The sequence below is a fragment of the Lepidochelys olivacea genome (genome assembly GCF_965140295.1).
Source record: "Lepidochelys olivacea isolate rLepOli2 genome assembly, chromosome: 6".
Classification (NCBI taxonomy): Eukaryota; Metazoa; Chordata; order Testudines; family Cheloniidae; genus Lepidochelys; species Lepidochelys olivacea.
Genome location: NC_140416.1, coordinates 28,406,522 through 28,675,966, shown reverse-complemented (window position 1 = coordinate 28,675,966; position 269,445 = coordinate 28,406,522). Strand labels below are relative to the sequence as shown.

Sequence of the window (269,445 nt, the reverse complement as noted above, 5' to 3'; positions counted from 1 at the left end):
TGCAGGTCCCCACATCTGTACCCTAGAGTTCAGAGTGGGGAAGGAACCTTGACAACTTGCGAGCTCACAGAAACGGGAGGCAGAGGGCAAACTATTATGCCTGAATATGATGCAGATTGAATTAAGTTGAGAATCCCAACCCCGAGTAGGTTTTTGAGTCTTTCCAGACTCAGTACAAAGTACTGAGTCTGGAAAGATAAAACAGATATTCTTGTAGGCAGGACACAGTTACTTCCAGGCAACCACAGAAGAGCAGTTGGCCTTCAGCAAGTAGGAACTGTTATACTGCTAACAGCATACAGTTAACCAACCTTTAACTTTTGTAACATATATTTCATCACTTATAATAGCACAGCTTCCACACCAAAAGCTGCACCTGCACACAAGAGTAATCTATCTCTTCCTTTCTAAAATAAAGAACACACTATTTAACTTGCAACTATTATTTAGATTTGACTGTTAATTTTAGGGGGAACAAGTGCTGACTGTGCCTCAGGAGACTAGAAAGGCTCTGCTTTCGGGGAAGAAAGAACACAGGTGAAGTCCACCACCCTAACAATGTCACAGTCCTTTCCAAAGAAAGGTCCCACAGACAGGTGTCTGTGATGGCATGGAAAAAACCCTATTACATCAGTAATATTGCAAGAAGATACTATGTATCATAAGATACTATGACATTGTGTGTGTGTATATATATCTAAATCATGTGTTCTTCTATTGTAACTAATATGTGATATAAGGCATTGAGCTTTGGCAGACCCTGCTATCTGTTATGTTTTGTTTTCCAGTCTTTGGTGCACCCTCTGTTGCATTACATCATATTAGATAAACAGTGATACAATAACAAGCTATAAAGCTATAAACTTTAAAATACTTTAATAAAATTAAACTTCTGAAGGGAATAAAGCTGCTGTGGTAAGGTCCATGGCTGTATGCCAGTGTCACTTGCTATGCATACTTAAGAATGAAGTGTGTGACAATCCAGTAACCTAATGATGGTACAAGCCTGAGATGTGGATGATTTAGTTCATTCAAAGTTTGACTCCTTGTGTCTGAGTCCTGTGGAGAAAGAACCCTCAGACTCTGAGAAATGAAGCACCTTCTAGGTCAATACTAGATGTGACAATAACATTCTCCTTGGATGACGGGTAACAGGGCCTTTTTTTGCAATGAAGAAAGGGAGTGAATAAAGAAGAAGAAATCTTAGAAGAGTGGCTCTCAACTTTTTTATAAATAGTCCATTACCCATCATATTCCACAATCCTTTGTGGACAGAAATATCAGTCACAGTTGAAGAGCCTTTGGTTTGGTTTGACTCTTCTAGTTGGATTAGATTCAGGCCTAATTTAATTTTAATGAACCATTGTTTCTGACCACCTACGTATTCTAGTACCACCTAACATTAAGAGCCTGATACTCTTCAGGTCAGTGGCAAGACTCTCTTTGACTTCAGTAGTGCAGGATCAGGGCCTTTATGCCTAGAGTATGGTTGGGTTTATAAGGAGCTAAGTGTCCTCATCCCTGTCTGAAAGAAAACATTCTAATTTTTTTCCAGGGGGTGGGATGGGGTGAGATGGGTGCGTTGGGCTTTGTCAAAATAAGATTGAGGTTACTGAAGACTTAAATCAATTGGATGTTGTTATAATATATTCAGGGTTAGTCATTCAGACCAAACAGGTTTTATAAAAGGCCAATTTTAATTTTTTGACGATGTGAACAATCTGTATTTTGATAAAAGAAGCTGATGAATTCCCTCTCCATTAATGGTTGTTTTTTGTTGATGTTGTTGTTGGGTTTTTTGTTTATATGTTTAGTTTTTGTTTTTGTAAATGTAGAAAGAGCATTTCATTCTAAGCATCTGTGTAGGACATTGGTCATATCTGATAACACTTGCATTAACTGGATTAAGGTCTAGGGCAAAATTTACAACAGCTCTAATAACAAATAGTAGTCTACCTTTAAGATTGTTTAAAGGTAACCTGCAAAAGCTCTTAAAAGAAAGAAAACACTACACTTTTGTATTAAACATTCCAAATAGCAAGAGAAACACTGACTCCATAAATGAGCCTAAACTTTTTTTCCCTCTTTTGCAGGCCCCCATAGTGACAACAGCCAGCATGTGTTCCATTGTGACTCTCAGCATATACCTTGCTATAGTTTTGAATTGAAGATGATAGATAAATGCAGTTTTAAAGAGTATACTTTATATTAAAAGAAGGTATTTGTAGCATGCAATATTTACAGTACTGTGTGTAACAATAATCATAACATGTTTATATATATTGCAAGAGGAAGGACTTTTGCATTTGCTGTACGTGTTATAGCAGAAAAATACTTAAAAACACAAATATAAAAAGTTTGGCTTGGATGTTCATAATGCGATAAAAAACCAATATCTCCATAAGGAAATATTTGGAGGCCTTGTGCACACAAATGAATCAAGAATAGTTAGCTTCAACCTGTGTGCTATAGCCCTTCTTTTTAATATTTAATGAGAACCTGTGAAGCTCCAAAGAAAAGGAATGACAATCATTATTTTAAAGTCTTGTGCACACTGGTATAAATGGTCATAAACTCCTAACATGTACATAGTCTTGGTAAATTAATTTTTTATTATGAATGCGATAGGATCACTTTGGCCATGCATGTTGAATGATTTTTCTCCCGTAATTGATACAAGACCATGTTTCATCACACACTCAACAAACACAGGATGTAAGGTATCTTGAGACTGATGATTCAGACATCAGTTCACAGTTCAGTGATACAGTTCTTAGAAGAGACAGTTGTACTCAGCCATGAAACTGAAATAATTTGTTATAGTAGTCAGCAAGGTTGAAGCTGTAATGATGTAATAGTCTTTGTAATTCATGAGGCTGCTGATGGAGCCCATTTCCTTACTACATAGACATTCTTACCATACTGAGCCAATGGGTAGACAAGTAGCAAAGTACTACCTTTTTAACTGCCCATAACTATCCTATAACTATCCTACCAGTATGCACATATGTGTAGTTCAGACAATGAGGGGTTCACAGTGTTTTTCTATTACTGCCAGAAGTCCTGGCTTCAGAAGGAGGGAATACATTCACAACACTGAATAATCAGCTTTGCCTTTATTCTGTGAAACCTGCACCAAGTACATGCACATTTTTTAAAGAGAGAAAACTTCCAGGAATAATGTAACAGTCAAGAAGGCACTTCATGCTGTTTCAAACTATAGTAATTTATATTTGTATAGCATCTCTCAACCAAATATCTAGAAGTGCTATAGAAGTAGTATAGTTGTGGACAGTCAACTGCTGTTTATCTAGATGCAGGTTCTCTGGTATTTGGAGATACCGAAACTTTTCAGAAAGTAATTTGGTCCATTTCTTACCACATATTCAGTTTTTAATTAGGAACAACGCTAAGGTACAATTACCGTACAGGAAAAAAATATTAATCTGAATAAACTTTAGTCTTGGAAAGTCTAATTGTCATCGTTCAGCTTTTCATGGTGTTTGACAAGTTCCTGAAAGATTTTGCTACTTTGACTTTAACAGCTTTCTTCTCAAGCAATTCAGTATTTTTACAGGACATGTTTTATTTGGCACTGCCATCCACGTCACAAATGCTCCAAGATTGTCAGCACTGGGAGCAGATATCTGAACCTGTTTTGAGAACAGCAAGATAGCTTCTGCCAATGTAATGTTCTTCTCCTTCAATTGTTTTGACAGATCACAGTGCATCATACGTGATGCCTAAATTATGAACAAATTCCACTGATGTAAAGATATTTTTAAATCAAGCATATGTGGCTCAATCCTTGTCTTCTCAAAGTCCTGCCAATGGAAGATTCAGAGAAGTGCCTGCAGGGCTTTAAATGAATTCCGGACAGCATTCCTAGATCCCATACTTGAAACTACCCAGTGAATATCCAAAATATTTGTGACAGCTTTTATTTTTGTCAACATATTTGCGCAGCTGTTATTGATTCTTGGAAGAAGTATACTAAATAAAATGCAGCTTTTACAGTAAATATGCAAATTATTAACCTAATTCCCAATGGCTACTGTGTCACCAAACAACAATACTGCCAAATGAAGAAGGACCAGTATATTTGCAGGAAATAGGCCTCATCACCAGATGCTTTGCACAGCATGGTGAAGACATCACGTGAACAACATTTCTAGGAAGATTCCACAGGGGAAAATGTAATTCATAAAAAAACAATACTTTTCATGTGTATTACACCTTTCATCTGACTATCTCAAAATAATTTATAAAGGCATGTAGCCATTATCCCCATTTTACAGATTGGAAAATAGACACATGTAGGTTAGGGCTAAAAATTTCAAAAGTGACTAGTGATTTTGAGAAGCCTCAAGTTTTGATTGCCCAACCTGAGACACCTTAAAGGGCTTGGTTTTCAGAAAGCCCCGAGCACGTGTGTCAAGTTGGGCACCCAAAATGAACAGTCATTAAAAAAAAAAAAAAAAGGGCAAATCACTTGGGCAATTCACAGCAAGTCACTGGAATACATGCAGTTCTTGTGGCTCCAATTTCTCCGCTCTAATTACTAGTCTTCATTGTCTGTCAGCGTTAGAGAACCCTCAGCAGATATTTGTTAGTTAAATGAGTTTCAGGAAAAAAGTGGTCCTAAAGACTCTCCTGTCAGCACTAATGCAAATAGTGAAGATTACTTGTTTACACAGGGCCTTATGCAAAGCCCATGGAAATTAATGGGAGTATGAGCTCAATACTGCTTATTTATCAATGATTACTAATGGTCTTGCCACAACTTCTCTTTTTTCCCTTTATGTGGCTTTTTATTGAAGTTATATCCATACACCTTTCTTATGCAAATCAGACTAATACTATACTTTTGCAGGATATATTCAACTTGTGTGTCAAACTTGAATTTCTTGTGAGTTTTACCATTAACTTCAATGGAGCCAGGATTTCACGTATAGTTTTTCCTTTGTCATAATACCGCTGGTCTGTATTTATCAAAGAATTTAAATGAAAGCTCAGAATATCAAACACATTTTTCAGATGAAAATGTATTTTATCTACAGAGGCTTATTACACTACAGTGTATTACACCTCAGGTATTCCGTTGATCCATTTAGGTGCTGTGTGTCAGCAGCCAATGACAAATCTCTGAGGGTATGTCTACACAGCATTTTGGACTGAGTAGGAGAGAGCCTCCCAGCTTGGGCCTACAGACTGGTTTGTAGGACTCATACTCATACTCTAAAAATAATTGTATAGACAGCACTTTGAAATTGTAGCTTGGGATGGGGCTCATGCTCTGAAGCCAAGGGATCAGGGTAGGCTTCCGAGCTGCAACTTCAAAGTGCTGTTTATACGGCTATTTTGAGAACACTAGCATGAGCCCCACTAACCTGCGTCTGTTGACCTGGGCTGAAAGGCTTGCTTCCAGTTAGTCCAAAATGTTGTATTATCATATGAATAGTCTTTTGTTTCCTGGCCCCAGTCTGTTCAGCTACAGAAAAGATCAGCAACTCAACTGCTTAAAAAAAATCAGACAAAATATCATCAGTGGGTGTATGCATCCATATTTGTTTTTTTTAAAAAAAGGCCAAGAATATCATACCATTGTGTTGTGTGCTGCAGTATGCAAGCATTTGTGGTAGCTTGATAACGGTACTTTTCATTTCTCAGATTCAGCAGTGATTTCACTCTCTAATAAATGTGTTCATTTGTTTTTTATGGGCAGGACATTTAACATTATTTGATAACCAATTTACAGCAAAACTAGATGACAGTTTGGCCATGTTTCTTCTGTTTCTGATTAGAAATAAACTCACAGCAATATCAACTTTCTAATAGCATGAGGCAGATGGGAGACATTCATAAAATGCTCCTGGGCATGAGAAAGGTCGCAGTTTAAGTGCCATCAGTTTCTAAGCATCACTGTTTTGCTGTTTTTAAAAATCAGGCAGTAACAGTTCTAATATACAACTATGCTTGCCTGTGGGCTTTTTCTAATTTTCCACAGACTATATGTGGGGTTAGACTAAGGTCTGGAGGACCTGCTTTAGACATTCACAAGCATTCTGGAGTCTATACACAACATTTGTCCACTCAGATGGGCATTTATGTGCTCAAAACAGGTGTTTGGGTACTGAGTGACCAAATTCATAGGGATCGACTCCATGGGTGCTCCAGGGCTGGAGCATGCATGGGGGAAAAATGGTGGGTGCTGAGTACCCACCAGCAGCCCCCTATCAGCTTCCACCCCCCCAGCACCTCCCGCCCACATGCAGGCCCCACAGATCAGCGCCTCCCTCTCCCTCCCTGTGCCCCCACCCGCTGCAAACAGCTGTTTCACTGCATGCAGCAGTCTGTGAGGGAGGCAGGAGGAGCAGGTACGCTGTGTACTCGGGGGAGGGGGCAGAACTGGGTGGGAAGAGGCAGGGCGGGAAGACATGGGGCAGGGGTGGGGCCTTGGGGGGAAGGGGTAGAGTGAGGGTGAGGCCTGGGACAGAGCCGGGGCATCAAGCACCCCCTGGCACTTTGGCAAGTTGGTGACCAAATTAACACCCGCATGTGGTGTTTTGGTTTCCAACTTAGAAAACAGACCTGTAATGATCTTGGGGTTCATTAAATAACAAACCAGTGAATGGGAAAGGAATAAAACTTTAATAAAACAAACTGGAGAGTGTCTCTGGTAAACTGCTGCATACAGCCAAGCAGGGTTTCCAATCCCTACCTCCAGGGCACAGCTCCAAATTCCCACACTCACAACACATTCTCTTATGAGGGAGTGTCTCCAAATCACAATCTTTCATAAACATATCTCTACAAGGCTATGAACATTTAACTTTGGGCCAGATTTTCATTCATACTAAAGCCCTTTTACACTGTTCTATACCCACGTTGAAGTCCTTTTACCCTGCTAGAACATAGTTTTCCTTAGTTATATTTATTTACAGTCCAAAATTTTTAAAAGTTAGTAGAATCATAGAAATGTAGGGCTGGAAGAGACCCTAAGGGGTCATCTAGTCCATCTCCCCATGCTGAGGCAGGATCAGGTAAACCTAGACCATCCCTGACAAGGATTCTTGTCCAACTTGTTCTTAAAATCCTCCAATGATGGGGATTGCACAGCCTCCCTTGGAAGCCTATTCCAGAACTTAATAGTTAGAAAGATTTTCCTAATATCTTACCTAAATCTCCCTTGCCACAGATTAAGCCAATTACTTCTTGTCCTACTGTCAGTGTACATGGAATACAACTGATCGCTCTTCTCTTTATAACAGTCCTTAACATATTATCAGGTCCCTTCTTAGTCTTCTTTTCTCAAGACTAAACATGCCCAGTTTTTTTATCTTTCCTCATAGGTTATGTTTTCTGAAATCTTTTTTGCTGCTATTTTCTGGACTCTCTCTAGTTTGTCCACATCTTTCTTAAAGTGCATCATCCAAAACTGGACACAGTATTCCAGCTGAGGCCTCACCATTGCCAACTAGAGAGGAACAATTACCTCCTGTATTTTACATACAAGACTCCTGCTAATATACCCCAGAATGATATTAGCCTTTTTTGCAACTGCATCACATTGTTGGCTCTTATTCAGTTTGGAATACAATATAATCCCAGATCTTTTTCTGCAATACTACTGCCTAGCCAGTTATTCCCCATTTTGTATTTGTGCATTTGATTTTTCCTGTGTGTAATACTTTGCACTTGTCTTTTCTGAATTTCAACTTGTTGATTTCAGATCAATTCTCCAATTTATCAATGACAGGTTTCAGAGTAGCAGCCGTGTTAGTCTGTATCCGCAAAAAGAAAAGGAGTACTTGTGGCACCTTAGAGACTAACAAATTTATTTGAGCATAAGCTTTCGTGAGCTACATCCGATGAAGTGAGCTGTAGCTCAGGAAGGCTAATCCTCAAATAAATTGGTTAGTCTCTAAGGTGCCACAAGTACTCCTTTTCTTTCTGCCAATTTATCAAGACTGTTTTGAATTCTAATCCTGTCCTCCAAAGTGCTTACAACCCTTCCCAGTTTGTATTTTCCACAAATTTTATTAACTTACTCTCCACTGCATTTACTCCTTTAAAGTGTATTCAGAAATGTGTTATTTGTTTGGACCCTGATTATGTATGATGATTTGTTGGGATGCTATTGAATAGGAAGAATTTCTGGATGGATGCTGATAAAAATCATAATTGTTAAAAATGCATATCAGGTATTCCATCAAAGCAGGGCTTAAAGTATTCAGCACATAAATTAGGGTGATTCCTAGAGAGTAAGAATGTATTCTTTTGTTACATTTTCTAAGCTTCCTTGAATTGTCAGATTTCCTTTATTTAACACCAGAATGCTGCTTTTCTCCTCTCTCCACTCTTTCCAAGATTTGCATGCATAAAAGAGATGTGTCCATTCATGTGGGGAAGGGATGTGTTAATAAGTCAAATAAAAACATACTTTATATGCAGAAAATGGTCACTTTCAGTGTTAAAGAAAGCAAACATACCAAATATATACATATTTTTCATGAATAGGGCCATTTATTTAGAACTCCACAGCGGGTAAACTATGCAAAATTAAATAACATAAAGCCTAGATTAAGTCCAACCTTTACCAATATTACCTCATATTTGACAGCTTATTTTAAATGAAAAGTACTGTAGAATTTACAGCACCAATTTGAATACACACTGTAAGAAGCCCTCAGTCAAAGTATGTCACTCAGTTCCTTTGGTATTTGGCTAATCCCCAGATACATGGCTGCTTCTAGAGTTTTTACATATCAAATAATGAAGGTAGTGTGTGGTGATTTTAAATCCCAGAGGCTATCTGCATCTATGCGAACTACATTTGGAAAACGGCTAAATTTTAGTAAGCCTCACAACAATAATGGTTCGTTTCAGAGTAGCAGCCGTGTTAGTCTGTATCCGCAAAAAGAACAGGAGTACTTCTGGCACCTTAGAGACTAACAAATTTATTAGAGCATAAGCTTTCGTGGGCTACAGCCCACTTCATTGGATGCATAGAATGGAACATATAGTAATATATATATACAGATAAGTTGGAAGTTACCATACAAACTGTGAGAGGCTAATTAGTTAAGATGAGCTATTTTGAGCAGGAGAAAAAAACTTTCGTAGTGATAATCAGGATGGCCCATTTAGACAGTTGACAAGAAGGTGTGAGGATACTTAACTTAAGGAAATAGATTCAATACGTGAAATGACCCAGCCACTCCCAGTCTCTGTTCAAACCCACGTTAATGGTATCTAGTTTGCATATTAATTCAAGCTCAGCAGTTTCTTGCTGGGGTCTGTTTTTGAAGCTTTTCTGTTACAAAATTGCCACCCTTAAATCTTTTACTGAGTAGCCGGAGAGGTTGACGTGTATAACAAAATGGCTTTCAGCGAAACAGCGAAATCATTGGACACCATTATCCTCTAGGAGTTGTAACCTAGCCAGTAATTTATATGAAAGTCTATTTTAATTACTATAGGACCTTCAGAGTAGCAGCCGTGTTAGTCTGTATTCGCAAAAAAAAAATGTGGCACCTTAGAGACTAACAAGTTTATTTGAGCATAAGCTTTCATGAGCTACATTGTTATATGCTTATACAGTGTCTATACCAATGGAGCCCTGACATTCTAGCTTTGAATACAATACAAATAATAACATATGGCAAAGTTATTATACTATAAATTGGTATGTAACAGTGAAAGAACATGTAGAACTTGGTACAATCTCTGCTGTTTATCTAGGTTCCAACCCAACTCTCATTTGATATTCTGGACTTCACTGGGAACTGGATCAGTCTTCTTGTTTCAGCTAGTTGGAATGAATGTTGAAAAATCTATAGCAACTCAAAGACATGGAGAAATGAAAAGAGTAGAATGAAGGAGAAGATGGGAGTGCAACTGGTATAACTAGGCCAGTGTTTCCCAAACTTGGGACGCCGCTTGTTCAGGGAAAGCCCCTGGCAGGCCGGGCCACTTTGTTTACCTGCCGTGTCTGCAGGTTCGGCCTATCACGGCTCCCACTGGCTGCGGTTCGCCGCTGCAGGCTGATGGGGGCTCCAGAAAGACTAATATTTTTGCTGTCACGGCACAAGCAATGAAGATATTGAGCATCAGCAACTTCACTTGACTTCAGCTGGAGTTGCATGTACTCTGTCCTCTGAAAATCAGGCTGTAAGGTTATTCTTCTGGTAAAGTAAAATAGAAGATGAGTAAAAATGTGACCTTTCCACTTTCTTCTTAAGTGTTATGTTCAAGGCCTTGCTGTGAACTTTTAAATTCACTTTGATGCCCTGTCAACAGTGAAGATTTGAATGTGTTTAGAAGTGAGGTTCAACCTTTAAACTATTTTTAACACAGTTTGGCTGACCAGTGTGAATGAGATCAAACAACTCTAAAATAATGTTTAAAAACACTAGGAGGTAGGGAGAGAGGAGCCAAAACTTTACCTAGGAGTAACTTACCTTGGAGAGAATGCTTAGGTTTAATATTATGGTGAACTTTTTAAAGTTAAAAATATCAAACTCAGAAAGTGAATAATTTTGTGTGTACTCTGTTCAGAGAAAGGCAGTAACGGTACCTTCTTACAGGATCTCTGTTGTAAACCAGTGGGTTTCAAACTTTTTTTCTAGCGACGCAGTTGAAGAAAATTGTTGATTCCTGTGACCCAACGGAGCTGGGGATGAGGTGTTTGGGAAGGCTCAGGGCTGGGGCAGATGGTTGAGGTGGTGGGGGTGAGGGCTGCGGGGTGGGGCTTGGAATGAGGGGTTCAGAGTGTGTGGGAGGGGGCTCTGAGCTGGGGCAGGGACTTGGGGTGCGGGAGGGGGTCAGGGCTCTGGGCTGGGGGTGCAGGCTCTAGGGTGGGACTGGGGACGAGGGCTTTGGGGTGCAGGAGGAGGCTGCGGGTTTGGGGGGATTCTGGGCTGGGGCAGGGGACAGGCACAGGGTTACCTCCGGTGGCTCCTGGTCAGCGGCGCAGCAGGGGTGCTAATGCAAGCTTCCTGCCTATCCTGGCACCGCAGACTGCGCTGCACCCCGGAAGCGGCCAGCAGCAGGTCCAGCTCCTAGGTGGGGAGTAAAGGTAGGAAGATAAGAACATAAGTTGCTGCAGTATGGAGGCCTGCAGTCACTCTCTCGCCTGAGAGAGGGAAGGGAGGAAACCAGGAAGAGAATAGAAGCTCCGGGATCCTGGCTCTGAGGAAAGGGTGTACCCAGAGGAGGGTGGAGAAAGACCCTGATAAAGGTGAAGTAGGAAGCAGCCCAGGGAAACAGTAGCAAGGTTTGGGACAGTGTAGATCTTGGCTGCTGGTTGTAGGTAGGGTCCCTGGGCTGGAACCTGGAGTAGTGGGTAGGCCCTGGTTCCCCTACCAACAACTGGGAAAGTAGCACAGACCTGGCAGTGGAGCAGAAGACTGCCTAGGAAAATTGTCCAGTGGGACTGTGGTACCTGGGAAGGGGAGAACTACAGTGATCAGCCCGAAAGGCCAAGTCACTAAGAGAGAGCTCCCTGAGTCTCAGAGACAGAGGTGGCAGGCTGCACGAATAAGTGACAGGAGGAGATGTCAGACCTTGAAGGAGCTAATCCCCAGAGCATCCAGGAGGAGGCACCCTAGTGGTGAGTGTATACTGTGACTGTGTGCAATTTGCTTGTGAAGTGAATTCACATTCTCACTTGCCTTAAACCCATAGTGAGCAATAGATACTGCCCCTGATAAATTGTGTACAGTGTAAGAGAGTGGAAGCTTCAGGTAGTCAAAGCAGAGGAGAGCTAATATTCCCTGATAAACATTAGCAACAGAAGAATTAAAAAGTAAACAGAACACTGATTAAGAATTTTTTAAATAAAATATGTGCACTGGAGCCTGTGAAGGGGAGAAGTTACTTTTAGCTCAGTCCATAGATTTAAAAAAAATAAATTGGTAGGTCATGGAGTCAAATTAATTTAGTTTCATATACCAGTTTGTAATGGATTTTTGAATTAGAACAATGGCTGATCAGAGGATCTGCATGCCCAATGACATAAAATTATTTCCTGGATCTAGGATATGGGTGGTGAGCAGCTGGGTCATAACTAAGGTTTAAAATTAGGTTGATCTAAAAAAATGGGGTTGGGCTTTCCAGGTGTCAGAGCATAGACATGTAGCACATGTACCTGTCATTCTGAAGCCTGTTGATTTTTCCTCCCCCCGCTCACAATTTATTTCCATTCATGCTCTGAGTTCCTCCCTTGGCTGGAAGGATGAAATGTATAACCCCTCCAAGACAAATACCTCCCCATTAATGAGCTAACTTGCATTAAAAATGGTTTCCCACCTGTACTGTAACTGTTGTTCTTTGAGATGTGGATGCAGACGTGTATTCCACTCAGGTGTGCATGTGACTAGCACACCAAAGCTAGAGAACTTTGTCAAGCAATACCTGCAGAGGTAGGGCTCGCACCCTCTGGCCCTCAGGCTCTCTTGTGGCTATATAAGGGTGGTGGCACCCTGACTTCCTTCAGTGCCTTTGCATTGAATGTCAAGAGTAGAGACTCTGATGCAGGAGGGATATAGGGTGGGTCATGGAATACATGTCTGTACCCATCTCTTAAGGAACAGTTACAGTACAGGTAGACAACAGTTTTTAGTTATTCAAGTGGTTCCAGATGCTTATTCCACTCAGGTGACTTACAAGCAATACTCGTAGGAAGTAGGCTTGTAGTCTAGTTAAATAACGACAGGAACACTCTTCTCCCCAAGTCTGCATGTGACTGGATGTCTGAGCAACAGCATAATGCTTGGTAAATCTGTGTATGGAGTACCATGCAGAAGCTCTGCAAATGTCCAAAATTATAACATCATTCAGAAATGACACTGAAGTCGCTTGAGCCCTTGTTGAATGAGCCCGTACAGTTTGTTACAGTTGAGTTACTCTGTAAGCTGTATTAATGCAGGAGGTTATCCATTTGGAAATTGACTGTGCTGACATCGGCTGACCCTTCATCCAATCTGCAAAAGAAACTAAAAGCTGAAGTGATGAAGTGATAAAAGCTGAAGGCTTAGACCTTTCCAAATAAAAGGTCAGACGTTTTCTGATGTTTAAAGTATGTAGTCGTTGTTCATCAGGATTGGAATATGATTTGGGAAATAATATGGGTAATAAAATAACTTGGTTTAGGTGAAATTGCAATGCTACTTTGATAAAACTTTGGATGTGGTCTCAAGGATAATTTATCCCTGAAGAACTGTGTCTACAGAGGTCCTGCCATAAGGGTATGCCTTTCACTGACTCTTCTTGTGGAAGTTATTGCAACAAGAAAGGCAGTCTTTTGGGAAAGAAGGGAAAAGAGTGGGTTGCTATCAGCTCAAATGGAGGACTCATGAGTGCTGCCAGAACAGTATTAAGATCCCACAATGGACCATTTCCTTCACTGATGGGAACAGGTGGATGATATCCTTCAGAAATCTCCCTACCATAGGATTTGAGAAAACTGACTTTCCTTGGCTAGGATGGAAAGCTGAGATCACCCCCAAATGAATACTTAACAAGCTAAGAGCTAGCCCTGAAGACTTCAAATGTAGCTGGTAGTCTAAAATGTCCTGAATAGGAGCTGACCTGGATTGGAGTCCTTTCGACATTGCCCAGATCAAAAAAAGGTTCCACTTGGCCAAAGAAGTAGACCTAGATGATGGTTTTCTGCTATTAAGCAAGATTTCCCAAATTCCTTGCAAGCATCACCCTTCTTCCTCATCTAGCCATGCACCAACCATTTCATGAAGTGTAGACGGCTCAGCGCCAGATGGGTAACTTAACTATGGTGTTGATTCAGTAAGTTGGGCAGTGGAGGAAGGGATATGGAAGGTTGAACTGACCAACTGAGGTCAGAGAGCCAGCACTGACTTTGCCAAGCTGGCACAAGAAGAATCAGCTTCAGCTTGAGAATCCCCTGAGATATTGGTGAGGGGGGGAGAACTGGAGAGAGAGCCCCTCCGCAGCTCAGAGGAAAGGCATCGGTTAGAGACCCTGGACTGTATCCTGCTCATGAACAAAATCAGTGACACTTCCTGTTGCAAAGTGTTCGACTGATGGAATTCCCCATTCCCTGAAGATGGGCCTGAGCACCCTTCATTTATTTCGTGGACCACCCATGGCTCTTGGAGAAAGTCCTGCTGAGACGATCGGCAAGCTAGTTTTGAGGACCTGGTAAATGTGATGCTGTAGGCCTGATGTCCTCGCTGATGCAGAAGTGCCAGAACCCTACTGGGTTCTGGTAAAGTTGACTGGAGCAGGCTCCCCCCTGTATTCACTTAATACATCCGAGTAGGGTTATGGGAAGACATGCATTCCATTCCATTCCTTCTGAGATAGGCTGCTACCACTGGCATGCATTTGGTAAAGACACGTGGGACTATGACAGTCTGAAGAGGAGAACTGTATACTGATAATGTTGATCAGTGACTAGGAATCTCAGGAACGTCCTGTGGCTTGGGAGAATCACCATGTGGAAACTGAGAGCAGCAAACCAGTCAATGCAAGGCAGGAAGTGTCACAGATACAATAACTATGTGAAATATGATGTATTTGCTGAGATCACAAAGATCAAGAATAGGTCTCACTCCTTCCTTGGACTTGGTTATCAGGAAGTAAAGGGAAAAAATCCCCTTTCCCATTGCTACAGAGGGACCTCTTCCAAAGCTCCCAAAATATGCAGGGTCTGGACCTGCTGAAGTAGCAATGACTTGTGAGAAGGCTCCCTGGAAAGGGCCAAGGTAGGAGGGTGGGAAGGAGAAATGGATAGGAATTGAATGGCATAACCTAGGTGAGGACCACTTGTCTGAAGTTATCGAGCCCCAAGCACTGAGGAAGTGGGACAGCTTGTCCCCAAATGGTGGGGGAGGGGCAAATGCCTAGGACTAGTGCGCTTCTCTCAATGGGCAAGTCAAAATGGCTGCTTGCCAGCAGCTGATGGAGGACATGCTGGCCATTGAAAGCTAGAACCTGAGGGTCATCTCCTATGAGGCTTATGCCTCCTCTTCAAAGAGTCTTCTTGTCTCCTGGAGGGTTGTGTAAAATAATGCTGGGTACTGGCAGAATTGTTGCTGTTGTTGCTGACCCCTATAATGGCATCTTTATGATCCCTAAGGATCATAAAGTAGCCATGGAGTCTTTAAACTAAGGTAATGCCTCATCCATCTTATCAGAGAACAAAGATCACCCATGAGATGTTACGTTTTTATAGTTTGCTGTATCAGGAGCAATGTCAGATTTCTGCAGCCAGGACACCTGCTTCATGGTTATAGCAGAGACCATAAGCCTGGATGAGGTGCCCACTACATCACGTGCTGACTGCAGCAAAGTCTTTGTCATTAGATGGCCCTCCGCCAGGAAAGCTTTAAACCTTCCTAGCATCCTCTAGCGACTTCTCCATACATTTGGATAATGTGTTCCAATTAACAAAATCATATTTAAACAAGAGCACCTGCTGATTAGCAATAAGCATCCGCAAGGACAAGATGGAATAGACTTTTTGGCCCTTTCAATCCAATTTCTTGTCCTCTTTAACCTTTGGGGGAGACTTATATCTGCGTCAACACATCATTTCATTTGCAGCAGTTACCATAAGTGAATTGGGAGCTAGGTGTGAATAGAAACACTCAAATCCCTGCATGGGAATATAGTAACTCTTTTGTTGGTATGTTTTGGCATAGGCAATACTGACGCTGGCGGATTGCACAGGGACTTTACCAGAACCAAGACAGCATTGTTTATAGGGAAGTCTACCCTTCTATGAACTGGAGATTGCAGAATGTCCAGTAGTTTGTGGGCATTCTTGTGGACAAAATCAGCTTGGATACCCCAAACTGATGACGGGGTGGAGGAACAAAAACCTCCTCCTAAGGCAATGGTTATTCCTCCTGCTGTATTGGAATTTCTGCCATTGACACATCAGTCTGTACCTCCCGTCCAGGTGGGGCCAGGGTAAAACAACTGGATGGCTCAATCTCAATATCGAGTGAGTTTTTGACCTGGATCTCAAAGAACACAGTGCAACTCATGGATCTCAAAGAGGTAAATGTGGAAGTGAGTATGGCACTGAAGGCCAGTAAGCACTGGGTTAAGCACTCATGTCCCCAGAACAATTTCTTTCCTTCAGTCCTTCAAAGGGGATCTAGAGGATCTGTGAGATTGGTCTCTGGAAGGAGACAGAGAAGAAGAGGCTGATCTTGAGCTTGAGTATGATGAGCCCACTGAATAGCCTGCTGGTAATGGTGGAGCTATCCCTGCTCAGGCTACTACATACCCCATTTATCAGCAGTCCAGTGCTGCATCGGAATTTCAGCTGGTACAGAAGATTGCGCAATCACAGATCAGCTACTTGAAGTCATAACATTCAACACGGGGAAAGACATTGGCACCAGAGTCACCATTGGTGCTTTTGGAGATTAAATTTATTTTTAGTATTCAAGATAGTGAAGGTCTGATGGCACAGTACACAATTCCCTAACCTTCCTTTCAATACACTTTAGTCCTGAGAGATCTGGACCCTGATCTTTAAGGAGAAAAATTAGCCCATAACTATACTTCATATTATGAATTAAACAAGCAGCACAAATATATTAACATTATTGTCCCTTTAAGGACATTTTTCTGCATAGTGCTTTTTTGTGCCAGTTGTAGCATATTATGAGGCAATGAAAACATCAAGGCACTTAAGTGTTTTACAGGCATAACTGAATGAAAGTAAATCAGCCAAATATAATAGCTGAATTAGAGGTGAGAATGTACAGAATCATGGGACAGATCCTCAATTGGTATTATCAGCTCAACTGCATTACTATACCAATTTACAACAGCTGAGGGTATAGCCTATGATGCTGTCAAGCACATTAATTTTTAGTGGAGAATTATTTTGACAGACTTCAAGACAGTGTGGATTACCAGGAACCCATCTTAACAATTTAAAAGAGTGCCAGAAAGATCTAGAGGAGTTAGGGAGGGCGATTGAATATCTCACCACAAAACTTATGTTCCCCCTCAAATAAATGATCTCTTAAGTTGGATTGCTCATTTGTGCTTTTATGGAATATAATGATGAATCTGGTACTTCTGTGGCAAGAAAGACCTCCATGGCAAACAGAAATGAGACAAAGCTGATCCAACGACGAGTCCTTGTGGCACCTAAGAGACTAACAAATTTACTTGGGCATAAGCTTTCATGGGCTATAACCCACTTCAGCAGATGCATCATAAATTTGTTAGTCTCTAAGGTGCCACAAGGACACCTTGTTGTATTTGCTGATACAGACTAACACAGCTAACCCTCTGAAAGCTGATCCAGGTATTTTAGCTATATTTAATCTTCAGTATTACCGATGAATGGATTCCATGAAATGTCTCCATTACAATTTGAAACTGTAACTTCATTTTACAAATTAAAGAATGAATCACAAAAGTATTATTACCATGGTTTCTCATATCTAATGGTAGTTCACAACAAGTGTAGAGTTCATAATTAAACATGATTCAAAATACAGAAAACTCTTAAGACTAATGCTATGTAACATGCAAGCAAATGAATAAAGTCACCTATTCTATATTTTATTGGTAATCTTCAATTCTATGCATACATTGGTTTATTAAGTCTACTTAAATGGTCAGTTTTCAAAAAGTGGTAGCCTGGCAAACATTTCACTGCTACAGCAGCAATTACTTTTCAGTGGTTTTTATGTGTGTGGTTTTTTTTTTTTTTTTTTTTTGCTGTCAAGTAATTATGCTACGTCTTTATTCTCCAAATGAGCTCCAGTACAGAAAACGCATCAGCCATAATTAAATGTTAATTCTTCAGATGGGATTTAGAAAGCTATCTATGAAATTTGGATGCCTCATTAGTCTTAGCTTTAAGTAAGTTAGAGATCCAACTCCATCAGCTTTGAAAAAATCTCAGCCTAAGAATTTTTATTAAGTAGTGTCTTCTGAACAGCATCGAAAAAAAGTCATTTATGGATAGTTTATACTGTTCTCAAGATAATCAAAGTGTGTTATGGTTAAAAAAACCCTTTCATTAAGCCAAATTAAAATATTACAGAGGTTTAAGGGAACACAGAGGCCATCTGCAACCTAACTCTGTATTGCCGTGACAATAGGACTGATGGATTCTGTTTACGTGAAGGAAGAGGACTGAAAAATCAATTATTTGCCCAGCTCTATAAGGGAGAACCTGGTTTTTTTCCCTGCTGAATAGGAAAGTTGAAAGACCAACAATGTCCTGGGTAGTTGGTTCATAGAAATGTAGGACTGGAAAGGACTTCAAGAGGTCCTCTAGTCTATCCCCCCCATGCAGAGGCAGGATAAAGTATACCATTTTTGTCTCCTTTTATTTTGTTCTGAATTGCAGGTTTATTTAGGTCAATTATAACCTTTCTATTCCAGGCTCCAGTGTTCCTGGAATAAATCCTTGTTGATCTGCAGTTTAGAGATTGCCAGCTCAGTGATGTTGCCTCCACTAGAAAAGGGAATCTTCATCCACTAATCAGATTTCATACCTGCTTTAGCCTTCCAGCCTCATTTTAGTCACACCATAGTGCTCTAGTCACTCAAGAGACACACTTGCTTTCTGAACTAATAAAAAACAAGAACTACTCCCCAGTTGTAGGAACATTCTTTTTGCTCCCTTCCCTTCTTTTTCCTGTCTCAGTTTTCTTCACACTATGCTTGTTTTGGGAAAATTGGTTAACAAAACTGAAAGCATGAATAAGCCACTGGTTTGTTATAATTTAGTGTTTCCCATCACATAAGGATTACATTTTGATTTTATAATTTGCAATCGTTCCTGCACAAAGGTCAATGAAGACAGAGGTTTTTAACTATTTATTTAGGAAGTTAACAGGTTTATATAAACCTCTCCCACAAGAGGAGAGGCAACTCTTGATTTAATCCTGAATGGAGCACAGGATCATGTTCAAGAGGTGAATATAGCTGGACCGCTTGGTAATAGTGACCATAATATAATTAGATTTAACATCACTGTGGCAGGGAAAACTCCACAGTGGCCCAACACTGAGGCATTTAATATCAAAAAGGGGAACTACACAAAAATGAGTTAGTGAAACAGAAATTAAAAGTACAGTACCAAAAGTAAAAGCCCTGCAAGCTGCGTGGAAACTTTTTAAAGACACCATAATAGAGGCTCAACTTAAATGTATACTTCAATTTAAAAAACATAGTAAGAGAACCAAAAAAGAGCCACTGTGGTTAAACAACAAAGTAAAAGAATCAGTGAGAGGCAAAAAGGCATCCTCTAAAAAGTGGAAGATAAATCCTAATGAGGAAAATAGAAAAGAGCATAAACTCTGGCAAATGAAATGTAAAAATATAATTAGAAAGACCAAAAAAGAATTTGAAGAACAGCTAGCCAAAGACTCCAAAAGTAATAGCAAAAATTTGTTTAAATACATCAGAAGCAGAAAGCCTGCTAAACAACCAGTGGGGTCACTGGACGACAGAGATGCTAAAGGAGCACTCAAAGACAATAAGGCCGTTGCAGAGAAACTAAATGAATTATTTGCATTGGTCTTCACTGTTGAGGATGTGAGGGAGATGCCCAAACCTGAGCCATTCTTTCTGGGTGTCAGATCTTAGAAACTGTCCCAAATTGAGGTGTCATTAGAGGAGGTTTTGGAACAAGCTGATAAACTAAACAGTAATAAGACTCCAGGACCTGATGGTATTCACCCAAGAGTTCTGAAGAAACTCAAATGTGAAATTACGGGACTACTAACTGTCATCTGTAACCTAGCATTTAAATCAGCTTTTGTACCAAATGACTGGCGGATAACTAATTTAACGCCAGTTTTTAAAAAGGGCTCCAGAGGTGACCCTGACTACTACAGACCAGTAAGCCTCACTTCAGTACCAGGCAAATTGGTTGAAACTATCGTAAAGAACAAAACAGTCAGACACATAGATGAACATAAATTTGTTGAGAAATAGTCAACATGGCTTTTGTAAACAGAAATCATGCCTCACCAATCTACTAGAATTCTTTGAGGGAGTCAACAAGCATGCAGACAAAGGAAATCCAGTCGATATAATGTATTTAGATTTTAGATATTATTTAGACAAGGTCCCTCACCAAAGGCTCTTTAGCAAAATAAGCAGTCATGGGATAAGAGGGAAGGTTCTCTCATGGATTGGTAACTGGTTAAAAGATAGGAAACAAAAGGTAGGAATAAATGGTCAGTTTTCAGAGTGGAGAGAGATAAATAGTGGTGTTCTCCAGGGATCAGTACTGGGCCCACTCCTATTTAACATATTCATAAATGATCTGGAAAAAGGGGTAAACAGTGAGGTGGCGAAATTTGCAGATGATACAAAACTACTCAAGATAGTTAAGTCCCAGGCAGACTGCAAAGAGCTACAAAAGGATCTCACAAAACTGGGTGACTGGGCAACAAAAAGGCAGATGAAATTTAATGTTGATAAATGCAAAGTAATGCACGTTGGAAAACATAATCCAAACTATATATATACAATGATGGGGTCTAAATTAGCTGTTACCACTCAAGAAAGAGATCTTGGAGTCATTGTGGATAGTTTTCTGAAATCATCCACTCAATGTGCAGCGGCAGTCAAAAAAGCAAACAGAATGTTGGGAATCATCAAGAAAGGGATAGATTATAAGACAGAAAATATCATATTGCCTCTATATAAATCCTTGGTACACCCACACCTTGAATAATGCATGCAGATGTGGTCGCCCCATCTCAAAAAAGATATATTGGAATTGGAAAAGGTTCAGAAAAGGGCAACAAAAATGATTAGGGGTATGGAACAGCTTCCGTATGAGGAGAGATTAATAAGACTGGGACTTTTTAGCTTGGAAAAGAGGCGACTAATGGGGGATATGATAGAGGTCTATAAAATCATGAGTGGTATAGAGAAAGTAAATAAGGAAGTGTTATTTACTCCTTCTCATAATACAAGAACAAGGGGCCACCAAATTAAATTAATAGGTAGCAGGTTTAAAACAAACACAAGAAAGTATTTTTTCACATAATGCACTGTCAACCTCTGGAACTCCTTGCCAGAGAGTGTTGTGAAGACCAATATTATAACGGGGTTCAAAAGGGAGCTAGATAGATTCATGGAAGATAGGTCCATCAATGGCTATTAACCAGGATGGGCAGGAATGGTGTCCCTAGCCTCTGTTTGCCAGAAGCTGGGATTGGGTGACAGGGCATGGATCACTTGATAATTACCTGTCTGTTCATTCCCTTTGCGGCACCTGCCATTGGCCACTGTCAGAGGACAGGATACCGGACTTGATGGTCCTTTGGTCTGACCCAGTATGGCTGTTCTTATGATGTAAATATCAGAGACAAAACAATCATTACAGTGCATTTTTGTTTATTATATTTGTATATTATACAGTAATATAATCAGATTTCTATTTAATAGGGTAATACCATATTATAGAGTGAACATCTTTACCACAACATGTTGTTTCTGGTGATTTTTATTAAAGTGAGGGAAATCTGTGATTACACATTTAACAAACTAGAAATGTCTATCAAAATGTTAATATTTAAAAATTAGACAGGGGTGCAGGTTGGTGGGTTTTTTTTTTTTTTTTGGTAAATGTACTTTGTCTGGGTATTAAATAAATCTCTTATGCCTCTCTATTCTGTGTGGAACATAGAACCTTCACTACTGCCTTCCATCTTTGCCAGTCTCCTGCTGCAGTCTGGGCTTTTCCCCCATGTTATTTTAATAGCTTATTTCAAATTCTGCTTCTATTGTGTGTTTCCATGTTATTCTTGGTCCACCTTGTTGCCTCTTGCCCTGGGAGTTCCAGTCCAATGTTTGTCTCATTATGCTATTTGGATCCTTCTTCCAGGTTTCGTTGGAGCAGAACATTGAATAATGGACACTTTCTGGAAGTTTGACATATGCCCTCTGATACTATCAGATCCATGCTATTTCTGTGTACATTACTTCTTTCACTTAGGTCTAGTGTAACCCTTCTGCCCGTCAGAGTTGGCAGCAACAAGGGCCGGGTTCAATATCTAGGGGTTCCAGTCCAATAACACAATGCAAACCGGCTCGAGCCCCCACCCAGTGACCTGGGACAAATATATACCACCCCCGCTGGGCGCCTCCAAGAGGCAATACTTCCCCTCTCGCAAGCACATAGTCTGAGTGTAGCAAAAGCCTTTTAATAACAGAGAAAAGCAAGGTGGCATTATGTTGGGGAAACACCACCAACAGGATTCATAACACAACCCATGAGCAAAAAAAACCCACCCCAGGCAAATTGGGGCATGCCCTTTTCCCTTTGGTTCTTGAGTCCAGCAACCCCAAATCACCCAAAGTCCCAAAAGTCCAATGCCCCAAAAGTTTCTGTCCCTGGTCAGGGCAGCCCCAGAGTTCGAAAGTTTATCGGCAGAGCTTTACCTCCCAACCTGGGTGGAAATGGGATGGGGGTAAGAGGCACCTTACATGATCTGAAGCTGACCGCCCCACAAACTCCTTCGCTCAGCTGCACTCCGCTCCGCCAGCCGCCCCACGAACTCCTTCGCTCAGCTGCGCTCCGCCAGCCGCCCCATGAACTCCTTCGCTCAGCTCCACGGCCCACAAGCAGCTCCCGCCATCCACACACTGCTCCGCGTCGAACTGCTTCACCAGCCGTCCCGCAAACTGCTCCACAATATATCTTCAAGCTCCCCCACTACTTAACACAACACTCAGTGATTTCAGCTCTTCGGTGAATTCAGCTTGTAGTAGGGGAGCCCCAGTGCTGGTGCACTGTCAGCCCAAAGTGAGCTCAGCAGCCTATAACTAGACTTCTAATGAAATCAAAATTAGCTCTGATATTCCACAGTGGAGAGAGGAGGAAGTGCAATTAGCATGGAAGGCCCTCACCAAGGGGCCCATGCCACCAAGTATTACTACTTGTCCCCAGCCTCTCTCCATTCACACCGTTTTGGAACCCATGACCCTTGCCTAGCGAGTGCTACTTAGTTGATGGTGAATCCCTCCATCATAACAAAAGGCCACATACAGTTCCAAGGACAGTTCCCATAATCAGGGTAATAACAATTTATTCTTCCTGCCCCAATAACAGAGACACTGGGGATCCCACAGCAGCCAAAGTGACCATTTGGGCAGCTATGGTCTCATTCTAGGCATGGTGGGTGTGCCTATGCAAATGAGATCGGCCCCTGAAGTTCTTTTCCACAACTTGCCACACCTCACCACCAGATGTCAGGGTGGAGCTCATCCTGACACTGCTTACATCAGTATAATCTAGTTTATATCTGTCCATTTCTTTTATTACTTTTGACCATTTTACCAGGTTCATACAGCATCCACACATTCCACCTATCAGGTTTGGTAATGGATTTAAGACAAAGTATATTAATCAAGCTTCCTTGTGAGTTTGGCCATTTCATGTCATCATCTCTCTTCTAGGTCTGTCTGAGTTGAGCTGGATTGCATATGTTGAACTAAGCAGTATTTTAGGTTTCCATAATGACTGTTTTTGTTTTTTTAACAGGAGCAGGTTGTTAGGCTTCTGGAGCTCTCTCTCTAGTCCTTCACAACCAGGGGCAGCAGGTTTGTATAATTTTTGGTGGTGTCCAGAACGGGTCCAAGTCCCGCCCCCCCCACCTGCATATTGGTGCACATAACAAAACTAATGGGGTGCGGCTGAGGGGTTTGGAGAGTGGGAGGGGGCTCAGGGCTGGGGAAGAGGGTTGTGGTGTGGAGGGGATGAGGGCTCTGGCTGGGGCTGGGGATGAGGGGTTTGGGGTGTGGGAGGAGCTCAGGGCTAGGGCAGAGTGTTGGGGCAAGGGCTGCAGGGTGGGGCTGGGAATGAGGGGTTCATGGTGCAGGAGGGGGCTCAGGGCTGGGGCAGAGGGTTGAGGTACAGGGGGGTGAGGGCTCTTGCTGGGGATGAGGGGTTTGGGGTGTGGGAGGGGCTCAGGGCTAGGCCAGAGAGTTGGAGTGCGGGGGTGAGGGCTGCGGGGTGGGGCCAGGGATGAGGGGTTTACGATGCAGGAGGGGGCTCAGGGCTAGGGCAGAGGGTTGGGGGGCGGGGGGGCTGACGGCTCTGGCTGGGGGTGCGGACTCTGGGGTGGGGTGGGGCTGGGGATGAGGAATTTGGGGTGCAGACAGGCTGCCCTGGGGCTGGGGCCAGAGAGGAGGACTCCACAGACCTCCCAGCCCTCTCCCCGACCCCAGCAGCACCGTCACTGCAGATGCTTCTAGGGGCTGGGCCCTTCTCAGGTCCAGAAAACCCCCTTGCCTCCCCTGTGGTGGGTGGGTGGGGCTGCCATCACGTGTGCGCCTCCTCCCCTCTTCCCTCTGCAGGCAGTACTGCTCCCTTTTGTAGCCAGCAGCGGCCAGCGAGGGAGCGCAGCGCGAAGCGGCAGGGCAGTCACCCGTTGCTTAGGGTGCAGGCAGGGACACTCCAGGGGAGACCGGCGGGCAGCAGGCAGGGCCAGGGAGAGACTCAGCCCTGAACATTGCTGGAGCCAGGCCCCTGTGTCCTGAATTTGGTGAACCATGGGCCCATATAACTCGCCTGTTCACAATTCAAGTCTTGCAAGTGGCCTGACAGCTGCTGCCCCTTCCCAGGCTATTTCCTGATAAATCTTACCACATAGTTCCCCCCTGACAGAGTGGGGAAAATGTTCCCAGGGTTCTCTATCATTGGAGCAGGGCACAGGCAGTCAGGCTTAGAGGTCACAGTCTGATTGCCAGAGACAAGGAACGAGACAGGACCAGAACAAGGGCTGAAGATCAGAACCACTAAAGTACAAATGCCAGACCCAGGGTCAGAACTGGATTACCCAGAATCAGGGAAAGCAGGAACAGGGCTTGTTCGGAGGCAGGAGCAAGGCTAGTACAAGACTGGACGGGAACAAGGCTGGGTGTAGAGCAGGATCTGGGCTGAAGCCATGGAGGAACAAAGCAGGAGTTGGGCTTGGAGAGAAAAGGACAGGAAATGGGAGTGGGGAGGGACAGAAAAGGCATAGGCATTGAACAGCCAGTGAACTACTGCTGCTGGGCGTAAGAACTGGTCTGCTCAGACAATCCAGCAAGACAGTTCATCAGGCAGCCTAGCTGACTCATTAGGGTGTCAGCAGTCCTGAGCAGGTGCAGCTACAACGTTTTACAGCTTTCTTCTCCCTTTTGCTCAGAGGAATTGAAAGTTTTTCCTCCCTAGAAACAGCACACCTCCCTGTGTCAAGCCCTTCCCTTCCCAGAACCTTCTTAGGAGTTTTCTATATATCCCTCTCTACAGGGAACAACTTGCCCTGGGAGATCTTCCCAGTTAGCTGATGCTATCACCAGAACCTTCCTCACTCCAAACACGGAGAACTCCTGTAGCCTGTTTCACAACCCCCAGCCAACTTTGCTTACTCCTAGTCACATAAGCCCCCTCAGTCAGGTGCTCCCTCAGGGGACTACACCCAGCCAGGGTGTGAGGACTTTAGGGAGTCAAGACCCCAGGTTACACCTGTTTTTAAAGGAACAGAACATGCTGTTATATGGAGTTAAGTCTGAGATAATCAAAAGACCCTGTCTAGAATTACCTGTGGGGTGAAATAAGTATCATCTAGCTATTCAATAAGTAATGACAGAGTGTGTTACCAGATAGTGTAGGCCTGTAAATATATTTAGGCATGCTTGGGTTTTTGCCTGCAGGTACATACTCTGAAAAACTGTGCTGAATAAGCAAGAATTGGTACTTTTGGAATGATTTAAGATGTGCAAAACCGGATACTCATAAGTACAACAAACTTGCTTTTTTTCCTGATGTTTGGAGTTGTAATATTTTTTAATCTTGCTGCTTAATGATTAAGTTATAATAATTCAGTTTATCTTTACTTATTTTTATACAACTGAAAATGTCAGTTACACAAGAGAGATAAGGTGGGTGAGGTAATATATTTTATGGGACAACTTCTGTTGGTGAGACAGACAAGCTTTTGAGTTTAGTTAACTTTAGTAGGCCTTTAAATCTTGGGACCAACATGGCTACAACAACATTGCATACAAGTTACACTAGAATTGGTACTACCTTAGTGCACATCTGGAACAGGTGTTAAATTATGTTAATATTAGTTTCTACACTGAACAGAAAAGTTTAAAAACAAAGGCCCAGATCCACAAAGGGATTTAGGCACTGCGATGCAGAGAGTCATTTGCGCTTAACTTTTTTTTCAGGAGTCTAGAAAAATCACAGGAACAAGAAAGCCTGAGTTAGGCCTGGTCTACACTAGAGGGGGGATTGATCTAAGTTATGCAACTTCAGCTACGTGAATAATGTAGCTGAAGTCAACATACTTAGACCTACTCACCGCGGTGTCTTCTCTGTGGTGAGTCGACTGCTGCCGCTCCCCCGTTGACTCTGCCTGTGCCTCTCGCGGCGGCGGAGTACAGGAGTCGACGGGAGAGCGCTCGGGGGTCGATTTATCACTAACCGCCGATCTGACGGGTAGTATAAACATACCCTTCGGTGCCTAGGCTCCTGTATAAGGAATAGGGAGAGACAGACACCCTAGACTTTGATCCACAAAGCCAGAATGCTAGGCAGGGATAATCTAAGCTAGCCACTGGGAAACTCTGAACAGACAGGTGTGTGGTAGGCCCCACCTCTCTCACAAAGATATGTACCAAAATCTGGGCTGCAGGGAGGTGCCTTGCTTTGCTTGTTATCCACAAACTAGGGGAAGATAGTTAGCAGAATGCCTAAATTCCATATGGGGCCTGAAACAAAACAGCCAGAAGAGGATGACCACCTCCCTTATAATCTTTAACTAGTGCGCAGGGTACTCATGCAGGATATGGGAGACCCCCACTGTCTGATAAAGAGAAGCGATTTGAAGAGGGATCAGCCACCTCTAAAGTGAGTGCCCTGATCACTACTCTATGGAATATTCTGATTGAGGGCTACCTCAATCTCTCCTATTGAAGTTGTTCCACTTCAATTAAGTAACTGAACTATTAACTATGAATTGGGCAAGCGAACGTGTCAGAATGATTCTGTAGCCTTGGGGTTAGGACAGCTCACTTTTGAAGTAATTAAACCCTGTTTAAATTCGTTCAGATGGTTTGTGCACAGAAATCTCACTGTAATCAAGTTTAATTATTCCATGGGTACACATAATAGTTACAAAACAAGCCCATGCAGACAAACATGTAAGTAAAATAAATATTTTATATTGATTATACTGTCTAACTTTATTTCAGTAAGAATGCCCTTCCATGAGTGTCTACTTAAAGCTGAATTAAACAGAACCTAATATTGAAGGATACTTGCATAGTAAGAATGCAGTTCACTTTATAATATTAGCCCCCGGTCATGCCAACATTTATGCAGATGCTTAACTTTACTCATGAATAGTCTTATTGATGTTAATAGTACTACTCATGTGAGTAAAGCTAAATGCAAAAATATAACATTGACTAGATATGTGTTGGGGAAAGTATTTTTTCCCTTATTTTTAAAATATTATTTCCAGTATGGGTTCTGAAAAATGATACTGATAACATGTATACTAACACAGAATTTAAATCCTTCTTTCAAGGAAATGTTGAGCTTTCCACAAGAAAGCGATGGTACAAGAACACTAAAGACTCCACCAATTTGATTTGCTTTCTGGAAAGCAAAGGGTTGCTTCTTTCCAATTTCTTGTGAACTCCAGTTATTCTAAAAGTAAGATCTTTAAAATGTATTTGTAATTCGGTATTGTTTGTTATTTCTGATTAAGATGGTAAATATCAGTTTCTTGCCTCTGCTGTACTTTCCAAATGTGAAACTTTCATTTTGGTTACATTGAATGCTGTTGTAGAACTCTTCAATCCCTTCAGTAATTCTGCTAGATGACTTTTGTGCACATTATTGAGTCATAGGCCCTTATTCTGAAAACATTACTTCATGTGTACAGCACATATGTAAGCATTTGCAGGAATGGGTCCTAAGGCCTTGTCTACACACAAACTGCACTGGTTTAATTAATTTAGGTAAACTGGAAAAACTTGTGTGTGTAGACAAGGCCTAAAGGACAAAATTTTAAAAGTTGCGCTTTTGAAAATCCCAGTAGGTGCCTGTCAGTACCTTTTAGTTGCCAAATACTTAAAATCTTGCCCTAAAAGTAATTAATTACATTCACTTCTGAAGGACTAGCCACGTAAGTAAGACTTTTGGTATTGGGCCCTAAATCTGTTCTTTCCAAGAATTTAATTTGCAAGATAGTTTATGTAACTTTCAATCCTAGGTGCACATCTGTGACTTCACAACATCATCAACATTTTACATGTAATGCATAGACTTATACTATGAACACTTCTGACTGCACACTTTGCTGAATACATATTTAAGTAAAAAATGAGAATTTCCCCAAATTAAGAAAACATAATACCATTAACGACTCAGTTGAATAGTAACTGTGTTTATTTTTAAAAAATCCTTTTTTCTTTCAATGTCACCAAGGCCCTGATTCTGCTAGTTGTTGAACCTGGTCAGATCTTTGTGTTTGTGCAAAGCCCCAATTATAGGATAAGGGCCATAGTACAACCAATGGGAGTGAAACAGGTATAAAGGTAAGCACATGTGTAAATGCTTGGAGGATGAGGTCTTCAAGGATTACTCAAATGAGGTGCAGGATCATGTCCTTATTGTTACAGTATTGAATGATAAAACATTACCACAGCTAAATTATTACAGGTTCTAGACAGGTTTTATGGCCATCTCATAAAAAGAACTGAAAAGGAGATCAGAGACAACTGTCACCAGGCAGTCAGCTGAGAGGGAAAAGAGAAGAATGCTTAGTTGCTTGAAGTATTTATATTGTTTATTGCTTCTAGGTACTCGAGTACTGATGGGGAAGCTTCATATGAATTTTTTAAAAAGTAAATTAAGCAAACTTCGTATTATGGCTCTTCAAGCTTGGTTTAACAATTTAATGTCACCTGTACATGTGTAAACATTTTGCCAAAAACTGAAAGAACCAAGAGAAATTACTGTAAGCCAAACCTCCTCCTCATGTATTTTTATAGCAAGGAAAAGCCTCTAATTCTCTTTCTATGCATGCCAACTATTTCCCGGAGCCAATACATTTTAAAGCAAATATATACCACTTTCTCACTACCTCCCCCAAAATCTATTTGAATGTCCCTACTTTTTTGCCCCAATGTCCTTATTTACAGCTTCAGGCAGTTGAAAGATTATAAACACCTTCAATTTGTGCTGGGAGTGAGGCAAGCAAGTAAAAAGAAAAATAGAAGCGAGAGGAAAGGTAATGTTCACAGGCAAGAAGAATAAAAGCGGGGTCATGTGTCCAGTTCACTCCAAACCTGTGTGGCCACCGTTTTTAACAGTGGCTGCCTAAATATGCCTGTCTAGATTTTTATATGGGTGTGCAGAACTTCTCACAGCCCTGTTTGGGGGTGAAAATGCTGCTCTCTGTGCCCTGTGAGAGGGGATTCCGGATCACGGGACCAGCCCCTGCAGGCAGGGGGCCCAGTCCGAGGAAGAGCTACGAGCCGCGCGCACACCTCGGGCCGACAGCTTGTGTAAGAGTCAGAGTGGGGGGAGGGGAGTCCGCAGAACAACTCTAGTTACTAGTTAGGGGTGCCAGACGCTGCCCAGTGGGCGCTGTAACCCACCCTTGGGGATTCGCGCGCTCGAGCACACCCCGACACTGGAGCAGCCACAACTCGGGCTAGCGGCGCGCCCCCGCGCGCGCGCTTCCCCTTTCTCTGTGCGGCGGCCGTTAGAGTCCAACCGCTCTTTCGGCGCGTGCCGCCGCTGCTTCCGCGCACGCCGTTGCAGGAGGTAGCAGCAAAGGCTCTGTCCCGTTCGCCCCCTCCCCCTCCAGGGTGCTGCCAGCCGCCGCCGTTGCAACCGGTGGGCACGGGGAGGCGACAGCGAGTCCCCACTGCCGAGCCGCCTCGCGCAGAGACTTTTTTTTTTTTTTTTACCTTCTCTCGCTTTCCCCTTCGTTACCCACCATGCTCCGGACTCCGCCGCTCAGTCGGCGAGAGGTGCCCGCGGCTGACCGGAGAGCCTTTCCCGGGCGGAGATGAGGGAGGCAGCGCCAGGCAGGAGGAGACGGAGCTGACGAGACCCACGCTCTCCCCAGACCACCATGAGGGAAGAGAGAGAAGCCGCCGCCGCCGCCTCCCAGCATGGACCTAGCAAACTCCCCCAGCAGCCGCCGCAGGACGGCGGCGGGGTGGCTGCCCCCCTCGCTCGCCCCGGGGGCGGCCCGGAGAGCCTGCGGAACGGCTATGTGAAGAGCTGCGTGACCCCCCTGAGGCAGGACCCCCCCAGGGGCTTCCTCTCCCTGCTGCTGCTCCCCGCCGCCTCCCCCCGGGCTCTGCTCAGCCTGGGCGCCCTGGCTGCCTTTGTCCTTTCGCTCCTGCTCTGCTACGGCCGGAGCAGCCCCTGGGGCCGGCAGGGCGAGAGCGGCTGGTGCGGCCCCTCGGCGCTGCGCACCCTGCTGGGACTGTCCCACTGCCTCAGCCCCCTCTTCAGCATCGCCTGTGCCTTCTTCTTCCTCACCTGCTACCTGGCCCGGGACAAGCGCGAGGAGCCCGGCGGCGGCGGCGGCACCAGCCTCTGGTGGCTGCTGGCTCTGCCCTTCTGCTGTTACTCGGGGGATTTCGTGGCGCTGCAGTGGCTGTTACCCACGGAAGGGCACCGAGGCTCGCCGCAGGGCCCCGCCGAGCTGCAGATGGTGGCGGGCCGGCTGCTGACCGTGCTGGGCTCGGTGGCCGTGCTGACCCTGCTGCAGAGCACCCTGAAGCTCCGCCGAAGCCTCCTGGTCTTGGTCTTCTCCAGCCTGGTCTGGCTGGTCTCGCTCACCAGCCTCAGCTCGCTTCCCCCAAGCCTCAGACCGCTGCTGGCCGGCTCGGTCGGGGTGGCCGGGTGCCTCCTGGCACTGCTGGGTTGGCAGCGCGGCATCTTCTCTGCTCAGAGCCGGGGAGCGCAGCACCAGCATCACCAGCCGCGGCTTCCCAGCGTGGAGGAGAAAGTGCCTGTGATCAGACCCAGGAGGAGGTCTAGCTGTGTGTCCTTAGGGGAAATGCCAACCAGCTACCACAGCAGCTGCAAAATGTCCAGGAGACCCTCGTTGCCTTGTATTTCCAGAGAACAGGTAGGTCCCCCGAAACTAGGGGGAGGGAGAGGGCAGCGCTGGCGGGGAGTGGGGCGGGGGGAGGGGAAACCAAACCTCAAAACTTTCCGAGGAACCGGTGTGTGTGTGTGCGCGCGCGCTCGCGCATCTACTGGTATGTGTTTGCAGGGAGACGTGTCAAGATTCCCCTAAAGTAGTAAATTGAAAGATACGACGGTAGGCGCATATTAGTTCATCTCTGCGCTTGTAAGAGATCGTTCTTCTGTGCATCCCTTAAGATTTAATTTGTTACTAGACGCAGTGATGTGTTCCCTGCAGGATACACGCCTTAGACGTTGTGCATCAAGTTGGCAGACCGTACCTCTTTAAAAGTAACTTTTTTTTTAAAGCACAGCCCTCTTAGGTATCAGGTGCCTTATAATTATTACTTTGATTGTGATGTTTCTAAAGTCCTGAGCCACCTCCTCGGCTTCCGAGAGACTACACTGGAGAATAAAACTTTCTAGTTGCACAGCACTTAGTTTTTTCCCACCTTTTTTGACCTGGTGACTGCAAGAACCGGGGGAAAACCAGGTTTTTGAGGATATTACTTTCAACTGGCTGGCATATAGATGTGTACATGACGAATGTCTGGTTTTTCTACCAAGTTAATGTTGTTTCTTTCCAAATAAGGCAATATTGAGCTTGGATTGATTTGGTTTAGGAGCCGTCCTACGGTTAGAGAACTGTTGAGTCAAGTATGGAAAGAAGTGTAAACCATTCAGGTTTTTTAAGGCAAGTCTTCCTAGTTTCTACTTTGGGCAAACCCCTTTGCAGTGCAAATCTTATAGTGCAAATTCCGTGTGGGGGTTGAGTCTTTTTGTATCTTGGAAATTGCACGTGAACTCCAGGAACACTGAGTTGTGTTGCTGATGGAATTGGCCCGGGGCTACCTGAAGTGGAAAATCATCCAGTCCCCGAACTGAGAATACAAATGTGTGTGTGTTTAAATAAACGCATAAACGAAGCCTGGCTTGTAAGCCAAGAGGCTATTGTTCCAGAAAGTCCCGTCTATTGCTGCAGCTGAGATACAGAAGTTCTAAATAAATGAAGCTTGTCTAGTTTTTTCTCTCCTTTGTATTTCCTAATGCATCTGGTGTGATTGTTTCTCAAAGCTCCCTCCCTTACTGTAATTTATTCAGCGAGTCTGAAGCCAAGCAGGGGAAAGATGAGCCAAGCTGAGTGAAATCCTTGACTTGGGCATTTATGTTGCAGGGGAATACAGCATTAATAGGTTTAGAAATAGGTTCTGTATCAATGTTATAGGGTCATTTAAAAGTTCAAGTAAAGGTTTCAGAAATAGTTTAATGCAGCCAGTTTTAAGTTTGTAAATTGGTGGTGGTAATCATGTGAACACGCATTTAAACACTGTATCATGCCTTTCAAATATATAGGGAATATAGTATAGTAATTAGAAGTTTACTTGCCTTTCCCTCTTTTGTTCTCCTTACATAGTAAATATAGTACTTTACTTCAGATGAGTAGCTTCTGTGTCAGAGGAATATCTGCAGTATAGGAAAAATACAAATTGTGCTAGTAGGTTTTTTTTTTTTTTTAAAACCTTTTTATAGATGGTAAAGGATAATAGTTTTAATTTAATCAAATACTGCCTTAGGTATTTAGCTGACTTTTTAAAAGTTTCTGTGAACTTCAAGCCAAACTATAGGTATTTAGTGTTTGGAAAAACATAATAAATGCCAGCCTTAGCAAAATACACTGAATGTTCAACAAATGCTGAAGTCATGGGTGTTTAAAAATATAATTGCTTGTAAACATCCAGGTTTCAATGTTTTCCATTTCCATAAAAGTGAATAAAAACAGTATGTTGTAGACCTTTTAGTTTCCTACATTTTTGAACAGTAGATTATGCTTTACAGTAAATATCTCTTTTTATTAAGGAAAATTTAAATAGTATTAACGGATTTTTTTTTTTGCAAATTTGGAGTACTCTGATTTAGAAATACATTTCCTTCTGTACAATATTTTATTAGTGCTGGTGTAAAGACAAAGCAGTTAAATCCCCTTATTTTGCATCTGACTCAGAGAAGATGGTCATTGCAGAACTAATAACATGTCAGATGTATCCACTTAAAAAAATCAATACCTTGAGACTTTTATCTGAAAATTTAATAAACACTGTATGCTTATTTGAATGTTTTCGGTATTCTACTACAGTGCTATTATTGAAACAGAGGGAACACATGGAATCAAAATATAACACATTCTGGAGAGAATTAAGATCTCTTAAAGAATTGTGGTTACATGTTAAAACGTTTAATAAAGATCTATAATATGCATTTTTTTGCAATATTAACATTTTCAATTAGTTAATTTACATAGGGATTAATGAGTACTGTTTAAAAAGTTCAGAGGAACACAAAGAATGCAGTATAAACCCATAATGGTATGAATGTGTTTTGGTAATCTGAGAGAGCTAAATTACTATGGCGATATTTTGTAAGAATATTAATACAGTATACTGAAATTGTACAATGTGAGAAAATTAAGCTGCTGAGAGTTGACTAAGTCTGGAAAAAAATGTGAATAGTTGTTTGACAACCTTGCATCTGCTTAGTTGGTAAAATCCTGTGAGAAAATAATTGTATTGGGCTCATATTCTGTTTTTTCAGTAATAGGCGAAAGCTAATACTCGGAAAGAGGTCTGTGTACATGGGGGGGAGGAAAGCAGAGGGGAGGAGAAACAGCTTCTTGTGTATGTATCCTGTCTACTCCAACAGAGATCAGTTTGAGCAGTCTTTGACTTCAGTGGGAGCAGGAACAGGCCCAATCAACCTGATTCCATAAATGCTTACTAACTTGAGTAACCCACGTAGTAAACATCTGTGGGATCAGGCTCTGTTTTGTTCGACTATGGGAACTAAACTGTTGAAATACGCTTAAAAATTACATATGCTTTTGCTATTTGACAATGAATATCCATGCTGTCTTTAGATATATTCTACAGCATTTTGCCTCCTGCATCTGCTGTAAATATAGCTAACAACATAGTTCTGGAAAACTGACAACTCATGTACTTGTTTTCTTCATTTAAAATAGGTTATACTGTAATGGTTTATTTTTAGAAACCTCAAATAAAACTTAAACACGTTATTAAAATGAATAAAAATAAATACAAAGCAGCAAAAGGGGATTATGTAATTTAATTTTAAGTCTAAATTTCAAATAAGCACAATTTTTTCAGACACTTGTAGCACTGAACATCTTAGTGTTTTTCAACTCTTCATTGAAATAAATTAAACATTTTTTTAAATCCTGCACTTATAGTAAACAAACTTCATGTAACTATTTCTGTGTTCATCTTGAGCCCAATGTTACAGTCATTATTTATTATTGTTTGGTGTTATAAAATAAATATTTACAGAACAACTAATCAAAACAGTTCCTATCCTAAAGATATTAATCTGGTAGTCCAGTTCTACTCCCACTGAAGTCAAAGGGAGTTTTATCTTGTCATTACTGGGAGCAGGATTAGGTTTTAAGAGCTTGATCCTGCAAACAATTGCAGGACCACTCCCACGGACTTCAAAGGGACTGGTTGCCTGAGTTATAGTATAATATATTCCAGCTCCAGCTGGGATCTGTGGAAACATGAGGAATTCAGAGTTGGGACCGTCAATAGTACTGGACAGTGCTACTGGTCTTGTAAATATCAAATATGTTTATGTGGCTTATTGTTCTGAAAAGTACTAGAATATGTGGTTGCTTGTCTTTAACCTATGTATTAGGAAGAAATACACTTACCATCGAAGATATGTGTATGGGGCATGATTGGGCTTATTGAGTAAACAAGATCTACTGTGCAAAAGATATTGTCTTGCAGGAAAGGAATTTTTTCCTCCTGATTTTTATGTCTGGGTCAGGCGTGACTGAAATAGTGAATGCTTTAAAAAGTGGAGCTAATTTTTCCTGGCTATTTGACTTGTTCAGATGTTCAGGAAGCTTAGCATGTTTCACAGAAGCAATTACTTCCATTTCACCCTATTCTACTTAGACAAAGGATAGTCATGTGGTTAAAACACTGCCCTGGAGATTTGGGTTCAATTCCATAGACTTTCTGTTTGACCTTGGACAAGTCATATAGGTCCCAATACAAGTTTAAATAGATAGGTAACCTGAAGTTAATGGGATTACTCATCTACTTGAACACCTTGTTGCACTGGGCCTTAGTCACTATGCCTCTGTTTCCTGTTTGTAAAACAGACATAAAAAAGTTGACATTTTCCTGACTTGCTTGTTTAGATTGTAAGCTCTTTGGGGTAGGGTATGTCTGTTACTATATATTTTTACAGTGCATTTTAAAAACAAGTAGAACACTGAAATCAATTAGAGCCCATAACAATACAGTAATACATATCATAATAATAAATGACATTTAACCATTTGGTGCAAATTTTAGAGGCTGGCTTTTTAAAATGATTGCAATGACTGAGAGAGCAGGGGTAATTATACAAAAAATATTTGTGATACTGTCATTAACAGGAGCTGTGTATTAAATTATTTTTTCTTTTGTACATAAAACCGGTATTTACTATCTTCATTTTATATTTTAAAATATGAGATTAGCAGTTGGGTACAAATGCACACACTGTCTACTCCAACCAGCAAGGGGAGTGTTCCCATATTTCCCTTTGCTTAGGGACAAATTGCATTATTTCTCATTTTAACCACTTAAAGATAATATTTACATGGATGTACTGTTCTGGTATGAAGTCAAATTTGTTATATTAAGATTAACAATAAAGCAAAGTAATGAGATGAAGCCTATCTACTCTTTGCTGGCGTTGTTGCTTGGTCAAATAATGTAATGTGTATTTATTTATTTTCCGTCCTCTTCCTTACATTTGTACACTTCCTCAACTTTGTGGCCCAGAGATGTCTGACCTCTACCACCTATCCCCACGCTAGTACCCATTTCTCTAAACTCTGCTTGCCTGTTATGCTCTCAGAATAGCTCCTCCTCTTCCCATGCTCCCTGGTAGTGCTATGTGAGCTCACTTTCTTTTTAAAATTGTCCTCAATCACACTACTTCTTGTTTAATATTCCAATTCTAACCTCGGCCCTACCCTCACAAATATGAACATTAATATACTAAAGAGAAAAGAACATTTGACAGACTTGTATATAACAATGAATATTTCATGCTAATCACTACTGTAATCCTCCATTATATAGTACCTCCACCCACTTATAATCCTTTGCTTTCAAGATCTGGTTTAAACTGTAAGCTTCTTGAGGTGGGCTTCTGTCTTTTATTCTTATATACGTGTGCATATATTCATAATTTGTATTATTGCAGTGCTTAGAAGCCTTAGTCATGGACCAGGACCCCATTGTTCTAGGTGCACTGTACACCTAGAACAATATGCACAGAACAAAAAGATGGTCCCTATCCCCAAAGGATATATACATATAGGACCAAAGACAACAGATGGATATAGAAAGTCCAACGGGAGTACAAGAAACCCCACGAGACAGTATTGGTTAGTATGATAGGCAGTGGACTCAGAACACCAGCAGCCTAACCATTGTCAATTTTTTTTTATAGACTACCTGGCAGAGGAGAATTTTAAGAAGTGATTTGAAGGTGGATAGTGAGGTAGTTTGTGGTTGTTTACAGGGAGCACTTTCCAAATGTGTGAGGCAGCATGGGAGAAAGTACAAAGGTGCTTGTTTGAAAATTTAACAAATGGACTGTGGAGGCTGTAATCGTAGTTCGATCAGAAGCAAGCACTGATGGCTTGATAATGAATGAGAGATGATAGGTAGGGTGGGGATTGACTGTGAAGGGCCTTGAAAATGAACACAAGTAGCTTATGTTTGATACAAAAGTGAAGGAGGAGCCAGCGGAGGTATTGAAAAAATGGGCTGACCTGGTCAAAGCATTGAACTAGGAAAATGACGTTTGCAACAGTGCTCCGAATGAATATGAGCGGGGCAAGATTGCATTTGTCAAGGCCAAGAGAAGAATGTTGCAGTAACTATCATGAGTATTTGGATAAGAGTTTTAGCTGTGTGGATGGATAAGAAAGGGCATATCTTAGAGATGTTAAGCAGAAAGAATTGGCAAGATTTAGTTATAGCCTGGATAGGAGGACCGAGAGAAGGGTCTCAGTCAAAGATAATGCCTATATTATGGACCTGAGTGACAGGCAGGATGGCAGTGTTGTCCACAGTGATTGAAAAAGGAATTAGGGGGAAGATTCAGAACTCTGTTTTAGCCAGGTTGAGTTTGAGCCGATGGCTAGACATCCATGAGATATCAGAGAGACTGAGTGAGATTTTAGTTTAGACAGAAGGAGATAGGTCTGGACTAGAGAGGGTAGATCTGTTATTAATCAGCATAGAGATTATCCAGAGATAAGGTGTAGAAGGAGTGGAGAAAGGGACCAAGGACAGAGCTCTGTGGAACCCACCCAGAAAATTGGAAGGGGAATGAGGAAGATCCTTGGAAGGACACATTGCTGCATGAGCAATTAGAGGTAGGAACAGAACCAGGAGAGGACAGAGTAATGGAAGCCAAGGGAGGAGAAGATTTCAAGAAGAGCATGATCAAAGGTGGCTGGCATGTCAAGGTGGATGAGGATGGAATACTGGTTCTGAGCTTTGGCCACGAAAAAAGAGGCCATTAGAAACTTGAATAGAGGGGTTTCAGTGGAGTACAACGGGCAGAAGCTGGATTAGAGAGTCTCTAGGATGGAATTAGAGGAGAGGAACCCCAGACAGCGATTATAAACAGCACAACCAATAAGTTTAGAGATGAAAGGAAGAAGGGAGACGAGTCTGTAATTGGAGAGGCAAGTAGGGTCAAGGATGGTGCTTTTTAACATTGGAGAGACTAAAGTTTGCTTGTATTGTGAAGAGAAAAAGCCAAAGGAGAGTGAGAGGTTAAGAAAAAGAGTAAAGCAGATCAGAAGATAGGATGGGGTCACTGGAGTTAGAGAGGGGTTAGAGGAGGAGATCAGACAAGAAACATCTGTGTCTTTGCCAAGGGAGAATGTGAGAGTTTTAGGAGGAAAAAGGAAGGAAAGCTGAGGGGCAGGATAGTTTGTCATATTTTATCAATTTTTTTTTTTGAAGAAATCGAGATACTCTGTGGAGAGAGAAGAGGTGATGGGAAGAATTTGAAGAGCGAAGTAAAGATGATGACAAAGTGTCTGTGACTATATAGGGTTCAGTTTAGTTGAAGAAGTCGTGTTGTTTAGCTAGGAAGATGGCAGAACTGAAAGAAGAGAGAATGGAGGAAGTCATCCTGGTCACGGAATTTCTGCCAGAGAGGGTCCACAGCATGAGTAGAAGTGGATGTTGGTGGGGTTAGGGGAGCAGGGCTCGGGGAGAGTGGCAAAAGAGTCAAGGGTGGCGGAGCGTGAAACACAGAGAATCAACCACTATATCAATGGAAGAAAGAAAAGAGAGGGCAGGAAGGAGATATCCGAGAGTAAATGAGAAGTCAACATTGGGGGATTGGGAGGGTTGCTCAAAGGTCAAATGAGAGGGCCTGGGTTATGTGTGGTTGAGGGACAATGCTGAAAGAGAACAGGTGAGGGTCAGGGGGGGAACTCAGCAAAAGAGAGATCTGATAGAATGCAAAGCTTGGTGAAGACCTAGTCAAATGAACAGCCTTCTGGTGAGTGGAACACTTGAACCAGGCTACAGGTTGAACAAAGAGGTTAGGGCAAGGAAAAGTTCAACTAAGGGGTTGGATGGGTCATCAACATGGAAGTTGAAGTCATCAAAGATGTGTGGCGATTGTGAGTACAGGAAGCGAGAGAGAGCAAGCTAGAGACTGAAATCAGAGAGGAAGTCTGATGCAGGGGAGTTGGGTTGATGGTAGATGACAGTGACTTGGAGAGGGAGAGCGGAGGAGAGTCAGATGGAGTGTTGTTCAAAGAGGAGAAGAGTAGGAAGGGGAAAGAGGCAGGAGTTGTAAGAGACAGGAATGGGGGAGGAGAGAATCCCAGTACTCTCACCATTGTCTGATCCAGAATGGGGAGTGTGAGAGAAGGAAAGGCCTTGAAAGAGAGGGCAGATGCAGAGGCAATGCCAGATGAAAGGATCCAAGTCTCTATGAGAGCCAGGAGCTGGAGGGAATGAAATATGAAGAAGTCATGGGTGGTGTGACCTTTTTAAAGAATGAAGTGGGCATTCCAGAGACAGCAAGAGGGGGGGGAAACAGGGGAATGGGTGGGAGGCAAGGAATGGTGGCATGAAAGGAACAGGAATAGTGGTCAGGATGGGAGATGGAGAGGGAAGGAGGGCCGGGATTGGGGTGAGGGAGACACTGGGACAGGAGCCATTCAGTGCTTGCAGTATCTCTCCTGCCAAGCAGGTCACTTGAACAGCCATAAACTTAGACAAATAATTCTATATACATGTAAATAAAATAAATAGTAGATATAATTCATACAAGTGTATCCACTAAACGGTCCTTCAAGAGATAGAACACATGAATTGGTCTCATCATTAGAATCTGCACCTACTTTCCTCATTTCTGGGCAGAGGTTGCATCCAAAAATAGGAAAGCTGAATTTTCATGAATTCCCCATCTATAAATGTGGGTAACATTTGTTTACTCTCGTTCCTTTATGTTAAAGTTCACTTCTTCCTTCAGAAAAAGGAAGAACTGCTCCTGGAATTTAGGGGAAGAAAAAGCCTATGTGAACTTTGTCTGCAATACAGATTGCTGATTCAAATGGTCAGTACTGTACTAAGAACAGGAGTACTTGTGGCACCTTAGAGACTAATAAATTTATTTGAGCATAAGCTTTCGTGAGCTACAGCTCACTTCTTCGGATGCATGCAGTGGAAAATACAGTGGGGAAATTTTATATACACAGAGAACATGAAACAATGGGCGTTACCATACACACTGTAACGAGAGTGATCAGGTAAGGTGAGCTATTGCCAGCAGGAGAGGAAAAAAACCTTTTGTAGTGATAATCAAGGTGGGCCATTTCCAGCAGTTGACAAGAACGTGTGAGGAACGGGGCTAGGAGGGGGGGAAATAAACATGGGGAAATAGTTTTACTTTGTGTAATGACGCATCCACTCTCAGTCTTTATTCAAGCCAAATTTAATGGTGTACAGTTTGCAAATTAATTCCAATTCAGCAGTCTCTCGTTGGAGTCTGTTTTTGAAGTTTGTTTGTTGTAATATTGCTACTTTTAGGTCTGTAATTGAGTGACCAGAGAGATTGAAGTGTTGTCCGACTGGTTTTTGAATGTTCTAATTCTTGACATCTGATTTGTGTCCATTTATTCTTTTATGTAGAGAATGTCCTGTTTGGCCAATGTACATGGCAGAGGGGCATTGCTGGCACATGATGGCATATATTACAGACTAACACGGCTGCTACTCTGAGTACTGTACTAGAATCCTAGTCTGTATAGTGACAATCAATGCTAATGATCTGATATTCAGTAAAGGGGACACAGAAAATCTGAGTTCCATAAAAGAAGTAAATATCTTAAACTTATTGCACATTTTTCATATTTTTCTTTAAAAGGGGCACTGGCAAACCATTTAGGCATGTACTTGACTCATATTTGTTGTAAGTTTAATTCCCTTGTGTTTGCTTATAGGCTGCAATAGTATAACGTTTACACAGGCTTCTCATTATAAGAAAAACCACAAAGTGAAGTCCAAACTCAAACAAAAGAGTTACATTTTCATAGATAAATTCAGCCTTACAAAGTTGTCATCAAAATGTACTACTCAGAGTGCAAAATCTACTCAGCCCCCTCATCATTCCTTACTCCACATTGGAGTACAAGTTGAGTTTTGTCAGTCTGGATAGAGCATGTTTTCTGTCACTCACCGTCACTGCGGCTGTTGTGTCCTGGGTGCTGCTGTCAGCAGACGGTGCAGTAGGACTGCTAACCGTCGTCATCCACCGCTTCCACTGCAACTCTGCTCTTCTGCTCTCTTGCTGACGCTATACCACAGCAAGCATGGAGCCCACTCAGCTCACCATCACCGCTGCTGCTGTGAGCATTGTAAACTCCTCGTGCGTTATCCTGGAGTATATGCAGAACCGGGCTAAGAGATGCCAGCACGAGGATTATTTTGATGAGGACATGGACACAGGTGTTCCTGAAAGAACGGGCTGTGGCAATTGGGACATTATGACGGCAGTGGGGCTGGTTGATACAGTGGAAAGCTGATTCTGGGCCAGGCAAACAAGCACAGACTGATGGAACCGTATAGTGTTGCAGGTATGGAATGATTCACAGTGGCTGTGAAACTTTTGCATGCGTAAGGCCATTTTTCTGGAACTCTGAGAGTTGCTTTACCGCACCATGAAGCGCACGAATACCAAGATGAGAGCTGCCCTGACCGTTGAGAAGCGAGTGGTGATAGCTCTGTGGAAGCTTGCAATGCCTGATTGCTACCGGTCAGTCGGGAATCAGTTTGGATTGGGCAAGTCTCCTGTGAGAGCTGCTGTGATCCAAGTAGCCAATGCAATCACTGAGCTGTTGCTATCAAGGGTAGTGACTCTGGGAAATGTGCAGGTCATAGTGGATGGCTTTGCTGCAATGGGGTTCCCTAACTGTGGTGGGGCGATAGACGGATCGGCACTGGCACTGGACCACCTTGCCAACCAGTACATAAACCACAAGGGGTAGTTCTCAATGATGCTGCAAGCACTGGTGGATCACAAGGGACATTTCACTGACATTAATGTGATGGCTGGAAAAGGTGCATGACGCTTGCATATTTAGGAACTCCGGGCTGTTCGAGCAGCTGCAAGAAGGGACTTACTTCCCAGACCACAGAATTACCGTTGGGGATGTTGAAATGCCAATAGTTATACTTGGGGACCCAGCCTACCCCTTGCTGCCATGGCTCATGAAGCCTTACAGAGGCAGCCTGGACAGTAGTCAGGAGCAGTTCAACTATAGGCTGAACAAGTGCAGAATGGTGGTAGAATGTGCTATTGGATGTTTAAAAGCTCGCTGGCGCTGTTTGCTGACCAGGTCAGATGTCAGCGCAACCAACATTCCCATTGTTATTGCTGCTTGTTGTGTGCTCCATAATATCTGAGCGAGTAAGGGGGAGACGTTTATGGCCGGGTAGGAGGTTGAGGCAAATCGCCTGGCATCCGATTTTGAGCAGCCAGACACCAGGGCGATTAGAAGAGCACAGCTAGGCACGCTACACATCAGAGAGGCTTTTAAAACCAGTTTCATGACTGGCCAGGTTACGGTGTGACCGTTGTGTGTTTGTTCTCCTTGCTGCAAACCCTCCCCCCTTGGTTGATTTTAATTCCCTGTAACCAAACCACCCTCCCTCCCCCCTTTTGAAATAAAGTAACTATTGTTTTGAAACCATGCATTCTTTCTTTATTAATTAAAAAAAAAAAGTGAGATAAATGACAAGGTAGCCCGGGTGGGGTGGGGAGGAGGGAAGGACAAGGCCACGTTGCTTTTTGTAACTACACTACAAATCAAACTGTTTGAATGACAGCCTTCTGTTGCTTGGGCCATCCTCTGGAGTGCAGTGGCTGGGTGCCCGGACCATCCTCCCTCCCCCACGTTCTTTGGCATCTGGGTGAGGAGGATATGGAACTTGGGGAGGAGGTCAGGCGGTTATACAATGGATGCAGCAGGTGTCTGTGCTCTTGGAGCTGCAGGAAAGCCAACACCAGACGCTTCATCATGTCTGTTTGCTCCCTCAGTATCCTCAGCATCGCCTCCTGCCTCCACTCTTCGTGCTCCTGCCTCCGCTCTTTGTGCTCACTTCATGCTTTCCTGGCTTTTCTGGCTCTGAGCCCACATCCCCAGCTAGAGCCTGCAGACCCTGCTGCACCCTGAACCCCTTGGCCCCAGCCCAGAGCCCCCTCCTGCATCCCAAACCCCACATCCCCAGCCCAGAGCCTGCACCCCTAGCCGGAGTCCTCACTCACCCCCGCACCTCTGCCCCAGCCTTGAGCCCTCTCCTGCACCCTGAACACCTCATTTCTGGCCCCACATGGAGCTTGCACCCCCAGCCCAGAGCCCATACCCTCTGCACCCCAAATGTAGTCTGGAGCCCTCTCCTGCACCCCAAACTCTTCATCCCTGGCCTCACCCCCTTCCTGCGCTCCAACCCTCTGCTCCAGCCCGATGAAAGTGGGTGAGGGTGGGGGAGAGCTAGTGACGGAGGGAGGGGGGATGGAACGAGCAGGGTAACAGTGTCCAACGTAAGGACAGTCTTCAGAGGTACATATGCAGTTACTAACCTTCCTCATGCTGGCTGCCCCCTACCAATCTTACAGCTACACACCCACCTATCCACCCACCATTGGTACAGAGGTCCAATACAAGGAGGAAGTAATTTGGAAAATGTCTGTCCTCTTGAAGCGAACCCTAAAGGGGAAGAGAAGATGGGAGTGGCATTCCAAAACTGGAAAAAGCAAATTGTTGGCATGGAGACTAGCATTAGGGCAATAGGTACTTGTGCTTTTTTTTGGTTTTCCTTCGCTTGTGCAATGCAATGAGCTGGTTTTATAAGAGCCATATCTCCCACTGAAAGGCTGACAAGCCTCTGAAGGAAACAGAAAAAAGATGACAGTGTCAGGAGGAACATAAGACTGGAAGGGACCTTCTGGGTCTTTGAGATGTTCAAGGAAGTAGTAATTGCATACATGGCCCCAGAGAGAGAGGGCTATGAAGGCAGAAAGTTCTGAGTGCCCAACCTACAGGCATTTGTGAGCACTCCACTGTTTGCACATGCCACACTTCAATGGTCTTAAGTTTGCACTATGCTATTAGCAACCTTTTTTCATTCAAGTACCGTTATTTATTATGTATGTTTTTTGTTCATGCAATACCCCCCTTTTTTTTTGTACAGCTCCAATGAAAAATTTCATTGAGGAAAGCTTCTCCCCCATCAGTATCAGTTACAAAACATCTCCTCCCCCCCCCCGTGTCAATTCCTAGTAAAATTAATAGACACACATTTGTCATTTCCTTGGATATTTTCTTTGTGGTTGTTCACAACTATATCCTGTCCTCAAAAGGAGGAGTGCAATACATCCCTGACCCTGTTTCTCTGACCACTTTTAGCATTTTTCAGAAGCAACCTCTACAGCTGTCCGTGATATTTAGAAAGTCTCTCTATCTCCTCCTTCCACCCACCTGTGAGGCTCTCGCCTGTGCTGTCATAGATATGGAAAATATACCAAGCAATTATAACACAAGGCGCACAATGATAAGCATCTGGCCTTGTCATAAGTCACCTCCATTTCCCCTTCATTCTTCCAAATGCACATGCCACTGTCATTCTACAACTACTCAAAATATAGTTAAATAGTTCTTTTCTCTTATCCTAGTGTCCTGTAAAAGGCTTCATAAACCAGGGAAGTAGAGGGTAAAATGACAGGAGGAATTGTAACTCTCGTAATGTCCATAACGGGGAGCAAAAACTTCCTTGCTCATTCTAGAAAACATGCCAGAGTTTCTAAAGATTCTGGCTTCATAGACTTTTCCAGACCACATCGTATTAATGTTTGTTGAACCTTCTATGCTGATCAACCAGGCCTTGCAGTACCATGGAAAAATACCCCTTCATGTTGAGTCTCTCACTTTGTGTGTGTGTGTGTGTGTGTGTGTGTGTGTGTGTTGTAAAAATAGGTATGTGTATCCTATCAGTAGCCTCTGTACAGTTCAGGAACCCTACCCATGCAAAGCTGTCAATAACGTGTTGTGTACTACCAAGCCTTATGAACTGGCACAGCAGCACTGCCTAAATAGTTGATCTATCAATGCCAAACAAGTTACTGCAGACCAGTAGCTATTGCACTTCCAGATAGTAAGGGCCACATGCTTTTCCATGCTGAATCTTATGTTGATGTTCTGCTATTGCAGCTTTAGGGTGAGTTCTGCACAGAGCTCTAGGAAAGTAATCTTCTGCAGCTACTGCTGACCATCCTAGTTCTGCATCACTTCCCTGTCCCATCAGTTGCTGCTAGTTGACTGTGACCAGAACTGGTGCTCCCTCAATTGAAGTAGCTCCAGATAAATGCCCTGTGGAGGGAACTGCTTGATTTAATTCTTCTGTAACGCCTCCATCTGTGGCTTTACTGGTGTGGTATCTAAAGCTGTCTGAATCTGGCAGTCCAAACTCATCTGTCTGCATGACTGCCAATACATGTGCATTATCCTGCTCATATCAATGCCTGTCATGATTGTGGCAGTCAGCAGTGTGTCCTCTGTGCTGCCTGTCAGCAGTTAGAAAACAGTTCTAGCAAAATATAGATGAGTTAATGGATGCCAGAGAGGAATTATGGGAGTTTTAGTTGGAGCCCAAGTTCTAGAATTCCTGTAGGTTAGAGTAGGCATGTCACAGTGCGCTGTTAGGAGAAATCCCAGAATGCACAGAGCTGAACAGTGGATATTTGAACCATGGGATATCTTCCCAGCATTCTGTGCAGTTAATTCAGAGATGTGCAGAGCTGGTTAACAAGGGAAAAAAATGTTAAGGTGGCATAACATAGCTGTGGGGACATACTTCAGCTTCATATAGTTAGTTCTCTGCATTTGGAGTGAACAAACTAATCCAATTTAACAGCCCCGCATAACCATGCACTTAGACTCCCTTTTATCCTTTTCTCCCAAAGAACATGCATTGTATTGATCTTCCCTCTGTCTCTGGCTGGGAAGACTGGATGTAGGTTCTTAAAATCATGCTTTTCTTTCAGCTGAGCAAAGGTGGTTGATAGAGAGCAATGTGAAATACATTTTTTTTCTTAAGGAGCAGAATGTATTTTTTCTGATGTGCACATGGCCCTTATCTGTATGGAGACTAAGCTTGATATTGAACATTGGAATTATCTAAGTAGACTATGGGCCAGCCTCTTACTATTTGTGTGCCTGTCCTTTCTTTTTTATGTCTTGGCTCACTTTCTATTCTTGTCTACACTGAGAGTTTTAAAGACTTATCCCAGCCTTGATTTGACACTTCAGGTTTACAGACCAGGTGCTTGCATAACTACTATTGTCGTCTGGATCTGCTTTGAATTCCCTAAAGTTCCTAGTATAGATATAGCCATTTTCTCTGTTTATTCACATAGCCCTCTCCAAGGGCAAGAATCTGGCAGGAAGGGATCGTGCCTCTGCTGCTCCTGAATCACTGAAGTTTAGTGGAAGCAAGTTTAAGAGCCATAAAGCTTGACCCAGGTTTGAAAGAATGAGTCTGGCCTGGGAGGTTGGGTTGGATAGAGGCTTACTGCAGGTTTGGAAAATTTAGCTAGTCTGGGACTGAAGTTAGTCTGGAAGTCTGGTCTACCTAGCTTGAAAAAGTTGCTCCAGCCCTAAAAGACTTAGGGTAAAAATTTCAAAAGCATCTAAGGTGACATAGGTTGCTAAGTTTAATTGACTTTCAGTGGAACTTAGGGCTTGTCTGCATGGGAAAGTTTTATATGTATAACTGGTAATAGTTTAACTAGTATAGTTATACTGGTATAACTCCCTGTGTGGATATTCTTATTCTGGAATAAGAGTGGGTTTTTCAGTTTTTCTTAAACCCATTCTAAAACAACATATGCTAAACCAAAAAAAAAAAAAAAAAAAAGGCATTCATATACTGGAATAAAATTTTCTCATAGAAGCCTCAGAACTTGTCTATAAGTCATTTAGATTCTTTTGAAAAATTTATCCTTACTCTGGCTTGAAGTGTATCTTAGACAGAAGCCTGCTCCGGCTTTGGAAGAAATGGTCATTGTGGGAGCCTGATGTAGATAAAGACCTAAAACTGAGTTTAGCCTAGTAACCTGAGAGTTTTGCACTAGACCAGTAAGGCTTTTGATTAGCCTTAGACAAAGTTGTGTTCTAACTTGGTGGATTTTTATTTTATCTGGGACCAGTATAATAAAGTTGCTATGGGAATTTTTGTAACTGTTATTTCAGTTCCTCTGGGACAGAAAATTTAAAATATGTATATTTTTTTACCCTAAATCTTTGTAATGTTCCTAAATCTTTCCTGCTGTTTTCCCCCTCCCGTGTTGATTTTGAGTCTCCCACTAGAATTTACACATTTCAGACCCCTTGTGACATATTTTATTTTCAAATCAATTTTACTTGAGAGAGCAATACTGGGCAGTGGTTGCTTACTGCATCTGGAGTGTAGTTGTGATCCCCCTCTCTGGGAGAATCCTTCAGGGCCATTTTTAAAAATGCATGGGGAATTTAAATTGTTGTGTTGGATAGTAACATGACTTTGAGTACTGATATTGAACGGTTTTTTTTTTTCTAACAATTTTGGTTTTTCTGCCCACTTTGTATCCTTTCATACAAACTCAAACCTACCTGCTTTTTCTAACATCCAGTGATTGATCTACCTTAGATATAGAAGAAAAGAGGTTTCCTTTTCTTAAAATGCTAAACATGAATGAATAAAATGGTGGTAAGGATTCTGTAGTGTACTTGCTTTCCAAAGGTGTTAGACAGCCCCTTAATAATAAGGTTGTAACTGTTGCAAGCAGTAGAAATGAGAACTATTTCTATAGTTTTGCGAGTATGCTCTGGAACAGGAATTGTTTTTGTATAGTAGTGCTTAATAAATGACTTCCACACTAAAAAAACCCTCAATGATGTTAGAGTTAAGAAATGCACTTGAGCAAACTTTAAACTCAATGTTGCTTTATCTGAGAGACAAGGTGAGGTAACATCTTTTATTGGACTAGCTTCTTTGATTAATGTCCATATCAACCTCAATTCACATGCATTACTGTCCAAATGTACTCACAGACTCCTCAGCTCATCCACACATGCGCTTGCAATTCCAGTATATAATCAACCTCAATGTACACATCCAATTCCTCATAACTGCTCTCAAATGCGTAACTTGAGTTTCAACTTCATCTAGATTAGAAGACATTCCATATAGACAAACAGGTAAGGTCTCTATAATGTACTGTTTGTACATGGTGGGTGCTGGTGGGGAAGGAAGTATGAATTGAGGTTCAAAGGTCGTTTGCCTGACTGGAATAGGGCACCAAGCAGCCTAAACTCTGCACTGTAATGTTACCATGATTGAGGCATTTTATTGTTTGTTAGTCACAGATTAGATTAAACTTTTTTTAAAGACACATTAGATTCTCTCCTCCCCCCCACTCCGATATTTTTCCTCATGGGTAAATTAAGGTTGGGTGCCCTAGCTGTGTATTTCCATACCTTGGCTTAACATATTGGATTTCTTTCAAGTTTAACCTTAACTCTGCATTTTCTGGATTTATAATGTTTATTTTGGGGATAAAAACCAATAGGGTAATGGTTTTTACCCTAAATTATCTATATGCACATTCTACCTTAACTCCATTTTAACATCCTTTTTTTCTGGGAATTTGCTTGGTATTTTTTTTAATTATTAGAATCCAAGAGAGAATATTATATTGGGAGATCTCTAAAGATTTGAAGAAATGTAGTATCAACATTAAATTACTTAAGGTCGTATTACCAGTATGCTTTGTTTAGATGCTTTTATGCTGCTCTGGAGCAGCACAAAGTAGCCAGAGTGTACATGCCAGTTGCCTGCTACCTTCTTTCCTCGACATTACCCTGTCTGTGCACACCACAGGTTTTCTGTCTTGTCTCCATCCTTCCCATGTGCACATACACACAGACCCTATCTTCCCATTCACTTCTGCTCTCCCTGATGAGCATATCTGGTACAAATGGGAAGATTTTTTAAAAAAGAAATTAATGGTAATTCTTTTGCTGCTGTTTTTCATAACTGAAAGCTTGTCTGTCAGCAGAGACTGAAGAATTAATTCTTCAGAGAAACTCATAAAGAATTGTCTTCTTTTGAAATGTCACTGCTTCCTAGTGTTTGCAGTATAAGAGCACCCAAGCTGCTCTCATGGAAGAAGGGGCTTCCTATGTTGTTGAGAGAGAGAAGAGCCCTATGAACAGATAAATGGAGTAGTTATTTCTTTTAAGGGTCACCCATGGTGGTCTCAGCAACATGGTGACTAATAAGAGATGGCAGCCGCTTTGAAAATTTTTCATGGAATTCTCAGAAATAGAACACAATTCTGCAGCCTCCCATCAAGAAGAAACTTCCAGTTATATAGAATAATAGCAAAAAGATTGTTAATCCTTAAAAAAATCAAACATAGACAAAACATAAGATTTTAGTGATTTTTAACTACAGAGGAAGTTCTGAAATCTCTTATCCATTGGGAAGATCATTAGAACAAAAGAGCCTGATACAAGGTGCTAAATTTCTTAAGACATTTTAACAAAAATGAACATTTGTAAATACTCAATAATTATTTTTACTCAGAATAAGTATTGTAAGTTTGGGAAGGATATGCTTTATTTTTCATATGTAACAAAGACCTGGATTACCTGCTTCAACTGCAAAACTCAATTCATTCTTAACAGTGGAGCTGTGACTGGCACTTCCATAGTGTTAAGTTGGTACATGGTGGCTCTTACCTTACCTCATTTTCTCTCTTGGCTTTTAGTTGCTGTTAACATCTCATTGTTAAAGATTTGTGAACTTTCTATACTTACCTAAAGATTTCTTTTCTTCTAGTAGGATAGTCCACCCAACCTAATTGCATCATTTTAGCCTTCAGGTAGAAGAGAACATATGTTTTGATATGTTTAAGATATGTTGTTTTTTAAAAGTGTACAAGGTTTAATGTAACTAATAATTCTAACACCTGGTACTACAAATCTAACTTATCGCAAATAATGGGTTCTTAGAGACTGTCAGTTCCCCTGTGCGAGTGACTGGCAGAGCTAGTTGTGCCACCTAATGTTTAAACTTCTTGCTTGACTTTTAAGTATATGTGGACCTTTCAAGTAGAGTAAAGGAAATTTTCAGGTAAGCTTGGGTAAAAGTTTAACCTAAAAATATAGCCCATCCTGTCTCTTTCTTTGTTCTGAATGTTCCCTTGTTTTTCCATTTTTTTGTCTGTTTAGCCTTAGCATTTCCTAATTTTATAACTGTTTTTTAACTCTTGCTCTTATTGATGTAAACCATGCCTCTTTCTACATGTTGCATTATCAGTAATCTTGTTAGCTGCTATTGCTTGTGGATCATTCTGTAAAACTTCTCTGTGATTGTGTTGCAGCACAGTTATCAGCTTTTGTGAAAGTTATAAAGCAACATTATTGCTTAAAGTTTTATCTGACTATCATAGGGTGGTTTAGTAAACGTTATACACACTCATTCATAAAATGGAAGAATCAAAAACTTTCTGTGCATTAACAAAATTAAAACATTACCAGGATCTTCTCATTTGAATTCTTCCTAACTGCCCATTAATATAACATTGCCTACAAAAATGTGTGTATGCTATACTTAAAAGAATAAAATATCAAAACATCCAAGGTGTATATATTCTTAAAGTGAGACACTGCAAAATCATAAATCCGTTACCTATGTCCTTCTTCACCCTTCCCCTTCTTGGGGTATGTTAAAACAAATGTCATTTGTCTGAGTTAGTCATTTAGGACCCAGTGCTGCAAAACAACGGATGTGAGAGAACCCTCAAAGTCATGCCTACTCATTTGCTCCACTCTGCATAAGGGTCTATCTGTGCACATTTCTTTGAAGGATCTGTAAACATTTCTGGGTGGGAGCCTGTTCTGGAAAGAATTTAGTAAACCTGTGGGGCTGTAAAACAGTTGTCCAGAAAAGTCCAGCCTTTTCTTGGTTATGAAGGGCAAGATTGTGTCTAGCTCTTTCTTGGCCTTTCAGAGGAGTAAGGTCTCCTCCACCTTGCTTGATGGCTTGCCTAATATTTCCCCAATGTGAGCAAGTGGAGAAATGGTGAGGAGTGGGAGCTTTGCTCCACCCTTGTTTTTGCCAGCCAGAGTTGCTCTTCCCTGTTGCAGAGCTTTTGGGCAAAATTCCAAATATTATTTCAATGTTCTGACTAACATTTAGGCCCAATAATCTAATTCCTAGCTCTCTCCAAGGCCTGCACTTGCCTTTTCATAGGTTGTCCTGTTGGCTCCACTTCCCTTTTTGAGGCTTTTGCAGTGGCTGGTGCCCCTGTAGGCTTCAGGGAGAGAACAAGGCCAAGAAAAGCCAGAGACAAAAGGAAGGCTCTGTGTCTCCTCCTTTACCCTCTTATTGAGTGAGTGTTTCATTAGGGAGCTCAGACAGGTTTGGAGCAGAGTACAGTTTCCTCCTTGCATCCCAGTCTGGGCAGGGTCACCACAGCCCCCATCTCCGTCGGGCACGAAAGGAGGCAGGCAAGGTTGGAAAAACAGTGCACCCTCATGGTAATAGATTCGCAATCCCCATTCACTAAAAGTCCAGGGGTCACCCTCAGACTTTTTCTGGACCAGGAAATGGTAGTCTGTAAAAGACAGAGTTGTGAATTTCATTTTGTTGGAATTAATTACTCTGGTGTGAGAGGATGAAAGATTCAGGTGTCTTCAAAGTAGGAAAGAACATATTTGTGAATTTCCATGAAGCTGATTGGAATTCTGATTGTCATCTTAAGGCAAAAAAGCATTTAGATCAACACTATGTGGATGATATTATTGGCGATAACCCATTCATACAAAATGTCTTTTCTTCATACTGATTGGACCACTCAAGTACTCAGGATCAATGGCTTCTTTACCCATTGGTTTTACAGAGGAGCTCCTTGGTGTCCACTGAGGAACTGGCACACCATTTGTTATTCCACCAGACAAACTTGGTCCTAGTCCAGTTGCCTGAGAGAATTTCAACAAGGGAACTCATTCACAGCCATCATATACTAGGTCTCCAGTTGGTCTGTGTGATGATGACTTGGTGGAACTGTTCCGTGTGTGAAGCTGCATCCCCATGTTCTTCAAACTTTTATGTTTTATTACTTGAATCATAGAATTGTAGGACTGGAAGGGACCTGGGTGTGTGTGTGTGTGTGTCTTCTAGTCCAGTCCCCTGCACTCAAGGCAGGACTCAGTATTATCTAGACCGTCTCCGACAGCCTGCTCTTAAAAACCTCCAATGTTGGAGATTACACAACCTCCCTAGGCAGTTTATTTCAGTGATTAACTAACCTGACAGGATGTTTTTCTTAATGTCCATCCTAACCTGCCCTTGCTGCAATTTAAGCCCATTGCTTTTTGTCCTATCCTCAGAGGTTATGAGAACAATTTTTTTCTCTCCTCCCTGTAACAACCTTTTATGTACTTGAAAACTGTTATGTCCACCCTCAGTCTTCTCTTCTGCAAAAACAAAACAAAGAAACCCAAAACTCAATTTTTTTCAATCTTCCCTCATAGATATGTTTTCTAGGCCTTTAATAATTTTGTGGTGTTCTTCCCTGGACTTTCTCCAGTTTTTCCACATCTTTCCTGAAATGTGGCATCCAGAACTGGACACATTACTTCAGTTGAGGCCTAATCAGCTCAGAGTAGAGTGTAAGAATTACTTCTCATGTCTTGCTTACAACACTTTTGATAATGCATCCCAGAATGATGTTTGCTTTTTTTGTAGCAGTGTTATGCTGTTGATTCATATTTAGCTTGTGATCCACAATGACTCCAAATCCCTTTCTGCAGAACTCCTTCCTTGTTCCCATATTGTTCCCTGATTGTTCCTTCCTAAGTTCCTTATTTGTGTGTCCTATGCTTATTCCCATTTGGATTGTGCCAGCTGGTAAAGCTTAAGCAGTGGAACTTTCTCTCTGCAGTGCTCATTAATGTGTTCACATGCCGCATCTACCCTCTCCTGAATGCTCTTGAACATTCTGAGATCAAGGCTATAAAAGGTGGCATGACATCCTTCACTGCCTCAGTTCCTTCTAACTGCAACATCAGATAGATCTGAACTTCTTCAGATATTAGCTCCTTAAAGCATGTAAAGTAACATCAGAATAGAGTGCAAGCTCTCCTACTTCAGAAAACTTTAGCAGCAAAACTTCTGATCCGATGTTTTTAAAGGTTCTGAGTACAAGATGAAAGGACCTGTGTCAGCTCTCTCAGAACACTGCTTCTCTGAAGGCTTCAGATTCAGTGCCAGGGTCAATTTCCATGCCTGCCTCACACTTAGCACACAGGACATTGGATTTGTTACAGTGGAAAGTCACTAAGGTTCTGTCAGCACCAACCTCTGAAACAAAACTGAAGCCACGGGAGAAGCCATCAAAATATGGAAGAAGTTAAAAGAGCTCCTGTTATCAGGGCCATGTTCCACGTGGGAGATTCATTAAATCCTTCAGATCTGGATGTACCTACATTGGTTACAAAACTGAAAGTTAAGACAGTCCATCAGGAAGAATCTTGCAATAGATTGAAATTGGTGGATCCATTAATAACTCTGGGCCTTGAGAATACCAAAGATACTGCCAGAACTGACAACAGGTCCTTCATCACTGTTGCATACAACAACCACACTTGTGTTCATGTACAATCATCACACAGATCCAGAGGACCTACAATCTAAGGAAGGGAAGAGAAAAGTTTCCTCGGAGGTTGCTACTCAGATCTCCACCTCCTGAAAAATGAGCTTTCTTATTTTTCTTCAGAGTTTTATGTACCTCTTCTTAGTTTCCTGTGAGCCTGAAGGAATTTTATCTTACTATTTACTGTGTTACACTTTCTGGGTCCGATGTTTCCTCTGATTGTATCTGCATTTGATCAGAGGTTGGATTTGCAATCAGAAGAGCAACAGGATTTGGCTAAACTACGGGAACCACTTTGATTTCAGTCTCAAAAGTTGACGTATACTCCTAGACCTGATGTTTTCAGAGTTCCTCACCCTCTGGGCTATGAATTGCTACCAGACAGCGATGCTGCAAGACTGGCCACTATGGGCTGTGACCGCATTGGCCATTGTCTAGATACTGTACGGAGACTTCTCAGTATTTTTTTGAAACAGGAATAATCTTTTGAGTAAGAAATGAGAGAAGACTCATCCATTGGATTTCCAGACATGACTATTTCTGTTTTTCTAAAGCACTCTTCTGCTATTGTGCCTGACGCTGTTTTAGTGGAACTAGTACCTCGGGTGAAGTACTAATCACTAGAAACAGAATTGGAAACAGATTCATCCCTATATGAGAATGTGGAAATGACATCTGCTTCCTTTCATTCTGAGGATGAACTGCAATTTCATTAATTTGTAGAAGGGAATGCCATAAGTTTAAAACTTTCATCTCTGGCATCAGAGGAAACCTTCCATGCAGTTTTCAGCATTATTAGTGTCCCATCTAAGAATAAAGTCTGTCTGTCCTGTCCCTGTCTTGGACGGATTGTTGCAACATGCTGTGATTATTTGGTCTACCCTAGCATTCTCAACCAATTTCTAAAAAGGCAGACAAATTATCAGTTACATATGGAGGATTCTCCTTTTTTCACATGCACCACAACCCAAATTCTCTTGTTGTTGCAGCAGCAATTAACAGATGCAGTGGAGGACAAGCGCATTCTATGCCTTATGATAAAAACAAGAAATTGGAAGCATTAGGAAGAAACGTGTTTTCTACTACATCCTTTGGAATGGACTGGCAAATTACCAGGCAGTAATGTCACTATCAATTCCGTTTATGGGAAAAGTTTTCTAACTTTGGTAAAATACTGCCAGGAGCCAACACTGACTAATGCTATAATAAACAAGGGTCAAAATGTAGCAAAACATGCCTTCAGAGAATCATCTGACACTTCAGATTCCTCAGTTGGAGCAGTAGCATCTGCATTCACATTAAGAAGGCATGCATGGTTGAGATGGCCTACTTGTCTTTCTGAAACAATGTTTAGGATGGAGGACCTCCCATTGGAAGGGGTTAGATTATTCAGTAATAAGACCAATGAGATACTGGAAAAAATGAGGTACAGTATTTACTGCCCAAACTTTGAGTATATTTCCATCTATGAGGAAGACCTCCCCAGGTCCTACATTAAGATACCACAAACAATTTATGCACTGTTGTCTTTATATTATTTCTCTGAGACTGTTCCACTAGTAGCAGTCTGTTCCTTCACAAACACAGCAGGGAAGGAAGTCTTTTCAGCCATGAATAAAAGGAAGTAGCTTTCAGCCTCGACTTCTGCTTGAAATCCCAGACCATGACATGTGAATCGAGATCTCCAAACCAATCTACGCAGACCCTCTTTATCGATTATTCAGGAACAGACTGTCTTGATTTTTGCCAAAAAATATAAGTCCACAATATGAGACAAGTGGATCCTGGAAGTAACAGAAGTGTAAAAAGTTCAAGTCTATGCAATTCAATTTGAAACCTTGCCTCTACCCATTCCCCCGCAACTGTCCCTAGCCAGAGACTCATGAGAGTCTGATTAATATTAGAGGTCTGATCTCTGCTATTAGCAGGAGCAATAGAGAAGGCTCTGAGAGAAGTTAGGGATTTTACTCAAGATATTTCCTCATATTGAAGAAAGATTAGCGCTTAGACTGATTCTAGACTTAAGGAAGGCCAGTGCCTTCATCAGGAAATTTTGCATGTTGACAGTAACATCCAGTATACCCTCACTTTCCAGTCTAAGTTCGTTTGCTGCTCTTGATCTAAAGGATGCCTATGTTCATATTTCCATAAGGCCAAGCCATTGCAGGTACCTCTGCTTCCTGATGGGTCAAGAACATTTTGAATACAAGATCCTTCCTTTTGGCTTTTCTTCTGACCTCACATTTTTTACAAAGTGCTTTTTTGATGTAGCAGCTTACCTACGGAGATGGGGCATTTTTGTTTACCCATATCTAAACGGTTGACTGCTCAAACTGACATCACGAGAGCTTTCTCAATGACATTCAATACATGTGTCCCCTCGTCAAGGACCTGGGGCTTTTAATAAATGTAAAGAAGGAACGTCTGTGCTCCACACAGAAAATCTTATTTATATGGGTAATTCTAGATGCTGTGAAAGGCAGGTTTTTCTACAAATAAGAGATTTGGGAAACTTCAGGTAATTATAGGTATGCTTCATCATCGGTGTATTAGAAAAGTAGTCTCCCCCCCACCTCCCCCAGCACTTATGGGCCTAATGGTATTAGCAACTTATGTCACACTTTATGTTCATCTCAGAATGGGAGCTCTACAGCACTTGTTGGCAGTAATTTACAGATCAAGTATGGACTGTGCAAAAAAATTCTAACCATCCCAGAAAATGTGCTGACTTGCTTAACATGGGGGACTCAGAGTGCAAATAGTTTAAGAAGGAAGTTATTCAGCCATACAGCTCCATCACTGATGATCCCATTAGAGGCATCCAGCAGTGGATGGTGGGGGCTCATTTCATTCACATTTCTCTAACATTCTGAGGACATTAGAACTCTCAGGAAAAGAGGGTACACATAAACATAGTTGGGGTCAGAGGGATTCATCTGGCTCTCAGGTCTTTTTTCTCCTTCACATCAAAGGGAAAGTAGCTCAAGTTGCTTTGGACAACACAACTGCCATGTGTTACATTAACAAGCAACACACAGCCCATTCATTCATCCCAGTTGCATGCTGAAGCAGTCAAGGGACTGGTGTATTCAGCATGATATTTATCCCATAGCCTTTCACCTGGCAGGAAAGGACAACAACCTAGCAGATGAGTTAAGAATAGATGTGATATACTTATATGAATGGTCGATAAAGAGAGAAATAAGATATCTTCAACATCTGGGGATTTCCAGATATAGATCTGACTGCCATCAACTGCAACGCAAGATGTCGCCGATTCTGTTCTGTCCATATCAGAAGTTTTTCTATAAATTGGGCAAAAGGCCTGTTGTACACCCACCTTCCCCAACCCTGCAATTGATGCAAAAGGAGGTGAGAAAGATAAGACAGGATGGAGCCAGAATGATTTTAATTGCTCCTGCATGGCAAAGACAACAATGAATAGGAATATGCAGCGGACACGTGAAGAAATTAGGGTTACTTACCTATAACCGGAATTCTTTGGACTCTGCATATACATACTCCTTGCCCACCATCCCCTCTTCTTGGAATCCTAATAAATCTATCTTCTGAGTCTGTGGTGGAAGGAACTGAGACAGCAGAGGGCACACCACGCCCACTCAGAACATCCAGGAATGCTGAAAGGAGGCTAGAAGGGGTGCGTGAGTGCTCTAACAGGCACTACTAGGAGGAAGTTCCACTGTCTGCGCTGGGCCGGTTGGTGCAGCCCATGAGTGTGAATATGCAGCATCCACCTTAAAAAAAAAATAAAAAAATCTCCAGTTACAGGTACGTAACCTGTATTTCTTTTAGATGAGCTCTAGTTGGATCTGAGCACAAATTTCCTGAAGGCACAAGTCTGAATTAGGAGCTGTGTGGCTTATTCCTAGTACTTCTAGCTCTGTTTTTGTTGATCATCATATATCTTGGTTCCATAGATCTGCCTATCTGCAGGGACCTCCAGCCAGGAGACCAGCATAATGATTCTGTGCTACAAGCTGTCACCAAACCTACTTCAGAATGTCTAGGGAAGGCTTCCCCATACAATTTCTGTTAAAGTGGTTTTCCCATTAGTAATTACATTAGTCAAAGCAATTAGTGAACGGGATTGGCGTGTGTGTGTCTCTGTCTGTCTGTTTTTGTTATGCTTTACATGCTTTTTTCCTAGGTAAAATGGTTTTGAGCCCTGCACCAGAGCTTGTCCCCTCAAAATATAGTTTTCTATTTGAACCAATCAATTTCTTTGCATTCTCTGTTCCCTTAAAGCCTTCCATAATATGGAGAAACAGGTAAACATTTCAAATGGGATTGAAACAGTTAAATATTGTTTATAAAGTAGGCAAGGTGGAAGTTGGGTATATTTTATTTTTAAATTTTTAGAGGCCTAAAATATCGAAATCCATGTTAAATTTTAGAATAAAAACCCTCAGCAACCTTCACAATGGTCATAGAAAACTTATTTCAGATAAGGAAAGAAGTACATAAATGTTGGTTACTTTTGTTTGCCATTCTAACATGGCTTTAGAACTCAGCAAGCATTTATCTTGGAATGTAGCTCATTGTGGTTTGGACCATGCTCTCAAGAGTTTTCCGGACCAAATATCAAAATATCCAAATTATTCAGGTTTAGAGAAGTGTACTGTGCATTCACAATAACGATTTAGAGGATTTTTTCAAAATATGTATTTGGTTTATAAATCCTTGTGGATAAAATATGGATATTAGTTTAATAAAAAATACATTAAAACTTTTTTTGCAGGTTTCTCCATAAGGTTTGGCAGACCCTTTCACAATCTGTATTGTGAGTGCATAGTAGGACTAATATGTAAACTTGAGAAATCAAGGAATTGCACAATTAAAACTGAAGCGCTATTGCTAACTTTTTTTTCCATCTAGATATTACAGGGTATTCTAAATTTTAGGAACGTTGTGTATGTTACATATTCTGCAGTACATACACAGAAAAAAACATATTGTTCTGATAAATTTATGTTAGATGTTTGCTGTAGTTTGCTGTTTTTATGGTTTAAGTACATGTGTTGGGAGAGTTATAATCAGTTATTGACTTTACAACTGTTTTCTTGTATTTTTCTTGTGGATACAGTATTTCGTTTTAAAATATTTATTATCTGTGCATGCATTTTACCTCTTGCATGTGCCTGTGAGAAAATAAGAATATGCATAAAATATTGCTATGAAAGATGACCTACAGCAGCAACTGTATGTTAGAATAAGTGTAAAGATGTTTGTAAAGGGTTAAGCTGTGTTCTTGGTATGTTTCGGTGGCTGCTGAGTGAAACAGGATGCAGTGACTACATTGTCAGACTGCTGGTGTGAGTGCAAACAGATGAGGAAATGCTGGAACAGATACTCCAGAACTTGGGCCGTTGCCTAGGAAACCGCTTGCGTCATACTTGCTAGCAATTAGCCTACAGTTCTTTTATTTTTGATAGCTGTGCAAGCTGAACTTGACTGTAGTAAAGAAAAAGACTGGCCTCAGCTCAGACTGTTAGTGCATGACTCTGTAGCTATGGTGCTTGTGAGACTTGGATGTTTGCAAAATACAACTCCGGATAACGTTAAAAAAGATGGTAACTTTCCTTCACCATCATCTCAAATAATCCTGTAAATGTGTGTCATCCTGAGAAGATACATAGAACTTCACTAATCTACACAAAACAGGTGGTCTCTGCCCAATTCTCAGAAATATTAGCAGAATGCTATAGTAAGGTCTGTCACTGGTGTTGAATTCCAAATTCTACCCATATTTATTGTGGTAACCATTCTCTGCTTGGCCTGGGACTTTTCCACAGGACACTTGCCTCATTTATTGCACAGGGTAGATTATGCATAGAAAATGAATGGGGTTTGTGTAGTGAATGAACCTGTTGACTATACGGCCCCAGCCTCATTTGTTGCAGAAGTTGAAATGTGTGTAGTGAATGAGGCAATGAACGGCCAGAAAAGATGAGATTTTTTTCGGTTAAAACAACTTTATGCCACCCCAGAGAATTGGATTTTATCCCTGTCAATCCCACAAAGTTCCTCTGTGATGCTGGGCAAATTACTTAAAGTAGTTTTTTCAAATGTGATTACAAATCGTGTGCTCCTCACTTTCTGGGCACCCAACTTCAGATGCCTCAGTTCTGCAAGTGAGGCCCCAGCACTATAACTTCAGCTGAAATCAATGGGGACTGGACTTTGAACCTATAAAGTGCTAATAAACTACTATGTATTCTGAAAAAGCGGGACTTAGACATTGTAAGGAGAGCACCCAAAATTAATGAGTACATCTGAATATTTTTCTTAATCTCTCTGTGCCTCAGTGTTCCCCATCTGTAAAATGGAGACAGTGCCATCTTACCTTACAGGTATGTTATAAAAATAAATTCAATAATGTTTGTGTAGCACTTCAATACTCCATAATGGATGCTATATGAAGAAATCAATAATGTATTCAGAACGACCTGTAGGATATGCAGTAAATAAGATGGGGGCCACACACTGAATGAGAAGGGGAAAAAATTGAATAGTTACACATTCAGTGAGCACTGTCCATCCTGTGCACTGAATAAGGCAGGGGTCGTGTGGAAAAAACAGTTTGAGATCATGTAATTAATTACACTATCATAATGCATGCACAGATCAGAGCCAAATTAAGATTGGCTGGCTAACCTTAATTTCTGGCCCCTTTTGAAAAAAAATGAGTAGATCCAATAAATTGTTATAGAAACATTTTTAGAACTAATTCTAAAAATTATCTGAAGAAGGTTTATGTATAAGTTACAATACATAAGCTGGTTTCAGAGTAGCAGCCGTTAGTCTGTATTCGCAAAAAGAAAAGGAGTACTTGTGGCACCTTAGAGACTGACCAATTTATTTGAGCATAAGCTTTCGTGAGCTACAGCTCACTTCATCGGATGTGAGCTGTAGCTCACGAAAGCTTATGCTCAAATAAATTGGTTAGTCTCCAAGGTGCCACAAGTACTCCTTTTCTTTTTGCGACTGCATAAACTGGCCTTCTGAAGTCCATAACACTAGAGGGCGGTGGCTGGCTAGGAAGGTAGCAGTTTAACGATTTCTCCCATCCTCAGTATTCAAAAAAGTCCTCAGTCTCTCAGGTATCCTGGTGGGAGATGATTCTTTATCAGTGAATTTGAGGAAATTCCACCAGGTTTCTAGGTAAATATATTTTTCTTTCTTCCCTATAGAACTCTGACTTGGTGGGCCAATTTTTTAAATATTAGTATTTCCTGTAATTTTTAAAGTCAGTCAATTGATCCAGGAGAGTCACATCTCTTCAGCTACCTTGTGATGGTGATTCTTGCTGCAACAAATGAATACTCTGTTCTTTGTAGTTCTTATACACTACCTAATTTTCAGAAAAATTAAACACAAATACCAATGGTGTATCTGACACTGGCAAACCATCATCTCCTTATCTTGTATATAGGGTGGAAATTGCTAACTGTCGGATTACTTTGTACCAATAAATGTTTGTGTCAGTTAGTTTTGGTTCCAGTATCTTCAGTATTTACAATATTTTTTTCTGATTACATGGTTGTTCCCCTAAAGAATCTTAATATTTTTTTTAGATCGTGAACATCATTTGGCTTGTACATAACAACATTCCCGTTCTCTGTTTGCTTGGATCTGTATTTTTAAAAAACTTTTTACTCCCCCAGTCTGCTGCCCCTGCAAATCTATTTTTGTTTCTCTAGTTCCTTCTCAACAAAATCATTATAGGTAATAGAAAAAACAATGCAGTGTTCTGTTTTTGTTTTGTTTACCTGGACTTCCCCCTTCCCCCTCCAAATCCCTAAACAATCCATGATATAAAATTTACCCCTCCCACCTTTTCCTACAATGTGGAGTTTCTGTATAGCCCTAGAAAGAGCGAGGTGGTTAGCTCACTCTGCTAGTGTGGTGAACTCCTTCAAGAGAATCATGACTTCCTGGTGGTGATATGGTACTCTTTTCTTTAGAGAACAAATACAAATGCCTTGGAGGAGTTGCTCAGAGCCATATTTCAAGCCCCCCCCCCACTTTTTTTTGACCTGGCTTAAATTATATGTATATGGGAATGTTGCTCAGAGCCCACTCCCCTTTATATCCTGACTTAAATCACATCTCTGGAACCACCCTTTCTTCACCCCTGTTCATTGTTATCAACACACATTCATATTCTTTCCTCTCCTTCCTCCTTATGCTTCAATTCCAATCCGTAATACCATTTCCTTGAGCTTCAGGGAGTCTTAAATTTAAAGAGCCACTCACTGATTTTAATGTTTCCTCATGACTTTTATTTTCCATTCTTGAATAGCATTTGGAAGTGTAAATTGAAAAGGATACTCCTTGATATTTTTCTCAATTGGTAGAGATGGCTGAAAACTTTTTTGCTTTCAGTCTGCTTCTTCAGATTCATCCTTAGTGTCAACGTCCTTATGGTTCTGTTTCTCTCTCTTATTTGCTGCTTTCCTGTGTTTAACAAGTGGCCTTTCTGCATTTTGGGTCACAAGCTGTGTCTGAATCCTCTTAGGTTTCAGGGCTACTTTCCATTAGATTTAGTTTCTTGAGGGTTTTAACCCATTCACTTTCTTCCTTTTGATATATTACTGTCCTTAATGAGTAAAATATGGGTATGAAGGGGAAGCTCTATCTGTCTTAAAAGAGCTTCCCAAAGGCAAGCTCTAATTTCAGTCAGCCCCTTCCTTTCTCTAAAGCTTTAGCTGCTAACTCTTGAAAGATCTGCACTTTATACCCTCCTGGACCCACCAAAGAGAGTTCTCTGGTTCTTCTTAAAATATGCTCCTTTTGCTTAAAGTTGTGTAGCTTCTATCATGTCTCCTGGTCTGTTGGTGTTAGGACAGGGGTGGGCAAACTTTTTGGGCTGAGGGCCACATCTGGGTGGGGAAACTGTATGCAGGGCAGGGGGTTGGGGTGCGGGAGGGGGTGTGGTGTGCAGGAACGGGATTGGGGCAGAGGAGGGGTGTGGGGTGTATGAGGGGGCTTAGGGAAGGGGGTTGGGGTGCAGAAGGGGTGCGGAGTGCAGGAGGGGGTGCAGGAGGGGTGCGGACTGTGGGAGGGAGCTCAGGATGGGGTTGGGGTGCAGGAGGAGTGCAGGGTGCGGCAGGAGTCTCAGGGCAGGGAGTTGGGGTGCAGGAAGGGTGCGGGGTGCTGCAGGGGTCTCGGCAGGGAGTTGAGGTGCAGCAAGGGGCTCAGGGGGTTGGGGTGCAGGGTGCAGCAGGGGGCTCAGGGCAGGGGGTTGGGGTGCAGGAGGGGGGCGGGGTGCAGCAGGGGGCTTAGGGCAGGGAGTTGGGGGTAGGGTGCAGGAGAGGTTCGGGCTCCGGCCTGGTACCGCTTACCTAAAGCAGCTCCGTGGTGGCAGCAGCATGCATCACAGACGGGGCCAGGGCAGGCTTCCTGCCTGCCTGCCCGCCCTGGCCCCACGCTGCGCCGCTCCGGGAAGCGGCTGGAACCATGTCTTTGCATGGTCCCTGGGAGGGTGGGGGTGCAAAGGGCTCCGTGTGCTGCCCTTGCCACGCCTCCAGGTACCTCCCCCGAAGCTCCCATTGGTTCCCTGTTCCCAGCCAATGGGAGCTGTGGGGGCGGTGCCTGGAGACAAGGGCAACGCATGGAGCTCTCTGCACCTTTCCTCCCCCCGGCCCCGGGGCCCCAGGGACGTGGTGCCAGCCACTTCTGAGAGTGGCGTGGGGCCTGCGGCACTATAGGGAGCAATCCCAAGGACCGTAGTTTGCCCACCCCGTGTTAGAAGGAGAGAGATATATATAAATAAAAAAATGCTTTGTGAGCTCCATCATTAATTATTTCTAAGCCCTCTCCTATGTTTAAGAAGATACAGAAGACATGCTTTAGAAAGTGAACTGGTCCATCTTTTTCTACACCTCCAGGGAGATCCCTAATTCTTTTATTACTACTACTTTCATGATTCTCTACCTTCTGTTTTTTTTCTGCAACATATTTTTATTTTTTCCAAGCAATTCAATTTAATTTAGTAGCAATACTCCTAATTCCACACTCTCCCCCAGGTCTTTCCCAGGTCAGTTACTCTGTTGTCTATTTCTTCAGTGCCAGCCTGAATCTAATTCAGTTTGTCATGCATGGAGGATTTTAGGGATCTGAATTTAGAAATCAACTCACCAAAAATCTTCCATTGTAACCTGGGCTCCTGTGTCCTTCTTTGTCTTAATCCTTCTCCCAACGGAGTGACCTTTGTGTAGTGGGCGTCATCTTGGATGGCTTCTCTGAATCTGTCCTCTTGCTCTGTTGAGAAAATATCTTATTAAATTGCTACTCTTGCATGTAATAGTAATTTATTAAGTAGAGGAAGTGATTTTGGGGTGCTGCGGGGACTGGTTGGAGGCAAAGTACATGGAGTACACTGGCTTCGCTTCAGAGCTAAGGGATCAGGTGGCCAGTAAAATGAGGTGATGTCAGCACCACCAATTTACTAACTGTAGAGCATGTGACATAGCAACCGTAACATTCTTTACACTTAGTTGTTTTCAATGTAATTTCCCACAGTCTTAAGAAAGCTAACTGAAAAACAGAAATTATGTCATGTGGAACCATGTTGATGTCCCCATAGATCACCAGGAGGACTGGAACCATTTTATCCACAGCACAGACCTTTAACTCCTAAGCTAAAAGAGTAACCGATAGTGGTAATGGACAGTTATCCTTTAAGTGGACCTGCCACTAGAGCGGTGTGGGATAAGACACCCACTTTGCCAGTGGGTTCCACAGCTATTTGTTAGACAGCAGAGGAATGCTGGGACTTGGAATCCTGGGTTCTAGTCCAGGTTCTGGAGTGGGGAATATGCTTTAGTAATCACAGACCCTTCTGTCTGTCATGCTCTGCTCTTGTCTGTTCCAACCTGTACACCTTAGCTTGTTCTCCTTTTGTTATTCAGCCTTCTGCATTCAAGTAAGGCTCTTTTTGACTCCATGCTGATTGCTCCCCTTGGTGATGGTGGTCGTTGAGAAAATAAGAGAGACAGTTTCCCTGCTCTCAGTTTTCGTGCCCGGTGCCCCAGGTACCCAGAAGAGCAATTTCAGGGAAAATCCTGCTTGGCTTTAGCACTACTGGGCTTGGAGCATGTTCAATGCAGACTCTAACAAACCTCTGCTGAGCATATGCAGATGACGGTTTTCACAGACTCCTAACACTGCCAGATTTGGGTGGAGTTTCATGGAGATAGCAAAAGAGGAACCTCTTTGACCTCAGGCAACTCCTGTCTAAAATTCAAATCCCTACTTCAAAAGCATGATGGTGATAAAGCTTATTAATGAAGTGGTTGTAAGAATATGTCAACTTTGGCAAATAGCGTTTCCCCCAACTCGCTCTGTGAAACAGCTTGAACCTCATTTGCTGAAAGTTTAAAAAAAAAAAATCAAACAAAGGCTGGCAGCCAGCATAGAAAAGTTCAGTCTGAATAGTTAAAATTTAGCTAAGCTTATAAGCAGTTGAAAATGGAAAGTGTTAAGCGACTTCAACTATATGCATTGCTGCCATTTCTGTTACATGTAATATTACATACAAAAATTAAATTAAAAGAACTTTGATTTTGGTTGCAAAGTCAAACACTTGAAAGTTAGGAAATGCCAGACTTACGGTTGCCCGTGCATCCTTAATATTGCTCCCTTGTGCATATTTCCTATGACCTCAAAGGGGTTCTGTGGAAAAATATTACATGATTATATAATTAAAGACTGTATTTTAATGCATATGCCCAAGGAGGCAGAATGAAGGTTGCATGGGTAACTGGATATCTGTCACTTCTTAACTTTTGAGTGCTTGACATTGCAACTTCAATAACATTCTTTTAATATAGTTTTATTGTATATAACTTCCTAATCTTAGAAGAAATAAAGTAAAAGCAAATTATATTGTGTACAACATCAACAATTCCCCCATTGTGAATCACCTGCATGGTTTGTATTTTCAGCACTGTTGCACAGCTTGAACTACAGGACTAACAACATTAGCTGGCAGCAGGAGAAGGCTGTTTTCCCAGTATGGGAACTGGAACCATATGATGCATCCACTGGTGGGGATCCTAGCCCAGCTCTATACTCCTGCAGCTGCAATAATAGCTCTACCTGCTCTGGCAGGTCCCAGATGATGTTTCCAGTACAGTATGTGTTGGTGTAGTAGTGGTGGAGGCAACTTGTATCCAGCTTTTTAAAATGTTGATGTGCCGTTATTATTTTGGTATTCTACCAAAATTTTCCTGTGCAGCACATGTGAATAACAAGCATTGGTGATTTTAAATAGTTGGGTAAGATGAGACCTAAATGTAACTTCCTGGGACAAGTGAAAAGCAGATTTCTAGCTGTGAGATTTTGTCCTTGCCAAATTTCAAAGGCAACAATGAAGGTGTTAGAATGTGTCAAAAAAGCTAAAAGAATTATATATAATAAAAACATTTTGCAACTTAAACATGTTACTAGCTTTCCTGCTAAAAATTTACTGTATCACGTTTATCTCTGGAGGTGCTTGTTTGTGCCCTACCCTCCATCCCTATAAAGTTGATGAGAAAAGTGTGAGCATTAGCCACCATCCTAATCTTTTGTTTGGGATGGGAGAGAGTGAGGACTGGCAGTTGGGTAGTCATACTTACCTCAGGGCTGGAATGTTCTACTTGCTGCTGTGTCTGTGAGTACAAAACTCTCTTTGACATTTCTATGCAATCTTGTGATGGAGACTTGCAATCCAAGAGTGATAATGCTGTGAAATACTGTGAAAGAATCAGAATTATAAGTAAGTAATTTTTCCCTCCGGTTATGTAACTTATGAAATATGGGTTTAACACTGGTATAGAGTCATAGAATTGTAAGACTGGAAGGCACGTCGAGAGGTCATCTAGTCCAGTCCCCTGCACTCAAGGCAGGACTAAGTATTATCTAGACCAGGGGCGGGCAAACTTTTTGGCCTGAGGGCCGCATCGGGTTTCGGAAATTGTATGGCGCGCCGGTTAGGGGAGGGGTTTGTGGCCCGGCCCCCACCTCCTATCTTCCCCCCCCCCCAGGACTCCTGCCCCATCCAACCCCTCCCGTTCCCTGATGGCCCCCCCGGGACCCCTGTCCCCTGACCGTCCTCGGACCCCTGCCCCTAACTGCCCCCCCGCTGCCCCATCCAACCCCTCCTCTCATTCCTGAGTGTCCCCTGCCACCCCATCCAACCCCCCGTCCTTCCTGACTGCCCGCCCCCGGGACCCCTGCCCCCATTCAACCCCCTGTTCCCGCCCTGACCCCTATCCACACTCCCACCCTCCGACCACCGCCCCGAATTTCCCTGCCCTCTATCCAACCCCCCCCGCTCTGTGCTCCCTTACTGCACTGCCTGGAGCACTGGTGGCTGGCGGTGCTACAGCTGCACCGCCCGGCTGGAGCCGGGCCACACCACCACCACCACACAGCACAGAGCAACGGGTCAGGGTGGCCTCTGCAGCTGTGCTGCCCCAGGAGCTCACAGCCCCGCTGCCCAGACCACTGCGCCAGTGGCAGAGCCAGCTGAGGCTGCAGGGGAGGGGGGACAGCAGGGGAGAGGCCAGGGGTGAGCCTCCCCGGGCAGGAACTCAGGGGCCGGGCAGGAGGGTCCCACGGGCCGGATGTGGCCCTCGGGCCGTAGTTTGCCCACCTCTGATCTAGACCATCCCTGACAGGTGTTTTTCTAACCTGCTCTTAAAAATCTCCAGTGACAGAGATTCCACAACCTCCCTAGGCTAGTTATTCTAGTGCATAACCACCCTGACATTTAAAAAGTTTTTTTAAAGTCCAACCTAAACTGCCCTTGCTGCAATTTAAGCCCATTGCTTCTTGTCCTATCCTCAGAACTTAAGGAGAATAATTTTCTCTCTCCTCCTTGTAACAATCTTCTATGTACTTGAAAACCGTTACGTCCACCCTCAATCTTTTCTTGTACAGATGAAACAAACCCAATTTTTTTCAATCTTTCTTCATAGATCATGTTTTCTAGACCTTTAATAATTTTTTGTTGTTGTTCTCTGGACTTTCTCCAATTTGTCCACATCTTTCCTGAAATATGACACCCAGAACTGGACACATTACTCCAGTTGAGGGCTAATCAGCACGGAGAAGAGCAGAAGAATTACTTCTTGTGTCTTTCTTACAATAGTCCTCCTAATACATCCCAGAATGGTGTTCTTTTTTTGTGTGTGCGTGCAACAGGATTACGTTGTTGACTCTCATTTAGCTTGTGATCCAGAATTACCCGCAGATTCCTTTCTGCAGAACTCCTTCCTAGGCAGTCATTTCCCATTTTGTATGTGTCCAACTGATTGTTTCTTCCTAAGTGGAGTACTTTGCATTTGTCCTTACTGAATTTCATCCTGTTTACTTCAGATCATTTCTCCAGTTTGTCCAAATCATTTAGAATTTTAATCCTATCCTCCAAATCACGTGCAATCCCTCCTAGCTTGGTATTGTCCTCAAACTTTATAAGTGCACTCTCTATGCCAGTATCTAAATCATTGATGGAGATACTGAACACAACCGGAATCAGAACTGATCCATCTGGGACCCCACATGATATGCCCTTCCAGCTTGACTGTGAACCACTAATAACTACTCTTTGGGAACTGTTTTCCAAAGTGTTATGCACCCATTTTATAGTATCTCCATCTAGGTTGTATTTACCTAGTTTGTTTATGAGAAGGTCATGCGAGACCATATCAAAAGCCTTTCTAAAGTGAAGATATACCACATCTACTGCGTCACCCCTATCCAGAAGGCTTGTTAGCCTGTGAAAGAAAGCTGTTAAGTTGGTTTGACACCATTTGTTCTTGTGTGCTTAACCAAAGTATTTCTTTATCTTGTATAACATTAGATGAGGATTTAAAACAAAACCAAACCAAAAATGGTCAGTAAGATAGTCATAAACTGAAAATTGTTATTTAGTTAATCTGTTCCAGATATGGTTTCCTAACCAAATTATCTTTTCTAATTTGTCTGACATACCAATATTAAATATTAAAACAAAATTTAAAATAGAAAAGAAATGGCAGAGAAGTGAAAGGAAAGATGATCAATAAATTAGGGAGAGATTTACTCTTTCAAGGAAGAGATAAATTTGGATAAATAATAAGCTTTGAGCACTTTTTTAGATGTGTTCATAATTATAGTTAAGATTTGTTTAGTCTAAAGTAATAAGTAACTTACACGATAAATTATTTTTTTGTCTTCTATGCTAGTTAATCCCAACCAGAAGATGGAGTCAGAACACTGTCTTTTGTATTTCCCCCCCACCCCAACCCCCCCCAAATCCTCACATAAGAGTTGATCGGTCTTTCAGACTTAAGTTGGGACAGTCTCCAGGAGGTGGAGAATCTATATTCTTGTCAGTGTCATATGAGGCACTAACAGCATCCAGATCCTGTTCTTTAGGCAGTTGAACCTTCCTTAGTAGGCATCCAATGTGACTGACTACTGCAGGGACCCCAACCCAGTTCAAGACAAATAGGTGTATGTGCTACTAGGCCCCATCATAGCTTAGAGTTGCTGGACCCTTGTTTGTGAACTGTGAGTTTGATTCGTAGTCTGAAGAAGGGGTGAGCTGGGAGGTGTTTATGGGAGCCCCAGCATGGTAGGAAAATGTCCCTTGGAAGGTCTCCACATGTAGTCCTTGCCTCTCCTCACAATATCAGAATGGAGACCCACCAGCCACTTGAAAACTCCACAGCCCCTGCCTCGGAGATCAGTTAGGCTCACAGCCAGAGATGGAGCAGAGGAAGAAAGAGAATGGGGGAATTCACAGCCTTGCTTTTGCCAAATACCTAACCTTGGCACTGAAGCTGTATAGGGGTGCAGAGAACAACACTCACGAGGGAAGAAAAAGAGCTTTTGATGTCCTAGCCTCTTCAGGAATTGGGTTCCTCCTCCACCTTTCTTCTTGGAGTTCTAATGAGAGATCAGAGGAGCTGTTATTGCTTCTGTAGCTCCTTAGGAAAATTTATCTGTGGAGAAGGAGGTCACACAATGCTGACTTAAGGCTTGTCTACACCAAGAGCTACCCTTTCCTTGTTGTAGACTGCAAGGTGCAAATCTATTATCTTATAGTCTGGGCTAGTTCCCACCCTCTCCTCTCATATGACTCTTAGAAACATTTTCAGTGTACAACCAGTTCCTAGCATTTCATTTTCAAGTTTGGCATGATTCTACAGAACACTAGGGATGAATAATAAAAACTTGTACCACAAACTTTGAACAAAGAAAGACGTGCAGAAATAGGGGAGGCTTACTCATTTAGAGAGCCCCTTCTACCTTCCATGGAACATCAATTTTAAATAAATAAATTAAATAAATAAATATATTTTTAAACAACATTAGAAAATATCTTTTCAAAAACTCTTGAAATGTTTTAAGATAAATGACCACCCCTGTTTTTAGAACCAGAAAGGCAAGCTCGTGATTGTGGATGATGATTTACACTGCCATTAACTGAAGTTTTCTACTCCAAGATAACTCCCTTCCCCATGAGGAAAGAGTGGCAGCTACACTAAAAGAAAAGGAGTACTTGTGGCACCTTAGAGACTAACCAATTTATTTGAGCATAAGCTTTCGTGAGCTACAGCTCACTTCATCGGATGCATACTGTGGAAAGAGTAGAAGATCTTTTTATATACACACAAAGCATGAACAAACACCTCCTCCCACCCCACTCTCCTGCTGGTAATAGCTTATCTAAAGTGATCACTCTCCTTACAATGTGTATGATAATCAAGGTGGGCCATTTCCAGCACAAATCCAGGGTTTAATAAGAACATCTGGGGGGGAGGGGGTAGGAAAAAACAAGGGGAAATAGGTTACCTTGCATAATGACTTAGCCACTCCCAGTCTCTATTCAAGCCTAAGTTAATCGTATCCAATTTGCAAATGAATTCCAATTCCACAGTTTCTTGCTGGAGTCTGGATTTGAAGTTTTTTTGTTGTAATATCACAACTTTCATGTCTGTAATCGCGTGACCAGAGAGATTGAAGAGTTCTCCGACTGGTTTATGAATGTTATAATTCTTGACATCTGATTTGTGTCCATTTATTCTTTTACGTAGAGACTGTCCAGTTTGACCAATGTACATGGCAGAGGGGCATTGCTGGCACATGATGGCATATATCATGTTGGTGGATGTGCAGGTGAACGAGCCTCTGATAGTGTGGCTGATGTTATTAGGCCCTGTGATGGTGTCCCCTGAATAGAGATGTGGGCACAGTTGGCAACGGGCTTTGTTGCAAGGATAGGTTCCTGGGTTAGTGGTTCTGTTGTGTGGTAGGTGGTTGCTGGTGAGTATTTGCTTCAGGTTGGGAGGCTGTCTGTAGGCAAGGACTGGTCTGTCTCCCAAGATTTGTGAGAATGTTGGGTCATCCTTCAGGATAGGTTGTAGATCCTTTAATAATGCGTTGGAGGGGTTTTAGTTGGGGGCTGAAGGTGACGGCTAGTGGCGTTATGTTATTCTCTTTGTTAGGCCTGTCCTGTAGTAGGTGACTTCTGGGAACTCTTCTGGCTTTATCAATCTGTTTCTTCACTTCTGCAGGTGGGTATTGTAGTTGTAAGAATGCTTGATAGAGATCTTGTAGGTGTTTGTCTCTGTCTGAGGGGTTGGAGCAAATGCGGTTGTATCGCAGAGCTTGGCTGTAGACAATGGATCGTGTGGTGTGGTCAGGGTGAAAGCTGGGGCATGTAGGTAGGAATTGCGGTCAGTAGGTTTCAGGTATAGGGTGGTGTTTATGTGATCATTGTTTATTCCTGTAGTGTCCAGGAAGTGGATCTCTTGTGTGGACTGGACCAGGCTGAGATTGATGGTGGGATGGGAATTGTTGAAATCATGGTGGAATTCCTCAAGGGCTTCTTTTCCATGGGTCCAGATGATGAAGATGTCATCAATATAGCGCAAGTAGAGTAGGGGCGTTAGGGGACGAGAGCTGAGGAAGCGTTGTTCTAAGTCAGCCATAAAAATGTTGGCATACTGTGGGGCCATGCGGGTACCCATAGCAGTGCCGCTCATCTGAAGGTATACATTGTCCCCAAATGTGTAATAGTTATGGGTAAGGACAAAGTCACAAAGTTCAGCCACCAGGTTAGCCGTGACATTATCGGGGATAGTGTTCTTGACGGCTTGTAGTCCATCTTTGTGTGGAATGTTGGTGTAGAGGGCTTCTACATCCATAGTGGCCAGGATGGTGTTATTAGGAAGATCATCAATGGATTGTAGTTTCCTCAGGAAGTCAGTGGTGACTTGAAGGTAGCTGGGAGTGCTGGTAGCGTAGGGTCTGAGGAGGGAGTCTACATAGCCAGACAGTCCTGCTGTCAGGGTGCCAATGCCTGAGATGATGGGGCGCCCAGGATTTCCAGGTTTATGGATCTTGGGTAGTAGATAGAATATCCCAGGTCGGGGTTCCAGGGGTGTGTCTGTGCGGATTTGATCTTGTGCTTTTTCAGGGAGTTTCTTGAGCAAATGCTGTAGTTTCTTTTGGTAACTCTCAGTGGGATCAGAGGGTAATGGCTTGTAGAAAGTGGTGTTGGAGAGCTGCCGAGCAGCCTCTTGTTCATATTCCGACCTATTCATGATGACAACAGCACCTCCTTTGTCAGCCTTTTTGATTATGATGTCAGAATTGTTTCTGAAGCTGTGGATGGCATTGTGTTCCGCACGGCTGAGGTTGTGTGGCAAGTGATGCTGCATTTCCACAATTTCAGCCCATGCACGTCGGCGGAAGCACTCTATGTAGAAGTCCAGTCTGCTGTTTCGACCTTCAGGAGGAGTCCACTTAGAATCCTTTTTTTTGTAGTGTTGGTAGGGAGGTCTCTATGGATTAGAAATTTTTTTCAGAGGTATTTTGGAAATATTCCTTGAGTCGGAGACGTCGAAAATAGGATTCTAGGTCACCACAGAACTGTATCATGTTCGTGGGGGTGGAGGGGCAGAAGGAGAAGCCCCGAGACAGGACAGCTGCTTCTGCTGGGCTGAGTATAGTTGGATAGGTTAACAATATTGCTGGGTGGGTTGAGGGAACCATTGCTGTGGCCCCTTGTGGCATGTAGTAGTTTAGAAAGTTTAGTGTCCTTTTTCTTTTGTAGAGAAGCAAAGTGTGTGTTGTAAATGGCTTGTCTAGTTTTAGTAAAGTCCAGCCACGAGGAAGTTTGTGTGGAAGGTTGGTTTTTTATGAGAGTATCCATTTTTGAGAGCTCATTCTTAATCTTTCCCTGTTTGCTGTAGAGGATGTTGATCAGGTGATTCCGCAGTTTATTTGAGAGCTACACTAAGGAAAACTGTACTGCTTTGACTGGGCAAATCCCAGCCTTCCCATGCTCTTGTAGCATTATGACTCTTCTTGCTGTCCCTTAGTGAAAGACGGCTTCTCTGGGACTGCATAGAATATAAATATTGTCCTCCCCTCAGGGGTGCTGGAACAATTTTTATAATGGGAGTGCTGCTTGTGTATTTGGTGTTTTGTTATTACTACTTCAAGCCAAAGGGTGTGGTAGCATCCATGTCTTCTCTGCCCCCAGCTGGGCCAGCTGCTTCCTGCTCCATCCCCAGTCTTTCCCTTTTCTCCTCCTCTGCACAGGTAGCCCATAAAGGGGCAACAACCTTTTCAAGTCACCTGGACAAGGACCCACTGCATGTAGTTGTAGAGAGCACATTGTCTGAAACAGAAATAATATTTTGTTATTGTGTCAGGTAGTGTTAAACAAAGTGGTACCACTTCTGGATTTCCTCATGTTTCGTTATATGGAACAAACTTATATTCTTTCTATTTTCATACATTTTACATGCTTAGCAGAGGGTTCATGTACATGCTTGAAATAAATCATGAAAGCCTTTCTCCTTACAAGAGGAAAGTCTTGTGAGAAAGCTTTCTACAAACTACCGATAATGTTTCAACTTCTCAATATGAAACCTTTGACTGTTAAGATTTTCCAGAAATTCTGGAAAGTGCATTTACACTTGAGTTTCTCACTCCTTAGCATGCTTTTTTGTGCCTGTATGGCTTTTTTGATTTTGTTAACTTTATGTAAGGACTTCAGTAATACCCTCTGCTGGTTCAGGTTGTTGGTATTTTTAAAACGCTCTCTCTTAAAGGTAATTTTGAAATGTTCTAGAAATTCATTCCAAATTAAAACAAAGTCTCTTATCCAGTAGACAGAATTGTCCAGATAGAATTTCTAGTTGTCCCAAGTTGCACTCAGGTCTTTGGATTGAATTGCTGATTTATTCTGATACATGTCAAATATTAAATGCTTTCTTCATTTGAGTGTAAATTGTAATAATTTAGAATCATTTTAAAAATATACTTTTTTTTAATTTAAAAAAAGGGATACTGGCAGGCATGGTTAACATTGATAGAAACTTTGAAGAGGACAGTCGGAAGGTTAAACGTACAACGTTTATCTTTGACATTTAGAACACATTGCTTAATATTCTGTTTAGTTGCATAATCTGTGTAAAGTGTATATACTCCTTTCACTTAAATGGTTTAATAAATTACGTGTTGAAAATTATTACAGGTGGAAATACTACATACTCTAGTTTTTTGTGTACTGAGGTAAAGTACCTTTCCTTTTCTTACTATAAAGTAAAACTGGTTACATGTAATAGACTGATGTGCTACAGTAAAACACTTTAATTTGATTCATAGTTTTTGCAAGGAACTGATGCCAATTACCGGTTATTGGCAGAATCAAAAATGTATCAAAAAACTTCTGTTTAAATCTCTCCAGTATGCACACTTATATTGTCTTTAAGATGGTTTTTCTGTGAATGATCAGCTCAGCTTTGCAAAACTCCAAGGTGGTGTCTTTAGACTTGTTCTCTATCCCTGAAGTTTTAGATGGGATCTTGAAATGCTTTCAGGAAGCAGTCTTCCTATCCCATTGTTCTAATACTGTTCATCCACAGGAAAAGATATAGCATATTGTAGCTGTGTAACAATTTCTCCAAACTTACCTGACAAGGCAAATCTTTGAAGAAATCATCTTCTCTTTGTCTCCTATTGTTAATAAATAAAAGGCCATGCAATAGTACTGCAAAAAAAGATTCTTGGGGATTATAGTGGATAACAAATTGAGTATAAGCCAACAATGTGATATAGTTGCTTGAAAGGCTAATATAATTCTGGGGTGTAGAAACAAGAGTGCTGTATCTAAGATACGGGAGATAATTGTTTCTTTCAGCACTTTTGAGGCCTCATCTGGAATATTGTTTTCAGTTCAGTTTTGGGCCCCACATTTTAGGTAAAATGTGGACAAATTGGAGAGATTTCAGAGAAGAGCAACAAAAATCATAAAAGAATTAGGAAACTTGACCGATGAGGAAAAGCTAAAAAAACTGGGTCTGGATCACCAAGGAAGATTGTGGAATTCCCATTGTTGGAGGTTTTTAAGCACAGGTTAGACAAATATTTGTCAAATATGGTTTAGATTAATTGGTCTTGCCTTAATGTGTGGGGACTAGATGCCTCTCAAGGTTCCTTCCAGCCATACATTTCTGTGATTCTACGATTCTTTTATCTCCTCCCTACCTATCCAAGATAGGTTTAGAGTTCTTGATTTCCAGGATGCATATTTCCACATTGCTATCAGACCTTCACACTACAAATACCTTTGTTTTGTTGTGTGACCTGATCACTACCAATATAGAGTCTCCCCTTTGGTCTCTTAGCCACTCCTTAAGTATTTATAAAGGTGTGTTTGCAATAGCAGTATAACTAATATGATAGTGTATCCATATATAACCTTATTTAGACAACTGGCTCATCATGGTATCTTTATGAGAAAATCTATCCACATTTAAGTCTTGGACATGCTCCCTACTCCAAAAACTGTGACTCAGAATTAATTTGAAAATATCTTACATAGTTCCTGTCCCTATGACTCCATATATTGGCACAGTTCTAAATTCTCAGAGGCAGAGCCTTTCTCCTGGAAGAATTTTTTTTGAAAATCCTTGCAACATTAGAGGTACTTCAGGAGAACTCGTGTCAAACAGTGATGTTCATCAAGCTGATGGGCCCCAAAGCTTCAGCCACTTATGTAACCCTATGTGCTTGCCTCAAAATGAGAATGTGTCAGCATTGGTTGGCAAAGCACTACTTGTCGAGCACAGACATGTTTGCAAAATTTACACTTTCCAGAGAGGTAATCCTATCACTCAAATGTAGGTACTTCAGAGACTGATCAAGTCACCCCTTACCTTTCTGAGTGCTCCAACCTGCTTATAACTTGCAGGCAAAACCAGATCTGTTAGTCACTGGCAGCAGGAGAAAGTCCCAATCTCCAAAGTTCCCTCTAGTTTTATTTGCCTCCACAGTGGCAAGGTGGCTCTAGTAGATCCCTGTACTGCATAGATTTTTCTGTAGAAAATCCCAAGCTTTATTTCGAATTTCTGAACGTATTGGGTCTTCTAATTCCTAGTTGTGTCCCAAGGCTTCATTTGCTTTTTTTTCATTTGCTTGTCCCCTCAGCTCTGCTTTTTCTGAGATAATTGCAGCAGCTGGTGCCCCTGCAGGCTTCAGAGAGAGAACACTAGGCTAAGAAAAGCCAGATGCAAAATAAAGAGTCTGGGTTTGTCATCTGACATCCTAAATGCCTCCACATGCTTTCACAGGCAACGCTAACATGGGTGGACAGTATGAAAAGTATGGTCTTTCCACGAGTAAAAATACATGGCCTGAGAAAAAAGAGTGGGATACAAATCAGTTTCTTGCAAGATGATGGATCTTTGGTCTTTGAAAGCAGATGCTTAGGCAAATCAGTTCCCAGTTCTCTTTGGCTAGGTCTATACTACAAAGTTTTGTTGGCATAGGAATGTTGTTCAGTTTTGTGTTTAAAAATAAATAAATACACAGCACCACACATGCTTTTGATGACATAGCTATGCCAACAAATCCCCCTGGTGTAGATGGTAAAACAGTGCTTTTGTCAGCATAGCTAATATCATTTGGACAGATGGTGTCACTCTACTGGCAGAAAAAACTCCTTTTGGCATAAGCTGCAGTTACACTAGGGGGTTCTGCAGGCATAACTATACTGACAAAGTATTTGTAGTGTATACAAGTAGAGCCTTGCGCGGATACAAAATTTGTATCTGTATCCTAGCTGCAAAAATGGTCCATGGATATCTACAGATTTGCAGGGCTCTATATACAAGGACATATATATAAAAGGAAACTTTATGGAAAGTTGAGGCAATTCAGAGTCCCTGGAAAAGTTGATTTACAATCTTGGATCCTATGCAGTGTTGTTGTAGTTGTGTTGGTCCTATGATATTACTTCACCCACCTTGTTTCTCTAATATCATTTATTGGACCAACGTCTGTTGGTGAGAGAGACAAAATGAGGTCATAGAACATTGTTCAGAGGAGGTGCATTATTCTTGCTCTCAAGCCAGGAAATGCCACTACATAAATTAAATCAACTCATTATTTACTTCAGATCAGAGCAATACAACCTGCTATCCATCCTGTTTCTACCCTCAAAATAAGGAGTAAATAGAGGACTCCATTTGAAAAATCTAAATAAGTCCCTAATGGGGTTTATCCTCACATTTGCATTTTACTATCCCATAGATATTTCTTCCATTTTGCTTATGGATGGCAGCCTTTCCCCCCAAATTTTGATCATTGCCCTTTGATCTGGCAAGTGTCCCCATGTCTTTTTGAGGATCATGGTTTAAAGGAAGAAGGTTAGCTTACAGGAAGAAACTAATATTTGTTTCTTCCTAGACAATTTTTCTGATCAGTGAGAAAGCTGAAACAAACACCAGTGATATGGCTTTTGGAGTATCTTGGAATCATAATAAATACAGACACATGGAGCTAGGGAAGTGAATCATAGGCCAGGACTGAGGGTAAAAATACCATCAAGCACACGTTTTCACCTCAGAAAATGTTTTATAACTTTTGCCAAACTTCAACTCTGCAGCCTGTGTCTGTCATTCTAGCTGCTTCCTCCAACTCCTTCTCCTTCATGCTGCCTGGGTGCCAGCAGGGTGCCCCAAGATCCTTGGAAGAACAATTTCAGGAAAAAAGACTGCCTCAGCTCCTGTAACCCTGAGCTAGACACCATCTGGTACAGATGGAGTCTTTTGAGAAACTGCCAGCCTCTGACCAACTTCTGCTGAGCATGTGCAAACTATGATTTTTTTCCCAGAGGCTTTTAGCTCAGGTAAATTTGGGTTTTCCCCAAGTTTCAACTAAAATGGCTCAGCTGTTTCTGAGAACGAGATAAGGGGAAAATGCTGTTTTCTCCACATTAAAATTTCCTACAACAATTTTATTGAAGTGCTCTACTGCCTCCATGCGTTAGTGCAGGTCCTTGAAATTTGGTGGGAGCAGAGGCACTACCTTGCTGTCCGGGATGATTCTTTTGCCACCCTCATGAAAATCCACCCAAATTTATCTGAGCTACAGATCTCTAGTAAACAGCCAGCCTGGAAAGTTTCATCTTAAATGCTTTAAAATCTGGCAAAGTTATAAGCAATTGAGTACAGGGTCTTTAGAATGGAAAGTGTTAGGTAACCTTAATCTCAGGCTTTGCTACCAGCTCCACCTACAAAATTATGTGTCTGTGTCTCTCGCATGTGTGCATCCTTACTAGCTTGACGCTATGTAACTTTAAAAATGTTAATTTTAATTTATATTACAGATTTATTTTAGTACTTGATGTATTTGACAAACCTTCCAGTAAGTTAACAACCTGTGTAATGGTGTAGCAACACCAAATAATTCAAGTTGTTTTATCATTGAAGTTTTTGAAAATACGTTTTATACTGTATTACCTAAATGAGTACAATAATACCATTTCCATGAAATACTTGGCATTTTGAATGTTTTACTGATAAGAAAATAGTGACAGAAACAGGATTATGATTTCTACTGCTGCAGGTTGTTTTGTGAGCTCTTTTGTTGTTTCCTGCTCTGGGAAAACAGAGCTCTGTGCCTTTAAATAGTTACTTGATGAAGTTGTTGCTGGATTTGAATTTTTCTTTACATATTAAACGGGAGTGATAGAAGCTGAAAGTTTACATTCCAAAACTAATGCTTCTCCTTTAGAAAAATAATTCTATTACAAAAAAATCTATTACATTACTCATGGTGGAGCAATCACTGCAAGCTATTTAGGAAGAACAACATTCTTTGAAAATTTAATGAACCTTTTGGAAAGGAGCTTCTGTAGTTTTTGTTTGTAATTCTTACTCTGAAGATATGGTCAAACCTGCATACTGTCATTCTTTTTCAATTGTAAACACAGTTTCAGCTTTACCACTCTTGCACCAAGTGCTGTTCCTTAGCCACTGCTGACGTCAGTGGGTGCTGCACAAGAAGGCTTGTGTGTTTATCTGCTGAAGGCAGACTCTCGGAAAAGGCGGAAGTATGAAGCTCAATTAGTCCAAAGAGATTTATTCGTTTAATAATCATTTGTACTACCAAGTTTTATTAATTTTTGCTAAATTTTGTTTTGGAAGTAATTTTTGCATCTTCCATTATCTGCACCCTCTCTTTTAGTTAGCAGAAGAACATAATAAAAAGGAATTCTGTTTTTTCTGGGGTTTTTTGTTTGTTTGCTTGTGTAGCACAGTTAGAATGATGACTCGAGTGTAAATGTTTTAGCAGAGTGTTTTTAGACTTCCCAAGATCTGAAAATTATTAAGGGAACATTTGGGGGGAAAGATGGGGATGCACCTTTTAACTCCAGTAGAATATGTTCTAACAGGAGCGGTTTTTGCTGAGATAAACCAGTATAAAAACACATTTTAGAAATATTAGGAATAAGACCTCAAAAGTATGGTTTAATTGGTATGTGTGCTTTTGTATTGAATAGAATTGGAGTTAAGCTTATTTGATAATTCTTCTAAACCATTTTTTGTCTCTGATAATATTTGTATTTATACTACATGCACCCTTTTGCATAAACTTTTCATTAGTAGGTTAGGAAAGGGCGATGCAGTGATTCGAGCCTCCCATTACAGTAAGGAAACAGCTAACAGTTAAGCACATGCTGAAGTTTTTGCAATACCGGGGAATTAATGTTGCCAAAGGAAAGACTACTTCCATATGGGTAGCTCTTGCTGAATGAACAGTTTACATGAAAAACAATTGTTTGTGCTAGGGATATGCTTGGCAAAAATTAATGAATAAAAAAGGCGTCTGCCCTGCACTCTGAAATATTTCTACCCAGATATTGTGACTGCTTAGTATGTGGGTCTATGTTTGTATTTAAAAAAAAAAAAAAAGGCACTTGCACAAAAAGAACCTAAAGCAAATCTTTAGAGAATAAGACCAGTTTCCATGTTAAATATTGGTATTCACCATTCTTTGAATGGTCTGAAAAGGGAGTACATTTTCCCTTGGCTTTTTTTCCTGATTGTTTATTTCCTGTAGTTTATCTGCCTGTGCTATAGAAGGAGGATTATGTCCCTTTCTTCTGTCTATCAGGCAGGTGGTATCCATTCAGGGTACAGGAAATTTCACTCCTGTCTTTGAACCTTCTGAGTTCTATGCAGGCAAATTCCTAGTTGTTTCCTGGTTAGCAATGGAAAAGCAGCTGGTGTTGTGGGCTGAAGTACTGTCTTGGGATCTTTTTGACCCATCTCAGTCTTCAGGATGAAAAAGTAGGAAAAGGAGCTAGGAAAAATGCAACTCCATTCTCCAGCGTTCAGTTGTGGGCCCTGCATGCACTCAATGACTGGGGGTACCCACTACTGCAGGCTGCCGCTAGGGCAGGCAGAAGCAGGAGACCAAACAGGCTGCAGTCATCCCGGATTTCTTTCAGGCTGGTTTTTATAGGGGTTTAACAGGAGTTTTTGGATCTAGGTATCAGGTTTTAGTTCCCCTTGGGATTAGGTAGATTGGTTTCCTGTATCATCTGTAGATTCTATAGATGTATTTTACCAATGTCTTCTATTAAGAAATTAGCTCATCCCTGGGATCTCAGTGTAGTGCTAAAAAAGTGTGTTTGTATCCTTTTGTATCTGTGTGGCCTGTCCCTTTCTTTATCCTCTCCTACAAAGTCTGTTTTGGTGCTCATCACCTTTGTCTGCAGAGTTGGTGAACAAGGTGCCCTCACTTGTGGGTTACCTAGTTGTGTGGTTTTTTGGTTTGTTTTTCACCCCAGAAAAAGGTAGCCCTTTATAATCAGTCCAGAATTGTGAGCTTTTCATGACATCCAGGAGACTTCTCTCCCTTGTCTCTGTCCCAATCTTACTTGAGGATTCCACAAATGGAGACACAATCTCTAGATTTCAGAGTAACAGCCGTGTTAGTCTGTATTCGCAAAAAGAAAAGGAGGACTTGTGGCACCTTAGAGACTAACCAATTTATTAGAGCATAAGCTTTCGTGAGCTACAGCTCACTTCCTCAGATGCATATCGTGGAAACTGCAGCAGGCTTTATATATACACAGAGAATATGAAACAATACCTACTCCCACCCCACTGTCCTGCTGGTAATAGCTTATCTAAAGTGATCATCAGGTGGGCCATTTCCAGCACAAATCCAGGTTTTCTCACCCTCCACCCCCCCACACAAATTCACTCTCCTGCTGGTGATAGCCCATCCAAAGTGACAACTCTTTACACAATGTGCATGACAATCAAGTTGGGCTATTTCCTGCACAAATCCAGGTTTTCTCACATCCCCCCCCACCTCACCCCCATACACACACAAACTCTAGATGAATCTCTAGATTCGTACTCCCTTGATGGATTAGATTCTGTAACCATGCTTATTCAGGAATCTCATGTCCTCTCAAGCTCCAGGCCCACTTTACTAGGGCAGTTGCTGAGAAATCCTCAGTGGCTGAGTTGTGTTGTGCTGCTTGGAAAAAATATGCACAGAGCAGTAAGCACTGCCATGGGGATTTCAGTATATTGTTTCATATTCTCTGTGTATATATAAAGCCTGCTGCAGTTTCCACGATATGCATCTGAGGAAGTGAGCTGTAGCTCACGAAAGCTCATGCTCTAATAAATTGGTTAGTCTCTAAGGTGCCACAAGTCCTCCTTTTCTTTTTGCGAATACAGACTAACACGGCTGTTACTCTGAAACTAGTATATTGGTTGATGCAGTATTTGGACAGCAAGAACTTAAAAGAAAAGGGACATAGTAGTGAAACACTGGTTCATCTGTCCCTTTCCCCCCTCGGTTCTCATCCCATGTCAGCTCAACAACTACATTACGCTCCCTATCTTTAGGATACTTCTAGTCAGACCTATTTTCCTATAATAGTGGCAGCTATGCTACAGGAAAAACAAATTTCTTACCTGTTTTTTTCTGAGCCGCAACCACACAGATACATACAGATGTTGAGCCTGAGTTAAGTGACTAGAGTTAGGAAGATAGGATAGACTAATCAATATTTTGCAGCTATGAAACTGCAAATTCTGACTGCAGACTTCAGAGGAGTGAGGAGGAGGGACAAGATTCTGATTTTATATCCTCTACATTGTGACTGATGGAGACTGAGCACACCCACTTGTTTTTTCAATTGCCCTTATTCTGTGGGTTTTAAGGTATTTTAACCATTATTTTGCATTTTATAAGTAATATCTTTTGTCCTCCTTTCTACAGATAAGTATTTTTTAGCCTTCTGTAGTAGCTGTTCCTAGATTTCAAGGCTACTTTGTTTTAGTTTTTGCTGCTGTTATCTAGTGCAGTTTCCTTTTATACTTTATTTTAGACATATCCTTCAAATTTGCTAGTTTTCCAGAGTGAGAATCCACTGCTGCTGCTATCTTTGAATAAATGAAAAATATGTACCAGTAACTGCTAGAATAATTCAGTCATCCATCCCTCAATTTGGAGGGTTCTGTAACTTTTTCTGCTGTCACACTTTTCTAATCCTGTGGGAACACTGCTAATTTTTATTAGGGGGAAAAACAATTGAAAGTTTAGCTAGTGCAGTAATTTAGAAGAAACATGGCTATCTTCTTTAAATTTTACTGTAGTCTGTAGCATTAAGTGTTTCTTTTCCGTGATCATTCCCATCCTTTACTATCTCATTTGACAAACACAATTTTGAAGAGTACTATAATATCTACTAGAATTAGGCAAATAAAATAAGAAAGCAAAAATTTTAAATAATCATTTAGTTTCACCACAGCTACTTCAATCTCTAAGACAAAGGAACATACTTTTATTATATTAGGTATATTTCCTAACTGCAGTACAACCTTCAGTAACGACTCCGAACTCTTAGGTTTCTTAGTAATCACCCTGTATGCTTTATCAGTTTGTATAGCCATAGCTGGGCTCAAATTCAAAACCCCTCTAAGTAAATTTATTACAAACAGACTAAGAAAATTTCCCTCAAGACTAGGGAGGAGTCCCATTGCCAGTCCTTTTTTCACTTTTTTCATTGTTATCCACCGGATTATAACTGGCAATCTAATATTAAACTTTTTAAAAAAGTTATATATTCAGTACTCTCATCTTTTCTTAATACTATGCTATTTTAAAATGTAATGTTTTTTCATAATTTTCAATTATTTTATCCTAGAAAATTGGTAAACATAACGTTTAAAGTTCATTAACTCCACGTTTCTTCTCAGTATTTACTTCAGAATTGTGGTTTTTTAATCTGGCTAGTTTCCATTGGGAGAGTTAGTTGTCCTAACATAAGAAATAGAACAGTCCAGTACTGACCCTGGTTTAATACAAGGCTTTTGATCCTTTGCCTATTTATAACAAAGATGATTCAGAATAATTTTTATCTTCTCCTTTTGGTTTGTAAATTCCATCCTCACCAGTTTGGATTGATTTTAAATCAAAGTGACTTAAATCAACAAGAAGGAAACTTGATTTGAATCACTGAATTTTAATCTTGTTTTGCAGTTGTACTTTTGTTATCCTAAATTCATGGAGTTTAAGGCCAGAAGGGAGCACTAGACCATTTAGTCTGAACTCCTGCATATCACAGGCTACCAACGCTACCTAGCACCCGCACACTAAACCCAACAACTGAAATTAGACCGAAGTGTTACAGTCGATCGGAGGCTAAACTATTGTGGGCCACAGGGAGAGAACAGAAGGATCTGAGGTGCACCAATACCTGAGCAAAACCTGAGGTTGTTGAATTTGAGCAAGAACCAGTCAGCCAAGCAGCTGCGAATGCTTGATGCCACATGACAACACTGGCACACCTGTTCCAGTGTCCTGTCTCCAGCTGTGGCCGTCTCTGATGCTTTAGAGGAAGGAGACCTATCCCAAGAACATACTGAGGTGGGGGCAGGGGGGAGGGAATCCCTTCCTGACCCCTGCAGGTTGCTGTCTGAAACCCTGAAAGCATGAGCTTTTAGGTGCATAAGACACAAACTGCAAGTGAGTCCCAGGGTTATTGAGCTCTGCCCTCACTATCACAAGCAGCTCTATCATACAATCCCACTAATAAATGTGTCCAGCTTTTTCTTAAAACTAATTATGTTGTTTACCCCCACAATTCCTACTGGGACACTGTTCCTCAACGTTCATCCCTTTGATGGTTAGAAACCATCTTCTAATTTTCAGTCTGTTCATGATCAGTTTATACCTATTTATTCTTGTGCCAGCATTGTCCTTTAGCTTAAATAGCTCTTCACTGTCCCTGGTATGTACCACTGGATATATTTGTAAAGACCAATCATATCCCTACTCAGCCTTTTTGAGAGACTAAACAAGTTAAGCTCCTCTCATAAGATAGGCTCTCCATTCCCCTGATCATCCTAGTAGCTCTTCTCTGCACCTGTTCAAGAAAGGTGAATTCAAACTGGAACATGGATGACCAGAATTTTACACAATAGTCCAGATGAAGTCTTATATCTACGGAAAATGCTTTGCCTGATGAATCTTAGTATATGCAGTATTGTAGCTATATTGGTTCCAGATATTAGAGAGACAAGGTGGGTGAGGTAATATCTTTTATTGGGCCAACTTCTGTTTGTGAGAGAGACAAGCTTTCAAGCTTACAGGAGAAAGAAGAGCTCTGTGTAACTGATGATACCCCAGTTCGCATTAGAAGTTGTTATTATTAGACCCTAAGTGCATGACCTTACACTTTGTACTATTGAATTTCATCTCATTTATACACATTTATTTATTTGGTTATATAGATTAACACACATTTAGTGAAATTCTTAATTTTTACTATTTTATTGTGTTAGAAAATGGTGAATGACTCCTTATTTAATAGAGGATTTTTCTTTACTTGTGATTTGTGTCAAGTGAAATTTGGATGGAAATTGGAATTCAATTAAAATGCACAAAAAGCATTTTAAAGTAGCTTTTATTAGTTAAATGAGACAACTTTCAATGTTTTGGACACATAAGAAAAAAGTAATTTTATCAAAACATTTTGTGTTTAAAAGTGAAATATGAAACAAAGGAAGGAACATCTGTAGTTAGTGAATTGCACTGATTCTGGTCAGCATGTCCTTCAAGATTTTAGAACGTAGATCTAATCCTTTTACATGTTGTTTTTATTCATAGATTATAAGAGGGCAAACAAGCTTTTCTGTTTTTTTAACTTGCAATCTATTTTTCAACTTTGAATGAGCTAGTCATTGAACTGAAGTAGTTTAATAAACAAAGAAAATAGTCTGTTTGCACCTGCTGAAGAAGATACTGCTGTCAAAAGCTGGCTTACTAATTCAACAAACTGGTTCCATGTGCTTAGCCAGTGATTGTCACCAGTTCAATGGTTTGACTTCCTTTAAAACTTAGCAGCAAACAGGTACTGCTTAAATGTTATTTTTTTAAAATTTAATGTTAATAGATTGTGGTAAATTCAGGCCTTAATATAGGTTGTCATAATTTCAATTTTAATTTTGAATAAATTTGTTTTTAACAATTAAATGTATTTAAATAAAATAAATTTGTTTGAAATTAAACATTTTTTCTTTTTAATATCAATTTTTATCTACCCTACCTTTCACAATTTCTCTGCAACTTTCATGCTTTTTATAGAAATAGTGCTAGCAGCTTCAAATATATATATTCGGAATAGTCAGACTTCTTTCACTCCCTTCCAATTGAAGATTTTTCACTAAGCTTCCAATTTAGTCCAGATTTATGCATATGGCACTATAAATAATAGGGTGCTGTGATACTTATCAGTGCTTTGGCACACCAGATGTCTTAATGCTACTTAGTAGCACACCAGGTATAAATAAAGACACTTTTCAGAGGCAAGTACTGGAGGAACTTTACGTGGTATGTCCAGTAGGCTCTAGTCCTAGTGGGTCTCAATAAGCATTCTTTCAGACAGATGGCTAACAGGAAGGAGGAATGGTTTGCTAGGACTGGCAGAACAGAAAAGTTTGCAAATATCTTAAGTACAATGGTTTAAGCAGTTACACTTTAAGGTAAACCTAGCCATACATAGGTTTGTCTCTGGAGCACTCCAATAGAAGATTAGGATTCTTGAGACTTAATACCTGGGTGTCTTTTCTAGACCTTGGAGTCTGAGGAAATAAAGTAACCTGTAGTTACCTATTTCCCCTTGTTTTTTCCTAACCCCACCCCCCCACTGTTCCTCAGGGGTTCTTGTTAAACCCTGGATTTGTGCTGGAAATGGCCCGCCTTGATTATCATACACATTGTAAGGAGAGTGATCACTTTAGATAAGCTATTACCAGCAGGAGAGTGGGGTGGGGAGAGAGAAAACCTTTTGAAGTGATAAACACCCATTTTTCCATGGGCTGTGTGTATAAAATATCCTCACTGCATTTTCCACTTTATGCATCCGATGAAGTGAGCTGTAGCTCACGAAAGCTTATGCTCAAATAAATTGGTTAGTCTCTAAGGTGCCACAAGTACTCCTTTTCTTTTTGCGAATACAGACTAACACGGCTGCTACTCTGAAACCTCTCCATTGTCTGCCTGCTGTTCCCCTGTTGCCTTCCCAGAGAGAGTTCCCTTCTCCTTTGAGTGAGTGTGTACATATATACTATTTTATTTCTTAGAAGTCAGAACGATGACACTCAACAACCCAAAACAGAGAGAGAGCAGGCTACTTCATAAAGTAGAGAGGCACATCTCACCCCACTCTAATCTAAGCTGCTGTCTGCTGACTGAATCTGATCATGGGCTTTCTCACAAAGCCCCTTGCCTGCAACCGGCACCAGGAAAAATCTTGAGAATTTAAAGTGATCGCAATTTCAACACTGTTTTAAATATATCACAGAAGTTCCATCCCTATTGGCTAGAAGAGGGAACTTTGTTCTTTTACACTAGAGGGTATTCAGCGGGGGTGGGGGAGGAGAAGAGTAAGCTTGTTTCTCAACAGACCCATCACAGCACAGTAATCTTTATCAGTAGTTCTTCCTTATTAGTTGAATTTGTTCACAACTTTATACTTCATATGTTGTTTCTTTTCCTTGATTTAAACTTTTTAAATACTTTAGAGTTCCTGATTGACTGAGTTTACGTATCCAGTACTTCAAATAACCCCTTCACTTTCTATATTACCATAGACTTATCAGTATGCACTTAAGCCGCAAAATAGAAAAAGAAAAAAAAGAAAGACTGAAGATTTAGTGCTTTGAACCATTTGTTTTAGATGGCCCACAAAGTGCTCTGATTTCAAAGCAAATTTCCATGTCATGCCAGGAGTAGGAAGCAATACATCATATACATGTGCAAACTGCACTGCACATAAGATAGAGGTAGGGCAACCTTGCATCTATCTAATCAAGGGGTGTCTTACTGTAAAGGGCCAATTACTATTTTTGATAGACTCTATGGATCAGGAATAAAATGTTACCAGTCTTGTCTGACTGCAGAATGAGCCTGTGATGTTATCTGATTAAAATATGACCATGTAGATCATTGTTGCTACCGCTGTTGAATAATTACAACAAATCTTGTACAGGGTATGTCAAGTAAGGTGTCTATGGAAAGGTTATGATTATGCTACTTGAATGCATGTATCCTTTTTGTATCTGATATTATGAATATTAACTATATACCTGTATTTCAAATGTTTGCTCATGTGGTAACATCCACAAGGTATTTAGCCTGCACATCTTGAAGTTGAATGGCCCATCAAAGAACACTTAACTCACAGTGGAAGATGCCTATCTACACTTAATGGACTTCCCTGTGAATGTTCTAGGTAGAGTATGGGTAATGGCCTCTGCTGTGACAAAGCAAAGCATGCATGAACATGTGACTTGCCATTGTGACTCCAAACACCATCTTGTTACCTGTAATTTTGCACAAAGTAGAACAATGGGTTTCCCTTCAATTGAAGCTATAAAAGGCCCTGGAAACATCTCCATTTTGCCTCTTTCCTGCTCAAACCTCTGGACTGTGGACGTATATGAATGGGAGCATCCTAATCAAAGGACTGCAGACCTTCCAATGAATTGGAAGCAACCAGAGACTTAACAAGCCTGATCTAAGAACTTTGCAATTATTATATGTATTTGAATCCTTTAACCAATTTTAACTGTCACCTTTCTTTCCTTCTTTTTATAAATAACCTTGAGATATTCGATACGAAAGGATTGGCAACAGTGTGACTGTTTGGTAAGATCTGAGTTATACTGAGTATATTGGTCTGGGTGGGTGGCTGGTCCTTTGGGATCAGAAGAACCCTTTTGTTTGATGAAATTCGTTTTAAATAACCACTCATCATTAAATCTAATGCCTGAGTGTTGAATCCAGGACTGGAATACCTAAGGAGGCTGCATTTCTGACTTGTTGTTAGCCAGAGTGGTGAGACAGAAATTTTACTTTTGTTGCTGGTTTGGTATATCTTATGGAAGAATAACCACCAGTTTTGGGGTGTGTCTGTCCTTTTCCCCAGCAGCTTGTCCTGAATTTGGTATTCTCAGTTGTGACCCACAGAGGCATGGTGACAGAGCCTCTTTGGTTAAGCATTGTATTTAAAGACAGTCCTTTTTAAAAAGAATGAATATATGAAACCCTTCTCTGTCTGTCTGTAAACTTATCCCTCTGTTTGTTCCCTTCTATGGCTATCTCCCCCGGCATGCCACCATTTTGTGGATTTTCTTTATCTCCTCTTCTCTACCATCACTTGGGATTTCTCCCTGACTCTCTCCTTTGGGATTTCTCTATGTGTGTCCTGTTTTCTGTAGGTGGTAGACCTTTAGGGAGGGGAACTGCGGCTTCCCTGGACCTGGAGCCACTTTTTAGTGGCTGTAAATAAGAAAAGCGAGGAGACTCAGTCTCTTCCCTGAGTCTTTTATGGTATTGTCAACGCCAAGCATTAAAATTAATGAGTCAGGCCCCTAAAAGTGATAACTTAAAAATGTTTAGGTCTTTTCATTTGCTTTCTGGTTTCTGAGCTTTTAGGGTACACTCAGTTAATGTTTTCAGGCTTTTCTCGTTAACCATGAGGACTAAAAACATTTAAAAAAATAAAAACAGATTCTAATATAATTAGTTACCTCTGGAGCTGGTACTTAAAGAAAAACACCAAATATTGTGAGATTCATGATAAAGTGATGAGATTTGGAAACAATGCAGGATTCAGTGGTGACAGCAGGCAATGGGAGAGAAGGAAGCAGTCTCTCCTCAGAACTCTGGAAATAGTGTTAGCAGCAGCAGTTCAAAGACCTACTGTTTGGCTGCAGGAGAGGTAGGAAAGGAGTCCAAGGATTCCATATTACTGGCATTGTATTCCTAGATATCTTAGTTTCTTCTTGTGGTTTTATGAATTATAGGTCATGTCAGGATCCCAATACAGGCAGTCAGGCGACCAAGAGTCAGAGCAGGGACAACCTGAGGCTGGAAGTAACAGAGGAGTTCCTAGTCCGGTTCTAGGCCTGGGTTGATACCAAGGATAAGGTCCAAGTCAGAAAGCAAAGTCCAAATCAAGCTGAGGTTGAAGCCAGGAACAAAGAGTAGGAATGGTTGTGGCAGCTATAGGAAATCTGAACAGTTGCCTGGATGTTTCCTGGAACACCCTTTTAGGTTGATATAGGTAGGGCCCTATGAAATTTATGATCCATTTAAATCAATTTCACAGCCATAGGAATTTAAAAATCGTAAATTTCTTTATTTCAGCTATTTAAATCTGAAATTTCATGGTGGTGTAATTATAGGGGTCTTGACCCAAAAGGGAGTTATGGGGGGAGGGTCACAAGGTAATTGTAGGGGTGTTTCAGTACTGCTGCCCTTACTTTTGTGCCGCTCCTGGTGGCAGCATTGCCTTCAGAGCAGGGCAGCTGGAGAGCAGCGGCTGCTGGCTGGGAGTCCAGCTCTGAAGGTAGAGCTGCTGCCAGGAGCAGTGCAGAAGTAAGGATGGCATGGTGTGGTATTGCCACCCTTCTGTGCTGCTGCTTGCAGAGCTGGGCCCTCAGCTCTCTGGCCGCCCAGATCTGAAGGCAGCAGCACAGAAATAAGGGTGGCATGGTATGGTATTGCCACCCTTACTTCTGTGCTGCTGCTGGTGGGGCACTGCCTTCAGAGTTGAGCTCCCAGCCAACAGCCGCCCCGGCTGCCCAGATCTGAAGGCAGTGCAGAAGTAAGAGTGGCAATACCATGACCCCCCCCCCCCAAATAACCTTGTGACCCTCCTTGCAACTCCATTTTCGGTCAAGACCCCTAATTTGAGAAATGCTAGTCTTCCCCCATGAAATCTGTATAGTATAGCGTAAAAACCTACAAAAGACCAGATTTCATGGGGGCAGGGAAAAGGGTACATCTGGGACATGTTTTTCATGGCCTTGAATTTGATAGAGCCCTATGCATAGGGCTGGAGCCATGCAGCTGCAGCCTGTTAGACCCCATGAAGTGGTACTTTTTCCATGGTATGTGTAGGGTGGCCAGGTGCCTGGTTTTCGACTGGCAAATACGGTCCAAAAGGGGACCTGACTGTGTCTGGTCAGATCTATTGACAGGATACCCAAAGTCTGGTTACTGCGGGTGGAGGAGGCAGGGAGGTGCTGGGTCATCACCACCAGCCCCTATTCAGGCAGGATCTCCTCCTAGTTGCATGGGGCGGCTGCAGCTCCCAACCCTGGCTCCACAGGCAAGTCCCTCCTGACCCGGGCAGGGAGGGTGGGAAGGGAAAAGCAGCTAGTGAAGGGGTGGGGGAAGAGGAATAGATGGTGGGGGAGAGTGCCTTGGGGGAAGAGGTTGGGGAGGGGTGGGGCCTTGTGTGGAAGAGATGTGGTAGGGAAGGTTCTGGCACACCTGCTGGGGTGTCTGATTTTTAAATACTACCAAGCTGGCAACCCGAGGTATGTGTCCACAGTGGGTTGAGGGCAGTGGAGCACAGGCTGGTTGCAGTGCGTACTACGTGGCAGCATGGAGATGTCCGCTACCTGGCAGCTCTGCAGGCCTGGGTTCTAGAGCTGTGGGCTTTACAGATTGGTAGCTATGCCTGTTGTTGAAGATGCCTAACAATTTCCCTTATAACATGCTGTGTTCAGTTGCTCTAACTTCACCAAACTTTTTCAGCTGAAATTTTCTATGCCAGGGGTCTGCCTCAGAATGAATTTTTTTCCAAAGTTTTAGCAGGAATGCTTCAGCTATTTCAGAGAATGAAGGAAAAAACTGTAGTTTTGCCAATGTTAATTGTGTGGTTTTGTTCTGTTTTGTTTTATTTTTTTTTAAACTGTTGTAGTGATTAACTTTAGTGCCCTCATATTTTGACTCAGGGACTCGAAATTTAGCAAGGTGCCCTGGGGTCAGAGAAGTGGCTTTTGCTGCTGTTGTGAAAATCCACCCACATTTGACCAAGCTGTAAGCCCCTGAAAATTGGTGTTTGCACATGCTCAGTAGACTCTTGTCAGTTTGGCTGCAAAACCCTGATTCTCTCTGTAATGAGTTTGTTGCAGGAGCTGGACAAGAATTTTCCTAGAATTGTTTCTCCTGGCTGCTGGGAGCTGTTGTGATACCAAGCACCCGAACTCAGAGCAGGAAGACTCTCCTGTGCTTTTAATACTCACTGTTAGTACCCAGGCGGTGTGGAGAGGAAGGCAGGGGGCAAGGAGCTGTGTGGGGCTGAGGCAGAAGGGGAGAGGATGGGAACAGCGTGAGGGTGACGGGGTGGGGGAAGGAGGGGAGAAAGCATAGGAACAAATGGGAAGGCACAGGTCACAAGGCTAGGTAACCATCATGCTCCCCTCCCGAGTATGGAATTGGCTTCAGGATCTCTAAGTCCCAGCATTCCTCTGTCATCAGCAAATATCTATGAAACACACCTGCGAAATTTCTCACGTCTCCCTCTACTGGCTGTTCCACATACTTATTAGTGCTATTAGTTACTCAGTTCAAGAGGCAGATGTCTGTACAGTGTGTTCCAACTCTGCTAATGATGGATGTAGGGAATCACTATGGTTGCAGTTGACATTTGTTATTTCAATTAGTTTTTTGTGTGCATTTTCCTAAGTTTCTAGAAAAACAAAATTAAAAGAAAATTAAGGTCACAGATCAAGCACTCAGAAGTTAAAAATGCCAAAGTTAAATTTGAATGAACAGGGCTCCAGCCTCTATCAGTGCACAGAATGCACAGTATTCAGTGAGTGAATGAATAAGGGATGCATAGTGAATGTGAATGTTGTCTGTAGGACACCTGCCTCATTCATTGCATAAGTTGGAATGTGTGTACTTATTGTGGGTATTGGAAGGTGAATGAGGCAGGGGACTACAAGAAGACAGCTGCAGCGGCACAGGAGCTAGCAAACAGAGCTGTAAACAGGGGAGTTTGAATGGGAGTTATGTTGGAGGAGAAGGTATTTGTGTTTGTTTTTTTTGTATTGGTAGTATTTGTATGTGTAGAGGCTTGTAGGGGCTTTGTGCTGGGAGAGAAGCTGAGCCCTGATTCGGGGGCGGGGCTTCTCTGACTAGGGGTCCTAAAAGGTAGCAGCCAGTCAGGCAGTGGCACAGACAGCTGCAGCGGCACAGGAGCTAGCAAACAGAGCTGTAAACAGGGGAGTTTGAGTGGGAGTTTGAAAGGGGAGTTTGTCTTGTGGTGCTTGTGTTTTGCTGTGGGTGGTGGTGTTTTGCTGTGGTTTCTGTTTCCCAGATTAACAGGATTTAGGTGGGAAGGCAATGACAGATACAGAGGTAGTAGTGAGAGTGACTCATGTAGTGGAAGACACAATGAAGATGACTGGATGTGGAAGCTGTGGTATGTACATGATCCTGGAGGGGGCACCTGGTAAGAGTTTTGTCTGTATGAAATGCCGTCTGATAGAGCTGTTGGAGGAAAAGATCCGAGGTTTGGAGATGCAGTTGGAAAGTCTGGTAGAGTTTAGGAAGGGGTTTGAGCAGATTATGGAGCAAAGACCTGAGGTATCTGAAGGGAAAAGCTCAGACTTGCAGATGGAAGCAGGACTGGGGAATTCTGAGGGGAGACTGGGTGAGGAAAGTGGTCAGTGGAAGCATGTGACTAAAAGAACCAGGCAGAGGAAAAGACGGGCTAGTGAAGGAGAAATAGAGCTCAGGAATAGGTTTGCAGAGTTGGAAAATGAAGAAGGGGCTCAACAGGTAGTCACTGAAGGTGGAAGGACAAGAAAGAAGAGAAGAGCAGCTAGTCCTATAGGAAAAGGGGAAGAGTTAATGGAGATTACATCAAATATGAGCTCCAGGAGGATACAGGTTGGGTTAAAGAGGATTACAAGGGAGAATAGGAATGGAAAGAACTTGCAGCCAGAGGGAACAGGGGATAGACTGGAGAATAGCACTGTCACTAGGAAAAGACCGGTCTATGTGATTGGGGACTCTTTACTGAGAAGAATAGATAGGCCTGTAACCAGAGCTGATCCAGAGAATAGGAGGGTGTGCTGTCTTCCAGGTGCTAAGATACGGGATGTAGACCTGAGGTTGAAAAGGATTCTAAAGGGAGCGGGAAAGAATCCCCTAATTATCCTTCATGTGGGAACAAATGATACGGCTAGATTCTCGCTGGAAAGTATTAAGGGAGACTATGCTAGGCTGGGGAAGATGCTTAAGGAAATTGAGGCTCAGGTGATCTTTAGTGGGATTCTGCCTGTTCCTAGAGAAGGGCAACAAAGGTGTGACATTATTATGACTATCAACAGATGGCTTAGGCAGTGGTGCTGTAAGGAGGGCTTTGGGATGTATGGCCACTGGGAGGCATTCATGGATAGAGGACAGTTCTCTCGGGATGGACTTCATCTGAGTAGGGAAGGAAATAGACTTCTAGGATGGAGGCTGGCACAACTGATTAAGAGAGCTTTAAACTAGGAATTAGGGTGAGATGGTTGGGAGATGTCCAGGTAATCTCCACGCCAGAATTTAGCATTGAGAGGAAAGGAAATGAAGTAAGAGTGGATACAGCCGTGAGTAGGAGGAAGGGCAGTGTAGACACAAATCTAATAGGTTGTACTGGTAGTAAAATGACTGTGCCTAATAGGGTATAGAATGTGAGTGAGGCCAAACAGCAAAAATTAAGATTTTTGTACACTAATGCGAGGAGCCTAGGTAACAAAATGGAGGAACTAGAGCTACTGGTGCAGGAAGTGAAACCAGATATTATAGGGATAACAGAAACATGGTGGAATAGTAGTTATGACTGGGCTACAGGTATTGAAGGGTATGTGCTGTTTAGGAAAGACCGAAATAAAGGTAAAGGTGGTGGAGTAGCACTGTATATCAATGATGAGATAGAATGTAAAGAAATAAGAAGTGATGAAATGGATATGACTGAGTCCGTCTGGGCAAAAATTAAATTGGGAAAGAAAACTATTAGAGCCTCCCCTGGGATAGTGCTTGGGGTGTGCTATAGACCGCCGGGATCTAATTTGGATATGGATAGAGCCCTCTTTAATGTTTTTAATAAAATAAATACTAATGGAAACTGTGTGATCATGGGAGACTTTAACTTCCCAGATATAGACTGGAGGACGAGTGCTAGTAATAATAATAGGGCTCAGATTTTCCTAGATGCGATAGCTGATGGATTCCTTCAGCAAGTAGTTGCTGAACCGACTAGAGGAGATGCCATTTTAGATTTGGTTTTGGTGAGTAGTGAGGACCTCATAGAAGAAATGGTTGTAGGGGATAATGTTGGCTCAAGTGATCATGAGCTAATTCAGTTCAAACTGAACGGAAGGATTAATAAAAATAAATCTGCAGCTAGGGTTTTTGACTTCAAAAGGGCTGACTTTCAAAAATTAAGGAAATTAGTTAGGGAAGTGGATTGGACTGAAGAATTTATGGATCTAAAGGTAGAGGAGGCCTGGGATTATTTTAAATCAAAGCTGCAGAAGCTATCGGAAGCCTGCATCCCAAGAAAGGGGAAAAAATTCATAGGCAGGAGTTGTAGACCAAGCTGGATGAGCAAGCATCTCAGAGAGGTGATTAAGAAAAAGCAGAAAGCATATAGGGAGTGGAAGAAGGGAGGGATCAGCAAGGAAAGCTACCTTATTGAGGTCAGGACATGTAGGGATAAAGTGAGACAGGCTAAAAGTCAAGTAGAGTTGGACCTTGCAAAGGGAATTAAAACCAATAGTAAAAGGTTCTATAGTCATATAAATAAGAAGAAAACAAAGAAAGAAGAAGTGGGACCGCTAAACACTGGGGAAGGAGTGGAGGTCAAGGATAATCTAGGCATGGCCCAATATCTAAACAAATACTTTGCCTCAGTCTTTAGTAAGGCTAAAGAGGATCTTAGGGATAATGGTAGCATGACAAATGGGAATGAGGATATGGAGGTAGATATTACCATATTTGAGGTAGAAGCGAAACTCAAACACTTAATGGGACTAAATCGGGGGGCCCAGATAATCTTCCTTCAAGAATATTAAAGGAATTGGCACAAGAAATTGCAAGCCCATTAGCAAGAATTTTTAATGAATCTGTAAACTCGGGGGTTGTACCGTATGATTGGAGAATTGCTAACATAGTTCCTATTTTTAAGAAAGGGAAAAAACGTGATCCGGGTAATTGTAGGCCTGTTAGTTTGACATCTGTAGTATGCAAGGTCTTGGAAAAAATTTTGAAGGAGAAGGTAGTTAAGGACATTGAAGTCAATGGTAAATGGGACAAAATAAACATGGTTTTACAAAAAGTAGATCGTGCCAAACCAACCTGATCTCCTTTTTTGAGAAAGTAACAGATTTTTTAGACAAAGGAAACGCAGTGGATCGAATTTACCTAGATTTTAGTAAGGCATTTGATACCGTGCCACATGGGGAATTATTAAGTTGGATAAGATGGGGATCAATAGGAAAATTGAAAGGTGGATAAGGAATTGGTTAAAGGGGAGACTACAACGGGTCCTACTGAAAGGTGAACTGTCAGGCTGGAGGGAGGTTACCAGAGGAGTTCCTCAAGGATCGGTTTTGGGACCAATCTTATTTAATCTTTTTATTACTGACCTTGGCACAAAAAGTGGGAGTGTACTAATAAAGTTTGTGGATGATGCAAAGCTGGGAGGTATTGTCAATTCAGAGAAGGATAGGGATACCCTACAGGAGGATCTGGATGACCTTGTAAACTGGAGTAATAGTAATAAGATGAAATTTAATAGTGAGAAGTGTAAGGTCATGCATTTAGGGATTAATAACAAGAATTTTAGTTATAAGCTAGGGACGCATCAATTAGAAGTAACGGAGGAGGAAAAGGACCTTGGAGTATTGGTTGGTCATAGGATGACTATGAGCCGCCAATGTGATATGGCTGTGAAAAAAGCTAATGAAGTCTTGGGATGCATCAGGAGAGGTATTTCCAGTAGAGATAAGGAGGTGTTAGTACCGTTAGACAAGGCACTGGTGAGACCTCACCTGGAATACCGTGTGCAGTTCTGGTCTCCCATGTTTAAGAAGGATGAATTCAAACTGGAACAGGTACAGAGAAGGGCTACGAGGATGATCCGAGGAATGGAAAACTTGTCTTATGAAAGGAGACTCAGGGAGCTTGGCTTGTTTAGCCTAACTAAAAGAAGGTTGAGGGGAGATATGATTGCTCTCTATAAATATATCAGAGGGATAAATACCGGAGAGGGAGAGGAATTATTTAAGCTCAGTACCAATGTGGACACAAGAACAAATGCATATAAACTGGCCATTAGGAAATTTAGACTAGAAATTAGACGAAGGTTTTTAAACCATCAGTGAAGTTTTGGAACAGCCTTCCAAGGGAAGCAGTGGGGGCAAAAGATCTATCTGGCTTTAAGATTAAACTCGATAAGTTTATGGAGGAGGTGGTATGATGGGATAACATGGTTTTGGTAATTAAATATTCATGGTAAAAGGCCCAATGGCCTGTGATGGGCTATTAGATGGGGTGTGATCCGAGTTACCCAGGAAAGAATTTTCTGTAGTATCTGGCTGATGAATCTTGCCCATATGTTCAGGATTTAGCTGATCGCCATATTTGGGGTTGGGAAGGAATTTTCCTCCAGGGCAGATTGGAAGAGGCCCTGGAGGTTTTTCGCCTTCCTCTGTAGCATGGGGCACAGGTCACTTGCTGGAGGATTCTCTGCTCCTTGAAGTCTTTAAACTACAATTTGAGGACTTCAATAGCACAGATATAGGTGTGAGGTGTTTGTTTGTTTTGTTTTTTTTTTGTAGGAGTGGTGGGTGAAATTCTCTGGCCTGCGTTGTGCAGGAGGTCAGACTAGATGATCATAATGGTCCCTTCTGACCTAAATATCTATGTATCTATGTAAAAGAAAGGATGGCTTTGTGGTTAAAGGAATTGAATGCCACCCTGAGAATTGGGTTTTCTCCCAGTCTTTGTTTTGCAGTTCCTATGTGTTGCGTGGCAAGTCACATAAACCGTACTTTCCATAGGTGACCACTAATCACATGTTCCTCATTGTCTGGGTCCCCAACTTGACACCTTGGTTCTCATTTGGAGAATTGCTGAACACTCTCAAATGTGATTTGAAGTTAATGAGAACTGTGCTCTGAACCTATAAAGTGTCACAAAAAGCGAAATATTTGGAACATGTGGGTCCTAAGCCCATATTCAAATTGAGCACCCAAAACTAGTGGATAATTTTAACAATTTTGGCTTTAATCTTACTGCCTCAATTCCCCTTCTATAAAATGGGGATAATATCTCCTTACTTCATAGGGGTGTTGTGAAGTTACATTAATTAGTGTTTATGAAGCTCTCATAATGTTAATAAGTCTGTGTTCAGTGCAGAGTTCAGATTGTACGCAGTAAGCAGAGAATAGAGCCATACACTGAATGATAAGGTGAAAAGAAATATTGAATAATTACCCATTCAGCTAGCACTGAATGAAGCCAGGGTTCTGTGGAAAAAATAATATATGATAGTAAAAATGCATATGCATGGGGGTGAGGGGGGTCCAAATTAAGATTATTTGGGCTATTTTAATTCTGACATTTCCTAACTCTTCATTGCTTGCCTTTACAACCTTAATGTTCTTTGAAGAGAGTTTTTTGGTATGTAATAGGTTAAATAGAATGGGAGATGTATAGTGCAACGTGGAGCTGACTGAGAGTTGTGGAGATGTAGCTGCCCATCATGACTTCTGCAACTGGGCTGAGAGAAATTATCTGAGTCAGATCAATGTTATCATGTTCAATCCTGCCAGATCTCTAAAAAATTAGAACCATCTCATGCATGGGTGGCATTTGACTCCCACGTTTGGGGAGGCTGGGTATGAGCACTGAAGCTCCCTAGAAGTGTGTGTGGGTGGAGAACTGATGCCTGGACCATGGCTCCGCCCAAAGGCCCACCACTGCTCGGCTTCCTCCCCCGAGGCCCTTCCCACACTCCACCCCCACTTTGCACAGGCCCTGCTCCAGCTCAGCCCCCTACCCCTGTCTGTGCCTCTCTGCACCCTCCCCTGAGGCCCCACTGCTCTTGCCTCTTCACCCCCTCCCTGCCATGGCCTGGCCGTACTTTTGGTGGTGGCACTCCAAAGGCAGCAGGCCAGCATGCCTCCAGAGGCTTAACCTGCCCTGGTCTCTTATATCCACTGCCCATGATCACACAAATGGTTATGCTGAATGTTGTGAAGGAAGTCAGTATCGTTAATAGCTGATTGTGAGATATGTAAGATGTTGGCTTGGTCAAGGTTAGTTGGAGAAAGCTCTTAATTCTTGGAGGTGGTTTTTCACCAATATCTTCATTATTGTGCTCAGGAAAGGGAGATTGTCCAGTAATTAGCAATGATTAGCTATATCAAGTTCCTTAAGTACTTGCCAGAGCATTGCCTAGTTTATGATAGGATGCAAGACTTCCTGAAAGGACATTACCTATTAGCAGCGAGTCTGGGCACTTTAAAATTTCTGTCAGCTAGCACAGTTGGAATGTGCAAGTTATATGTAGTTGCTCGGATTTCCTTCAGTACTTTTAGGACTTCCTGTTATTTGAGGGGGCCAAAATCTGAGAAAGCAGCTGTTAAAATCTTAATATGGCTATTTAGGTATGTGGATGACTCCTATTAGTTGTCTGTTTGCTGAAAATGAGCTTTAAATATTGTTCTGCATGCATTAAGAGACAATGGGTAAACAAGCAGCCATTCATCTTGCACTGGTAAATTTTTAGGCTATCCATAGGGTTCACCAATACGAAGCTTAGTATTGACAACAATATATTATTGGGTGAACCACCAATGGCTAAGTTTTTTGTACGGAGAAAATTTGAATAATTTCTACTGCTATCACTACCTTTCTTTTAAAAAGTGAAAGCTTTTAAAGATTTTTTTTAAAAAGCAAAATTGTTTAAAAACATGAATAATATAAATATATTGATTTCTTTTTGGACAATATGTATTTGAATTGGGAAGACTTTAATAATTCATTTTTAGTTTAATTACTTTTGGTTATTAATCAGGTACTTGTGAGAACAAGTTCTGTGTTTCACAAGCTTGTGATAAATACCTATCCTTAAAATATACCAAAGTGAGAAGTGGAATTTATTTGTTCTTCCTGCTCACGAATGAGTGCAGAAGCTATAAATTATGAAGCATTGCACTGTGAGAATTTTCATTATCTCATAAATATAAATATTCCAGATTAAATATTGTGTACTGTACTACTTCCCTTTTTGTCTGTCTGTTTTTGTTCTAAACTTGCCTTACATTTTGGATTTCAACTACTCAGAAAATATTTATCAGCTAATTATTTGCCAAAACACTGGTACAGAAGTTAACACTTTGTGGCGGGGTCTCTGAGGTTTAGCCTGGATCGTGGGACCACTGAGCCCCTCTGTCCCACCAACCTGGGTTGCCTCTGACACTTTGATGCTGATGTTAAGCTAAGTTAAGTTAATCTCTGATAGTCACTGCACTTACACAGACATCCACCGACATGGACACCCCCACCTGAGTTACATGAATGACCTCCCAATCATTCATGAACTAACAATAGAGAGGCTCTAGCCAGTTCCCCCCACTCCCTAGTCTTTCACCCCAGAACTGTACCTCTTACAGTGCTCAAGGTTCCCTTGGGCAGTGCAATTTCATTAAGTAGTTTGCCAGTCCCTCAGTGTGGAATGGACACATGCTAGTCTTTGTAAACTGAGCTGAGATTTGCCAAGCACTTCAACCAAAACACACTCTTTTCGATAAAATATAAAACAGATTTATTAACTACAGAAAGATAGACTTTAAGTGATTATAAATAGAAAGCATAGAGATCGAAGTTGGTTACTTAAGAAATAAAAATAAATTAGCAGTCTAAGTTCTACAAATGAAAGAGGATTTGAATTGAGCAGTGTCTAGATGGAACAGGCAGGTTACAACTGCTCAATTCAAATCCTCAGTACCCAGGCTGGGACTGCCTTCCAACCTGAAACTTCCCTTTCCCAGTTCAAAGTCTTTGTCTTTCAGAATTCTTCTGCACACAATACTTTTTATGGTATAGCTTATCATGGTGTAATCTTTTATATTATTTGTTTAAAGGTTTTTTTTAAATTTTAATTGTTTTTATTTAAATTATAATAAAAATTGGTACAAAATGTAAGTGTGAGACACAAAATAGGCTAACTAAATAATATTTTGGGGGTTAGAAGCGGTTTGGGTTTTTTTGCTACTATACAATGCTTGTTATTACTAGCATAGGCAGTTTTTACTTTACTAATGTTTCAAGCATTTTAACTGTACTGTGCAATTTGGAGATTTTTTTTTTAAGAGTGAATTTACATGCCATCAATTTTGTCTATAACACATTACACTTGCATGTGCAAGTGTTCCCCAGGTGCAAATAGTGGTATAAGTCTGGGGCTTTTTAGACCTTGCATTGTCTTTCAACAGTATTGGAGGAAGGAAAAGCAAACTTTGTTATACTGTAGGGGTAGCAATGGTTTTACATTTAGTTTTATGGTATTGGACTTTTGCTACTCTTTTTTTTTGCATTAACTGGTGGTTTTTTTGTACTAAATTTTCAATTTTTTTTGTTGTGATAGAAGGCAAAATTTTTTTTGCTTTATATTACTTAAGGGTACTTTCCCTTCATATAGCATGCATTTTTTACATATTATACATATTATTAGAAGACATTGACTTAATGCCATACTTTTTAAAAAGCAGTTACAACATTATGTATGTGATGTACAGTTAACAAAACCTGGTTTTGCTCATTCAATGGATGCAGTATTTTCGCTGCTGTTTTTTTGTTGGCTTCCTGTCGCACTGCCTGTATGTTTCCTTGTTTTGTATCTGCTTGATACTTTTTTATGCTGTTTATTTTTTTATGCTTTTTGGGATTATGCCTTATGAAGTATTGAAAGTAGTGCACTCTTTTGCGCTGGCAAGGTAGTGTTAATGCTTCATGGCAGAAGGCTTACACTACTGACTTCAAGGGGTTAACCTGAGATCTCAGTAAATGGTGTGTCAGTGACCTGTTTTAATTCTGGTACTAAACATGGTTTTTCTGCCATTGCATAATGTGCTAGCTGTTGCTTTCCTAAAGTTGTATTAAATCCTTAAATTATATTGTATTCTTTAATTGTATTATTTTGTCACACAATTATTTTATCTGTCCTAAATGGGCTGTTCCAGTATTAACCTTACTCTGAGTACATCTTGCTTCATTATGTAATGAAACGTATGGTTTTCAGAGGAACCAGAATTATTCATAATCTGGCATGTGGGTCATTAGCTGTTAACAGACAAAGCTGAAAGAATATAAACATTTCCTTTCAAAGAGAGAGTGCCAAGAGATAAGTGTACTTTTAGGGGAACTTAGTGAGCTAATAATAATTCATGAAGCATGGTAATAAAGAATCAAAAATACAAAACCTTGGGTAGATTCAGATTTGAATATAATGAAAACTACTTGCTCTGAACATGTATAATTTTTTTCTCCGGAAATGTAAAGCAGTTTTATTTTGCATTGGATATAGTGCTTTGAACAGAAATGATAATTCAGGCTGTCAATAAATCAGAGTTAACTCACGCGATTAACTAAAAAAAATTAATCGTGATTAAAAAAATTCATCGTGATCAATCGCAGTTTTAATTGCACTGTTAAACAATAGAATACCAAATGAAATTTATTAAGTACTTTTGGATGCTTTCTACATTTTCAAATATATTGGTTTCAATTACAACACAGAATACAAAGTGTACAGTGCTCACTCTATATTATTTTTTATTACAAATATTTGCACTGTAAAAATGATAAAAGAAATATATTTTTTCAATTCACTTCATACAAGTACTGTAGTGCAATATCTTTATTGTGAAAGAGCAACTTGCAAATGTAGATTTTTTTTGTGACATAACTGGACTCAAAAAAAACCAAAAAGCTGTGTGAAACTTTGAGCCTACAAGTCCACTCAGTCTTACTACTTGTTCAGCCAATCGCTGAATTATGATTGAGAGATAATGCTGCCTGCTTCTTACTTACAATGTCACTAGAAAGTGAGCACAGTTGTTTGCATAGCACTTTTGTACCTGGCATTGCAAGGTATTTACATGCCAGATATGCTAAACATTCATATGCCCCTTCATGCTTTTGCCACCATTCTAGAGGATATGCTTCCATGCTGATGACGCTTATTAAAAAAAATGCATTGATTAAATTTGTGACTGAACTCATTAGGGGTAGAATTGTACGTCTCCTGCTCTGTTTTACCCACATTCTGCCTATATTGTATGTTATAGCAGTCTCGGATGATAACCCAGCACATGTTGTTTGTTTTAAGAACACTTTTACTGCACGTTTGAAAAAATGCAAAGAAAGTACCAATAGGAGATTTCTAAAGATAGCTACAGCACTCGACTCAACGTTTAAGAATCTGAAGTGCCTGCCAAAATCTGAGAGGGATGAGGTGTGGAACATGCTTTCAAAAGTCTTAAAAGAGCAACACTCCAAAGTGGAAACTACAGAACCCGAAGCACCAAAAAAGAAAATCAGCCTTCCTTTGGTAGCATCTGACTCAGATGATGAAAATGAAAATGCGTCAGTCTGCGCTGCTTTGCATTGTTGTCGAGCAGAACTATCGTCAGCATGGACAAATGTTCCCTGGAATGGTGGCTGAAGCATGAAGGGACCTATGAATCTTTAGCGCATCTGATGTAAATATCTTGCGACACTGACTACAACAGTGCCATGTGAATGCCTGTTCTCACTTTCAGGTGGCTCTGAAAACAAGAAGTGGGCAGCATTATCTCTTGGAAATGTTAAACAAACTTGTTTGAGTGATTTGGTTGAACAAGAAGTGGGACTGAGTGACTTGTAGGCTCTAAGGTTTTACAATGTTTTTTATTTTTGAATGCAGTTATTTTTTGTACATAATTATACATTTGTAAGTTCAACTTTCATGATAGAGATTCCACTACAGTACTTGTATTAAGTGAATGGAAATATACTGTTTCTTTTTTTTCTGTGAAAATATTTGTAATAAATATAAAATGAACACTGTACACTTTATATTCTGTGTTGTAATTGAAATCAATATATTTGAAAATATATCCAAAATATTTAAATAAATGATACGCTATTATTGTTTAACAGCACAATTAATCATAATTTATTTTTTTGTAATTGCTTGACAGCCTGAGGTATAATCTTAGTATTTCTGCCAGTCAAGCCTGAATTGAGGCAGGGGTTCTTTGTTTTTATTTTTATTTTTTAATTTAAATTGAAAACTACTATTCCTCCTGGCACATTTCCTGATCTGACCATGTACTCCCCACTCTCTCTGCCTCTTCAGAGTAGAACAGATGTTTCCTCTTCTGTTTTGTTGTTGTTTTGCAAGCATTTTTTGTCTCCTCCCCTCCATGAAACAAATTACTTTTATTTTTTCCAGAAATTTTGCATTTGGGAATGCCATTTGGGTAGTTTTCTGCAAAGTGCCCTATTAAGTCAATTTTCTCCCCTCACCTGTGCTAGCTTGTAGTTTTGTCATATTATGTAGACTCTAGTGTGGGAGTGTCACCATGCCTCAGTGGGTCACAGATGAGAACACCAGAGTCAGGAGAAACTGCTGAGAAATGGGGCAGATCCACCCCAAACTGTTGTTCTTCCATAAGATATATCAAGCCAATAACAAAAGTAAACTTTTGTCATGACACAAATTAACAAGAAGTCAGAAGTGCAGTCTCCATAGGTATCCCAGCCCTTGTTTCACCACTGAGATACTAGAATTTATGATGAGTCATTATCTAAAACCAGTTACATCAAACAAAGGGTTCTTCTAATCCCAAGACATCAGGCACATAACCAGGGGAATATACAACTCAGATCTTACCCAGTAATCACGCTGTTGCCAATCCTTTAGCATCTAATAATTAAAGATTTATTTGTAAGAGAAAAGAAAGAGGAGAGAGTTAAAATGGTCAAAGAAATCAAATACAAGAACTCTGCAATGATTGTATGTAACCGGTTTCAAGCAATGATGGAATAAACTCTGGCTTGTAAAGTCTCTGGTAACTTGCAAAAGATTTGAAAGATCTTCAGTCCATTGGCTGGAATGCTCCTTTTAGTGAAAGTCCAGAGATCAGAGCAGAAAAGAAGCAAAACGGAGATGCTTCCCGGGTTTTTTGTACCTTCTCCCATGTGGAGGGAATACTCTCAGTCTGAGTCCAGGGTCATATGCCCAAATCACATGCTCTTGCACACTTTGGTGAGTCATAGGAGCAGCCACAACCCATATTCTGGCTAACACGTCCTCAGGAAGGCCCAGTGGGCGGGGACAGGCTTCTTCTATGGTTCATTGTAAGAGTTAATTCTTCCTTTATGGGCCATCAACTTGAATAGTTCATTCACAATGTGCTGGTCAGACTGAATGTAAATTATCTTGTAGATGTTACCCCAAGACATCCCAGGAGCAAACAGATTTGAAATACTGGTACATAATCAATATCCATAACTTTAGATACAAAGATGATACATGCACACAAACAGGATAATCATATGCGACTGTAACTTTTCCATTGATACTGTATATGACATACTTCATATAAAATTTGTTGCAATTATTTAACAGTGGTAGCAACAATGATCTATATGGTCATATTTTAATCATACAACATCACAGGGGAGAGGCGTGCTCCCAGGTTTTGGTTGAAAAAGTGCTTTAATGCTGTCCTGCAGGTGTTTCCAGATGGTATAAATTGGAAGGCTGGCTCTCTCTAAAAGCTTGATTGTGCTTCTGAAGTGGAGGCAGGTCCATGGTCAGGTGCTAATTCTGACTTGAACTCCCTACGTCTGGGGAAATCCTGCACCACTGCACACATGCAGATTTCCTGTACCCTGCATATGTGTTTTTTTCCCAGCAGAAAATATGTTCTGCTGGAGAGGCACTGCAGTTGTGCCTTTTGCCCACCAGTGGCTGCTGTGGCACCGGAACAGAGGCAGCTAGCTCACTGCTCACTGGCCATGGCAGTCAGCAGATGATGGGGAGGATGAGAGAGCTGTGTTCTTCATAGTGCCCTGCCTGCAGGGCCATGTGAGGAGGCATGAGATAGGCGGGGGACAGACAGAGCAGAGCACATGGGGCTGCTGGGGAGTCACATAGACTGGGGTTCAGAAGGGCTAGTAGGGGCACAGGTGGGAGCGTGGGCTGAGTGGGGGTGCAGGGTCACAAGGTGATGGGAGGTGGAGAGTGTAGGGACACATGAGGTGGAGGGTGGCTGAGTGGGGGTGCAGCACCACATGGGGATGAGGGATGTCTGAGTGGGGATGCATGGAGACGCGGTGGGTGCAGGGACACATGGAGACGGGGCAAGTATGCCTGACTGATTGGGAGAGGCTAAGGGTCAGCCAGGGTCTGCATGGGGGAGGCTCCCCAACTCCCTAACAATCACTTTGCTCCCCTCAAAGAATTGTTCTGTGCTTCTCCCACCCACACCGAACATCCATCCAGTTTCACTCCCAAGCTCCTTCCCTGCAATTACTTCCCTCTCCCTCAGCTCTTCTGCTACCCCTGACTCCCCCAATTCTTTGCACTGGTTCTGAGAAGTGCGGGAAATAAGTTTCTGTACTGTAGTTTAAATGAATTAGTACTCAAAGTTCTATATTAATATGCCTAGTAAGGAATCTATTTGTCAAAAAACATTTTCTGAATATTTTTTGTTGTCTGTATTGTTACAGACATACTTGTTGACAGATATTTTGAAATAAATTACCAAAATAATTAGAGCTGTCAAACAATTTAAAAAAAATCAATCATGATTAATCACAAGATTATAAAAAAAGTCATAATTAATTGCACTTTTAATTGCACTGTTAAACAATAATAGAATACCATTTTTAAAAATATTTTGGATTTTTTTTCATTTTCAAATATATTGATTTCAATTACAACACAGAATACAAAGTGTACAATGCTCACTTTATATAATTTTATTACACATATTTGTGTGTGTGTGTGTTTTGGAGGAGCATAGGCACCAAGTTTCTAATCTGCAGGGGGTGCTCCCCCCAGCTCTGCCCAGGCCACCCCCTTCTCCCAATGCCCCACTCCCACCTTGCTTCTTCTGACCCCCATCTCTGCCCCTGCCCCGCTTCTTTCCACCCCACCTCTTCGTCACCCAGTTCTGCCCTCTTTCCCAAGCGTACTGTGCCCGCACTCCTCCCCCCATCCCACAGCGCCTCCATCCTGATGCTGTGAAACAGCTGATCCGCAGCAGGTGGTAGGTGCTGGGAGTGAGGGGGAGGTGCTGATCAGTGGGGCCCACTGTGGGCAGGAGGCACTGGGGGGTGAGGGAGAGGTATTGATGGGGGGCTGCCAGTGGGTGCTCAGCACCCACCATTTTTTTTCCCACAGCACCCATGCAGTCAGCGCCTATATGTGGGAGTATGGTCTCTTTCAGCAGAGCACGCAGGAGCCTGAATGCTTTTTCAGCCAGCAGCTGTCTGCAGCACTCACTCCTGAGCCAGCAGCAGCAAACAGGCTTATCCTGTTCTCTGACCCCAACTCAGTGGTGACCAGGTACATGGGTAGAGAGAGAGGAACACCCTAACATCAGCTCCCCCACACCACCCTGCCCCCACTGTGTGCAGCAGACAGGAGGCAGGCTCTTGGTCTGGAATAGCTTGTCCGGGGCAGCTCCATGGGTGAGGAGGCAGAAGCAACAGTGAAACAGAGTGATGGGAACGGGGGTATCCCGCCCCTGAAGCACACACCAGCATCCTCCTGAATATGGCGCCTGGGATGGTGGCCCCCCTCACGCACCCATAAGGCTGTCCCTGTCCAGCAGGAAGGGGATAGTGCAGGTGGCTGGGGGCTGAGCTCCCTGATAGGTGTTTAACTGGCTCTCTTGGATCACCCACAATCTCTTGTCTCTGGACACTCACTGCCGCAGCTGGTGCCTCCTTCCCCACCTGGCTGCCTCCAAGTCCCATTTTCCAAGGTGTGTGCTTAATGCTCATTTAAAATTAAAAAAAAAAAGTGTTAATTTGTTTGAGTTAATCAAGTGGGTTAACTGTGATTGACAGCCCTAAAAATAAATTGGTATAAATTCCTACCCTACTCAGAGTTCCCATTGGACAATGGTGGATTAGCCACTAGCCAACGGGGCCCATGCCCAGGGACCCACGCCCATTGGGGACCACTGGAAAAATGGGTACCCCTGCATCCTGACCCACTCCCCCTGCTTGGCACTCCTGCCAGGGAGCAGTGTTTGGGCGTGGGGGCTTGCCCTGCTCTGCTCGGTGCTCCAGGAGTGCCAGGCGGCGTGGATGGAGCAGGGCAAGTCACTTAAATCTAACCTATTACTCATCTGTAAAAAATTAGATAATTTCCTCTTTGTGTTATGAGGATAAATCCTTGGGTGATTGTGTGGTACTAAGATACTATGAGGGCTGGGTAATTAGGGATGGTAGAGTTTGTCCTCAACAGATTCAGTTATCAAAAGCCCATGGACCTTTGGAAATCTGTGGGAGGCCAAGCCATCCAAGAGGAGGTGCTGTGCCTCCATCTTGGCTCTTGGTCTCTTCTAGCCCCATAGCAGTAAGTTTCTCCTAGAAACGGTGCTATCATGCATGCCTTTCCCAAGGGCTATTTCAAGGGTGGTAGTGGTGTTCTCTTCTAGTTGGGAAACGTATCAATTTCCCTCCTGTGTGTGTGTGTGTGTGTGTGTGTTTTTTTTAATTAAACTAACTCATACCCTTTAACAGTAGTTATTTTTGAAAAACCAGAAGGCCTTCAAATTTGTTAGGAAGGGTGGCCTTTTTCACCTTTATAAAAATCTGTGTGAATTTGGCCAAGTTATAAGCCTTTCCTCAGTTGAGATTTTCTAGATTTTTGCAGCTAAAATTTCTGTAGAATGGAAACCGGGATGAGGAGTCAGGGGTGAGGGAGAGGACAGGCAGAAGAGGTCGGATTTGAGGGAAATTGACAGAAAAGTTTGTGCCTACTAGAGCACACACTCCTCCAGAACCTGGAATAGAACCCATTATCCCTGAATCTTACCATTCCTCTGCTGTCAGCAAATGTTTGTGAAATCCACCAGCAAAATGGTCCATCCCTCTCCAGCGTTGATGCCCATAGAAGATGACAACCTACTACTGATCTCAGTTACTGCATTAGCTCAAGTGGCAGAGGTCTGAGTGGTAAATCTAAAGGTTTCAATTTTGCTGATGACATGTGGGCATCAGTGTGATACTACATGATAAAATCTCTAGTCTTTCAGTTTGTTTTTTTTAAATGTAAAAAATTACAGACAAAATTACATTAAAAGAACATAATTGAGTTGTAAAGTCAAGCACTCAAATGTCAGGAAATATCAGAATTAATTCCTGTGCATCATTAATTATATGATCCATACTATTTTTCACTACAAGACCTATGCCTAATTCTTTACACAGGAGGGATGCATGTACTGAAAGAGGCTCTTGTGTGTGGGATCTCCAGTTCTTTTGTTGCAGAAGCTTACAGGTATATAACAAATGAGCCAGGAGATTGCAGGAAGAGAAAGGATGGTCTAATAGTTAAAGCAGTGGAATTGTTCTTTAGAAAATTAGATTCTATCCTTGCCTCTGCCACAGTGTTTCTATGTGGTGCTAGTCAAGCCACTTAAACCAAATTTTTCACAGATGGTCTCTAATTGTGTAGTCTTCATTTTTGGGTGCCTTACTTTGAGACCGGGAGGTCCGGTTTGCAGAAATGCTGAGCACTCAGAGCTGAAGTTGAAGGTAATGGGAGCTGTGCTTTGAACATAGAAAATGAAATGTAATGCTAAGTACTCTAAAAAATCAGGTCCTAGACGTCTCAAATTAGGCATCTACAATTAGGGGATATGTTTGATTTTAAACTCTCTGTGCCTCAGTTCTCGATCTGTAAAATGGGATTAATATTACCCCCTCATCTCATAGGAATAGTGTGAAAATGGATTGTTCGTGTAACATTCAGATTAGTGTTGAACACCATAGAAAAGCCTATGATGAAATGAATAATTCTGTTTTTAGAGTCAAATCTGACTAGAATGCAGTAATGAAGCCTTGGGAACCACACGTTGAACAACGAGGAGAAAACAATATATTTAATTGTTCATCAAATTTATTCAGTCTGTCTGAAGACGGGCCACAGGACTTGATGGACAATGAGTCTGTTCCAATCAGGCAATTCATATATATTATATTTGTAGATGAGTAACAAAATGTCATTTTCAGAAGCTCACTTGCATATTGTTGTCTATATACCTTTTAGTTGAGAGTGTTTAGTATATGGACAGATGTGCATGTATTGGTTGCTTTGTATTTGTAGTTTTATACTGATATGCCCATAAGACAATAGCGGTGTTGTGGTTACGTGTGATGCTCTCTTATGAGGCTGAAAATTTCCACATTGTGGGATAGCATTTATATCAGGTATCCATTTCATGAACTGAATCTTTAAAAGTGCCTTCCATTCCATTAAGTCAGTGACGGAGAATGTGCTTACAAGAATCACTAAAAAGGAATGTCAAAGGTAGTTATCCAGTTGTTCTTCATCATTCCTTTATCTAGTGAAAAAAAATCCATTATCCATGTAATTGAAACGATTGTTATGTTTATAACACATCAGCATGTGATGGTATTACTATGTTCTAAAGTACTAACTAAAGCGTTTTAGTACTTTCATTGTGGACACTTTTCTTCCATCGTAACTGTCTTATGTATATTGCACTTTAAAGAATAATTCCTGGTACAGTAAACAATGATGTAATTTTTAATAGATGTTAACTATGCATAAATTATGTTTAAAATAGGTTTGCAATACCACTAAACTTTTGCAGCCTTAAAAGATTTAGAAACCCTGACCTATGAGGAAAGTTTAAAAAAGCTGGGCATGTTTAGTTTTGAAAAAAGAAGACTGAGGTGAGACCTGATACGTCTTCAAATATATTATGGTCTGTGATAAAGGGGATGGTAATCAATTGTTCTCCGTGTTCATCTGCAGGTAGGAGGTGAGACAAGAAGTAGTGGGTTTAATCTGTAGCAAGGGAGATTTAGTTTAGATATTAAGAAAAAACTTTCTAACTATAAGGATAGTTAAACTCTGGGATAGGCTTCTAAGGTAGGTTGTAGCATGGTTTCTGGACCTGTAAAGGTAGGTGTGGTAATCTGTGGGTTTCTTGTACTTAGGTGTTTATAGGGTACCACTGCTGAAGCTGACTGTGGTAGCTAGGAAGTTGATGCTAATGTGGGAGCGTTCTAGAGAGAGTTTGATTAATGGGTGGTGGTTGTTGAAATTGAGGTGGATATCTGAGGGAGGTTAGGTCTTTTGTCCAGAGGATGAAAATATCATCATCATCATCTCAGGTATATCCTTGGTTTCATGGTGCATTTGTCCAGAAATTCTTCCTTGAGGTGTCCCATGAAGAGGTTGGCATATTGGGGAGTCATCCTAGTGCCCATGGCCATTCCCATGGTTTGGACAAGGTGTTTGTTGTTGAAAGTAAAATTGTTATGGGTGTGTTGTGGTGAATATCTGAATGTTATCCGTTGTCTTGTAGATGTTGGAGGCAGGCAGCATTGTTGTCATTGTGAGGGATGTTTGTGTATAGGGAGGTGACATCCAGGATGGCAAGGAGGGTGTTCTGAGGGAGGTTATTAATGTTGCAGAGTTTCTGGAGGAAGTTGGTTGTGTCCTGTAGGAAACTGGCCCTTTCTGTGGTGAGTGGTTTGAGGATGGTTTCTGTGAGTCCTGATATTCCTTCAGTAAGAGTGCCATGGCCAGGTATTATGGGTCTGCCTGGGTTCTTTTGTTTGTGTAGAACATCTCTTGGGTAGGTTCATGGCTATGAATTTGTAGAGTTTCTTTTGGAGTTGTTTGGGGAAAAATTGGTGATCTCCTTAAATTACCATGTGAATGTTGGTGTGGTGTTGTCTTTGAGTTCTTTATAGTAGGTGGTGGTGGAGAGTTGTCAGTTGGCCTTGTTGATGTAGTCATCACAGTTGAGGATGTAATGGAATCAACATCACAGTATCCTCAAAAGAGTTGCATTCAATTCCACAGCACCACCAGCTATGCTTGCTTCCTGTGCTTCTAGTCTGTGCTGGAAGTCAGTCACTGGAGTTTTTGGGAGAAAAAAAAAAATTTATATCAGAGTTCTAAAATTAAGAGTAATATGTTGCCCTCTCAAGTCTTTCTCCCTTAACATCGTGGCGGAGTGGTCCAAGTAGTTGCCAGCAGTACTATGGTGATGTTTTATGTGAACAAACAGGGGAGGAGCATATTTCAGCCTATTGTGCAAAAAGCCCATAGATCTATGGGCATAGTACACCAAAGTTATCCAGTAACTCTCCACCTTGCAGGCAAGGTCAATATACTGACCAGATAAACTGAGCATGAGTGATCACTACGCTGTAGTGACTGGCGTTTTCCTTTGGGGGTATCTGGATATAGACATATTAGCAAGAAGATTCAACTCCATATGTCAGATGTGTTCCCAATCAGTCCCTCTGGGATGTTTCTTTCCTCCTCATCCCCCCACCCCCACCCCGTTAAACTGAAAGGTAGGTCTTGTCTGTGTGTCCTCCTTAGCTGTCCCGTCCCAAATTCCTCTAATTCAGAGAATTCTTAAAAAAAAACAAAACAAAACAAAGCCAAGGTTATTCTGACTGCTCTGACCTGGGTGAGACAACAATGGTTCTTGGATCTACTGCATCTGTTGCAAGGAGTTTATCTGTCCCTCTCCAGAATTCCAGACCTATTGATCCAGCGGAGGGGTTAGATTTGTTATCTGGATCAATTTGAGAACAAGGGTTGTAGTACTTTGACAAAACTGGAATTGTCCTGTTCAGAAAAAGTACAATAGTTTGTATTCAATTTCAGGGGAGCAGTGAATTTGCCTTTGTTATGATTGTAAGTGGAAAACCTTGTCTTTGTGGGCAACTAACAATAATATAAATCCAGCATCAGCTTTTATTCAATCCATATTAGAGCACTTTAATTTATTTGAAATATTTGGGACTCTCCATATTGTCTAAAATAAATCTCAGTCAAATACACTTATCACTGCTTCATGAAGCAAAAGACTGTATTTATCCATGATACAGTGAAAAGATCCCCGAAGAAGTTAATGAATGTCTGTCCTTTGGTTAGCAAACCCACACCTACTTTGAACCTCACTCTAGTACTTATTCATCACATGAAATCTCCCTTTGAACCCATGGTGAGAGAGTGTTCCCTGTTTATCTCTTAATTAAGATAGGTTTTACTGTAGCTAGTACATCCTCTAGAATTGTTGAGCATACTCCAAATTGTTGTGGACTTCTCTTATGATCTTTCACTAAGATTTTCTATACTTATAGGTCTTTTGTCCATACTGGAAATTTCCCACCAATGTGAGAACATAATTCCATCTTAACTAGTTCATAAGTATGATAGTATTTTTTCCTAATACTGTGAGGCTTCATTCTCACACCTTGACTGCAAAGAGAGCATTAGCCTTCTATTTGAATAGGTGTGAGGAATACATAAAATTTGAACTGTTATCTCTTATGGGGAAAAGAGTAGAGATTAGACAATCACATCCCAATGCCCTTCTAAGTGCTGAAATTCTGCAGTGAAGATTATAATAAACACACTGATGTTTCTCTGTCAGAGATGCTTAGAACACACTTGACTAGAGTGAAGCCCACTTCTATGGCCTGTCTTAGACATATTCCCGTATGAGAACTTTGTAGAACTGCCACTTGGAGCTCATTTAATAGTTTCCTTAGATCTGGCAAATAGATTTGATATACAATTCAGAAAAGTAGTATTAGAATCTCTATTTAACTGGGCCTCATTGTCCTACCATCTCATAGACTCAGATATTAAGATCAGAAGGGATCATTATGATTATCTAGTCTGACCTCCTGCACAATGCAGGCCACAGAATCTCGCCCACCCACTCCTGCAATAAACCTCTCACCTATGTCTGAGCTATTGAAGTCCTCAAATCATGGTTTAAAGACTTCAAGGAGCAGAGAATCCTCCAGCAAGTGACCTGTGCCCCATGCTACAGAGGAAGGCGAAAACCCCCCAGGGCCTCTTCCAATCTGCCCTGGAGGAAAATTCCTTCCCAACCCCAAATATGGTGATAAGCTGAACCCTGAGCATGTGGGCAAGATTCACCCGCCAGATACCAAGGAAAGAATTCTCTGTAGTAACGCAGATCCCATCCCATCACAGGCCATTGGACCTATTTACCATGATATCAAGATCAATTAATTGCTAAAATCATGTTATCACATCATACCATCTCCTCCATAAACTTATCGAGTTTAATCTTTTGCCCCCACTGCTTCTCTCGGAAGGCTATTCCAAAACTTCACTCCTCTGATGGTTAGAAACCTTTGTCTAATTTCAAGTCTAAACTTCCCGATGGCCAGTTTATATGCATTTGTTCTTGTGTCCACATTGGTACTGAGCTTAAATAATTCCTCTCCCTCTCCGGTATTTATCCCTCTGATATATTTATAGAGAGCAATCATATTCTCCCCTCAACCTTCTTTTGGTTAGGCTAAACAAGCCAAGCTCCTTGAGTCTCCTTTCAGAAGACAAGTTTTCCGTTCCTCGGATCATCCTAGTAGGCCTTCTCTGTACCTGTTCCAGTTTGAATTCATCCTTCTTAAACATGGGAGACCAGAACTGTACACGGTATTCCAGGTGAGGTCTCACCAGTGCCTTGTCTAACGGTACTAACACCTCCTTATCTCTACTGGAAATACCTCTCTTGATGCATCCCAAGACCGCATTCGCTTTTTTCATGGCCATATCACATTGGCGGCCCATAGTCCTCCTATGATCAACCAATACTCCAAGGTCCTTCTCTTCCATTACTTCTAATTGATGCGTCCCCAGCTTATAACTAAAATTCTTGTTATTAATCCCTAAATGCATGACCTTACCCTTCTCACTATTAAATTTCATCCTATTACTTTTACTCCAGTTTACAAGGTCGTCCAGATCCTCCTGTATGATATCCTGGTCCTTCTCTAAATTGGCAGTACCTCCCAGCTTTGTATTCTCCGCAAACTTTATTAGCACACCCACTTTTTGTGCCAAGGTCAGTAATAAAAAGATTAAATAAGATTGGTCCCAAAACCGATCCCTGAGGAACTCCACTGGTAACCTCCCTCCAGCCTGACAGTTCACCTTTCAGTATGACCTGCTGTAGTCCCCTTTAATCAATTCCTTATCCACCTTTCAATTTATCCCCATCTTTTCCAATTTAACTAATAATTCCCCGTGTGGTGCCATATCAAACGCCTTACTGAAATCTAGGTAAATTAGATCCACTGCATTTCCTTTGTCTAAAAAAATCTGTTACTTTCTCAAAGAAGGAGATCAGGTTGGTTTGGCACGATCTACCTTTTGTAAAACCATGTTTATTTTGTCCCATTTACCATTGACTTCAATGTCCTTAACTACTTTCTCCTTCAAATTTTTTTCCAAGATTTTGCATACTACAGATGTCAAACTAACAGGCCTGTAGTTACCTGGATCGCTTTTTTTTCCCTTCCTTAAAAATAGGAACTATGTTAGCAATTCTCTAGTCATGTGGTACAACCCCTGAGTTTACAGATTCATTAAAAATTCTTGGTCATGGGCTTGCAATTTCATGTGCCAATTCCTTTAATATGCTTGGATGAAGATTATCTGGGCCCCCTGATTTAGTCCCATTAAGCTGTTCGAGTTTCGCTTCTAACTCAGATATGGTAATATCTACCTCCGTATCCTCGTTCCCGTTTGTCATGCTACGATTATCCCTAAGATCCTCATTAAAGACTGAGGCAAAGTATTTGTTTAGATATTGGGCCATGCCTAGATTATCCTTGACCTCCACTCCATCCTCAGTGTTTAGCGGTCCCACTTCTTTCTTTGTTTTCTTCTTATTTATATGGCTATAGAACCTTTTACTATTGATTTTAATTCCCTTTGCAAGGTCCAACTCTACTTGACTTTTAGCCTGTCTCACTTTATCCCTACATATTCTGACCTCAATAAAGTAGTTTTCCTTGCTGATCCCTCCCATCTTCCACTCTCTATATGCTTTCTGCTTTTTCTTAATAACCTCTCTGAGATGCTTGCTCATCTAGCTTGGTCTACAACTCCTGCCTATGAATTTTTTCCCCTTTCTTGGGATGCAGGCTTCCGATAGCTTCTGCAACTTTGACTTGAAGTAATCCCAGGCCTCCTCTGCCTTTAGATCTGTAAGTTCTTCAGTTCAGTCCACTTCCCTAATGAATTTCCTTAATTTTTGAAAGTCAGCCCTTTTGAAATCAAAAACCCTAGTTGCAGATTTATTTTTATTAATCCTTCTGTTCAGTTTTAACTGAATTAGCTCATGATCACTTGAACCAAGGTTGTCCCCTACAACCATTTCTTCTAGGAGGTCCTCACTACTTACCAAAACCAAATCTAAAATGGCATCCCCTCTTGTCGGTTCAGCAACTGCATGATGAAGGAATCCATCAACTATCCCATCTAGGAAAATCTGAGCCCTATTATTATTACTAGCACTTGTCCTCTAGTCTATATCTGCGAAGTTAAAGTCTCCCATGATCACTCAGTTTCCAGTAGTATTTACTTCATTAAAAACATTAGAGAGGGCTCTATCCATATCCAGATTAGATCCCGGCGGTCTATAGCACACCCCAAGCATCTGGCAAGAGTAGTACTGGTTGCCAAACTCCTAAGTGTGGGAATTTACAGAGCCCACCCAAAGAAGAAATGAAGGTTACTTCCCTGTAAACTGGAGTTAGTCAAGATGACTTTTGTACACTCAAACTCCCTGCCTACCTTCTCCTCTTGCTGAATTTATTAATTTCAATTTTTGGACTTGGGGAATCCGTGAAAGGAACAGAGGTTGTTGATCTGCCATGTCCCTTTTTATACCCCTGTCTTTTGAGCCTTAGGAGGCACGAGAATGCTGTTACTAGAAGTTTCCACCAGTCCAACCTGTACTGTTGGTGCATCCCAAGATTGTGGCTGTGCAGTGGTCATCTTAAAGACCTTTGCTCACAGTGAGTGATTTTCATTTCTTGAACATCTGCAGCCATATCCTGAATGTGTCAGCTAGTTATGTCATTGGAGAGGGGATTGCTTTGGCTTGACTGGCAATAGCAGATCCCAACCTCACATTAATGATTTTTGAGACCCAGGGCATAATCAGTATTTCCCCAATTATGAGGCTTAGCAGCTTTCACTATTCATATTGACATCAGTTATGATGCTTCAAGGACTTTCATGTTTACAGTATTGTCAGTCACGGCTCCTCTTAGCAACGTTCACCACTTGCACGTTGGAAAAATGGAAGGCAGTGACCATTTTGAAAGGGGGAATGTTAACTGTGAAGGCCTGTGTGGCCTGAATCCAATTAAGAATGGTAGACGTGACAGCGATTTTGAAAAAAACAGTTCATTGTGAAATTGTCTGTTAAAGGGCATTATTCGTTGGCCCCTGCCTAAGAAGAAACTTTTAGTTATGAAAATAATGGCAAAAAATAACCATGAATCCTAAAGTAATGTTTTGAATCAGGTGTACTCAACAGGGAGAATAATAAGAAAGTTCAGGTGTGGAAGGGAATTGAGGGGATCAAGAGGGAGGTAAGAATTGGCTCTTGTCACTTTGTGCAATTTGAGAGTTGGGTAATGCAGCTAAGAGCACACTGATGAATCTGACGCTAAAAGGTTTTTTGTTTTTTTTTAAAGTCTGTACTACATATCTCGAAATCATGGCAACATTTTGCTTGGGTTTAATGTTTAGTATTTATTTATGTAATTTTTAACTCAAATAAGGAAATTCCCAAGCAAAAACAGCATAAAATTGGAGCTAAGCTTGAGTGCATATCGATAATGTAATGTTTTTAGCCTTAAAGGGATGATGTAATTATCCCCCAGACAAGCATTACAAACTCAAACAATTCAGAGTTTAATTTTAACTTAAAGGAAATTCAAACATATTTGGTATGGAAATGCAAAGTTTTGGCATCCAAACCATTGTAACTTTGCCATGAAATAACATAATGAGTAAAAAATGGAAAGGAAAGTTTGTCTCTAAAAAGCAGTTTAATCCAGTCTGGGACTGCAGTCACTGTTAAGTACTAATCATAACTCCATGGTTAACTTAAGGTGTTTTTTAAAAAAATAAATCTGGGAATTGGAAGAGTGGGAGGGCTTTCTTTTGTAACTGGCAACTGATTTTCACAAATTCTTAAAAGAAATTCCTAGTGACAGACTGCAATTTTTGTTCTGTTCAGTCATGACTTCACTTGAAGGAAAAGAAAAATCATACTGTGTGTAGAATGTTAACATTAATAGTAATATTTTGCGGTCCTGCTAAATATTTGGAACCTTATTTGAAAAATTATTAAAGTAACTTTTTTAGTAACCTGAGTAATTCCTGACTGCATTTTAGGGAAAATTGTGCCAGTCACAAAGTACAAAAAAGCTACAGCTGATGTATGAAAAGGATAAAGATTTTTTTCATATTACGCTGAAAAACTGGTTGATAAAAATTTGTTAAACTGCTTTCAATTGAAATGTGGTGTTCATGCTTGAAATGTGCTATTATGGAACAAAGTTCATCTCTGACGTAATACTTACGACTTTCCTCAGCTAATGGCATTTTTATTTTTCCTGCAAACGTGTGTTTGTCATTATGTTGACTATATTTTTTTAAACATGCAAGCACAAGCCAGAAAAACAAACTTCTAGCTCAAAAACTAGCCTAATGTTACAGTAGATGAAAAATATTGGCTAGGTTTATTTTACTCTAGTAAGAACTTTTAAAAAATCTTGTATTTTGTTTCAGCAATTTTTATTTGCATGGCTGTTGCTATCTCCTGTAAATCAAATAGCAGAATTCTGTTTCCTTCAGTGAAAGTTAGTTTAATTAAAGACTTCATTCTAGGAGTGGAATTTACTATACTGAAACTGCAGGATGCTACTGTTCCATAAAACTTGGTCATACACCATATAAAAGCCACATATATATTCAAGGGACACCATTATAGGACCTAATCACATCAGCCACACCATCAGGGGCTCGTTCACCTGCACATCTACCAATGCGATATGCCATCATGTGCCAGCAATGCCCATCTGCCATGTACACTGGCCAAACCGGACAGTCTGTACCCAAAAGAATAAATGGACACAGATCAGACATCAAGAATTATAACATTCAAAAAACAGTCGGAGAACACTTCAGCCTCCCTGGGCACTCAATTACAGACTTAAAAGTGGCAATTCTTCAACAAAAAAACTTCAAAAACAGACTCCAATGAGAAACTGCAGAACTGGAATTGATTTGCAAACTGGACACTATCAAATTAGGCCTAAATAAAGACTGGGAATGGATGGGCCATTACACAAACTCAAAACTATTTCCCCATGCTAATTTTTCCCCCTACTGTTACTACTTATACCTTCTTGTCAACTGTTTGAAATGGGCCACCCGGATTACCACTACAAAAGTGATTTTTCCTCCTGCTGATAATAGACCACTTTAATTGAATTGTCTCATTAGAATTGGTAAGGCAACCCCCATCTTTTCATGTACTCTGTAATATATCTTCCTACTGAAGTGGGTTTTAGCCCACAAAAGCTTATGCCCAAATAAATTTGTTAGTCTCTAAGGTGCCACAAGTACTCCTCGTTGTTTTTGCATATAAAATATGTATACCACACTGTAAAGGAGTGCAGACTTACCGCTGAGGCACCTCCTGCTGGTCATTGGGAATTAGCTCTTTTCCAGTCTGGAGTGCCCTCTGCAGGCCGGTGATCTGCACAGCTCTGGACCCCATGTCCCTCTCAGACCCCAGGGCCCCTTTCTCTAGGGTTCTGCCCCCTGGCACTACCCCCACACTCTATCTCTGGGTCTTCCCTTCCTGGGGAACCCCCAACCCACTATTCCCACCTTGCCTCAGTCTGGGCTACTGCCAGTCATCACCAAGTCCCCGCTCCCTGGGGCAGACTGCAGCATAAAGGCCACTCATCAGAGGCAAGGGGGTTCAGACCTGTTGCCTTCCTCTGCCTCCCAGTATCTCTGTGGGCCTTGGACCAGGCCCTACAGCCTGCGGAGTTGCCAGCCTGGAGCGTCCCCGCTCAGTCTGCTCGTTCCCCAGCACTGCACCACACTCAGTACCCTGTCAGGCAGACAGCCAAGCCCTGCTCTCTCCCAGCCTGGAGAGAGACTCCTTGGGCTTCTGGCTCACAGCCTTTTTATGCAGGCCAGCAGGGACCTGATTGGGGTGTAGTCCAGCTGTAGCTGCTTCCCCAATCAGCCATCCCAGGGCTGCTTTTAACCCCTTCTATTTTAGGAGCAGGGTAGCCACCCCACTACACATACTCATCACAGTAGTAGCTGAGCTCCTACCAAAAGAAAAAGTTATTAAAATGAAGATTTGTGGCCACATATTGCCCTACATTGTGACCATTTTGTGCACCAGAACATTGCAAAGTGTACCAGAGCAATGCAAAGTGACATTAGGGATGTGCTTGGCTGGAATAAGACCAGTATAGCTGGTTCCATGCTTTTTTCTCATGGCCCTCCAGCACTGGGGTTTTCTTGGAGGCTGACAGTAATGATTTCTTGCTGAACATATAATGTTAGGAACACTGGCTTGAAACAAAAGTGTAATTAAGCAACAATACCACAATGTAGGATGTTTTTTTCTGACCTCACGCTGTTATTTGTTGGCGTATGTCTTACAGCATGAAGGTTTATATCCTTTGTACATACATATCCTATCTAATTCTGACTATTCATAATATCCATCTAAATATCTGATCCTTTTTTTGACAGAATTGTTATTTTGTCTTCATCAGCTTAAATGTGGGCAAGTAGATTTTTGTGCCTCCGTTGTCAAAATTTGACAGCTTTGCAAGGCTAAATTTATTATAGGTGGTGCAGGTAACGATGGCAATAGTTAAGATCACTTTACTTTTGTCATCATATAGCATAGTTTCAGGAAACATACAAACTCTGTTACTCTCACTGTTTTCATATGCAAGAACTCACACACTTTAGGTGTTCGTGAGGCCCTCTGCTCGTAATCTGAGATTTTTGCTAGCAGTGCCTGGTTGGGTCGCACATGCGTGGTCCCTATCTCCCGCCGCTTCAGGCAGTTAACTGGCATTGTGCTACCAACCCCTCCCCCCTCAGTTCCTTCTGTCTGCCTTTGGCTTCAAGTTGGAGCTCCAGCAGTGCTTGCTATTTAGTTCTACTTAGGCTACTTACTACGGTTATTTAGTTAGTATCGTTAGTTAATTACTTTTCTTTGTCCCAGTCGCCCATTCTTTAAAATATATAAATATATATAAAATTTATTGCTGCTATTCTCATTAGAAGCTCGGTTTTTTATCTGCCCTTTTAAGCTAGTCAGCCTCTTTGAGGGCAACAGTCTTCCCCGACGGGAATTCCTGGTTCTCCAGGCTTTAAACCCTGCCTCACCTGCAGGCTTTCTATACCAATTTCAAATGGACACGATCAGTGTGTGCACTGCCTAGACGAAGCACACATAACGCAGAAGTGTCCTCATTGCCACAAGCCAGCGGCCCAGACAAGAAAAGTGAGAGACTTACAATTAAAGCTCCTCCTCCTTGAGAAGTCTCTCAGACCAGCTTCTGAGCCGAAGCCCGGACACCACCTAGACAAGCCTCCCCAACCACGGCTTCTGACAAGGATCCATCCTCTACCAAGCAGACTCTGGCTCAACCCACTAAGAAGATATCCAAGAAGCAGATAACTGCTTCCCCACCGCAGCAATCAACCAAAAAGATCCATTCCGCGAATGGGCAAACAGCATCGCCGCCAAGCTTAAATCTTAGGTACCGGGACCATCCGGCACCCATGGTACCGCAGGAGCTAAGGAGACTAAAAGAGTCAGCACACAGGCTCTAAACACCATGCCTTGGCACCAGCACAATCAAAGCCGTGATCAAAGCACAGCGACTCAGCACTGGCTCATACTGTGCCTTATTCATCAACACCCAGTGCAGGCTTGGCCACCACTCCGGCACAGCCCACGGCACCAACTTATGCACCACTGCTCGTGGCACTGATGATCATGCAACCCCTGATGAAGATCATGCAAACACTGCAGCAATTTCTACGGCACAAAGATCTTTTTATTAGCTCTGTACCTGACTCTCCCATTCTCGGCACCCACGCAACCCCAGCATGGTCAGCACCATGTCGGCTTGCGACTCCATCATGTTCCGCTCCATCTCTTTCAAGTGATGAAGAAGAGGAAGGGCAGATAGATTCTCCTCCACAAACACCTCCCCACCAAGAGCTGCCCAAATCAGAGCCACCTCAGGGGCTTTACTACACTGCTCCCACACATTCACAGTGGTATGGTCAACCACCTATGCCTCTTCCACCTCAATGGGCATACTGGAACCACTCAACAGGGACTGTCCACCACACTTGGATTAAGTGTGCACCAGTCACCTGCACCTTCAGCACCTGGATCTTCAGAACAGGCAGGACAGGGGGAGGATTTTTTTCTCTGCTTGTTTTTACATTAGAAATTAAGGTCTTTTCTAGCTTGGAACATTCACCATATGATAGATAAAAAGCTAGTGAAATGATATCCCAAGGGCCAAGAAAATGAAAGCTGAGTGGTTTGAGAGAAGTATTTTTTTGTGAGACTTTACAAACTTTACTTTTGTTGTTTAACATCTATTTAACTTCAATGCCTAATGAATATTTGGAGAAAAGAAGCCTTTGTTAAAGGTTCAGCACACCCACTACTTCCAAGATGTGAGAACTAACAATATACATTCTAAGAGATTCCCCAAAGTCCTCCAGTAAAGTCAGAGAGAACCAGATTTTTCACTTCAGAAATACATTTCTAATCTAGTAGAAATATTCATCTTTGGCCCCAGACCTACCCTATCAATTTTGAGGCCAATCTGATTTTTTTGTAAATTTTGTGAGGAGCTTATAATGGTCACTCATTTAAGACCACCCCTTAAATTCCTTGGGAATTTTGAAAGTCCCCTTCCTGTTTGCTTGGTGACGCATGCAGTGGTCTCACTGTGTCTTTCCAGGTGACCAGGCTTTCTCCACGCACCAGGCGATCTCCTGCTTGGAGCAATGACAAGCTGTTGGATCTCATCAGCATTTGGGGAGAGGAGGCTGTCCAGTCCCAGCTGCGCTCCAGCTGTAGGAATTATGATACCTATGGATAGATTTCATGATGCATGACAGAAAGGAGCTATTACCGGGACACACTTCAGTGCAGGGTCAAAGTGAAGGAGCTGCGGAACGCTTACCACAAGGCGTGGGAGGCAAACCGCTGTTGCGGTGCTGGGCCCATGAGCTGCTGGTTTTACAAAGAGCTGGAGACGATACTTGGTGGCGACCCCACCTCCACTGCAAGGGCCACTGTGGATACTTCAGTGATTCACATGCCAGTTGAGAGTGGACTGAGCCAGGAGGAGGAAATCTTGGACGAGGATGGGGAGGGGGAGGGGGAGGCAGAGGACGACTCGGAGGTCAGAGATGCATGCAGGCAGGAGCTCTTCTCTACCCCGGAGGAGGCTAGCCGTCACAGCTGTCAGAACTTGACAAAGCGCAAACAGGAGAGGAGGCCACTGGTAAGTGACTTTGATTTTGGGAATCGCTGAAGCGAGTTGTTGGGGGCAGAAGGGTTGCAGAACGCAGGCTTATGTCTGTATGATGCACGTACCACCACTTGCCTAGTCTGAGCGGTGGAACAGGGTGCTGATTGACTCCATCACTTCACGGGAATCTGCCTCAGGTCTCGAGGAAACTCTCCTGGAGATCTTGGGCAATCTGCTGGCACAGATTCTTTGGCAGAGCTGCTTTATTTCTTGCACCATTAAGGGTAACTTTCCCGCACCATTCTGCCATTACTGCGGGGCTGGGACCATTGCTGCACATAGGTGAGCCACATAAGGGCCAGGGCGGAAGCTGCAGTCTTGGAGAAGACCCTCCCTTGAGTCCATGCTCACCCTCAGCAGTGAGATATCTTCCATCATGAACACAGCCTGTGGAAAATGTGGGGGCAGTAATGATTATAAGGCCCCTCCCTACAGTGCTGGCTCTCCCCAAGAGCTACCTGCCCAGTGTACAGTATCGTCCTCGAACACTGATTTCCCCTGCACCTGCGATTACTCACCATTTTGGGGGTCTTGTGGCTCATGTGTGCTTGCCTGGGGTTAGCCAGTTAGTGACAGGTATATGGATAATGGCTGTGTTTTAAATCACTGAATCAGTGGTCTCTGTGTTGCAAACAACACTGCTTCTGTAAAATATTGCATTTTGGCTTCACAGATGCGACCTTGGGAGCTCAGCCTCCCTCTTTATCGCTGGCTGAACGGCTGCACAGAATTAGAAAGCGGCCATGAAGAACTGAAGAGGACTTTATGCGTGAGGTCATGATGTACTCCGCGGCCGAAAAACAAGAATTGAAGGAGCGGCGGGACAGCGAGAAGAGGAACTGAAGGGAGAACGCAGTGCCCCAAAACAAAGCCACGGAGAAGCTTTTAAATGTTATGGAGCACCAAGCGGACATGCTACAGGCGCCACTAGCACTGCAAAAGGAGCAGCTCTGTGCTCACCCTCCCCTGCAGTCACTGTTGCAAAACTCTTTCCCGTGCTTCCCCCCCTTCCCCCGATACTGCCAACACACTCTTATCAACCTCCTGGCTCCAGTCTGTACCTGCTGCATTCCATTCCTGCCCCGTCACAGTCCAGTCCTGCGGACTACCAGTACTCACTGCACTCAACACCCGTCCCTCTGCAGTTTAGCCCTGCTGAAGTACAGTACCGGCTTCACTGCACTCAGAGGACAAGGTTGCATATGATACCTGGACATATACGAATCTTAAACCGTCCCGGGACCCCATCTACTTCTGGGACCCTCCCTTTCCCCCTCCCCCACAGTGCTGTTGTGGTTTTTTTTGGTTTGTCTCTCTCCTCTAGTGGTTGTTTTTTAATAAAATAATTGTTTTGGTTTGAAAGCAATCTTTATTCCATTAATTGAAACCTTCATAGTGCATCGTCTGCACCAATCACAATCACCTCCTAGCACTACAAGCACTGCACTCCCAAGCATAGCAACAAATATTAGTGGCTTTCAACTTCAAATGCTGCCTCAAGGTATCCCTGATCCTGATGGCCCCGCGCTGCGTCCCTCTAATAGCCCTAGTCTCTGGCTGTTCAAATTCAGCCTCCAGGCGCTGAGCCTCAGCAGTCCAGCCCTGAGTGAAGCTTTCACCCTTCCCTTCACAAATATTATGGAGAGTACAGCATGCGGCTATAAGCTTAGGAATATTGTCATCGGCCAGGTCCAGCCTCCCATATAGGCTGCGCCAGTGGGCCTTTAAATGGCCAAAAGCATACTCTATTATCACATAAGATTGTGTTTTGTTTGCTCTAAAAGGAATTTATAAAGGTATTGGGTTTTAGTTTACATGTGGTGATTTAAGTAATTTATTATTAAAACTTTTCCCTAGTAGCTTTAATACGGTCACTGCACTTATTGTGTTTATAAGTAGTAATAATGTTTTGTAGGTAAAATGCATATTATTGCAACCTTATTCTTGAATAAAAACTGATAAGAAGGAAAGATTATGTAGTATAAGAGCATACTCTGTACTTGTGTACTGACAGTTCCTTCAGACTGTGTCATACTGTCTAAACCCTGTTTGGAGCCCCAGGATTCAAAAATGCTTGCATAATTGGGTACCGTTTTGTGACTTATTAATTGCTCTCTTGGGTATGCAGCTGTATGTGAGCCAGACTGGCTACTTTCCCAGGTTGCGTCATTGGCAGCTGTTTTGCTTTGAGGCAGATGGCCTACCAGAGAAGCAACCATAAATTAGGGCTACTTTTCTGTGATGTTCTTTTATAGCATTTTGTGGCAGAGAACCGGTAATGATGCAGTTTTTAAGTCTCAGTGTTTCATGTAGAAACCAGCAAATTTCACATTAATATTAAATATTAAACTTTTTTCTTTTTCATGTTTACACATTTAAAGTAGCAATCAAGTCAACAAGGAAAATGTTAAATTACATTGAACAATCATTGATGTGTATCTTGTAGGAATGAGAAAGAAAGAGGCAGGTGTAAAAGAGAAATTAGTGCCAGGAAGAGGAGACTTTAGAGACTTTGGGACAGAAGCCAGAGGATTAGGGGGGGAAAAAAGAACAGAGACACAGAGAATAGAAAATGACTTAATAGGTTCACAGGCCATGCCTATATGTAAAATCTTCTTTATGATATTGTCTCCCCAATATCAAAAGAATCACATGCCTGGCCACACATCCACAGAATCATGTATCAGCGGTAGCTGGGTATTGGGGTGTCTGGGCAATTTCCTCAGACTCACCATTCCATATGTCATGGTTATAAATCTGCTCCCTCAGTTCAACTCTTTGCCTGTTGAAGCAGTCACAGAACTAAACTCTTCCTTTCTCTCCCATAGTGGTTTGGATAAAATAATTTGTAATTGTTCATAAGTAGGTTAGATAGCTAGGTATTGTATAGACTTAAATCTTAGTTTAATTTTTGTAATTTTCAGATATAGTTTTGGTTTTAGATTTGCCCATTTTTTAAAAAATAAGAGAAAAAGGGGTTGAGATTTAGTGGTGGTCATCGCCTTGCACTGCTAAATTCCCTGCTTCTGATAGGCATAAGTGCCTTTTATGCTTCAGGGAGGATCTGTTAGTCAAGGGCTGTGTTGTTGACAAGTCCTTCTCAAGAAGAGTCCGTAAGGGTTGAGGGACTAGTCCAGAACATGCACCTGGCAAGAAGCTCTTTGTATTATAATACAAGAGTCTGGGATACATTTTAATTTAAAGGTCTACCTAAGTTGACCTAGGTCTCCCCATGTTGATGTATGCCTTATACATAAGTAGCTGTCTCAACTGATTTCAAAGGGCTCAGTATAAGTGTTCTTTGGAAGTAGCTGGTTAAGATCTTTCCTGTGGTTTTGATGCTTTTAGAGACCACAGTGCAGATAAAAATGGTTCTGTTAGAGATCCTGCTCTTGGATCTGGTTGAACTGCAATGCAGACAGGTTCTTTGGATTGCAGAGGCTCTTAGGAAGAATAGGGTCAATTTGGAGTATGGTTGGATTAGTCATTTGCATTTGGATACCTGCCACAATAATATGGTTAAATCCTTAGGAGACAGTCTTTGGTGGGGTTGAAGGGTTGTTTGAAACTCTGAATAACCAATTGTGTTTTGTTCTAGTTAGTCCCCTATAGCAGGGGTTGGTAACCTTTCAGAAGTGGTGTGCTGAGTCTTCATTTATTCACTCCTAATTTAAGGTTTCGCGTGCCAGTAATACATTTTAACGTTTTTAGAAGGTCTCTTTCTATAAGTCTATAATATATAACTAAACTATTGTTGTATGTAAAGTAAATAAGGTTTTTAAAATGTCTAAGAAGCTTCATTTAAAATGAAATTAAAGTGCAGATCCCCCCGGACCAGTGGCCAGGACCCAGGCAGTGTGAGTCCCACTGAAAATCAGCTCGCGTGCTGCCTTTGGCACGCATGCCATAGGTTGCCTACCCCTGCCCTATAGTTTCTATTTGACTGGTTATTGGTTCCTCTGAGATTCTCCCTAGAACATTCATCCTTAGAGCTGTGGGAGCTCTTTGGCTTCTCAATCTTCTGGAGCCTCTAGCAGAAACCCTTCCCTGAGATCAGCACACATTTCACCGGCTTGCTTTAGTGATAGGAGTCATCCTGGAAGATAGGCATCCCGCCATCTCCTCTTCAGAGATCATGCACCAGAAACTCCCTGTGCTTGTTGGATCCCAACTCCTTGGCTCAATATGCCATATAGTTACGCATTCCGGAGCTTGCCATGTTGGCCATAATGGGGTCCGCAGACTCAGTATTCTGGATATTTTCATCTTCATTCATCCAAAGTCATAGCGTTTAGGCCACCAGAGACCATCAGATGATTTAATCTGACCTCCTGTGTATCACAGGCCACCCTCACCCCACACACTAAACCCAACAATTGAAATTAGACAAAATTGTTGTAGCCTACAGGAGAGAAGACTATTATGTGCCACAAGCAGAGAATAAGAGGGACTGAGATCCCCACAGTGGTAGGGAAATGATTGTGAGATACAACCAGATAATCCTGACAAGTGACCTGTACCCATATTCTGCAGAGAAAGGTGAAAAACCTTAAAAGGTCACTGCCAATTTGATGTGGTGGAATATTCCTTCCTGACTCCCACATATGGTGATCATTGAAACACTGAGCATGTGAACAAGAACCAGCCAGCAAAGCACGTGAGCTAGAAATGCTTAGTTCCATCTCAGAGCCCTGGCCATTCCCATCCTGTGTCTCATTTCCAGCTATGGCCATCCCTGATGCTCCAGAGGAAGGAGATTTAAAACAAAACAAAACAAAAAAAAACCCCAGAATACATTGAAGGGAGAGGAGGGGGCTAACGTCTTTTCCTGACCCCTGCAGATGGCCAGCTGAAACTCTGAAGCATGAGCCATTTGGAACTTAAGACATAAACCAGAAGTGAGTCCGATCGCTGCTGAGCCCTGCCGCTTACCATTACAAGCAATGCCATCATACAGTCACACACATAAGTTTGTCTAGTTTTCTTTCAAAACTAATTAAGTTGTTTGTCCCCAGAACTCCTATTAGGAGGCTATTCCAGAACATCAACCCTCTGATGGTTAGAAATCTTCTAATTTACAGCCTGAATTTGTTCGTGGCCAGTTTATATCTGTCTGTTCTTGTGCCAACTTTGTCCTTTAGCTTAAATAACTCTTTACCCTTCAAGGTATTTACCCCTCCAATGTATTTCTATAGAGTAATCAAATCCCCCCGAGCCTTCTTTTTTTTTTTTTTCTAGGCTAAACAAGCTAATCTCTTCCAGCCTCCTCTCATAAGACAGGCACTTCATGCCCTGGTTCATCCTAGTATCTATTCTCTGACCTGCTCCAGTTTAAATTAATATTTTTTGAATGATGGCTCTCCATCAGCTTAACCTCAAAGAATCTTCACTTCTCCTCCTGAGGAGAATGTTCTTCCAGGGGAACAGAAACTGCTGAGTGAACGCGAAAATGCAGAAGTTGAAGAAGACCCTCCAATGCCTTTGTGTGTTTATCATCTTCTCCAGATGAAGCGCTAGTAGTTTCAGTACCTGCCACAATTGATGACTTCAAGACCTTTCAAGAACTTCCCATGAGATTGGCAGGAACCCTTGAAATTCCTTTTGAAATGGTTCAGGAGACATGATGTAAATTGATATCCTGCATCTAGTCTCACGGGATTGTTTGTTATGCTCACATATAAGGAAATTTTGGATCCAGCAAGGGACTTACAGGCTACTCCAGCTTCTATCTCAGTTACATTGAAATGAGCTGATTGGAGATATCACATCCCCTCAAAGGGTTGCAAGTATTTTTATACTCATCCAGCACTGCCCTTCTTAATAGTAACAGTAGCTAATGAAAGAGTAAGGTAGTCAAATCCACGCCGAAAGACAAAGAACCACAAGGAAGAAGATGCCTTCTTCTGGCTACAGGAAGCCAAATTCCAGACTCTTTTTGCTGCTTGTGCAGTACAGGAGAGGGAGAATGGTGTCTTCTCCCTTCAACACAGAGTGGAGCTGCATCTGGGGCCTCTTCTTCCTCGAGAGCTACTTTCCCTCCAGACTGTCGCAAGAAGACAGGTACAAAGATTAGAGGTAAGCCAGCTTCTGCCAAGCGCTTTCTGGTACCATATTATAGAGTACCAATGTAGAGTCATTAACTCGGCACCTCATGAAGTACCACTGAGACTGACTCTATTGCTGGGTCCTAGAATGGCATCGATTTTTCTGTGTGATGCACACTGCTACATTGGTACTGACTACGCCTGAGACATATGTGGCAGCCAGGGATCTTTTGTGCCTGTGGATGCCAACTCACTTGTGATGCAGGATGAGGTCCAGGTACTGACTGTTCCTTCCACACAAGCACTGGGACGAGAACCTTCCTTGGCATCAGTACATTTGGAAACTGAGCATTCTTCTTCGAGTGCTTGCTCATGTCCATTACATATTAGGTGTGTGCGCTCGCCATATGCACTGGTGCCGGAAGTTTTTCCCTTAGCAGTATCTGTAGGGGACCAGCTCTGGAGCCCTCTGGAATGGCGCCAACATGGCCACAGGGGCACGACCGGCCATCTCAGTTCCTTCTTGCTGCTAGTGATGGTCCTGGAACTTCTGCTACTTCATCTAGCTTTCACTTAGTTCAGTATGTCTCACAAACGTTTCTTTATAAAATAGTTGTATATAGTTTAGTATTTATCCTTAGTGTTCGTTCTAGTTAGTTGGTCCCGGACGGGACTCAGTCTGGGGATGGGGCATGCCCCAGTCCCCAGGCTTCAAACCATGCCATCCTTCTAAGTGGCCCTTGCCTATCAGCAACATGCACGTTAACTGTTTACAGTGTCTAGGAGAAGGGCACATAAGCGACAAGTGTTGCATCTGTAAGTCATTCAAACCCAGATCAAAAAAGGAGAGAAACATCTGTCTCAGGGCACTCCTGATGGAGTCGGCACTGACTCCAGCACTGGAGCAGAGGTCCGACTCGGCCGTGAGCACCGCAGCATCGGTATGGAGTGCCCCGCCAGTGTTGTCTGTGAGCCGACACCGATCCCCCTCCCCAGCCAAAAAGCCCAAGAGGTCTGCAAGGGGATGATCTCCCACTTCCCATAAGGGAAAGGAGAGGGCTAGAGGAGAGCCAAGACCCGTGCTGGGCAGCTCAACACCTCCATCAGGGAGTCAGGTCCCAGCTTATGTTGAGCGGTTGAGCCCCTCCTAAACTATGCCTGCCACACCAGACAGCGACGAGGCTTTCTAGGCAATCCTCGAAGAGGGCATGGCTGCAGCAAGAGCAGCCCTCCAAGCAGCCTCGGATGCAGCAGACTCCCCGGCTCGCACCATGGCCTCGGCCATCTCCATGCGAAGGGCGTCCTAACTGCTTCTCTTGGGTATGTCAACGGAGGCTCAGCAGTTGATGCAGGACCTCCCCTTCGATGGCCAGGCCCTGGTTGCAGAGCAGACGGACAGTAAACTGAATGGCCTTAAGGACTTCCACACTACCTGAAAACTCTGGGGTGTACGTTCCTGGTCCAGCCCATAAGCGGTTCAAACCACAGCAATCTCGGGGCCAAGGGAGACAACCCCGCCAGGAGCCTCCCCATAAGAAGAGTAGGGGCTACAAGCACCACCCAAGCCTCCACCCTCTGCCCAGTCAGGCTTGACCCACAATAAGCAGGGGGGAGAGCGAGCATTTTGAGAGTGCGCTTGAGGACAACCTACCAGACTATATCATGGATCCATCTGTCTGGCTGTTCTCCAATTGCCTTTCTTTTTTCCTCCCTGCACGGACCACTATAACTTCAGACCACTGGGTCCTCAATACTGTGACTGTGTGTTATACCCTACTGTTTATTTCTATTCCCCCCTCTCCCCCACCTCACTTCCTCATGCCTCTTCAGGAACCCTTCTCACGAGAGTCTACTTGTGCAGGAGGTAAAGGGGTTACTGCAATTGGGTGCAGTGGAAGAAGTTCCTTTCAGGTACAGGAACTAGGGGTTCTATTCCCATACTACTTAATCCCAAAGGCAGTCTGCAGCCCATCCTGGACCTGAGGGACCTCAAAAAGTAACTAAAGAAGCTAAAGTTCTGCATGGTTTCCTTGGCTTCTATCATCCCCTCCCTGGATCTGGGAGACTGGTATGCTGCCCTCGACTTGAAGGATGCATGCTTCCACATAGCGAACTTTCAAGGTCACAGACGCTTCCTCTGGTTTACGGGGGCCCCCAACACTACCAATTTGCAGTCCTCATGTTCGGCCTGGCGACAGCACCAAGGGTCTTTACCAAGTGCATGTCAGTGGTGGCTGCTTACCTCAGGCATCGGGATATCCAGGTCTACCCATACCTTGATGACTGGCTAGTCAAGGCAACTCCAGCTCTCAGGTCCAAGAGGATGTTGTGGTGCTGCAAGCCACGTGCCGCTCCCTGGGCCTAGTGGTGAATGACAAAAAGTCTCTGTTAGTTCTGGTGCAAAGGGTAGAGTTAATCAGAGCAGTGCTCGACTCGACCTGCGCCAGAGCGTTCCTGAAGCTAGAAACGTTCCAGACGTTGACGGACCTCATCACGGATGTCTCTGTGTTTCCCCCTGACTACAGCCAGGGTTTGCCTGTGCCTGCTGGGTCACATGGCAACATGCACATATGTTGTCCACCGTGCCAGGCACCAGATGCGGCCCCTGCAGGAATGGCTGGCGATGGTCTATTCCCAGTCCAGAGATCACCTGGACAAGGTCGTTACCATTCCCCAGACGGTACTCACCTTACTGCGATGGTGGACCGATTGCACGACGGTCCTAGAGCGGGTTCCGTTCTACACTCCTCATCACTCAGTCGAGTTGGTATCAGACGCCTCGGACTTCAGCTGGGGCGCACACCATGGTGACCTCCAGACCCAGGGTATGTGGTCCCCAGAGGAGATGACGTTACACGTAAACGTCAAAGAACTCAAGGCGGTCTGCTTGGCATGCGGAGTCTTCCTACCTCACTTCTTGGGCAAGGTGGCGAGAGTCCTGACGGACAACACAGCCTCAATGTTCTACATCAGCAGGCAAAGGGGAGCATGTTCGTTGACTCTCTGCCAAGAAATCCATCTGGAAGCTTGTCACCTCCCTGGCATCAAGAACATGCAAGCGGATCGCCTCAGCAGGGACTTTTCCTCTCACCATGAGTGGTTGCTCCACCTGGAGGTAGCCTGCATGATCTTCCAGAGGTGGGGAACACTCCCCATGTGGACCTACTAAACAGGAAATGCCAGCGGTTTTGTTCCCAGCAAGGCCTGGGCAAGGACTTGCTCTCCAATACTTTCCTCCTGTCATGGTTAGGATACTTGATGTATGCGTTCCCTGTGATTCCTCTCATCAGCAGAGTCCTAGCAAAGATCAAGAGAGACAAGGCACAGGTTATCATGATTGCCTTGGTGTGGCCTTGCCAGCACTGGTTCAGCACACTCATGAACCTGGCAGTGGGCCTTCCCTGGCCAACCAACCGGACCTGCTATCACAGGACTACAGTCAGCTTCTGAATCCCAACCTCATGTCCCTCCAGCTCTTGGAGTGGATGCTGCGTGTCTGAACCCAGAGGAGTGAACCTGCTCGGATGAGGTCCAGCAGGTCCTCCTGGGAAGCAGGAAGCCCTCAACCAGACTGACTTACCTAGCCAAGTGGATAAGGTGTTTTCCTGCTGGGCGTTCGATCATGGCATCTCTTCCTTGCACTCTTCCGTACAGTCTGTCTTAGACTACCTGCTTCATCTGAGGAACCAGGGCCTGGCACACTCTTCCATTAGAGTGCATCTCATGGCCATCTCCGCTTTTCACCCACCGATCCAGGGCTAAATGGTGTTTTCTCATGACATGAGGGTCAGGTTATTGAGAGGCCTCGAGAGACTCTTCCCGCAGGTACGGACCCGTCCCACAGCAGGATCTTAACTTGGTCTTTTCCAGGCTCACGGGCCTGCCCTTTGAGCCGCTGGGCTCCTGCTCCCTTTCCCGGCGGTGGTGATATCAGTGAGGCGAGTCTCTGAGACTAAAGCCTTGACCTCAGAACCACTGTACACGATATTCTACAAAGACAAGGTCCAGCTGAGGCCTCACCTGGCCTTCCTGCTGAAGGTGGTATCTACCTTCTCTATGAACCAGGACAGCTTCCTCCTAGTGTTCTGCCCTAAGCTGCACAAGACCAGTGAGGAGAGGTGGCTGCATGCCCTGGACGTGTGAAGGGCCCTGGCTTTTTACCTAGAGCGTACCAAGCCTTTCCGTAAGTCGACTCAGCTCTTCATCGCCATAGCGGATAGGATGAAGGGCCTTCCGGTATGCTCACAGAGGATTTCCAACTGGATCACCTCTTGCATATGGACCTGTTATGATCTGGCAGGGGTCCCGCCCCCACCGATTGTCAGAGCCCACTCGACTAGAGCTCAGGCATCCTTGGCGGCCTTCCTGGCGCACAACCCTATCCAGGATATCTGTAGAGCAGTGGCGTGGTCCTCTATCCACACGTTCACGGTGCATTATGCCAACACTCAGCAGGCCAGAGACGATGCTGGGTTTGGCAGAGCTATGTTGCAATCTATACATCTGTGAATTCCTGCCTGCCTCCAGGGATACTACTTGGGAGTCACCTAATATGGAATGGACATGACCAAGCACTCAAAGAAGAAAAGATAGTTACCTTTTCCGTAGCTAGTGTTCTTAGAGATGTGTTGCTCACGTCCATTCCATAACCAGCCCTCCTTCCCCACTGTCGGAGTTTCCGGCAAGAAGGAACTGAGGGTGGGGGGAGCCAGTAGCGCCCCTTATAACGCGCCATGTGGGCGCCACTCCAGAGGGTGCCAGAGCCGGTCACCTATGGATACTGCTAAGGGAAAAACTTCCAGCACCAGTGCATGTGGCGAGCACACACACCTAATATGGAATGGACATGAGCAAGACATCTCTAAGAACACTAGTTACGGAAAAAGTAACTGCCTTTTTGTCAATACTGTCAGGATCTGGATGTTCCGCAGTGTAACAGACCAAGGGCTTCCTCCGCTATCATCCTCCGAGTACTGGTCTAGATCCAAGTCTCTCTGGCTGCTCTGCCTAGAACTGTGCCACGTTCGCATTCGAATGCTGACTCTTCCTCAGACTTAAATGTGGGATACCATATATCGAGATTGAATTAAAGGAGTTCTTGTCTGTCTCCTTAGTCTTTGTCATGTGGGTCAAGGCTTCAGAACTGATACTCTGGCAGGAACAGATCTGGGGATAGGTTGCCTTGGGATTGATCTCCAGTACCGTATCAAACACAGCAGGGGCCTTTCTGGAATCCATGAGGGGTTCTTCCAGACTTCAGATCATCTTCTCCTAAACATTGCTCTACTAGGTCCCCATCCAGGTGCTTTTCTCTATCCGGGACCGAACAGCTGAGAGGGGAATGTGACAGAGTGCAGGCTGTAGCATCCCGGTCATTTAGGTCAGTGGCTCTCAACCTTTCCAGACTAATGTACGCTTTCAGGAGTCTGATTTGTCTTGTGTTACCCCTGAGTTACAAAATCTATTTGCTAACAAAATCAGACATAAAATACAAAATTGCCACAGCACACTATTACTGAAAAATTGCTTACTTTCTCATTTTTACCATATAATTATAAAATAAATAATTTGGAATATAAATATTGTACTTACATTTCAGTGTATGGTACTTAGAGCAGTATAAACAAGTTGTTGTCTGTATTAAATTTTGGTTAAATGGTTAAATTAAATGGTTCTTATTCCCAAACCTGGTCTCTTTTACAGCCTGCTGCCATTATAGGTTTTTCCTTCTAGTGAGAGAATGGTAGATGTCAAATCAATGAAGGCTGCACTCAGAAAGACCTCAAGACTTCTAGAATATGCTGCTCAAACAGCTTCACTTTTCAGAGTAACAGCCGTGTTAGTCTGTATTTGCAAAAAGAAAAGGAGTACTTGTGGCACCTTAGAGACTAACCAATTTATTTGAGCATAAGCTTTCGTGAGCTACAGCTCACTTCATTGGATGCATATTGTGAAAACTGCAGAAGACATTATTGTTTCTACTGCCTGTCCCTCCCTTCTCACATTTATCTCCAGACTACTTCTCCTTGTCCAGATCTATTCCGCCCCCAACAATCTTCTATTCATGGAACTTTTTGAAACTTTGCACTTTTAGAGAGAGGTAAGGGATTGACTCTGTGTACACAAATTTGCAGAAAGACAGTAGGTTGAGGTCTGTTATTTCTCACCTCTCTCTCTCTCTCTCTCTCTCTCACTTTAAAAACATTTTTGCTGTTAACAAGCATATTATCTCTGGAGACACAAATCCATAGTTTGAGAACTGCAAAACTAAGCGTCTCTGATGGTATCTGAGTACTGAGTCCCATTGGGTAGATAGAAAGATTAACCTAAATAATCCATACAGAAGCCCCTGGAATCCCATAAGATTGGGTCCCTAATCCATGAACTATTAGAACTCATTTACAAAACTTTTCTTAAACATTACATGAATATATTGTTTCATATATAGAATTAGAATTTATAATCCCTATTCCATGATGAGGTATCTTTGAGCTATAATGTATCTTAATTAAAACTATCTTTAAATAGGTTTTTCCTCAAAAAGCATTTTATAAAAAAAATCCTATTTAAATCCAAAAAAATCAAATTATCCACCCTGTTCTTTGGCACGCTTCCTCTTCTCTGACACTCACTGCCAAAAGAATAGAGAAGAGGTGGCAAGTTTCATCTCAGGGTCACGAGTATTTTTTTCACATCCAACCCCAGGTTTTTTGGCGATGGTGGCTGTGAATGAGAAAGTGAGCGAAGAGCATTCTAAATCTGCGCACAAAGATAAAGATGCAAAAAATGTGGACTTACTTGTAGAAAGGTTTATTCATTTTCAGGACTCCCATCCAGGATTGCAAACAACTAGGTCCTCCAACTAGGACTCAATGCTGAAATCTGCAGACAAGCTGCCAGATGATGCCACAGAGGAATAAAAAGCTCTTATAAATGAAGGTTACCTGGTTGCAAAATCATCTTTAAAGGCAGCTCTGGAGAAGGTTGATTCAGCTGCTTAGGTAATAGCAATGGAAATCACTGTGTGTTGTGATTCTTGTCTGTAGTCATCAGCATACAACAAAAGTCCAACAAAAATTGGTCTTTTGAGTGGCCAGATTTGTTTTTGGGAAAGGTAGATGAAGCTCTGCCTTCTCTTAAAGATTCTAGGGTGACATTAAACTTTTTGGGTTTGTATACTTCTGTGCCCTAAGAGAAAGCAGTTTTGCCCTCAAACCTTCGGAGGTACCTGTTTTATCCAGTAAGACACCAGACCAGTCCAAGAGACTCCATAAGTCTCAGAAAAAGAGAGCTCTATCTTCTGCTACGTCCAAACAATGTGGAGCATCCAAAGAGTTTATTTGACTTAGTCAAGACCAGCGAATCAATAATTCCCTTCTTTGGCAGCAGGTTATTGAACTTCCAAAATGCTTGGAAGCACATACCAGCATATTGATAGGGTTCTAAGCATGGTGGAACTGAGACAAAGACCTCAAAATTCACTTTTGACCCTCCTTTCAGCCTCCCTCGCCATTCCTTTTCAGGTGGCTTTCCCCAGGTGGCCATTACTTTGGCCAGGTTGGTAGCTAAACTTCAGGCTTTAGTTTCTGACCCTCCTTATACAGAATTTTACAAAAACAAAAAGTTAGTTTGCGTCCACACCCCAGATTTCTCAATAAACTTTCATATTACTCAGACTATATATTTACCAAGCTTTTTTCCTGAAACCTTACTCTCACAAAGATGAGGAAAAGCTCCCATCTTTGGTTGTTTATAGGATAATTAACATTTTACAGGACTAAGGAGTTTAAGGTGTTTCCACAATTATTTGTCTCCATTGGTGACAGGTTGAAAGGACAACCTGTCACTTCACATAGGATCTCTTCCTGAATTTCTTCCTGGGTTTGTTCTCCATTAACTCAAAGGGAACAGCACAGGCTGCTTTCTAGGGTCATGTTCCCATCAAGGATATTGGCAGGGCTGTGACTTGGTTGTCGCTTCATACATTCACCACTCATTATGCTCTCTCCCAGGCCTCACGAGACCTGTGCTAAATTTGGGTGGTGCTGCAGACCTTGTTTAGGTAGACTCCAATACCCTCCTCCATCTGGAACTTCTTGTGAGTCACCTAAAGTGGAATGGACATGTGCAAGCGCTCTAAGGAAAACAACCAGTTACATATCTGTTTAACTGTTATTCTTTGAGATCTGTTGCACATGTCCATTCCATGACACACCCTCCTTCCCCTTTACATCAGAGTCAGAGAAAATAATGGCTTCCAGTGTGAAACTGAGGGGAGTCGGGGCAGTTCTGTCCCTTATGCCCTCAGCTGGCAGCACGAGGAGTCAGAGGGCACAAATTCTCTGATTTTGGTGCACTGGCATGCACACATCTAAGTTGGGATGGACATGTGCAATGCATCTTGAAGATCAACAGTGACCAAACAGGCATGTAACTCTTTTTTTCCCAACCTTGCTGATGACACATGAGCGTTGATATGATGTTACAAGATAGAATTTTTCTCATTTTTTTTAAGCCTATAAAATAATACATTAAAAGAACTTTGCAACTTTAATTGCTGAAAAATAAAGAATTGCCAAAATTAAGGTCCGCTGCTTAACCTTAATTTGTCTACTTGAATGCATGCATTATGAAACAATCTTTAATTATATGATTACATACTATTTATTCCACAGGACCACTCCTTCATTCAGTGCAGAGGATGGGTCTGCTCCCGGGATAAACCAGCGTTGTGTAGCAAAGGAGACTGTGTTCTGTAGGACCCCCTGTTTCGTTTGTTGCTAAGATTGGAAGGTGGATAGAGATGCAGGGGATTCTAAGAAGAGAGGCTGGTCTCATGGTTAAGACAGTGGAGTGCTGCTCTAGAGAATTGGACTGTACCCCTGACTTTGCGCACTTTGTGATGCTTGAATCAAACTCTTCACAGGTGGTCATTAATCATGTATTCCTCATTTTCTGGATTCTTGCTGAGCATTCACAGCTGCAACCAAAGTCAATGGGAGCTGTTTTGAACTTAAAAAGTGCTAAATAATGCTCAGTAACCTCATAAATCAGGTTCTGTTTCTCAGATTGGACGCAGAAAATTAATGGAAACATTTTATATTAATCTCTCTGTGCCTCAGTTACCCATCTGTAATATGGGTTTAATAATATCCCCATATCACGCAGAGGTGTTGTGAAAATAAATTGTTTGTGAAGCACTTGGACACTATATTGATGAATGCCAAAATAAACCGTGAGGAAATGAATAATTCTTAATGCAGAGCAGGGATTGAATAGTGTGCAGTAAATAAGGTATGGTGTCACACATTGCACAGTATATTAAGAGCTGTTCATTAAGTGAGCACTATCCATTGTGTGCCTTGAATTAAGCAGGGTTGCTGTGGAAAAGATGGTGTGAGATCATGGAATTAAGGATGTTACCATAATGCATACACACAAGGGGGACAAATTAAGGTTGCACTGACAACCTTAATTCTTGCATTTTCTAACTTTTGAGTGCTTGACTTTGCAACCTTAATAATCTTTTAATGTAGTTTTTTGTTTGTAATTATTTTTATTTTGAATGGTACCTAGGGTATTAATCTAGGAGATTGATTTAAGCCTATATGCCAGCAAATTTCCTACTTTTCCTTCTGATGCTTTGCCTGAAGATTGGGAGTTTAAATAAAGCAAATGTAGCTTTTGTGGTATACAATTTATTTATCTCATATCTAGTATAGATGACTTGCTGTAATCTAGTTGGTGGGGCGGGGGAGAGAGCATTTCTTATCAAATGTTGTTAAATGTCAGATAATTTTGTGAGTTTATATTAGTGTTCATTCTTTTTTGTTAGATGCATAAATACAAGCTTTTGTATAGCTGATCTTCTTTGCTTCCCGAAGATACATTTGTGAAGGAGATGATTGGGCGTTGGTTTCTAAACAGAAATTTCTTCTTCTTCCTTTAAAAAAAAAATTGCAGACCTTATTTTCCATTGCCTTGCACTTGTACAGTTACTTACACCTGCGCAGAGGGAGTACATTGTAAAATGCTAAGAAATCAAAATGCTTGGATTTTATACCCACTTTCTTCTCACCTTACATAGGTATAAGTGACTACACAAGGTTCAAGATGGGAGAGTCAAGCCTTGCAAGCTCTTTAAAAGTGAAGTTCAGTCACCACCATTTAATATTTCCTGGTGGCTTCTGTGACAAGGTGGTGGTGAATATAGCAAGATCAGTTATTTCAATTGTGCCTACCTCAGTATTTAATATTGCACCTATTTTAGTTGGAAAGATTAGGAAATAATCAAATCTACAGTGTGTGGTTAAGAAGAATAAATAGTATCTCCTTGCAGAATTTACTAATTTCCAGATGTCCTAATATCTTAGGTAGATTTGTAAACAGACTTTAAAGCTACTCTGGAGGGAGAGCCCTGTAGGGTAAGCTGTTTGTTGAAAATAGGGAAATTTTATTTGATCTAAAATAGGGATAAGGTGTAAGTGTGTGTCACCTATGATAGCGGTGAATTGTGAAATCAAGTACTGTAGAAGGAAAAAGCACGGAGAAAAGTGTCTGGGTGGTGTTTTGGGGGGAAGAATAGTGAAAAGAGACAGACAGGAAAGATGAGTTATGAGCAGCTAAAGAAAAGCCTGCTGGTTCAGATATGCAGACAGCTAAACTCACAGGAGCTGACAAAGGCATGGTTAGTTGACCTGTTATACCCTTAGGGCCAGAAAACAAATGAAGGTCCAGGACCACACTGGACACTCAGATTACTTGCAGAGAATCTGGTGGGTGGGGGAAATCTTAGCGACAATTCACTAGAAGGAAGCAGGGAAGAGGATGACAGAGTCAGCAGCAATTGTGTTTCATCCAGAGTTCAGTGGCTTTCATGGAAAAGTCTACACATAGAAGAGAAGAGGTTGCAGTGGGAGAGAGACAAACTTTGCTTGGAAGCCCAGCAACTTGCAGACTAGAAGCAAGAGAGGGCAGACCAGGAGAAGCAGCAGTATCATAAGAGAGAAGGGAAGATGTGACACGGCCCCTTTCAAGTAGTGGTGAAATTCACATAGAGCGTCATTTATGATACAGCACTTTTCAGACCAACAACTTCATCGTATCAATGGTCTAGTATCAATGGTCTAGTTCAGTATGTGGGTACCTTAGACCAGGGCTTATATGTAAAAGTTTGAAGGTGTGTAGAAAAATGCAGGTAAAGCATATACATTGGGAAGCTACCTCACTTTGTAGCTTACTTTCCTGTTAGATTTTCAGAGCATGGGGTAAGGTATTAATTTTAAGCTAAGCATTTGATTGGTTAGGAATCATCACTGCATTACCTACAGTTTGTTTATGATGTCTAGGCAGTTGAATGTATTATTGCACTTAATCTGTATAATGTGCTTAGATGCTACAATTGTGGGAATATTTGAATATAATTTAAGAAAAAATAGCCTGCCAAAGGCAGTAAGTAGTGTAACAGAGCTATTCCCCATTTCTTTGATAGTTTCATATCTAATTGGGGGACACATAGAAGAATCAGTTTGAGGAGGCAATGGTGTCAATTGATCCTGCAGCACTACATAAGTTATCTATTCCTATTTGATCCCTAATAAGCAATAATGTGGGAAAGCTAGCTCCCTTAATAATTCTAATACTCTGGATGAGATACTCCATTAAGGGAATGACCAAGAGGCTGTATTTACATCAAAGCACAGAGCTCAGTTTGGAAAAATAAACAAATGGTGCTCAGATGAGTGGATTCTTTTATTCTTATGACATATAAGTCCGTGTCTAAACACAAAGTTGCGCTAGTTTAGCTAAATGTGTTGTTTTTTATAAATTCGCTTAGTTAATCCAGTGTGGACACTCTTATTTAAATTTAAACCTGGCTTATATTGATTTAGTTTAAGTTGATTTAAGAATGTCCACACTGGAGTCTTGCACCCATTGGTCTAAATAGTTTTATAAACTGATTTCAGTTACTCCAGTTCTGCTTTGTGTAGACATGGTATGAGTTAGTAAAAGATGGAGGTTAAAACTAGAACTTCTATATATCTCCACTGTAACAGAAACTGTGACTGCTTCTATATTTGGAGCTGGGAGTCTGATTCCCAGCTTGAGTAAACATACTTACGCTAGCTCTCATCAAGCTAACTCAGGTATGTCTTCTTGAGCTGGGAATCTTATCTCCAGCTCGAAGTGTAGCTGTAGCCTGTGAGTCGGTCATTTTGCCCACTATGCTTTCGTACTTTTTATGTTTCTCAGAGGCACCTCTTTAGAAGCAGAGACTACAAAAATAATTAGAATGTCACTCGGACTTTTGTAGCTACTTCAGGAGCAAGGCCCAGGATTATCATTCTCTCAAATATGTTAAGACAGTACTTGAAAAATGATATCAAGTGCTGCAGGCACTTTTAAGTATATAAATAAAGAAATATAAAATAAACTATAATTTAGAAAACATACAGAAATACATTATCTGTATAATATTAAACAATATCTATATAACTTTTAAAACTCATATTACCTACTCCTGTTTTTTACTTACTTAGGAAAGCAATAGCACCATGTAACTTATCATAGAATCATAGAATATCAGGGTTGGAAGGGACCTCAGGAGGTCATCTAGTCCACCCCCCTGCTCAAAACAGGACCAATCCCCAATTAAATCATCCCAGCCAGGGCTTTGTCAAGCCTGACCTTAAAAACTTCTAAGGAAGGAGATTCTACCATCTCCCTAGGTAACACATTCCAGTGTTTCACCACCCTCCTAGTGAAAAAGTTTTTCCTAATATCCAACCTAAACCTCCCCCACTGCAACTTGAGACCATTACTCCTTGTCCTCTCCTCTTCTACCACTGAGAATAGTCTAGAACCATCCTCTCTGGAACCACCTCTCAGGTAGTTGAAAGCAGCTATCAAATCCCCCCTCATTCTTCTCTTCTGCAGACTAAACAATCCCAGTTCCCTCAGCCTTTCCTCGTAAGTCATGTGTTCCAGACCCCTAATTATTTTTGTTGCCCTTCGCTGGACTCTCTCCAATTTATCCACAACTTAAATATTGGAGAAGCTGTTTCCTGTGACTCAGCTGCTCTCTTGTCAACCCAGACTTAGCACTGACAATCTGCTTCCCACATGCACAAAGTGCTTTCCACAAGCAGCTGATTGCACAGTTTAGTGTATTTTCCTTTGTATCCTTTATCTAATTATTAGTTGTTCACAAGTGTCATTGGTGACACTGTGGAGGGGACCACAGGTCTTGCTTTAGTTTGAGAATATCACCACCTTAATACTGAGTATAGAAAAAGAAAAATAATAATATTCAAAATCCTTTAGGTACATGTTATATTTTTCTATTGTCATTCTATTTTATTGTACTTATAATATACATAGAATATTAGAACAGTTATACCAGGCTTTGGTATAAATTGTGTCCGTCAGTATTTGTATTATGAATTTCAGTTCTCCAGGAATCTTTAACTACTGTAAAAATCACTAATTTTATTTGGAGTAGAGATGAGATAAAATGGGATTTTCACTGTCTGTCTTCAGACCGTTTAAATGTCATCCTTTATCTACAATGGTTTAGTTTTGAAAAATACAATTTATTAAAGACATTAGTTCCTAATACAGATTTAACCATTTAAGAGATTTATATATGAACTTATCTTTTTCTCCAAGTTGTTCCTAGTTTAGATAACTTTCCACTTTACAAGAATATATGATTGCCTTCATATATCTTGATTATCATGAGTTATCTGCTAGAACTGCTTCCCTTCTACCGTCTTTTAGTTCTAAGTGTCACATTTCTATGTGAAAAATTACAATTAAGACTGTGGAAGATAATAATTTTATTGGTTTAATACTAAAAACAATTCTGTAATTGTTTCAGTTATGAAGACTTCATGGGTTTTAATGGATTTGCTGTGGTTGTACTATAAAGATGTAATAATTATACAACTGTTTACCTTTTTAATAAAGTGTTTATGAAACTGTTAATCTTAATATAGTGTTTTATTGTCTAATAAGTATTCCTTCTGTATAAACTTTTCTATGTAGTATATAATTGATAATTTGTTATTCTCTTCCGACGTTGCTGGGAATCTAGGCATCCCATCTTTTTTTTTTTTTTTTTTTAAATATTTAATGTTGATTTTAAATTCACTTTTTTTCTCTTGTTGTGTAGAGCTAGAAGGAAGTTTGGCTTTCTTAAAAGTGGAGTTTCAAATAGGAACAGCTAGTGGAGCATATAGTCTGGTGAAGAGAATATGAGACCAGTTACATTTGAATATAGCTGTTATGGTTAAACAGCTTTTGTTACCTGCTTTCTTGTATAGTTCAGAAATGTGTTGCATGACAGAAATGAAAAGGTCAGAGATGAGTAAATAGAGCTTGCTATGAATTTGTTAGTGTCCTGCAGGAAAACTCAATAACAAATATAATCGACTAAAAAAGGAAGAAGCAAATGCTATATATACAGGACAACTGAGTTTTTACTTACTTGTAATATTTCTGTATCTCAGATATACCAGTCTGGAAACTTTGTGTCAATAACTCTTGTCCCAAGTGGCTTGCTCTCTCATATCTTTCTAGGTTATTTGTAACATACTGCCCAAACATCTACAGTGCAATTAAACAGCCCTTTAGCCCTAACCCTAGCCCAAGTCAGCTGTCATGGGCCAGCTGTGAGTGTCTAATTGCAGTGTAGACATTCCCTTTCTGGTCTACTGAACGGGTCTAATTACATTGAAAGGTTTGGTTGCAATGAATCCTGGTCCCACCCTGTTTTTATAAAATTCCCCAGGAAAACTTGCCATAGTACTCAGATAATAAAGAAGAAAAATAACTTTAAATTAGTCAGAATTACTTTTTGTATTATGTGTACAGGTTTTGTGATATGTATAATTTAAATGTAATTTCTATTCTATGATCGCATAATGCTGTAGAGAATCAGTCAAAACAGTGAAGTGTTAACAGGCTTTGAACTGAATTCCTATTAGCCTTAAAATGTGTAGCAGTCTCTCCTAGTGCTGGAACATCCTGTTCTACTATTCGCCTGAAGCTCAGTGTTTTCCCCTCTAGAATTGCCATTCATTCATTGTCAAATTGAAACTCCTGAAGTATATGATGAAAATTAGTAATCAGACTGTGATCGTTGAACTGAAGAATGGAGTATAGGTGCATTAGGGTTGCCAGTCGTCTGGTTTTTGACTGGAATGCCTGGTTGAAAAGGGACTTTGGTGGCACTGCCGACTGGGTCATTGAAAGTCTGGTCAGCGGCGCACCGGGGGTCAGGGGCTAAGGCAAGCTCCCTGCCTGCCCTAGCTCCGCACAGCTTCCTGAAGCGGCTGCCAGGTCCCTGCAGCCCCTAGATCCCTGGGTGGCCAGGGAGGCTCCAGGCTCTGCTCTTGCCCCAGTGCCGGCTCCGCAGTTCCCATTGGCTGGGAATCGTGACCAATAGGAGCTGTGGGGGCAGTGCCAGAACTAGGGTGACCAAGTGTCCATTTTCTTTTTACCAGAACACCTGGTCAAAAAGGGACCCTGGCGGTTCCGGTCAGCAGCGCTGACCAGGCCGTTAAAAGTCCATTTGGCAGTGCTGCGGAGCCAAGGCAGGCTAGTCCCTACCTGTCCTCAGGCACTGCGCTGTACCCTGGAAGTGGCCAGCAAGTCTGGCTCCTAGGCGGGGAGCGGGGGCCCACGGGACTCCGTGTGCTGCCCCCACCCTGAGCACCTGCTCCACACTCCTATTGGCCAGTTCCCAGCCAATGGGAGCTGGGTGGGGTCTGCGGGCGAGAGCAGCGGCACACCACGGCACCTCCTCCCCCGCCTAGAAGCCAGACCTGCTGGCCGCTTCCGGGGTGCGGCGCGGTGTCCCAGGACAGGTAGGGACTAACCTGCCTTAGCCCCACTGCACAGCTAAGCGGGAGCCACCCAAGGTAAGCCTGCGCTCCAACCCCAAGCCCCAGCCCTGAGTGTGACGGGTTGGATCACAGAAACCTCCTTGGGAACTGCCAACTGATGTGCCAAGACTACTTCTGCCCCTGCTTTCCCTGCCAGCTTAAGACTCCAGTACCTTGTCTTGCTGAGCCAGACAAGCCAGTCTGCTCCAACACAGACCCAGGGTCTGAACCACGTGCCCCAAAGCTGCAGACTTAGCTGAAAGCAACTCAAGAAGTGTTCCTGCCTTTAACACTCAGATGCCCAACTCCCAATGGGGTTCAAACCCCAAATAAATCTGTTTTACCCTGTATAAAGCTTATACAGGGTGAACTTATAAATTGTTCACCCTCTGTAACACTGATAGAGATATGCACAGCTGTCGTCCCCCCTCCCCCTCCCCGATACGAATACATACTCTGGGTTAATTAATAAGTAAAAAGTGATTTTATTAAATACAGAAAATAGGATTTAAGTGATTCCAAGTAGACAGAACAACAGACAGAACAAAGTGAATTACCAAGCAAAATAAAATAAAACATGCAAGTCTAAGCCTATAGATGTCAAGATAAAATAAAACATGCAAGTCTAAGTACAATAATAAAACTGAAGACAGGTAAAATCTTACCCTCAGAGATGTTTCAATAAGATTCTTTCACAGACTGGACACCTTCCTAGTCTGGGCACAATCCTTTCCCCGGTACAGCCCTTGTTCCAGCTCAGGTGGTAGCTAGGGAATTTCTCATGATGGCTGCCCACTTTGTTCTGTTCCACCCAGTTATATATGTTTTGCATATATATCCTTTGTCCCTCTGGGTTCCCTCCTCTCCTTCTAAATGGAAAAATACCGGGTGAAAGATGGATTCCAGTTCAGGTGACATGATCACATGTCACCGTAAGACCCCAAGCCTTCATTCCTCCCAGCCTGACTCACAGGGAGGCCTGCCTGCATCCACAGTCAATTGTCCTGGTTGATGGGAGCCATCAAGATTCCAAACCACCATTAATGGCCCACACTTTGCATAATTACAATAGGGCCTCAGAGCTATATTTCATATTTCTAGTTTCAGACATGAGTGATATATTTATACAAATAGGATGACCACACTCAGTAGATTATAAGCTTTGTCCTACATCAGACAGACTGTCCTACATCTATGTATTGAGATAGATACAAAGTACCACACTTCATTCCTCTCCAAGGAAATATATGCCAGATACCTGGCTGTCATTCATCAATTTCAGTCGCTTTTTCTTTGAATATCGTTCTATGCCAGGTTGAGTCAGTTGGACACAATGGTGTTGTGTACGGAACTTCTCATGTGGGTGAAGCTCCACTTGAGACCACTTCAAAAGTATCTCTACATGCCCACTCCTAAAGCTTTCAGAAGTTCCTGTCTTCATTAAATTTAAAGAGCACTGATCTAGTTTTAGTCCCCAGAAAAGGTCAGTTATTATAGGTGCTGGCCTCTTTAGGTGGGGAGTACAGTCTTTTAGCCACATGATCTAGGGGTTGATTGTCTTCCAAAAATCATCGTAAAGAATATATTGAATGGAGGACATACTGAAACATCATTGCATTTTGAACATGACATGGGATATGTCACACAATGGGGGAATCAAGTTTTTCACTACTTGCCAAGGAGGAGCTGTGCCAAAAGAAAATTAGTGTCTATGCAGGCACTGTATGTCAAAAAAAAAAAAAAAAAAAAGCTTAATTGAACTGCAGACTGAGCATATGGACCAATCTAATTGGAGTCTTAGGTAACTTGTGTGCCTACTGTTTACATACGTTTTTGGTGCACCAATGATTGCTATATCGTCCAGGGAAACTTGCAAGACAGATTAATCTATCTCTAGCCACCAGAATCAAGGAGCTGTAGTCCTGAATGCCCTCTTTTTATTCTGACCACATGGGCTCTCATTTAAATGGGCTGTCATGTAAATGTCTCTCCACTCCCTCTGTTATCCAGAATGATGCAGAAGGTCAGACAAGAAAAAGCATCAATAATCTTAGTGTCTCATGTTAATATTGCAGGCTCTGGTTTGACTCTGGTTCATGGAGATAACTATTATGTCCATACAGCCTTATCTTGTCCTTCCTCTACTAGAAGATCTGTTGGCCTATGAAAATATAAAACATCCAGACACAGGATATTTCAATTTAGTGGCTTGCACTTAGAAAGGAAATAAAGAAAAAATATAGAAACACCTCTCGAAAAACAAGTTACCAGTAAGTAACTTTTCTTCCTTCTGGAATGGGTCTGCAAATTCATACTACCCTAGTAATTAGCATAATTTCTCACTTTGAACTACCAAATACATCAAGGCCAACAAATTCTGGATTTTTTAATGGGAATTGAAAGTAAGCACTATTATGCTATCTTTCCATATCATACAGGAGAATAAAACAAGAATGATCATTTCACATTCTTATGTAAAATGATTCTTTAATTTCTTTCATAGAGCTCTAATTAAACCTGAGGAGATGCACAGAGTGGCACCATTGAAGATCTTGATTCCAAATGCCTTAACGCAATATCCTTGTTGAACCATTTCCTTTGGTATCCTTGTATTTCCTTTCCATTAAGATAGCATGCTTACTGGCATGTTACCTTGGTCCACAGGATTTTGAAACTGGAGGCATTGGCCATAGAATCAAAATCTGTGCCTTTCACTTGGACAAAGGATTCTTTGTCAAGATATATCCTTTAACCTCAAACTAAATATAACTTTTAATAATTCATCAGTACTACATTCTGTCTGTTCAAAATCTGTACATTCTAAAAAGACAAAACGACACTTCCTTTAGATACATGGCAAGCAATTAAAAAAAAATCTGAAAGACCAGGGCATTCTTATAGTTATTTGTCCTTGTATCATTCAGCTACAGAGGGTGAAAAGTCTAGAGGAGATAGACAATCATAGCAATAGAATAAATCTTGTGTAAAAATAAAAGCAATAAATAAAATTTAGCATCAATCTTGGTGAAAAATATTCTTGCAATTATTAATAGAAATGCACATGTAAAGCAGGATTTTTATGATTTCAGAAAAAATTTAGAATATTAATTTCTTTCATCTGGTTGTAGAGTTTTTCTTTTGAACAAGAGGATTTCTGCAGAGTTGATTTCGGAATGAAGTTGCTATGGTGTTAGTATCATTGTTTAGTTAATTCTATGCTGGGTTGCTATGGAAATGCTTATTTACTGAGTTAATGCCTAACAGTGTCAAACAGATGCTGCTAGCAGCTAGGAATCATTTTCATTTGTTCAATAAAAGACTCCGACTGAAGTAAAGATTAATTTTAAAAGAAAAAGTGATATTGAATAGGCAAACTTTTTTGGATCATGTCTGTATTAGAATTTTCTATAGGTTTCTGTTCCTTAAAGAATCAAAACAAAAACAGATCATCCTGGGACTCCTGAATAGTGTTATGAGTCAAGTATTTTGATTACAGGTGAATTTCTTAGCTGTGTCTGAAAGAACATCATTTTCGAAATTCACATCTTTATTATTACCTATCTTTTAATTTTGTGTGTGTGTATGTGTTTTACTGTATGTGGATTGTACATTTACTTTAAGATACGGCTGTTGAATCGCTTTACTCCACACCTGTTCAATTTTAAATTAGTATCAAAGTAATACTGCTATGTAATATTATGTACCTGAATACATATACCCTTAAAATACATTTTTGAAATGGAATATTTTGAAATACCTGGCTATAGCCAATCTGCTTTTTTAGTTGCATAATTTGGGAGACTTCAAGGTTCTGAAATGAACAAAAATGACTAATTCTCAAGTACTGAACATATTTAGTTTTTGTCTGAATTTTTTGTCATTCTGAAAATATTAAACAAATATTACACCAAATTTATCTTGATTGTGGCTAAAAGTCTTCTCAGAAAATGAGTGGGTTTTAGAAATGTTAACATTCCTTTTGTACTATCCTCAGTGCTATACTGGAGAAAAAATATATTTAGGCTTTGTTCATGCTAACTTCTAGCAGTATTTGTAAACATTTTCACACCTGATTACAGCCAAGTGGAATAACACCCTCAGTGACATGGTTCAAAACCTCTCCACCTTCTCCATTGTCAAGCATCTCCTTTATAAATACATTTCTTCCCAAAGACCCACATCCCCTCTAGCCCTATCTTCATAAAAATGCTAGCAAAATTTGTTACAAAATCCTAAAAAAATTCAAAAGGCTAGTGAAACTGACAAGACACATGCTAAGCTTTGCAACTTACGCATTCTGTCTTTTGTTGCATCTCTTTCCCCATCTTCCATCTGTATATTGTCTATGCAGACTTCAAATTTCTCACGAAAAGGCCTTCTCTTTTCTCTAGTGTGAATAATAACATGTTTGAGGCTACAAACTCTTGCAGGATTGTGGCCTGTGTTACTACACCACAGTATAAGTTTGCTAAAGAGGTAGGTTTGGAGATTTTAACACGTGTTATCTTAGGGTGTCTTGTTAAAATTCAGTAATTCTCAAACTGTTCTAATGTTAGAACCACCTCACTACCTCTTTTTTCATTTAAAAACAAAAGAAATGTTGCCCATGCTAGACACTTAAAATTATTCATATTTGTACGCTGCTATAGCTGTGCATGCTTTATAAACGGAGTATCCTGCCCTGAGATGAGGAACTTGCATTTTAAAGTAATGATAGCATGATATAGAGAGAGTTTCTAGAGTTTTCCTGTGATAGAAAGAGAATTCAAATTGCAGATTAAAAGATGGTTCAGAAAAGGGTTATGAGAAATGGCTTAGGAGCATGAGAAAGCTCTCGTATAAAAAAAGGAGTACTTGTGGCACCATAGAGACTAACCAATTTATTTGAGCATAAGCTTTCATGAGCTACAGCTCACTTCATCGGATGCATTCAGTGCTCAAATAAATTTGTTAGTCTCTAAGGTGCCACAAGTCCTCCTTTTCTTTTTGCGAATACAGACTAACACGGCGGCTACTCTGAAACCTCTGATATGAAGAGAGTTTGGGAATAGAAAGGAGAAGAACAAGGGTGTGTTTACACTGTCAGTTTTTTTGCCAAAAGTTTTATTGATGATCCAAAAGTGCTAAAAGAAAATTGTTGTCACATGTTCACACAGTCTTGCCCTATGTGCACCCACACCGTGGGTCAGTAGCATCGCTAGTGAGAGCAATGCACTGTGGGAAGCTATCTCACAGTTCAGCTCTCCGCCTTCTCCCACTAGGTCTTGTGGGAAGGCAGAGTGTATTGCAGCACATCATGGGTTTGGGCTCAATGTCCCATGATGCATTGTGTTCTGTCCTAGCATTCCATGTGTTTCTGTCTTCAGTTCTCAGCATTTTTCAATGTCCTTTGTTTTCTGCTCACTTCACCATGGATCCTGTGCTGCTGTCCCATGCTCTGCTGGCATGTCGCGAATGGCAGTGCAGTTAATCTTGAAGTTCAAAAGTCAACGGGAATCACGGTTGCCTGATGTGCTGTCCGACAGCAATAGGATCAACATTAGATTGCTTTTGGCATTTATGGAGCAGCTGCACATGGTAGACTGTTGCTTTTGGGCTCATGACACAAGCACTGAGTGATGGGATCACATTGTAATGCAGGTATGGGATGACAAGCAGTGGCTGCAGAACTTTTGGATAAGGAAAGCCACTTTCCTGGAACTGTGTGCTGAGCTCGCTCTAGCACTGCAGCGCAGGGACACGCAAATGAGAGCTGCCTTCTCGGTATAGAAGTATGTGGCAATGGCAGTGTGGAAGTTGGTGACTTGAGACTGTTACTCCTCGGTCGCAAATCAGTTTGGAGTCAGGAAGTCAACTATTGCAGCTGCATTAACGCAAGCGTGCAAGGCCATTAATCGCATCCTACTGCAAAGGACTGTGACTCTTGGCAATGTGCATGAAATAGTGGATGGCTTTGCAGCAATTGGTTTCCCTAACTGCGGAAGGTTGATTGATGGGATGCATATACCAATTTTGGCACCCGACCACCTTGTGACGGAGTACATCAATAGGAAGGAGTACTTCTCCATGGTGTTGCAGGTGCTTGTGGATCACCGCAGACATTTCACTGACATCAGCCCAGGGTGGTTGGGAAAGGTGCATGATGCTCGTATCTTCAGGAACACTGGTCTGTACAGAAATCTGCAAGTGTGGACTTTCTTTCCAGACCAGAAGGTTACAGTAGGGGATGTTGAAATGCCCATAGTGATCCTGGGAGACCCGGCGAACCCCTTAATGCCATGGCCGATGAAGCCTAACACAGGAAACCTACGTAGCAATAAGGAGCAGTTCAGCAATAGGCTGAGTAGGTGCAGGATGACTGGAATGTGTGTTTGGCAGATTAAAGGCACACTGGTGATGCCTTTATGGCAGATTAGACCTAAATGAGGCTAATATTCCCATGGTCATAGCTGCCTGTTACATGTTGTACAATATTTGTGAAGGCCAGGGTGAAAAGTTTGGTCAGGGGTGGATTGCTGAAGCAGAACGCCTGGCAGCTGCTTTTGAGCAGCCAGCTACCAGGGTTATTAGAGGAGCACAATAAGGGGCTATTCGAATCAGGGATGCTTTGAGGCAATACTTTGAAGATGAGAACCAATAATGAATGTTGCTACGCTATGGATTACAATGCTTAATGAAATCGATGTTTTCAGGGCAGCACTTGTGATTTTTGTGGCCTAGGATTCAATGTAAGCAAATTATTTCATTGCTTGTTTATTTGTTGCTGGCATCTGCTATCCTAATTTCCTGGGAAAAATAGAGTTCTTATTAAAAAAAATTGTTTATTGCACCAAAAAATACATCACTTCACACCACACAAACAAATACTTGGGGGGAAAAAGGGGTACCAGGGGAGGGCCAACTTTCACGGCTGTGCATAAGTCTAGCTCTCATTTACAAAGCTTTCCGTGGGGGTGGAGTGAGTGGGATAGTGAGAAATGCCAGACTGTGGAAAGGAATTTGCAGGTGGAGTTGGGGAGGGCATGGAAGAGAGTTTTGAATGTACTGAAGTGGAGGGCAGGCACACATCTGCTCAGTCTGTAGCGTTATGAGGGCCTGCAGCATGTCTATTTGCTTTTCCATCAGTTTAATCATATTTTCTGCTGCGGCCATAGAGTAGGCCTCGTTGTCTGCTCTTGCCCGACTCTCTCTTTCCCTCCATTGCCTGTGTTCCCTGTTTTCGGCATCCGAGCATTGCATCACTGCCAGGAATATGTTTTCCTTGCTCTGTCTGGGGTGCTTTCTTAGCCAGTGGAGGTGCTCTGCCAGTGTGTAGGGGGTGCCTGTCAAGGCCATATCTGCAGAAGCACAAAGAACAATACACAGAGGCATGATTGTTAAGTATGTGCACAGCATTGAAACAGGACAGTAAAATACACCTCTACTAACATACCAATCACTTTCACACTGAACCTTACAAGCACACATGCTGGCGAACACCCCAGCATGGTGAGTTTCCCCCACAGTGGGAGGCATTGTGAATGGGGATAAAATCAATATAAAAGGGTCGTGGTGCAGTGGTCTATGGACAATATTCTAAATTTTCCCATCCTTTTCAACAGGTGGCATTCATTGTGCCAGATATTTCTCTTTTGAGGGTAAGCAGGGAAGAAAGGGAGTATCTGCTATGTGCTTGTGGCTTCCACCCTGACCCTTATGCTGTTCGCCTATGTGCTGATTTGGTCCTTGCACAAGTGATTGCAGAATGGCGCATGAAAGTTTCATTCAATGAGGAAGGAACCAGGGCAGCTCTGCCAAGGAACGTTTGGCAGAGGATTGCTGAGTATCTTCCAGAAAGTTTCCTAGAGATCTCTCTGGAGGATTCCCATGAAATCTCAGGGTGCGTAGACACCCTGTTCTACCATACTGCCTAGCTGCACAGGGAAATGTCCAGCACAGAGAAACACAGCCAGCCTCGTACATTTCTACGTCCTCGACCCCCCTCCTCACTTCATAAAGATAAACCACTTACCATGGGTCCCCTCTCCTGCTTCTGGATTGCCGGATTGTGACTGTCAAGACTGGACAGACACCTCCAGAGTTGAGAACAGCTCCTGACAGGATGCACCACCGGGCAACCCCGCCGAGGGCTCCACATAGTCCTCTGCCTCCACTTCTTCATTGATGACTTTATCATCACGGTTAGGTCCACCTACTGCTCTAGACCCACTGAATATCCATGGGGCTCTTGGCAGTGGAGGTGGGGTCGCAGCCAAGGATAGCGTCCAACTCCTTATAAAAACGGCAGGTCTGGATCACAGCACCGGAGTGACAGTTTGCCTCCCTTATCTTCTGGTACGTGTGCCTCAGCTCTTTGAACTTTGCTCTGCACTGCAGCTTGTCCCGATCATAGCCCTTTTTACGCAAGACATGATAAATCTGCCAGTAGGTGCTGAAATTCCTATGGCTGGAGCGCAGCTGGGACTTCACAGCCTCCTCTCCCAAATACTGAGCAGGTCCAGCTGATCCCTGCATTGGTCCAAGTGGGAGACCGTTTGCTGTGTGAGCCACCATGATCTGGAAAGATGAGATGTGAGCTCTCCATGCCAAACAAACAGGTAGTGGAATTCAAAAATTCCTGGAGCTTTAAAGGGGGAGGGGCAGAAGGTTGCTTATCTGGCTGCATGGCAATGGAGTTGGAACTGCTGATCAGAGCGGTCAGGATGGGCGTTGTGGGATGCCTTCGGGGGGCCAATTAAAGCGATAAATTGAAGTGTGGAGTCTGCACTGGCAATTTGTTGACAAAAATTTTACATGAAAAGCCGTATGTCTCTTGTCAAGGTGGTTTTATTTTGTCAGTGAAACAGAGGATTTTATTGCCGAAAGTGGCATTGCAATGTGTACACCTCCACTGTTTCATCTACGAAAGTTGCCTTTCACTGAAACAATTTAGCAGTGTAGCCAAGGCCTAAGAGGTGACATAAAAGTATATAAAATAATGGATGGTAGAGTATTGCAAGAGATACAAAACATCATGCTTCAGGATTCAAATGAATCTCTAATAACTAGTATGGATTGGGATGAGACCTTCAAGGGGTGCAGATTAGTCTGCATCTGCCTACTTTTGGATTCTTTGGACATTCCTCTGAAGATCTGGTGCTGGCAGAGACAGGACCATATGGAATACAGGCCTGATCTGGTATGTTGGTTCCTAAGTTCCTATATTCAAACTGCACACACGTTACACTAGAGATAATTGAAATCTTTGAACATTTTCTTCATTATTTGAAAAATCCCTAAATTAGACTTTAAAAAAATCCTGCCTGACACCTCTTTTATCTCAATGTCTAAGCCTGTTTACCAAGATGAAAAGTACTCGCGCTCTTCACATGCTGACTCTCAAAGCCATGCCTCCTTTCTGCCATTTAAAGGAATGAAACCGTTTTAGACCGTTTACTTTCAGCTGATAAGCTTGTGATGGGTTGGATCACAGAAACCCTATTGGGGCTGCCAACTGATGTGCCAAGACTACTTCTGACCCTGCCTTCCCTGCCAGCTTGGGATTCCAGAACCATGCCTGGTTGTGCCAGACATGCTTGCCCATACAAACACAGACCCAGGTCTGAACCACGTCCCACAAACTGCATGCTTAACTGAAAGCAGCTTAAGAAGTGTTCCTGTCTTTAACACTCAGATGCCCAACTCCCAAATGGGGTCCAAACCCCAGATAAATCCGTTTCACCCTGTATAAAGCTTATGCAGGGTAAACTCATAAATTGTTCGCCCTCTATAGCACTAATAGGGAGAGATGTACAGCTGTTTGCCCCCCCCAGGTATTAATAAGTTATTAGGGTTAATTAATGAGTAAAAAGTGATTTTATTAAATACAAAGAGTAGGATTTAAGTGGTTCCAAGTAATGACAGACAGCACAAAGTAAATTACCAAACAAAATAAAATAAAATGCACAAGCCTATGCCTAATACAGTAAGAAAGTGATTACAGATGAAACCTCACCCTCAGAGATGTTCCAGTAAGCTTCTTTTACAGACTAGCCTCCTTCTAGTCTGGGTCCAGCAATCACTCATACCCCTGTGGTTACTGTCCTTTGTTCCAGTTTCTTTCAGATACCCTCTCCACCCCCAAAGGATATCTCTTGAGCCAGCTGAAGACAAAATGGAGGGATCATCCAATTTAAATAAACTTTCTCTTGTTGGTGGACACCCCTCCCTCCCCCTGTGTAGAATCCAGCTTCAAAATAGAGTTTTGGAGTCACATGGGCAAATTACATGTCCATGCATGACTGAGTTCCTTACCAGCCGAGCCACATTCCTGGGAAAGCTCAGATGTGGATTGGCATCTCCAAGTTCATTGCTGGCTAAAGTGTTTCTTGACTGGGCACTTACTGAGAATAGTCTTTTCTCAGGAAGCTGATTAACTGTTTGACTGAGGCTACTTAAGATTAATCAAGTACATAGCCAATATTCATAACTTCGAATACAAAAATGATACATGCATACAAATAGGATCAATAGATTCAGTAGATCACCTTTACAGAGATATGTTACATGGCATATGTAGCATAAAACATATTCCAGTTATGTCATATCTACATTCATAAGCATATTCCCATAAAGCATGATGGGGTGCAATGTCACAAAGCTGACTTTAAAATAGATTCTATAGTATAGGCCAAAAGAGCTTCTTTTCCTTTTCCAAAGTCTTAATAAAACATAAACAGAATTACAGTGCACAAACTGTAAAAAATACATAATCAGCAATGTATGAATTTGAAATACAGTTTAAAAAAGGAAGTATCTTTCCAAGATTTTTCTTAAACTGCGTGTCACAAGAAAACAAAGATTGGCAAAAATGTGTAATATGCACCCAACGAAAGAATGAAATGGGTGAGAAATGGCGAAATGAGGGGGGAAAAGGACAGGATGGAGAAAACGAGAACCATGGGGACAGGCAATGAAGGAAAGATTTAGAACCTGCTGGAAACCTGTTCTTTTTCTCATTTCCCATAAATCTATTTATTTAGATAAACTTCCCCAAAGTTTTTTTTTTTTTTAAATCAGCCTGTACCTGAATCAGGAAGTTTCTGAAATATTTTAAAAGTCTGAAACATTTCTTGGAAACTTTTAAATGTATTTAAAGTATTAAACTGTGGTTCCTTTTTGAAAAGAAACTATTTAAAAATGACATCTTTATTACAACATGGCCTGGTGTTACACTGATGCCACTGAATACAAATTCTGCAATAGCTTCACCTAAACTTAATGATTTTATTCATTACCTGTGAAATTGAGTAATACAATAAATATAATCGTCCCTATGTTGTTTATGATAAAATTAAATTAAGTTGTTTTATGTCATCTTTACATTTTCAGTTTTTAAATTGTCCATATTTTTATTGATGATGCATAATTACATCTTAGAAGTCTTTGGGGCAAAACTGGAGATTTTAGCAGTTGCATATAGGGTAGTTTGGGCTTTTAGCACTCAGGACAGCAATTTGGCATTGTGGGATATGAACATTAGCTAAATGTTTCTGTTAAAATGAACAGTGGTGACACAGCCCATTTGGATATTTAAATTGTCATCTTCAGGTAGGCTTCACACTTAACACTCCATTAACATGAATTTAGCCATTTCTCAGAGCTATTATTTCAGGTTTTATGTCCATGGGGAAAGTTTCACTGGTTTAAATTAAATTGTTTTTTAAACCATCTTCGTTCAACTGAGACAAATGCATATGGATACTGTTATTTGTGTTTAAGTGGCTTATTTGTTTAACCTAAACCTGTTACCAGTCGACTTACGCTAAATCAAAAAAGGCCACATTTATACCAAACTAAGAGTGTTCACACAGTGGTTTGCACTGTTTTAACTATATTGGTTTAAATTCACTCCTTAGGTTAAACTGATGCAACTATCCCAGGTAGACAAGACCTCATGCTGTCTGCAGACCATATAGACAAAAATCTAGTGATCTATGTGTGGTTCACATTTTCAAGTTTTTCCTTCGTTGTAACAGTTTGAAACAGAATTTTTAAAAGAAGCGAAGGCTTGGATTCTGGAGTAGAGTTCTACTATAAGGGATGTTTTTTGCAGAAAATTTCATGGCTACAAATCCATTTTGAGGCCTATCTGCTAACTTTACAGACTGAAGTTTTACTCCTGTTAGTGTTACAAAGTCAGTGCAGCTCTCGGAGAGTGCACTGGATTTTACTATGAACATCTTCAACAGAACTGTTAACTTTAACCTTTAACTGCAGAATCCGTATTGATGATGGGGGAACCAAAAGGAACATTTAGCTTTCATCTTCCAGGTTGAGATTGTATGGCTTGCACTTAAACTAAGTAGATTTGGTCTGGATTGGGAATTATTGAGAAACAAAATACAGGTCCCCAAGATGCCTTCTTTACAGCCTGTTGTCCAAGAAGAATCACAGTTTAAGAGCTAAAATGGGCCCTATACTAAGCAGGTGCGCCAATGAGCAAATCTTGTCACTCATATTTAAAACTCAACCACCCACTTTTGTCCCCAAATAGATCCTGCCATGGAGTTGTTGCAGTTGAAGCTTAATATTTCTACCTAAAGGGTATACTCTGTGGTATTCTGCTTTTTTTTCCTCAAAAAGGCAAGTGCAAGATACTAGCACAAGCAAACAACTCTTTCTTTGCAGTTCTAGATTTAAGTGCCACCTTGTGGACTGTTAGAAGCATTGGAGAAAACGAAATAACCACCCACACCTCTCATGTTGAAAAATCATCAAGTAAGGGCCTGATTGAGAAGAGATTTATGTAATAGTCATATTTTTCATAGAATTGACTTAAATAGAAGTAGGACATACACAGAAAAATATGTAGTGTGTGGTGACCTGTATTTTTCATTGCTGGCTGGCAAGAAGATTGTAACTTTCTCTTTCACATGATCTCACCATAGCATTTCATGCCTTTGTTACTTCACTTTGATTATTGCAATGTGTGCTACTTGGTGTTAGCCTTGAAGATTATTCAGTTAATGTAGATTGTGGCAGCCTACATGTTAATTTTGCTTCTCCTGGAGAAAATGTTGCACGTGTTCCTCTAATCAGCACTTTCTAGTTAATTTTTAATGTATGATTTCAGTGGTTGGTTTTTGACCTTTTGGAGCCATATGGTTTTGAGGTCCTGGTCCGTTTAGAAAGTCACTGTCTTTTAGTTTTGCTACTGTGGCAGTTGAAATCAGCTGAGGAGCTCAAGTCTATATCCAGCAAGTTAAATGGCAGCAGAATGTTTTCTTTTATGGGTCCTGGGCTGTGGAATATGTTTACTGAAATAATTTGTTCATTCAAATAATACTATAAAGGAAAATGTACACTGCTATCTTATAAATACCTAAGTCAACACATGGATTTCATATTGTGCTCTGGAGGTCAACTTACTTTGTCTTTATCAGATCAACATAGGAAATAAGTTTAGCCCGAAGGCCTTGTCATTAAAAATGCCTCTCCTGCAGTTGAAGGAGTGCACAATTGTATCTCTCCTGCAATAGCAGTGCAGAAGAAAAGAGGCACCTACTCAAGTACCTAGGACCAAACCATATTGACTTTATAGAACATCTTGAATTATATCTGGAAGCAAAGAGCACTGGTACAATACGCTTCCTATGGCAAAAATGGACTAATTGTAATTTCTCACTACTGATGAGGAGTAGCCTCAACTGTGGAGGTATGATAACCTGCCCTGGAAGTTACAAAGGCCTGGATATCCCACAAGGTGTTTTTCAGAGAGAGACCATTTCATTTGCCATACCAAACATAGCTTAAAACGAAAAGGTATTGAAGTGCAATCCTGTCCACCCCTTGGAGGGTTTGCAGGCAAGTCAACAGAACCTCAATGCCAGCAGTATCAATGGTAGCTGATTTATCTAACTAAATATGGACATTTGATCTTTTTGAATTGCTAGTTGGGTCATCAATCAGCCAAACAAACCAAGGGAGTCTCCATATCATGCTAACTATCCATGTTCTGGAAAGGAGGAGAAGAAACCTGTGATTGCAGCAAATCAGATTATTCCCCCCCCCCCAAAATTTTTTTTCCCATCCCTCACCCAAAAAAGACTTCTCACAGTCAGAGGGAGGAATCTGCTACTGACTAGAAACAGAAGCCTAGATTCACCAAGCTGTCCACAACTCAGAACAGTTCAGCAGGACTGCTTATATAGTGGCTATTGTGGAGAAGAAAACTTTCACTTTTACAATAGCCATGGCGTAAGATTGAAAACATTCTATACCACAATCTTTAGACCACATAGCTGAGGTAATGACCACCAATGGCATGCCAACCTTCATTCCATAGTTTTCATCTGTTATAGGTCAACTGTATAGCAACTTGATCTTTGAGGAGAATATGGCGAAATGATCAAGAAACTTCTTTGTGTCAAACTTGAACATTAGGTCCATTGCCTTAAATATTATGGGCTCCAGTTCAGCAAAGCATGTAAATATATGTTTAACTTTAAGAACACAAGTAAGTCCACTGAAGTCCAGTTAGATTAGAATTAGAAGTTAGCACTGAAGTTAAGCATATGCTTTATGTTTTCCTGAACTGGGGCCTATGTGGATGTCTCAGGAGGGAAACAAACAGAACATGAATAGTTTGTATGATATGGAGAGTCCCTGGTTGGTTGGTTGATGTCCCAGCTAGCAATTCAAATGCTATCCTTGCCTGGGATGTTTAGAGCTGCATTTTTTTAAGACTACAAAGTGGGGGGAAAACTCTTTTCTACTTAAAAATACAGTGAATTTTACAAGAGTTACTGTATAACTTTGTTCTTGGGCAAATGGGAAAAGTCTTGTTGGGAAAATTGCAAGATGGAAAGCTAATTATCATTATGCTATTTCACCAGTTATATAAAAATTGATTATGGATGTACCTTTTGGAAGCAGAGTGAACAACATAGTGATTTCCATACAACACCTCCCTTTTTCTTCATTAATTAATTGCTGACTCTGACCCATAGCTCTGTATTGGTACATCTAAAAGTATAATGTTATTTTATTAGTGTTTCTTAGTATATGACATCCATCCAGGATAGTCCCTCCTTCCATGCTCTTTTCTTTTTAATTTAAATGTTCTGTGTGTCAGGCCCAAAATAGTTGTTTGTTTCCCTCCACACAGCGGATCTAGTTTATAAGGTTACAAAATCCAAATAAAATATTTATGTGGTTATTGATCTCATCCTTCTTTTTTTGTTAAACATGAGCATTACATTTGATCATTAGATAATAATTTTTTGTTGTGTGGCATGTGGGGGGGCACATTGATTAGACAGTCGTTGCAGGTTGCTGCTCAGTGTCAGATCTAATCCTCTACACTTCTTATACTTCCTTCCCCTAGTCAACCCTCCACCCAACCTCATTTCACATAGGCACTGAATCATCTGTTCCACTGCATTGATTGGGTCAGATGTCAGGGAGACAGACCTGGGCATTATCAGCATACTGAAGACACATCAGCCAGTGTCCTTTGATTGCCCTTTCTTGCAGTCTCCGATACACGCTGAACAGAGGGGGAAGCCAGGTGTGAACCTTGTGCACTCTTCATGAGATAGCCCTCAAGTTACAGGAGCAGCCACAAAAAATAACTCAGATCTTTCACTGACCGAAAGGAGTAGAGTAATTCTAGAACTGCAGATGTCTGAATAATCATGCAGTTATATCAACATCTTATTTTTGGATTGAAAATAGAGAAAAAGAAAAAAGAGCAGTGGATTATTCTTTTCTGTAATTTGTAGATAAATTAATTTGCATAGCCTACATTTCTCAGGGAAAAAATACAATTAGAAATATAACCGTAACTTCCCAGTTACAGTGATATTACTGGGTTCGCAAGGTTTGAACATCACTAAAATGTAACAGCAATTCTCTAAATTTCATTTTTCGTATGTAGTTTTTATTTTTGGTCTGCAATAAGAACAATGAATTGACGTATTTGTACCCGATAGCATCTTCCGATTGCATTGCTGACGTATCAGTGTGGTTTTGGTGGTTTTGTAAAGCTGTTCATGACATGTAGGCTTGCAATCATATTCACACAATCATATTCACACAGTAACTTCAAACAAAACTTTTGAAGAAGAAAATATCATATTTTCCACAGACATTTTAGCAGATTTTATTTTTTCACTTTAGCATTTATTTTGGCTTTTTGAGTTAGTGCTGTTAGTCTAAGTCCTTACTATAAAGTATTTACAGAAAAAAAATGTTGTTGGTTGGTTTTGGAACAGAATTAACTACTTGTGGGCAAAAAAAATCATATTAATAAGATGTATCATATTTTAAAGAGCAGTGAGTATTAATATTCTTGTATTATGAGAGAATGGCACAAAGAGGAAAATAAAAGACCCAAGCATTTTACAATGACTTACAAATAATTTGTCTTAATTTTTCAGAAGCATTTTGTGGACACTATGATTTAATATGTCAAGTAATACATTATAATATTTTGTTAATACCTGGAGCCCAAGCACAGTGGAGGCACGTTCTTTTGAATACAGAATATCTAAAACGTATAGGGGCAGATCTTCAGCTGGTGTAAAGTATCACAGCTGCTTTGAAATCAATGAAGCTATGACAGTTTACATCAGCTGGGGATCTGCCCTGTGACCCATCTTCTTTCTATTTTCAAACTTCCTAAAAAAATAAAAAAATATATTTTTTTTTCTCATTTAATGAGTTGGAAGTATAGATGTCATACTCCACTAGGTTATGGGGGCAGGGAGAAGGAAGTAAGATATAAAGCCATCTGTTTTGTGCTTAGACATAGATAACTCTTTAGCTGTTGTAATTTTGAGTAGCTAATTACATAGAATAGGGTTTTCTGGTAGAACTGTAAAATTTCTGAATGAAGGGAAAGAATTAGATGCAACACAGTAGAATTTTAATAAAGTATTGGCAACTGTCTCACAAAATCATACTAGATATGAATTCAAATCGGCTTGGATAAGGACATTGTCATGTGGAATGCTAACTTGTTAGAATTTCTAAAAAAAGCTTAGTGATAAATGACAGTTTATCAGGATATACACATGTGAAAGAAGTGATACCACTGCTATCTTTGAGTTTCTATCATAAGGAAACTAAACCTATAGAGACGCTACCAAGTATAGTGTTTACTACTGAAATATCAGTGGAAATATATACCTTTTTCAACCCCTATTTAACATCTTTATTAGTGTTTGGGAAGAGGCAAAGGGTGTGGATGAGAGCAAATTTGCTCAGTTTCAGACCAGAGAAAACAGCAGTGATGTTGGTGAGTTGAGGAGAGCAACTGGACAATATGACACAGATTGTATCTGCCCCACACCTTGACTGAAAGTGTGTGTGTCTTCCACTTGTTACAGTTTGAGAGTCTGGTTAGATTTGCAATTACTATTGAATGGTAAACTTTCAACAATATCAAGACAGATTTTTTATATTTGCATCTGGCTAGGAGGTTATGATCTTTTCTTACCCAAAAGGACCTCATTGTAATTCATTCTTTTATCGATTTGTTACTTGATTACTGTACAGGAATATGCTCCACTTGAAGCTACATCTTGAATCCACTTGAAAATGAACTGATATAGAATGTGGCCTACCACTTGTTAAATGAAAGATGAAGCATAGAGTAGGTCTCCTATTTACCAGGGAAGAAGGGCTAATAATTGATGACATTGAGAAAGCTGAGGTATTTAATGCCTGTTTTGCTTCCATCTTTGCTAAAATGATTACTAGAGAGCAAATACTCAAAATAATTCATATTAACAAGGGTGAGGGAGCACAAGCCAAAATAGGGAAAGATCAGATTAAAGAATATTTGGATAAGTTAGAGGTATTCAAGTTGGCAGGGCCTAATGAAATTAATCTTAGGGTACTTAAGGAACTAACTGAAGAAATATCAGAACTGTTAGCAATTATCTTTGAGAATTCATGGAGGACAGGTAAAGTCCTGGAGGACTGAAGAAGGGCAAATATAGTGCCTATCTTTAGAAGGGGAACAAAGAGGAATTGGGAATTATGTACCACTCAGCCTAAATATGATACCTGAAAACATACTGTAACAAATTGTTTACAAATTAATTGTTTAATACCTAGAGGATAATAGGGTTATAAGGAATAAACAGCATGGATTTGTCAAAAACAAATCATGCCAAACAAACATAGTTTCCTTTTTTGATAGTTACTGGCCTAGTGGATAAGGGGAAAGTAGTAGACATGATATATCTTGATTTTTAGTAAGACTTTTGACACAGTCCCACATGACATTCTCATAAGAAAACTAGGGAAATGTGGTCTAGATGAAAATACTATAAGGTGCATGCTTAACTAGATAAAAGACCACATGTAGAGATTAGTTAGAGGGACTATCTAGTGGGGTTCTGCAGGGGCCAGTCCTGGGGTCGGTACTATTCAGACTGTTCATTAATGACTTGGATTATGGAGTGTAGAGTATGCTTATAAAATTTGTGGATGACTCCTTGCAACCCCTTCCAGCCTGTACTTTGGAGGACACGATTAGAGTTCAAAGAGACCTAGATAATTAGAGAATTGGTCTGAAATCAACAAGATGAGGTTGATAACGACAAGGCCAAAGTATTTCACTTGAGACGGAAAAATCTAATGCACAACTACAAAACAGGGATTAACTGGTGAGGTGGTAGTACTGATGAAAAGGATCTGGGAGTTATAGTTAAGGCTACAATTTAGTCATGGATATTTTTAGTAAAAGTCATGGACAGTTCATGGCTAAGATACAAAAAATCACAGAAGCCGTGACCTGTCCCTGACTTTTATTAAAAACATTCCTGACAAAATGGGGAGGGAGAAGGGTCCAGCACACTGCCCAATCTCCCTGCAGCAGCTGGGAGCTACAGGGTCCCCATTGCCCTGCGGAGCCCGTTGGGGAGCTTTGGGGGGCCCCCTCCAGCAGCCGCTAAGCAGCTCCGGGGTCCCTCTGCCATGGCCGGAGGCAGCTGTGGGGGGTAGGGGTAGGGGCTGAGCAGCGGCAGGGGGGTCCCCTGCCAGCCGCGACAGCTGGGGAGCTGTGGGAATCCCTTGCAGCTGCTGAGCAGCTCCGGAGTCCCTCTGCTGCTGCTGCCGCCGGTAACTGGGCAGCTCAGGGGTCCCCACTGGTGGCCAGTCAGTTGTGAGAAGGTCCCACTGCCACCATTGACGATGGCTGGGGAGCTGTGGGGTGGCCCCTTCCAGCAGCTGCTGAGCTGCTCCAGGATCCCTCTGCCTGTGCGGGGGTGGGGGGGGCACGGGGACCAGCTGCTTGCAGCTGCTGAGCAGCTGCAAGGTGGACCCTGCCAGTGGTGGCAGCTGGGGAGCTATGGGGTCCCTGCCAGTGCCGGCGGCCGGTCAGTTGCAGAGGTTGCCCGCAGAGGCTGGGCTGCTGCAGGGGTCCCTCGCTGCTGGCTTCAGCAGATGTTACTGAGCATGCTCAGTATACCCTAAGTAGCATATTCAGTCAGATAGCAGTTTTTCACACTACAGGGCGGCTGGTCAGCTGTGTTTATAAATTATTTCCAAGAGTGCTTAGAGCTTAGTGTAGGTGCCATTTTATTTGCCTTTATAACTATATAAATAAAAATAGAAAAGTAACATCACCACCCACTGCTGTGACCTGTCTGATGGATGACTTTTTTACTGTTTGCAATCTAGCAGGATTAAAAAAAAGACCATATAGTTACTTTATCAATAAATAAATTGCATTGCTCTTAAAATTTAAATCTTTTACTGACAGTTATTGCTATACGTGGTTTTCATACTTTATCATGACTTTTGTTTTAATGTCAGCAATTGAGACAATGAAATGATCAGCTGAAAATTAACCTTTCCCACCCACCAAAATTTGGAGGGAATTATTGTAAATAGCATGAACTGATCAAGATGTATTCTATTAATATACACTTTTTGACTATTAACATATAACTCATTGCTATTTATTTTGTCTCTTTTACAGATGATTCTTTGGGACTGGGATTTGAAACAGTGGTATAAACCCCATTATCAGGTCAGTCTATTGTATCTGCATTGGGAAAGCTAATATTAATCTAATGAAAATGCACTTTGAGATTAAAGGATTCCCTCTAGAATGGCAGATTTAAATTTTTCCACTGGAGTTTTATAGCTGTCTAACTTGCTGGTATTATTTCTTCAGTATGGTGATTATTCCTTCTTCTAATTTATCCTCACTTTCAGGTTCAGTTCTCTCTAATTCTTGACTGCAGTTGCAGGTTTGTGAGTGCAGGTATTGCAGAGTCAGTACAATGACAATATCCTGATATTGGTTCATACTCAAGGTGACTTGCTGGGCTTGTTGAGAACTCTATTTTGGTATTTCTCTGTGAAAGTAAATTCTTCCCAATAAGGCACATTCCTGGGATAATAGTTTAAAAATGCATAAAATTAAGAAAGTATACTTATTATTTTATGCAGAGCTGGTAGCGATACATGTAGTTAAGATTACCTAGCACTTTCTATTATAAGATCTTGTGTTCAGTTGCTTATAACTTTATCAAACTTTAATCATTTGGACTGAAATTTTCCATGCTGGGCGTCTCCCTTGGACCATTTATTTATGTACTTTTTTAAGATTTCAGCTAAAATGGTTCAGTCATTTTTCAAAAGAAGGTTAGGAAAAAAATGGTTTTTTCCCATGTTTAAAACCTCATATATACATACATACTTCATTGATAAATTCCAGTGTTTCAATGTGTTGGAGCAGAAACTTGAAATTTGGCATTGGGAGTTGACCTGGTATCAGGGGGTGTGCTTTTTCCCATCCCCATGAAAATCATCCCAAATGTTAGGCCAGTTGGAAGCCTCTCTAAAAACATAGTTAGCATGTGCTCAGTAAAGGCCTGCTTGAGTTTGGCAGCCAAATTATCTGAACTTTCTTTCTATACTACTTGTGCTCCATCCCACGGCTGCAGGGGCTGAGCAGAATTTTCCCAGTATTTATTCCTCCACGCTGCAGTGGCTCTGGGCATAGGAACTGAGGGCATAGAGACTGCCTCTCTGGTGCTCTCAGTGCTCCTTGTGTTGATGCCTAGATGCATGGAGGCAAAGGAGGAAGCAGCCTAACTGGACTGCAGAGGAATGGGGGAGGCAAAGAAAAGTTGTGGAAAGGTGATAGAAACAGGGAGGGCAGATGGAGAATACATGTCAGATGTGGGGCAGAGACAGGCTGAGGGGATACATGCTAAGGGTAGAGGGGGCAGACATGGTGGGCAAGGTTAGAAGGATCTGTAGCCAAGAGAGTATGCTCCCTTTTAGGACCTGGACTGGAACCCAAGATTGCCGAGTCTGTGTCCTCTGCTGTCTGATAAATAGCTGAAAAAACCTACTTGCAAAGTGTGCGTCTCATCCCCCTTTAGAGACTGGTCCACATAGCAATAATAGCTCTGATTCTCTCTCAGTTATTCCATTAGCTCCAATGGTAGAGATGTGTTTTATATCTAAAGTTCCAATAGTGCTGATGAGACATAGGATGGTTAATATCACTTCACTTGTTGGAGTTTCATCCATTTAAAAAGAATCTAGGACAATATATAAACCAAATTAAGTTTAACGACTGTTTATATTGCAAAGTCAAGCACTCAAAGGTTAGGAAATGCCAGAATTAAGGTTGCCTGTACAACCTTAATACACTCCCCTTTGGTATAGTCATTATAATAATCTTTGTTTACATGATCACATACTATTTTTCCACAGAACTTCTGTCTTATTCAGTGCCACAGGATGGACCATGCACTAGGATAACTAGAGTTGTCTAGTAAAAGAGGCTGTTGTCTTTTGCACCTCAGTCTCATTTGCTCAAGCAGCTGAAAGGTGTGGAATGAATGAAGCAGAGGTTTGCAGGTAGAGAAAGAATGGCCTCATGGCTTAAGCAGTTGAATGCCACAATAGTGAATTGGGTTTTATTCCTACTTCTGGTGCAGAGTTCCCATCTGATTCTGGGAAAGTCACTTAAAATAAGCCTTTCACAGGTGGCAACTATTGTGTATTCCTTGTTTTATGTGTGCCCAATTTGAGACACCTGCAGTTGGTTTTGCAAAACTGCTGAGTGCTCACAGCTGTAGCTGAAGCCAATGGGAGCTGTTCAATGAACTTATAAAGTCCATAAAAATGTGTAGTATTCTGAAAAATAAGGCCTTAGATGTCTCAAAGTTGGGTAACCAAATTTAGTGGACAATTGTGACTATTTTAGCTTTTATCTCTCCGTTCCTTCTTAACTTAGAGGAATTTTGTGACGATATATGAATTAATATTTGTGAAGTACTAAAGAATCATAGAATATCAGGGTTGGAAGGGACCTCAAGCGGTCATCTAGTCCAACCTCCTGCTCAAAGTAGGACCAATCCCCAATTTTTGCCCCAGATTCCTAAATGGCCCCCTCAAGGATTGAACTCTCAACCCTGGGTTTAGCAGGCCAATGCTAAAACCACTGAGTTATCCCTCCCCCCATAGTACTCACATACTATGAGGGTTAGCACCAGAGTAAAGCCCATCATAAAGCTTTTTTCAGTGCAGAGTTGCATGGTGTGCAGTAAATAAACCATGGAACAACACTTTAAATGATAAGGATAAAAAACAAATTGAATAGTTACGAAATCAGTGATCACTTTCCATCCTGAACACTAAGTGAGGCGGAGATCCTGTGGAAAAAATAGTATGTGACCATTATACATACACACAAGAGGACAAATCAATGTAGCATGTACAATCTTAATTCTGGCATTTCCTAATTCTTTGTCGCTTGACTTTGCAACCTTCACTTCTTCGAGTGATATCCCTGTGGGTGCTCCACTTCAGGTGTCGGTGTGTCCCAACGCGTTGATTGGAGATTTTCAGTACCAATATCCATCCAGGCTGCATGTGAACAATAGCTGTCCTGCAGCATCGTTGGTGCCTCATCCAGCGTGTATGCAGCCTAACCCCCTCAGTTCCTTCTCAACCATCCTTGGCCTGAGACAGAGCTCTGTGGTGGGTTCCCAGCATCTTCCTCTTAAGCCTCGAAAAATAGAATTAGAAGTAGTTTGAGTTTTCTATTATGTATTCTATTCTATAGCTAGTGTTTGTTTACTTAGTTTAAAAAAATCCAACTTTTTCCCATTAGTTCCCTCAGAGCAGGGAACACTTAACCCATTCAACAATGCCTGGTTCCTCCGGCTTTAAGAGGTTCAGCTCATGCCATGAAGCTATGCCTGTCTCAGATGGAAACCTATGTGTTCGCTGCCTCAGTGAGTCGCACATCCCCCAAAAGTGCACTAACTGTAGCAACCTGAAATCGAGCGCCAGGCATGACCAAGACTTCCACCTAAAATTGATTTTAATGGAGAAATCTCTCAAACCAGTCTCCGTTCCAGGACAACAGACCCCTTCCTCATCTGGCTCCCCGAGAAAATCCACTTTAACTAAGGACAATGCTCAGTCCTCTAAAAGATCGAGGAAAAGAGCCACGCCGTTTTCGCAGAGGGAACCACATAAAAAGAGATGGTCTCCTGCCAGGTCGCTGTCCTCGAAGCAGATCATCACTCGGGTGAGCGCCTTAGAGGCACCGGGCACCTCTGGCACCATCCGCACTGGGACTTCTGCCAAGCCCCGTTGGAAAGACAAGGAGTCGAGGCACAAATCTAAGAGTGCTTCCTCCTCTGCAGCACCGACCATGCCAGTGAGAGACACAGTGCAGAGACCCTTACCAGTGACCTCCACCACTGGCACTGATGACTCCATCAGCACTGAAGGACAGAACCAAGATAGCACTGCCTGCACCAAGCAAGTAGGTCTTCAAGCATCTCTTTTTCCAGTGGTCTCTACACTGCACAGGAATAATGTCTTTGTCTGACATGTCCAAAAGAGCAGGCAGTAATCTGGTACGTACTTCCATCCTGACATGGAGTTCCTACTTCAACTGTAAGAAATCTTTCTGTGTGATTGGATAGCTGCTTTTGTGTGTTCTGAGCTTTTTCCAGATGTTCTTTTACTTTATTCAGGTTCTGAAATCTCTATAAGGCTGCTACCACTGGGATTCTCCTTCTGTCCTCTGAGCAATTTTCCTGTTAATATTTGGGTTGATGAGTATGATTAATTATGTGCCAGTCACTGGCACATTGTGGTATTCCATAATGACCAAGTGTGTGTTTGTCCCTGATTCCCCTCCGTTTTTGAGCAATGACTGTGTGTCTGCAACACTTGTTTACCCAAATTCCACTCCTTTGCAGACATTTGGAACTAAAAGGTCACAAATGGGACACTGTCACATATAAGTGGTCACAGTGCGTCATGCCAGATAAATAGTGCTTTTAGTTTAGCAATAATTGAATTGGCAGTTTTATCTGGGATCTTTATCAGTCCTTAATACTTTGAATGTAGATCTTGCCATTTTTACATGTGCTTCAGTATTTTTCAAACAAATACATATTTCCCATTGTTGGAGACCTCATAAACTCATGACAGCTCTTTTGAATTGCTAGGACTTCTACGTGCACACCTTGAACATCCTTTTATTATCTTCTCAATATCGCCAGACATGCCAGTCCAGTATGTTGTTGCTTTCTCTGTCAGCTTGGTTCTCTGCATGTCCTGGTAAGCTTCATGTAACAATACTGAAACAATACTACGTTAGATACAGCCACCTTTTCTCCTACAAATAGGGTTCTATCCTGACACAAAAGCAGATCCTTCATAGGCAAGAAGGATTTAGTAGCAGGAAAAACATCTCTTTTGTGTCTTGACCATTCTTTTTGCATCCATGTCATTACTACATGGAGCTGCAAGTTTCTTTTCCTGTAGAGCCCTTTTTCTTCAAAAGATCTAACTCAGGGGTAGGCAACCTATGGCATGCGAGCTGATTTTCAGTGGCCTGGGTCCTGGCCACCAGTCCCGGGGGCTCCGCTGCTGGCCTGGGTTACCAGCCGCTGGCCCCCTGCCAGCTGGGGTTCTGTCTGCCAGCCCTGGGTCCCGGCCATCAGTCCCGGGAGCTCCACTACTGGCCTAGTGTACCGGCCGCCGGCCCCCTGCCAGCCGGGGTTCTGGCCCCACTCAGCCTGCTGCCAGCCTGAGGTCTTGGCCACCGGCCTGGGGCTCTCCAGCTGCCCCCAGCTGGCCCACTGGCCCCAGCCTGGGGCAGTGAGGGGTGCAGATGGGGCAAGAGGGGGCACAGCTCAGCACTCCCACCTTAAAAATTGTTCCAGCGCTACTGTACTGGGATATTTTTAAGTCCTGATTTGCTGCTTACATCACTATCATGCCACGTGGAACAGTGCACTGCGTTTGACGATGAGATTAGAATGTACGTGCAAGAACTGGAATCAGAATTTTCTGACAGATTTCAAGATTTCCAGCTATTTGGCCCAATGCTTTCTTTTCTAATTAAACCTGAAAAGTTCAACGAAAGCGACTTGGATTTGTCTGTATTTCAAAGGATGGGCGTTGAAGATTTCGAAATGCAGCTCATTCAGTTAAAAAGAATTGTGGGCATCAAAGTTTGGAGATCTGCGGAGTGCACTTGAAACTCTGTTCTGAACTGCTGGACATCCCTGCCAGTGAAATTTATCTGTTCGAAGAAAATTGCGTTTGCATTTGGATCCACATGCTTGTGTGAACAGGTATTTTCACACATAAAATCTGTCCTCTGTCCCTCTCGGAGCCAGTTAACAACTGATCACTCAGAAGCCTGTGTGCAGCTTAAAGTATCCAAATACGTGCCAGACATTGGAAAACGTAGCAAGGAAAAGCAAGGGCAAGGATCACACTAAACTGATAAGATCTGCATTTTAATGTAATTTTATATGAAGCTTCTTAAACATTTTAAAAACCTTATTTACTTTACATACAACAACAGTTTAGTTATATATTATAGATTTATAGAAAGATACCTTCTAAAAACATTAAAATGTATTACTGGCACGCGAAACCTTAAACTAGAGTGAATAAATGAAGACTCAGCACACCATTTTTGAAAGGTTGCCGACCCCTGATCTAACTCCTTGCAATATCACTGTCTGTCTCACTCTTTTTATAAAAATAGTTTAGAATTGAATCATTTCTTTATTGAACTTGACATTTTTTGGTATATTCCATTCCTATCAGCTGGGTGCAAGATTTGGTCATGCAGCTCTGTTGTTTCTGCCATAATGATAATATTGCCATAATAATTCCTTGAATATGGCCAAAGATCTCCTGATGTTTCTGCTGGAATACCTGGTTGCAGACTTGATTCCACATGGCAGGTGGCATAAATGGTATGTTCCCCATAGGATTATTGAATGTGCAGATACACAAGGGTAACTTATCCAACCCTATCTGCTAACTTCCATCCTGTTAATCAAGAATAGTATCAGGTGGAGACTATTGTCTTTCCTGACACAGAGGTCAAAGTACTGTGTGATGAGTATGATGTGCTGTTGTCTGTGTACTGACTTTCAGGCCCATGTGTCCAGACATATCCAGTGTGCCATTCTTCTGTATAATCACAAGGCTGTTAAACCAGTTCACGAGTCCTTGAACTCTGCTTACAAATCCTATTTTCTAAATTTTGTGCAGAGTGCCTTTCATTGTGCTAGATAGGCTTAAGGATATCTTCCAACATCTGCAGACAACAAGTAAGCTGTATGTTTATGATGCTGTTACTCAAGCTCCCCAAGGTCTGAAATACATCTTTGTATCTGGCAATCAGGCTTTCCTTGGTGATAAAGGTCAGTTATTGCTAGAATGTCAGTTGAGCAGGTTCGATTCCATACCTCACAGCTGCTCTGCCTCTTATCAGGATTGGTGAAATCTGAGGTTTTTTTCAGGCATTTGTCTGTGTGTTCCACTTATGGTTACTTGCACACCATGCACTAGATATCAGAATGCTTTAGCCAGCAGTGTCCATTGGTTGCACCTGCTCCCTTGATGACTTTGAGTCCCTCTCTTCCTTCAAAGGTATAAAGGGGGCCGAGTGACAAGCCAACCCTTGGTTCCTTTCCACTGCTTTTTGCTGTGACAGATACCCAGCTGTACTGTCCACTTCCCCTGCCCCCCTGTCACATATTTGATTAGTTTTTTTAATAAATAGTTTATTGGTTATTTAGATTTAGTAATTGGTGTAATAATTTAGAGGGTTTTAGCTTTATTTAGTTTTTCTGTCCTGTACAGGGGCGTCTGACATTATGTTGGGACTAAGACCCCTGGGCTTTAAATTTCATGAGTCTTGTTGGGTAGTTATGACCATTAGTGGCACACATTTATACTGTCTTGACCTTTTAGGGGAGGGCCATGAAAAAGAGAAATGTAAGAATTGTAAAGCCCTTACTGAAGGGGCAGCTAAATCTAGGAGTAATAGGAAGAAGTTATTTCTTTTAAAGAAAGGTAGGAGGCTAGTCTCTGAACTAGATGGGAGTCAGAACCCACTAGTCAGCACAATCGTCAGTGAAAAGTGCCCCAACGACTGCCTTAACCTCTGGGACTCTGGTCATTCCTGCCATTGCAGCTGTGAGCAGTGACAAGTATCACTCCGCAGGAGTGCAGAGGAAGATTTCCTGGCAAGACTTCCTCCAAAAGAAAGAGCTGTTTTTTTGCCAGGGTGTGTGTGTTTGTTTGCTTATGCCTTTTGCTGGGGGACGGGAAAGGGGTGGTGGTGGTAGTGTACAAAAACCATTTTCTGTCTGGGGTGGTAAAACACGTAGACCAGCTCTGGTCATGTGCCTCAGATGCTGGCACACTTATAATCTTCTGCAGTGTTGATTTGTTCAGTGCAGTCATTCTCAGCACAGCAGCTGTCAGGCCCTGTGCATTTGAAGCCAGTTGCTGCTGCTTCAATAATCCCAATTCTGACTCCTCTGGCAGCAGTGCTACTGCTGCTGGTATTAGTGTCCCCAGTGTGGGCTTCGTTATTACCAGGCCAACCTATGCCGCAGCACCACCTGGTGCCAAACCATATGGCACACAATGATTTGACTACTTCCATGCAGCCTAACTCCCCCTTATTAGAGGTTTCTGTCATTCAGGAGATGCTTTTTAAGTCACATGGGAGTTATGGTGGTAAGCCCCTTTCAGGGGGCAATTCTCACACTGCCTTGCAAGCAGGTCTCTTGGAAGAAGAAGATGAATATTCCTCTTCATCTTCTATTAGTGGAGGTGTTTCACCCTCTTAGCCTTTGGGATACCTCTCATGACTGACTTATTTATTTATTTGAGAGTCAGGTCAGGCATACGGGTAAATGCAGACATGTTCAAAAGTCCCCAATGGGTATGCCCACCCTGGCATACCCATATGGACAAACTGCTTGGCCTGAGTGGTGCCCATGGGGCCCATATCCTATAGTGAAGCATTCTTCAGCTTCTGGTTCCAGAGCTAGATCTCCTTCTCCCTAGGCCCACCTCTAAAGCAACAGCAGCTATAACAGAAAAGTACTCATCTTGCTGACTGAAATCTTCTCCACATCAGATTCTGTGAATATATACCTCAACAAGTTCCTGAAGCTGTCCCAGGACACAGTCACCAGATGAGGCCAGATGTCTTTGTCAGATGATTATGGAATGACTTACAGCAGGGGTCTCAAACTCAATTTACTTTAGGGCCAGTGAAAGTCCTCAAATCCTCCCAGCGGGCCAGTAATGTCACTGAAGATGGTGTTCAGAAAAGAAAATGTTTATATTTTTTATTTTGAATTTCTTAGAAATAATAAAACTGTCATACAACTTTATACAACTCTTCACCTGCAGAGAGTTTTTAGTGTTTGCCAGACACCAGCCAACGCTTCAGTTCTGTCAGTTTGTTGATGTTTGGCCTCAGTGACTGATCAGTTGAAACCTTCAGGATTGCAGCAAGGTGTGCATCAGATAGTTGTGTTCGGTATTTTGACTTGTTTATATTCATTGTGGAAAAAAGTGACACTGCCTCCATGGCTGACTCTCCCTGGTGACTAGTGATGGTATCTCTGTCCCTCTCCCCCAGCCAATGGGAGCTGCGAGGGCGGCGCCTGCAGCAGACATTGGGCAGCATATCTGCATGCGTCTCTCCTCTGCGGGCCGTAGTGGGCAGGTTCTCGGGCTGCAGATGGCCCATGGGCCAGGACTTTGAGACCCCTGACTTGCAGAGTGGCAGAAGTTGTGGAAATGCAGTTCAGCCTGTCCAAGAGAAAAGGTGTAAATTGTTGAACTTATTACATACATCCACTACAAAGGGGCTTGTGCAATATAAATGAAGACTTAGTTATGTCAGACTCCAGCCTCTGTACCACCAACCTCTACAAAATTTGAAAAAAACTATTAGGTTCCTTTAGTGGGCTTTGAGTATTTTCTACATTCATCCTTCTCTGTGGTCTTTAGTTGTGACCATGGCACAAGAGAAGTCAAAATATCAATATTTTAGAACTACTCCAAAGGAAAAGGAGTCAAAAAGATTGGACCTTCTGAGGAAAAAGAGTTATTCGTCAGCTAGCCTTCAATTTTGCATAGTGAATTATCAGACCCTTCTTTCACATTATGATTTCCATGTGCTGAGCAAGGTTGCTTAGTTCCTCAAAAAACTTTCTTCTGACTCCAGGGAAAAATTTAAATCTTGGAGGGTCCATTAATACTGAAGGCCTCCTTACAGGCTTCAACTGATTCTTCAGATATGGCTTTGCAATTGATAGCGATCGTCATGCAGCATGTCATGGCTCTAGTCATTTGGATTGCTAAAGAAGGTTCAAACTACACTAGAAGACCTTCCTTTTGAAGGAACATAAGAATGGCCATTCTCTCCCTCCCATGAGTGCAGCATACTGGTAAGAAATGAATTCTACTTGCTCCACTGTATAGCAGTCCGCCACTACTCCATTATCAGAGAACATCAGATTTCTCTAAGAACAAATGGTGATTCTGTAAGAGGAGACCTTTGTCTACATTTACTAAGATGAATGCTAAGGTGTTGTATGGCTCCAAGTGCAGTCGTTTTGACATGTATATTGAGTGCTGCCAACCAATCCTGGAAGATCTTTTCACTTTCCTTACCCCTTTTTGGGACCATTCCAGGAGGGATGGAGGAATAATACTACAGACCAATATGTACTGGAAATAATTCAGAGAGGTCACTCTATGCAATTCCAAGAAATTCCTACCCTAATCCACCTCTTTAGGGACCCTTGTCATAAGAGTCTCCTTCAGCGGGAGGTTCAATCTTTGCTGGCTCTCAGTGCTATAGAGGAGGTTCCCCTTCAGTATTGGAGGGAAAGGGTTCCATTCCCAATATTGTCTAGTTCCTAAGAAATCAGAAACCTCGTGTTCAATTTTAGACCTGAGAAATTCCTTTGTTTGCCAGTTCAAATTTTAAATGGTAATCTTGTTCTCCATACTTCTTCCCTAGATCCTGTAAGTTGGTTTGGAGCTTTCGATCTACAAGACACATATTCCAGCCAGCCAGCAAACAGGAAATATTTTCATTTTTCAGTGGGATAAAATGCACGTCATCAGTAGAGAGTCCTTCCTTTTGTGTTGTTGATGACATTGAGAACCTTCATGAAATTTCTGGCAGCACATGTCGGGAAAAGGAATGTGTTGGTTGACCTGTATCTAGACCAGTGTTTTTCAGCCTTTTCAGGTTGGCAACCCCTTATCTGAAATCAAACATTTGTGTGCCTCCCTTACTTTTTTTTAAAACTCTTATAGTAAATGTTTCAATTACAATAGCGACAAGCCTCTAGAATTGGTTTGTGTGTGTATTTCGAGAGATTGACGGGTAACACTTGACCTTGAAGAGGAGTGAAATTTTCTTTGCTTTGGCTGTAATAAAATTTAACACCTTGTGATCCCCCACTTGCCTTTTGGGACCTGCAGAGGACACAATCCGCAAGTTGAAATGCAGTGATCAAGATTACTGGTTGGTGAGCGGGTCTTTTCCCAAACAGGTGATAAACAGTGTTCAATACATCATTCATCTGTTCTGCAGGCTGGAACTGAATAAACAAGAAGTCTCAGTTAACCCCAGATCAAAAGGTAGAATTTATTGGGGCTGTAACGAAATCCACAGTGGCTCAAGAATAACTGCCATAGACTAGATTCAACAACATGCTAGAATTGATTAATCAGTTTCAGAATAGCATACATACTAAAGTGAAGACTTGTATTTGGATTTTAGGTCACATGGCTTCATGGTCTGCCATCCCACTGTGTGATTTTTTTCAGAGAGATAAGCTTACACTCTAATCACACTCTAAATTTCTCCCCAAAGTGAACTCTGATTTCCACTTAAATCAGACTATAAACTTACCTGTTTTTTTCACAAAGCCACATTCATCCAAGGGTAAGGCTGTGTTACATACTCTAGATCAGTGATTCTTTTTGGGCTCAGGACTCATTTGTCGCTGGCTTACTAAATATTTCTTACCCAAGATATATAATACACGTATTATCATAATAAGTACTAAATAAGTACACCGTGCATACCATAGAGGCAGCTCCTGTCCCACAGGGCTGGGCTGGGCTTGGCTCCCCGCTCCAACCATTGTGACCTCTGAGGTTGCAGCGCTGCCCAGATTTGGTCCAGCCACACTGTTGGGAGCCAGCCATGCATTGCAACCTGGTGCATGGGGTCATAGCACCACTCACTCACATTTGGCCCATGTGGTTCCTTGTCATCATGACAGAATGGCAGCTGGACCAAACCTGAGTGTTTGCTGCAACCCTGAGCACCAGGTCACAATGCCAGGAGTCAAGGCTGAGCCCAGCCAGCTCTGTGGGACCAGGGCTGCCTCTGCAGGCTGTGTGTGTGTTTGCGGAATACGATCTGCAACACCCACCCCAAAGGGCCTCCCATGTCCCCGAGGGACAGGACACCCCCCCCACACGACTCTTTGATACGTTCTGGGGCCCCAATTTTAGGTCATGACCTCGGGTTGTGAAACTGTGCTTTAGATATTCTCTGAGCTGTTTTTTGACTTAAGTAGAACAAAACCATTCAGGAATTTTCCTAGTCTATTTGTTTCTATTGCTGAGAAATCCGAAGGTCAGGCAGATTTGACCCAGAGACTCTCTAACTTGGTGACAGGTTTCAGAGTAGCAGCCGTGTTAGTTTGTATCCGCAAAAAGAAAAGGAGTACGTGTGGCACCTTAGAGACTAACAAATTTATTTGAGCATAAGCTTTCATGAGCTACAGCTCACTTCTCACGAAAGTTTATGCTCAAATAAATTTGTTAGTCTCTAAGGTGCCACAAGTACTCTTTTTCTTTCTAACTAGGTGGTGTCAAATTCCATAAAACTATGTTGTGATGTGACCAGTTTACAACTCCCAGATAACCTTTCTTCTGACTTGATGTTCAAAGTCAGCAAATTCTTGTAGTTTTGTATTTTTTGTCTATGTAACAGGGGTGGCCAAACTTACTGACTCTCCAAGCCGCATACAATAATCTTCAGATGTTCAAGAGCCAGGCGTGTTTGCCAGGGCTTGGGCTTCTGCCCTGCAAGGGCCTCTTGTGGGACAGAAGCCCCTAGCCCTGCCTCCCTGCTAGGCAGAAGCCCCTAGCCCCCACCCCACCACAGGGCAGAAACCCTGAGCTCCCCTCCCGTCAAGTCTGATAGGCGAAGAATGTCGGGGGGCACCACAAGCATACTTCAACTGCAAAAGAGCTGCATGTGTCTCTCAAGCCATGGTTTAGCCCCCCTGATGTATAAGAACATTGAGCATGGTCTCATAGGCAAACATTGGCCTCTAGTCCTGTTTCTACTTTGAACTTTACAGAAAGTCCCCCTACCATTAGTTCCAGCACCCAGACATTATCCTGGGATTTGTTCTGCTTGATCAGGCCTAGATCACCATTTCTAGGAATAAACTGATCATATCCTGCTCATGTACAGGCAATTTTCTTTTCCCTTTTTACTAGTTAATTGGTGTCTCCACTTTTATAGTTTAGCCAAATGGTTTTTAACTACTGTTCATTTGATAAGACTTTCCATATGCTGTACAATCACACAGGTCCACATTGCCAGCATATTTTACTGAAGTCTGGTTTGTGTCGCTCTTTAGGCTTTGTTTTGATAATTTCTAACTTCCTCATGTTCATTTCTTGTGGAACACACTCACATTCAGCTACTTTAGCTCCTACCAGTATTCATTCAACCACCATCGCTGCTGTCCTATCTAAAAGGTTCCTCTCTTTAGATTAGAGCCATTGGCAATGTACTAGCTCCAAGGTCTGCAATACTCCATTCCTCTCTCCTCAATCTCAATTTATTCCTGCTCCTCTTTCTGCAACACCTGTGTTCCTGCCAGAGTATTATCAAAGCCCTTCTAGAAAGAGGGCCCATAAAACTGGCTGATTTGTTGCCAACAGCTCTGAGGATTAGGGAAATTTCTCAAGCGACATCGCTTTAAATTCTGTCCCTGATCACTTTTCCTCAAGAGAAAAGCACCTAGTAGATATAGGCTCTCCACTGCTTCATTTAGGACCAAGGAGATCTACTCTGTTTTATGCTAGCAAGATGAAACCCAAGAGTGGTAATCCTGTCAAATATGTCATAGGAAACAGAATTACAGGTAAGTGTATCTTTTTTGGCGCAGTATATCCAATTCACTGGACTATATTTAGGAAGTTCCTCTTATTCCAAGTTCATATATTGCTATGCAAGGTTTTTCCGCCACATGGTTATCCGTTTTCCTCTGCTTAATTCTTCTGCTTTGAAGGCCTTATTTTAAAACCACCATGCTTTCACCTCAGAAGTGACTGGTACTAGGAACATACCAATACAACTTCTTAGGGCTTGTCTATAGGAACATTTAAAGCTGGGGCATAAATTTATCGCGCCTGCTAGTGTGCCACTCACTAAGTGGAGTGCTAATTTTTGTTCTGAACTATTAGTTATTGTATAGGTTTTACTGAATAAGCTATACTACTATACAAAAGTGCGCAAAGTGATTTATGCTTAAACTATATTTTTTAGAAAACCTCACCTTAGCTAAATACCAGGGCATACTAACTTTCCATCACAAGGCCACAGTCAGAAACCACACAAATATTTACAGTGATAATTATGAAAACTTTTTTTTATTTGATTTTGATTTTTTAAGCAGTGGGGATGGGAAAGGCTATTCTTTTTTGGAAGAGGAAAAATAAGAAAAGATATTAAATGTCACCTCAGAATTCCTTGTCCTTTGAATTTTTGCAGATACTTTCTCACTACTTGTTTTTCTTTTCTTTGTTCTTCTGTTCTGTTACTCAGTTCAGGTATTTCAACGAATCAATTCCAGTTCTAAATTTCTTGTTGCTTGTAGCCTCATTTGCTTTCTTTGACTTCTGATTCCATACCCCAAATTTTTTTAAAAAGAGAAAGCTTTCTAATATGAAGTTAAAGCTTCTCCTTTCTGAATGTTAGTTCATGTCCATCCATTTACTAATTACTATTATCCTGTAATAAAACCAAATTAATTATGAAAGCATTTTGTGGCCTTCATATGAAATTTGAGTCACCTTTCAGTACATTATTTCCAGAGTAAACAAATTCAATTCCTTATTGGTTTCCTAACAGGACAATCTGCCAGTGCTGGAAATGAATCTTGTAGCCCTACCTGTCTTTTTTATGCTTTGAATATTTTTTTTTAAATAGTAGATGAACAGTATCTTTTAATAATGTCACAGATTAAGACTATGTATTCACTTTTGTTTGTTCTAAACATATGAATTACTTCATATTTTAAGACATTAGCCACTGTTCACTCACTTCTTAGTTCTATATAGACCTTTTTATAAATTGCCTTACTTCGCTGATTCTTCATCTCTGAGTCTGCACACTCAAAGGGTCTCATTGTGGATGCTGAGTGCTTCTGAAATACAAATAGTAATAAATAGTAATTATATCTTATGTCCTAGGTTGATAGAGGCTAAGTGTGCAGAAAGTAGAACTTACTGGAGAGTGATAAGTTTTGTGATTAAGGTCCACTAGTTGAGAACATCCCAGCTGACTTCTTTTTAAAATAAAATTTGCTTGTGATGCTATGTATGATAGTTCATACTGTTTGTACATCTGTGGTGTAAACTTTGAAAAGCAATAATAGAGGGGGTAGAAGACACCAAAAGTATACACTGCTATTAGTTATTGCTGCTTCAGAATTAATTTGAGAAGCACGAATCATTTTTGGACTTCTGAACCTTAAATGCAGAAACATACCTCTTTGGGGCACAGACTTTCATTTACCAGCATGTTTCTACTGTGTCTACCACAATCTGGCCTTGACCTAGTTGAGGCCTTTAGGCAATACTACAGTGCACACAATAAAAAAAGTCTACTTTTTAGCATCATTTATAGGAGTCAGATAAGGTAAATATCATGTATAAATATTACAGTGAATGTTTATAATGTTTGTAGATAAGATGCAGCATCAAATACTTCTTTGTTTTATGCCTTGAAATGAAACTGAAATACAATTTTGAGAGATTGGGCAGACTAGCAATCAAATAAAAGTACTGAAAAATTAAGGAAATTTATACATTACCCACTGTGACAAAGTTCCTCCTCTGCCTTGGTGGGTCTTGCACTTATTGGCGGATTTGCTCCCCTCGTCAACTCCTCCTGTGTCTGATCAGGGGTTGGGAGGTTTGGGGGGAAACTGGGCCCACCCTCTACTCAGAGTTCCAGCCCAGGGCCCTGTGGAATGCAGCTGTATAGAGTGCCTCCTGGAACAGCTGTGCGACAGCTACAATTCCCTGGGCTACTTCCCCATGGCCTCCTCCCAACACCTTCTTTATCCTCACCATAGGACCTTCCTCCTGGTGTTCGATAATGCTTGTACTCCTCAGTTCTCCAGCCTTTTCACTCTCAGTTCCTAGTGCCTCTTGCTCCCAGCTCCTCGCACGCATACCACAAACTGAAGTGAGGTCCTTTTTAAACCCAGGTGCCCTGATTGGCCTGCCTTAATTGATTCTAGCAGCTTCTTGATTGGCTGCAGGTATTCTAATGAGCCTGTCTGCCTTAATTGTCTCCAGAAGGTTCCTGATTGTTCTGGAACCTTCCGTGTTACCTTACCCAGGGAAAAGGGACCTACTTAACCTGGGGCTAATATATCTGCTTTCTGTCACTCTCCTGTAGCCATCTGGCCCGACCCTGTCACACCATCTGTAGGCCCAAAACCTGAATTAAAGGTGGAATATAATTTCATTTTATCGTGGTCTTGCTAGGGTCTCCATTTTTGCCCATTACACAAAAATTAATTGATTTTTATTAACTTTATCAACTTTATTAATGAAATAAACTTACAACTGTAAAAATATCATATGATCTTAACCTTCTTTTTGGCAGCTTGCTATTCACTGGTAAATGCACTGCTATAAAAATTAAATTATGCCAACTGAAAAAAAAATTAAAAGTCGGATTGAAAATTCTTAGGATATAGTCTCCCTTCAGTTTTTATGTAAAACAATATTGGTCATTATGTACATGCTTATTTAAGGGAAGAAATGATGCCTGATCTTTAATGTTAAAAATAGAATGAAAGCAAAACTGACAGTTCTTGTTCAGTTCCAAAATACACCCTGATGGTATGGCTGAATTTGGTGAGGTAGCCCCCCTTCATCTTTCCTTGACCAAGGAAGGACTAAATGTTTACAAATCCTGAAATCTAAATTGCTTTGTAATGATTTAAAGAGATTTTTCACATAAGAATATGTTGATATAATTAGTTCCTGGAAGAGTTGTTTGTATTGACTCAGGTAAGTTTAGAGAACACTATGCAATATTTATATGGGCCTGATTTTGACTGATTCACAGTTAACTTCTTTCTCTGAAAATATACTGTTATGAAAGCTATGATGTTGTATGGGTGCTTTTTTTATACATTAAAGAGAAATGTTCATACGATTGATTCCCTCCTGTTTTAATGTGAATTATGAAAGATATAGCTATTTTGTTAATATTTTATATACCAAGTGTATAATTAAATTAGTGATTTACAATATTTCTCTCTATTTTAGAATGCTGGAAGTGGAGTTGATCTTTCAGTACTAAATGAGGCTCGCAACGTGGTATCAGACCTCTTGATCGATCCATCCCTTCCCCCACATGTGATTTCTTCCCTTCGAAGCATTAATAGTTTGATGGGTGCTTTCTCTGGCTCATGCAGGCCAAAGGCTAACCCGTTCACACCATTTCCTGGCTTTTACCCATGCCCTGAAATGGAGGACACAGCTGAAAAAGGAGATCGAAAGCTGCACAAGGTCAAACGATTGTATAATTGTAATTAAAGTGTGTGTTGACATTTTGAGCAATGTATCAAAGAGAATACTTTTGCAAAGAATACTTCTGTGTGGATGGTAGCTTCTTCCATCTTGGGTTTAGGCCAAGATTTTAAAAGATAAGAGCCTAAAGGTAATCTCCTAAACCCGTATTTAGTCAGCTGTTTGATTATTAAAAGTGCTGCGTAGCCACAAACTACAGCTGAGCTCAGTGGAAGGAGTTGCATGCTTAGCACTACGAAACTCAGACAGGTGTCTAAATATGGAGATAGGAGACTAACTTTAGATTCCTATTTTTTAAAAACCTTAGCCTTTGTGTTTTTTGTAGTGTGACAAAGTTCCTCCTCTACCTTGGTGGGTCTTGCCCTTATTGGCAGATTTGCTTGCCGTGGAGCTTCATGGCAGCCCTCAGCTTGGCCATTTTTCTGAACCCACAGTCCAGGTTGACGCCTCCTGTGTCTGACCAGGAGTTGGGAGGTTTGGGGGGAACCCGGGCCCGCCCTCTACTCCGGGTTCCAGCCCAGGGCCCTGTGGAATGCAGCTGTCAAGAGTGCCTCCTGGAAAAGCTGTACGACAGCTATAATTCCCTGGGCTACTTCCCCATGGCCTCCTCCCAACACCTTCTTTATCCTCACCATAGGGCCTTCCTCCTGGTGTCTAATAATGCTTGTGCTTCTCAGTTCTCCAGTCTTCTCACTCTCAGCTCCTAGTGCCTCTTGCTCCCAGCTCCTCACACGCACGCCACAAACTGAAGCGAGGTCCTTTTTAAACCCAGGTGCCCTGATTAGCCTGCCTTAATTGATTCTAGCAGCTTCTTGATTGGCTGCAGGTGTTCTAATGAGCCTGTCTGCCTTAATTGTCTCCAGAAGGTTCCTGATTGTTCTGGAACCTTCCGTGTTACCTTACCCAGGGAAAAGGGACCTACTTAACCTGGGGCTAATATATCTGCCTTCTGTCACTCTCCTGTAGCCATCTGGCCTGACCCTGTCACAGTAGGTATTTTGCAAAATCCCACATTTACTTGTATAGTACAACAGGGACACCTTTCATTTTCCTAGCTGTCAAAGGTTCATGTTCTCTTCGTGTTGAAGCAACGATCAATTCTAGATAGAATTATGTTGAATTACTACCTGGTAGCGTAGTAAAATGTGCAATACTCCAAATCATGATCGCTATGAAAGAAATGCAGTTTATTTTTGTACTCTGTGTGTATTGTATTTTCAAAAAACAAAGCTAGTAATACTCTCTCTGGGGCAGAGACTGACTTTTTTTATTTGCTTGTATAATGCCTAGCACAAGGGAGCACCTGCCATTACATTATTTGCTATAATGCAAATAAATAATACAGTTTCTTTTTCAAACTGGAACATGTATAGGACATTATCTTTTTTTGCAGGTGAAGATACAAGCCATCCAAGTTTAGCAGTTCCCATTTCTTTTCCTGGATTTACTATTCTTTCAGCATAGTATGCTGTTTAGGTTGCTGTTGCATATATTGAGGATGTGATTTTAGCCAGTAAGGTGCAGTTAGCAACTGTTTCTCTGCTCATTCCAAGATGTCACTGGTCTACAAATATTTTAATGGTATTAACACATCAAGGCGGGAGAAGAATTTAATGTGAACCCTCCCTCTCTGTTCAGTTAGGTTTAATGGGGTAAAACTAAGGCAAGGAAAATGTAGATGGAATATTTGGAAAGATTAATGAAAATGAGGTCTGTAGGCTGATCCTTAGTCTCCTAAGGGAAATGGTAGAAGCCTCATTGCCAACATTATGAAATTAGATGGGAGGTAAAAATTTCAAGAGAGCTTAAGTTACTTAGGGTCCTAAGTCCCATTTTGCAAACTGACTTAGGCACTTAAGGTATGTCTGCACTGCAATGTATGCCTGGGCTCAGACTTGGGCTTGAATCCAAATCCCCCCTTCCATCTACACACAAATCTCTCAGACTTGGGCTCAGACCTAGGGTCCTAGGACTCTGCAATTATGGAGGGTCTGAGCCTGAGTCAAGCTGGGACCCAGAGTTTGAGCCCTATTACTTTGCAATGTAGAGACAGCCCTCCACACCGACTCATATTCTGAGGGTCTACCAAAAAGTATCCAACAATCCAACGGGCCAACTTCCTTTGTTCTCTCTGTCCCAAGAATCTCCAGTTGACTCCAGTGAAAGCAGAAGCAATCCCCATTGCTGTAATGCAGCAGCTCAGTGAGTCAGCATTAACCCTTGCATTGCCTTCTGACCACTGAGCTGCAAACACCATCAGAGAACCTTCAGTGTTTGCAATGGAGACTGAATAGAATAAGCTTTCTGCAAAGTGCACTGCTTCATTGTCATGGGAGCACATCCAGATTTTGGTAAATCTCTGGTGCCAGGCAAGCAAAACAATGGATTTTAGTAAGAATTTCAGGAATGATCGTGCATACCAGCAAATAGTGAAGAAACTGACAGCACTGCAAATATACGGGACTGGTGACAAGTGTAGGGAGCAGATGAAGCATCTCAAGAGTGAGTGCAGAAAAACCAGGGACCAGAGCTTCACCTCAGGCAACTCACCGACATAGTATCCATTTTGTGAGGAGTTTAACAGGGTGCCAAGCACAGAGCCATCAGTGATGCAAGATGACCTGGTCAGCCAGGATGGCATCCCACCGGCCCCAGAGTACAGCATGGGGAGTGATGGGAGCCAGCAGCGATGCTAATGAAGTGACTCTTACTGAAACCAGTCCCACAGGAGTCTCTGCAGCACATCCTGGAGTTGTACTCAGAGGAGCTGTTTGATGCCCTCTTGAAAAACAGGCCACTGCGGAGCCTGCAGGAGACACAGGTGGGACAGAAACCGCCCTGGAGCCTGGTAAGTTTGTGGGTCCATTATAATGTTTATTAATATGGGAATGGGAGAGATTTCCATTCTATGAACCAATGCACAATTTATTAGAAGCCCCAGCTAGCAGCATTTACCCCCTAATGGCAGAATGTATCGCCGTGGCTTGACTCTCCCTACCCCCCACCCCCCTCCCCACCACATAGAGCTTGTAGGTGGCAAAAGCATTTGTCCCAAATTTGCCTGGGGTTTGAAAGTGCATCCAGAAATTTGCTTGGGGGAGAGGGTTTAAATGGGGGTGGCCATGGAATTAAATGTTTTTGTATGTAGTCATAATCAGCTAAGCCATGTGGAAGCTAATGCAGCATTCTGTTGAATCCCTCAAAAATTCCAACCCAATCCCAGGTGTTGATAGATGCAAACTTTTCCTGAAGCACGAACTCCAGATAGATAGTGACATTTCAGGAAAGGGTGTATTTACCAGCGCCACCTTGGTAGCTGATCAGGCCAGTCCACTCATAGATGTGCTGGTCAGTCACTATATATGCTTGAATACTTCGGAGGAAAACCCTGACGTTTTCCCACCAGCAGGTCGGAATAACATCTCCCTTCGCCAGTCAGCCAGCACAAGAACTGTACATCCTCCAAAATGTGGAAGGCCTGAAATGACAGAAAAAGCTTTTGTCACAAGGACACAGACAGCCCTCCCTCCCCTAGCCCAAGTAGTTCTGCAATTTAAAAACAAACAAAAAAAGCTTTGAATTTTTAACTTTTCACTGTGATTATCCAGGCTTTGTCCAGGGAGCTTCTGTGGACAGAAACATTCCTCTCACGATATATTGAAGTTTAGTTTGGAAAAGTAACATTTATGTCCTTGAAATTCCACAAAGATTTTTTTCTGTGCTCCTGCACTGAGCTATTTGAAACAATATCCCTCTGTGTCTTGTCCTGTTCCAGGCCTCTCAACCTCTATTAGCTGCACTACCTGCACAGTTCACCCACAGTATAGTACAAGCCTGGCCCAATATACCTTCACAGACTGTTCCAAGAGGAAGAGTTTCTGTGGTGAACTTATGATTGAACTTCTGGACAGGGCCAACAAGCAGGTCCAGTACCAAAAAGAGAGAGACTTACAGCTAGAGAAAAGGCATGCTGAGAGGCAAAAGGAAAGGCTGAAGCTGGCTGCACACCTTGAGGATAGGGTTTCAGCATTGGTGCAGGCTAAGGGAGAAGGACAGAGAGTTCAGCAGAGTTGAGCAGCTGATTTCAAGAATGGCTGCAAGAATATTGGCTCCTGCTGCATCATCCACACTGTGGCCCGAGTCGCATCATCCACACCGTGGCCTGCATCCCTGCACGGTACCTTGGGATGCAGTCCAGAAACAATCTGTAAAACTCCGTGGCCAGTGGCCCGTGCAGTTGGGCCCCATGAGTTGCTGGGCAGGGCAACTTTGCCCCATGCAGTCCTCTGAGTTAACCCTCTCCCCTTTGGATGCCTGCAGCCCCTTCTCCTGGCACCAAGCACAGAATAAATGGGATAAGAAAAGAAAGGAGAATAGAGGGCTGGGGACATGCGATGGTAGGGGGTTTACGTCTTGATCATGGTTTTACTGTTTGCACTTGTTCTTGCTCATTTTTTAAAAGGTTCTGTTGTTACTGGTGTTTTGGTGTGGTAATGGCAACTGCCCTGCCTGGTAATGGGTGAATTTTGTACTTTTATAATACATGTTTATAAATAAAGCTATTTATGTCAAGAACATTTATTATTATCACTGTATCACATCATACAATGTGTATTTAAAATAATTAAGATAAACACATGATCAGGGACTATTAGGAATTAGTAAGCAAACAGTATTCCTACGTAAAGTTAGATACATCAGTCCACACTTCAGTCACTTCCTTATATGAATCCATACTGTGAATCATCCATTACCCCCCATTTCATAAGTGGTCATGCCGTTCATAAGTGCAGTGCCTGGCAATCAAGCCCCACCCTTCCCCAAGCACTGAACCCCATCCTCACAAGCAAATTCATAAAGATACTACTCCCTCTTCCACTGGGACCATAATGTGGGAGCACAAAGCATCCCTGATTTGTGTTGCCCGGGCATATCCAGCTCCAGCTTTGGTAGGTGCACTTTCTGGCTTAATGAACTCATTCAGCAGCTCTTCGCTGTCATGGCTCCATTCAGGGGGAAGTGGCTCGCCCCTGAGATCACAAAGATTGTGAAGAGCACAGCAAGCCACACTAACGCAGACAGCCTTGATTTCACTGGCATCCAAATGTGTCTGTAGAACTCTCCAACAGGATTTCAATCTGTCAAAAGCACATTCAATAACCATTCTACAATTTTGTAGAGTGTAATTAAACCGTCTCTTGCAAGGGACTCTTAAATTAGGTATGATTTCATAAGCCGAGGCAAAAGGGGGTATGCAGGGTCCCCCAGAATAACAGTTTCTGTTATTCTGTTATAGCAACCCGCGTATTGACTGGTAAGGGTTCCCTCATGCATGTGTCTTGATGCTGGAGGGTTGGGGCAAGCTGCTCACAAGGCTCCAGAAACATAGCTTTCTTCATGTGAAAGTTATGGACGCACTGATAATCATCCCAGGTCTGCATGACAATGTGGTCCCACCATTCTGTGCTTGCGGCCCTGCACCAGAAGCACCGGTCTACATTGGGAGCATCGGCGGCTATACACAGTGTCATGAGCAGCATCAGTCAGTTTAAGTCTGCCATGGTAGGGTCCTCTTCCTCCTGCTCCATCATAAGCTCTGTGAGGTGCTTTTGGTGGGTCAGAAAACACTGCTGAAATGCTCACCAGCACCTTGCAGAAGCTCTGCCCATTTCCTAACACAGGAGTGACAATGCAAGCAAGAGAAGTTATTGAAAAGGTGCTTGTTTCATGTTGCTGGTTCTAGTAGCTGGGAGTGTACAGACCAAAATGACTACTCAGCAAGATGGGTTGGTGGACTGTTCCAATTTCCTCTAATGTGCAGCGTGGGAAATAAAGTTTTCCCACAGTGCACCATGGTCAAAGGGCTACAGTGGACATATTTTGGAAGTGTGCTAAAGAGTCTGGTATATGGCTGGTTTGACTCAGGTCTGTACGCTGCAGTGTGGATGCCAGAGACCCAGGTCCTAACAGGTTAGAAAATTCGTAACATAGGGTTAACAATCAGTGGAGACTCTCAAGCTCTGGGTTCTGTAACCCAGGGTCAGCTGACTTGAATCCCATTAACTCTGGGTTTACATTGCAGTGTAGACATACCCTTAGAAACCTATTTTACTTTTGAAAATGGGACTTCGGTTCAGAAGTCACATAGGTGCTTTACCTAGGAGAAGAATATTAGAAAATGTACTGTAAGGAGCAATCCTATATTTGCAAAAAGATAGTCTGGATAATAGATCTCTTCCAGCTCTAAATTACTTGACTTCATGTGAGGAATAATAGCTGGAACAGATGAATTCCCAAGGACAAATATCTTTTTTTTTTAATTATTATTATGGGGTGAAGAGAAGATGAAAAATAAAATTGATCTTTCTCTCGAATAGAATATTCCTAAATAAGCCTTTTTCAAATTTTTGAGATCAGTATGTTTCTAACACAGGATACTACTGCCTACTTCTTTGAACGTGATTAGCTATACAAATAATTTCATACACTACCTGAAGAAATAATAAATCATAAAACTATCTTCTTTCAATAAGAGAAATTTTAACTGTTGTGAAATTATTCAACAGGGATTAAATAGCAGGAATAGTTTACCAACGCCACAGCTGAGACGAAGTTCAGGAGCTTCTGGCCTGCCACCTATTGAACAGTCATCTTCTAGGTGGGAACGCAATAATGGCAAGAGACCTCATCAAGAATGCAATACTTCAAGGTAAACCTCCGATTGGTACATTTACATTTAGTTTACCATTGTAAAATAACCTACATTTATATATCTATATACATTTATATATTTATATTATGTACCTCTTCCACATCAGGCAGAGTAAGGGACTGAACCCAGCACTCCCTAATCTTGGTAGCTCTAACCAATGGGTTAAAGGTTACAAGGGGGGAAGTAGGAGCAACTCTATCGCCAGCGAGAGAGGTTTGAAGTCTGGAGAGGGGGGGTTCAGCTCCCCAGTGGTCAGAGGAACAGACTCTTCACTGGACTCGGAAGTTGGCTCCTTTGTGTCCTGAGCTGAACATATCCAGTAGCCCGATGGAAGTTGCCTGCCTGTCTTGGTACCAGCTTCAGCATTCTAAGAGCCAGTGGCCAACACAGAGCTGGGTCTCACTTTCATACCAGTGGCCTTTCTGGGCCCATTGGGGCTTCCCTCCATATTCCAGAACCTCTCTGCTCCCTTCTCACACTTCTACATCAACAAAGTACTGGGAACATTTGAAGTAAGGTCACCATCTTCCTTCTCCCGGTACTGGGATCAATACTGTGTAGGTGGAGCTGCATGCCCAGGAATCCCCGATAGAAGAATTGGAGGAGGTATGTCCTCAGCAACTTTTAGCCTCTTTTTCTTAGTCACCTGATGAGGCAGCAACAGCCTAATCTGTCTCTTTCCCTTCTGATGACTTTAGAGCTCAGCAAGACTTGTTGAGAAACATGGCTGTAGCTCTAGATATCCAGCCAGATACAAGAAAGATCACACAGGTTTGTGGACATTTTACCCTTGGTAGGTCCCGTCTAGGGTAGCTCTTCTTATTAATGAGGCTATCCTGGAGCCTGTCAGGATGTTATAGCAGATTCTTTCTTCTCTTCCCCCTATTGCTGAAAAGGGTGGAGAAGAGAGATTGTCATTTCACAGGGATTAACACACTTTTACAACAACCCTCCTCCAGGCTCTCTGGTAGTTGCAGTCACCAACAAAAAGAGAGGCAAGGATACCAGGTCTCTGCTCCAAAGGGAAAGGAAGGAGGAAAACTAGATCTGTTTATCAGGAAACTATTCCACAAGAGGTTTACAGCTCAGGATTATGAACTAGCAACCTCTGCTGGGTCATTACAATTTCAGCCTGTGGGATAATATCCTGAAGTTCAAAGACAAACTTCCTGATGATGCAAAGCTGGAGTGCCCTGCTTTTATGGAGGAAGGCAAACTAGTTGCTAGAATGGCATTGCAGGCAAGCCTGGATGTGGTAGACTCTGTGGATTGAGCTATGCCTTTTGCCATCACAATGCAGCATTCATCTTGGCTGTAGGCATCAGGCCTCCCCCCAAAGGTGCAACAAACAATTCGGGGCCTCCCATTTGAGGACCCCTTGCTGTTTTCCAGGAAAAGTATGACAAACTCCACAGCTGTAAGGATTCAAGGGTGACCCTTAAGTCTCGGGGAGCTATACACCCATGGTGAAAAGAAAGCAGTTCTGCCCACAGCATTCCCAGGGGTTTCAGCCCTTCTTGCCATGTTCCAAGGACCTGTCCAAAAAGAGGAGTAGGTGTTACAAAAGGCATCCTCTGCCTCCACCCTTCTCTGCAGCTGCCAGCTCTTCTAGGGATCCTGGATCATATAAGCAATCATTTTGACCTGTGGGATGAGAGCAGTATACCACTCCCCACAGTGCCATCTTTCCAGAGCCCTATTTTTGCCAACAATCTATCCCACCTCCTAAATACATAGACCTTCATCACCCCAGATCAGTGGGTCTTAAGCATGGTGGAATTGAGATACACCCTATAATTTATTTCTGACCCCCTCCTTCCCACCACTATTCCCTGTTCCTCTTGGGGGTCTGCTCTCACAAGAGCATGCTACTTCAGGAGGTCCAGTTTCTCCTTCTTATGGGGGCCATACAGGAGGTTCCTGTGTTCTTCAGAGGGAAGATATTTTATTCACATTACTTCCTAATCCCAAAAGAAAAGGGAGTATCAGGCCTGTTTTATAGATTTAAGGCTGTTAAACAAGTTCTTGAAGAAAATGAAATTCCAGATGGTCACTCTACCATCTATTATCCCTTCCTTAGATCCAAGGGACTGGTATGATTACTCCTGAGGGCATTCTGTGACAAAAAATTAAAAATTCTGTGCACAATATTTTAAAATTCTGCAAAATTGTGCAAATTTTATTTGTCAAATAAATGTGGTGTCTCCAGCATGACACTGGGGATCACACGCCACTGGCTGCACAGAGGTGGGAGATCACTGTGCAGCTCCCCCTCCACGAGACACAGATTCAGCAGTGAGGCAGCACCCAACCCTGACACAGTTCAAGGACCAGGCCTGCCCCAAAAACACCCCGGGGCCCTGCCCCTCCATGCCAGGTGTGGGCAGGCATACTCAGCAAGGCAGGATGCAAGGGTGGAGGGGCTTAGTATGGGGGGATCCAGGTTGAGAGGGTTCTCTGTGGGGCAGTCTGGGTGCGGGCGGCTCAGTGGGGAATCTGGGTGCACAGGGGCTTGTTGGGGTTTTTTCGGTGCAATGGTAATGGGACTGCAGGGGGCCCAGGTGAAGGTGATTGAGTTTCAGTGGGGGGCGGGGTCTGGATGTGGGCGGGTAGAGCTCTGCACAGGGGTCTGGGTGTGGGGGGGCTCAGTGGTGGGTCCAGCTGTTGGGGGAGTGAGACTCAGTCGGGTGGGGATCCAGGTGCAACTGGTTGGGGCTTGGTGGGGTGGGGATCCGGGTGCAGGGGGAGTGAGGCTCATCAGGGGGATTCTGAGTGTGGGTGGGTGAGGCTCAGCAGGAGGGTTTGGGTATGAGGGGGTCTGGATGCATGGGGTTGGGTGGTACTGTAGTCTCTGGAGCCTCTACAGCACTTCTTGGCACTAAGGGGTACTGCACACCTCCCCCTTGTTGGATGACTTGGGCTTCAGAATCGGTGGTTAGCTTATATGTGACTCAATCTCGAGATAGGAGCTGTCACTCTCCAACAACCAGGGCTTTTTGCCCTTTGCCAGCAGAGGTTCCACATTGGCTACAGGACATGGATCCTTGGTCTGCAAGAGGTTGAAGTCCAGTGGCCATATTGGAACATGTGGGGGTTTCCTGCCACCACCAGATCCTCCCTTCACTCTCATCCCTTTATATCCCTGAGTAAGCACTGGGATGGTTCATATGAGGAGGCTCATTAAGTCATCCTTGGCACCAAGTTGGCTGCCAAGTAGGAGCAAACTGCCCTAGCAGCACTTCCATCAGAGGAGTTACCAGGGTGGAGGGCTCAACCTCAACCTGCTTTGTGTTCCTACTCATCATTTGAAGAAGTGGTGGTGTCCAGTGTGTCCTTGTCTCTACAAGATGATTACAGAGTCTATCAGGACCTGTTGAAGAGGGTGGCTTCCTCCTTGGACGTACAGATGGAGGTAGTTCAGGAGAACTCACATAGTTAGCATACATTTTAGTTTCAAGAGGATCTTACCAAGTAGTTCTCCCTATAAATGAGGCAAACACCATCTTCTCTGCCTCCAACAGATGAAAAGATTGGCTAGAGATGCCATGTCCCTTACGGGGATCTGAGTATTTTTACAGACACAAACTCCTGGGGACCTTTGTCTTGGCAGTGAACAGAGAGTGTCAGGGGAGCCCACGCCTACCAGAAAGTAAAGAGATGCAAAGAAACCTGGTCTTTTTGGTAGGAAAACTTATTTGACTGCCAAACTACAATTTTGTGTCTTGAATCAGCAAGCCTTGTTGTGAAGATTCAACTTCTCCCTCTGGGACAATATTCTCAAATTTTTGGACAAGTTACCAAAGAATCCCAGCAAGAGTTTCAGGCCATAAACTAGTTGCTAGGACCTCTTTTCAGGTTGCATTGGATAGGGAAGACTCTGCAGCCAGGGCCATGGCATCTGTTTTCTACAATATGTAGGTGTTCATGGCTTCAATCATCTGGTATTCCACAGGACATCCAGCACGCTATTCAGGATCTCCCCTTTGAGGGATCGAACCACTTTTCCAGTAGACTGACGAGTTCTGCAGTCTCAAGAACTCCAGGGCTACGTTGAAGTCTTTGGGGATTTATACTCCCTTCCCTGAAAAGAAGCAGTTCTGCCCTCAATCATTCCACCATTTCCAGCCCTTTACACCTAGGCAACCAGACCAGTCGAGGAGGAGGAGAGAAGAGGGAAGAGTCAGAAGACGAGATTTCCTCACCCCCCCACACACTTTTTGTCTGCAATGAGCTCATCTAGGCAGTGTAGGAATGTCAAGCAGTCTGTTTGACTGCCTTGTCAAGGGCAGCTTACCAGTTTGCATTACACCAGCTTCTCCTCTCCCTCTTTTTTTCCAGCAGGTTATCCCACTTCCTACATACTTGGCCTCTCTCAACATTGGAAAAATGGGTCCTGAACGTGGTTCAACATGGTTACCTCATAGAATTTTCAAAAATTCTGAAAAGTCACTTTCTCCACTATCCTCAAATCCTCAAAAGAGGCAAAATATGCAGAAGGCCAAAGATTGTCTTTTGTGAATTGTGATACACACAGAGAGTTCTCAAGGCGGAGATGTTCTCCGGCCATTACTCAGTCTTTTTCCTGGTAAACAAGATATCTGGGGAAGATTGAGCAGTGTTAGATTTAAAACATCTGAAAAGTGCACTACGAGGACCATATTCAAAATGGAGACCTTGAAGCTGACAGTGACAGAGATTTGCCTGGGGATTACCTTATGTCAATCAATGAGGCCTACTTTCATGTGCTAGTTCAACAGGTGCACAGGAGTCTTCTGTGATTTGCTCATGAGGCCTATCATTTTCAGTACAAAGTGCTGCTTTTCAGAGTGTGATCCATGCCTCGAATGTTCGCAAAACATTTGGTGGCTGTTCTCAGGCAGAAGCGGATACAGTGACACCTTTTCCTGAAAGATGTTCTAGTTCAATGATAGATAAGGTGGTTTTTTGAACAGATCCCACCACCCCATGCACCTGGACCATCCCAGTGAGAACTCCCCTCCCACCCCACTGAGCTCCAAAAAGCTACAACTGACCTGCACCCCACCAACCCCCACTCCTCCAGCACTTGGACCACCCCCCGCTGAGCCTCATACCCTCACGCTCAGACCCCACCAGCTGAGCCCCAACCACCTTTACCTGGATCCCCAGGCAAAGTCCCATTGCTCCTGTACCCAGAACCCCAAAACAAGCCCTCGTGCATTCAGATCCCCCACTGAGCTGCCAGCACCCAGATTGCCCTGTACAGAACCCTATTACCCCACACCTGGATTCCCCCACACTAAGCCCCTCCACACTTGGATCCTGCCTGCCCACACCTGGTGCACCTGGTGTGGGGGGGCAGGGCCGCACAGTGTATCTGCGGCAAGTCTGGATCTTGCACTGTGTCAGGGTTAGGTGCAGCCTCACTGCTAAGTCCCTGTCCTGAGGGGGCTGGGGACTGCAGGGTGAATTCCCACCTTCTTGCATCCAGTAGCCTGTGCTCCCTACTGTCAGGCTGGAAGCTCCACATTTATTTATTGACTTTTAAAATACTGTACATAGACTTTTTAAAATTTTTTGGCACAGAATCCCCTCAGGAGTAACCTGCCTGGGAATCAGAGGGAGAAACTGTGCAGCTGAAGCTGCTCTTGGTTATTTCAGCCCTTCAGATGAGCGTGAGAGGCTGTGAAATCTGAAATCTTCATGCCTAACATTTTGTCACCAGTTAAAAATTACTACAAGTACGGCAAGAGCAACCCTATTTAGCAGTGACAACATAACTTGTTAGTTGGACAAAACTTCCATGCAGGAGTCTGTATAATCACTCACTTCCCAAAACACTCCATAGCCTCTCATGAATGTCCAGAATTTGGATACCGGCTAGGAGAAGCTGCAGAAGCAGGCTGCACTTGCCTGTATTCCACCAGCAGGTTTCCCTATTGCTCTATCCCTTCACTGCCAGTATTAAGCATACCTCTCAGCCTTCAAACATAAAAGTGTGGGTTGCCTGTAAGTATAATGGCCTCCATGTTGGCCAGTACCCATGATTGACCCAATAATCTCCAAAGCTGAAGGCATGAGCCTTTATAGCTTATACTAAAGAACTTGGTTCTCAAACTGGGAGTTATCACAAACATCCTCTAGTTTGGGTACAGAGGGAAACACAACATATACACTGACCAGAGGGTTACACAACAAAATATATAAAATATGAATCACACCACAATTTACAAATTCTTAATTTATAAATATTAAATCTGTTTTAAAGAGGTTTCTTTACTGTGTGAGTCACATGCAACTATACCATCCCCCTGCATAGATCAGCTGCAGGGTTTGAACCCCCTTGGCCTTCAGATCCCTAACAGAATTTATCAGAATTAATACATATACAGAATTATTGATATTAATATATACAGAAGTAATTGCTAGCCCCTTTGTAGACCAGTCACTGGAGAACAACTTGAGACACGTGTTCCCAGTGGATTACACAACTGTTATTTACCCATCAACAGTCTCTTGTCTTTCTGAAAGTGAATAACTGTGTTTATGGCTCACTGTGATGGGCTACTCACCTCCTGAGTGCCTCCTATCAGCTGGATGTGGTACTGCAATCTTTCCCACTCTTGAGGCCCCATGTAGATTTCCAACCTCACTAGGCAATTCTTCAGTGGCTCAGCCCTCCAGCTAAGTCACACCATGAAAAGTGAACCCCTTCCGGGGTAGAAAAAAATTCTCCAAACTATCTGTCATCATCTGGGTCTTCAGCCCTTTCTCTGGGCCCTTTAAATCCACCCTTTCACTTGAGCTTCTAAAGGAGCTTTGTCCCCTTCTTGGGGCTTAGGCCACTTTATTAGTGGCCAGTGGGGGAACCCAAGCCCTACAACTACTCTGGGTTCCATCCCAGGGACCCTACAAACAGCAGCCACATGTTGCTTCCTTTAATTAGTGCCTGCTGCATTTCCTGGGTCTCTTCCTGGTCCCTTTACCTTCACCCATTACCTTAGGGTTAAAGTTCTCAGGTCCTCTCTCTCTCCCTGACCAAACACAGCCCACTGAGCTCCTGGGGCCAGAGTGGAGCACCCTTCCTTGACTGTCTTGCCCCAGCTGGGAACCCCCTGCTAAGGCCCTGCAGTTCCTTTTATATGAGCCTGTTGGGCTCTGATTGACTGTTTCCATGCAGCCTCTCTAAGCAGGCCTTCGCTACTCATATCCAGGCGTGGGATGTAGCAGGATCACATGGCCTCCAAGAGGGAGCCATGAAGGGCCAGGTACACCCCATCACACAATTTTTGTTAAATTAAATTTGTTGGATTTAGATTGGCTATTATGGCTAAAAACTTCTAAAACACTTTATAGACAATCACTCTTGATATATAACTGATATTCTAGGAATCACAAGATTAGGAGCAATAGTATAGCCAAAGGTCAGGTCCCAGAGCTTTTTAGATTTCTTGCAAAATGAGTACTTAGAAAAGAGTGAGACGCCCCAGCAAAAATGCAAAACCACCTGTTTTTTCAACAGCTTTTTATAAACTTTTCAGAACTTGTAAAAAGAAAGTTGTAGAATCAATACATCAAAAATACATAATTCACTAAGGATTATAATACATTTTTTCCTTTTACCAAAACTCACTCAGTTATGTTTACTATTCTTGGCTCTGTTAAATTAAAACTATTTAATGGTACCTCTGCACCATAATAACATAATTTATTGGAAGGGTTGTTCCATGTAGCACTTAAATTGCTTGAGGTAATTGATTTTGTCTTGATGGTTGCACCAAGTAAAACTCTATTTCTTTTTAGGAATGCTCTTAATTGTGCTATGAGTACCACGGCGTGGACATATTCATTTAGCTGCCCTGGGGGTATTCTCTCTGGTGCATGTTTCCTTCTTGATTTGGGATTGGAATCTTGAGTCATAAGCTCTTGGGACCTCTGGTCCAGTAATATCATCTGTACTGTATACCTGTGACAAGGGCATTCTTCATAGCCATACCAACAAACTTAGTGAGATACAGACCAGATGGCCAATTTTCTATAAACTGTAGTTCATATGGGAAATATGATTTGGTCAGTATCCCCATTTCTGAACCTACCCAAAAATTTCAGCACCTGGTACTGGAGGGCTCCTCATCAACATCAAAGAGGTAGCAACCAAAGAAGATGACATTGCTCAAAGGCCTTTTTATCTGCTACGATGACACTACCTGTGAACAAAAGCAGCAAGTGTGATTATCATCAAGAGTTCAGTTGTCAGACAAAACATATCCTCTATTTTCCCTCTCTGAGGGCAGACTTTTTTTCTATGTGGCATAAAGTAAACTATCTCAAAGTGTTTGGGTTTAGAAATCAGGAAAATTATATGATTCCTCTTCATACCACTTTTCAACTTCCTTCCTCCTCCTTTTTCAGGGAAAACTCTCAAAAAAACCTCCTATGGCAGGAATCCATTAACTTTCTACAACTGCAAAAAAAAAAAAAAAGAAATTTCTCAAGAATATCTGGAGAATTCTACTTGTACTTTCTTTACTGCTTAATTTTGAAAAAGATCCTGGATCTATAAGGGTTGAACAAATAGATCAAAAGGTTCAAATGCCATATGGTGATTCTGGCCTCTTTTTGTGCAATTGACAGATTTGGGTCTTTCAGCCTGAAAGATATGTACTTTGACATCGCTATTAAGGCTACTCACAGAAAGTACCTCAGATTTTGTGTAAGATCCAATGACTGGGAGTTGAAGCTAGACAAATTCACACTGGAAATAAGGTGTAATTTTTTAACAGCAAGGGTAATTATTCATTGGAACAATTTACAGAGGGTTGTAGTAGGTTCTCAATCATTGGCAATTTTTAAATCAAGATTGGGTATTTTTCTACAAGATATTCTCTAGTTCAAACAGGAATTTTTTGGAGGAAGTTCTGAGGCTTGTATTATACAGGAGGTCAGACTTCATGATCACAATAGTCCCTTCTGGCCTTAGAATCTATAAATACTTAAGTGATCAGTAGAGAAAACAAGATTACATGTAACTATGCTATAGCTAATAAGATCAATTCACTTTGCTTTGAAATTAGTCCTTGGCTCACTGAATTCAGGGTTTGTATGCTATGGATTTTCCTGGACAGTATTGTAGCAATGTCTTAAAGAACAGGATGAAAGCTGTTCCCTAAAGTTATGTCAAGAACCCGTGAGACTGAGGGAACAATGGCAATAAAGTGGATCTTCATAGATTCCCTTTACCTTATATATAAAGGATGGTTCTCGGACATTATCTGAGCCACAGGTGACTGGAACAGCATGAGTGTATCCTAAAAGGATATGTAGCAATTATCATAATTTAAAAACGGGGTCTTATTGCCCAAAGGGCAAACAAGGGCTGGAAGAGATCTAGTCTCAGTGGAAGATGTCTTCTTGGTGGATTCGAATCAGTGATTCTTGCATGCACTTACTTCTCTGACATTTCTTCACCATTTCATCAGGAAGCTCAAGATGAGAGAGCCCACATCATTCTCATGGTTTAAATTTGGGCTTATCAATTTTGGTATTTAGTAGTACTACACATGTTCATATACTGCCAACAGATCCAGACCTACTGTTTCAGAACCACTGGTAACTTCAAGTCTGATCTAGAATGGTTCCATCTGGCATCTGGAACCATCAACCATGCCAGATGGAATGGTTCCATCTGGCAAATCCTATTAAATATTGATACTGAAGACTGGAATCTTTTTCTAAACCTTCTGTGTACAATCCAGTTCAGGTATAGGGTGTCAAGGTCTTGAATGCACCTTTTATGCATCATCTTAATCTTATAGTTTCCAGTCTGGTCTTGAAGAGCAAATTAGAGCAGCAAAGATCACTGGAGCCCCAAATGCTCAAGCCATACCGTCTTTTCCTTACCAATATTCCCTGTGCCATGGGTCAGTTTGGGGCAGGTGTAGAAGTACCTTCAGTGCTCAAAGAATCTCATACATTATGGACATCTTCAGGCAGCCAGATCCACCAACTTAGTGATTGCTTTGCACATGCAAATATTCACTAAGTTGCTGCAGTGAGGGTCAGGATCTGGCACTGAAAATTCAGGAGAGGTTCAATAGATTCTTTTGTAGCCCAAAAGAAAACCCAATTACGAATCAGAATGGAAGCTCTGATTTAAAAATCTCATCAAGAATGGAACTGGAATAGAAAGAGGAATCAAATTCAAACATTTCTGGTAATATTTCCACCTAAAGAAGTTAGGCTTTGCTCTGTCTATAATCACATCTACAATGGCTATCAAATGAATAGGGTCATACCCTATATAGTCAAACTACCGTGATGTTTAAAGGACTCATTAATGTTGTATCTCCATTTAGAAAACTACGATCAATTACTTTTGAATCTAGTTCTGCAAGACTGATAGTGCATCTGCTTAGCCAATGTAGGGATGGGCTGTATATTACCTGTTTCTGAAGATGTAATTACTAGAAAAACTAATAGAAGAGTGAGCGAGTGAGCTACAGGCTTTGATATCTGAATTTCACAGGGAAAAGGAGGCTCTCTACTTCTTCACCTAAATTTTATTCTTAAAATAGTCAGAGTTTCATTTAAGTCATTCTATTGCTTTCTTGGTTTTCTTGCTAAAACTTCATAATGCACATGGGAAAGACAAAAAGAAAAGGAGGACTTGTGGCACCTTGGGAAAGACAGATTACCTAAACTTTACCTTCCTGTTAAAATGGGTTTAAACTACTGCTCAGAGAGGAAAAATATTATCCTGGTCTCTAGTTTTTGTCCTCTGATTTATGTAGTGATGATAGCTAGTATACTATTCCAGTCAACTACCATTCACTCTCTCTACATGATATTTGAGTGAACAGGTGTGAGATTGAGTAGTTAATATATCCGGAGGAATTTCATGTCATTTCATCTGATTTTAGACAAAACATTCAACTAATCTCTGCTTGTTGAGTAAATAAACATTTTATTGTATTTGAATTAAGCAGTTCTACATGCAACATTTCATAGGTTTATTGAAGTGAAAAGTTATTTTTCAGTTACACAGCATATCAAATATATGTTCACGAAAGAAAAGTATGTTTTATAATAAATGCATGATTTGAAATTTTGCTATGCAATTTCACACTTATAACAGTAGATGGCACAGTTTAACAAGCTTATGTTCTAATAAATTTGTTAGTCTCTAAGGTGCCACAAGTCCTCCTTTTCTTTTTATGGATACAGACTAACACGACTGCTACTCTGAAACCTGTCATTTAACAACATAGTTACTCATTTATAGTTAATTTTCTAAAGGGCAATATAGGTACATGAAACTTCAAAACCAGTTTTTGGATTAAAAATATAATAACTGAAATAGATATAAAAGCTTGGTGACTTGAGAAGAAGGCCAGAGTCACTTAAGGCTCAAACATCATTTCCAACTTAAAAGATCTATTAAATGTTTTCAGATGTGGATCTGTAAGAATATAGTCTGCTTCATTAAAACACATAATTTAGCATTTGATATTTACCACTAAAGAAGCTTTCTCTGGTCCAAAGTTGAGATCATTCCAATTCAAATCTATGGAAGCTTAAAAATATAGAAATTTGGGCATAACTGCTTTTGTTTTTAAGGTATAAAACAGTATCTATTATAAGCCTCTCTTTTCAGATGCATCTAACTTTGTGAAACATTAATTCTTTGGGACCGAAATATTTCAGGCTTGGTCTCTGCCCAAACATGATTGTTTTGGAAAGTTTCAGCAAACTCCCTGTGGTTATGTTTGAGTTATGACTCTGGTAAAAAGTATGTCTTTCTGTCATAAAAAGGTGCAATATTTTCCTCTTCAGCATAACTAAAAAATAGTTAACATTTGAGATTTGAAATTCGGAATGTATATAGTCTCTGACAAGTAGTACATGATTTAACAATTTCTTAAATTTTGTGTTGTGAAAACAACAATTACGAAGTTTGAAAATGTATCCTGTATCAGGATTATTAAATTTCATTAATGTTTATGCTACACTTTAGTCATTGTGTGCACCTATGTTGTGGTCTGTGCAGTGAAATCCATAGTGCCCATTGAGGTGATCTCAGCATGCTGGGAGTTCTGTTACAAGAAGCGTTATTCTGGTTTACCCAAAACAGAAACACCTGCTGCAAAAGCTCTCATTAAAGATCCCATAGCCAAGTGGATTGAGCACAAGATTGAAAATGATACAGTCTTGAGTTCTTTTCCCCTGATTTGATTTAATAGTAGTTTGCACTTATGTAAAAGTCTATAAATATTATTTAGTTAGGCCTCAAAACATTCTGTGAGGTAGCAAATCTGTATTTTACAGAGAGGGTAACTGAGTTACACAGAGATTAAGTGTCTTTCCCAAGGTCATACAGCAAGTCGATAGGAGGATCAGAACCAGTCTCCTAACTACTAAGTCCTTACCTTATCCACTACACAGCAGTTTCGTTCAAGGGAAATTGCTTAACCCATCTTTGTTTTAGTTATTGCATTTGTAAAAGCCAGCTAAGAATTTTGCAAAGACAGATGAGATTTTTTGAGTTCTACAGGTGAAAAAGAATTATGGATACTGTCACAGATCTCGTAGAGCTCCACCTTTTGGAAACTCATACTGCTATGAGGGGATCCAAATGCTGAATCCCACGCATCCTTAGCTTTCTGGGGTTGGGCAGAGTCCCTGGCTTTGGGCCTCTAGGCACGCACCTTATGTCTGATACCCTTCTGGACAGTGGGGATTTCACAGTCAAATTGCTTAAGCCCTGAAACTAGTGCCATCTCCCCCACGCCTATCGAGCAACTATTGGACATTCCCTGCTTTTTGTCACCTGTCTCTATTCTGTCTGGGGATTCTTCTTCAAGTGTTTGCGTGCCCAGTGCATTGTCATCAGAGATTTTTCTCACAGCCATATTCCATTGGCTTCTGCTGCCTCACACTATTGCATGATGGTATAAAGGGCAGAGCTGCCCCCAACCCCAATCAGTTCCTTTCTACTGCCCATGATGGTTGTTAGTTCTATCTTGCTAACGCAAGTTTTCTCTTGTTTGGGTATTGTATATAGTTGGTACTCATTAATAGTTAATAGTTTTAGTGTTAAGATATTTTTAATAGTAGGTTTTCTCTATTGGGCTACTTTTTTGTATTCTGGTTTCTGCCATTTGGGTACTGGGTATTGGGACATGCTTCAGTTCTCAGGCTTCAATACCTTCGAGAAGCCAGTTAGTGACCTGCACTCCAGGTGCCTCAAGTGCCTAGGAGAGGCTAATGTCAGAGACAGGTGCCAAATCTGCAGGGACTTTAAGCTCAGAACTAAAAAGGATAGGGAGGTCAGACTAAAACAACTTCTGATGGAGGCAGTCCAGCTCCCACCCTCAGAGACTCTCTGTTCGGATAGCTCCTCCTGTATTGGCAGAGTCTCAATGCCGATCTTCTCCAGTACCGAGGAAGAGGCACTGGAAGACAACACTGAAGGACTAGTATCCTGGAGATCAAGGTCCATGGCACCAAAGTCCATCAAACATGCTGGGAAGGAGGATAGAGTGCACTCAATCCAAGGCACTCTCCAATACAAATAACTTCTCAGACAGGGTCATTGACTCTAGCACTGGTACCAGTCCCGTTATGATCATCCCCTAAGGTGGCACCAACTGGTTCGGGGATCCTGTCTTTGTTGGTTTAGTGCAGCAAGAGGCTACCCCGATGCCGTCAACCCTTGAAGCATATACTATGGCATGTGACCTGCTGAATCTCTCCGTACTGGTTATGCCATGGTTCAAAAATCATCTTGCCTGGTACCGACAGTTACTCATCAAGATTTGTCAACTTCAGTTCAGTGTCTGGTACTGTGGGCACCTCCGGACACACTACTGCCTCTCTGTATGGTGCTGTATGGTGGTTAACTCTCAGCCAACCAGAAATTTTGACTAATTGGCACCTCCCATTCTCCCAACATGCTGAATAACAAAGCTCTTACTGTACTACTATCTATTACTCAGCTTAAGTTGCAAAGGGATGTGTTGTGGAACTAAAGGTTTAACTCCGCAGATGAACCATGTGGGGTCAATATGGTTCCACTTCATGGAATTTGTATTTTCAATTTTCTTTTTAAAAACTCAGTCATATTAAAATATGTTAGAAGATTAAGGTCACAAAGTAAAGCATTCAGAAGTTAGGAAATTATACAAATAAGGTTGCCTGTGGACCCTTAATTTAGCCTCCTTGTGCATGTGGATTATTACAGTCTTTAATTACATATGATCCCATATTATTTTTTCCACAGAAATCCTTCCTCATTCAGTGCACAGAGAAGTCAGTGCTCAATGAAACAGGGTTGTATAATGAATGAGTCTTTTGCTCTGTCTCATTCATTGCGGAAGTTGGAAGGTGTGTAGCAAATGAGACAGAGAATTGGAGGAAGAGAAAGGGTGATCTTGTGTTTGAATTATCCAAAATACTGAACAGCTGCTCATTCAGTGAACTGCATACATTCTGTGCACTGAATGAGGCAGGGGACCTGTGAAAAACTGAATATGTGATCAGGTCATAGAGCGTATGCACCTTCATATATAAGGACAACTCAGATTGGTCTGCAGGTTGCAAGATGGATTTCAACCCTTGCACTTTCATGACAAAATTTCTGGCCCTGGTATCACAAACATTGTAGTGGTTCAGCATGCCCCTCCCCCCTTACCTAATAGCATGCCAGTGTGTATAGCTGAATTTGAGGCAGCAATGTGTAGAATCTTTCCCCTCTCCTCTCCTCTCTTTCACCAGCCCAGAGTGTTCCAATATTCTTCCATTCTCCAGATGGGATCTGTTATTGTTGACCCTCTCCCCACAATTGCAATAGAGAAAGCAAACAGATTCTTCATCTTCGAGGTGGTACTCTCAGGAGACAAAGAGCAGTTGTGTGTCTATATAAATAAATATATATATATATAAGATGCATGCACCACTACATTTGTAGTTTATCCTTAAGTGGCTCCCTGCACAAAGGTGAATGTCATCCTTGGATTCTAAGCTCTGTTGGATGGTCTTCATACTTTTCTGTAAGGTGCCCAGCATGTTTAAGTCCAGTAGACTACTTGTGGAAGTAGCTGCTCACCAATTGCATAAGGAGTTCATCGTCTGGTCCTGAGTGAGTTGAATATACTGTACATTTCTATCTATTTAGTATTTTTATTGCCTCCATTACCAGAGTGTCTGAAAGACCCTCACAATCTTTAATGTATTTATCTTATCCAACACTATTATAATGGGGAATAAAAGTCTATAAATACTATTGTCTACATTTTATAGATGTGCAGCTGAGGCCCAGAGAGACTAAGTGACTTGCCTAAGGTCATAGAGGAAGTCTGTGCCAGAGCAGGGAGTTGAACCTAGGTCTCCTTAGTCCTAGGCTGGCACCTTAAGTGCTTGACAATCCTTCTTTTTTACATGGAATTTCTACCTTCTCAGGGCCAGTCTTTTTTCTGATGCTGAGAAGTTAATGGAAGAGATTAGGAAAACATCTTTGCTATATAAGTTAAAATTTCTAATTTGGAGATACAGCTGTCTTTCACCTTTCCCCACCTCTCTTCCTGAAATATAGTCACTATAATAAAGAAATCTTTTATAAAGCCAAGCGTGCAAATGGCTGTCAACTAATTTTTCCCCCACTTGTGATAAACTCACTCGTTCCTGTAGCTAAGAAGACTTGTATTACTACTCTGCTGTAGAAAATCAGGTATTCTCCCTCTGCCTCTGATGTTTTGACTATATTAACCTCAGTGTCTCTGCAGAAAACTGAAGAGTTCTGCCTCAGTGAAGGGAGAGGTTACTAGCTAATGCTTGTCTTTGTCCTTTTGAGGTGACAGTGGACACTACTCCACCCAATTTGATTCAAGACACTGATTTGTCTGAGGCAGAGGAAATTCTAAAGGAACAACCTGGCTCAAACCTCTCAATGTTTTCTGCTAAAAGACCTACCAAGCCTATGCCAGAACTGTTACTAAATAACTTAGAATTATGCCATCATTTAGTTGCTTCAAAAGAAATATGCCTATTGATGATAAGAAAAGCCTGATGATGCATTTACTAATTACAGTATGTCAGCAACAGTTTTTTGGTGCCATTTGTAGCTCTGCCTTTTGCTCTTGTGACAGTAGTGAACACAGTAGCCATTCCAGACTGATTATAGAAAATTCAAGGCCATTTTACAGAGGATAATTCTAATTGTTTATTTTCAGGTTTAAATAAATGTGATGTGGATTTATTTATTTACTAAGAATTGGTATATATGTAGTGCTCAGGAAAATAGCCTCTAATGTCTAATTAGTGGTTAGTGAGCATAAAAAGACTTTGCAGTTCACATAAGCAAACAAATAGCTTGCTAGAACTTTGTTACAGCTGCATCTCCCCTTCCCACTATAGCATCAGGTATCTTTACCAGGATGTAGTTGTCCATAGTGTGCTTTAGCAGTCAAAGCTGTATTGGTGCATATCAAAATATTTGAGTAACCACTCTGGAGAAATTCACTTTTTTTTTTTTGTAAATGAAATTTCATACTATTCAGGGACTTCCCTGTCACACACTGCATTCTGGGGAACCACTAACTGGCTGCCAAAAATTCAGATTAAAAGAAAGAAAAATACTAGAGTGACTTTTTACTAATACCAAGTCTTAAAATTGACTGAAAAGATTTGTCCATCTCATTAGTCCAAAGTTGAATTAAAAGATTTTGGCATTGCTTTATTACCAATACTTATGAAATTAATGTATGGGCAACATAGATTTTATGCGATCCTGCTAAGCCAAACCAAACTAAACCCAATAATGCTAATATTGCTCTCTAGTTTATCCATAATTAGGTAGCTTGAGGAAATTTGTCAGGCCAGAACATTCCTTTAAAAACTTGACTATGTGGCATTTGGCGGTAGGACTCAAAACAACTATTGGAGAAGGTAAGGTACATTTTCTAAACAATACTAAGGAAAGGTAAAATGCAGTGTTAGGTGAGTATATGTCTTCAGCCTACTTGCCGCAGCTTTTATGTCTTTTTAGAATTACCTAGGTGTGTCATGTCATATTCAAAGATTTATGTTCTATATAATAGACAAAAACTAATGGATATTCTGCGCAAACTTGTCATCTTGTTCATTTTATTTGTTGAAGGGTAATGGTACTGTATAAGTTATTATATCCTACCCATTTTGCTTCAGTGTGTCTAGATTTGTGTTACTACACTAAAATGAGCTGATCTACATATGCATTTTCCCTGACAACTGAATAGAAAGCAAGAAAGCAAAGCGGATTAAAAGAATGCTTGATATTTTCTTATTGTTTTTTATTTTAGCCAAGGATCCCATCCAAATGGGCCTTTCAGTACAAACCTACTGACAATACCAAAACAAAGATCATCTTCGGTGACGTTAACTTATCATATAGGTCCCAGACGAGCTGGTAAGATAGCAGTCTGTTATTCTACACACTTTGCAGCATGTTGCTATGATTATGAGAAATTTGATTTAAATTAAACCCTCTTGTTTATAGGTGGGACTCCACACATTACAATATTTTTTGACATATTATTTTGTACATTATAACATCAGTGTAAGTTAGCATCAGTATGTAGCACATGCTTGAAAATAATTTTAATCTAATTTACTTCTAAGAATATTCAGCGGACATACTGAACATTATCTCAATACAAAACTAAAATATTAATACAATACTGTATAACTGGACAAAGTCTCTCTGCTACTGTATTAGCATACACACCTGCAGGCTTGTTAAGAGAGAGATATATATATACACATACACACACAATGGTTGTCACGAAATTTTTTTTGCAAAGTTACTGTACTGCAATAACTATTATGCCAAAATTTTTAATTCTCAGAATTATATTGCTATTGTTATTTGTATTACAGCAGTGCCTAGAGGCTTCAGTTCAGAAATGGTCCCCATAGTACTGTGATGTGTACAAACACATATTAAGAAACTGTCCCTACCTAGTAATGGAGCTTACAGTCCAAGGCCCTGATTGTGCTATAAGCACTATGTAGGCAGACTCCTGTATCCATGGGAAGCCCCAGTGAAGTCATGGAATTCGTTGCATGATCAGGCCTGATGAAAAGAGATTTTTAGCCTAAGAATGGAGTTTACATGTTAATAATCGTCGTAGAATATGAGAAAATAGAAATAGCAGATGCTGCTATGTAGTAGCTTAGTAAGTGTTGAATTCAGTAATGACCAGTGTGTATATAATGTGTATTCCGTATGCCAAAGATTAGAATTGGTCTCTTTGCCCATATGAAATTGAAGCCTTAGTATGCTGTTATTCTGCAATTTCACGCATGCATCTTTGATTTTAGCGTAATTTCAATAAGATATTAAACTGTGTAATGTAATTTTTAAAATAGAGATTTAATTGCCTGTTTAAAAATAAGTATACAAGTTTCATTGGGGATGCACAGCTACTTTTTTCCTTAAAAATATAATTATTTCTCAAATGTATTGTATATTTGTAAATCCATTCTTTTCATTGGGTTTGTCTAGTTTATTGACTGATTTTATGCTCATTTCATTTTCCTAAACCCTAAGCAGCATACAAACTCAGGCCCTGCTCCTGCAACTTGTTGCATGTGGATAGACCCCTGTGTCTCTTACGAGGTCAATTGCAAGATTAGCGCCTTGGTGACATTATATACAGCATAAAATACTGTGTGTAATCCAGTATTTTAAAAATATAAATATAAATTCAAAATACACTGAAACCTGTTAAGAACCACTCAAAGGATTGTCAAAAGTTGGTTGCTTTGCAAAGATGGCCTTCTAATAAGGGTGGAACTTCATAATTTATGGTGCAATCTGGGGATTCTTTGTCAGTCTGTTAAAACAGATTACTTGAGATGGGTGTTCTTTTACACAGATTGAACATTTACCCATTCAAACATTGTGGTTTTAACATTATATCAGAGAAAAGAAAATTGTACTTTAATGTATAAATTGAAAAAAATATTCAAATATGGCTGAATATTTACTAACTAAGTATCTCAGTGATAATATAGAACATTAAATGCATGCTTAATTAAGGAAAACAGAATGCAGTATTACCCAGTGTGGGAAATATGACATGTTTAAATATATGCAGTGATGTCTTCGGTCATATATTGTAGTCTATTATATATGTATAATTACACTAAAAACACAATTAAGAGAACATTACTAAGGTTGCAAAATCAACCACTCAAACATTAGGAAATGCCGGGATTAAGGTTGTCTATGCACTGAAAGAGGCAAGGGTTCTGTGGAATAAACAGCATACAGTAACTCCTCACTTAATGTTGTAGTTATGTTCCTGAAAAATGCAACTTTAAGTGAAACGATGTTAAATGAATCCAATTTTCCCATAAGATTTAATGTAAATGCGGGGGGTTAGGTTCCAAGGAAATTTTGGGGGGACAGACAAAAGGCATTATATACTGTACAGTACTGTACTGCGGTGGGGAGGTGCCCCGGCTTACCCAACACAGGCACAGCCCGCTGTAGACAATGAGGCACGCAAGGACGCTAGGAAGCACCTTGTGCAGCAGCAGCTTCCCCACAGAAGAACAGGCGCTGACTTTGCCAGGGGATGCTCCAGGCCCACCTTCCCATCCCCGCTCCAATCCAGGCCCGCCTCTTCCCATCCCCACTCCACCTCCTCCTTGGAGGATGCTGCATCCCCGCTCCTCCCCCTTCCTCCCAGCGCTTCCCTGCTGCCAAACAGCTGTTTGGCAGCATTTAGGACTTTCGGAGGGAGAGGGGGGAGGAGTGGAGACGTGGCGGCTTCCCCCCTCCTTCCCCTCCCTCCAGTGGCGGATTTAGAGTTAGTGGGGCCCTGTGCATTCTCTCTTATCTCCCCTCGCCTCCCCACCCCCGTTTTTCATTCTTTTTTTCTCCATTCTCCTCCTGGGGCTCAGGGCTGGGGGTGCGGGATCTGGGAGGGAGTTAGGGTGCGGGAGGAGGCTCAGGTCTGGGGCAGACAGGAAGTGCAGAGCACTTACCTGGGGCAGTTCCTGTTTGGTGCAGGGGGTGTACAGGTGGCTCCGTGCAGTGCGGCATCACCCCGTGGCTGCGATTTTGGGAGCTGCCCCCCTCCCCCTGCCCAGCCAGACAGGGCCACCCAGATCGCATGGGCTTTAGGGGTTGCAGGGCCCCTGGCTAAGCCCTGGGGCCCCGGGTTGCAGCTCTAAAGCGCCTTTGGGAATGCGGCGCTGCAAGCACGGGCCAGAGGACTCAGGAGGAGATGGGGCAGCCGTGCAGCCAGCTGGCCGGAGAGAAGCAGCGCTCCCCTGCTCCTCCTGAGTCCTCCAGCCCATTCTCGCAGGGCTGCATTCCGAAAGGGGCTTTAGAGCTGCAGTTCTGGGGCCCCCTTAGCCCAGGGCCCTGCAACCCCTAAAGCCCCTGTGTTCTGGGTGGCCCTGCCTGGCCAGGGGTGGAGGGCAGCTTCCCTGCTCCCTCCCTCCCAGAAAGTCCTAAGCGTTGGGATGGAGGGAGAAAGGGAGGGATAGGAGGCAGAGAAGAGGAACTTGTGCAATGCTCCCTTGTAAAGTCGCTGCTCTTCCACAGAATCCTACAAACAGTGGACAGAGCAGGCAGCCAAACGACGTTATAAGGAAGCATTGCACAACTTTAAATGAGCGTGTTCCCTAATGGAGTAGCGATGTAACTTGGAAACAACGTTAAGCGGGAGGACATTAAGTGAGGAGTTACTGTATAATTATGTAATTAAAATCTGTTACATAATACATACATACGGAGGGGGGAGGGTGGGAATTAAGGTTGCACATTGCATTTCCTAACTGAGTGCTTGATTTTGCAGTCTTAATAGTGTTTTTTTTTTAATATTGTGTGTACATGTGTGTAATTTCCTCGATCTTTAAAAAAGCAAACTGAAAACACAAAAATTCTATCTTATATCATTGATATTCACATGAGTCATTAATGGGGCTGGAACCTTTAGGTCCAGTACACAGACCTCTGCCACTTTAATTAATGGAGAAACTGACAGAAGTAGTAGGTTGTCATCTTCTATATCAACCAGCACTAGAGGATGATGGAGTCACTTTGCTAGTGGATTTCACAGATATTTGCTGACAGCAAAGTAAAAGTGAGATTCAGGGTCTTGGGTTCTATTCCAGGCTATGGAGGGAAGTGTCCTCTAGTATGTATGGACTCTTCTGCCTATCTTCCCCCATCTGACCCCCCCTACTGCCAAATCCCCTCCAACTTGTCCTTGTCCCAGTCCTGTCTCTTCCTCACATCTGGCTCCTTGTCCCAGTACCATTCTTCTCAGACTTCTCATCTCAGTTACAGTATCCTTGTATAGTAAGTCTTAGACTCAGCCCTCTAGACTCGCTGTTGCACTTCCAGTTTCCATGTCTCTACCTCCTCCCAACTCCCATTCTTCTTGTCCAGCCATTCCCAGTCCCCACCCCACTTTCTTATTTCCTTGGCCCCAGTTTCCTTATCCAGGCATTCCCAACCCCCTCTTCCATCTGACTTCTAGTAATTTCCCTGGTTCTTCCAGCCCATGTTCCCTGTACCTACTGGCTCCCTGTCCCAGTCTCCCAATCTGGGTTTCTTGTCCAATCTCAATGTCTCTGCTTCCTCCAGCTCCTTGTCCCAGTCTCTTTGCTTAGCCAGTTCCTGTTCTGCCCCTATACTCAATTCATTCTCACATCCATCTGCCCTTCCCCCAGTCAGCCCCATATCCTCCCTGTTTTTCATTCAGTCTCAATTATCCCCCCCCCCACCCCTCCCCCCCCGCCACACACAAACTGACCCTCCCATGTCCCTTCATGGCTCCCAGTCTCGGTGTCCCGCAAACTTCCAGTTTCTATCTCTCCACCCTGCCAACCTCCAGTCCCAGTTCGCCCTGCCTGGCTCCTTGTCCCATATACACCTTTTGCCCTTCCACTTAACTCCCCGGATCTGAATCTTGCCCTTTTGTATTCAAGTCAGGCAGTTTCCTTCTCCATGCTGCGTGGGTGCCAGCAGGGGGTTATTGAAAGTAAAGACGCCCTGCTTTGCCCCTGCATCCCTAGGCTGGAAGGAACATGCTCAGTCACACTGTGCAAATGGCACATGTACAATCTGATCAGCACTAGGAGCTGTGAGAGGCTTGAGCATGCTCAGTGCACAAAGAATACAGAGATTTTCGCTGCTAAATCTAAGAAATCTACTGATCATATGGAAACTGCAGTTTTTCAAAGGCTTATAACTTGGCCAAATTTTGGCACATTTTCACAGGAACAGTGAAAGGCATATCTGTGATGCAAAGCTACCTTCCTGCCAAATTTAAAGTCTCTGCTCCAAAGCATGGAGATGCTAGAGTTTTTAAAGTAAAGGTCACCAGAATTTTTTAATGTTGCAAACAACTTATTTTTTTCTAGCATTATTCTCAGAAACAGATGAACTGTTGTGGCTGAAATTTTCCATAAAAACTCAGCCTGAGGCAGACAACCAGCATAGAAAATTTTAGTGCAGACAGTTACGGTTTAGCAAAATCACAAGCACCTGAAAACAGGGTCTTATAAAGGTAAGTGTAGGGGAAACTTAATAATCAATGCGAACAGCCCCTCCTAACATAAGTATTAAAACCACATACATTAAAACCAAGTTACTAAACAAAAAGTTAGGTTTTACACATACATTTTCACTGGGGATCTCATATGTAAGTGTGAAGTTCAAATCTCTTCCAGAAGCTGATATACAGTTTTTATATGGAGAAGTTTAAACACTGAACAGAGCATGCACTCAACAAATCACTCAGATGTGCAGCCTAACCTGTATTGCTTGTGTATAAAACCAAAACAGTGAATAAGTCTTGATGTCTGATATGTATTTAATAGTTTGATCCATCTGTAGTATTTCTTTCACCTGTCACTTTGCTCTTATTAAGCTGTAGAATTTTCTTATTTTTCATTTTGATCTTTAAAAAACATTATTTTTTGTGCTTTAAAGAAATACTCAGGAAATTATTATATGTATGTTTTTGCAGGTACTTCCCCTAGCTTGAGTCCTGTTGGTTCATCTAATCATGGGTCTATCTCCAGTGGGTCCTTTGTCAATCGATCACCTGTAGAATTTCCTGATACTGCTGATTTTCTTACTAAGCCAAGTGTTAATTTACATAAACCTCTGGGATATACATTTAGTTCTCCAGATTTTCAGCAGCAAGTTAAAGCTTCTACAAGCTATACTTGTAACAGGTACTGTAAACCCTCAGAAGTATTCAAAAGTATAAAAGCAAATTATTATATGCTATAAATATCAACACTTTTATATTAAAAATCATACTGATTTCCTTTTTTCCTAACCAAACGATATATCTGTGAAAGATAACTTCTCATACTAATTTATATCCAATGTATATGTAGCATCTATTATCAGGAAGGGCTGTAAATACACTTTACATATTTCATTGCTCTGTAATTGAATGTGGCAACCATTCTGTACTAGGAGTGCTATACTTTATGTTTTAGGAGGGGAAGGGAAACCCCATGTTTGGGAATTAATTCTATTCTGATTCAGTCACCTTTCAAATGACCAACACTACTTCTGGTAGCACATTGAAGGTTACTTATCTAAAGTATCCTGCTAACATTATGAGATTTACCAAGGTGATAGGACTGCAAGTATCTGAATAATAGCATAGTAACTAGTGTTTATACAGCAATCAGAAGTGGGAAAAAAAGAAATAAGCTAATATTGTTTCTTGTCTTGTTTATTCTGTAAGCTGTGGACATAAACTTCTCAAGCATATTTCAACATCAAAGTCAGAATCTGGTGCAGAATATCAAGGTAGAAAATCAGGTAGGATTTCAAAATATGCAGGTATTTGCTAGTGCTTCACTATGCTTTCTCAATAGTCAAATAAGCAATTTTAAAAGTCCACATTAAAAATTTTCCTATACTTCCAAACAATTCATACGCATATCTTTTCAGTAACCATTTTAGTAGATCCCTAAGTATCTGGTTTATTATCTCTCAATTTCTTGAGCTAGGATAGGAGATGGCATAGTCTTATGTGTATCCTGTTCACTAAAGTTATGTTTTCTAACAGATGCCTACTTCTGGCTTTATAATTTTGCAAGCAAATGGAGTTTTTAATGCTCTGTAGCTGGTTTTCTGAATTTTTAACATGTCACACAACAAAATGTACTTTCCTACCACCTGACTAGCAGTCACTGTGTTGTAATAATTCAATTTCTATGAATAATAGGTTAAAATCCTACAGTGTAGCTTTTTCCACACACTCTCCATCAGGGAAGTTATTTTTGTCTTATGAACTCTCCTGTTAAGTCTTTGAATGAAAATAAGATAAAAAACAAACAACTGATTTTCATTATGAAGAACCTGTCGAGGCCATCTGAAGAATTATTGGCCAGTTAAACTAGATTTACATCTTTGCACTGCTGGAGTGGCACAAAGCAGCCAAAGTGTACCAGTGATCTGGCCTGATTTTTGTGAAAATGGATTACTTTAAATTTTTTCTGCTACCAGACTTTAACCAGCTACCGTACTTCTCAAGGGACCAAACGTCAGTTGGAGATACCAGATCACATTACTCTCTGTCCATTCCCCCTTTCTACTCCACTACACCCTTCACCCCTGAACGAGATGCTGAGGGAGGGGATTCATAGGAGCCAGCTATATCAGCTGTACTCCCAATGGCGGTTCATTCGTTCCAACCTCTTTCCGCGATTCAGAGTGGTTTCCACTTCCTTTGCTTGAGTGCCTACAGAATTTAAGAATAGTGTGAATTCAAACTTGAAGTGGACTTGTGCATTCTGTTCTTGACATACTGGTTTAGATGTTTATATCAAGAGAAATCTGTTTGGTTGCCCTCTTCTTTCACCTCTTCCCTTTCTATTATTCATTCCTCGATTTCTGTTTTGTGTAGACTACTATAAAAAAAGTGGGTTTTACAACTGAACTCTGAAATCAATTTGACTAGAACTCATTCTGATACATCTTCGCCTTAGTGATAAAATGTTCCACAATAATTTGTGTTTCTGATAAGTTCAGTTGTCTTCATGGATCATGAATGGAGAGACAATCTGAGGGCTTGTCTTCACTACCAGGGAGATCGATGCTGCTGCAACTGATGCAGTGGGTGTTGATTTAGCAGGTCTAGTGAAGACCTGCTAAATTGACGGCAGAGCCCTCTCCAGTTGACTCTGGTACTCCACCTCTCCGAGAAGAGTAAGGTAAGTTAAACAAAGAGTGTCTCCTGTCAACACAGTGCAGTGAAGACACCGCGTAAGTCAACCTAAGCTATGTAGACTCCAGCTATGTTGTTGTTCACGTAGCTGAAGTAGCATAACTTAGGTCGACTGATCCTGCTAGTGAAGACAAGCCCTAAGGTATCCTTTTCATATTTCTTTAGGACCAGTATCTTGAGTTGGATTCAGAAGTGAACTGAGAACCATAGTAATATGCAGCGCACATACATCTATGCTACTTAGAAAAGAGCTTTGGTCACTCAGTCTTTCCCCTGTCCCCAAGCACCCAGCCTGGAGAGGCTGAGCACCACACCTCTCTGCCATTCCAGCTCCCTGAGCTGGGGGAAAAGTCTGAATGGCTTTTTGTCTCTCTGGCCCCAGAGCAATTTTTTTTTTGCTGACTTTTTAGATTTGCCCCCAAAAAATCAGAATATTTGGTTTTATTTCAGATTGAACCAATTTTTTTGAACTGCAAATGAAACAAAAAATCTATTATTTGTGAACTCTTTCTAGACCAGGACCATATCTTTCTCTGTTGACAGTAAAATACCTAGCACCCAAAAGCATGCTGAATAGTGAACCATATATCTGATTCTGTAATCTGTTTTCATTTACTTTTAGAGAAGAGAGCATTATCTGCTTGTAATATTTTAATTCTTTTAAGATTACTGCTTTTTTAAAATAATCTCCCAGTCTTCTCCACTAACTCTGTAGAGTATTTATTGTCACATTTATTTAAACTCTTAAATTTGTCAGAAAGGAAGTGCAAAAAGTGAAGCATTTAGCCACTCATGTTTCACCAAAGGAGACATATAAGTATCTACAATGATAAAATGTAACAGTTAAGGAGTTTGATGCTGGAGTATTACAAACTTATTTACTCGCATTTAATAAACAAATGTGCATCCAATAAACAGGAAGATGCAATAAGCACAGTGTGGTACAGTACAATGATTTTCCATCCCCTCTTTTGCAATGTGTCTAATGCATAGAAGGATATGGAAAGATTGGTTTGAGATTTTAATGAATGTGGAATTGTAAAATAATAAATGCTGTATTGTAAAGGACACAATTTGAGCTTAAATGACAAATTTATTTGGGGGAATATTTATATAAAATATTAAAATTATTTGAATATATAAAATACATCTTATAGGAATCCATAGTGTCATCTTAGTTAAAACACAGGCTGATGAATGTAACCATCCCCTTCTTCAGGGCACTCTCTGCTTAATAGCTTGAGAAGAGAAAAGAAAAGGTGGACTTTGCAGAAATCACAAGGCAATAAATCTAACTTCTAGTGGGTCAAGGGTGGGAGCAAGTAGCAATTAATTAAAAATCTTAATTCCTGAATTGATTTATGAATAAATTGTTGATAGTAATTGTGCACTTGTTATATTTAAGGTGAAGATGGAACCACGGGTATTTCAGAAGAGTCAGTCCACCATGCAGAGGGATGGAAAGATGAAAGAAAAGAAAGCAGAGACTGCAGAAAAAAGTTGATAGAAAGTGACAGTCAGCAAATGGATCAAACACAGTATAACCAGCAATCTGATGTAAGCATATAATTGCAGTAATACCCGCAATGTTGTATATTAATGTATTTCTCTGTGAGTTTTAATATCATATTCTAAGGAGGTCCTTACTTTACATTATAAGAGCCTTTGGAAAACAGTGCATCACTGGAATCCAGGATTCCAAATACTGGTTAAGTTTAGAAGTAAAATTTCAAAGTATACAAATTATACTAGCACCCAGCATGAATATGGGTCCTGTGAAAATGCATGCTTGGATTAATTTACTTTGTTAAACATAATTGATGTGCTGTCTTATAAAGACTCGCTCTGAAAACGTGACTGATCTGCATATGTGTGTGCAGGTATCAAACTGTGAAATAAAAAGTAGCAGAATAGTACAGTGATACTTAGTAAGGTTTGCTGATTTTTCTATTTTAAATCTCATTTTCTAGTTGAAACCCCACTTTTTATCAATTTCAGCTGGTTCAAACTATATTTAAACAAAAATTAGGACACAGGTTATGTTAGCTTATATACAAAATGTTTGTGTGGTTTTTTTTAATTTCAGCATTGATTTAGAAAAAAGTACAAAAACTTAAGTCTTAAGACCAGAATGAAATGTTGGCAGTCTTTACATCAAAGCCCAGCAAGGCATGGAAGCTCTTGGGCCATTTAAAATAAATGAATTGTTTTTAGTATGCTCAAAAGTATACGAAGTGAAGTCTTGAACTATTGTGTTACGAATTGAGGGTTTTCTCATGGCTACAATTTTTACATGCTTTTAGTTCATCAGCATGTATAGTAGGTGTAAAGACCAACAATATTGTGTCACCATTTCAAGGCAAAAAGGTTGATGGGATAAAATAAGTGCACAGAATAACTACAGCAACACAGTGAAATGTAAAAAGTTCAACAATACTTTTCCATTTTAACGTCTATTTAAATACAAGTGACAAATTGGTTTTCATTCTCATTGTGGAAATGGTTCATTCTCTCTTACACAGATGGAACAGGATCCTTCATTAGAACTGATGATAACAGAAGATCATGAATCATTAATGGAGAAGATGAACAATTGGAATTTCCAAATTTTTGATCTACTGCAAAAAATGGGAGACAAATCTGGAAGGATCCTTAGCCAGGTTTGTTGCTGTTTTTGATGTATGAGCCACAACTGAGGTGCTGTTTTGCCAGTCTGTGTATAAATTAAGAATAGCTTGAAAAGTAGCAATTTTATTTTCTTCTCATCTACCCTTCCATGTATGTAGACAGTAAGAATTGTTTATTTTGTGGGAAACTTACCTCAAACAGTGGGATTTTTTGCATTTTATTTTGAATACTGTGAGAGTATTGATAATTCTTATTTTATATGGGAGTGAGTTCTGTAGTCTTTAACTCCGGTTGCAACAAAGGACTACGTCTCCTGTCAACTGTTTCATGTTTTTTGGTGGAATGTAGCGTCTCTTGTCAACTGTTTCATGGTTTTTGGTGGAATGTAGTTGTCATTGAAAGTCACAGCTGAGGCGGGAGAGGCAATCTTTCTAGTAGCCTTTTCTGTTTCTCCCATAAACAACGCTATTCTTTCTTCCATGCTGCCTCTTAAATAGAATGCACTCCCTGACCTAATTCATAAGGCTACTACTCTTTCTTCAAAACTCCTATTCCACTGTGAAGTTTACAGGAAGTCTGCCAGCCACTAATGGCTAGGCTGAAGGACACTCGGGGATAGCTGATAGCAGATTTTATTTATTCTCTTTTTGATGTATTTATAAAAGAAAAAAAATCTTTCAGATGATTTAGTACTGTCAAGTTGTGCATTGGTTAAACTGTGGAACCATGTAATCTTCTCCTAGTTATTCTCCCCTCTCCCCTTTTCCCTCCTATTGTTTATAACACCCATTTATTGTATCTTCCTTGCATTTGTTTCAAAGATAAGCTCTTTAAGATAGGGATTTGTGCTATACTGTGCATTTGTATAGCACCTAGCATCATAATAATAATAAACTATGTAATAGCGCCACAGTAATGGCACTGTCACTCTGTTCTAAACCTCTGAGAGAGTCATAACTTTCTTAGATATTTTCCTTTTAGACTGAAATTGGCAGTGCAGATCTTTTGATGCCTCAGAAATGTCCTCACTGTTCTAATTTACCTTCATCCCAGTTTCCCTAATGAAGGAAGTTGGTATCAGCCTACCTATAGAGACAGGAGTGCCCTTGGAGAAGCTAGAATTCAGGGGGAATTTCTTGCATAGCTTCTTGGGTTAGGATGAGGACACTGGAACCACTTGAATGTGATTATTTAAATGTACATGTACTGCATTCCTAAAAGAGACTTCCAGTGAACAGTTTATAGGGGGAAGGAAGGCTTCAAGAGGAACCTTTATCTATTTTCTCCTAGGAAGCCTGAGAATTCTACTTTGACAGATCTCTTAATCAAGTCTATACTTGAAAGATTGTCTAAAGCATTGGTGGGCAGCCTGCGAGCCGCAGGTTACTCACCATTGGTCTAAAGCTTTGGGATAGGGACTGTTTGGCAACTCTGCTCCTCAGTAATAGAAAACAGCATAATTCTTCTAGCATAGCATGCGTAAAAGATTAAAGACAGGAAAAGAAAGTAAGAAGGTGCATTGGGGTCATTTCAGTAAAGAGATTTGCAGATTTTTTTTCATTTTGATTTCAAGAGAGTGGTAAGATAGTTGTCTGTTTAGATGGAAAGAATTCCTGCAAACTGTATTAATAGCACATCAGTGCTCAATGACTCATTTTTAATGAAGCATCAACTAAATTTAATAATTTAACAATTTTAACAGTATACTTAAATAAAAAATATAGCAGAATATTCTTAAAGTTGAATGAAGCTAAAATGATTAAACTTTGACACTTTTTAAAACCAAAATTAATTTTAATATGTGTTTAGGTGACATACACCTTGTTCCAAGACACTGGCTTGTTTGAAATTTTCAAAATTCCAACACAAGAATTCTTGAATTACTTTTGTGCACTAGAAAATGGCTACCGAGATATTCCCTGTAAGTAATGTTCAACTACACTATATACATTTATTCCTTTATAACAAAACATGTAAGTATGTTTACTTATTATTTTACCCATAAAACTACAGATAGTGTCTAATCTTAATGTTACAGGTATGATAATTGGATTGTTTTTAATAAATCTCTTTTCTCATAATTTATGAAAAATTAGACCTACAACAAAAGATTTGGTGGACTCCAAAATTGAGACTGCTCATATTTAGTTTGAATATAATCTGGTAAAATGTGCATGAATAGTTCAGGAAGTTTTCAGATTGAGCCTGTCCAAAGTCTTTTGAAGTCAGTAGGAGCCTATTAATTGACTTCAGTGAGTTTAGATCAGTCCTGTTAAGAATATAAATGCTTATTTATTATGCTAACCCTTATTTAACGTTGCTATTCTTTTGTAAAAAGAAAAGTTCCTCCATACAATCTAAACTTTTACTCTATTCTGTGATTTGTTCAAGACTATTAAACATTTTTTCCTGTGCTTTATACATGTCACGGCTGGGGTATCAGTAAGTGGTCACAGCAGCTGGAATTTCAAAATTGATTAACAGTCATTTAATGTGTTTTAAAGATATTAGCACAAGTTTTCTGGTCTTTCTGTTTATAGATGCCATTTACTTCAAAGTCATGTTGTTCTTTGAATCTGTGTGCATGTGGATCCCACTGGCAGTGTGCATTCAGAAGTTTTATCAGCAGTGTCCACTAGGGGTTGAACATGCACCTTCACGCCCTCCCCCTCCTCTCCTAAGGCAAAAAGGGAAAGCAACTTTGCCCACCGTTCAGTTCCTTCTAACCACTCTTTGGCAGAGAGTTGAAACAACAGGATCCTTCCTTAGAATAATTAGTTTGTTGTTACTGTAAACTTTTGATTTAGTTTTAGCAATTGTATTTGGTAGTGTAGTGTTTCCTCTATACCCTGTTGGCAAAAATAATAATCACCATAATAATAATTTTTAACTAAGATAAGCTGCTACCATTGACTGCAATTTTGAGAACACTCCAAGTGTAGTTGAAGGGCCAACAGAAACACTCTCAACTAATCATGATTATTTGGTATCGCGAAGCAAAGAAACTTCCAGGCAATGGATGTATCAACCAGAAAGTACGCATCCTGCAAGCTGAGGGTACTGAAACAGTCTTAAAGAAGGTATGATAGATGTGGGAGCCGCCATGTGAAATTTGGCATGGACAATATAAACACTGAAAAACCTGAGCTGTGGTACAGGCCACCAACTCCCTTTCTTTTTCTGAATAAGGAAAATAAAATCCTTTTTCCTTGAAGCCAGAGGCACTGGCTCTGTTGTGCCCAGCTATAGTAGAGATTCTGTTTCTTTCTGCATGGGACTCCCATACGAGTAGTCCCTGAAAAGGGGAATGGGTGGGTGGGTGTGGGGAGATATATTACAGAATTGGAGGGTGTACCACTCTTGGATCACCTGAAAGACCCAGCAGTCTTAGGTAATTGCAGCCCAAGCCTCCTTGAAGAAAAAGAGATGGGAACCAAAAGGAAGGTAGGAAAGGTATCGATCCACAGAGTCTAGAGCAGTATCCTCAACTGAAGCATTAAACTCTTGTTTCTGAGATTGAAATGGCTGGGTAGAGGACAATGGAAATGGCTTTCTCTTTTGATACCTTGACCTCTTTTTCATCTTATTTGGTGGTAAAAATAATAATAAGAGGTGTAAAAATAAGAAGAGGTAGCTGGTTGAGATCTCTGTGTAGAAGAAAGCTGACATTTATAATGCTTCCTTCTAAAATTGGAGGTATATAGTCCCAAAAATCTAAGTGTGGTTCGAGAGTCCTTCAAGGAGTGCAATGTGTCATCCATTTTTCAATTAAACAGCTCTTTTCCATCAAATGGTAAGTCTTGCAGTGTTCTTTGCACCTCCTTATGCGGACCCAAAGTAGATAACCATGAATCTCTCCTCATGGTAACACCTGTAACCATCAGTCTTGGTCCTGTGTCAACTGAGTCCAAACCTGCCAGAAAGGAGGTCTTAGCAATTAGTTGTCCCTCTAAACAAACTAATTTAAATTTCTCTTTGATATCTGATGGTAGTTTGTCCATGAAATCTGCTGTTCTGCACCACTAGAAATAATTATACTTGCCAGCCTAGCTTTATAGTTTGCAATTCTGACCCAAAGACAAGCAGAAGAATAACCTTTTGGCCAAATACATCTTTTTTTTTTGTTGTTCTTTTTCTTCTCAAGTAGACCTTGTTATCTGTTTGTTTTTTTCATTAGCCACAGTATCTACTAAGGATTTTGGTGCCAGGTACATATAGAGGTACTCAAATCCCTTTTGTGGGGGACTTAGTGTTTATGTTCAGCCTTCTCTGAGGTCACTGTGATAGATGCCAAAGTAGTCACAAGTCCTTTGTGGGTTCAAAAATTCTTTCATTAATAAGGTGAGCTATCCTGTTTTATGCAACTGGTTGAAGAATATCAAACAGTTTGTGTGTTTTCTAATGGACCAACTCCAAAGACACTTCTGCCATTCTCTTTAAAAGCTCCTGGTAAGCTTTAAAATCATCTGCAGTCATGTGAATGGAGGAGACAACAACTTCATCCAGGGAAGATTAGAAGCCCCTAAGAGATGGATTTTCTTGTGTTGTTGTAGCCCTGTTGAGAGAGACAAGGTAGGAGAGGTAATATTTTTATTGGATGAACTTCTGGTGGAAGGTGCAAGCTTTCAAATTACACAAATTTTTTCTTTAGGTCTGGGAAAAGAAATCAGAGTGTCTGAGCTAAATACAAGTTGGGACAGATAGTTAAGCATACGAGATAAATTTTATAAGGGGTCACTTGAGATGGAATGGGCAATAAGGGTTAGATTGTTATGCAAGAGGGGTTGGATATGGACCATTAAGGGTTAGCATGCAGGTGCATGTGTTACAGATTGTTGTAATGAGCCACGAAACCAGTTTTCCTGTTAAATCCATGGTTTTTAGTGTATAGGAGTGTTATGAATTTAAGTCCCCAGCCTTGCCATTTGAAGATGTTGTGTACGTTTCCTTTGAGGACAAGTATTGAAAAATCAGATATGGAGTGATCACTTTGTGAAAAGTGTTTGGCCATGGGTGATATAGTATTTTTGTCTTTTATCATTTTTCTGTGTAAGTTCATTCGAGAGCATAGTGATTATCTGGTGTCTCCCACAGAGTTGTTATTGGGACATATGATGCACTACATATGGTATTCCACATGTTGTGATAGGCATGTGTAGGACCCATAAATCTTGATAGGTGTTTGTGGGAGATATTTATCATTGTAGCAGTGGAGGTATATCTGCAGATTTTGCATCTGGTATTCTGGCAGGGTCTGGTGCTGCTTTGAGTTGGTGTGGCCTGGTCTGTGGGAAGCTTGCTTCTGATGATGAGGTTGGCGAGGTTGGGGGTTTGTCTGAAAGCCTTGAAGAGGGGTTCAGAAAAGATTTCTTTCAGAATGGTGGGTGACATCTAGGTGTCTGTGGTCAGTGGGGTATTCTTTCCTTTATTGAAACAGGTTTTCTCAGTTTACGGGCCCATTCCATGATGTGATCTACTTCTCTGGTGAAATGTTTGCATTTCTCCTTCATCCTCTTCAGAAAGTGGTTATTGAACTTCGGAAACAGCCTGCCCTGTGGGAGAAGGGACAGACCTCTGAGGCCATTTAAATGCTGGTCTTGTGTGTGAAGCCAAATGATGACTTGGTGTTAAGGACAAAGAGGCGAGCATGGCCAATGTTGAAAAGCATATGGGTAAAGCATATTAAACCAAGATGATGGAACCCAAAGAACAAAAGATGGCTCTTGTGGCAGAGCCCAAAATGCAGTGGTTTTAGAGGCACCTCCTCTGTTACATTCACTGTCCCTCGATGGAGCCGATGAAGATGGTTGATGCTCTGGGGACTAGCCTCTACTGGAGGCCTGTGATGACGAGGAGGAAAAAGAACCTTCTAAAAGACTATCTGGACCTGGAGGTGCTATAACTTGCTGAGCTGTGGAAGGATTTCTCTGATCCTCAATGTGAGGTCTCAATGCAATCTTCATGACAGGCATTCGGTGTTCATGCTATGGTGGACATTCTGACTTGCTTAATGTAGGAGAGAAGTACGGTAAAGGAGACTCTGGTATCAGCTGTGTCTATAAAGGAGACACTAGCAGATGATCCCTGTACTGAGTGTAGGTAGCGGATATCTGATTTCCTTTTGCCCATAACCATGTACCTCGGTACTGTTTGAATCAGCACCATGCTCTTTAATGCCTTTTGAGCTGGTGCCAAGGAGTCAGACTCTGTTCACATCAGTGCCAGGTGTTTTGCTGGTGCCAATATATAATGCCACTTTGACTGCAGCACTATGCAGAACAGTACTGAAAAATCCTTTTGACTGTGTTGACGAACTCAGGCACTCGAAAAAGCTGAAGTTGCACATGGTTCTTTCTTGCTTGTGGCCACTTTAAGTGAGTTCCTCGGTACCTGTACCTCAGATTTCTTGTGTGGTACTGGAGATAGGGACTATTGCCAAGAAGATGGTTTGGCAGTATGCGCCTTACTCCCACAGCCAGCCATGGTGTCTGACTGCTCTATTGGTTTTGTAATCTGAGATTTAGGGTTCTTATTAGATGAATGAGTTCTCTTTGAGCCTTTGGAGCCAGAAATAACCTCCCTTCTTGTTAGGCACTAGAAGTCTGGCTCTTTGGCAAAGCAACCAATGGCATTTTCAGCGGGTCAGTGAATAAATAAAATGCACTATTGGTCTGCAGCTTCACACACCTCAGATCACCTCTGAATCTGATGCAGCTCTCATGGATTTCTCTGTGAGAAAGTTTTTTCATCTTGATTCCCTGGATTTTTGAGTGCACTTTTTAAATACTCTACAGATTGTGCACTTAGATATGACTCTCCCCTAAATAATATAGACATTTGTCATGTCCATCCTTGAGGGGAATTACCACTCTACATGATAGGCATGGCTTAAAGCAAGGTGTTTAAGGTTCAGGCATAAAGACTAGACTTGGTACCGCAAAAAGCCAAACTAAAACTAAAACTTGCTAAAAAAATGTTGTTTGCTGACAGGCTATGAAGGGACTACTACACTATATATTAAATACAGTGGATACAATTAAATGAAAATTAACCATAAACTGTGCTAAGGAAGGACACCATGTTGTTCCAACTGCCTGCCAAAGGGTGGTTAGAAAGAACTGAGAGGTGGGCAGGGTTACTCAGCCCTTTATGCCCTCTGAAATGGAGCATAAGGGCATGAAGACTGCATGTGCAACCCCTAGTGGACACTGCTGATAAAACTTCTGAACATCTGTGCAAAGGGCATATGCACACCATGAATGGGATCCACATGCATGGAACATCTCAAAGAACAACAGTTATGGTAAAGTGTAAATAATCTTTTGCGGGAGGTTGAGAGGGGGAAGGGATTTTCTTCTATCTCTTGATAAATAGGAAATTAAGCATATTATTATGAACTAACAGTGGCATATTGATTCTGCAAACATCTCTCTTCCATAGTTACCCTTCTTATTAGGTTAAGATGAAAAGAGCCACAATCCCCAGAAACAAATGAACTTGCGTGTATGTTTGAGATAGGTAGCTCTCAATAATAAATGCATCATTTGATTTTAGAAAAAGGTAATTGAGTAACTGTTTTTGTATTTTTATTGTCTTTATAAATAAATTTCTTGTCCCAGCGCTGGGCAATTAAAACACAAAACACAGTTCACATCAGTTTTATAGTTAATTTAACTGTTCCCCATATATAGTCAATCAATTTCTCCTACTGTATGGGTGTTTCACACAACAGAGGAGATGACATTTTTAATAGAATAATGTAATTTTAAAACCATAAACTACACACACAAAAAAAAAACCCAAGATAATTCTGAGGTGAAAGTACTTGTTCTTTTTTGAATGATTGCACATGTCCTTTCCACTGTCAGTACATGCACGTCTTGTGCACAATTGTTGAAGATTTTTCCATCAGGGCAGCATGAGTGCCCTCTGGTGCCTTGCACCAGTGCACACAGGTATAAAGGGCCATGCTGCCCTCCCAACACCTCTCAGTTCCTTCCTATCACTGGTGATGGTTGTTGGATCTGTGATATTTGCATTTGCAAGTCTTCCTTCCCTTCTTGTGTGTGTGTGTGTGTATATATATATAGTATTTGTCATGTTAGTTTAGTCTAGAGTATTGTATTTGGTACACAATTAGTGACTAGAGTAAGTTTAGCTTACTTCTTAGTGAAGCTCAGTCTCCAGTACTCATTTGGGTACTGGGTCTGGTATCGGACTCATGCCATGTTCTGCCAGCTTCAGGGCCTGTCACTACTGTGGCAAACCTATGCCGGTGAGTGATCCTCTTCCCAGCTGCCTTAAATGGCTGGGGTAAGTGTATGTTGGTTACAAATGTCACATTTGTAGAGGGTTCAGACCTCATTCGATAAAGGACAGGACTGTCAGGTTCATGTACTTACCCATGGAGTCTGCATTTCACCCTCCAATGAAACCTTCCTGCTGAGAACAGGTACTGGGCATGTCTGAGTCTGCCAGGAGTACTCTGTCATTCATTTTGAATCTATAGGCAAACATTCCTCACTGATACCAAAGAAAAGACTTAGTAACTCCTTGAAGGACTCAGTACTGGGGCCTTCGAAATCTTCAGGCCAGGCACCAAGTGGAGGCAAGGCACTGATGGGCACTCAAAGAAGAGGCACTCCCAGATACAGTCTGTGTGAAAAGAGTGATTGTTGACTCTGGAGCCTGGGAAGGGCCCACTGAGACCTATCCCAGGACCAGCACAGCTAGCAGTACTGCAAGGTCAGGAGCCTTTGACAGTGCCTTGTACACCCGAGGCATTTGGGGCAACATAGGAACTACTGAACTTCTAGATACTGGTTTTACCCACAGTGCAAGACTCCTGCCTGATACCGGGATTGGATGTGTTAGATTCTACGGTGCCAGTTCCAGTCCCGGTGCACCATTTGCCACTGGTGGCTGTGGCTGTTGGTGCATCTCGGTGGCTTCCTTAGAAGGGGAATCAGGCTCTCAATTTAAGGGACACTTACTTTCATATGTCAATTCATCAAAGCCACAGAAAGTTCCTCAGAATTATATTCCCACTACCAGTTCTGCCTTTTGGCCTGTCAGCAGCACCTTGCATGTTCACAAAATGCATGTCAATAGTGGCAGCGTTCCTGGGAAGGTCAGTAATCTGTGTGTTCCCTTACCTAGATGACTGGCTAGTGAGAGGCCCATGCAGGTACCATTACTCTCCAGAATAGCTGCTATCCAGTCAATCTTTCACATGCAAGGTCTTTAATCAATACAGAGAAATCTATCCTGACTCCAGTTCAAAAAATAGAATTAATTGGGGCAGTCCTGGACTCTGTACAGGCCATGGCATTCCTGCCACAGCAGAGGTTGCAAGTGATGCAGCTCATTGCACTAGATCTAAAGACACATTCTTTGACTACAATTCAGTATTGCCTCAGACATCTAGGGCACATGGTGGTGTGCACTTACGTGGTCCAACATGCCAGAATGCACTTCAGAGAGCTTCAGCGTTGGCTCACCTCATTGTATTCTCCAGCACACCATCGTATGGACAGCAGGTTCAGGTGCCTGGTTGAGTCTTGTCCTCCCCGGACCGGTGGATAGACCTATTAATTGTTTGCGGAGGAGTCCTGTTTGCTCCTCCTGAACAGACATTCACCTTAGTCACATATGCATTGGATCCGGGAGCTCACTTAGGCCCCCTTCAGACTCAGGGGCTTTGGTCTTCACAAGGTCTAAATCCACATATAAATATCAGGAAGCTGCAGGCCATCTGTTTGGCTTGCATGGCATTCCTCCTGCATATCACAGGGTGGAATTTGTTAGTGCTCCCAGATAACACAGCAGCCATGTTTTATGTAAGCAAACAGTGGGGAGCCCAGTTGACGAAGTTATGCCTAGAGGCGATCTTGCTTTGGAACTTCTGCATAGCCAGGTCATAGACTCATAGACTTTAAGGTCAGAAATGACTATCATGATCATTTTCTGATCTCCTGCTCGTTGCAGGCCACAGAATCTCAGCCACCCACTCCTGTAATAGACCCCTAACCTCTAGCTGAGTTACTGAAGTCTTCAAATCATGATTTAAAGACTTCAAGTTATACTCCTGGGGGAATTGTGTGCCACTGCGTGTGCATAGAATTCCTGTCCCCTACAGATTTCTCTGCTTCCCTGCAGAAAAGTGACTTTCTGATGGGTCATGTGCCCCTCCCCAGAAGCGTGGGCGCATTGTTTCAGGTGCCTAGAGCATCTGATGGAGAGGTAAATCACTTCCGGGGAACAGCAGGGCTGGGGACACCCTGGCCATTGGCTTCTACCTTGCACCGGGTTCAGCTGCTAGTCCCAGCTGGGCTGGGGTCTGGGGAGCACGGGACTTCCTGTTCCGCTGCAAGGAACAGCCGGAGCCGAGTCAGACCCACTCCCAGAAAACTGCCCTGGCTGCAGGATGCTCCACCCCTGCTTCCTATCGCTCCTCAGCTGTGGGGGAAGGGGTCACTGTACTGGGAGCTGCTCCCTTGCCCATCCAACCCCCATACCTCTGGACACCCCCATACCCAGATTCCCCCTGCCATTGAACCTCACCCTCCCTGCACCCAGACACCCCTCTGACTGAGTACCCTGCACCTGAACCCCCATCGCCTGTGTCCAGAGCCCTCCTGTACCCGGATCCCGCCGCTGAGTCCCACGCTCTGCATCCAGAGCCCCTCTTCACCAGACCCCCTCACCAAGCCCCACCCCACCCTGCACCTGGACCTCCACCACTGCACCTGGATCGCCCCCCACCCTGATGAGCCCCAATCCCCTGCACCTGGGCCACCCCAGTGAGCCCTCGCATCAAGATCCCCACCATACTGACCTGCAACCAGCTCCATCCAGACTCCCAACACACCAAGTCCATTCCCCGAGCTGAGTCCCTCACACCCAGACCCCCCCGCTGAGCCCATCCCCCCACATCCAGGTCCTCTCTGCTGAGCTGCAACAACCTTCACCCCCCTTTAGAATCCTGTTGTCCCTGCACCTGGAACCACCCAACAAGCCCCTGTGCATCCAGATCCTCCCCACAGCCGGACCCCCCCTGAGACGCCCACACCCAGATTTTCCCACACAGAACCCTCTCACACCACACCTGGATCCCCCCACACTATGTCCCTCCACACTTGAAACCTGTTGGACAGAGCCTGCCTGCCCACACCTAGTGAGCTTGCACTGTCAGGATTGGGAGCAACCTCACAGCTGATTCTGTGTCCTGGGGGTAGGGGTGGGCTGCATGGTGATCTCCCACTTCCATGCAGCCAGTGGCCTGTGCTCTCCACTGCCACGCTGGAGTCTCCCCACTTATTTATTGACAAATAAAATTTGCAGAATTTTAAAAAAGTTGTGTGCAGAACTTTAAATTTTTTGGTGCATAATTCCCTCAGGAGTAAAGAGAATCCACCATTTACACTAGTTTAAACCTGCAAGTGACCCATGCCCCATGCAGCAGAGGAAGGTGGAAAACCCCCAGAGTCTCTGCCAGGTTGACCCAGCGAAAAATCCTTTCCCAACCCCAAATATGGCAGTCAGTTAGACCCTGAGCATGTGGGCAAGACCCACCAGCTAGGCACCTGGGAAAGAATTCTCTGTAGTATCTCCGAGCCCTCCCCATCTGGTGTCCCCTCACCACCTATTTCCTGCTATCCAATCACCAGATATTTGCTGCTATCTGTCGCAGATCGGCTACATGCCATTGTAGACAGTCTTATCATACCGTCTGCTCCATAAACTTATCCAGCTCAGTCTTAAAGCCGGTTAGGTTTTTTTTGCCCCCCACCGCTCTCCTTGGAAGACTATTCGAGAACTTCACTCCTCTAATGATTAGAAACCTTTGTCTAATTTCAAGCCTAAACTTGTTGCTGGCCAGTTTATATCCATCAACCGGACAGTGGCTTACCTTCCAGAGGTCCAAAACACTCTGGCAGACCACCTGACCAGATTGTTTGCAGGTCACCACAAGTGGTCCCTTTGTCCAGATGTGTTCAAGGCCATTTTCCAGTGGTGGGGAACTCTCCAAGTGGACCTATTTGCAACAAAAGAAAAAAAAATCATCTCTTTTGTTCCCAGGCGTGTCACGGCCTGTGGTCTCTGACAGATGCTTTCCTTTTGACCTGGTTAAAAAAGGCATGCTGTATGCCTTTCCTCCAGGTCTGCTCTTGCCAAGGTCTTGTCCAAAGTCAAGCAAGACTGTGCTCACATTATACTAATAGCCCCAGTGTGGCGTCATTAACATTGGTTTTCAACTCTATTGGTCCACTCTCCTCTGTTGCTTCTGAGAGATGCGGACATGATCTCCTAGAACAAAGGCCACCTCCTCAATCCCAACTTCCTGGCCCTCCACCTGAGAGCATGGATGCTTCCTGGTTGACATCCTCAGAATGAAATTTCACTAAAGGAGTACAAGAAATTCTCCTAAACAGTAGGAAGTCTTCAACTTGGTCTACTTATCTTGCAAAATGGAAGAGATTCTCCATTTGGTCTATGCAAATAAGTGTCCACACAGCCCAAGCTTCAATTCCCCATATCCTGGACTATCTCCTGCTCCTGAAACAAGGACTAGCCTGTAGTTCCATCAGAGTCCATCTGGCAGCTATCTCAGCTTTCCACTGTCCAATGTTATAACTGATCGATCTTTTCAATCTTTTTAAGTCTATCAGATTTCTAAAGGGTTTGGACCGGTTATACCCACAGATCAACAGCTTGATTCCACAATGGAACTTGAATTTAGTTCGAACAGAGTTGATGGTTTCCCCCCTTTGAACCACTAGCAACATATTCCCTATTACACCTACCTATGAAAGTGGCATTCTTGGTCACTATTACCTCAGCCAGGAGGGTAAGAAAATTGCAAGCCCTAGGGCATGGCTACAGTTGCAAGTTAGAATGCATTAAAGTAGCCCCGGGTGCCCTAACTCACTGGCAAGACACTGTGACAAAGTTCCTTCTGTACCTTGGTGGGTCTTGCGCTTATTGATGGATTTGCTAGCCTTGGAGCTTCACGGCAGTCCTCAGTTTGGCCGTTTTTATGAACCCACAGTCCAGGTCAACTCCTCCTGTGTCTGACCAGGAGTTGGGAGGTTTTGGGGGAACCTGGGCTTGCCCTCTAATCCAGGTTCCAGCCCAGTGCCCTGTGGAATGCAGCTGTCTAGAGTGCCTCCTGGAACAGCTGTGTGACAGCTACAACTCCCTGGGCTACTTCCCCATGGCCTCCTCCCAACACCTTCTTTATTCTCACCATAGGACCTTCCTCCTGGTGTCTGATAATGCTTGTACTCCTCAGTCCTCCAACAGTACCCGTTCTCACTCTCAGCTCCGAATACGTCTTGCTCCCAGCTCCTCACACGCACCACAAACTGAAGTGAGCTCCTTTTTAAACCCAGATGCCCTGATTAGCCTGTCTTAATTGATTCTAGCAGCTTCTTGATTGGCTGCAGGTGTTCTAATCAGCCTGTCTGTCTTAATTGTCTCCAGAAGGTTCCTGATTGTTCTGGAACCTTCCGTGTTACCTTACCCAGGGAAAAGGGACCTACTTAACCTGGGGCTAATATATCTGCCTTCTGTTACTCTCCTGTAGACATCTGGCCCGACCCTGTCACAGCACGCAGAGCGCCCAGACTCAGCAGCTAGAGTGCTCCTGGTAATCCACCTCAGTGAGTGGAATAACATTTGATGCGCGCCCATGTGGATGCCCTGGTCTGTTAATTCGCTCTGATCAGCCTCCAGAAGTGTCCCACAATCCCTGTTCTATCCACTCTGGTCATCACTTTGAACTCTACTGCCCTGCCCTCAGGTGACCAACCGTCAGACCCGCCCTTTAAATTCTCTGGGAATTTTGAAAATGCCCTTCCTGTTTGCTCAGCCAGGCATGGAGTGCTCCCAGCAAATCTTTCCAGGTGACCATGCCTCCACAAGCCAGGCAATCCCCAGTATGAAGCAATGGCAAGGTGCTGGACCTCATCAGTGTTTGGGGGAGGAAGCTGTCCAGTCCTAGTTACGTTCCAGCTGCAGGAATTACAATACCTTCGGGCAGATATCAAGGGACATGATGGAAAGGGGCCATGACCGGGACGCAGTGCAATGCAGAGTTAAAGCGAAGAAGCTGCGGAATACCTACCGCAAAGCCCGCAAGGCAAACGGTCGCTCCAGTTGTGCCCCGCAACCTGCCATTTCTACAAAGAGCTGTATGCGATACTTTGGGGTGACCCCACCTCCACTCCAAGAACTACCATGGACACTTCAGAGCCCAGTTCAATAAGCAGGAGGAGGAGGAGAAAAGCAGGAGCGAGGGTGCTGAGGATGAGGAAGACACCCCAGAACCTCATGATGCATGCAACCAGAAGCTGTTCTCAAGCCAGGAGGAAGGTAGCTAGTCGCAGCAGCCGGTGTTTGGTGAAGGACAAACACCAGAGGGGGTGCCTGGTAAGTGGCTTTTATTTTGGGAAGGAAGTTATTTGGTACAGGCTCTTGGGGTGAGGAGGGTTAGAGCCGCATGCATGCCTAGATGCGGAATAGGGCATTGATGTGCTCTATCACATCACGGTAATCCGCCTCAGAGATCTCTTCAAAGGTCTCATCCAGAAGTTGGGCAGTGCGCTTGCGCAGGTTTCTTGGGAGAGCCACTGTGGTTCCTGACCCAGTCAGGCTAACATGTCCACGCCACTGTGCCATGAGGGGCGGGGGGACCATTGCTGCACACAGGCAAGCTGCATATGGGCCAGGGCGGAAGCTGCATTGTAGTAGAAGACCCTCCCTTGCTTCCCAGGTCACCTTCAGCAGCGATATATCTTCCAGGACGAACTCCTCTGAAAAATGTGGGGACGGTGTTCAGTATAGGGGCGCCCTGCAGCTGTTGGCTCTCCCCAAGGCACAGAAACCCAGAGGACAGTACGGCCATGAAACAATCAGTTCCCCTTGACCCTGTGCTTACTCACTATTTTGGGGCTCCCGTGGGTTATGTGCGCTCGCTTTGGAATGGGCAAATTATGCTATTGTGTAGATCGTGCTTGCCCTTAAGTATGGAGAAATCATTGCTTTGTTTGGTGTGAACAATGCTGCCTCTGTTAAGTGTTGCATTTTTCCTTTACAGATGCAACCTTGAGATCTCAGCCGTCCATGTTATCACCGGCCAAAAGACTCCAAAGAATTAGGAAGAGGCCATGTAGAAGCAAAGAAAACATGCTGCATAAAGTAATGCAGCAGTCCCTTAACGAGAATCTAAAAGCGCAAGAGTGGAGGGAAAGTGAAAGGAGGATCCATCAGCAGAATGAGGAGCGCCAGCACAAAAGCGTGGAGCTCCGGCAGCAAAGCAAGGATCAGCTGATAAGCATCATGGAGCGTCAAGCAGATTGGATCCAGGCGCTTGTAGCCATGCAGACAGAGCACTATCACGCCCACCCCCCGTCCCCACCCACTGCAGCCCTTGTCCCAAAACTCTTTCCCTTGTGCCACCATGTCACTTTTCCCAACATCCAGGTTCTTATCGCCACCAGCTGCCTCCAACACCTGTAGCTTCACCACCCAGTCCTGAAAACTACGACCCTTACCCATTGCACTCAACCCTCATCACCATGCATTATAGCCATCCTGAAGTGCAGCACTCATTGCACAGCACTTCAAACAGGCAGGCTGAGTATGATAACAGGACATATGCAAATCTGTGATTGTACCATTCCTCACACCACCCCCTTGCCCTTTCTGTTTCCCAAGCAGTTCTGTTTCTTTTCAATAAATGGATATTTTGGCTTTGAAAACATTCTTTATTATTGCATAAAGTAAAAGATACCTTAGCCCAGGAAAGCAACAGGCACTGCAAGTCAGTGTAGCAAACACAGATTCTGACTAACATTGGAACCACTGCACTTCACTCCTGTGCAGGGTACCAAACATTACTGGTGGCTTTCAGCCTCAAATTGCTCCTTCAAGGCATCCCTATTCCTTGCAGCCCCGCGCTGGGCCTCTCTAATAGCCCTGCTCTCTGGCTGTTCAAATTCAGCCTTCAGGTGTTGAACCTCCAAGTTCCATGCCTGAGTGAATCTTTCACCCTTCCCTTCACAAATGTTATGGAGGGTACAGCAGGCGGATATAACTGCGGGGATGTTGTCATCGGCCAGGTCCAGCTTCCCATACAGAGAGCGCCAGTGGCCCTTTAAACAGCCAAAAGCACGCTCCACAGTCATTCTGCACCGGCTCAGCCTGTTGTTGAACCGCTCCTTGCTGCTGTCAAGGCTTCCTGTGTAGGGTTTCATGAGCCACAGCATTAAAGGATAAGTGGGGTCTCCAAGGATCACAATGGGCATTTCGACTTCCTCTATGGTGATCTTCTGGTCTGGGAAAAAAGTCCCGGCTTGCAGCTTCCTGAACAGGCCAGTGTTCCAAAAGATGCATGCGTCATGCACCTTTCCGGGCCAGCCTGCGTTAATGTCAGTGAAATGCCCACAGTGATCCACAAGCACCTGGAGAGCCATAGAGAAATACCCCTTCTGATTAACATACTCGGAGCCTAGGTAGGCTGGTGCCAGAATTGGAATATGCATCCCATCTATCACCCCTCCACAGTTTGGGAAACTCATTTGTGCAAAGCCAGCCACAATGTCATGCACATTACCCAGAGTCATGGTTCTTCTGAGCAGGATGGGATTAATGGCTTCCAAACTTGCATCAACATGATTCCAACGGTCGACTTTCCTACTCCAAACTGGTTAGTGACCAATCGGTAGCTGTCTGGAGTTGCCAGCTTCCAGATTGCAATAGCCACCCACTTCTCCACCATCAGGGCAGCTCTCAATCTCGTGTCCTTGCACTACAGGGTTGGGGCGTCCCATGAAAGTGGCTTTTCTTATCCAAAAGTTCTTCAGCCACTGCTCGTCATCCCTGACTTGCATGACGATGTGATCCCACCACTCAGTGCTTGTTTCCTGAGTCCAAAAGCGGCGTTCCGCGGTGGTGAGCATGTCCGTGAATGCCACAAGCAAATCTCATATCGTATGCTGTCAAGGTTCCTTCCCCACTCTGAACTCTAGGGTACAGATGTGGGGACCTGCATGAAAAACTTAGCTTAGGTTAAAACTTCCCCCAGGTACAAACTGTTTTACCTTTTTGTCCCTGGACCTTATTGCTGCCACCACCAAGCGTCTAACAAAAATAACAGGGAAAGAGCCCACCTGGAAACGTCTTTCCCCCCCAAAAATCTCCCAAAGCCCTGGGGAAGGCTTGATAAAAATCCTCACCAATTTGCATAGGAGAACACAGACCCAAACCCTTGGATCTTAAGAACAATGAAAAAGCAATCAGGTTTTTAAAAGAAGAATTTTAATTAAAGAAAAAGTAAAAGAATCACCTCTGTAAAATCAGGATGGTAAATACCTTACAGGGTAATCAAATTCAAAACATAGGGAATCCCTCTAGACAAAACCTTAAGTTACAAAAAGACACAAAAACAGGAATATGCATTCCATTCAGCACAACTTATTTTATCAGCCATTTAAACAAAACAGAATCTAATGCATATCTATCTAGATTGCTTATTAACTCTTTACAGGAGTTCTGACCTGCATTCCTGCTCTGGTCCCGGCAAAAGCAACTCACAGACAGAGAGAACCCTTTGTTTCCCCTCCCCCTCCCTCCAGCTTTGAAAGTATCTTGTCTCCTCATTGGTCATTTTGGTCAGGTGCCAGCGAGGTTATCTTAGCTTTTTAACCCTTTACAGGGGAAAGGGTTTTTCCTCTGGCCAGGAGGGATTTAAAGGTGGTTACCCTTCCCTTTATTTTTATGACATATGCGTTATGTGAGTCGATATCATCACCGAAGTTCTCACTGTCCGTTTGGATCTTAAGGAGTAATTCGACTGTCAAATGTGACGTGCTGGTGAGAGTCGTCCACATATTCCTCAGCAGTTCGTGCTCCATTCCCACAGACCGAAAGGGAAGAGAGATCGCGCAGTACAAAAAAGTTGAAAGATGGCGCCAAATGTGAATGGAAGCACAAGGATTGCTGGGATGCAAACCGATGCATCACGGGGCGTTGGGACAGGATCCAGAATGCCCCTCACCCCCACGTCCTCTTCCCACAAGCCACAGTGCCAGAATGGGAAGAGGTGCTCTGTGGGATAGCTGCCCATAATGCACTGCTCCCAATGCCACGGCAAGTGCCACAAATGTGGCCACACCAGTGTGCTTGCAGCTGTCAGTGTGGACAGACTGCAGCGCTTTCCCTACTGCTCTCTCCGAAGTCTGGTTTAACTCAGAAGTGCTCTACATCTGCAAGTGTAGCCATGCCCTTAGCGTTGGATCCTCCTTATACAGCATTCTTCAAGGACAAGGTTTTCCTTCAACCTCATCCAAAGTTCCGGACTAAAGTAGTTTCCGATTTTCACATTAATCAAAACATTTACTTACCAACCTTCTTTCCAAAGCCTCGTTCAAGTAGGTGGGAAGAGATACTCCATTCTCTAGATGTTAGAAGTACTTTGGGGTTTTTTTTATCTGGATTGGACTAGGCCTTTCAGGTCGTCCTCACTGTTATTTGTCGTGATTTCAGAAAGAGTAAAGAGCCAGTCAGCGAATATCCTCTTGGATTTCCGGCTATATTCATTTATGCTACTGTTTGGCTGATATGGAACCTCCAACTAAAGTGGTGGTTCCCTCAATTAGATCACATGCAGTTTCTGTGGCCTCTCTGGCTTGTGTGTCCATCCTGGACATTTGTAAGGTGGCAACCTGGTTTTTGAGCCACGCATTTACTTCCTGCTATGCCATTGCTCATCTGTCTAGAGATGATGCCTGATTTTGATGGGTAGTCCTACAATCCCTATTCAAGTAGAGTCTAAACACCACCTCCAGCTCGAACTGCCTGTAAGTCTCCTACAATGGAATAGACATGAGCAATCACTTGAAGAAGAAAAAACAGTTACCTACCTTTCGAAACTGTTGTTCTTCAAGATGTGCTGCACATGTCCATTCCACGACCCACCTTCCTTCCCTTTCTGGTAGGAAGAAACTAAAGAGGGTTTAGGCCAGTGTGGCCTTTTATACCTGTATGCAGTGGCACAAGACATCAGAGGGCAATCATGCTGAGTGGGTACTGCTGAGGGAAAATTCTCCAACAATTGTACACGAGGTACATACATCTACAATGAAATAGATATGTATGATACATCTCAAAGGAAAGTATGTAACTGGTTTGGGGAGAGAGTTGTTTTTTGTTTGTTTGTTTTTACAACTGACTAGATTTTTATTTTGACAGTGGTCAAAATAAATCAGAGTCTGGAATTCTTACTGGTTTCAAAATAGTTTATTACACGTTCTATAACATTTTTGATCCTTTACAGAAAATGAAATACAAAACAAAAGCAGTTAGGTAAGTGTTAAACAAAATAAGGACAAAGGCAACAAGTTTGAAATGGATAAAAGTTTTATATTAAGCACAATTAACCTGTGGAACTCATTGCCACAAGATTACACAATGGAGTCTTAGTCCGTAACTAGGACTTTTAAGTGCTATAGTAGTAGTAGTAATAATAGTAATAACAATTATAACAACATTTAGACCAAGTACTTTGAAGGCTGCAAATCAAGGAGATAGGGATTGCAAGAACATGAACTATTATATTTGATAGACTTAGAAAAAAGTTTGGAAGAGATATAAATACTCAAGCTTCAGGGCATAAACCAACTCTATCTAAGAAGATTAGAAAGAAACTTTCCCTGTGAGTTAGCAATTTAATAATTTCCCATTTCTTTTCTTTTTGCGAAGACAGACTAACACGGCTGTTACTCTGAAACTTGCATTTGTGTGTATCAGACAGAATACTTGGCGAAGTGAACCATTGTTTCTGTTTTTCATCCTTTTTATATTTCCTGCTTTTAATGTTGTTTAAGTATAGATCATTGTTCAGATGAATTTTATTTAATATTGTGATGTTCATGGATTAAGTTATTTTTAAATTCAAATGGTAGTTTTAAAAAATATAAAAATTGTAAATGTGAAGCATGGTCTCTTATTTTCCTTTATGTGGGCCTGGATCTTCAGAATATTAATGTTCAATTATTATTTTGGCATGCTGCCAAAATTGTCCTCAGGAATGCAAGCAAGAGACGGGAAATGACAATTTGACATTTTATAACTCAGCCAGATCTGAATGAAAGTTAATGGAAGAAGCAAAGGGAATTTCTGTGGAGCTTTGTCCTTACCAAATTTCAAAGGCCTGCTACAAACAATGGAGATGTTAGTTTATCAAAAAAAAAAAAAAAAGTCAAAAGAATCTTTTATGATGGAAACTGTTTGGCAACCTAAATATGGGAGTCCAGCTCCTCCCATAATACTTAGAGAAAACAGTAGAAAGAACTTGTAGTTCATGAATACTTTGTTGATTTTTAGATCACAATCGTGTACATGCCACAGATGTTCTTCATGCAGTATGGTATCTCACAACACGGCCCATTCCTGGGTTTCAGCAAATTCACAGTGATCATATAATGGAAAGTGACATGGGTATGTATCAATATTAATTTTTATTTTTGTATCTTCAGTAAATTTTTCAGAATATTTTACTCAAACTAGAATAATTACCATGGATAAATTGAACAGTAATCTGAAAAAAATCCTTCAATAGTTATTAAATATTTTAAAGTTAAAAGATAAGACAGTAGCAATCTATGCCATTTGCAAGCAGTATGTACCTGATTTTAGGATAATTAATTGATTGAATAGTTGCTGGTATGCTTGGCTCTTGAGCCAAGAGTACTGTTTCACTGAGATAAGTTTCTTCTTCTGAATGAGACCTATATCTTCTGCTGTAGTCAGCATATTTCTAGTGATTGAAATACATTAGGCTAATATTTCTTTAATTAGTAAATTAAATATCTCAAACTAAAAATGCCTAAGATTAAACTATTTAACATAAATGGAGCTCTGCTTAATGATTCCAATGTAAAAATGAAATTGTCCTGAACAACTGAGGGTCCTGTTTTGTTTAGCATATACAGGTATTTATCTTTTCAGTGAAGCTCAGTTGAATAAGATTTGTTGTTGTTATGCTAAGCAGTTTCATACAACAACAACAAAAATAGAATTCTTAAAGGGAAGAATCAGGGATGGTAAATCCAGAATTTGAAGTACCTTTGTTTTTCTAAATATGTTTGGTAAATCCATATAATCCTTTGTACTGTGTCTTACATTTTGAAGCCAATTTTTTATTGTACTTCGTTTAAAGAAAAAAACCTCACTGGCAACACTTCTGGAGAAGTCCTACATCATAATAATGAAAATAATAATGGCTGGTTCTTCATAATAGATCTTAAAGCTCTTTACAATCTTTGAATGTATTTTTCCCTTACAACACCCCTGTGAGGTAGAGAAGCACTGTTATGCCGTTTGGAGATGCTAAGCAATTTACCTAGAATCACATAGGCAGAACAGAGAATTGAACCCAGGTATCCTGTTTCCTAAGGAAGGGCCCTAACCTTTGGACCATCCATTCTGCAAATACAGTGGAGTAAAATGTATTTGTAATCATAGGTTTATAGTATCCAAGTTATAAGCAAGTGTGTGAAAAAGTCAGATTAATAAAAATACTATTATATTCTCTTAGGATTGGGTGATCATATTCAAACACTGAATATTTATCAGATCCAGCATATCTTTGAAAAACTTCTTGAATGTGCCATTGCAATACTGTCTGCATAAGCCAACCAGTGTAAATGTCTGTAGAATGGGAAACTGGTGGTTTTTTTGTATTTAATGTGTATTGAATGGAATAAACATACAGAGATATCTAATATTTAAATATAGTGCTACTTCGCTTCTAAGTATCTAAATCCATAGAATACATTTGGTAAGATGCCAAATATGTGTGTTTTATAAACTGCTGAAATGTAAAGTTGCTTTTATGAAAGTTAAGAAAAGGATATTGCCCACAGATTTTTATACTTACACTCATACCTAGATGTACAGAGTATCCTGGCCTGTTTGAAGTCAGTCGGTGTTTTGCCATTGACTTCAACAGGACCAGAATTTCATCCAGAACCATAAAGGCCAGAAGAGACCTTGTGATGATCTAATATAACTCCCTTTGGAACTGCCAACCCCCACTTCCTGGCGAACATCTGGCTCCTGTATCATGGGATTGTAGCCAGGACTTTCTGAAAAAAGATAGAAAATGGCAAAAATATCTTCCCTCCCCCAAAGTAAAAATGATAAAATTATTGTTTTACTGCCCTTGAGCACCCCAAATTTGAAAAGTATTATTATTATTATTTGAAAGGATTAAAAATAAACTAATCACACATCAAGACTTTCCTATTAATGGTCAGATGTGTAATAAATATATTAAAGCAGTAAGATCCACCTTTTATTATGCAGTGTTGAAAAGACACACATTATAGCATCCTATGTGAAAAGATAGCAACTTCAGACAGGAAAAAATTGTGTGGAGAGTTCCATATCATACAGATTTCCCTCTTCTGGCTGAATGGGGGGAGGAATCTCCCTCTGCAGTATCTCACACTTCCCACAGAGGCCCCTCCAGGCTGGGGGAGGGGGGAATGTGGAAGTTGCATATTGTTCTCCTTTTGGGCTGGTTGAGTTTAGGGAGGAAAGGTAATACACCCCCTACTGTGGTGATTCTTGTTTTAAGAGGGAGAAAAGTCCCGGACTACCCATAGCAGCAAGGGAGTAGGGTGGGCTGTGGGGAAAGAGCGATGTGGGGTGACATGCTAGGTGACTCAGTGCCAGTGGGGGAAATAGCCTCTTTGTGGATCCTTGGGATCTCTGGAGTTTAGTCCAGACCTGCACCTGCTCACCATGCTGGTAAACTCGCCCTCACAATGAAACAGGTTTCGAGGTGGTAAGTTAGTTGGTATGCCTACATAGAAAAAGCTGCACATGGGCTAGCCTACCAGAGCCATCTTGAATCCAGCTGGCACAGGTAACAAAGCATTGAAGAACACAGCACAGCATGGGCTTCCTGTGGGCTAGTAAGCAGAATACATACACAGGGTCTATGCTGGGCTGGTACTACCATCATTGAAATTCTGGATGATTGAGGGTGCCCTGGTAAGTAACATCCCAGAAATCTGGCAAATGGACATCTGAAGAGGTCTGTGGAACCATGGGCATAGATCAATATAAGATAATCAATATTACTGTTGCTTGATACTCTCTTATCTTCAGCTTCGACAAATCTCCCAACTTGAATTTTTTTTTCATAATTGTCAAAATGGCAAAACAAAAATTTCTGGTTTTCCAGTTTGAAATGACTTTTCATATAGAAAGTTAAGCTACCAGGAAAACAAAACATTTGTAAATTATCAAAATAAAATGTTTCAATTGACCCAAACTGAAAAGCTTTTCCCTTTTTTAAATTTAAAATGTTCAAGATTTGGACTTTTTGTCCCAATTAGGCACAGAAAGTTTTTGAATTCTCAAAAATATTCTAGAGACAGGAAAACAGTTTCCAGCCCAGGTTTAGTAACCATATCTTTGGTAACTCAATGAAAGACCCCCCCCCCCTTTTTTTTTTTTTTTTTTTAAGTTTTCCTGCATCTGCTTAGCCAAGTGAGTCTCATTGTTGTTTTTACCTTGGATACATGTGACCTTGACAGATCCTAACATTCCAGGAGTAGCAGATCATAAGCTCTTACTTCATTATTTTAGGCCTTTATGCTGTGGCTACCTTGACACCTGGGTTATGTTGTCATTTTCTGTGTGTGAAGATGGCTTTTATCATCTATTAATTTGAATCACTATTGAGACGAGACTTGAGTGCTCAAGAAGTTCTCAATTAAATTCTGCATCTCCTGGAATCTTTCTTTGAGCAACAGAACAAAAATAGTTCTTCGTCCAAAACAGAGGTCCCAGACAAATGAGTTGTTGCAGTTGGATGGTGCAACATTTCTGACAACTGATCATGAAACAGTGGTTCTCCAAGTCTTGCATAATCCTGTGGGTCTGGAGAGCACATGTTTCAACAAGAAGGTTGTCTTGGTAAAATGCTTTTCCCACCCTTGTCTGACAAGCCTCACTCTCTGATTGCCACACTTTCAAGTTTCAACTTCAAAAGGCAGCATTCCACATGTAATAAAAGTGCAAGAAATTCAGTCTAACTAGCATGATTGAACTGAACTTTATATGTGGTTGTTAATGTTACAGTCATGGCTGTACAGTGGAAATAGTGCTATAATACTTGCTTTTAGGATCACAGGCAGTTAGTGAAACACTGAAAGTACCAATTCCAGCACACACAGACAGGACAGAACTTCCTGCTTGACCCCTCCCCCAGATCAAATACAACAATATAATGACATACAAGACATTGTAACACTAAGATAAAGATAGAGAACCATCTACTGGTGGAGGTGCTGTCTGCACTAATCTGCCTCTACTACAATTTTCTCCATCTAGCTGAATAAGAATTTAAAACGATAACACCAAAGGAATCCAGGTGGTCTGCCATCTTCGCAGTTTCTGTGTTGGTCTGTCTGCTCAAGTCCTCTATTCAGTCATGGAGACACCACTCGTAGTTGGATATCAATTATCAGTGAGTGCAGCTGAATTAGGCCTATCCATTGTGGACATATTTTCTGTTGAAGACTGCAGTGTGTTGAGGGCCTGAGGATACTCTGGAAATTCTTTCCCCATAACAAGTCTCCCATTAAAAGCCACAAGAAACTGCTAGGGTATCACCAAATACTCCTCTACTTCCCTCTGGGATGGTTGTTGAACACTGTGTTTGCCCTCCCCTTTCTTTCAATGATTCTGTGCACCAGTTCTCAATGCACTATAAAGGAGTGAGTTCTTGCTTTTTGTATGAGCGAGGATAGGTTGCTTAGTTTTTTAATTACCATGTAAAATTCCGTCCGAAAAGGGCTAAGATTGGGATGCGTTTCCAGTTGTCACCCACTGTTGACTAGCCATACCTTCTTTCCTTCCTGGATGGGCATGTAATTTTCCTTTTTTTTCCTGGCATCTTGAGCCAAAAGCAAGCATGCCAGGCCCATTTATTCTTCCGCCTTCTGGAATGCTGTCCTCAGGTCACTGGTACAAGACTCCACCATGTGTAGGCACAGGAAGCCTTGCTAGTTCTTCAAGTCACAAGGAAGCATGGGTTTGCAGAGTTCAAAAATAATTTCACAAGGAGAGTAGTGGACAATTTAATGCCAGCTGGTATTATGTGCAAAAATGACAAAAAGTATGTTTGTATCCCAGTCTCGCTGGTCTTCACTGACTAAGATGCTAAGTATGAAACCAACGGTACAGTTTACTCTCTCCACTCCCACATTACTTGCAGGGTGGGTGACCCTGGTCCTCACCTTGATTATCTGGAGTTGTTTGCAAACCCTGCGTAATAACCAGGATTCAAATTACTTACTTTGATCACTGCAGATGCTGCTTGATTGGGCCAAACTGCAACATTGCATGTTTAATCAAGGCAGCTGTAACTGTCTGAGTCCTTTTATCCTTCAGTGGCTGTGCCACACCATGCTTTGAGAAGGTGTCATACACTACCAGCAAATACTGATTTTCAACTGGCATTTCTCATAGTGGGCCTTCAAGTCAATCTATATGAACTCCCAGGGCTTACTAGGTTGGAACATTTCCACTAAAAAAGTACATCTCTTTTCTTATTCTTTCCTTCCTTTCCAGGTAAAACTGGTAAGTACCCCATCCTTAACATCTGCAGCCATGCCTAGCCAAAAAAATCAATTGGATACCCAGTTCAATGTCTTTTCATACACCAGGCGGCCTATTGCTTTGTTGTCATGAAGGCACTCCAGTACTGTTCTCTGAAAACTTGCTGACAAAACAATCCTGTTATCTTCATACACCAGCAAGTTGGTAGCCAGATCAATGGATAATCATTCCTGAATGCCATTGAGCTTCCCCAGTCTGTCTCTACTTTGGTAAATGTATTGGTGCATGGAACATAACTCAGGGTCCTTAGGCTGTTCTTGCAAGATGTCCTCACAAGATCAGGTTGAGTCTATTTTCACTGTTCTCACACAGCTGACAGCGTACGTAACCACATTTTGCTTTCCAGGTTTATGGTGAACTGTTAATATGTATTCTGACGGTTTGTAAGTCCTTCTGCACAAGCATTGAGTTGTGCTTTGTAAGGACACTACAGGGCACTGTGGTCTGTGTACACTGTGAATTGCATACCTCATAAATAGGAATGATAGGCCTTGACACTCCAGTTCTGGCACAGTAGCAAGAAACTCCAGTTCTGTAGCTGAATACTAGGTTTTCCTCTTGTTTAATTTGCAACCTTCAAAAGCCACTAGTCTGTGCCTACCACGCTCATCAGTTTGTTAAAGTGCAAATCTGACCGCAATCTCTGAGGCATCACAGGTTACTGCAAATGCATGGAATGGATCTGGGAATTTAAGCACAGCGTGATTTAGATGTCCATCCTTCAGTGATTCAAACGCTTTAGGATATTACTCTGTCCAGACAAAGTCGGTCTTAGTCAGCTGATATAATGGCACTGCCCGCTCTGTGGTATTTTTTTTACAGTACCATATTGTCTTCTGGCACTACCAGTTTTCCTGTCCTTATTTTGCTAACTGTTACAAATGTTGGATTTCTAATGTCTTCTGGATTGTGTCCTGGCTGCTGGTTTTTCCAACTCTTAACTGTTGGATCTTATTCTCTTTGCTGCTAGCTATCCCATCTCCTGACTATGTCCTGGATCTTTTCCAGTGTTGTGAAGTTTCAGACATTGGGTAGAGTAGATTTGGAACTTACATTTTCAAATCCATTTGACCAATGGCATTGTGCTTTGTTGCATGCTGATATCAGCACAATGGATATTGCAGTAATCAAAATATTAACAGCAGCAGTGATTTGATGTCAGTATGCTAAATGTTGCTAGTTGGAAAATAAAATAATGCCATTTTAGCAAGTTTGTAAAAGCATAGAATATCGATGTGTGTCTGAAAATACTGTACAGAGACTACTGCCTTCTGATTAAAATAATTGGTTTCATATGCCCCTATGCATACATACCATGTGTATATATGTGATCGATATGCAGCTAAATAGGTATACTCAATTCAAAAGCAGCGTTGTACTCACAGTGGTCTTGTGAGTTTCATTTAGACTCTTGAAAAAGTAGCTAAATAATAATATTAATATATTCTTAAAAGATTATAGATAATGAACTATCCATTTCAGTTTTCTAGGGGGTATACAGTAGGGTTGATCAAAAAGGTGGGGATCGCTTCCTGTGAAAATTTTTGAGGTTTTGCAAAAAAGGTTCATTCTAAAGCAGGCCAGAATGTTAAAACAGAGACAATTTTTGCAGAAATGGATTTTAAAAGAAAAAATCCAATTTGGGGAGCCTAAATGGAATTTTTTGGCTTCTTGGCCACCCTGAGGGAATGTTCTTATTGATTTCACTGACGTTGAGAAGAGCCTTCTAGCCCTACTGCCAAAGAGGCAGAGAGCCTGGCCACTTTGTCTTCCCATTAGCCACCCAAGCTCTGGGAGCCAGAGAAAAAGTGATGTTCCCTGGAGCTACAGAGGCAGGGAGTCCGAACACCCTTCTCTGTCCCTGGAGCTAGGTGGGAAAGTGGTGTTTGACAAAGACTTCATTGAATCTGTACTAGATTTAGCAAGTCATTTTGTTCTACAAATCAGTATTTTCTAATGAAACATAGTTTGGAAAATTTTCAATCACTTCTAGTCTATAGTCTAAATTGTGTAAATCTAACAGGCTTTTTTTTTAGTAGCTGTGAATTCTAGCTTCTTTTCACCCTTCTAGCTCTTTCTACACCTTTAACAGTGAATATTGATTCCCGTACCTTTAAAGTATGTAGCCTTTACTGATTGTGGAACAAACAGTTCCTAACAGCTGTCTTTGTTCTGTTGCTGTTTATTTGATGAGGCTAGAAGTTTTGCCAGAGCAAACGAGTCCCCAGGGTCATTTAATTAGATACCTTTTAGCAGCAAAATTGTTTATTAGGGTCAGATTCTTGACACCCTTATTCATGTTGAGTAGTACCTTACTCCACAGATGGTCTCACTGACTTCAGTAAGGTTCTGTACTACTTAATGTGAGTAACAGTGTTCCATAATTAAATACATTTTTCTGTGAATATATACAATCTTATTTTTCAGTTGTGTGACATTCTGTTGAGGTCTTCAAACAATTTTTCATTGGAATGATCAGTCAACTGCACAGTCGTATCTGATACTTAGATTCTGCATTTTACCATTTTTGCGAGATTTTCTAATCTGAGATAATGAGAAAAAACATTGTTTTCTTTCATATTAATATACCTCACTCTATTTATAAAGAATGTTTTTAAAATCTACAATATGGTTGTATGTCTTCTCTCTAGGACTAAACAAACACAAAGTAAAGAGAAAGTTCCTGCCCCAAAGATCTTACAATCTAGTATAAAGCCTGATGGTAAATTAGTGATGTGGGAGCTGAAACTGGGACTGGCCCAACTCCTCTAATATTTGGGGGGCTATTGAATATCTGTTTGATGGGAACAACTTTTAATCCCTGCTGAGCTGAACAAGATTCAGACTGGTGATCTACAGTTGAAAGGCTCCGTACCTCATTAACAGTGCCCCAAGACATCCATTTTCCGTAATCACTAACATTACACCACTTGAGAATGAAGCTTGCTTTCTGGAAAGAGATGTTTGTTGTTCTGCCTTTGTTTGTTTGTTTGTTTGTTTGTTGAACATGTGGGGGCTTTTGCCCATGTGCTGAGTGGAAGACTCTGTATAAACATAAAACATAAACACTAAAAATCCAAATTCACTTGTAAATATGCTTTGCAATATAATTCTACTGTACAATAAAACATTTGTAATTTCTATAATTACTTCAGTGTCCTTTACACTAACTTTTATACATATATGTATCTTATTTTTTTCACCTCCTCCTCCTGGATCATTAGAAGGATTTGAACCCACAAGCTTCAGATTCCGCTGCACAGACCTTCAGCTGTAGGAGAGGTGGTATATGGATCAGCTCATACAGGGAGATGCAACAAACACGTTGCCATTGGGTCTCACAAGTATTTGAGACAGAAGTGGCACACTTGGTATCGGTATTGTTGGTATACTACTGTCTCAGAGAAGATTATGATCTAGTGGTTACAGACAACATAGCCAAATGTAACAACACCCCTTTGTGGCTGAAGTGATCTTGTGTAAGCTCTGATTTACCTTACTTGTGAAATAGGTGAATGATAGTTACTTACCACCATTACAGTATGAGACCTTGGCTCATAATAAGGGTAGTGAAGAGCCGAGAAATATTAGCAGCAGTCTAGAAGAGATGGGGATTCTAGGCTTCCGGTTTAGTGCAGCTGCTTATAAGTTACAGAGCATTATGTTGAAGTGTCTCTCCCGTCTCCCACCCTGCCAACATCTTGTGAGAGCCAGAATTTTTGCATGCTTGCAAGAGTTGGAAATGCTGAATCTTTCCTTCTTGAGAAGCTGTATTATGATGATTACATCACTTCACTACACACTAGTCACATCAAAATCTCTTCTGAATTACCTGTTTATGTAGAAACACATAACTGATTGACTGCAATACATCCAAATATTTATACGTTAATAAGCAATTCATTTTAACTATAAAATATTTTAAACAACAAAATTTACTCCAAAAAGCACAAGGATGGTTGTGAATCTTAATATAATTTATAGAATGTGTTTGTATAATGAATTTTAATGTAATTTTGAAAATACTAATGAAAAAGTTATTCCTGAATAACATTGTATTTTGATGCTTTCATTTTTCCTAGATGCAGAGAGTGATATTGCCCCTGGTCGAGTCAGTTATATTTCTTCAAAGAGCTGCTCTATTGTTGATGACAACTATGGATGCATGGCATCAAACATTCCTGCCCTGGAGTTGATGGCTCTGTATGTAGCAGCTGCCATGCATGATTATGATCATCCCGGTCGTACAAATGCTTTTCTAGTGGCTACAAATGCACCTCAGGTAGGAAATGTTTTACTGGAAAGCAAAAATTAAAATTTCTAGCTTTCTGATACATAAGAGAAATAATGAACATAGATTTTACTCTATAAATCTGCTACTTTTTGTGTAGGAGTTGGTTGCCACATTTCACAAGACCATTCTTTTCCCTTAATAGGTGAGCAAGGAAACTGCTTTGGGGTTACCTTTATAACACCTTTTAACTTGAGAAATCCCAAAGTGGTGTATGGGGGTGTGTATAAAATAATTTTCAAGTAACAAACTTGTAAACAATAAAATAAATGAATGCAACTAAGCAAAGGACATGTTACAGATAGGGCTGGCCTTTGGGACTTGCCAAGCCTATGATTATGGATATTCCAATTTTTTTAAACTTTCCAGTGTCAGTGGTGCTCTTTGCCATGATTTCAAAACAAAACAGCCTAGTCTAGCCTTTTATGTTGCATAGGTAGCCTTTTAAATGTAAACTGATCAGTGAATTTGAAGAGCAAGCTGGGGAGATGCTAAAAGGAGAACATAACATGAGAGAGAACAAAGATGCCTTGACATCTGAGAATAGAGATGAAAGGAAAGGAGATGCTGCTTTTTAAAGAAACTGAAATGCATAATAAAAGGAAAGAGATGAGAGAGAGAGTAATAAAACAAATAGGAGACAGGAATAATAAAAGGAAATATATTGTGGAAGAAAAAATGGAAGAAAGGAAAAAAGCAATAAACTTTTAAATTAGTTAATTATATTTATTTGTACGTCTTAAATTTTACTTTATTATCCTGGCAAATGTCCTATAGACCTGTTAAGGAGGTGGGATCAGATTGTTATTTTGAGTACTTACTTTGTCCAACAAGAAATTGGAGAAGAACGTTTTGTTTTAGAAAGTAGTTTTTGTTCTAAATGTTTGTTTTTTGACAGGTGAATGCATCCAAAAAATTATCCCCTTTATAACAATCAAATATTTCCTTATTTTTAACTGTTTCATAGAGATGAAAGAAACATGTTATACTACTTAGTTTGCTTTTGAACTATAAACAATACATTATATTTTGATTTATATATGAAGTGATTGTACTCTATGTCAATGTTAATTAAGTAACAAATTCTCTTTTCTGTTATCTGTGTCAGTCCAAATGCCAGGGCATAGTTTTTCTTTGCCAGCACATAGAGACAATACACTGAGTCTTTTTGCTGATGTCATTGCCTCTTATATTAAGAAACTTGATGTCTCCCAGGCTCAACTGTTTAAGTCTTGAACAGATCAAGAAAACAGTATTACAGTATTTGCCATCTTATTGGACAGACACTGATCAAATTTCATACTCTCGCTTTTGGGATCAGGAGCATATTATGTTTAGTAGTGGTAGCCACAGTTCACATGCAAGTCACCTAGGACTTTGGCATGTTGGTATATATATGGCATATATACTAGGCCACACCTATGTCAGGTCCAGCATAGCTGATTCCCCTATGGAAAGGGAATGGGACAACTTCTTGTGGATGTTGATAGATATTTCTACAGTGGGATCTTCCACCTTAGAAAATGTGGACATCCTTCAAGTTGGTTTAAGCAAAAAGAGAGACTCCCAAGTGCCCTATCGGAGATAGGGAATTTGGGACCTTGGCAAGCCAGAGTAGCCCCCCTTCCTCCAGAAAGTTATCTCAAGAGTGTATTTACCTCAGCTTCAGACTTTTCAGACACTCCCCTCTGTGTCTTCGTCCTGCAGTCTGAACATAGTATGGTTCAGTTTGTATTCAGGAGCTAGATTCTTGGAACAAGTCATATTGTAAAGTTTGGATGGGGTTTTTAGGATGTTATAATTTTGAATTCTTCTTTCAGCGATTGTCTATATGTATTCCACTCTTGGTGTGCAGGTGTAACCCATACACCTTCTGGGTGTGGTGTTCCGTCCCATCTAGTGGCACCGAGACCACTTAGAGAGATAAAATAAGTCTGCTCTACAGCCTTAGCTAACAGCCAGTTAGCTTTTAGCTCATGCAGAAGAGGTTCATGCACTAAGCTCCAGAGGTCCCAGGTTCGATCCTCCCTGCCGACGACCGGGGTCTTTCGGAGTTACATGGGCACCCTCTGAACCAGAGATCAGAATGTTTCGGCCAGCACTGGCCATTTGCCCATGTCTTTGCCATAGCTTCCCTCACACATAGCCCCCTGCCCGAGTGCATAGAAGGATGCAGCAGGGCCAGCCACCTCTCAGTTCCTTCTAAGTGCCCTAGGTTGAGAGATGAAACTATTAGCAGCATCCATACTCTATCCACTTTTCATACTGTAAATTTGTATATCATTAAATTTTATATTAGTGTTAGAATTTGGTTTCAGTTGGGTAACTTTTTATATTGCTTTTGGTTACCTGGCATACAGACTTCAGTCTTCGTGACTGATCAGAAACCCCCTGATTTTGAATACCGTCCCTCATATGACATCATCATTCCTCTGAATGATGGCCATACTAAAAATGTTTGTTTTGTGTAGGATGGGGCATATTACAACCAAATCCTCTATTTGTTGCTCATTTTCAAAATGAACACAAAAAGTGAGAAAGGAACAGTCTTCCTCCTCTAAAATTGCGCCTGCAGCTACCATGCCTTAGGTGTCTACCACTTGTACTCTTTCAGCAAAGGCTCTTCTCCAAAATAGTCATCAGGCAAGGGTAGGATTCACTATCACTCCTTAAGGGAACATAAGGAGTGGTCACCTTCTCAGAAAGCCTTCGAAGAAAAGGAGAGAAAAATCTCCTTATCAGGTCTCTGCTAAGGGTAGTTCAAGGCATAAATATAGTCCTGTAAGGACCTGGGACCTAGAACCTGGGTCTGCAGAGCCTGCAGTGGCCAATATTCCCACAATGCCACCGGAACACCCTGCAGAAGCACAGTCAAGGAGCACTGTGGAGAATAGGCACCACAGGAAGTACCATTCATAATACCCAGAAAGACAGTACCCTGCAGCCCTCTGATTGGCCAAGTGCCCCTACTTAACCCCAGGTGTTGTCCCAAGAAGTGTCTGGGCAACCACACAGACCTTGGCCTGTTACTAAACTGGACTTTGCCTCATGTCCTGATCTCTGGTCTCTGACTCCAGCCTGACTTCAACCCCGATTCCTGACTCTTGATTCTAACCTGGTACTACCTCTGCTATCTGGCTTCCGACACCAGCCTGACTCTGATCCTGACTCTTGTTTATGGAATCTGGCCTTGCGATTCCTCTAACTCTGGCCCGTTGATTTCCATCCCTGGTGGGCAGACTTCAGCTCAGCTGCGACCACTAAGCAAGACTGCCTACACCCAGTCCCTTACAGGTCCTTCAGCTGACAACCTAAAGCAGATAGGTTTGCACCCTTTGGTAATGTTATCCATACTGAGTCTGCAGTACAGTAACTCCTCGCTTAACGTTGTAGTTATGTTCCTGAAAAAAGTGACTTTAAGCGAAACGATGTTAAACTAATCCAATTTCCCCAAAAGAATTAATGTAAAGGGGGGTGTTAGGTTTCAGGGAAATTTTTTTCACCAGACAAAAGACTACACACACACATACAGAGAGAGAGAGAGAGTATAAGTTTTAAACAAACAATTTAATACTGGTACACAGCGATGATTGTGAAGCTTGGTTGAGGTGATGAAGTCAGAGGGTGGGATATTTCCTAGGGAATGCCTTACTGCTAAATGATGAACTAGCAATCAGCAGAGCCCTCAAGGGTTAGCCCATTGTTATAATGTAGCCTCACACTCTACAGGGCAGCAGAAATGGAGGAAGGGGAGACAGCATGGCAGACAGAGACACACACCGTGTGTGTGTGAGAGAGAGATGCGCATTGCCCCTTTAAGTATGCTGATCCTATTCTAAGTACACTACCTTTTTAAGTAGGTCAGCAAGTTGAGACAGAAACTGCTGCCAGGAAGCTCCCTCCGTCCTGAGCCCTGTCGTGTGTCCACTCCCTGCTCTATGGAAATGGGGTAAGCAGGGTGCAGGAGTAGGTGGGAGGGGGACACCCTGATATTAGGACCCCTTTTTCTCCTCCCCCCTCCTCCCGCACAGCAAGCAGGAGGCTCTGGGGGCAGCTCCAAGGCAGAAGGCAGGAGCAGCACATGGCAGCACATAATTTTATGGCACCAGGGAATTTAATACTGTCAGATTTCCCAGAGTCCCACACTGGCACAATAGTCATAATACTGCTGTCAGTACTGGGTTGGCTAACAAGTCGGTACAAGGCATTTCTTCTGGTCTATTGTTGAAGGATTCAGGAACAGACCACCCTGGGACTCCTGTTAAAATATCTCCCCCTATGAAGAGGGGATTATTCTTTTTCTTCATCACCCTCAGGTGAAAGTAAAGAGAGTTCTTCTTTGTACTCCCCAGCCTTTTTCACACCTGGTGGGGTTTCTGTGGCTCAGGCAGAAATAAGGAAGACATATGGTGATACTCACATTGGTATACCCCTCCCTGGCCTCCCAAGCAGTTTGCCTGTGATCCACACTTATGGCCATATTGGGTTCTGAAAATCGAAGAAGACGTGTGTCATCTACACAGCCCAGAACAAGGTCACTTTTTTCAGTAGAATCTACCAGACCTCATACAAATCAGCAGCCTCCTGTTTCTCCTGTTCAGCAGCAGCTCCACTATTCTGAGGAGGAACAGGTTCATCGCACTGATGTTCCTCCTCCTGCAATATCATTGTATTCACCTGATGAGGCTGTAGCTTCATCTTCATCAACTCCTCCAGATGACTAAAGAACATTTCAGAAGCTTCCTAAGAGGTTGACTGAAGCACTTGGTGTGTTTCATCTGGCATGTTCTGCATTCTTATCTCTAATCCAGAGCAATTCTATACAGGTCATGGTAGACAACACCGTTATAGTGTTCTATATAAACAGGCAGGGAGGAGCCAGATCATCTCCTCTACGTCAGAAAGTGATCCAGCTGTTGGAATATCCATCATCAAGTACCTGTCACTGCTGTTTATCTACCAGGACTAATGAACACCCTTACAAATGGTTTATTAAGAACTCAATTATTCAACAGATTTTCCAGAAGAAGGGTCACCCAGTCATGGACTTGTTTACAAAAGAAACAGGGAGTGCAGGAAAGGAGAAAGCAACATTTTTTTGATGAAGAGGGCGTCAGAGTCAAGGGTCTCTAGCAGGTGCTTTCCTAATACCATGGTCTCAGGGCCCGATGTATGCTTACCCACCAATTTTTTTTTAATACCATGTACTCTGAGAAAACTCAAGCAGGATGGAGCAATGTTGATATTAAAAGCACCAGACTGACCCAGATAATTCTGGTTCCCAGAGCTACTGAGGCTGTCGATACAGACTTCAGTAATGCTTCCACTAGTCTCAGATTTGATCTCTGAAGACAATGGGAAGACCCCTCATTCAGGCCCACAATCTTTGCCCCTTGCAGCTTGGATGCTAACTGCTTAACTGATGTTAAGATGCCTTGCTCTAGATATGTCTAGAATATTTTGATAAATAGTATGAAGCACTCCGTTGAGACTTACAATGCCAAATAGAAACAATTCCCAATTTGGGCAAACAGTGTTATGTCTCAGCCTTCCTAATGGACATTCCATTCATTGTGGACTAGCTGTTCTCACTAAAATCATCTGGACTTTCTAATTGGTTCTATGAAAGTTCAAGCAGGTATATCTCTGTCATCCTCAAATTCAAAATTGCATAGTATTTTCACACCCTGTGGTATCTAGGCTTTTGAAGGGGTTTGTGCATGTATTCCCTACAATTAGAGAACCCCCTCATCCTCAAATGGCATCTTAATATGGTATTAGCAGTGTGATGGGGTCTCCCATTTTAATCATTAGCATGTTTTTTACATCATCTTTCCATGAAAGCATAGTTTTTGGTGGCCATTATTTCTGCTTGTCGGGTAGAAGAAATTCAAGCTTTAATGGCAGGTCTACTATACACCATCTTTCATAGAGATAAGGTCTCTCTTAGGCCACATCCAAGATTCCTACGTAAAGTTCCATCTGACTTACATATTAATCAGAACATTCATTTACCTATTTTCTTTCCCAAACCTCATGCTAGTGATTCTGAAAGAAAATTTCATTCTTTTTATTTAGATAGAATCATTTAGTCTCTACTAGGTTATTTATAGTCTGTGCTGAAAGAGTAAAGGGCAAATCAGTTTCTTTCTAGAAATCGTCCAAATGGATTGCAGAACGCATCAGACTGTGTTATTAAATAGTGAAGATTGGTCTCCCAGTAACATTAAAAGCTTACTCCACTAGAGCTCAAGATGGATCTGTAGTTTCCTTCAGAAATGTCCCCATCTCTGAAATTTGTAGAGCATCACCTATCGTTCAATTCATATATTCATAAAACACTGTGTTATTAGGGACGCTTTCAGAGCTGACACTTACTTTGGCAAAGCAATTCTTCAGTCGTTGTTTGTATAGGACTCTGATTATCCACCTCCTAGCATGCGACCACTAGTTAGGAATCACTAAGAGTGCAATACATATAGGTAATCACTCAAAGAAGAAAAAGCTGTTACTTTGCAGTAGCTGGTGCTCTTCAAGGTGTGTATCTGTGTGGATGTGGCAAAGGATTCCAGTTGGCAAAGGAGCTTGAGAGCTAGTTGGTATTGTTCCACACTTTTATGCCCTTGAAGGAGTGGCAGGTGCGAGGGCAACTGGGATGCAGTCATGGGCCAAAGGATTCCAATATCTGGCATAGAGGATGCATTCACACCAAGAGTAGGGACCCATTGTGCTAGGCACTGTGCAAACAGAGGAACAGATAATCTCTGTCCTGCAGAGATTACAGCCTAAACTCTTGTTTTTATGAACATGAGAGTATCATCTGAACAAGCTGCACTGGATGCAGCAAAGCTGCTGAAAGATATATGTAAAAAGCATTAAATAATCCAAGATTTACCAAAGAATAAATCAAAACTTGGCTTCTATTTCATTAAGCATGAACATCAGCTTGGGCTCATTTCCTAGGTAAAAGATCAGATACTATTATTTATTTAAGCTCTAAATCAATGTCCATATACTCCTCCAAAATGTGAGATAATAGAAATGATGGTAAACTCAAGGTTGTCTAAATTGTGTGAAAGAAATGGAAATCAACTGGAGAGATTAGTAGTAATTCAGTTTTGCTGTGATTGATGTCTGTTGGTGGCTTTGTTTGAATATCACCAAGGGAAGAATTCAGAAAAAAATGTCAGAAAATAGAGATATCAGTACAGCAGAGTACACATGACAAAGCCTATATTTACATAAAATTTCAGCTAGAGACAACATATACAGTATATACAAATATAACTGAACCCTGAATAGAATCAAGAGACTAACCAGAAGATATTTGAAGCTAAGAAATGACATTCATTTGTTTTCAAGATATTAATTTAATTCAGAATATTTTCATTCCAAGTCTTACCATACATCTATGTTGCACACTATTGGTGGTGACATAGAGGGTATGTGTAGTTACATGCCACAGCAAAAAGCAAGCTGTGTCCACGTTGCGGTGCATAGCTTCACATGGCAGTGAAAGGTTCTAGCAGGGAGGAGGCAGTGGGGAAATGCTTTGGAAGCTCCCCATTGCCACAGCCTTTCCCTGCTGCTTCCCGCACAGAAGCCTATCTCTGCTGCCAGAGTCTTTCACTTCAGTGGGGAAAGGCCCAGCAGTGGGGTGGCAGCAGGACATTACCCTGCTAAAAATAGCCATCTAGATGGGGGTGCACTGTTTGGGCATATAGAGCACCATGCAGGGTGCAATATATGTAATCTTAAAGTACCAGATTTTCACAAAATCTACCACTGACTGCATGTCACAAGAAGTAGAGCACCATGCTGCCATCTACAAATTAAGCCACTGCCTTTCTAATAGTTGATATGCCACTGGCCAACAGACTGTTTAAAACTTTTTTTTCCCTTCACCCATTTAACTCCATTGACTGAACATGTTGAGGTAACAAAGCCTTTGTTGAAAACTCAGCATCCCACCCCTTCAGTTAAGTTGTTAGAACTCAGTGCACATGCTTGTGGGAACCTTTAGAAACCTTTAGCAAAATTAAGGAAACCTGACTTGATAGGTTTGGTATTTCCAAGATAAAATTTTTTTCAAATCTTCTTTATACAATTTACAGAGGTAAATTATGGGGCAAGCCCAAATTTTAAAAAATTGCATTGCATATTACCTTATATCCTTTGCTAATTTAGTTCATATAAATGTGATTCAACTATAGAAACTTTACTCTACTTGGTTTTGGGAGAATGATTCTTTGGTCCATACAACAGACTTCACATTTTTAAAATGAATTAATATGTCTAGTTGCTTTCCCATAGAGGGCTTTGGCTTTTTCTTGAACTGTATTTATGTACATGTTATTAATTTAATTAGTTGTGGATTGGTTACAGTTATGCTAGCTCCTTCATTCAAAAATGTAACATTGCCTGTTCAGAATTTGACCACTACACATAAAGCTTGTCTTGCCAGAATATTGATTTTTCCCCCCCCCTCAGCTAAGCTTCAATTTTAGTAATTGCTGGCTAGGGATTAAGCTGGAGCATAAGCAGATTGTGTGATCATTTTTTTTTTTTTACAAATGGTAGTTATTCTATAAGGAGGCACCAGAGAGGACTATTGTAAACTGGCCAACAATTCATTTAAAAAGCCAATTAATCAACTTTTCACTTAGGAGTACTGTTTTAAAGGTAAAATAAAAAAAATTAGTTAAAATATAAAACCTAAATGTAAATATATTTAAAAAAATGTTTGCCTTGATATATTAAGCTTTTGTTCTGCATCTTTTTTCACACCCTCCTCCACATCAGGCAGACATATTAGTTTATATTCACTGCAGCAACAAGTGGAGTGACATATGAAGCATATTTTATATTTATATAAATGTTTTTCTTAGTAATAATTTTACAGTAATATTTTCAGGAATAAAAATAAGACTGGTCTGATTATTTTTTCCCTGTGCATTTTTTTCCCTTCCCTACAAAGAAGACTTTTGTTCAGTTCAGCCTTCAGAACTAGAATGCAACTTAGTGTTTTAGTTACCACCCATGTTAAACGAAAATGTCATTATTTAGCCTTTACACTTTTCCTCTTTTAATTTTGAATCTTAAATCGCCTGTTTGTTTTTCATTTCTTTGTAGGCTGTGCTCTACAATGACAGATCAGTCCTAGAAAACCATCATGCTGCTTCTGCATGGAATCTCTTTTTATCTCGACCAGAATACAACTTTCTACCTAATCTTGATCATGTGGAATTCAAACGGTTTCGTTTCTTAGTGATCGAAGCAATCCTTGCCACAGATCTCAAGAAACATTTTGATTTCCTTGCTGAATTTAATGCCAAGGTTTGTTACACAAGTTAATGCCTGCGCGTAGCTGCTTATGAGATCATACTATTATCAGCATTGTTGCTCAATGTTTATTGCTTTTAATAGGTTAAATTTAAAGAACTTTGAACTGTAAATGTCAGCACACCAGTAGGAAGACCTAGCTAAAGCATGTGCTACATAATTGAGGGTACTTACAACCTTTTAAAAATCAAACTGGTGAACATACCCTAAAGTACGAGTATAGAATCCACTCTGACACTTAATACATCCCATTTTTATATTTCCTTTATCAGTAGAAAAAAAAGGAGCACTTGTGGCACGTTAGAGACTCACAAATTTATTTGAGCATAAGCTTTCGTGAGCTACAGCTCACTTCATCGGATGCCAGTGAAGTCCGATGAAGTGAGCTATAGCTCACGAAAGCTTATGCTCAAATAAATTTGTTAGTCTCTAAGGTGCCACAAGTACTCCTTTTCTTTTTGCGAATACAGACTAACACGGCTGCTACTCTGAAATTTATCGGTAGAAACCTTCAGAACTGTTATTCATTAAAGTATTAGTTTTTAAGAATCAGAATATCCTCTGCAGACATGTATTTAATACCCATTACAGTCTCTCTGTTTTGCACATAATAGGAGAAATAAACATCCTAAATTAGCATTCAAACATGAAATAAAGTATCCATTTTCTAGATTTCAACTATAGATTGCCAGTAGATTAAGAAAAGAATTAAACCAGTTCAATCTATATATATGAAAATCATGATCTTAAGTGGAAAATATCTTTTAAAGATTGAAAAATGGGGAATAAAGATAATATACTAATTACTGTTAGTATTACAGTGCAATAACTGTGCACACTTACTGCAGTACAAACCTATAAAGAAGGGAAACTGATAGCACATAATTACTGCTTTTTCAATTCATTACAGTTTCTTTAAACCTCAAAAAAGTTATCTCCCATCTAGTTATCTGCTTGTGGTAACATCTGTTATCTTCGTTTAAAAAAAAAAGCTCTTTGTGATTACACAAGACAAAATATTACAGAAAAATTAACACAAAAGGGTAATATTCTGCAAAGACTTAAAAATGTAATAAAGTGATATATAGATTTTCTTTACAAGAGTATCCAACATTGTTAAAAAATTATGTTGTTCAAACAGGCCAATGATCTAAACAGTCATGGTATAGAATGGAACAATGAGAATGACCGCCTGCTAGTTTGTCAAATATGTATCAAATTGGCAGATATTAACGGCCCTGCTAAAGTTCGAGATCTGCACCTGAAATGGACAGAAGGCATTGTTAATGAATTCTATGAGCAGGTAGGTATGGAAAGAATTATTTTAAAAAAAATATAACTGGTTGTTGATAAATTATAAATTTGGGGGGTACAAAGCATTTACTATTTGGGGGTTATTCCTTCTTTTACTGCTTTAAATTATTTCGGTTTCTAAAGGATGAATCATGTTGGGTAAGCTTGAGCGCCGCCAACCACCAATCCTAACATCTCATGACACTTCCACTCTCTTTGGGGGTCATTTAGCGCTTTTTTTTCCACACTCAAAGTCTATAACAACAGACAAATGGGTGCTGAATATCATCAACCCTGGCTATATGATCGAGTTTGTAATACTACCTCCTCCAAACCTCTCGCCCCCTTTCAGGGACCACTCTCACAACAGTATTCTTGTCCAAGAGGTGAATCCTTATGACAGCAGGGAGCAATAGAACACGTTCCTCTACAATATCAAAGAACAGGGTTCTACTCAACTTACTTCCTGATACCCAAGAAAAAAGGTGGTTGGAGACCAATCCTCGATCTCTGCCACCTCATCGCTTTATCCATAAACTCAAGTTTCGTATGGTCACTTTGGCAGCAATAATATCATCCTTAGAGAAAGGCATGTCGTTCATGACACTCAATATGAAATATGCTTACTTCCACGTAGATATTCACACCACCCACAGATGTTTTCTCAGATTTATGGTGGGCAACAGCCATTTCCAAAACAGGGTACTTGCCTTTGGGTTAGCTACCGTTCCCAGAGTCTTCACCGAAGTATTTTCCATACTAGCAGCTCACATCAAGTGTTAGATTTTCTGGTTTTTCCATACCTTGGCAACTGATCCTTGGCTGCCAGTTCCCAACAGGAAGCCCACACATCAGCCTCTCTGTTACTCAGCCACCTTTTTTCACTGGGAGTCAGCATCCACATCAACAAGTGATCCTCGACCCACGCAATCGCTAGATTTCATAAGGGGTACCCTAAACCATGGCACGAGCATACCTGTCCATAGACAGATTTCAGGCAATGAATATAATGGAATCATAGGGCTGGAAGGGGCCTCAAGACGTCTTCTAGTTCAATCCCCTGCAGTCAAGGCAGGACTAAGTATTATCTAGACCATCCCTGACAGGTGTTTGTCTAACCTGCTCTTAAAAATTTCCAATGACTGAGATTCCAAAACCACCCTAGGCAGTTTATTCCAGTTTTTAACTACCCAGACAGTTAGGAAGTTTTTCCTAATGTCCAACCTAGACCGCCCTGGCTGCAATTTAAGCCCATTGCTTCCTGTCCTATCCTCAGAGGTTAAGAAGAACAATTTTTCTCTCTCCATCCTTGTAACAGCCTTTATGAACTTGAAAACTGTTATCATGTCCCCCTCAGTCTTCTCTTGTCCAAACTAAACAAACCTAATGTTTTCAGTCTTTCCTCATAGGTCATGTTTTCTAGACCTTTTCTCTTCTCTGGCCTTTCTCCAGTTTGTCCACATCTTTCCTGAAATGTGGTGCCCAGAATTGGCACAGTTGAGGCCTAATCAGCGCGGAGTAAAACGGGAGAATTACTACTTGTGTCTTGTTTATAACACTCCTGATAATACATCCCAGAATGATGTTTGCTTTTTTTGCAACAGTGTTACACTGTTTACTCATATTTAGCTTGTGGTCCACTATGACCCCCAGATCCCTTTCCACAGTACTCCTTCCTAGGCAGTCATTTCCCATTTTGTATGTATGCAACTGATTGTTCCTTCCTAAGTGGAGTAATTTGTATTTGTCCTTACTGAATTTCATCCTATTTACTTCAGATCATTTCTTCAGTTTGTCCAGATTATTTTGAATTTTAATCCTATCCGCCAAAGCACTTGCAACCCCTCCCGGTCTGGTATTGCCCTCAAACTTTATAAATGTACTCTCTATGCCATTATCTAAATCATTGATTAAGATATTGAACAGAACTGGATCCAGAACCGATCTCTGTGGGATCCCACTATTATGGGGATCAGCATGACTGTGAACCACTGATAACTACTCTTTGGGAATGGTTTTCCAAACAGTTATGCACCCACCTTAAAGTAGCTCCATCTAGGTTGCAATTCCCTAGTTTGTTTATGAGAAGGTCATGAGAGACCGTATCAAAAGCTTTGCTAAAGTCAAGATATACCATGTCTACCATTTCCTCCCTAACCACATGGCTTGTTATCCTGTCAAAGAAAGCTATTAGGTTGGTTTGACATAATTTGTTCTTGATAAATCCATGCTGACTGTTACTTATCACCTTATTATCTGTGTCTGCAAATTGATTGCTCCATTATTTGCTCCATAATTTTTCTGGGTATTGAAGTTAAGCTGACAGGTCTGTAATTCCCCGGGTTGTCCTTATTTCCCTTTTTATAAATTGGCACTATATTTCACCTTTTCCAGTCTTTTGGAATCTCTCCCGTCTTTCATGCGTTTTCAAAGATAATCACCAATGGCTCAAATATCTTCTCAGTCAGCTCCTTGAGTATTCTAGGTTGTATTTCATCAGGCCCTGGTGACTTGAAGACATCTAACTTGTCTAAGTAATTTTTAACTAGTTCTTTCCCTATTTTAGCCTCTGTTCCTACCTCGTTTTCACTGGCATTTCACCACCAACCTTCTTAGTGAAAACCAAAACCAAGAAATTATTAAGCACCTCTGCCATTTCCACATTTTCTGTTATTGTTTTTCCCCCCTCATTGAGTAATGGGCCTACCCTGTCCTTGGTCTTCCTCTTGCTTCTAATGTATTTGTAGAATGTTTTCTTGTTACCCTTTATGTCTTTAGCTAGTTTGATCTTGTTTTGTGCCTTGGCCTTTCTAATTTTGTCCTTACATGCTTGTGTTTGTTTATATTCATGCTTTGTAATTTGACCTAGTTTCCACTTTTTGTAAGACACTTTTTTGATTTTTAGATCATTGAAGATCTCCTGGTTAAGCCTGTCTTTCCTACGCAATGGGATAGTTTGCTTTTGTGCCCTTAATGTCTCCTTTGAAAAACTGCCAGCCGTCTTCAATTGTTTTTCTCCTTAGACTTGCTTCCTGTGGGAACTACCAACTCCCTGAGTTTGCTAAAGTCTGCCTTCTTGAAATCCACTGTCTTTATTTTGCTGTTCTCTCTCCTACCATTCATTAGAATCATGAACTCTACCATTTCATGATCACTTTCACCCAAGCAGCCTTCCACTTTCAAGTTCTCAACCAGTTCCTCCCTATTTGTCAAAATCAAATCTAGAACAGCCTCTCCCCTCATCCTCACACCCTCCTCCAACTTAGGTACTGCTTGTCAGTCACCCTCTGTGGAGTACATTGGGGATCATCACTCGAAGAAGAGGAGGTTACTTACCTGTAACTGGAGATTCTTTGGGGTGTGTGGTCCCTATCTGTATTCCACTTTCTGTCCTCCTTCCCCTCTGCTTCAGTCGGATCTGTCAAATTCATGGTTAAAAGGAACTGGAGACTCAGTCAGACTGCCCTACCCTTTATCACCTTGGATAGAAGCACGAGGTGAGCCAGGGCACATACATGGACCAATGGACACTTCTTTCAAAATTCTCCGACTACAGGCACATGGTGTGTATATGTAACCCTCACTGGAATACAGAGGGAACACACATCTCAAAGAACCTCCAGTTACAGGTAAGTAACCTCCTCTTCTCTGATTTCACTCTGAAGTCCACCATTTACCTATGCATCATCAACACCTCTTCAGGACCTGAGCTCTCATCATCAAATGGAAAGCAAGTGTGCTCTGTATTCAGCACTTCATCTGAGTTAGATGGTAACTCTGCATCATCTTTGCATCAGACTGCATTTCTTCCCTTTCAGATTTTAATCACATATCTGGAGATGTTTACTTGAACAGTTCTGGTGAAGCTATCTGGTACTTGAACCATTCCCTTTGGACTAAAGTCTATAATTTCCACCTGGTGCTCTGCTATATCAAAGCAGTGAGCTCAAAGGGCTTCTTCAGCACCTGTTCTCCAGTGGTTCCTGACGCTCTCTAGGTAATTGTCTGGTTTGGGGGAAATGTTCAGCTAATCCACTCCTACAAAGCAAGTAGTAGGAACTGGGCTGCTTTTTAATTTTCTTTTCTTTTTTAATTCTTATCCTTGCTTACAAAGAGTGAGGGAAGGACATCAGCATTCAACTGATGAATGATGAGTCTCAAGCTTCAGTTTACCTGTAGGTCTGCCTTACTAATAAGAGTTTTTAGAAGAGCAGATGATGTGGGGATTCAATTCATTTATTATCTATTAAGTCATTAGGAATTTTATCATTGACTTTGGTGGGAGTAGCATTGCGGCTTTAAGGAGCTAATACAGTGCCTGGCATGGAATCTGAATATTCTGTTGTCTTTTATCCAGGAAAAATTCTATCAGCTGTTAGATATCATGCAGTTGCAACACACAGGAAGAGTGACCCTTCTTATAACCTGGCACTTGAGGAATCCCCCTATGTATTTGTATGCTCAACCAGCCTGTGCTTGGAGGTGTAGCTACCTTTATTAAGTAACCAGAAATCAGATGGTAATCCCTTGAATCCTATGATGAATATGGGTGGAAAGCCCTTCAGTTTTGCCTCATCCTAATAAGTATGAACAGAAGCTGGATGAAAAGGACATGAAATCTTAATTAGCAGAAGTTCTAAACATGAACTACTACAAAGTTGTAGCCAACTGTAATTATAATCTCTGGAGTAACATACTTTCTGCTGTTGACCAATTTCTAGAGGCTAACAAGTAGACCTTTTAATCCATAGTCCAAAAAGACATGGAGTTGGTGAAACATGTACTTATAGCCACATAAATTATATTTCAGACTTCAATTCAACAGGTGTTTCATTAACATCAGTGACAGTGTTGCAGAAGCTGCATACCTGGGACCCCGCCCAAAAATACAGAGAAAATTGCTGGATTTTGTCTCTGAGTTCTGCTTGTTTAGCAACAACAAAGATGACACACAGGTCATAATGGAAACCAGTACCCCACAGAACATTCACATGGACTCACCCAACTCTTTACTGCTACGTGGAATCAATTGCAGTACTCCTATCTGCCTCAATAGTCATTTTTCCAGTTCCAGCAGGAAACTTGAAAAATGTAATTGTAAAACTACAAAAATTGGCAAGGTTTTTGGACAGAAGTTAAAGACCCTATTGGCTAGTTTGTGCCATTAGGTATAGTCCTGTGTACAAAAACAATGCTGCTTCAAAAAAGAGCTAAGGGAAGAAACTGTGCCTTAGAATTACCTGTTTGCCTCTTTGTGGATTGTTCTTTTCTTCAAAATGCAAAATTACAAGAATCTTTCTTTTCTTTTGCAGAGACTCACAATTCCTTTTCTTCTCTCCCCTGCTTCTCTCCTGGGAGGAAGTAATTTAGTACTATTTTTTATCAGTAGCAGAGTATCTTCCCATTTCCTATATACATGAGCTAAGCAATTGGAGTCAAAGATCTGCCCCTCTGTGCCCACCTATACAGGGGGAGAAGCAATGACCCCTCAGAGCCACATCTCCCCATTATGCTAAGAGCAGTGACCCATCGATGCCACACAGGAAAGTGAAGGGAGAATTTACTCCCCCTTATTCTCATGCATGATAGTGCCCAGATTGTCTAGTATCTGTCCATATTTATTAAGTAATCTTAGCTAAAGAGTAGCTTTTCAAAAAATTAATTTCTCTTTAAGAAAAGAAGACACCATCAATTCAGTGTCTAGTCAGTTTTTAAAAACTGAGTTTAAAAGTAATTTTGAATTTCTAAAATTTTCAGGGTGATGAAGAAGCAAGCCTTGGATTACCTATTAGCCCCTTCATGGATCGTTCTTCTCCTCAACTTGCAAAATTACAAGAATCTTTTATTACTCACATAGTTGGCCCCCTTTGTAATTCCTGTGATGCAGCTGGCTTGCTTCCAGGCCAATGGCTTGATGAAGAGGAGGATGATATAGAAAGTGCTGAAGATGAAAATGGAGAAGAATTGGAGAGTGAAGATGAAGAAATGGAAGATGATTTTGGTCAAAGTAAGTTAAGATACGCATAGGATTTTTTAATGGATTTGGTTGAACTTATACAACATAATTATCTATTTTTGCCCATTCACTTTGGCTACTTGTATGAAAGCAGGAATAAAATTATCTCCTGCAATTAATTCTGAATTAAAATTAGAAAGGGTTTTGCAACCTCAGATAGAAGTTAGTTAATTCTTCCAATTTCTTTAGGGACTTGATATTAAAGATAGAATGTCAATATTTGCTGTGATGGAGCATCCATTTCTTTCTTGCTATGTTGAGTTCAAACCTACACCTGGTTTACAGAGTAGCATCTGGGTTTGATAAACAGAGAATATAATTATCCTGTATTTGATTGTGGCTAGCAAATGAAAAAAGTATGTTCGTAATTTTCAGAACTACAAAGAAAAAAAGGCAGAAGGCGAATATTTTGCCAGCTAATGCACCATCTGAGTGAAAATCACAAAATATGGAAGAATGTGATTGAAGAAGAAGAAAAAAATAAAGCTGAAGGGAGTAAACTGCAGCCAGATAACTCATCCTTACCTCAAACAGATGAAATTCAGGTTATTGAGGAAGCAGATGAAGAAGAGGAACGACAGTTAGGAGAGGAGAAATCATGTTGAGAAGACTTCAGACTGATGTACAGTATAATAGCAGAAAGCATATATTCAGTTTTCACTGTGCTGACTATAGACTAACACAGTTAACATGCAGTTGAAAGGCCTTAATACTGTGAGAGGATTCTTGCTGCTCTAGCAGAATCTCACTCCTATGCACTTTCACCACATGGAATATAAAACTTTATTCAAAGATTGAATATCGTATACCATGATGCAAAGTTCTCCCTGCCCTTCTTGGTGTACAAATACCTTGATATAATGCTGCCTTGCTGAATTCAGAGCTCTTATTTTCCATGAGGTACCTCCAGTTCTAAAAAAATTCAGTAACTTCATTTACCAAAGTGGCCAGAACTTTTTGCTTATGTGGAAATGTTGGGTAGATCCTAATAATATTTTGAGATTTGTACTTCATGTTGTTTTTGAACATGAATATAAAAAGGAAGTCTGTGCCTATATGAAAACCAATATTAATGTTGCAGTACAAGCCTGATTGGGGGTCTCTACTCAGTGCAATGGTTTACCTAATGCAGTTATCTCAGATTGGTTTAACCATTTGATGACTGTGAAACAAAAGCTAAATTCTAATTTTTGTGGTTTAAAAAAAAAATCCCAGGTGCATCTATTTCTGATGCTTTTTACTGTTGTGCATAATCTGCCATTTTATTTTTGCTGAAAATATTCAGGTTTGCAATGGGTATTCATGACATTGTTGAATACAAGGCTCTCATTATATATTGCCTTGCTGTTCTGTGGTAGAACATAAAAACTGTTCAATTTTAATCATGAAGGGATTTTATTTTTAGTCAGTAATGCTATATGTTCCACTCTTACTCAGGATTCATGTTAAAAAACATGTTAATTTACCACACAGCAGATTTTATATAATTTAAAATCCTGCACCAATGTAAGATGTTAATTTTTTGAGGAAAATAAGATCATAATTCATTTATTCTTTGTATGTAAAACTTCAGGAGAATTAAAGTTTGGGTTTTTTTTAAAAAAAGCTATTGTTTCAAAATGGCAAGTGTACATTTTCCCTGCCCTTATAAATCATGCATAAATACATACCACAAAACATAGTGTAAACCACTCATGCTAGAGATAAACAACTGAAAAACTTTTTACTACTGTTTTGAAAGAACATGTATACATTGAATAAAGAATGTATTACAGTGTTGTCATTGGAATGTCACCATCTCCATATGTCCCATATTTTAGTGCACTTTAATCTTTCATTTTCCATAATACACACATCATAATACACACATTTAATCAGATTTACATCCTGGCCAGTACATATAGAATGCAGAACATGACTACTATGTATTTGTAATACCCCACAGCAGTGTAAATACAGTTACTGTATTACAGAATACATAGGGGTTTAAGTTTTTTAAGTGAGAAGTCTAAACATTTCACAGAAGTTATTATCAGGACAAGTATCATTGTAAGGGTAAGTGCAAAGAAACTGCATAAACTAGTTAAGCTGCAAGTATGTAATTTTCTTATGCAAACAGTAAACTACACTCATTTTAAATGAGTACCTTTTAATACCAAACAAGTCTTTACATTCTGCACAGTGAATAAATCCAGACATTTGGTTTTTGTTGATCTTGCAGACTGTATCTACATTTATCTGTGTTTATACCTTCATCTCAGTTGGGTAAAAAAAATGTAATCTTTTAAAGATAAACTTAGTGTAAACCATTGTTACCAAGGATTTTTAATTTAATTTTGTACAGTTGGCCAATCTAAATGACTAGAAATGGGAGCTCTGAGCTGTTTTTGTCTCAGACACTTGTGTTATTTATTATACAGAGTCAGTGCCAAATTCCCCTGTGACTGCCATCATTGCTACCACCACATATTTTGTAACACCTAAGCAGTGTTCCCACCAAATATTTCTACCGGTAATAGAATTTAGCAAATATAAATTGACATTTATTGATTGTGCATTTACATTGTACATTCTGTTCATAGATTTTCAAAAAAATATTTTGATTACTGAGATCAGGAAACAAATGGAGGTAATGACATCATTACTAAAGGCCAGATCAAGTCATATTTGCAAGCATGGCTATAATAAAAAGTGAAGGACGTGGTTTTACTCACCCAACAAAAGGAGGAATCAGAATACTGGCTATGTTGCCATCAGCAATAATAAATGATCAGGTAAGGCAGGCCAGGCTAGTATGAGCATAGCATTCTCACATTTCATTCCATCCTTCAGCTCCCAGTCCACTTCTGGTGTCGGTTCAAGGCCATCAATTAATTACAACCCAGTAACATTTTAATTCATGACCACCAAGACAGCTGTGCTGCTCTGATACAGTGCAGCTCACAAAACCCAGTACAAAGCACATAATAGCTAGATTGTCATTTGAGGGAATCCTAATTATGAAGTGAGGTCCCCATAGGAACTTGGACCAAGGTGGAGGTTACCCACCTTTAGGGAACTCTTCAGATTCTTTTTCTTTGAGAAAGCTTTCCCATCATAATTGCATAGATGTAAAACAAACAAACCTCTAAAATACCAAAAAGACATCAAACCTACTCTCCCCAAATATTTATTTAATCAAACCAGAGTCTCCTCCAACCAGGGAAGAGGAAAGTGCAGATATTTCCTTGAAGCTCACTAGGATCCTCACTATGTAAATATTTACCTGGGAATCACTTAGCCGCTACTGTGCTGGATGTTGTACAAAACGTAAGATGAAGAACATTTTATAGTGTTATTTCTGTTTAGCAAAGCCTTCATTTTGAACAGATGGGTTCTCTCTCTGTTTGAAGACAGGTATTCTAACCAAACAAATTAACAAGACTCTTTCCTGCCAAGTGGTTTCCCATAGTCTTTCTCTTCACTGAGTTCTCCGTTTTCCTCACTGCCTGCCTTGCATTATGGATGGAACCAGGCTGTAAACTCTGCTCCCTCAGTGGACCCATTTCTTCCTTTGACTGTGGGAGACATCAGGGTATTATGTCGATGCATCAGACCTAGTAAAAAACAACGAGTGGCATTCTTCTCCAAGCTCCCTTTCCACAGCAGAGCTAGACAGATGAGTCCAGGACTTACGAAGGCAAGAGCAATGCTGCAGTCCTTGAGGTAAGTGCCCACTCAACAAAGCTGCTCCCAGAAATAATTGTTTACCTGGGTAAAACCCATCTGAGAAGTGTATTTATGTTCCTTGCATTCAACCTTCCTTCTCTAAGAAATTTAATATAAAGGAGATCTCTTATTCTGTCACTTCATCTGAGAAATTGGCAGCCAGGTCCACCAAAAGCAAATAAAAAACTGAGGAAAAATCTTGAGAGGATTGAAACATTTTTGAGATCTTATTCTGAACAAGGGTCAATTTCTATTTCTTCCCATTTGGAAAATGAGAAAGATATGCCTTCTTGCAGGCATTGCAATCCACAGGGACAAATTTAGACATATTACTTTAGCCCTTTCCAAAACAAACATAAAAGGACTTGGGTGGTGATGGAGAATGATTAGCTGATTCTTCCCCCGATACCACTATTACTACTGTTGGAGTGTTGCCTGGGCCCTGCTGATTGGCTCTGCTACTGAAGTGATTTCAGGAGCAGTGCAAGTGTGTGTGTGTGTGGGGGGAAGTGTGGTTCATTATCTGCATCCCTCACCAATGCAGGTGGTGTCAGTTACTGTTTTAATGTCCTTTACTCCAGAATAAGTTTTTAATTGGTGAATAATAATTTAGTGTTTGCCTTTGGGATTGCTGTATAATATATTTTTAAAGTGTATAATATTCCATAGCTATGGTACTGAGCTAAAATAAATCTGGTATATTTCAATCTTTTGATACTTAGCATAAAATGTTGCCTGTTTTTGCAGTAACACTTTTTCCTTCTTTGTGGGCATTTAAAGCTATTAGACTTTTTCAAAGCCTTGAGGAAATATATCCTTACCCCGCCCTTCTCCCCCTCCCCCCGCCCACGCCACCTCTTTGCTATCATACTACTAATACGTAAACAAAAAATACAGGGGGGTATCGTGGTAAAAAAAGAGAGGACATTTCACTGATCTATTAGGAATACCCAAAGAGTTTTAGGACCACAGTAATATGGAAACTTTCATATATCAGTTCCTATCAGAGTCTTCCTTATTTTCTGTGGCCTTAGAGGCTACTCAACTTCCAGAAGTAGTATCTTCTACTAGACAAACATTCTCCTTCCACAATTATGTTGGCTTTTGGGGGCATGGACTGTCATTTACAATATGTTTTCATAGTGCCTAGTACAATGGGCTTCAAGCTGGTTGGCCACTAGTGCCACCACAATATAAGTGTTTAATAAGGAGAAGTTATTTGGGGCAATTCAAGACTTAAATTATTCTTTTAAAATTAGGTTAGATTTTATGTTCTCAAAGTTAATTGGTTTTAAAAAACACAGATTGTGCAGAAAGAAATATTAATTAAGCAAAGGAAAAGATAGGAAGGAACCTTTGAAACTGGTTGAATTTTCAATAAATGTTTTTCAGTATAGAAAGAATTCTCAGAAAATATTATTAAAAATGCTCAAATCCAAGATCTAGATTTTGCTGAAGGATTTATCTTGGGTTTGTCTGAAAGACTATGTAGTTCTATGTCACCATGTTTGTATTTAATTAATAGTTTTAATCCTCCTCTTCAGATCTCTAAAAATCTGAATCCCTAATAAAGACTCCTTTTTCACTGCTTTTGCTAAACCTGTTTCATACACAATTACTGTCACCTTTAATATCTCCCGTTGACTAGAGAGACTAATTTTCTCTGGAAAAAGAAGGGTAACATAATTAACATCAGCAGCCCTGTTTCCCCATACGGGGTTGATATAACTAGCTACGTCAAAGTAAAAACAGTGCTTTGTCTCCACTAGGGTTGTACACTGAGACAGCTTATCTTCATGTAAAATCACATCTTTTTAAAATGAAGACGTAGCCTTAGATACTCTATTTTTCCAAATTTTTGTAAGTCTGGCATAGTTTGCTTGAAATTCCATGATGTTAACCATGTGTTAATCCTACTGGGAACATGTTACTTCAATTCAGCTGACACTGGGCCAGGTGACCTGCAATTCTTATGTGTAGACAAGCTTGGGGAGAAGTCTTGAGTGGAACATTGTTGTTGTTAAGAAACCTAAATCCCAGGAAGTGGATGATTTTTTGATTCTACATAGCATTTTAGAGCACATTGGGAAAGGAAACTTCTTACAGTTGCATTTCAGCAAAGATCAAAAGAATTACTTCGAGGTAAATTTTCTTTTTTTAAATCTTAGATGACAACAGATATAGACAGCACATTGTTGTACATGTAATTCAAAAACCTGGACCTTTCCTTATAATATCTAACACATTCCTGAAGACCTAGGAAAATAAGGGAAAACATTTCAGTATGCCACAAAAGCAGCTGCCTAATCTGTGGCATAGATAAGAATCTAGTTTACAGATAATGGTATTAATTGTGGTCATTAGATTATCTGTGTGGCTTTTCTCCTTAGCAGGAGACTCTTCCTCAAAACTAAGGCTCTTGG

General features: G+C 41.5%; 1 protein-coding gene across 1 annotated transcript; it reads left to right on the top strand.

Moving 5' to 3' along the window:
* Positions 1-29,546: 29,546 nt before the first annotated feature.
* Positions 29,547-264,809, top strand: PDE3B (phosphodiesterase 3B). The gene is made up of 16 exons (XM_084630738.1): positions 29,547-31,148; positions 164,869-164,919; positions 181,836-182,078; positions 188,666-188,808; positions 206,124-206,230; positions 211,818-212,028; positions 212,556-212,632; positions 215,449-215,600; positions 216,566-216,703; positions 218,481-218,592; positions 237,060-237,173; positions 246,455-246,654; positions 255,796-255,999; positions 257,147-257,308; positions 263,056-263,305; positions 263,690-264,809. Exons 1-16 carry the CDS (start codon positions 30,138-30,140, stop codon positions 263,917-263,919), a joined length of 3,405 nt encoding a protein of 1,134 aa, XP_084486864.1. The 5' UTR covers positions 29,547-30,137; the 3' UTR covers positions 263,920-264,809.
* Positions 264,810-269,445: the final 4,636 nt, after the last annotated feature.

Excerpts from the sequence above, each read along its gene's own strand:
- PDE3B (XM_084630738.1), top strand. The coding sequence starts at position 30,138 with ATGAGGGAAGAGAGAGAAGCCGCCGCCGCCGCCTCCCAGCATGGACCT. Across the intron at positions 212,633-215,448 it reads ATATCAAGGTAGAAAATCAG|GTGAAGATGGAACCACGGGT; the intron begins GTAGGATTTCAA and ends GTTATATTTAAG. Across the intron at positions 257,309-263,055 it reads TTAATGAATTCTATGAGCAG|GGTGATGAAGAAGCAAGCCT; the intron begins GTAGGTATGGAA and ends TAAAATTTTCAG.